The 288,358-nt window shown below is 37.4% G+C and overlaps 2 protein-coding genes across 2 annotated transcripts; one reads left to right on the top strand and one right to left on the bottom strand.

Moving 5' to 3' along the window:
* Window positions 1-11,309: 11,309 nt before the first annotated feature.
* On the top strand, window positions 11,310-65,881 carry ALDH1A1 (aldehyde dehydrogenase 1 family member A1). The gene is made up of 13 exons (XM_047767776.1): window positions 11,310-11,438; window positions 25,835-25,939; window positions 33,964-34,104; window positions 36,232-36,361; window positions 38,202-38,263; window positions 39,603-39,731; window positions 41,297-41,410; window positions 46,691-46,793; window positions 48,419-48,603; window positions 51,622-51,786; window positions 55,160-55,317; window positions 59,181-59,255; window positions 65,283-65,881. The coding sequence occupies exons 1-13, from the start codon at window positions 11,373-11,375 to the stop codon at window positions 65,353-65,355; spliced, it is 1,506 nt and encodes a 501-aa protein (XP_047623732.1). The 5' UTR covers window positions 11,310-11,372; the 3' UTR covers window positions 65,356-65,881.
* Window positions 65,882-119,023: 53,142 nt separating this feature from the next.
* TMC1 (transmembrane channel like 1) lies at window positions 119,024-278,414 on the bottom strand. The gene is made up of 20 exons (XM_047769233.1): window positions 278,399-278,414; window positions 245,265-245,312; window positions 241,308-241,473; window positions 235,760-235,888; window positions 215,399-215,489; window positions 213,664-213,745; window positions 203,067-203,173; window positions 198,738-198,836; window positions 185,892-186,034; window positions 173,867-174,011; window positions 173,082-173,276; window positions 169,782-169,961; window positions 169,495-169,656; window positions 163,491-163,619; window positions 152,431-152,498; window positions 145,694-145,933; window positions 140,920-141,045; window positions 137,050-137,128; window positions 136,892-136,943; window positions 119,024-119,432 (listed from the first exon to the last, which is right to left on the bottom strand). Exons 1-20 carry the CDS (start codon window positions 278,412-278,414, stop codon window positions 119,410-119,412), a joined length of 2,280 nt encoding a protein of 759 aa, XP_047625189.1. The 3' UTR covers window positions 119,024-119,409.
* Window positions 278,415-288,358: the final 9,944 nt, after the last annotated feature.

The raw sequence follows: 288,358 nt of genomic DNA, 5'->3' as shown, positions 1-288,358 counted from the left end.
TAAAAGAATCAAGTAAAACTTTAAAAAGTAAAATCATAGCCAGTGAAATTAAAAACTCAATAGATGCTTTAAACAGCAGGTTAAAAATAGATGAATAAAGAATAAGTAAACTAGAGTATAGATTTGAGGAAATTATCTAGATATCAGCATAGAGAAATCAAGATACAGGGATGATGAAATAGGTGTTCAGGAACACAGAGGTTAGAGTGAGAAGGTCCAATATATGTCTAATAGAAATAAAGGTCCTAGCAAATATACATATTCTTTGGAAGAAGGTAAGATCATCATAAATCTTCAATTATTTCTATAAATAAATTTTTAAAACCAATGTCTAGTACATAATATCTAGGAAAGTCAGAAGAAAAAAAGATAACATGAACAAAAGCCAGGAGGAACACCAGACAAAATACATACCTCAAGGAAGAGACTTAGGATACTGGAATTACAGCCACAGACTTTAAAAGATCTATATTTAAAAGACAAAACTAAACATTTCAGATGATATCTGAAAACTAAAAAATAATAACAAAGAAATAATTCTTGAACTAAAAGTGGCCATTATCAAATGCCACCTAGATTGACTGACTTAATAGGAATTGGATACAAATGAAGGTAGAATTAGTAAACAGGTTGGAATAGAAGAAAATGCCCACAATGAAGCCTAAACAGATAAAGGAATGAAAAACAGAGAAGAGAGAGTAAATGACTAAAGGACAGAGATATGTTCTAATAAGACATAGCTGTATTCCCAGGAGAAGAGAGAAGATTTAATACAATGCCAATCAAAACCCCAGCAGCTGTTTTTGTGGAAACTGCCAAACTGATTCTAAAATCCACATGGAGGAGTTCTCTTATGTCACAGTGGGTTAAGGATTCAACATTGTCACCGCAGCAGCCTGGCTGACTGCTGTAGCACAGGTTTGAGCCCCAGTTCAGAAACTTCCACATGCTATGGGCGTGGCCAAAAAAATAAAATTAAATAAAATCCACATGGAAATAGAAAAGATATAGAACAGCCAAAAATACTTGGTAAAACAAACACTGGACCAACACATACCTGATTTCAAAACTCATCATTAAGTGACAACTATCCTAACAGTGCAGTATTGCTATAAAGAGACAAGAAGATTAATGGAACAATATAGAGTCCAGAAATAAACCTACACATACATAAACAACTGATTTTCTACAGAGTTATAAAGGCAATTGGTAGATAAAGAATAATCTTTTCAACAAATGTTATCAGAACAATGGTATAAGTAGACAGTTGTTGAAAGTCTTTTATTTATTTATTTATTTATTTTTGCTTTTTAGGGCTGCACAGCACCTATGGCGTATGGAGGTTCCCAGGTTAGGGGTCCAATTGGAGCTGTAGCAGCCAGCCTATGCCTATGCCACAGCCACAGCAATGCCAGGTCCGAGCTGCACCTGCAACCCACACCACAGCTCACAGCAACACCGGATCCTTAACACAATGAGCAAGGCATTCCTAATCATTTTCATTTCTGCTGTGTCACTATGGGAACTCCTGAAAGTCTTTTATTTTATTTTTAACTACTACATTATCTACAATCATGTCCTGTCTTAATAAAAATATTTTTGCATTTTTTTTCTTTTATCACTTAGTCTTACAAAGCATTCTCTATCTTAATATTTTTTTCAAAAATACAGTTTTTGGCTTTGTTGAATTTCTCCGGTTTGTTTTTTTTTAATTTAATTCATGCCTTCCTTACTTTTATTCTTCTTTCTGCTTGCTTTAGGTATATACCAGTATGGATAGCCTATTTCCTTAAAATGAGCAGTTATTTCATTCAATTTGAAGAATTTTTTTCCATATAAACCTTAGGAATAAAAATTTTTCTTGAAGTATGATTTTTGTTTGAGCCTCACAAATTTTAATATACAATTTTATTTTTTATCTATATGTTTATAGATATATTTATATTTCTACTCCCAAAGTAAGTCACTAAATGCAAATCCAATGTAGCTTTAGTTCTAATATGCAAGGATTTTTAATATTAGAAAAAAACATAAACTGACAACATACAGAATTAAAAAGAAAAAAAATACAAAAAGCTAATGTGATACAAAAATGCCTTTATGAATTTCAACACAGCTGTAATAAAAAAAAAAACCTCTAAGTAAAGAATAAAAAGAACCTCTTTAAACTAATAAAGGGTTTCTAAATATTAACAATCCAACCCACTACAAAAATCAATTTAAAAGGGAAAACATTAGCAATGCTATCTTTAAAATCAGGATATAGAGGAGGATGTCCACTATCATTGCTTAAAATCCACAATGTGTTGGATGGCTTAGCCAGTGTAATATAAATTTGAAAATTAAGTATTCAAGAATAAATCTAATAAAATTTGTACAAAATCTCCGTAAGGAATTTTAAAACTTTATTAGGAAATATTAAAGATTTGCTAAATACACTGGGGAAATATACCATTTCATGGATAGAAATGTTTATACAATGAAGATGTCAATTCTTTCCAAGTTGCAATTAATGTATCAAAACATGGCTTTTCATCAAACCTAAAGTAAAAAGATTCTAAAATATATATGGAAGAGTATAAAGCCAAGAATAGCAGGTACCCTTCTAAAGAAAAAGAGCAGAGAGAATAAATTTTTTTCTATTAAATGTAGTGCTTACTACAAAGCTATATAAACTAATTAATACAAGGTGATATTGGTAAATGGATGGGCAAAATGACCAGAGAAATAAAGACGTCCCCCCCAAAAAAAAACACATTTATATGAACTATTATTCTATGACAATGGTAGCATGTCAAGTTACTGTAGAAAACAAAGCGGTTCAATACAAGGAACTTGAAAAATGATTACCCGCATAGGGAAGATTAATCAGTACTTCTACTCAGTGCTGTGCTGTTAAACCAACTCTCTAAAAATCAAACCAAAAAAGCCCTGATTTTCAGCATTTGACAATTCTCACAATACAAATAGTCCACCCATGGTTGAGTTCAAGTAACCAATGTAAAGTCATCTGGCTCTCAAATTCCTTAAAGATCCATAATCATAAAAATTCCCTTTGTGGCTCAGTAGTAATGAACCCAACTAGTATCCATAAGGGTATGGGTTCGATCCCTGACCCTGCCATGAGCTGTGGTATAGTTCGCAGATGTGGCTGGGATCCTGAGTTGCTGTGGCCTGAGCTAGTATGAGCCAATTGTAGTACACTATTAACTTTACCTCACACCCCATATAAAAATCAAATGAGATTCAAAGGGAAAAATCTAAAGTTCTTAATCAAAAAAGATGCTAGCATATCTTTGGTCTGTGATATTGGGACGATTTTCTTTCAAAGAGCATAGTAAATATTGACTGTAAAAATAAAAGACTGAAAAATTTAATTATATTAAAGTTAACATGTTGCTCATTAAAAAATATTGTATGTAAAGTAATATTCAGAGATTAAAAGCTGAGAAAATACATTAAAATATTATTAGAATTGTTAAAAATATGATTCATTAGGGATAAGAATCGTGTGTATTTTAAAATACTACAAAATAATTAAAAATACATAGACAACCCAATAAAACTGTGCAAAATGTGTAACTAGGCTTCTACAAAAGCAAAACTGACCAATAAATATATGGTTTTCAATATACTTTGTGATCAAAGAAGGACAAATATACTTTGTGATCAAAGAAGGAAAATTAATATTTTCAATATACTTTGTGATCAAAGAAGGACAAATTAATATTGCAATGAGATACCATCTTGTATCTCTTTGATTAGTAAAAATTTAAAAGCCTGACACTCAATGCTGAAGAATATGAATCCACAGGGTAATTTTTTTCCACTGAAGGTAGAAGTATAAATTGATACAACCATTGTGGCTTTATATCCCAAAATCTAACATTCCCATTCCTTAAGAAATATCAAATTATGTCTAATCACTTATGATGGAGCATGATAATGGGAGAAAAAAGAATGTATATATGTATATGTAACTGGGTCACTATATGCTGTACAGCAGGAAAAAAAAACTGTATTGGGGAAATAACAAAAAAAAGAAAAAAAAGAAACACCAAATTTGATTCTAGACATATTGCCAATAGAAATATACACAAAAATGTTCAAAGAAGCACTATTCATAATAGCAAAGCCCCCAAAAACCTATCAGAGCCTGGATGAATAGACTATTATCAGAAAGGTATAGTGTGCCCTGCAGTCAAAATAAACAAACTATGGTGACATGTAACAATATGGATGAATCCTATCAATATAACATTTAAGTAAGAAAAAATAACTCCATTTTTATAAAGTTAGAAATAACTATTATAAATACACATACACACAGGCACATGCACAGAATTTCTGTAATACATAGAGATACAATGCAAGTCAATCAAAAGAATAATGAATACAGGTTTCATAATTTTCTCATCTGGGTGGGAGAGAGTGGACAGAGCAATGGGATGAAGAACCACAAGTACACATGTAAGTTATTGTCAAAGTATTTTGTTTTGTGTAGCGGTTTGCTAGTGCTTATTATGTTATTAAAAAAACTAATTCTAGGAAACAAAACAAAAAGATGTATCTGACATTGTAAAATATCACAGCAAAAACAGAAGGCTTACCTAGCTGGAGTTTTGAAAATGATGTAATGAGGGAACTTTTTACAGAAGGGTGGACAGTTCACAAAGAGGTACTGATGAAACCAGAGCTTGCAGAGATGTGAGGCAGTGACCATTCCTGAAAGTCTGAAGAGACAGGAGGTGGAAATGATGTTTTCAAAGCCCAATCATGGCTCAGGGGTTAATGAACCCAACTAGTATTCACAAGGACTCAGGTTCGATCCCTGGCCTTGCTCAGTGAGTTAAGGATCTGGTGTTGCTCTGAACTGTGGTGTAAGTCACAGACACGGCTCTGATCCCACGTTGCTATGGCTGTGGCATAGTCTGGCGGCTACAGCTCCAATTGGACCTCTTGCCTGGGAACATCCATATGCCACAGGTGTGGTCCTAAAAACACACACACACCAAAAAAAAAAAAGAAAAGAAAAAAGAAAAAGAAAAAGGTCTGATTTTGAGAAATGATACAGAGTTCTCTTAGTTAAAATGCAAACTAAGAGACTAGGTAGTTAATTGAGTGAAAACGGTCTAAACTAAATACTAGATACTAGAGATAAGTTGCGTCTATGCTGTAATAAAGTGATCCTCAAATTTGAGTTTGATTCAGAATCATCTAATGGGCTTCTTAAAGCACAGATTGCTGGGGGCTGTCTCCAAAGACTCAGATTCAACTGGTCTGAGCTGGAGCCTGAGAATTTTCATTTCTAGGATTTCCAGGTGATGTATATGTCATTCCAACTTGAACACCATGAGGAAATGGAGCCAGAGCTGCTTCAGTGGTTCTGACAGCTAAATACACATTAGAATTTACCCCAGGAAATTTAAATGCATACCAACAGTTGGGCTCAAACCACTGTTATTGAATCGCATCTCTGTTTTGTTTTGAAATCCTTGGGTGATTCCAATGGGCTGGCAGGGTAAAACACTCTTGAAGCCTTCTGATGTTTAAGTTAAAATCTGAGTTATTATGTAAATGTTTCTATTTTTTATCATTTTGCATGGTCCCCATAAAACAAATCTGTAGGCTCTCAATTTTCAAACCCAGCTACCTGACTAAATGTGACATGTAACACAGGTACCCTACAAGCAGCTGGAATGTAAACCCAGAGCCTGGAAGTTAAGTTTGGAGTGTGGTTATAGATTTGGGTATCTATGTGTAACTTTAAAATGTGGGAAAAAAATCCAAAGGAGCAAATGCAAACCAAGTTTGATATTGTCCAGCTAAAATGATCATTTAAAAAAAATTAATGGCCTCCATAAACATCATCTGTTGCATCTTACTTTTGAAATTGAATGAATATCCATTTATACCACAACTGAACCCGGAAATTCTTTAAGATGTCAAGCACCTGAGTAGTTTTTATTCTGAGATACGGATGGGAAAGGGCTTTCTTTTACATGAACATGAATATTTAGTTGTTAACAATAAACCATAAAAACATGCAGAGTACATGGCCAGTGATAGCATGTACTATCTGGCAACCCTGAACTGATGCTTACATTGATTAGTGTATTCGATTCCCAAGAGTGATGTAAAAAATTACCACACACTTGGTGGTTTAACACAGTGCACATTCATTCTCTTACAATTCTAGAGGTCAGAGGGCTGAAGTCAGTGTCGCTGGACAATATCAACAGGGTGGGCAGAACCAGCTCCCTTCCCTCCAGAGGCTCTGGGGTAGAGTCCATTTCCCTGTGTTTTCCATTTTCTAGAACTGCATTCCTTGCATTCCTTGGCTTCTAGCCCCTTAGTTGTCAGAGCTAGCAGCTCCAGTGGTCATAAGGCTTTCTGCTTCTGTGGCCAGATTTCTTTTGCCTCCCTCTTAAAAGGATACTTGTGATTATATTTAGGACCCACCTTGATAATCTAAAATAATCCCTCATCTCAAGATCCTTAATTCTTTTATCATGCATAAATTCAGTACACCAGAAATAACACTGAAATAAAAATGCAGCTGTTTAGCTTTCCAAATGCTGAGGCCAAAGTCAAAGGCAAATTGCAGATTTTGCTCAGATACTAAGAGTGAAGCACAATTTCTTAGCATTCCTACAAACAGCACACAGGTTTATAACTTCTTTCTTACTAATTTTTAATATATCACAAAAATTCTTCAAATATTTGTTAACTTTTTTTGCTAACCAATGATTTATCTAACCATTTGGTATTTTTAAAATTTTATAAATAATATTGTATTAGAGATACTTGTTCAGAATTTATATGTATTTGATTGTTTCCTTAAAGTAAACTTCTAGAAAGAGAATAACCAGATCAAGGGTAGCATATTTTTAATATTTTAATACAATTTTCCAAGTGTTATTAAGCTCTGAGAAATACTATAGGGAAAGGTCCATTTCTCTGCACCTTTACACGTATTTGGATTGGATTTTTAAAAAGTGCTCTCTGACTCTAAGAAATACTAACTTGTTGCTGTGTATTTTGCACTTATGTTTATTGGAGAACATTTGGGTGGGGAGTACTCCCTAGGAAACTTTCTTTACCTATAACTACAATTTAATTCACCTGCCAGATTAACTTGCATCTCTGAATTTCCTTTGTAAAAATATTCTGACTGTGTAAACTTCTTACACGTTCAAAATCAGGGAAAAAAAGATTGTATGGTATTAGATGTTAAGATTCTGGTCAACCAGGGTGAAGAAAAGGCAAACAGTGACAGAGGATGTACAAACAGCTGTGGGGTTCTGAGAGTGTTCTACTCTTTGACCCCAGTGGTTGTTACTAGGTTTTATTCCTTTCATGATTATTTGTTGAGATGTACACTTATGACTTTTGCAGTTTTCTATAGGTGATTTGACTTAAATTTTTTAAAGTTAAAACAAATAAATCAAAATAGAAAAAAAAATATTAGTACTGATATACCCATGTCTACACACTCAGTTTCAGGCACAATCTCCTCTGCATACCGAAAGTCAAATTTCTTTGCTCCAAGATCTGTTCATTTGCATGAACCTAGAATTTCAATGACATGATTGAATTAAGTGTCATTTAAGTTGTTGATTTGACAGGAGGAAAGGGAAAGTGATTTCTGTGAAAACTAAACTGAGTGTTGTGCAAACACTGAATCTGGTCAAATTATTAAACACATGGGCTATTATATAACCTGCACATAAGACAAGTGTAAAAAAAAATGAAAAAATATATCAAAATCTCAAAGTAGTGTACATTAAGATTGCCTCAAAGATGTCTTTAATGTCTTTAAATTCTTTCTGCACTTTAAGGAAACAAAAAAAAATGTAAACACAATTTATGCAAGGTTATTTCAAATCCTAGCAGCATACCCAGTTCTAAGAAATAATTTTGGCCCATGAAGTTTAGCAAAGACCTGTTTAACCTAAAATAATTGTTTTATGGAGGCTTTAACTACTTTTTCTTTTATTGACCCTATTAATTAGTTCATGTCTTAATTGTATCAGATAAGAGAGGCATCTGCCATATCTTAGTAACACAAGGCAAAGAGAAAACAACAAGCGGATATGTGAGGAACAGGAGAAATCAGAGGTAAAGAAGTTTTGCTAATTGGAGAAGAATGGCAGATGAACAAAAATTATGTTCACAATATGTTCACAAACTCAAATGCTCCTTCCATCTCCATTTTTAATAATGATTTGCCAACCAAGCATAGATCCTATCATCATATATAAGATCCATGTTATCCAAATGGGCATAAGAACCATGTGGTGTCTGCTAGAACTGCAGTGATCAGAAGCAAAGGGATATGTCCATTGCTGGGTTAACTGACCATCAGACTCACCCAGCCATACTGAAGGCAACACTGTAGAGTCAGGGACACAGATGTCACTAAGCAAAAGAAGTTTTGCTCCAAAAAAAATCGATCCTGGATTTTGAAATCAGAAAGTGTGAAAATTAGCTATTTTTTAAAATTTCCAGCATAAAATTAGGTTTATTAAATGTGAATGGTTTTTATTCCAGTTATTCATGTAGGTGGAAGAAGGTTAGACTCCATTAGTTTTTTAAGGACTGAGGTTTGAATGGAGTTCTACAGAGACTCCTCATAAAGTGAGACAGCAATTTCAGCAATGGTTGAAGACCTTGGAATCCATTTCTTAGAATAATACATTTCTGAAATAATAGTTTTCACAAAGGGCTGGAAGAGGTCAGATTCAAAAGAAAAACTATCTTCCTCTTTCCCCCCTCACTATCATGTTTACATGTGTGTGTGTATTTAATTTAACTTGTCTCTAAGAAGGAAAGATAAAGCATCCTTTGTCTATTACTCCTAAGTTCAAGTTCCAGCCCCTCCTCTACCATAGAATCCTTGCAAAATATACAAATATACTTTGTATATAAAAATATACAAGCTGGGGTCCAGCCTTAAAGTTGGCCTTCTTGGCCCCTGTGCTCTCATCTTTGTAAGGGAGGGAAGTGATCACCAAGGCCTTGTACCCACACAACCACTCCCAAGAATATACTATTCTATAAGACAAACTCCAGGGACAGGTTGATACTTACTTTAGAAATGTGTATCTCAGACCCTGTGGTTTTTGGACAGAAAAGATCTGCCCTTCAATTAAGATTAAGGTTGGAGAGTTCCTGATACTCTGATCACAAGGCTTTACTCACAGGGCATACTTGGTAAATGTTAAAATTAAATGGGCAGGTGTGGTAACCTGTTTCCAAAGCTGGTCCTTTTACCTAAGTTCAGTAAGGTCTGGCATAAAGGGACATGTTCTTATGTAATTATTCAATAAAATATGATTAAGGATGAGCATATAAACAGCAGATGACACACCAAGTGTGTTATGAAGCTTTGAGCTTTCATTGCCTAGACATCAAATAAACCAGTGTTTGACTCCACAAACAACTGCAAAGCTGAGAGCAGAAGAAAGCAGCAAAACACAGCTGTCTGGGCCTGGCCAGAGTACCACACTGCAAGTTATGTAACAGCTGTTGTGTAATTGTGCATTTAACTCAAAACACATTTTTAAAAGAGAAAATAATTATATTTTTCAAAAAGAATGAAATTGAGAGAGAGAAAGAAGGAGAAAGAGAGAGAGAGAAATGATGAAATAACACAAAAGTTTCTATCTGGCATTCCTGTGTGAGGCACAGAGGAGGAAGGGACCTTGGGGATGGTCGTCTTAAAATCTAGGAACTTGGCACATGAGCCAGATATGGCCTGCCTATTGTTTTGGTAAATACAATTGTATCTCAAAACACCTACACTCATTAATGTATCTTTTGTCTGTCATTTCTTTCATACAGTTGAGTAAATTACAATGGAAACCATCTGGTCTAGAAAGCAGAAAATGTTATCTATCTCCTTATAGAAAAAAGTTGTCAACCCCCATCTTAGATGAGTAAAAGCCTAAGCTTAAGTGCCTATGAGGGTGACCATTCAAGAAAAGCAGAAGAGGTGATTCTCAAACCCATCTGGGAATTCTCTTATGGAGAGGAGGGCAAGGAGAATAAATAGGAGTAACAGCCAGGGTTTCGCTGTCAAACTGGCCTGAAGTGAAATTTTGGCCTTGTACTTATTAGATCTATGATCATAAGCAAGCTGCTTAATCTCTTCATATCTGTAAAGTGGGAAACAAAGTGAGGATGGAAAAAAAAAAAGGTAAGATTCCTGCACCTGATTTGGAGTCACTATTCAAAAATCCTTAGCTTCCCTACTTAAACCCCATATTTGGAGGAGCTGGTATTTTTCAACAAAATAGTAATTATTGTTCTTAAATTCTTAGTAACCAGTTAAGAGCAACCAAAGTTTTCTATCGTATTCTGACTGTAACTTTCATGAGAGCTTCAATAAAATAAACTACTGTACTTAAAATGGGAGTAGTACCGTTAATTGTCTTTTTTGAATGTTCCCAACTTGAAACATTAATTTTAAGAACTTGCATTATTTGGAAGTCCTGCTTAAACTCACTCTTGGTACAACTGCCTGTTTCAATGATTGACAAATATCAGCCAACTTCCAAAACCAGAGGTTACTTTCATTTTAAATGTGTTTTAACAGACAATATTGCCACATAGCTATTGTGGTGATTGTGTGCCACAATGCAGTCTGAGTTCCCTAAAAATCCGGCTGACTCTTCTGTTCCCCTATATAAAGATGATTTAGAGCTCCAGAAATCCTAGTAGGTCTACTTACCAAGCAAAGAAAATATATTTGACTGGTGTGATTTTTTTTAAAGCAAACCTCAGGTAGGGTCTCTAAAAAGGGTCTTTCTTCACCAAACTGCACCCTGGTTTTCTGGGGCACGGACGGATCCACTGACAGCATTGCCCTGAAGACACCTGGACAGGGTCCTCTCCTCACTAGCTTCTGCTAACAACAAATGCCCTTTGAGTTTCTTTTTCAATCCTCAAATGCTCTGATTCTAAGTCTGTCAGAGAACAGAAAGTTTTACAGTAGCATAAGAAGAGTGAAAAGCCAAAAATATAATAACTGGCCTTAGTGGCCAGAGCAGCTGTGATTCATATCCTTATCACAGGTTTCGGCTTTGTAAATTAATTCGTCTGCAAATAGTGCCTTGTCTCCAGATGCAGCGTCAATGCTGGAGCACTGGTTTCTTAAGGATTTAAGTTTAAAGTCAAGGGCTTCCTGCCCTAGGTGTTACAAATAAGTAGTGTCGTTTTCTTTTTGCTCCGAGTTTGTTCATCCAATCATATCCCAGTATGCAAATAAACCTTAGCCCATGCACATAAAAAGGAACAAATAAAGCTAAGTGCTCTATCAGAACCAATTCGCTGAGCCTGTCACCTGTATTACAGGAGCTGAATCAGAAATGCCGTCCTCAGCCATGCCAGACATACCTGTCCCACTGACCAATTTGAAGTTTCAATATACTAAGGTTAGTACAACTTTTATTTGCTGCTTTGCATCAGGTTTATAAAAACTACATTTATTTAAAGCATAAAAGGTCAATTTAAGCAAACTTGTGTAAAGAGCCCTTTGCAAATATAAAAATAAAAGGCTTGCAAAATGCAGGTGTGGGTTTAGTGTATTGATCAAATAATGAATTCTAAATTGTAGCAGGCAAATTTTCATAAATTTATTTCTTAAAATATTTCTAAGTGAAAGGAATTATCTTTGGTGTATAAGGTCTTTGTGCTAGGATTCAGGGGACTTTACCAAGCAGTTCTATTAACTTTCAGCAGAACCCAGCATGTGTAAGAGAGATGAATACTACAGAAACGCACTGGAAACAGACAAATGGGAAATGATTTTTTTAAGAAAAAAAAAAAAGGAGAAACAGCATGCTTAAGTAAAACAGAGCATTACTGAAGTAACATAATTTTTATATATGCAAATGAGTATCAAAACTGAAAGACCTGAATCTGATAATTGGATGAAGGAAAACTCCAGTTACAAAAAACTTCATGGGACTTGCATTATTTAGCATATTTGGAAAAAGAAAGCATCCTTATTTATTTCTTCAGCCAAATCTGCTGCCATTGGAGCGATGCATAATTGTTAACTGATAAATATTTAGAGAAACAAGAGCAGGAGCCAGATCCAGACTTAAAAATTCACAGCTAGGGAGAAATGGATCTTATTTGAATCGCTCAAGAGTACCTCTGAACTTTGACTGTTTCACACTGTTGCATTCCTGCTTTCCAGTCAGAGCCTAGAATTCCCAAAGAAACAAGTAAAACAAACAAAACTAATCTAACCAAAATCACTTAAAAAGTGAGTTTTATGGTGTGATACAGAAAGGAAGGTAAGAAAGGAACCATTCCAACTCAGGGATAGCCATTTTGCTTTCTGAATTAACCAATGAAAAACTAAAAGCATTATCATTTAATGATAAAGTAAAAACCCCACTATTATTAATTTGTTTCCTTACTCGTAACCATGGATGATTTTCATAAGCACAACAAATGAGGAAGTTGTTCAGCTAACTGGCTCTTTTCCATAGAAAAATATCTGCAGAGATCAGACAGTGCCTTTAACCTGGTCGACCAATAGCTACAAAGTTTATTAAAGTATTGTTTTCACAAGGTTTTATTAAAAGGGAAATTTTTTCCATTTGATTTTATTCAACATGGGAACATGAAAAATGTGATGAGTTCATACACTTCAAAAATGTTGCACTTGGCAAAAGTTTGCCCGAAAGATAACAAGACTCCAATTTTTCCAACTTTCTTATTCTAAGTTTGTCATTCACAAGAAATTTTAACCAAAAGGAAGCAAATTTTAAAATGCATTCATTTCATAAAGATCAAACCCATTGGCAATGACTGAATTATCCCACTGCTATTATTACTGAGTCTTTTTTTTTTCTATGATACCACCCGAAAAGATATTTTGGTAGTCTGAATGTCACATTTTTTTAAAATTTGATTTGCAGAAGTTTTCAGTTTTCCTTGTGTTTGAATTTCCTGGAAGCTCTAGTACAAAGTATTCTTTCTACTGAATGAGGCTACACTTAGTAACTAAACATAGGGAAAAAACAGTAGTAGACAAATGAGACAGTCCTTAAAATCTACCATACAGACACTGATCTAGAGATTCTTTAATATAGGGAGATAATTTTAAGATTAAAATCTCCAGTTCACTTAAAAGTCATTACACAAGAACACCCTCTAGGGAAGCTAACTGATCTAAGTGTTCAAAAGAAGTCAAGACTCCAAGAGCAGGAATTTGCTCTTGTGTATAAGAACTTTTCTGAGTAAAAATACCCAATGCAAGTCAGTGAATTTTGATTGCTCATACATCTTCTCTATAAATCTGTTCTGCTCAGATAGCATTTTATTGTCTGATTTATTAGTTACAGCATTTTCACACTTGGAAGGACACCAGTTATGTATGTAATTAAATCTAAATGGGTGAGCTTTTTCAAATGCCTTTGCATTTTCTTTTTTTACTGTGCCTCACTGAAGAATTGTATTGGATTTGCACTTATAAGAGAAGTTGCAAAATGATGGCTATTAACTAAGTTTCCTGGTTGCTAACCAAATAAGCAAGGATTTTATAGTGTCTGAGAAATTACCTTCTATGGCTAGCCCCTAAACTCCACTATTTAAGTGTCCATCTTTATTATCACTAGTATATATTGGTTGTGGTGGCAAAGCGGAGGGAAGAGACAAGGCTGAGTAACAAAAAGTTATTACAATTATAGAAGAGCTACATATTCTTAAGCTTGAGACTGTTTCTCATCTAAACAAAAGAAGTCACTGATACATGACTTTTATGACTTATTTCCTAGTAGAGTCTGATTATTTTTTAAGGTGCATAAAACAGAGACTGGAGTTTGAGAAATACTTTCTAAAATGATGCAAAAGGTCTTTGAATTTCAAACCTCAATAACATCATTATAAATCCACATAAACTCAGATTCCATCTCTATCCTCCTTTTCCCCCTTTCTAATTCTGAACAAACCCTACATCTGCCAACTCCTCCGTTTTATTGAGCTTTAAATGATGATCACATAAATTGAAAATTATGCGATCTTTGGACAAACTACATTAGCTCTCTTCTGCCCCTCTTTCCTTACATGTAAAATGGGAGTTTTCTGAGGTAAAAGAAAGTATTAAATGAGTTTAATGCATATAAAAGCACTTGAAATACCACCTGGTACATGGGAAGTGACTGATTAACATTAGCTATGCTAATTCTTTTTGTTTTTTGGAATTCTTTACAATTTTCAGAACCTTTTTTTATTCAACCTTTCCTAGACCTATTTCCCTCAAGTTTTCCTCTCATCTCATTCTCTTCTCGTAGTTTTCTTGTCACTCTTTCTTGCACAGTCATGCCCCACCTGACAAAGATTGCATTGGAGCAAAGTTTCAAGGGTTTATCTGGGATTTCGGGGATCAAGAACTTTCTCTTACAGGATCTGATAACTTTGTTTTCCATTCTCCCTTCACAACACTGTTGTCTATCTTTAAAAAAAAAAAAAGACAAATAGAAAATTCAAGAAGAAAGCTTTCTCAGACAGGATTCAAACCCCAAAATATTTAGCTTAATTCAAATGTAACTCACTGAGTAATAATTTATTCATACTAGAAAAGATCTTCAGCTAATGACATCTCACACACACATACCCACACAGGAACACACACACAGGAAATACTGTAGTTAAGATTCACTGTGTTTACTCTGTGCCGATAACTGTTTACGTTCTTTACAATGATTTTATTTACTCCTTACAATAACCTTACAAGGACGTAAGTAGTCCCATTTTTTAAATGAGGAGACTGAAGAAGAGAGTGGCTAAGTTACTTGCCTTAAGCTACACAGCCAGCAAATGACAAAGCTAGACTTGGAAAGTTGTCAGTCTCAGCTATTACACCAACAAATGACTTGTCCAAGACAAAAATCACTTCTTTGGGACATGAAGTTGCTGGCATCCTGTTTTATCTTCCTCATTCTTTCATTTGTCCATTCCTTATTATTGGAGGGACATGCCCATGAGCCTTCCTAGTTATTTCTAGTTGTCCCCAGGACAACAAGAGGAAATTTGCCACCAACATAGAAAAAGAGGAGAACAGTAAGAAAGACTGGAAACAGACTTTCTGCTTTGATGGAAAAGGTGGAGTTTGGAGTGAGGCCATAACACAGAGAACTTTGACCACAGTGTGCAATTTCTTCAACTCTCAGGGAACAACAATTGTTGATTGGAAGAGGAGATACTTTCCCAGATTTCTGATATTACTGCTTAAGATATCTGCATTAAAGATGTATTTTTAATAAAGATTATGAACTATTGCATACTATATGCTGGGTACAATTTAAAGTGCTGTTTTTCATCATTATATCCCTTTAAATTCTTACAGCAAACAAATTCAGGCCATATGCATTTCCAAATACCCCACGCTTTCACCCTCTTCACTCATTTCTCCTTTTTCTCTTCCTTTCTCCCCTCTTCTCTTCCCTTTAGCAGGTCACTGAATGACAGTTCTGTGCTAGGCCTTATGATGTAAGAAGGCTAGTATGTTTCTTGCCTCATGGTGCTTATATATATATGTGGGGTTGGGGTGGGAAAAAAACAAGCAAGTAAGTTAACACTTTACTCACAAAGTATGGTAAATGCTAAAAAAGACGACAATGGAAAGCTGAGACAATGTGAGGGGAACAGATTACTTTTGATGAGGTTAGGGAAAGTCTCTTTAAGGAGGGGATGGTTAAGGGGAGCAAGAGGGAGGCAGAACATAAGGTGACCACAGAAAGTGGGCAAACAAAGACCCAGAGGTAATAGCATGTGCAAGGACATATGCAGACAAGAGCTTGGTATTTTCAAAGAACTATCCAAAGGCAAACATAGCTGTAATAAAGTGAGGAAGAAAGAGCATGGATGAGACTGGAGAAAGAGGTTGCAGCCCAACTGCCTGATTGATTTCATTTGAAGGAATCTACTGAGGGGTACTTAAAACTGGACAGGACTTATGTTTAAGACAAAGCTGATTGTGCAGTGGCACTGCTTTCATTTGAGAAATCATTTTATCTCCCTTCTGAATGAAGCAATATTTTGTTTTCTCTTGGCTTGGAAGCAGTTGAACAAATAGCTGGATGGCTGCAAGGTGCAATGGTTTAACAAGATAAACCAGGCCTCAATTTTCAGCTCTTCTACTTATTTAATGATGTGACCTTGGCCAAGTTTCTCATCTACTTTAGTTTCAGTTCCCTTGTCTGTAAATTGGGAATAATAATGACTATCTTGAAAAGTGGCTGTGAGAATTAAGTGAGGTACTTTGTGGAAAATGTCCAGCACTTATTATTAGTTCCTTGATCCAGGCTCTCTTTAACCCTCTCCTTCCCAAGATGACTTCTAGAATTCTAAAAATTTTTAGTTGCCAATGTTAGTGGAACAAATACTTGTGATATTTGTCACAGTTCTGACTATATTCATCTATTGATCTCATATGAAGTTCACAATTCACCACCTGAAGGGGTTAGGAAAAATGTTACTTGTATCCAATTTTAAAGCTGAGGACCTTGATTGAGCTCATACAGCTTAAGTGACTTGCTAAAGATCGCACAGCTTTTAAGAGTCAAAGCTGGATTATGAATCTTCTCATTTCAGATCTGATTCTCTTTCATGTGATTTAATTTTTTGCCTAAACATTAAAAATTGTAGTACTTGGACTACCTGTAACAAGGGCTTTCACACCTATTACTTAATTTGTTATTATTCTTTCCTGCTCTGATAAAGAGAATGAAAATTTGGATGATAAGAGATGATTTAGACACTAAATCCCTAAACAGGTGGACCAATAGAAGGAAGATATTTTAGAGCAGTATATCTCAAATTTGAATGTGCAAGCAAATCACTCAGGAACCAGGTTGAAATGCAGATCTGATGCCATAGGTCTGAAGTGAGGCATGGGATTCTTCATTTCTAAAAGACTTCCAGGCTTTGCTGATGCTGCTCAAAGTATGGTCTGTTGGCCAGCAGCAACTGTCTACAAGTTTAGGGTCAGCCTTAGAACTTTACCTTCAGTAGTCACCATCTAATTACTTAGGAACCTCACTTCCTGTTTTTCCTGGAAACTCACTCACAACCAGCCAGGTCAGAGGCACTTACCTTCTCCTTCTGAGAAAGTATCCAAGTCCAGCAAGAACTAGATCATGGCCACAAACCAGTGAGAGAACCAACTATTCATTCTGTTCCCAGGAGATAAACATTCTCTAAGAATGCAATATTTTAGCTCATCTCTGAAGACCGTCTTGTTTTGTTCTATAACATCTGCCTGCCCATAAGAAAATCTAATCAACAAAAATCCTGAAGTAAATAGCACATACCCTAAAAGAGGAGTTTATCCCATTTTATAAGGACTTTCAGAGTACTGTTCTTATGATTTCTGTAAACTGGACTTCACCTAATGAATTTGTCATTAACTGCTTTGCCATAATGAGGGGGCTGGGTGAGTTTTGAAGAGTACGAGAAATAACTCCTTTGAGGCACAACCCAGAGTTAGATTAATGTCTCTGAAATGGCATGGGTAATCTATAGGATGATATAATACAGATTAACATAAAAGAAACCTCATGGGAATACAGGAATTGATAAAATGGCAATAAACTTGTCTCAAAAAGCAATTTATCTAGCTTGGGGTGGTGATGGTGGTGGTAGTTTAGGTTTTCACGATGCTATTATAATTGTGGCTGAATGCATTACACATTTACTGGATCTAAGTGGCAACACAGAACCATGTTCAAAAGAACATGAGGAGTTCTTGTCGTGGCTCAGTGGTTAACGAATCCGACTAGGAACGATGAGGTAGCGGGTTCCATCCCTGGCCTTGCTCAGTGAGTCAACAATCCGGCATTGCCGTGAGCTGTGGTGTAGGTTTCAGATGAGGCTCAGATCCCGCGTTGCTGTGGCTCTGGTGTAGGCAGGTGGCTACAGCTCTGATTAGACCCCTAGCCTGGGAACCTCCATATGCTGCAGAAGCAGCCCTAGAAATGGCAAAAAGACAAAAAAAAAAAAAAGAACACGAGAAATATTGCTTCATAATTAAACATTTAATTAAGAGCCACTGCTAGTAAACAAATCAGAAAAAGGAAATATTTATGTAAATCTGAATTTCACATTTATATATTTTGAGCATGTGGGCAGGCATGCGTGCATGTGTGTGTGTGTGTGTGTGTGTGTGTGTGTGTGTGTGTGTGTGTTTGTCTGTTGAAAGTTCCCACAAAAACTGGCATTGCTTGCAAGGTGTGTAAAATGCTGCTAATACTTGGCTTTCTAATATTATCTCTACCTGATGCCTTTGTTGTGATGTTAGAGTTATTAATGAAAATTTCTTGGCTGGGAATCTACACAAATATCACAGTTCTCAAAAATTTCCCTGGGAGTTCCCATTGTGGTGCAGTGGAAATGAATCCAACTAGGAAACATGAGGTTGCAGGTTCAATCCCTGGCCTTGCTCAGCTCAGTGGGTTAAGGATCCGGTGTTGCCGTGAGCTGTGGTGTATGTTGCATATGTGGCTTGGATCCCAAGCTGCTGTGGCTCTAGCCTAGGCCAGCGGCGACAGTTCTGATTTGACTCCTATTCTGGGAACCTCCATATGCCACGGGTGCGGCCCTAAAAAGCAAAAAAAAACTCAAAAAAAAAAATACTTTGCCTAGACATCTATCTTCCCCACCCAGATCCCACTGATGATTTCCACTGCTCTCCCAATGGTTTTTCAGAAGTCAAATGAAGTCAAACATCAAACTGAATTATGGTCTACATTTGGTACTTTCTTTAGATGGAAGAAGGCAATTATATTATTGGTTCTTGATATTGTTAAATATTAAATATACATAGAACTTTCTAGTGCTTCTGCATGGTGTGTGGAAATTGTTGGCAAGTATTTGTCTCATCTATAGGACAAAATAAAGGTGTAGCTCGAAACAAATGCTCTAGCATCTTTTCTTTTCCCCTGATGAGTTGAAAAGGCTGAAAGAAATTTTCAAACAAGAAAGAGTATGCACTTATGTTACTGAAGTCAGACTTTAATATAAAACAGAAATGAAAGGAAAATTTTATTTCTCCTACTTTTGTTTTGGTCACCCTCTCTTTTTGTTTTCATTCTTTTGACTACAGTTAAATATTTTCCTCCCATCTGTTATTTCCTCCTTAATTTCCTTTTAGTTTTTTTTTTTTTTTTTGAGTCTTAACATTTTGCTTTGTTGCCTCAGGGTTTGGGTTAAAAGTAATTGCCAGAGATTTAGCTTTGATTCTTTTCAATGTTTAACACTCCCACCTGACTTTTGTTCAGTCTTTCTCTCTTATTATTTAACCCCCATCTTGTTCTTTCTCCCTGTCCGCACTCCCCACCGTCATGGTCTTTGGTATTTGTCAGTTTCTAATGCTGAGAGACAATTTATACATTTACATCATCCATCACTTCCTATACATTTACAATAGCACCCATCATTTCACACACTGAGACCTAGGCTCTCAGGTTTGGAATTTCACACAAGTGACATAAAATGAGAGTCTCATCAACCTTCCTCTCTCTTGGCATGACTTTAAAAGAAATTCTTTGTGCGTTGAAAATGTGATCTGCTAAAAATCTCTGTGCCACCAAGAAAGCATTGCCTTTTCTTACGGGACCTGAAGCTGCTGGCCAGATTGCAGTCCTGCAGAGATGATGCAAATTTAGGGCACCCTGGGACTGATAGAAGGAGTCAGGGGTTCTGCCATTTAAGCCAATGGGTTCCAAAACCTTATATCAGCAGATAAGGTTAATAGGTTTCATTTGCCTATTAGTCAAATCTAACTTGATCTAAGCCAGGCGTATTTTGAGGAAAGTGCTTATTTATTTAGAAGTATAGCTTTATACCAAACACATTAAGATATAATAACTTTTATTCAGGAAAGGTTTTTTTTTTCTCCCTTCAAAATTATGATTTATTCTTGGACACTAAACTACATTCAGGAAACAACCTGAATATCTGACATATCTAAAATTTAAAGAGTAAAAATCAATTTTTAAGTTGCTCAGCATTTCCATTGATTGCTTCCCCAAATAAAAAGCACTTGGAGTTGAAGAGTATGCATAGGCATTTATAATTTCCCATCAATACTGTGAACTTTAAGTTGATGCCTACTGTACATATGTATTATTCAAAAGTATTCTGAGCCCAAAATTAATATAGTTAACATAATGGTTAAATAGGATCCAAGAATTTTTTTTTTTGCTTTTATAGTATGAGCTCTTCCCCCCCTAAACTTGGTAAAGGCAAAAAGCAAAATGGAAAATGAGGTTGTCACCATGATCAGTAATTTCAACAGGCCTACAACAGGTTTTGTAATTATTATAATAAACATTCATTAGCCTGCACTTCTCCATAACATTTTATTTAACTATAGCAAGGATGATTATTTGAAAACATTCAGTTACATGGTTAGCTGGAAGGCAAATATAAGCCCAATAAAATTGAAACAGGAAAAAAAAAAAGATGATTAAGGTAGTTACTACCAGTAAATTCTCCATAGCTATGGGGAAGAAAAGGATGGTACAATGCTTGACTCTTTCATCTCATTATCTGTGCTGAGTTCCGTTTTTATGAGAGAATGTATATCATTCATAATTTGCAAACTATACTGCTACACCACTCTACTCTAAAGCCTTAAAATCTCATGCCCGGTCTGTTAAAATGGTCTCCATCCTAATCCCCTGGACTCCATTTGTTCTACCTCACATCCATTTGGGGTACATTAAATTCAGTGTTCCTAAAGCATCCATTTGATCCTGTCACTCCCTTATGATAACCAAAATAGATTCTGAACTTCTCACTTGGTTATCAAGATCCACCACAAACTGGCTTCATTTTCATGGTTGGAATTTATCTATAACTTGTCTTCACTGGTACTCTCTGTTTGGGGCTGATCTCTCTACTGTGTTCCAAACGGTCCAATAGGGCTCCCTCCCTCTGCTCATGGTTTTCTTTCTGGCTAGCAAATCAATCCTACCTTTCAAGGTTGCATTCTTCCAGGCTATGTTTCTCTCTTCCATGAGTTTCAGCCTGAATTTACTGACTAGAGCACTGCTTTGGTCATTGTACTCTACAATCCTCAATTTTTTACTGGCTGATCTTCATATAAATATACTCTCCTCTTAGATCATATGCCATTTGGAAGCAAAAGCCATAGCTCACGCATCGTCTGTGTTTCCAGGGTATTTCCCAGGCATCTAATCATTTTTTGACAAAAACTTTTCTGATAAAAATAGTGTCTATTTTGGATTAAGTGAGTGTAAGCACAAATTCAAACAAAAATTAAGTTTACAGTGTTCTCCTATATTAAAGTTTAAAACTACATAATGCAGAAGAGTTGCTGGTATAATTTGGGATCGTCTGCAACTGATCTCTTCAGTTGCCTAGAGGCTGACAGATAAACTTATGTTCTTACTTTAATTCTCATTTACAAAATATTCACTGTCTTTAATCAGAAAGAGGAGTTTTATGTTAAATTTAAATGCTAGAGTCTGATAATGAAACTAGATGGTATATAAATATTATAATGGTTCTTTTACCAAAAGATTGGATGATGGGATTAAAATAAGTTATAATATATTGAGAGCATATTATTGAGAAGTTGAAACCACAAATTATCAAGGTAAGAGAACTTAAGTGGGAGCTGGAAAGTTTCACCACAGGCCTAACAAAATATAATGCATTCTGTATCTTGTTTTCATTAGAGTTTTGGTAAAGTTACACTGTGAAAGGCTGGAATTCTGGGCATGTGTTTAACAGGGTAAGACTTAGTTTACAGATATAAAGTTGGAGGAGACAATACTATCTTTAGGAAAGAGAAAAGGCTGAATTTGAAATTTGTGAGTGAATCTCAATCAGGTTTTCCAAGGCTGGCTAAAGAATCTAGGGCAAGTACTATGATGTTTTTAGGTTTCTATTTGTAATTTGATGAGTTGATATATGTAGATAGCTAGCTTTAATTCAAAACAGGACATAATAAGTAATTTAATAGTAGGATGCTAAAATGCTATGTTAGAAAAGAGGAAAAAATAAAAGGTTAAATCCAATTGGACCTACTAGTGAAATCTTCATGGGGAATTGGCATTTTAAGAATCTGAAGAGGAAAAGAAAATAGTGAAACTCTAGTCTGAGGATCAGCATGAACAAAGGTATGGAACAGAAGAGCATATAGGGTTTTAGGCAGTAGAATGAGGCTCAAACAAACAGTAAATTGAGGAAACAGTGAGATAAAAAGTCGGAAAAGGATATCGGTGCCAAATCATAAGCCACTTACATTGCTATGCTGAAACATTTGAGAATGGAAAACCGCCTAAGTGTTCTAATGAGAGGACAAAATTTGAACTGGCTTGGCTTAGAAGGATTATGGTAACAGGGTAAAAAGAAATTTCAATTAGGCAGAGGTGGTGGTGGGGCACAGGGTGAAATTTTTTTTTTACAGTAATACAGAACATAGTGATACAAAAGGATAAGCAAGGATTCTGTGTGTCATTGACAGAAGAGGGAAAGTGTGTGTGGGGTGGGTGTAAAAGAGAGAGAGTATGCATGAGTAAGTTTTAGAACCTTAGTTTGAAGTGAGAGAGTAGCATAAAGCTAGAGGTGACAGTGAGCTGAACTTGGGACACTTAGATTAAGTTGATTCCCAGCCAAGCTTTAGGGGAAAAAAATAGGAGGTAAAGAGTGAAGATGCATGAAAAAAAAAAATACTCTTTAATAGTAATTATAGGATTCCATAAAATGTATTTTTGATAGAATGCTGATTCACTCCAAGAGATGTGGACCAAGTCAGTAGTTTTAATCTGTATTTATCTTTCTTCCAGTTGAACTGAGATCCCAATGTTTTTTTTTTTCTTGAAGGCTAATAGAAGCTTTATGGTCTTTGTCTGTATTCCATTACCCCATCAGAGAAACAAGGACTTCCTTGATACTTCTGTCTTTCTCAAACCTCCATATATGTGTCTTTGGACATCTTTTTTTGGGGGTCTTTTTGCCATTTTGGGGGCCGCTCCCTTGGCATATGGAGGTTCCCAGGCTAGGGGTCGAATCGGAGCTGTAGCCGCCGTGTCTGCGACCTACCCCACAGCTCACGGCAACGCCAGATCCTTAACCCACTGAGCAAGGCCAGGGATCGAACCCGAAACCTCATGGTTCCTAGTCGGATTCATTAACCACTGAGCCGTGATGGGAACTCCTGGACATCTATCTTGCCTCTTCATCTGAACTATTTTGCACCCCTCCCCCTTTTTTTTTCTCATGCTCACATCTTTGTCCTGCCAGTTCCAGGCTAGCACTACTATTCTTCTGAACTCCTCCAATACATAGGTTGAATTGGCATGAACAGGCAAATAAGGAGGTTTATCCTTCCTCATTGTTTATCAAATCAAAATATCAGCATGTACTCACGTATAGAATATTACAGGTCTTGCCCCTATGTAGCTACTAGATTCTAGGTTCTTTGATTCCATTTTAAGTTACTTATTCAAGAGTTCTTTACTGAGGTTAAGATCACAGGAGGTCTGGGATAGTGTTGACACTTTGGCTGAGATTTTTATTGTTGTTGTTCTGAGGATAAACTAGAAAAATAGACAAACATGGTCCTTGACCTTATCTTAGCTTACAGCCTAAGAGGAGAGGTGGATACTTAAAAGATGACCTTTTTAAAAAGTGGAAAATTTTATAAGAGAAGTGCAGGAGACCAGGGAAATTTTTTAAAAGTAATCTTATGAATCACAGAATATAAAATTAATTTTACTTAAGCATTTAGGGATACATGGCAAAATACACTTTATTAATTTAACAGAACTTTGAGCTAACTTTGGATACTGCACACAGAATAGCTAAGTCAGTGCAAACTCATAGGTTAATTTAAAAGACTACTTTTATTTCAAATATATACAATATAAGTGATTAAACTAGCACTATAATTATACTAAATGTATAATTTTGATCGCTGTCATTGGGGAATTTTTAAAAGCTCAGTAATTTGTAATTAGTTTATCAAAGAATTTAAAGCTTGGGGGCAGTGTTTCAATACATCCTCCCTCAGGGTTGCTCAATTAATAATTTATCTTTGAATATCAAGTAAGAGGAGGTATCTGAGTTAAGATATATAAATCCTGTGCACATGTCCCCCTTTATTTAAAACTATACGTGTCAGAGGTCCCGTCATGGTGCGGTGGAAACAAATCCAACTAGGAACCGTGAGGTTGCAGGTTCAATCCCTTCCCTTGTTCAGTGGGTTAAGGATCCAGCATGAGCTGTGGTGCAGGTCGAAGACATGGCTTGGATCCCATATTGCTGTGGCTGTGGCATAGGCTGGAAGCTGTAGCTCGGATTCCACCCCTAGCCTGGGAACCTCCATATGCCAAAGGTGTGGTCCTAAGAAGCAAAAAAAAGCAAAAAAAAAAAAAGCTACACATGTCAACTAGCTGTGATTTAAAATTAAATTAGTTAATGTTATAAAAATAAATCTAACAAAAAGTTGCAATACATAATATTCAACACTGTGCTTATGATTATTTTTAATTTCAACAATGAATAAGAAAAAAGGAGAATAAGCAAGAAATAATAGGATCAAAGGAGAGGAAAGAAATTCTAGCTTTTTCAGAAACAAAACATAACTTTATTCATCACAAAAGGACTACTTTTTAATGTGGCTTCATCAAATATTTTTACCCTATAAAAGAGGAATGAGATATCAAAGGTCTATTAGGTTCCACAATGAAAAGCAAATTCAGGACAGCAAGTTGAAACTCAGACTTTTAAATGACATACTAACACTTCTTAATATTCCTATTATTTTAATGTGTACAGAGAACAAAATTCCGTAATTTTCTGGACCCCTCTTTTTGTCTAGATGCAGGTCAACTTCTCACAGATAGCACTAAGAAATCTAGTACCTGATTTCATGTTGGACAAATTACCTTTTTACGAAAAAGCAGAATGAAGCCTTTATACCTTAAAAAAGTCAGTGAAAAAATGTTACTAGCGAATTTTTTTCCTAAGCAATCTTTTTATTTATTTATTTACTTTTGCCTTTTTGCCTTTTCTAGGGCCGCTCTCACGGCATATGGAGGTTCCCAGGCTAGGGGGTCTAATCGGAGCTGTAGCCACCAGCCTATGCCACAGCCACAGCAACAAGGGATCCGAGCCCCGTCTGCAACCTACACTACAGCTCACGGCAACACCAGATCCTTAACCCACTGAGCAAGACCAAGGATCGAACTTGCAACCTCATGGTTCCTAGTCAGATTTGTTAACCACTGTGCCACGACGGGAACTCCAAAGCAATCTTCTTTTAAAATCCTCTCTCAGGCTACCTTTAAGACAGTAAAATAAAGGATCAGAAAATATTCACTTATGTTACCAAATCACCAGTAGCCTAAAATGAGTATGTTCAGAATCTGAAGTGGAAAATAGACAATGATTCATAAAAATCAAGCTCACTTAATGCCTTCTCTCCTGCCTCAAATGCATGGTTATTTCAGATAAAAGCATCTTTTTCTAGATTATCTTATCTGGTTTGTATTTTCTAGTCTTTAAATGACCTCATATCTTAAAGAAATTTAAAAGTATTACTTTCCTGTGTTTATGTGTGCAGGCACATGCACATGCCTGTGTACATGCATGCATACATGTGCGTGTATGTAAAATGTCTTAAACAGCCAAAAAATTTTTGGAGGGGGCAGGTATGTGAGGGAGTAAGGTTGTAACACTGGCTTCAGTTAGGTGTTCTGCAGTCCTTTAAAGTATATAAATAGTGTCCAAAATTTGTTGCATAAATGTCCTTTTACTTATCTTCTCTCCATCTCTACAGATTTTCATAAATAATGAATGGCATAATTCAGTGAGTGGCAAGAAATTTCCAGTCTTTAATCCTGCAACTGAGGAAAAACTCTGCGAGGTAGAAGAAGGAGATAAGGTGAGTTTCCTAACACTAATTCCATTTTTATGTTAGGTTTCTTTGTTTCTCACCATTCTAAGCTCCCAACCCCCATTCTATGTTCAAATAGACAAGTCATGAAAACATAGTTTCCAGGGCATCTGAGTAAATGTTCTTGGTACATAAAGGGCACTCAATAGTCATATAATGATGAGCCTGTGTTTCTGGGTGTGTGTGATTCTTTTCATAGCATTTCCCTTGCTTGTCTTTCAGTTGAAATAGTGTCTATATTTACTATAAAAACAGACTGCATATGAAGTGAGTGGTCACAGGTTTAAGAAGTAAAGAAATCCTTCATACAAATTTTTTTCTTAAGTTTAATTGGTGCCTTAAAAGTTGAATTTTAAAGTGACATATTGAATCACAAATTAAAAGTATTGTTGCTTTCCAATAATACTAGCAACAAAAGTTAACATAAATTTTTTATAAGTGGTAATTTTTAATACTAATTTAAAAAAAAAAAATAATAGACAAAGCAACCTATGAGGAACGTACTACTTTCAGTTACTTTTACAAGTGACAAAACAGCAGAATAGAAAGGTTGAGTAATTTACTCAAGAAGATATTGCTTACTAAAGAAGGAAATCACCATTCAAATGCTGGGTTTCTGACCCCAGAAAAGCTTGTGGCTGGTAGGGCCATTGACTTACCCTGTGATTATTATAAATGTAGGAAAGGGTAATATTAAATAGGCTGGGGAGTGAAGAGAGTAAATGCCTTCCAAATTTTTAGTTGAACACATACTTTAGAAAGCATAAGGTCTAATTTGAAAAGATTTCTCTGGTCTTTAGTTGTCCATATGTTATCAAGCTTTAAATTTTTGCCATGTACGATATGAAGAGGGAAATTATTTTGCTACCTGAAAAGACTACTTATTGGGAGATAAAAACAGCAAAGGATAATTCTACTCATGACACTACATTCAGTTCATTTCATTGCAGGAATCATGTTCCTGTCCTGTCTCCATTCTTTCCTTATCTTCTTCCCAATCAACTAACCTCAAGTTAGTACACCTTGCAAACCTACTCAAAAGTAGTGATAGACCTGAGGGGCTTTGGGATTTAGGAAAGGTCCTGGATTCAGGTTGCAATATTATCAGAAGAAATAAGACCCATGCCTTGAGGGGCAAGAATGCAGTTTAGACAAGAGGGGTCAATAGCTTGAGAAGTAGAAGCAGAAAAGAATGGGGACACTTGTCACCTGCTTTCAGATTTCACTTTCTATACAGCAGAGTTCATCCATGCATAAATTCTTCAAGAGCTTCTCATTGCTGCCTGGCGGGAAAAAAAAAACACTTTGTTTCGGGCTTCCATCCTGGGCCACCCCATCAACATAAAAGTTCCAAGCTCACCATGCCCAGTACCATGCCCCAACACTGGCATGTCAGTCTGTGGCTCTGGGCCATGGTACAGTCCTTAGGACCTAGTTCAAATCACCATCTGTGGTAACAGCACAGAAGTTCCACATTTGCACTTACTCTCCTGAAGTTTTTGTTCCTTTCTGTGTAAAATGAGGACATAGGAAAAACTTGGGGGAACTTAAATAAGTAAATGTGTAAAATGTTTTTTAACACTGCAAGGCATGTAACAAAGCCTCAATCGCTACAGATTTTATATTTCTTTAAAGCCTTCTCTAACCTCCCCAGATAGAAATGCTCTTTTCTGTGTCATTACAGAACATCACATTTACTCATATTCTAACCCTTGTGTTTTATAGCTATTAGTCAATTTGTTTGGGACAATATGCCTCCTGTAGAGATGGACGCTACATCTTACCTTTATACCCACAACATTTAACACACTATAGCTAGTGGATAAATGAAATCATCTTTGCCTTCATCAAGCTTTGAGCTTATTTTTTTTTCCCATATACCCCACTTCCTCACCTTAGGGATCTAGTAGTGAATTGACTACTGACTAAAACAGTAATTCTCAAATTTTTGTATTTGCATTAGAACTTCTTAGGAGGCTTGTTAAAACACGTATGACTGAGCCCAACCCACTGCAGAATCTATTTCAACAATTCGAGAGTTGAGGTTGATTAACTTGCATTTCTGACAAATGTTCAGGTGATGCTGATGTTGCTGATTGAGTGAGGGTCCAGGAATACACTTTGAAAAGCACTGAACTAATATATTAAACTGTAAGTTGTATCTTCTTTCAGGTATTAGCATTTAGTAGGAGGCATGAATTTAGACAACTACTTGTCTAAAAGCTGATGACTGGAAACTATATTGTGATAATCATTTGCATCTCTATGAAATGGTGTAAGATGAAACTTGGACAAAGAAATACTGATGATCTGGGGCAATATGCTCTAGGAGACCCAGAAGCCTATGCCCTATAAGCCATTCCCCAAAATAAGAGAAAAATCGATTTTTCAAATTCAACAAAAAAGAACAGTTTCTATCAGAGATTTCTAGAGGTCTACTCAGCATTACATTACTCTAAAAGCCCTTGTGGGTGTCTGAGTAGCTCTGACAACCTTGAGGAGGTAGGAAAAGCAGTAACTAGCAAGGTGACGGCAGAGTTGAGCCCCTAACAGCTGCCTACTCTTTCTCTCCAGAGGTATAAATGCCACTCAGGAGGGAGACTGCAACTATTTGCAGTTTGCATTAGTGAAAAACACAAACAAACAAACAATCCTTGATGCTTTAGCTCTGAGGCCTTGGATGTCTCACTTTGCCACTGGCTTCTGGGATTAGTTTCATCAGAAAAAGAAATCTGTGCCTGGAATTCCAGGTGAAATCTTGTTAGACAATTTGAGGACTTTTCTTGGTACCGTTGGTTAGATTTACCTTCTTCCTAAAGTGTAGTGAGGGAAAGCTGATGATCACAGGTGAAGTTTTAGAAATATCTCCTGTTTTAGAAATATCTCCTGTTTATTTGTTCTCTGCTTGTGGACAACTACTCCTGCACCTAGAAGAGCAGAGTCCTCTGTGCAAATGTAGATTAAAAACATTCATTAACATCCAGCAAAGCTTCAAATCAGGTCACGATGCTAATGGAGTTGGCTGGATATTTGATCTCTCCAGTTAAGATTGTTTACAGTATAAACTGTCCATAGTAAGCACCAGTTTGCTTAAAATCCAGTGCTCTTGTCATCATATTTTTTGAAGTTATCTACTAGCATTTGTCTTAAAATAATTATTGTTGTTCTTACAATTTTGTCAACACATATATAGTAACTTCTAATATTGCTTAGTGAAAGGTACAAATCTAGTCAATTACATGGTCACAGTAAACCTAATATTCTGGAACTGACTCTTTAGATAATGAGTCAAGAGGCTTTAAAGATTTAATTTATAAGTAGAATGGAGCTAACAATGGGCTAGTTACCGCCTTTCAATGGCATTATAAAGAAAGGAGGAGGGGCAAGAACAAATGGAGATTACAAAGCAAAGCACAGATGTGGGTGGGAACTGTTTTCTTTTCACTTCAGTGACTCTTTTAGGCTATACTAATCCCCCAAACTGCTTTTAATACTAAAGCATGACCTAACAAATAATTGGTGTGGATAAATGTAAATGTCCATTAAAGTAAGTGCCTGTGACAGGTGTAAAAGTAAAACTGGTCTGATAACTATTTTCTTCAAATCTGAATGAATTCAATACGGAAATGCACAGTCTGGGAGGGATGAAAGAGTTTAGTCCTTCCTTAACTTCCTTAAGAGGCAGTGATACTTCATCATTCAGATGGTCTTCATACTTTCAATTTGTAGTCCCTTACTTCAAAAAAGGAACATTTTACACACTGTAAGGTAAAAGTGTTACTGATGGTAGAAAGTCTCAGTTGATGCATCACATTACTTTCTGGCTAGTTAAAAATTACATCCTTGAAAATATTTGTCTTCCATTAAAAAGTCAAGAAATACTAGCCCTGTAATAAAATAGTAATAATAATAATAATTTACAAAAAGCCTTATGCCTAAAAGTTTTGATTAATGTAAAAGCTTTGTTATATAACAGAATCAACTAAAATATGAATTATTTTGTAAATGTCCATATAAGTAAATTATTCATATAAAAAGCACCCTTATATAAAATCAATATAACATGATGAGTTTTTAAGATAGAGAAAAATTATTAAATATTTAATAATTTTAAATATTAAAATTTGGGCCTGTTTATTAGAGGGCCGAATAGTAAGAAATTATTGTACCTTTTAACACAAATATCAGTAGATATTCATTGCAAAGGAGAGCATTATCAGGATAGTCTTGGAGAGCTATAAAACTGGATTTTGGAGTTAGATTTAAGATCAATCTTTGGTTCTACTATCTGCTAGATTTTGTGTCCTATAAAATTAGGTCTGTGATGGTTAACTACAGTAGTAATTGTGGGGTTATAAAGGGTTTAGCATAGTGCCTGGAGGTTAGTAAGCTCTTAACTAGTAGCTGTTATCAAACTGGATTAGTCTGGTTGTGATATTTGAGTTGGGTTTTAAGAATATGTAAGATTTTGAAAGGAAAGGCATGTGCTAGTATGACATTCTAGGCAAGGAGAATTACAGGAACAAAGGTGAGAAGTAGTTGGGTCAGATAGAGTAGAAAAATGTGAACACAAGTTTGAGTTGGTGAAGTGGGGCCACACAATGTCAGGTCTTGAAAGTCAGAAAGAGAAGTCTAGCATCAGGACTGTAGGCAAAGGGAGAATCTGCAAATATTGGAAAAATTTTGAAAGTATGATGAGGTCAAATTATTTGAGGAAGATTAACCTGGTAGCAATAGGCAAGATAGTCTGGGGAGAGAAGAGAATGGGCTTGGGAAGACTAGCAACAATATGAGATAATAATACCCTAAAATAATACAGGGCAATGAAAACTGAAAGGAAGAATTAAAATATACTGTAACTGCTGAAAGTTATTTTAAGGTTGTTTTGACTACTTCAACTACAATAGCACTTGCTATCATTTAATGAACACGTCACATAACGTCTGTCACACAGAAAATGTGTTTCAAGTGTCACCTTAATCTTTAAAACAACTCCTGAGTCAAATTATCCCTATTTTAAAGATAAGAAAACTGAAGCTTAGAAACGTCATATCACAATGCAGTTCACTTCAGAATATTTTACATGATTTATAATAATGGTATGATTATTTGGTTGTATGTTTCTACCACACAATTGGAATTTTCAAAAGGGCCATCTCCTTACTACACCATTTTATCATTCGCATCCTGAAGATAAGAATGCTACAGAATAGTGCGTTCAGCAAATGTTTAGATGGACTGACAGGTGGAAAAATAGATGGATGCTTCAAAGCTTACATAGCTAATAGGTGAGGAACAAGAATTCAAATCTGGGTTGTTTGTCCCAAAGCTATATATTAACTACCACTACTCTTTCTGTGCCTGCAAGATAAAATATAAGAGAAAAGGAGAATCATGATCCAAAGGACATAACCACAGAAACATCGTTATCTATAGCAGCATTTTCCAAGAACATATTTTCCATACGGCATAATTACTTGTATTGAAGCCAGTTATTCCATACCCCTTTGAGAGGCCCGGATGCTTATGATAAACCATATTTGGCTAAGGTTGATGGTGGAACACTGAGCAGAAGAATCCAAGTGAAAGCTGTGTCGCACAGATCTTTTTAAACACAGATCAGCATGTATTTTTAAGCTGTGTTATCCACAGATCATGCTGGCAACTTCAGATTCTTGAAGTTTGCTTTTTTTTTTTTAACAGTTCTCTTTCAATATATTTTGGAAAAGATGAGAACCTATGGTGTAAAACAATGTTCAAATATAAGCAATGCGATTAACTTAATATCCAAAATATGACTGTATAGATATATTTCTCAAGAAAGGAGAGTAAGGATACATGTATTTTATTATATAAAATCATTATTCTCTCAAAATGTCCATTGACAGAGGAGTGGATCAAGAAGATGTGGTGCATATACACATATACACAATGGAATATTTTCATTAAAAGGAATGAAATACTGGCAACATGGATGGACCTAGAAATTATCATGCTAAGTAAAGTCAGCCATACAATGAGACACCAACATCAAATGCTTTCACTGACATGTGGAATCTGAAAAAAGGACAGACTGAACTTCTTTGCCGAACATGTGCTGACTCACAGACATTGAAAAACTTATGGTCTCCGGAGGAGACAGTTTGGGGGGTGGGGGGATGTGCTTGGGTTATGGGATGGAAATCCTGTGAAATTGGATTGGTAGGATCATTATACAACTACAGATGTGATAAATCCTTTTGAGTAATTAAAAAAAAGTTAGACAGTAAAATATACAAGTGTATGATGATTACAGTGAAAGAATGTTCACTTGAAGTCTGTATCATATTATGACCTAATGAGAGCAGCTTATACTTCTAAAATACACCTTGGCCCCAGATCATCTTAGTGTGGTGATAAATACTGTGAAAATAATTTACTTTTTTGTATTTTTATTTTCAGACCTGTAAGTTTGGGAATTTTTAATGGGATATAATCAAAGGCAAAGGATATTAATTTGGGGGCCCATGCCTCCCAAAGGGAAGGCATCACCCTTGAAAGGATTCAGTTTAATTTGGGCAACTTAAAAAAAATTAGGACAACTTCCCCTTCAGATTCTTTAAGGAAACTATGTCTACTGCACAAAAGACAACCTACTAGACTAAGAGGTACCACAATTTGTGGCGCTTATATAGTTCCGTGTAGATGCCAGACTGATATACAAAAGAACACTGGGACAATTTATGCCTTTAAAGTGTTTGCAACTGAGTTGATAGAGGAAAAAAGATATATAAAGTAGTAATAGAAGAGGTTGTGATTTTTGTGGTAGGTACATCCTATAGGAGCTCCAATGAGATCTGAACCAAAATCTATGGGAATGAGTGGCCAGGGAAAGTACTTAACTGAGGTGACTAGGAAAGAACAGGAGGAGAAAACCGGATCAGAAAAATAAAAATTAAAAAAAAAAAAAAGAGGACACAGGGGTGAAGGCAAGAAACCTAGATTCAGTGTGACATTACTTCATTACTTGTCATTTTTTGAATTAATGTAATTTTAAGCAATGCCTTAATAAGAAGAAACTAACTTCTTCACTTAGGTAGGGACTGAAAGGATCTCTTTGCACCTAGTTGAGAAATGTGAGGCTGTAATAAACTGACCCTTTTCCACACCAGCTCTGCTGCCTTTGTGCTTTTTCCCCTCTGCACAAGAGGAATGAGCACATGTTTGTAATGCTTACTCTTCAACAGCGAAACAGTTTTTATTCACCCTTCAGTAGAGTGCACAGCCTGTAGAGTCATTAGAGATCCAAGAAGATACTTACTCTTAGATCTTGAGTTTTCCCTGGAACTCTTGGTAACCCATTCACCAGAGCAGCATAAGGCAGTGGTGAAGAGCAAAGACTCTACAGTGAGCTGGGCCCCATTTAAAACACAGTTTGGTGAGTTCCCTTATGGCACAATAGGTTAAGGATCTGGCATTGTATTTCAGTGGTTCAGGTCTTCACTGTGGTGTGGGTTTGATCCCTGGCCTGGGAACTTCCACATCTTACAGGCATGGCCAAAAAATAATAATAAATATTTTAAAAAGAGGAAAAACACCCCACAGTTAGCCACTTTTCATCTTTTGAGCTTTAGGAAAATCTCCTCTTTCTCTTTTCTTCAGTTTCCTCATCTGTAAAATGGGGAATATATCTGTCTCATGAAATTATGTATAATTAAATGAATTAATATGTGCAAAGCAATTAGACCATCACTTGATATATGGTAAGTGTTCCAATGTTAGCCAACAATTAAAGTATATTTTTATTCTAGGAAAGTAAGCATTTACTATATGCATGGTACTCATCATTCCAAAGATAAGGCAGTGGGTATAATTCCAACATACTGAAGTTGATTTCGTACAATGTACTAGACTTTGAGCTTATGAAGATACAGTACTTGCTTATGAGGAGTTTTAGTCTATTTCATAGTGCTCACTGCTATCAGACTTGCTAATGTATTTAGTCCAAGAAAAGAATTCCTTTTGACTTGCAGGAGGATGTTGACAAAGCAGTGAAGGCCGCAAGACAAGCTTTTCAGATCGGCTCTCCATGGCGTACTATGGATGCTTCAGAGAGAGGACAGCTAATAAACAAACTGGCTGATTTAATTGAAAGAGATCGTCTGCTCCTGGCTGTAAGTATTAACCAATCTGGACAGGACTCAAAATCACTAGAAGGTATTCATTGTTTGAATTGGCAAGTTATTTTGGTTTTAGTGATCACCACATACTCTCTACAAACAAACAACAACAAAAAAGACTTCTGCCATCTCTTATATATGAACGGTACCATTGACTTAGTCTCAGATTAAGTAATCTACTCTTTGACTCTAGATGATGTGAAAGTCTACGCCCAGAATAGACTCTATAGTCTAAACTTTGGCAGACTGAGTCAAATCAAATTAAACAAATTTCTTTCCTTTACTCAAGAATTTCTGAGCCTTTAACAAGGTCATATGCAATATGAAGATCCTAGAATAATGTACTGAGTTTCTTAAACTTTACCACTGAGCTCCTTGAGTGAAAAATCTCAGGTTGTTAAAGGCACCCAGAATATTGCTTTAAAATAAGTCTTATTTATAAATAATCTAACCCACCAAGACAATCAATAAATGGCCACTTTTTCCCTTCCTGAAATGTGCATATTCAAAATAGTCTTAATTAAATGATTTTTTTTTACAGGTAAAAGAGTGAAAAATAAAAAAATCTATTCCTGTCTTTATAAAATGATATTTTTTATATATGCTTTTTTAAAAGCATTTCAGCAGTTATATGACTCAGGACATAAAATGGGTGGGGAAAGGGTTTCCTTGTTTTCTTCTCAAAGGGGCATCACAAGGAAGCCAATTTAACACAAAGTAACACTAATATCATATTTTAGAGTCAATTTTTATTACTTTTAGGATCTTAATTGGCAGTAAAAAAAAAGGCTTACATTAGCAATTATATTAATCAAAGGCCTATTTATTACCCAAAGATTCAACATAATTCAAAGTATGCAAAAATATGAAATTAGAAGTTATATGCATTACAACATTAACCCAAATGTCCTGTAAGAAGAAAGCAGGATTTCTTAAAACTTGGCTCCCCTAATTTATCTGATCTGTGGACTATAGATGTTGACTGCTTCTATCAGCATAAGATCCTAAGGGTGAAAAAAAGAACAAGCATACAAAAAATCATGTTTGATTAAGTTTTGAGGTGGCATATAGTAAATGTGGAGACATAAGATTGTACAACAAATGAGGAACCAATTTAAGAGTACTGCCCCAGCAGAACACTGGGCCCCAAAGAACTCTTTAAAGTTCTACTTAAGAAAAGGAGGAAAAGAAGAGATAAGTCATCCTAAAACCATTAGGGCACTAGACTAGAAAATGTTGAACTTTACATCCTGACCATTCAAGTAATAATTATTATATTAGTGGCCAAAGTGAGAGTTTCATAATTCAAAATTTTGCCGAATAGGATCTCCCATTGTGAACCCAACTAGCACCCATTAAGATGCAGTTCAATCCCTGGCCCCACTCAGAGGGTTGAGGATCCAGCATTGCCATGACCTGCGGTGTAGGTCAAAGATGTAGCTCAGATCTGGCACTGCTGTAGCTGTGGTGTAGGCTGACAGCTGCAGCTCTAATTCAACCCCTAGCCTGGGAACTTTCATATGCAAGTACGGCCCTAAAAAGCAAAAAAAAAAAAAAGGAAAGTTTTGTTGAAGAAAACTCATGGATTACCAAAAAAAAAAAAAAATCCAGGGGTCACAAGTTTGTATGAGTTGACTGGTTATATCCACATGGAATATAAAAATAAAAATGATTATTGAGGCATTATTAATGGTCACTAGCAGTAAATTGTCCCTCATAATTATATTATACAATAAGTGAAATCTTACTGGACCTCTGATCTGACCAAGCAAACTGGGTGTCATTCTCACAAGCTGTATGTATCAAATTGTGACCAATTCCCAGAAAGCTCGCTCACTAGGGGACATTCAGATTGAGATAGAAGGAGCACTAGGGTTTAGAAACCAAAACCTTAACTAACATTTCTACCCAGATCTTGCTATATCCCTAAGTAAGTGTGATCTTAGGTGAGTCATTTTAACTCATTTTTTAGTCATTTTTTCTTTATAAAAGAAGGTTAGACAAAATTGCTTTCAGGAGTTCCTCTACTTTCAAAATTCTCTAGCACACCACTACTCAAAATATTGACTCTTTATCAATCGAAAACATCTATGGAAATTTGGGATGCGTTCTCTTTTTCAGACAATGGAGTCAGTGAATGGTGGAAAACTATTTTCCAATGCATATCTGATGGATTTAGGAGGCTGCATAAGAACACTGCGCTACTGTGCCGGCTGGGCTGACAAGATCCACGGCCGCACAATACCGATGGGTGAGTAGCTTTGAGAAGCCACCGGGGGTGAGGGTAGGGGTGAGGAAATTACTGTAGAGATGAAAAATTCCAAACTCTCCTTTTTAAAGATGTCAACCAAAAGGGGCAAAATTATTTTCTTCTTGACTTTGAGACAGTGCAGTTCTGAACCTGAAAGTTCTGCTAAGATTTATCACATGGCTTTTAAAATTGTTTCACCATAATCATGCAGAAGATAATACCATAGGTTATTTAGAAAATGTTAAAGTAAGAACATTTATATGCCCCCCAATTACTGATTTAAGGTAGTTGTCTCTCTAAGGGCTCAAACTTTTCAAAGTTGGCCTCTGAAATTATTTATTTGGGTTTTATTCCAATGGTGACATTTATATCCTTTCTATAATATAATTATTTAAGCCTCTTTGTATATTCCAGTATGAGTCACCTATGGTCATCTGTGCCTGGTCTAACTCAGAAGAGTTACAGCAGATTAAACAAACCAATTCCCACATTTGTTTCAAATAGTTTCAAAAAAAAGATGGAGCTGTGTTTATAGCCCAATTTAAGAATCTGTGTGAGGGAATGTATATGTCTTTTAGTATTTTAATAGAGTATGCACATAATGGGATAAGAATATGAAAAAGATCAATTTGAAGAACATTATGAGAATTTAATTCATATAAACTTACTAGAGCAATACAATACCCTCCAGGACTGGCCTTGATGTGCATTTCCCATCTAACTGGAATATCTAGCAGGTCAGGAGTGATAGCCAGTAAGTGAAAAGGGGAGAGTGAGATCATGGTGGGACCAAGTACTGTGGCTATTTTAGAAAATTTTACTTGACCCTTTGACAAAATGGGAGGAGGCATTTAAAGTATAAATAAATCTTGATAAGGAGCTTTCTGCTATGATAGCCACGAAGCTTTTTGAGGGACTAGAACAGAACAAAACACAAAGCACAATGCAACCTCGGGATGAGCACATCAAACCTAAGAGCCATAAGAAGCAATCAAACCCAGATTGAAAAGAAATGTCTTTTATTTCTGACTTTTTTTTTCCATAGATTAAGAGTTTGTTTTTATTGTTTGGTAGCAGATAGAGAAATTTTTAGAACAAGCCAGTAGGAAAAGCCTATCACTAATAGGGACATATTTTTTAATTCTACTAGTTTTTTGTTTTTGGTTTTGGTTTTGGTTTTTTAGGGCTGCACTGGTGGCATATAGAGGTTCCCAGGCTAGGGGTCAAATCAGAGCTATAGCTGCCAGCCTATGCCAGAGCCACAAAAACGTGGGATCTGAGCTACATCTGCAACCTACACCACAGCTCATGGCAACACCAAATCCTTAACCCACCGAGCAGGGCCAGGGATCAAACCTGTGTCCTCATGGATGCTAGTTGGGTTCCTTAACCACTGAGCCATGATGGGAACTCCTAATTCTACTAGTTTTTAATTTTACTATTTTTTAAATTATATCATGTACCTTAAAAAATTACTCATAGAATTTGAAGCTTTCAGAAACAGAACTCTAACAGTATCTTTCTTAGCCACACACCTTTTATTTTCTTTCTCATGAAAGAAAGAAAAATTTGAGAATATGTGAGATTTAGAAGGTAGCCCTCCTATAAGATCAGGTATACAATAAATATCATTCAGGTTTCTTGAATTTTGCATCACTGCTTTGACCTAACTCAGTTTTATAGTTCCTCTCATTTCAAATTACTATTCGAGGACTCAGTTTTTCATTTTATAAATAGTTGGAGGAAGGTTCTTTTTTTCCTTGCACATCAGCTCCCAAACCACCATTCTGTGAATATCAAGCACATTTATCTATAAATGATTGTGTGTTTTATTTTCCAGATGGAAACTTTTTCACTTATACAAGAAGTGAGCCTATTGGAGTGTGTGGCCAGATCATTCCTGTAAGTTGTTCTCTTGTATACTTTTCAGTCTTAAAAATAAAATGAATTCTAAATCTATTTTATTTGGTAATGAAGTGTTCTTGGCCACAAATGAATGCTTAAAGTATCTGCTACATGTGGAGCAAACTGTAATTGTTGAACTTGGATCTCTGTACTGTACCCTTTTGGTATAAACTAAGTAGTCTAGAAATATATCTATATTCTGGCATCTCTCTCAAGTGTGTTTCACTATTACAACATCATCAAGCCTTTTACTTTATGGTTTGTTTTCTAAAAAAGCTGTAGTACATACTCTAAGACCCATGTTTTACATGTACATAGCAAAGTGGTCACTGCTAGTACTTCTGCTGCAAGACATCAACCGTTTCAGTGAAGCATAGAATTGCCTACCACTCTCCAACACTTTCCATTTTCTCATTGGAACCTCTCATCATGGAGAATAGTAGCAACCAAAGTGTTCAAATCCAGAATGAAATTTCTTAATTAAATGGAAGAAACTGTGCCAGAGGCATTTGGAACAGAGTATGGAATATATCCAACTTTTAGATAAGAGGCTTTGATACTCCAAGTTCCTCTTAGAGAAAGCAGCATTTTTAAGCAGAATCATGAAGATTTACCTTTAAGTCCAACAAATAGGAAACTACCAATAATTCCACTTAAACTGACATAGTAAAAAAGGTCAAACAAAAAGACAGTAAGATGTCCTGATGTTCATAGATGAGGAACTGGGAATGACTTATCTCCTGCTCTAGAGATTGAAATGTATACATACTGACATTTTGAATGTCTGTTATCAGCATTTACAGATGATGATATCATGTACAAATCACATATCACTTTCTGAGTTCACATGGCTGTGATTGAGCTGAGCTTTGAACCAAGCTGTCAGCCCTAGACCCTAGACTTCTTTGTCTTTATCAAGATATTTCTCTTGGAAATAAATATTACTAAATATTATTATGGTAAATAGTAACAAATAAAGATCTATAGGGAGGGAGGAATAATTATACTTTTTAAACACTTACAAACAATTTGTAATACATGTAATAGTAAGGCTTGATTTTTAAAGCATTCAGTAATTTTTTTTCTCCTGGTAGAAAAAGAACTCAACACAACTGCACTTGGTAGTTTTATGACTTTGTCCTTCTCTCTTCCTGTATCTAGTTCCTAGTATTTGAGTTGCTCTTCACAACGAACTTAATTAGAATATACCAGATGATTAAACAAAACTACTACAATTCTTACTTAACATCTACAGGAAGTGTATAATGTGGGAGTTAGATTAACAAATGCAGCTTGCATCAATACAAAGACTCTATTGTTATATATTGCTTTCCAGTGGAATTTCCCGTTGGTCATGCTCATTTGGAAGATAGGGCCTGCCCTTAGCTGTGGAAACACAGTGGTTGTCAAACCAGCTGAGCAAACCCCTCTCACTGCTCTTCATGTGGCATCTTTAATAAAAGAGGTAAGTTTCCTAAATCAGAATATGTGCAAGAATTTACAATAGGAAGACCTCATCTGGTGCTACTATAAACTACATCATCTGCCAATGACTCCTGACACATTAAGCATGCCTGCTGACTGGGATTTCTGGCAGTCATCCCAAATGAACTTCTGCCCAAAGGAAGATAGGAAGGCAGACTCAATAGCTTAAGTCAAATAGTCGTCTTATGATCACTTTTTAATTTCTTTTGCCCAACATTCATGAATGCAAATTCATGCTGAAATTTAAATGATTTTCTTTCATATATTGAAATGCAGGTTGGTTTATAACTGCCACTAATAGCCTAGAAAGTCTGCAGATTTGTTTAAACTAGTCTATCTGAAAGTTGGAGGCCTCTGAGCTAATAATGCTTGCTTGTGGCAACTGGGCTACATTATTCCTAAACACATTTACCCATAAGAGAATCTGTATATATTCTCTTTTCTATTATAGTTTCCTCTGCATTTACTTTCTTGCTCAAAAACTGGCAAAAAACACATAAAATTTATTTTCTTCATCTATCTACATTGTTTTAACTTTTTCTTGCATTTTATTTTTCATCTTTCATACCTTAGCAAAATTTGAAAAACAGGCTTTAATCACTAGAAATTTAAAATTTAGAAAATCTGAACTCACATCTTAAAAATATTCTTCACTTCAAATTTAAAATAGGCAAAAGAGGATTTCCCATCATGGCTCAGTGGTTAAGGAATCGACTAGCATCCATGAGGATGCGGGTTCGATCCCTGGCCTTGCTTAATGGGTTACAGATCTGGTGTTGCTGTGGCTGTGGCGTAGGCCAGCAGCTACGGCTCCAATTCGATCCCTAGCCTGGAAACCTCCATGTGCCACGAGTGTGGCCCTAAAAAGACAAAAGACAAAATTAAAATAATAATAAATAAAAATAAAATAGGCAAGAGAGATGTCAAAATGACACATTTTGGTGTAAATAACATGAAATTTTAATGTGCTATTTCAGTTACCACACTGCTTTATACTTGATAATTCTTTAATTGGGATTGAAATTAATCTGTGAAGCTTAATCATAAATGGATGTAACCATCTTTAACATTTTTCTGATTAAATAATGCCAATAGGTATTTGCAACCCAGTTGGTAGGCCCTAAGCTTTCAACAGGTAAAAATTGAAAATGTGAGAAGCTAAAAATCCTTTAGCTTCTCATTTTTGCTGAATAGACAATAAATGCATTGTTTTCATTCTATGTAATTTATTAAACACTTTTACACACTCTTTTGGGTTACTATTATGAAACTTGAGACGGCAATCATTTGAGCACTGATCCATGAAAGTCAAACATGGACTTATTCTGAGGAGACCTCAATAATGCAAACTTTGAAGTTAATTTAAGTGAGCTAAGAAATGAAATAAGAAGAATAGATAATAATAAAAACACTTTGATGAATCTTTCTTTGTAGAAAAACTCATAAGTTTAGCATAAAGAGGTAGCTTTGATCTTATACTATCCTCTTTTTTCCAAAGAATTAAATGATCAGTTTTGTTTAACTATTTTACTTGTTATGTTTTAGGCAGGATTTCCTCCTGGAGTAGTAAATATTGTTCCCGGTTATGGGCCTACTGCAGGGGCAGCCATTTCTTCTCACATGGATGTAGACAAAGTGGCCTTCACGGGATCTACACAGGTAATACCATTTACTCAGGCCAGTAGCTAAGAATGCCTGCATCTTCAGCAGTCAGAAGCATGTTTTATATTACTATTTTTAAGCTGACATTTCCTTAAAACAAAAGTTCGCTTGATGATTTGTTCCTTATTCTAGGCCTCACACATGTTTATAGAACATAAGCAGATGTCATGGAGATGAAATGAAATACCTATCACAAACTCAGAAGGATTGGAGTAAACTCTTTTCACTGTGTTATTACTTTCCCTGATGAGAAATATGGCTGACTAGACCTTGTCAGATGATTAGTAAGGTTTATGACAGAAAATATAAATTAAGCCACAGTGATTTGTATGAATGAATGTAATTTATCCTGTAGATTAAGAAAATCAAGTAGCAGAACCTCACCCTTAGCTCCTTATTTGGGACTCTCTCTTCCCTGAACATTCTAAAAGGGAGCCAGCAGTTCAGCTTCCCTGATCCAACCTAACTTTTCTGCCTCACTGGCTCCAGGCCAACTATCCAGAAGGTTAAAGAACAGGACCCCAACTGTGGATACTTCAAGGAGAGGCACAAAGGAGAGAAGGGAGAGAGAGGGGAAGAGAGAGAGAGCAAGAGACAGAGAAAGAGAGAAAGAGAGAGAGAAGAGAGAGCATCTAGAAGGTAGAGTTTGGGAGAACAGTGGTGATTTACTATTATTGCAAGCAAAAAAAAAAAAAGGTTAAATCCTACTGTATCAAGCAAAAAAAAATCCTTAAGTCATTCTATTAGATTATGTGACATTGTTAGATGTTCAGTGCAAAATATAATGCTGGCCTCTTACAGTATAGAGGATAAAGAATGAGGTTAGCAGAGGAGTTCCCATCATGGCTCAACAAAAACAAATCTGACTAGCATCCATGAAGATGCAGGTTTGATCCCTGGCCTTGCTCAGTGGGTGAAGGATCTGGTGTTACTGTGAGATGTGGTGTAGGTCACAGATGTGGCTCAGATCTGACCTGATATTGCTGTGGCTGTGGCATAGGCCAGCGACTACAGCTCTGATTTGACCCCTAACCTGGAAACTTCCATATGCCACAGGGATGGCCCTAAAAAGCAAAAAAAAAAAAAAAAGAGATTAGACCCTTCTTGTAAAGCTGCTGAGACAAATAAGAAACAAAGAAGGCTGCAATAATATACTAAGATTTTTACTAAGATTTGTTGTTATGGCGTTCACAGAAAAGAACAGTGATATCTAAGTGCTCTGAGTGTTGAAAAATGGTTACTTTTTTCACTTTCTGGAGACTAAAAAGAAGAAAGAACATTCTAGATAAGGAAGAAAGGCTAATTTGATTATCTTATACTCCATATTATCCACTCCAATATAAAGAAACATTTACATAGAGAATTAAAATGGTAGCAAATCAAACTTTATTTTTCTTGTTTTTTTTTTTTTCTATTTTTATTTGGCCTTGTCCATGGCATGTGGAAGTTCCCAGGCCAGGAATCAAACCTGCACCACAGCAGCAACCCCAGCTGCTGCAGATAACACCAAATCCTTAATCTGCTGCATCACAAGAGAACTCCTTTCTTGATCTTTTTAAAACTAGATAAATACATACATTTTCTTATTTTTTTATAGTTATAGAATTGAAAAAGTTTACATTCTACAAACCCTTAGTTGAGGTAGAGGAAAGGAACTCCACATTCAGGAGTCTGTGAACAAAACAATTGGGAATGTTTGAGACACAGCAATAAATTAAAAATGGTGAAGTCACAGGTTGAAATCATAGCAGAGGAGGTAAAACAGGAAGGTACAAATTCCCCAGCTTTCCCCAATAGGGAATCCAGGTACAGTTTCTGCTCTAGATCCTAAATACTTCTCTAGTTTGTCTGGGCCAGAGGCTACTGTTCCTTGATCTCATCTCCAGTATCACCGCTTGTTTGTCTTGGCTCATTCCTGAGTCCCTACAGCATTTGGGGGACACTTTACCTGCTCCCTTCCCCAAAATAATTTTATATATTAGAAGACTAGGAAGCATATGGGTTCAAATTCTAACTCTACCCCTCCTGGCAGTGTATCTTCCAAATTTAAGTAACCTTGCTAAATTTGAGTTTCTTTATATGCAAAGTGGGAATAATAATATCTACCTTACTGGAGTTCCCATGGTGACTCAGTTGTAATGAACGTGACTAATGTCCATGAAGATGCAAGTTCAAACCCTGGCCTTGCTCAGTGGGTTAAGGATCTGGCGTTTCCACGAGCTGTTTTGTAGGTCACAGACATGGCTCAGATCCTGCGTTGCTATGGCTGTGGCATAAGCCAGCAGCTACAGCTCTGACTAGACTGTTAGCCTGGGAACTTCCATATGTTGCAGGTGCAGCCCTACAAAAAACAAAACAAAACAAAGCAAAACATGATCTACCTTACTGAGTTACAGAATAAAACTGAATGAGCTAATGAGTAGTAAAACATTTAGCATCCTATACAGTGCTCACTAAATGGCATGATTATTGTTACGTTCTATATGCATTTCCATTTCCTTGTTTCTTCCCTTATTCTTTAATTTTCCACACTTAGTTCAGAAGGCATGAGGGAAGAGGTCCCCTCTTCATATAATATTTCTCAGTCTCTGCACCATTTCTTCCTGATTATTCCATGTATCTTCTCAGTCCTCCAGGCTTTTGCCCATGCACAGCCACACCTGCTATAATGAGGCTCTCACCACCCATCATCTCTATGGCTTTCTCTGTAGTCCCAGGGGCATTCTAAATAAGAATTTTCCATCTGTGCACCCATTGTCCATGATGTATAATTATGATAGCCCTTGCTCCCTGCTTTGTCATGAACCTCTCTCCTTACTGTTCTCAGAGACAGTTTCACTTGTTCTTATCTCTAGAAACCAGTACAGTAACTACTTCTGATTGAGTGTTAAAGAATTAAGTATGACTAAGTTGATTTTAGAAGCCATACAGGAAAAAAAAAAATCAGTCTTTCTGGGTCCTCTTTTATCTTTAAGCTTGTTGCTTAGCAGATAGTAGTGAACTTGCCAAATGCCATGAAAGATGCAAACAATGGATTTTATGTTTTGTGGTTCATGGTAGTAGCCACTGTCATTATAAAAATGTTTCCAGCAACATAAGAACTCTCATGTCTCATTAAATTTGTCTAAAATAGGATTGAACCCACATAGTGCAGGATGTGATATATTAGAGCATTTTCATGAGCATTTGCTACTTCTGGACAGTGCCACAATATTATGGAACATAATGTTTAACTCAGTCTTAATAGTATTTACATTTTCTTCACTGCAGACATCTTCGAGAAAAATAATGAACTTTTACTTTTTTCCAAGTGAGGAAACAAAATCACAGGGCAAAAACTGATACTTCCTTATTTTGTCTTTAGCTAGACCTTTGAGAAAACTCATGCAAACCTTTTATTTGCCATCTGAACTTGCAAGAAGCAAGGTCTAATATTCCTTGTATTTCTAACGATTCTTCATGCTAATTCTGTTGACATTTGTAACTTTTAGAAAAATGCCTCTGATCTTTCTCCCAAGACAAAAATTATCTACCTTAAAAAGTTTCTCCAATAAAACTTTCTAAGCTAAAAAAGGGAAAAAAAGATGCAGAAAGAATCTGGAGAACTCAAAGGGAGAAAGGCAAAGAATATTATCTAGAAAATAGAAAATTCTTAATCATCTTAAACAAAAATTCAATTATTGAATGTGGCCATAGGAAACATGTTATGGAAGGAAAATGGAATATAAAAGAAATTTCATTCAGAGTTTCCCTACTGCCAGTCTATTTTAGTTTATTTTTATTACCCTACATTTAAGCGTTTGAGCTAGTGCATGAAATTTTTAACTAAGCTAAAAATATAAGTTTAATTAGTGCTCTACTCTGTAATGCACAGTAGCAGTCAGTTAAATAATCACATAAAATTTAAACACACACTCAGCAAGCACCTATTTATCTTTTATTCAGTCAGGATAGAAATTTTATTAAAGTGTGAAATGGTGAGTAAGAAAAGAAATCTGTAGAATAAAAGCAGCAAGATAAATGAGTCATCTTGTAAAAAGAAAAGCAAAGATCATTTTAGTGTACTGAGACTTCAATAAAAGTAATAAAGGAGAAATAGTTATATAACAGGCAAGATTTTAGAGATGAAAAATATATAAACAACTACAGAAAGTTATCTTGATGAGAAGTGATCCACAAAGGAAAAAAAAAAAATGAAAACCACTTATTTCTCTGAAGAGAGTCAACTAGCATTAAAGAAGAAACCAGAACAGTAGGATTCCAGCTAACTGAAGAAGCAGCCCAGAGCACAGATTCAATTTCTCTTTTTTTGGGGAAAGAGGGGGATTTATATTCTCCTCTTTAAAAATTTTTTTTATAATGACTTTTATTTTTTTCCATTATAGCTGATTTAGTGTTCTGTCAATTTTCTACTGCACAGCAATATGACCCAGTCACACATACATGTATACATTCTTTTTTTCTTCACATTATCAATTTACTCCACTGTTTAGAAGTGTGCAAGAGAGCAGGGCAGCAGGGGGATGGAGGGGGGCTATCAGTTAATCAGCGGTTAACCATTGCTGACAGTGCTAAGAAAAGATATGTAATGATAGGACATTGTCACTGCTACCAGGGAGGTGACATGAGTTTGAGAAATTGATTATGTATGCAAATGATACAATCCGAGGGGACTCTGAAGAGTCCTCATGAGGACTCTACTGCAGATGAGAGGAAGAAAAGGTTGTGTCTGCCTTCAGTCATCATAGCTTCAAAGAGAAGCTAAGATATGAGCTGGATCCCAAGGAAGGGTGGGGTGGAGGAAATCCAAGTTGGGGTGGTTGGGGTGGGTTTATTCGAAGCAGAGAGATGAGATTCTGGGAGTGCTGAATATGCCAATTTGTCTGGATAGTTTTCTGGATTTCAGTAGGGGATGAAAAGTCAAAATAGATAAGTTATGGTTGGATCATTTGTCAGGAATGATCAGAAGAAAGATGAAGTTCTGATTAAAATGAAAACTAACCTCCTGTGTAGCCACATACATCAAGATCATGTATATCTAGATCACCTGTCATGTTCAGAATCTGTTCTTGTGAGTTTTTCTGATTCATCATATGGTTATGCTTGGATGGAGGAGCCTTTGATATATGAAGGTGCCAAATCTAGAAAAATGCTATTTAACATTTCTCCCTAATGAAATGTAACTATGGCACAAACATGGTGTAAATTTAAAGTGCTAGGGAAACCTGCCTTCATGAGAGAGGATTAAGCCTCCTCCTTTGTAATGCTCCACTTCAGGTTGGCAAAATGATCAAAGAAGCTGCCGGGAAAAGCAATCTGAAGAGGGTGACCCTGGAACTCGGTGGAAAGAGTCCTTGCATTGTGTTTGCAGATGCTGACCGTGAGTAAAATCCACTTTGCTCACTTCTTACCCTTCATCCTTTTTTGGTGTCTAGTAATACCATACAGTGAAGGGTTTGCTTCAAACGTCCACATGTAAGGCATACTTGATTAAGAATCCAAAACTACTCTTAAAAATCTCTTAAATTGTCCTAAAATTACAACACCTAAATAAGTCCAACACAGACACAATTCCTTCCTGGTTTGGAATAGACTGCTGTTTTCTCAAACTGAACTCCAGAGAAACTAACTATTTTGCACTTAGGAACCATAATGTATTTTCTTAAATTCCATACTTTAAATATGGACATCACTTTAAGCTGGATGAGATAATCTCAGACACATTGGACTAAACCAGCTGGAAAGACAGCAAGTTGCAAATCTGTTATCTCCCTTTCCTCTGGGTCACGCATTCACTTAATGAAATGGCCAGGGGAAAAGGACACCTACTAGTTAAGTAATTTCTCTCTCTCCCTCTATCTCTCTCTCTCTCTCTTTTTTTTTTTTTTTTGGCGCTAGTTGAATTTACATGTATTACATATATCTACTTATAACTCCACTTAGCAATATCCTATGTTCATTCTGATTATTTTATCAAGTAGAATCCCACAATTATTTCCTAAATTGAAGTCAGTTCATAGAAAAAGAAACTCAACTGTTTCTTTAATAGCTGCATTATTGGTATGCGGCATTAAACACAAACCACAGAGGGCTGATAGAATTGGCCTCTGTTGTGATTATGATTTTACCTGAAGCTTTTCAAAGCACACTTCCTTATTATGTATTCTACAAACAAGATTTCTGATTTTACTAAGCTTTTCTATAAACTGCTTTCACTACAACTTAAGCAGATATGCTTAGTGTCCAAAATAAAGATAACAATATCCAATTGTTACAATGTTAAACCTTCCGCATTTAGAAAATTAAAACGTAAAGAAAACTTTCTTCTGGTTGTTCAGCATCTACTAATAAAGCAAACTATTTACTCCTTTTAAGACCTTGTAACCATCTCAAATAAAAAGATGAAGAATACTTTAAAGGCATATGTGAAATAATATGGCACAATTTAGATAAATTTGTAAAATGTTTTCTGTAGAATAGGGTTGTAAGGTAGATGGGCAATTCTGAATATTAGTGTTTTTTTGGAAATTTGAGGGGTTTTGTATTTTTCTAAGAAATTATCACTTTTTCTATCAATCAGGCTATCTAAGAATGTTTTTAAATACTTATGTAAGGGTTACTTTACATTTTCTTTATCATTTAGTTAAAACCTGGGGCCTGAAAGAAATATTCACAGTCATCTAATTTATAAGTGGAGATATTTATAAAAATCTTTTGCAGTGAGATTTACTTTAGGACACTGCACACTCTTGGAATTGCCTATATAAAAGTTGTATTAGTAACCACTGTTTTTTCAGAGTCTACTCCTTTTTCTATCATTTTTATAGCAAGTAAAGTATCAGAAAGGTAATCTGTCACCCAATTGATGACAGAATATACTGAATCTACATCTGACTACATGACTCATGATTTTTTTTATACCACCACATGCCTCTAAGAAATATGTATAAAAACATACAATCTTTTGAAAGTATTACTTCTTTAACATGGATGTCTTCTTTACAGTGGACGCTGCTGTTGAATTTGCACATCACGGGCTCTTCTACCACCAGGGCCAATGTTGCATAGCTGCATCTCGGCTCTTTGTGGAAGAATCAATTTACAATGAATTTGTTCGAAAGAGTGTTGAGCGGGCTAAAAAGTATGTTCTTGGAAATCCTCTGACCCCAGGGGTCAATCAAGGCCCTCAGGTGAGTATAAAATAGATTAAGTAGAATTCACAGGGTACAGGAATAAAATATCCTCTCTTGGCCTGATATTAATTGAATATGATTACTTCCTATCTGCATGTCTTCCTAGATGACAATACTGTATCAGTTTGGTGATTAAAAAAAAAAAAATATGAAACCAACTCCCAACTGGTTTTGTGTTGCCCAGTTTCCATATCTAGAAACAGTTTAAGAAATACATTGGAAATTAAAGATGTAAGGGAAAAAATGCTATAAATTCATTTTCCTCACTCTGTATACCTCTGGATTCCTATATACAGTTCCTAGGCACTTGGAAGTTCTTATGCAATCCTATCATTTATTTATTCCTCGGAATAAATCCTCTCAGCTTCCATCCCACCTTTATAAGAAGCTGGCACACCTCTAAATTCTCTCCAAAGTCTTTAGTCACTCTGACTTTCTAAAGATAACACAAGTATCCAAAAAAGTCCCGAGTTCCAGACTTTGTGCCAAACTTCTCATTTTAGTTGTATAAGTCCAATTAAACCCTAGAGTTTTCATTTTCTTCTGTCTGCTTAAAATTATCATCAGTAAGAGTGTCTCTCTTATCCAAAGCCTACCTTTCCTTCTTCCTTACACAGTTTTCTGTTCATTGTCTATTTTCAAGCTCCTGGATCTTTGGTTCTAAATTTACTCTTGCCCTTTGAGATCTTGATCTAGCACAGAACTTCTACTTGATATCATAGAGTTTATAGTCTAGATATGTTAAAAGCCTGTTTTGGATTTTCATGCTCATGCCAAAATACCCAAGTTGGAAAATTTTAGGACTAGGCATTGCCAAATATTGAAACCTTAAAACCTAAAATAACTTACTTGGTAAATGAAATAATGTTTTGTTTAACTTAATCCTATTACATTTTGTATTTATCTTTGCTTTTAATGAGTTCGCAGAAGTATTTGCTAATTTTGATCATATTTTGATAACTTTTCAATGGATGCCAAGACATAATAAATTCAATTTTGACTTGGTCTCCCATTCTAAAAAAGAATGGGATTCTAAGACTTTAGCTGTGATTATTTCATTCTCTAAATATTTATCATCTATATATCTATCCATCTATCTATGTAAAAGTAAAGAATATTTTCCATTTGAGATATACATATATCAGAGACTTGATAGATAGCTAGATGAATGGAAGGAAGGAAGGAAGGAAGGAAGGAAGGAAGGAAGGAAGGAAGGAAAGAAAGAAAGAAAGAAAGAAAGAAAGAAAAAGAAAGACCGTCCACGCCAACAGATGAAAGAAAGAAAGAAAAAAAAGAAAGAAAGAAAGAAAGAAAGAAAGAAAGAAAGAAAAAAGAAAGAAATAAACTCCATACTCCTACTCCGACCTCCCTCTCCCTCCTTCCGTTCCGATCTACTTCCGAATGCCGTCCATCCCAGCACTTTTCCGCTTCCCGTCCATCAGCATTTCTCACTCAAGGGAATTGGAATTACTTTAATATTAAACATTGTTGGGCAATACTTTCACTTAATTATTCCAAGGAGAAGGGAATTAAATAGACTTTAAGAAAATTTCTATTCATAGAGCTAAGTAAATAATCTAGTGATCTAACTGCTTGACATAAGACTTTAATCTTTATATGTGAAAAGATTTTTAACACAGGTTGCACTGAATTAGTAAAATAAGTAAATATATTGGGACTTTGAGAGGTAATAAAAGAATTAAAGCCCTTGAGGCTTCTTTACCCTTAAAAATGCTCATTTGTTGTTATAAGAAAAAAACTTATGGAAAAAGTACTTTAATAAGCTTTAATACATATTTTAATACATAATGTAAAATCATACAGATATATGGCTATCACATCTTTTTCAAATGAAAATACTGATACTTCTAACTTTTTAAGGAAATGTACATTTTGGTCTTTGAATCAAATTGGAAAAAGACTTTACCAAGGAAGCATTTGTTATATATAATTTTATCTAATTGGATGTGGGAGCTGGATTATGTTTAGGGAGAACTTTATGAAACCTTTTCCTGGGACTTAGAACATAGGAGAAGTGGTAAAGTCAAAGAGGAAGACAAAGAATAACACTGTGAGTGGTGAGAAGAGACTAGGTGAATTGGCAAGAGGCTTCCACCTAACTCCTGGATCTCCAATGTTTTCCCTTTAAAACTTAACCCCAGCCACACCTGAGACAAGGCAGTCTTCACCAGTGATTTGGAATCCAAAAATTACTCAATCCTTTAACCTCCCCAGATAGGAAATGAAGCACCAGGTAGCTCCAATTCCAGTGCAGGGAAGAGAGCTATGGTCCCCTGAGTTCCCAGGTAGAACTCTAGACACATTCTTTTCTTTATAAAAATATTGTTTAAAAAGCATTTAAGTTCTATAGTTCTTATAATCTATTCAGACGTGGGCCATTTAATTAAGCACGATGGCAACAATCAGGACAGGTTGGAAATTAGAACCAGACCTGCAGACTGCCCCAGGCGGACCTGAACTGGGTGGGATAACCGGGCTGTGGTCAGCATGGACCTGGCCATAGGGGATGGCAAGGATGAGGAGCATCAGAGGTCTAGGGATCTTCCTAAAGTCACAAAGCATCTGTTTTCCAACTGCCATGTCTAATTAATCCCAGAATCAAAGTTTTCTTTTTCTTCTTTCACCATTTAATTTCAGTTAGGATTATAGTTTCCATGTAAGTATGGTTAATGATTAACAGATCTTTTCCCCATGTAAATAAATGAAAGTTGTGTAAAAAGGCTCACATGTGTTTGCAGTGCCAACATACTTTTCTTGCATGACTCTAAGATAAATACTAAATATAAATATTTATCTTCAAGTTTTCTTTCCAGAAAGTCATGAGAATAAAATATACCCAACAATGACTCTGAGCCTCCATCCGCTATTTTGTTTGAATATTTAACTTAATAACAACATCCTAGTATTTTGAAACCCTTATTAACAGTCTGGGCGAAGTATTATCTTTACAAGCTACTCTTTTCATTTCCTCTTCTTGTGTTATTTTTCAAATAGATTGATAAGGAACAATATGAAAAAATACTTGACCTTATTGAAAGTGGGAAGAAAGAAGGAGCAAAACTGGAGTGTGGTGGAGGCCCATGGGGGAATAAAGGCTACTTTATCCAACCCACGGTTTTCTCTAATGTTACAGATGAGATGCGCATTGCCAAAGAGGAGGTAAATGGTTTCATTCTTTACTGTCCCTTTGCTGCTAAATTTTGTTTGCATGGTTGCATGGTTGTCCCTTTAACATTCTCAGCTCTTTGAGCACCTTTCTCAGTAAATGTTACTCTTCATTTCTAATACTGATAAAGGATTAAATTATTTTTGATCAAGACTAAGAATAATAAAGAATTCACTGGGCAGGCCAAGAATTTCTAGCCAAATGCAGAATCAAGATGTTCTAGGTGCTTCCTTTATAGATAAGTGATGGGAAATACCATCCCATGCTTGTTGTTCCTTTTCCTCCTTTGGAAATAATATATTTTAGAATAACTGGAAAAGAACAAAGTATACAGTTTTTTGAATCAAACTCCTTATTTTGAGATAACTACAGATTCATTTATTGTTGTGAGCGATAATACAGAAAAATTCCATGTATTCCTTACCCAGTTTCCTTCAATGGTAAGATCTTACAAAACCATGGCATAATATATAGTAAGTATGTTAACACTGATCCAGTCAAGGTACAGAATACTTCATCACCACATGAATCTCTTATGTTCCCTTTTAACAGCCAAATCTATATCCCTCCTATGCCACCCTATCCTCAACCTTTGGCTTTCTCTTAAACACTAATCTGTTCTTTATTTCTATAATTTTCTCATTTCAAGAATGTCACATAGTGAATTCAATACTTCATGCAACCATTGGCAACTGTCTTTTTTTTTTTTTTTTCCACTCAGCATAATTCTCTATAGATTAACCTAGGTTGTTGCATGGAAAGATAATTTGTTCGTTTATTGCTGACTATTCCATAGCATGAATGCACTGGTTTATTTAACCATTGAAGAACTTTTGGTTGTTTCCAGTTTAGGGCTATTTGAATGATGCTGTTATAAATATCAGTGTACAGGGTTTTTTTGTGTGTGTGACATAAGTCTTCATTTCTCTGGGATAAATGCCCAGGAGTATAATTGCTAGGGTTATGTGGTAAATGCAACTTTTTAAGAAACTGCCAAACTGTTTTCCAGAGTAGGTTAACAATTTCATATTCCCATAAGCAATGCATGAATTACCTCAGTTTCTTTGCCTCCTTGCTAACATTTGGTGCTGTGGCTATTTTTTATTTTAGCCATTCAGATAAGTATGATAGCTCACTGAGGTTTAAATTTGCATTTCCCTAATGGCTAATGATGCTGAACATTGTTACATGGTCTTATTTGCCATCAGATATCTTCCTTGATGAAATGTTTCTTCATTTCTTTTGTCCATATTCAAATTTATTATTTGCTTTTTTTACTGTTGAGTTTTTAGAGTTGCTTATACATCCTGTTGATCTTTTGTGGGATGTGTTTGCAAATACCTTCTCCCAGATTATAGCTTGTCCTTTCATCTTCTTATCAGGGTCTTTCTCAGAACAAAAGTTTTCAATTTTAAGGAAGTCCAATTTATCCATTTTTCTTTTTGTGGATAGTGTTTTTGGTGTCAACTCTATGAACTACTCTTTATTTACTCCTAGATCCAAAAGATTTTGTCTGTGTAATTTTTTACTTTCTTTTTAAAATCTTTTTTTTTTTTGGTTGTCTTTTTAGGGCCATACCCATGGCACATGGAGGTTCCCAGGCTAGGGGTCAAATCGGAACTGTAGCTACTGGCCTATACCACAGCCACAGCAATGCCAAATCCGAGCCATGTCTGCGATGCAACGCCAGATCCTTAACCCACTGAGCAAGGTCAGGGATTGAACCTGCGTCCTCATGGACTCGTTTTTGCTGAGTCACAACAGAAACTCCTAAAATCTTTATAGTCTATGTTTTACTTTAAGTCTGTGGTACATTTTAGGTTAATTTTTACACAAGGTATGGGAGTTGTCAAGATTATTTATTAGTTTTCTTCCATACATGTCAATTGCTCCAGCATCATTTGTTGAAAAGGCAATTTTTCTTCCATTCCCTTACTTTTGCAACATTGTCAAAATTCACTTGTGCATATGTATTTATGTGTACCAATTGCTGGGTTTTCCACTCTGTTCCACTGAGTTATGCGTCTGTTTCTCTATCAATACTCTCTTAATTATGGTAGCTGTATAATAAGTCTCAAAATTGTAAAGACTGAGTCCTCTCTATCCTTTTTCAAAATCATTTTAGCTAATCCTAATCTTTTCCATATAAATTTCAGAATAACCTTGTCTGTATATATTAAAAAATCTTGCTGGAACTTTGAAAGGAATTTCGTTAAACATGTCTATCAATTTGGGGAGAATTAACATCTTTATTGTGTTAAATCTTCCAGTTATTGAACATAAGAGGTCTCCTCATTTATTTATATCTTTCATTTCTTTCATTAGATTTTGTAATTTTCAGTATACAAGTACTACACATGTTTTATTGAATTTATAACTAAGTATTTTTTGAGTGATTGTAAATGGTATTTCTAACTTCATTATGTACATTTCATTACTAATATACAAGTGCAATTGATTTTGAATGTTCTCTGTATCCTGTATATCAGTGAACTTAGGTATTCTAGAGGGTTTTGGAGACTGAGAACTTGTTTATAGAAAATCAAACCATCTATAAATAGGGACAGTTTTACTCCTGTATTTCTAATCTGTATGCCTTTCATTTCCACTTCTTGCCCTTTTTACTTGCTGGAATTCCAGCTCTATGTTGAATAAGAGTTGGAAAAATGGGCATCTTTGCTTTGTTCCCTATCTTAGGGGAAAAGCATTCAGTCTTTACCATTAAGATATTAGAGGTGAGTTTTCACAAATCCCTTTATTTTTACTCTGTTGATTTTTACTCAAATGATTTTTCTGTATCAATTGAGATGTCAATACGGTATTTTTCCTTTCATTCTATTAATACGGTGTATTACATTGATTGTTTTTTGAATACTGAACCAGCCTTCCATCTCTAGAATGATCCTCACTTGCTAATGGTGTTCAATTCATTGGAGGTATTGGTAAACACTATTTGCTAATATTTTTTAGGAATATTTGCTGTAGTTGTTATTGGTCTGTGGATTGAAGGATACCAGACTATAATTTTTATTGTTTTTACTTTTATTTTATTTTTCATTGTTTTTATTGATGTGCCAAGGGCTTTACTGTCAGTGTCACATACCAAGGGCTTTACTGTCAGTGTTACATATTGTATATTTTACTTTTCATTGTTTTTATTGATAATTAAAAACATCTAGTAATTGCTCATATGTGCCAAGGGCTTTATTGTCAATGCAAAATATAAGTGTATTTACATGAAACATAATAAATATAAATATTTATGCATATATTATATATTTATATTTATAGCTACAATATGATATAAAATATTTAGTTGTAACCTATTACTTTGATTTATTTCATTCATTTCTGGTTGTGGTATAGATATTTGGACCAGTGCAACAAATCATGAAGTTTAAATCTTTAGATGATGTGATCAAGCGAGCAAACAATACTCTCTATGGCTTATCAGCAGGAATTTTTACCAAAGACATTGATAAAGCTATCACAGTCTCCTCTGCTCTTCAGTCTGGGACAGTGTGGTAAGTCAGACCTATGTAATACCACCTTTTCAAAGTCAACCACATTAACAGGCCACTTTGAACCTTTTCTGACTTTAATTTTTTGCTTGGAATCATATGACCTGCTGTTTGAAAAATCAAACAAACAAAAAACCTCTGCTTTACTGGAAGAACTTTAGAAGGGCATACGTGTGTGTGTATAAACATACTTTTTAAAAAAACTCTATCCAACCTTCTGAAATCACTTGCCCAAATATTTTATTGATGTTTGGCAAATGTAAGTGTAATTAAGTAATTTCTATGCACTTGGCACTATACTACACACAAGGGAGATAAAAGCTCTGTTTTAATCAAGGTCATTAGATAGTAATTAGAGTGTTTAGTCAGTGTCCTTATGCATACAAACATTTAATTCTTGTAACAGCTTTTTACTCTGGGATTACCAGAGATGCCCAAAGGTCTTAAATTCAAAGAACATGTTGAGTTTTGAGTAGCCCGTCTATCTCATTTTTCACCTGGCTTCTATCTCTGATTTTTATACTTTAAAGGATATAAATGCTAAGGCTATGGCTTTCAAACTCTTGCATCCTCTGCCCAGACCCCAGCCTCTGGGCTGCTTTGTTGGTAATTTTTGTTTCATCAAACCTCACTTCGTCTCTTCAGCCCTGGCAACATTCAGAATCCACTGAATATTGAAAGGTATCTACTCTTGAGAGACAGCCAAGCAATCCTTGTGCTTCTTTTTATTTATTTATTTTTTTCTTTTGTCTTTTTCTGGGGCTGCACCCACAGCATATGGAGGTTCCCAGGCTAGGGGTCCAATCGGAGCTGTAGCCACTGGCCTACGCCAGAGCCACAGCAACGCCAGATCCGAGCCATGTCTGTTACCTACACCACAGCTCACAGCAACGCTGGATCCTCAACCCACTGAGCAAGGCCAGGGATCGAACCTGCAACTTCATGGTTCCTAGTCAGATTTGTTAACCACTGAGCCATGACAGGAACCCCCCTTGTGCTTCTTGATAGCTCTTTTTTTCTTAACCCAAGAGAGTCACGATTTAGTACACACATGTACTTGATGCAAAGCACTGCACTGCATTCTTCACCTTCATTATCCCATCTTACCTTACAACAACTGTTTAATTGGTATGGCTAATTTGTTGATGGAAAAAAAAAATGAAGCTTAGTGGAGTTACTTGATCAAGTAGTTGATCAAGATCACACAATATATAACAGCTGAGAGTCAGACCTGCTTAAGACTCTGACTCTCAACCTAGGCTATACAATAGAGTCTTCTGGGGAACTTTAAAATATCTATGGTGATTTGGTTGGAGGAGGGTATGCATCAAACCCACCAATTCTATCAGTCTCTGTTATTGAGACTGGATGCAGGTCTTTTATTTAAAAAGTATTTTTCAAAGCTCTCAAGTGATTCTAGTATACAACCAGGACTGAGGATACTACCAAAAGCCTGTTTTTTTATTTATTTTTTTTTAATATGATGGGATGTTTCCTCTCAGAGACTCTTATTTAAAATCAAACAAATTCTTCTTAAACAATCAGTATGACTGGTGATTAACAGAGAATTTTTCTATAAAATTTTAATAAAATTCACCATTATTATTACATGCACATATATTTTCTCAATTTACTAAAGACTTACTCTGTAGCATGCACTTTAAGAAGCACATTCTGGGAGTTCCTGTCGTGGCTCAGCGGTTAACGAATCCAACTAGGAACCATGAGGTTGTGGGTTCGATCCCTGGCCTTGCTCAGTGGGTTAAGGGTCCGGCGTTGCCGTAAGCTGTGGGTGTAGGTTGCAGACGCAGCTCAGATCCCACATTGCTGTGGCTCTGGCATAGGCTTGACAGCTGCAGCTCCGATTAGACCCCTAGCCTGGGAACCTCCATATGCCGTGAGTGAGGCCCTAGAAAAGGCAAAAAAAAAAAGGAAGCACATTCTGTACTTACTTATATCTCACTCCTTGAAACAACCCTATTAAATATTATCACTCCCATTTTACAGAGAGAAAACATATGCTTACCAAAGGTAATACATGGGGGGAGGGCATAAATTAGGCATTTGAGATTAGCATATACACACTACTACAATAAAATAGATAACTAACAAGGACCTACCATACAGCACAGGAAACTCTACTCAATATTCTGTAATAATCTATATGGGAAAAGAATCTGAAAAAGAATGGACAGGTCCATGTGTATGTGTATGTGCATATATACATATGCATATAAATATACATATGTGTATATATATAATATATATATAAATGATTTACTTTGCTGTACACCTGAAACTAACACAATGTTGCAATTTAACTATACCAATAAAATGTAATTTAAATTTTTTTTAAATATTATTACTCTCATTTTACAAAGGAGAAAATACATGCTTACAGAGGCAGCATAACTTTCCCAATAATACCCAGGTTTAAGGGATAGAGCCAGAATTTGTGGGTAGAGCACGTCCCTTCTTCATAACAAAATAGAATCATAAAAACAGAATCAATTGGCATGGCTGATCATTTTGAACTTACTTTTTCCTTTAATGTAAGGAAATCATCATTCCACTCAGCATGGGAATCTCCAGTCAGGACTTTCTCTACTAATATTCTCATTACTATATATCCTAAAACATAACAATGTTCTGACATTGTCACAGACATAGCCACTGCTTGGTGTTTTCAGAATAACTATTGAATTCCAGAGTTGCTAGAATTTTATCCAAAATTTCAAAGAATAGATCTGATTTGGCTGTTGAAAAAGCAATCAAACAAAGCTGAGATGAGTTATCTTTTGAAAATGTAAAATTTTTTAAGGAAATATTTTCTACGATGGGAGACTTGGATGAGAACCTTGTGGTCCAATGAGAATATGAAGCTCTCTCAACTAGGATAGTAAATGCTGTAACAGAAAATACCTGAATATCTAAGAATTAAATGAAAAACTGACCTCTTCTAAGCTCAACACAGTTTACTTGGAAGCCACACTATTGTTTACCTATTATAATAGCATTAAAGAAGGGGAAAATATTTTAAATACACTGTTTCTCTTTATAAATAATACTCTTTCCTCTATGAATAGTAAAAATAATGTAGGTAATTAGATTTTGCTATTCTCTTTGGCCACCAGGAAATTTAAAGCTAAATAAATTGTTCATGTCCTGCATAACTACATTCTAACTTTTCCTCCTTGTCTTCATCTTTTATCATAACTAGCATATCATTTTAATCATTCATGTTTTTTTAATTATATTTGTTCATGTAAACATTTTAAAATAGTTTTAGAATATGGCGAGATAAATTAATAATGAAATCCAACTTCTGCTAAGGCCTCTGTTTAAGCAATTTTTTGAATTAATGAACAAAGTGAACTTAGTATATGAGACATATTATGATTGCAAAAGAAAATTTATTTTAGCCTGTTAAGCACACAACCCACAAAAGAATCACAAGGCTTACTGTATGTCAGTAAAGAACACTCATCTAACAAAATCCTGTCTCTCACAAACCATATCCTTTCTCTTATGGCATACTGACAATTCCAACTGTCAGAATCCAAACTACAACTTCTCATGGACATGATGTGCTACCAAAATGGTTGTCCACATCCAGAGTTGTGCCATGCTACTTATTTCCAGGCAGTATGTATATACACTGTATATGTATGTATGTATGTATATGTATGCAGTATGTATATATATTTCTTCATTCTAATTTATAGCGCTGGTCTTTTTTTCACAATGAGTATGTGATACTGAAATTAATGGAGTTGTTAAAGCACTCTCTGAATTTCAAAAATTCCAAATTCAGGAGTTATTTCATAGGTTAAGCATGACCTACAATGTACTTCTTCTTTTTTCAGGGTGAACTGCTATGGTGTGTTATCTGCCCACTGCCCCTTTGGTGGATTCAAGATGTCTGGAAATGGACGAGAACTGTAAGAATAATTTTTATTAAGAGAAACACTTATCTTGGTAAAAATGATTGTCACTCTCAGGGAATCAATTCCTAGCTGCTACTTGAAGTAAAACCTGCTTCTATTTTTTCCTGGTTAGTGACACTGTCAAAGAGCTTTTCAAATATTGGATTTACTCCAAAAAGTGCCAAAAAAGATGAAGGCAGAGGGAAACATAACTTGTTAAGCTCCTACAATTTATAAGGGATCATACTAAGCACTTTACATTGGTTACTGAAATATTGCTTACTTTTAGAATTGTTTGCCATATACATGAATGTAATATATTTGGGAAATATTTCTATAAAGAAGGTGGAAACTACAAATTGGTAATTGCAGAAGTGTGCAAATATAAGAATACTTTAGCTATTTGAACATGTCTTAGATAAGTAAATGAGGTGCCTCTTTCTCAAAAAACTTTTCAGTGAAGGAGAAATGATTCTCATTTGTTGATTTTTTTTTTTTCAGTCTTTTTGTCTTTTAGGGCTGCACCAGTGGCATATGGAGGTTCCCAGGCTGGGGGTCCAATCAGAGCTGTAGCTGCCAGCCTATGCCAGAGCCACAGCAACGTGGGATCAGAGCCGTGTCTGCAACCTACACCACAGCTCACAGCAACTCCAGATCCGTAACCCACTGAGCAATGCCAGGGATCAAACCCGTGTCCTCATGGATGCTAGTTGGGTTTGTTAACCACTGAGTCACGAAATATTTGAAATATTTTTTATATAGATTATAAAATTTTAAATTATCTGAATGAGTTATTTTTGTACTAATATCTAAACTGAAAGGGAAATTCCACTGAGAAAAACGTTTAATCATGATTAGATTGTGGATGGATAGATAGATATAGATATATTTTATGAGCCTCCAGTTGTTTTTTCAAACCATGATATACTGACTTTTTAAAAGTGTGCACACATACATATTTATACACAGAAAGTAGTGGCAATATGTTTGGTCAATTTTGTCCAACAATTTTAATCATTTTATTTCTTAAAATTTTCTTGTATTTATCAATACATTTTTTAAAAGTCATGAAAAAAGACACATATATACAAACCTTTTGGAATCAAACATAGTAAAGCCACTCATTTTGTAAATAGCAAGTAAAAATGAGTCTCAGTTTCTAAAGGTCATAAGTGCATTAAATAGCCACATACTTGTTATTTAAGTAAATCAGCAAAATTACAATAAAATGTCTATCTTTGGGATGCCGGTAAAGAGGGCTTATTAAAATGATCCAACCTCCTTCTCAATATACATTCATTAAGTAGTTGCTATGTGTATGAGGTCCTAAGAGCCCCCAAAACATGATACCGTGTTCCATCATCCATATAATTATGGTGGCAGGAGGGACACGTAATAGATAAAGAAAATGTGATACAAATATAAAATGGAATACTACTCAGCAATAAAAAGAATGAAAGTTTGCCATTTGCTGCAACATGGATAGACTTGAAGGGCATTATGCCAAGTCAAATAGGTCAGACAGGAAGAGACAAATACTATATGTTATCACTTATATATAGACTCTAAAAAATACAAGCTAGTGAATAAAACAAAAAAAGAGCAAACTCAGAGCTATAGAGAACAAACTAGTGGTTACCAATGGGGAGAAGGAAGGAGGGGAAGTATAATACAGGGGCAGTGGGGGGAAAAAAAGGTTATTATAGGATTATATGAAATCATGTGTGTGAAACTTTTGAAAACTGTAAAACATAGCAGAATTTAAAGAATATTTCATTCAATAAAAAATGTTTAAAGATATATAGTGCAAAATAACCTATAGGCACTATGAAATAAACAGTAACAAACTGGGAGTCATACCTCATGAGGGGTAGAGAAGCAGTTAAAATGCAGAGCACAGGGTGGAAGACAGAAAATCTGGACACCACCAGAGCGTAACACTTAGGATATCTCTCTAGCTTTCACTATTCCATCTGTCAGACGAAGGCACCATTTGTGGTGGAGATAGGAGTGGAAGAAAAATGTAGAAGGTCTATGAGCTCCTTTGGATGCTTAAGATTCTATGGCTCTAACCCCAGAAGGAATTCAGTGCATAAAAAATTTAATGTCTGTTGATAGAATAAGAGAAGATCTCACAAAAAAAGATAGGACTTGGTCTATGAAAGAAGTGTAGGATGTTAGGAAGGAAAGAAGAGGGCATTCTTGAAGGAACAATCCATGGGGCCTGTTGAGGGGTTAGTGAAAGTGGTTGACTGTCAGGGATTTATGGAGTTAGGAAGTAGGATTTCAGTGTTAAATAGAATATAGATTAAGAAGTCTTGAATTCAAGAAAAGCGGCTTACATTTTATTAAAGGAGCAATAAAAAGCCACATATATCTTTAAACTATCACTGCAGCAGTAGAGTGGCAAAAGATCAATCATCAAAAGTTCATGGCATAGTAAAGAAAACATAAGTGGGGACTAACCAACCTCCATGTGAATTCTGACTCCACTGCTTGCTAGCCAACTTGGCCTAGTTCAAGTTGCCTAACTTTTGAGCCTTTATTTTCTCCTATTTAAAATGGAATTGTTACTATTCCTCTCAAGATGGTTATGAGTTAAAAACATAAAAACATACTACAGTTCATTCCCTAGCATTGTAACTGTCACAAAGTGGGGACTCAACAAATGGTTTCATCCTTCTCTAGTTCCATTATAATATCCATTATTGGGGAGTCCCTTGGCTGAACTGAAGACTTTGTACAAAAAGCTATGACAAAAGTTATGATTATTTTGAAGGACACTTAGTTTACTGTTGGCTCAGCTTCTAACACATTTCTCTAGGAATGTTGAAGAAAAAATAATCAGAAGGGATGAAATAACTAAAGTAAATTAAACATATGAATTTTCAGTCAGAAAAATAAAGACAAATACCATGTGCTATCACTTTTATGGGGAATCCAAAAAATGGCACAAATGAACTTATCTACAAGAGAGAAACAGACTCACAAAAATAGAGAAAAGACTTGGGGTTGCCAAGGGGGAGGAGGGAATAAGTGGGATGGATGGGGACTTTGGGGTTGGCAGATGCAAACTATTACATTTAGAATGCACAAAACAGGAGTTCCCATTGTGGCCCAGTGGAAACAAATCTGACTAGGAACCATGAGGTTTCAGGTTCAATCCCTGGCCTTGCTCCATGGGTTAAGGATCCAGCGTTGCAGTGATCTGTGGTGTACGTCACAGAAGCAGCTTGGATCTGGCGTTGCTGTGGCTCTGGCATAGGCTGGCAGCAATAGCTCTGATTCGATCCCTAGCTGGAAACCTCCACATGCCATGAGTGTGGGCCTAAAAAGCAAAAAATAAAAAATAAAAATAAAAAAAGAAAGAAAGAATGTATAAGCAATGAAGTCCTACTGTATAGCACAGGAAACTATATCCAGTGATAGAACATGATGGAAGACAGTATGAGAAAAAGAATGGATATATATGTATGACTGGGTCACTATGCTATACAACAAAAATTAACGCAATACTGTAAATCAACTGTACTCTAATAAAATTAATTTAAAAACATTAATTTTGTTAAAAACAATTTGGTGAAGCTTTAATTTCAAGACATAAGGAAATGGAATAAGAGAGGGATGGAAAACAGGAATAAACCATCAATCATTTCCTAAAAGTCTGCACTATGGGTATAGATAATTTCCTCCTTTACAATACAAAGGAAAATGTTGTACTGCAATTTTTACTTCAAAAATTCCAGCTGAGGATGCTAGTATTAATGTCTACCCAAAACCAAATTTGTCAAATGTAAAAGACAACTCATTTGCTCTAAGATGATTAAAGAGAATTAGTGACACCATAACCTCAATTGACTCCCAAGAGTTCAACTACAGTTTATCCTCAAAGACAGAAAGGTAGAAATCATCAGCTGGAGACAGAATCTCAAAGAGCTAAAAACAGTGGTATGCAGACCCCAAGGAGGTGGTGATGGTGAGTGCCCAAACCAAGATTTGCATCTCAAATCATGGTGCTAGCCCTGAAATGAATTAAATGTCAGAAATCCCTCCCTCTGTGTAATAGCACTGATTTCCACTTAGGTTAACATAGGTCATTTGAGACTTAACTAGTGGCATTTCAAACTGAACTGGCTCTCATCGCATCACAAGATACTTCTTTCCTTCTCTCCCTTTCAGAAATGAGGAGAAATAAAGTATATGATATGAATAATTTTTGCTTGGTTATATTTGCCAAGCCAGTTTGGCAAACATTTCCTCTCTGCCTACATAATTAGTGCCAGGTATTCATTTCTGGGTGCAGAGTGAAACATAAACATAACTTGTTACTAGTATCTTATACTCCAATGTGCACCCTGAGTGAAAGCATGGGTATCACCTAAAAGTCTGTTGGGAATACAGAATCTCAGGCCTCTCCCCAGACTTGCTGAAATAGAATCAGCATTTGAATCAGGTCCCAAATGACTGGTACCTTGAAGATTTTAGAAATACAGAACCAATAACTCATAGGCTAGTAATGTAAAGAGAAATGTGAACAGACGTTTTTGAGTTATATCACAGACACAGAAATGTCTACGCATCATAATACTAAAAATCAGAGTTTATTTTAGATTAATCATCATACTTTACTCTCCTAAGAGTTTTAAGTGTCCATGTAGCCCAAAATACAATGGAAAGTCTATCAGCAAAAATCATAGATTAATTTTATCTAACTCTGTGAGATAAAATACTTAACTAAAATATTATCCTTTAATGGGTTTCAGACAACTGAAGCTAAACCCTTTAATTACTTTGAAGAACATGCTCATTGAAGCTTTTAGAAGCTATTTTCAGAAGCTTAATGGTGCAAGAAAATAATCAGTATAAGAGGATTAGGTTACCCAGGAGAAAAAGATGTCTTCTACATACCCGTCTACATCACCAAAAGGGAGGAGTGGAAAATGATCTAGATCTTTTCTTCTGTAAGCCTACATGGGCACGAGTGTTATGATTTAATAGTACTCTTATGTACATGTAATTTAATCCTTCATCAAAACATCACAGAGCATAATATAACCTAATCTTTTTAGTTATCTTTTAACAAGGGTAAATCAGTTTCCAAAACTGGTAGGAGGTCTCCATAAACCTGAAAACAAGATATCAGGGTCCTAACTGATTAGCTTAAAGTTAATTCTTGTTCACTTGGGTAGAATTTAAGATTTATATAAGCAAATGACAGGGGTTGCATGAATAGGAAATTCCAAAAACCACAAAAAGCCCAAAAGTCCTGATTTAGGACAGTGAATCATCTCCCATCTTCAAACCAAACCAAACACACAAAACACAGTACCCCACAAAAAAAAAAAAAAAAAAAAAAATTCCTCTGGCAATAAAGTTAAGAGTTTTTTGGGTTTTTGATTTTGTTTTTGTTTTGTGGGGGGCATGACTTTGATTTTGTTTTTGCCAAGAATCAAGAATAAAAAAAGGTATTATTAAAACTACAGCTAGAAGATATTTTGTTTCAAGCTATATTAGGGCATGTTAGGATGAAACTAGAAGCCGGCTTACTTTTAGCCCTCTCATCCCTTCTGGGCCAATCACACATGGTAAATACAATAAACTATACTTGAACTTACAGTTTTTCTCTACTACTTGAGCAATTATGTATTACTACTTTTCCTCTAGTACTATATCTATCTTATTTATCTTACTGAGATAAAACTTTTGTTGGGCTGATTTTTTGTGTATGGTGAGAGCTCTTTTATAGTCAAGTTAAAAAAAGTCAAAAAGAGAAAATTTCTGTGAAAATCAATGAGTGTACATTATCATTTAAAATACAAAACAAAAAACAAAAAAAAAGCTTCAAAGTTTTTTCCCACAAGGGGATTTGTGTAAGACCAGATATCTTTTGGTTGGCTAGCTACTATGTGAAATGCTTCTGTACACAGAAAATAATTTCCATTGTCCTTAGCCAGACAAGCAGGAACAAATATGTACCAAATCACTGACCATAGTATATTTCTACTGCTGTGCTAAATTCTGTGCATTCTCTCCTCTCTCTAGCGGAGAATATGGTCTCCATGAATATACAGAGGTCAAGACAGTCACAATCAAAATTTCTCAGAAGAACTCATAAACTACAGGATTGCAGAGATGACTCCTCAATGGCTAAACGTCTCCTATAGTGGCTAATATATCATAGTGGGTTTTAAATGCAAAATTGTTCTTTCCTTGATTTTTTAAACATAAACTAATCATAATAGCATTAATACTACACATAGAAAACTTGACATGTAGCTTACACTGAAAGAATCATTTACCTTCTGATAAGTGACCCCCAAGTCCTATCTGTAATGAAAAGAATGGATTTGGATGAAAGATCTCTCTAACTCTGTAATAGTTGTGTGCTTTTCTTTGTAGCAACTTGTCAAAAATAATCATTTTATAGAAGAGGATCAGTTGTTTAGCTTCTTTCCCTTGACAACCCCTTGAAGTACTTGTACCTGTTAACTGCAGAGTAGATGTGCTCTAGTCCCTGTAGTGGTGAAGCCCTTGGAGTTTGTTGAAATGTTTCGTAGAATGTCTGCTTGTGAAATGAAGTAATGCCTGAAACACTTAGTTGTAACCTAAACATAAAGCTTAATAAAAACAACCTTGCATGATTCTTGTTCAGTGTAAATTTTTAAAGTAGAGTTTTGGTTATGGTGATTTACTCTTCCTATCACTCAAAAACAGTGCTAAATTGAGAATAAAGACACACTGAAAAATAGAAGTCTAATCTACTTATTCTCAAATGGGTAAAGAAACACATTTTATTCTCTGGGACAATTCTTGAAATTAATAGCAAACATTTGAGATACATGGCTTGAGTCCTTCAGCAAGGATTTACTGAGTTTCCACAAACTTCTGGGCACTATGTGAGGTGTTGTAGAAAACAGATGAATAGAGGATGGTCCATTATCCAAGTGCATTACTATGGGGAGAACAAACACACTATCCCCCCAAAAAAAGGATGGGGCACATAATGGAAATGAGAATTCTAAGAACCATAAGAGTACAGTGCCAAAAAGTAGAATGACCAGTAACTGATGGACTTGAGAATGCCCTCACGACAGAAATTTGGCTGGATGTGAACCTTAATAATAAGCAGATGTGCAGTGAATAAAGAGGAAAGAAGTTCTATATCACAGTTCCTCGGGACATGTTTAACTGAAAAAAAAGGTCTGTATAATATTTTCCCCTCTTGGAGTTGCAGATTGCACACTGGCATATTCTAAGTTCTGAGAAGACCTACAACTTAGTTTTGTTTAATAATTTTTCTTCCCAAATTTACTTAACCAGAGCCCTTGTATTCTCCTCACCCCCATTTAATACCAATTAACATTAAGAAACCCACATCAGAAGCTGCTATCTTGTCCAATGAAGTAAGACTGAGTGTTCTGAAGAGCAATCTTAGGGTTTTATTTGTTTTGTTTTGTTTTTTTGTCTTTTGTCTTTTGAGGGTCATACCTGCGGCATACAGAGGTTCCAGGATAGGGGTCTAATCAGAGCTGCAGCTGCTGGCCTATACCACAGCCACAGCAACACTAGATGCAAGCTTTGTCTGCGACCTACACCCCAGCTCACGGCAACGCCAGATCCTTAACCCACTGAGCGAGGCCAGGGATTGAACCTGCAACCTCATGGTCCCTAGTCAGATTCGTTTCCACTGCGCCACGACAGGAACTCCTGAAGAGCATCTTAGAATCAAAGGGAAGCAGCTGGGAAAATATCCTCTGTAGAACTAACTGGACCATATTTACATATTCTGACCCTCAGACAAAGAGCTTTTTCTTGTTGTGCTCTTATGTGGATTTAAGCCCAAGTGTAATGTTTTTTGGGTATTACTATACATATTCTAAAGCTTGTACTTCAGCAGCTTAAAATTTAAGCTTAGTAATCTTTAGGATAACATCTGTTTTCAGATTCAGATTTTATATAAATGATTGTTTGTCATTTTACATTAACATGTTAGTGATACTCTTACTAGGACATTATAATAGCTACCATAGTCAAGTGCAACAAAGTGTCGAAGAATGAGATTTATTAACTTCTTAGACTTGAAGTAATTTCACCTCCATTTGCAAGAGTTTCTCAAACTTGTATAGGCCTAAAAGATTTGCAATCTGGACTATCTCATACCATTTGGGACAAAATGACCATTTTGAAAACTGGAGGAATTAAAGTCTAGAGAGAACTGAAAGATGTCAGAACACACTGGGAAGGAAAAAAAAAGCCAAATACAGAGGGGGCTCTGTTTTCTGAAAACCAGACAGTGTCTACATTATGAAAAGATGTATTTAAAAGTATGAATAAATAAATTAATAGGTAGACAAGTAAATATTGTAATGGTTTTGCACCAGACCATTTTTAAATGTAGAACAAAGAGGGATGAACACAGGATGAACAGAGAACAAGACAAAAGCCAGAAGCAAGTTTAAGTATTTTAAAATTAAATCTTCCTTGTATAAATAAGACATTACAGGATTAAACAAAAAATATCTGTTTAATACTGACTTGTCCTGACCCTCTAGACATTATTTGTGTTCCTTCTCCCCTGATATATAAAGTCACACTGGCAACAATTCCTAAAAGCCTGAAAAGTAGAAGGGTATCTTATTAGCCCATGGGCTGCAGGAAATACAGAAAGGAATTTTATCATAAAGAATTCAGCTCTGCAGTCATAAATATGAACTCATTTTCCTCAACATTCACCTGGAAGAAGTATTTTCATCTCCAAGAACCATTTTCATCTCCAAGAACCCCAAAGTTACTCACAGGATTTTGAGGTAACTGGATAGGCAAAAGCAATATCAGGGTTCAGATACGGATTCTCAAAAGTCTAGTGTCTTTTTTTTTTTTCCATTTTTCAGGATACATGTTTCTGGGTTTATTTTAAAATAGACAGTGAGAAATAGGGAGAAAACATGTTTCTTAAACTCTTGTGGCCAACTGAAAATAGTTAACTCAAAGTAGGGAATTTTAGTCATTTCTTCATATAATTTTGGAGGGAGTAATGGACACAAAAGACACCACTCCCTGGATGATGTGCATTATTTTTTGAGTATCTAATTTCACATGGACTTTTATAAGCATACATTTATCATCAATTTAACTTTTATCTTTTTGGGCCTTTACAGAGTATATCAAATAACCAAGTTACTTTTTAACTTAATTCCCAATTAGAATTTTCCTTTTTCTTTTTCTTTTTCTTTTTTTTTTTTTTTTTGCCTTATGTCTTTTAAAGGCTGCACCCATGGCATATGGAGGTTCCCAGGCTAGAGGTCAAAGTGGAACTGCAGCCACCAGCCTACACCACAGCCACATCCGAGCCACATCTGTGACCTACACCACAGCTCATGGCAACACTGGATCCTTAACCCACTGAGCAAGGCCAGGGATCAAACCCACATCCTCATGGATACTAGTCGGGTTCGTTAACCACTGAGCCACAATGGGAACTCCTCATTTGCTGATTTATCTTAGGTTTTTTTTTTACTTTTTTGTAATGCTCTCTGGAGATGCATTTGAGTCTTCCCTTTTTAACAGTGAGAGAATAACTAAGAAGGAGAAGTGGAGAGGAGAGCCAAATTTCCTGGCTACCGAAATTCAGTGACTGCCAGGGTAACATGCTGGGACTATGGCAGTTTGTAAGATACAATCCTGAGTCAAGACACAAATAAGGGAGAATTAGCTCAGTCATCACTCTGATATTCTGTGGGGGAGAAGAAATGGAATCTCTCTTTCTGAAGGCAAGGCCACAGTGTTTCCCAGAGGGGCCTGAAGTTGCTCTAGACCATGTTTCTAATCTAGTCTTTAGGTTCCGGCTGATGGTTTTATTCCAGGGGGGAAATAGCCACATCCATTGACATCTATAAACATTTAGGATAATTTCAAAATCCCAATAAAGTCAACTTTGTAGGTTAATGGAATATCTATGCCAAAAGTGTTGCAATGTTTTTTGTACATTTACTTTAGTGTTACATGCTGACTAGTTTCACAATCTTTTAGTTTAGTTTACTTTTATTTTGTTTAGTTCTGTTTTAATGGACATCTTTGAGTTTTATAGAAATGTTCATAGAGGCTGACATGGCACTATCCTAAAGGGATTTCATTAGAGTTTCAGGATCTTACTTTTTTTTTTTTTTACTTCTGTAAAGTCACTTATTTAAAGATTCATCAGGTCTTGAAAAATATGCTAAATATGAAAATGCAAATCTGATTAGGCCACCAACTAAATTTTTAACTTGTTATCTTAAAATAATTCCCAACTTTTGGAGGAGCTGCAATAGCAACACAAAGAATCCTCATGTATCTTTTGTTCACTAATTCTTAATATTTTCCCACATTTTTCATTCTCATTCTCAATATGCATTCATTTTTTTTTCCTTAAGACAAACTTTTTTTTAAATTTTTTTTATTGTTTTGTCTTTTCTAGGACCACACCTGCAGCATATGGAGGTTCCCAGGCTAGGGGTCTAATCGGAGCTGTAGTCACCGGCCTATGCCAGAGCCACAGCAACGCCAGATCCGAGCCTTGTCTGTGACCTACACCACAGCTCACAGCAATGCCAGATCCTTAACCCACTGAGTGAGGCCAGGGATTGAACCCAAAACCCCATGGTTCCTAGTTGGATTCATTAACCACTGAGCCATGATGGGAACTCCAAGACAAACTTTTAGTAATAACTCTTAGACTTCATGTCCCCAAAATACATCAGCATATTTTTCTAGAAATAATGTAATTCTTTCACAAAGTCACAATTTAATTATCTAACTTGGGAAATTTAACATTGATGAAATACTAGTATCCAATATAAAATCCACATAAAATTTTCTCTAATTGTCCCACTAATATCCTTTATGACTTCACTCCTCCCCCCACCACATACCCCCATGATCTAAAACTTAATTCAGCATCAGGCACTGCAATTACTTACCACAGCTTCCTTTTGTCTTGCTGTCCCTAGTAAGCACGCCCAATATTCAGCCAGGCTGTGTGGCTTGCCTGGCAAGAAGCCTAGAGGACACACAAAACTCAGTGTTACTGAGTTAACAAGATTCAAAGGAAATAAAGAGTTTTAAAGAATAAATACTTCATTTCAAGGTTTGATTATTAATATCCATCCTCTATAGTAACAGACAAGGATATTTATAAGCTGAAAAATATATCTTCTCCCTTGGACAATTTTGAAGAAAAGCTGCATGCTCCCTTGAAGCTATCAGAGACTGTCCCTTGTCTATAGTACTGCAATGTTTCCTTTTGTCATTTAACTTCCTAGCTCACTTATTTGAGTATTTTCCCATAATAACAGGTTGCCTACATTCTGATGACATCTGGGGAGGTACTTTAAACTTGAACTAGTTACAACTCCCTAATCACATAGAAATATTTTTAAAAGACTCTCCTTTCAAAGTGCAATTGTGGTATAAAGATCTTGATCTTTGGAGTCACAGAGATTCTCAATTCTGATTCCACGGCTCACTAGTGGTATTATCTGAGGTCAATGATTAAACCTTTCTCATTTAGCAATCATTCAAAAGAAAATATTTGTTATTAGTATTTGGGTAGAAATATCATGTTCTACATAACCACATGGGCCTTTGGAGCCCAGCAAATTGGTTTCAAATCCCTGTTCTGAACTCACTTGGGATTTGGTACAAGATATCCAACCTCTCTAAATTCCAGCTTCTTTGTCTTTAAAAAGTAATTAATAATGGTATTTACTTAATTGAATTATTCTGAAATACTGTTTGTAAAATGCTTTTAGGGTTCTTAGTATATGATAAGTACCCAACATATTACTGATCTACTGATGAATAATGATAAATGTTACTATAAAAATTATAAATTAATAATGGCAATATTAAACAAAAATAATAAAGTACCTTTAGAGATCAAAGAAAGTATCTTTCTCTTGACCTTGACTTTGTATCTTCTCTATGCTCTTTTGCTCAGTCTTCCAATGACCTAGCTGCTAAGCTAATCTTAGTTAGGACCACATAATTGTGATTTGCCCATCCTTCCCATTATTAAAAAAATCATTCCCTTCAGATAAAAGTTAAAAAGGGTTCAGAGAAGAATGTGAACGAAAACTTGACTTAGAGCTGAGGTTGGAAATTTGAATATATTTAATCCCAAGTGGGGTTAGTTCTAATTAAATGAGCTCAACTGCCTTTCACCCCTGAGTTGCCAGTCATCATGATTAATCTTTACGCTAATAGTCAGGGACAGCAGGACTAAGCAAATGACAAACAGAAGAAACTGGTTTCAAATGCTGCACAGGAACCCACAAAGACATTGGTTACCCAGTGACCGATTCCGAGACTCAGCGCATATGAATTCAATGAGAAGGATTAGTGGACATAAAAGCACATGGCTTAGCATTTGTGTTCAATGTTCAGTCATCCCAAATTCATATAACCACAGAATGTCAGTGCTAGAAAAGAACCTAGTGTTCTTCTAGCCCAATAACTTCATTTCACAGAGGCATGAAGAAATTGAGACACTTGAAAAGTCACTAAATTAACACTGGCAGAGTCTGTCTGTCTAAAGCCCTCTGTACTCTAACTCCTAGTTCTGTGCTATTGCCTGGGTCCCATGTGGCATAGTAGATGTTTAACTGATACTTGATTAAATATGTAGCATCCATTCTATTCCTTGGATCTTAAAAATGGAGTTATATAATATCCATTAAAACATTTTAGTTGTATGTATTTTATTCACTGGAATTTATTCCTTTTGTCAACAAAAGGAAAAACTCGAAATGATACTTTTTAATAACCCTTCAAATAATTTCAATTAGTTATGTTTTTGTTTTTGTCTTTTGTCTTTTTAGGGCTACACCTGAAGCATATGGAGATTCCTAGCCCAGGGGTCAAATCGGAGCTACAACTGCTAGCCTACACCACAGCCACAGCAATGTGGTATCCAAACCACATCTGTGACCTACACCACAGCTCATGGCAACACTGGATCCTTAACCCACTGAGCAAGGCCAAGGACTGAACCCATGTCCTCGTGGATACTAGTCGGGTTCGTAACCACCAAGCCACGACAGGAACTTCAAATTTCAATTAGTTTTAATCATTTACTTACAAAGAAAAGTGCCTTTAGCTACAAAAACAAAAATTTACATTTATTGAACAGTTATTAGACATCTACTGTGTATACTAAGGACTGCAAAAGAAATGATGTGTATTAAGTCCTCATTCTGTGAAAATACAATTCTAGTGGCTGACCAAGGTTATTTGTTTCATATAAAAATGAAAGATCCTGCTCACTCAATGCTTATATCTAATAGAGTAGATGAGAAATATGCACAAAATCATGGAAATAAAAGAATGTACAAAATATAAGATTGATAGCAAAAAGTATGCAGTTGTTTGGAGGGAGGAAAATGGTTTCTCCCTGGAGTGGCTTTTGTGGAGGAGGCAGCATCTGGCCCAGCCAGATATAGAGTAGGACCTGAACAAATACAGATGAAGCAGGAAAGATGTTCTGGCATGGAAATAGGAGTAAAAGTGGAAAAGCTCCAGGTTTATATCATGAACAGTGAAGGTACTGCTTGGTTTGGAAGATGAAGTTGGACAAAGAATTTGGGGAAAGATCATGGAAACTTTGAATTTCAAGCCATAAAAATGTAACAAAGAGAAATCTTAAAATGAATGATAAACTCTTTGAGATTGATTTTTTCAATTAAACTTTTAATTTTTAAATAATTGTAGAATCACATGTAGTTTTAAGAAATAGTAGAAAGAGGTCCCACATACTTTTTACTCAGTTTTCCTCAATGGTAATATCTTGAAAAATTATATTATTATTTTTTTTAGGGCCACACTTGTGGCATATGGAGGTTCCCAGGCCAGGAGCCAACTCACAGCTATAGCTGCCAGCCTACACCACAGCCACAACAACTGCAGAATCCAAGCTGTGTGTGTGACCTACACCACAACTCATGGCAATGCCAGATCCTTAACCCACTGAGTAAGTCCAGGAATCAAACCCGCAAGCTCATGGTCCCTAGTCATTTTCATTTCTGCTGTGCCATGATGGGAACTCCTTGAAAAATTCTAACACAATATCACCACCAGAACATTGATGTCATTACAGCCATTTTCCTCATCACATGGGTTGCTCATGTTGCTCTTTTATTGTTACACCTATGTCTCTCCCACCTTCATCTCTCCCTTAACCCTAACAATCTGTCCTCGATTTCTGTAATTTGCCATTTCAAGATTCATACAGAGGGCAACCTTTGAGACAGGCTTTTTTTTTCCAACCAGCACAATCCTCTGGCAATTCATCCAAGTTACTGTATGTATTGAATCATAACCGTGTAAAATATATGACTGAAATTTACCACTTGCAGGTTTTAAGATACATGTCTATAGAGCTGAAATGTCTTATTGTGTCCCAGCCAAGTTTAGGTTTGGAATTACAGTGAAAGGTGGGTAAGCAAGAGGAGGATCTACTGGCAGAAACAGAAAGTTCTATTTTCCTACTTCTAGAGATGTCATGAAATCTCTGAAGTTCTGCATCAGATTTGAGAAAGTTCTTAAAGTATCCACATTAGAAATGAAAAAAGCCTTGAGCAGGACCCTCATATGAGAGAGTGTACCTCATGTTCTTAGGCAAGCGCAAATAATTATCAACCCCATGTGTCACCCCCATGTGTCTTCCTCCTCCATCTCCATTTATGAGTTCCCCAGAAAGCCTGAGGCTTCATCCTCAGGACTTTTGTCATGCTGGTCCTTATCTTGTCCAATAGATTGTTCCATTCCAATTGCTCCCCCACCCAGAAGAAGGTAGGTAATTGCCATTTGAGCCTAGCTCTTTCTCCCTGCAGCTGATGAATTAGGCTAAGACACCAAAGCTATCAGCATCACTCTAGACCCTCCCTGCAGAGTGAAAGGTACAACTGCCATGGAATACCACAGAACACCATAGGACACCCCAGAATACCTTGTGGTACAAAAGAACATCATGATATACCACAAAACATCATGGGACACAGTAGGGCACCAGAGAATACCATGTAACACTATACAACACCATAGTATACTACAGAACATCAGAGAACACAATGAGATACCACCGAACACCACAGAATACTACAGACCACAAAACACCACAGAATATCATGGGAAACCACAGAAAAACATGGGACGCTACAGAATACTACAGAATACCATGAATCAACACAGACCACCACAGATACCACAGATTACCATAGAACACCACAGCACACCACGAAACATCACAGAATACCATGGGACACCAGAGAATACAATGGAACAACACAGAATATGACAGAATCCCACAGAAAACATGAAATACCACATGATACCATGGTACACCACATATCACCAAGAAATACCATGGAACACCATGGGACATCACAGAATAACACAGACAACACAGAACATGACAGAATAACACAGAATACCATGGAACATCACAGAACACCAAGAAACACCACAGAATACCATGGAACACTAGAGAACCATACAGAAGATGAGAGAACACTGCTAAACCCCATGGGAAATCACAGAACACTATCAGACATCACAGCACATCACATCACAGAATACCACAGAACTCCATGAAGACCACAGAAAATAACAGAATACCATGAAATGAAATACCACAAAACACCACAAAACATCATGGGACACCAAAGAACAAAACATGATACTATGAAACACCACAGAACTTGACAGAATACCACAGAATATTGTGAAACATCCCAAAACACTACAGAATATCACAAGAAAACATGGAACAGCATAGACAACCACAGAATATCACAGAATACCTAGGAAAACCACAAACCACAAAACATCACAGATTACCACAATAGAAAACAACAACCATGGGACAAAACAGATTACCTCAGAACAACACAAAATACCAAACAACAACACTGAACATAACAGAACATTGCATAACACCATGGGACATCACAGAACACCATTGAACACCAGAGAACACCACAGAAGATGATGGAATACTACGGAATACCATGGAATGAAACACCACAGAACAACACAGACTATCATGGGACATCACAGAACAAAAAATACCAGAGAACACTACAGAATACCATAGGACAATACAGATTACCACGAACTATCATACAGTACCACAGAACATGACAGAACACTGTCGAACACTATGGGACATCACAGGATTCCATGGGACACCACAGAATACCACATAACTAGACATAAGATGACAGAATACCACAGAATATCATGAAATGAAACAACACAAAACACCACAGAATACCAGGGTACACCACAGAACATGATAGAATAACAGAGAATACCGTGAAACACCAAAAAATACCACACATTATAACAGAATACCATGGGAAAACACATTACCCCAGAATACCATTGAATACCAAACAATAACAGAGAACATGATGCAACACTGCAGAACACCACTGGACCTCACAAAACTACATGGGAAACCACAGAACACAGGAATGACAGCAAATACTACAGAATACCATGGTATATCACAAAACATGACAGTATACCATAGAACATAATAGAAGACCATGGAACACCACAAAATACAATGGATTACTACAAAACACAATGGTAAACCATTGGGCAACACAGATTACCACAGAATACCACAGAACACCAAACAATAACACAGAACAGGACAGGACACTGCAGAATACCATGGGACATTATAAAACAACATGGAACACCATAGAACACCACAGAACACCACAGAATAACCCAGACTATCATGGAACACTACAGAACACCACAAAAGATGACAAACATCACTGAGGTTGACAGAGTAAGACATAATAGCATGAAATGAAGCACCACAAAACAACACAGAATATAATGGGGCACCAAATAATAACAAAAACCACCACAGAACACTATAGAATCCCATGGAACAACACAGATTACCACAGATATCCAGAGAACAACAGAGAACATGACAGAACACTGCACAACACCATGGTATATCACAGAACTCCATAAGCCACCAGAGAATACCACAGAAGATGGAAGAATACCACAGAATACCGTGAAATGAAACACCACAAAAAATCATGAGAAACCACAGAAAAATACAGAACTCACCAGGATACCATGGAATACCACAGAACATGGCAGAACACCACAGAATACTTTGAAACAACACAAACACCACAGATTACCACAGAACACAATAAGACAACACAGATAGACAACATAGATACCACAGAATACCAAAAAAACAACACACAACATGACAGAACACTTCAGGACACAATGGAATATCACAGAACAACATGGGACACCATAGAACACTACAGAACATCACAGAACACCACAGAACACCATAGAAGATCATAGAATACCATGAAATGAAACACCAAAAAAAAAAAAACAAAACACCACAGAGTATCACAGGAAACCACAGAACAACACAGAACACTACAGAATACCACAGAACACCACAGAAGATGAGAGAATCCCAAAGTATACCACAGAACACCACAGATCACAGAATGCCACAGAATATGATGAAATGAAACATGACAAAATAACACAAACTATCACGGGGCACCAAAGGACACCAAAAACACCACAAACACTATAGAATACCATGGGATAAAACACATTACCAAAGAAAACCAGAGAACAAGAAAGAATATGACAGAACATGTCAGAATACCATGGGACATCCCAGAACCATGGACACCCAAGAACACCCCCAAACATTGCGTGACTACAGCACCTCTCACAGAACCCTTAGCTCATTCCAGGCACTATTCTAAGTGCACCTAACCATTAGCCTATTTCCTCCTCTCTACAACCCTATGAGATTTGTACTACTCTCCTCATCTTGTAGGTGATTAAACTGAAGCTCAGAAAATTTAACTAACTTGACAAAGGTACACACCTAGTAAGTAGCATCTTGAAGATTCATAGCCAGGCTGTCTAACTAGAGAATCTCCCTCATTCTGAACAATATGCCATAATATCTAAGCATCAGACCCAGTCAACAAATCACAAAGTACAGAATATTATTAGCACAGGAGAGAGGCTGTCTTCTCTCTCATTCACTGGCCCTAGCAGTCAAAACTTTACCCAAATATTTCTCTGCCCAGACCTCTGCTCAAAGCAATGATCTCCACAGCTCTGGTGTTCAAGGTCTTATTAGACCAAGTGAAGTGATTATGGTACTTCTGTAACATCTCAAGGCTTTTAAGCTATTCCCAGATGATTTTCAAAGATAAAAAAAAATTTAGTAGGGCTCATCTCTTCCAACAACAGCGTTTCCCTGTCTTTAGGCAAATCAAGTCTCAAGAAAATGGTAGAAGAGGAAATTTTTAGATTTAATAAAGTTTTAATCATTACATTTCGGCTAAGGGAAGAAGCAAAGGAAGTTTGGAGAAATAAGGAATGAAAGCACAGGGAGATTATAGGCAAAGACCCTGAGAAGAGAGGAATAACTACATTTTGTTATAATGTTAACTTTGGTGATTGTAACATCTCATGAGGTGATGGGAAGGAATGGTTATCCCACTGGATATATAAGAAATAAAGTCAGAGCCTTTCAGAGGAACAGCTATGGCAAAGAACAGTAATTTATTGCTGGGAAAGGAGGAAGGAAGGTGTGCTTATACAGAGAGGCATGGGGACATTCCTCCTTCCTGTTGCCCGTGAATGTCAAAGGAGAGCTGTGTGGAGCTAGTTCTGCATGGAGAAAGGGTTCAGGTAAGCGATACAGGGCTCAATACCACTGGAATAACAACCCACAACATCATTCCTAAAGGGATGCTTCCCTAAAAAAGGCTGACCTCCTAATCCTTTTTCATTCTTTTACCATTTCTAATACTAAGCAGAACATAAAGCAGAGTGGGTGGGGAAAGCATAATAAGAATGGAAGGAGCAGGCTGAAGAATGTCTTCTTTCCATCCCACAGGGTGCTTTCTCAGGGACCGAAGAATCTGCTCACAAATCCCTTCATATCTAAGAGATGGACAGAAGCTTCAGAAGAAAGTCTGACTGGAGATGGAAAGGGGACACTAAGGAAATTTCTGCATCTTTCATCCAAAAAAATATTGGAAGTAAAATGGTCTTTAATGAAGAGCCAAAAAGCGCCCCCTCCCCCAACAGGACTTACAGTGTCAAGCATCAGGAAAGGTAAAATCTCTGAACCTTGCAAATCCCAGGTTGGTTCATATAACTGAAACTGAGAGGTCATAGCCCTTCAGGCAGAAAGGGCTGGAGTAGATGAAAATGTTTAGCTACAACCTGCCCTTGGGATAATTGCATGTTCCAAACAACATCAAACAAAAAGGCAGTCTCGACTTTACTGGCATGAAGTGCTATTAGGTTGTCAAGAATCCTGTGATCTCAAACTGCAAAAATAGGCAGAAAATGACTGCGCAGAGGATATTAAAGTATTGCAGGATATTCTCTCCACTGTTACATTATCATTTTTTTTTCCCCTCCAAACATTTGGAATCACATTCTGGAGGTGAAAAGCTGGGTAGGATTTTCCCACAAGGCAGATAATGCAATTTGAAGAAAAGAGCGTGGCTTTTCTGGGCTTATAAAAGTCCCATCAGATCGTCTACTGGTTTATAAGATGTTTTAGAAGCAAAGAAATATAGCCAGCTATACATAATTATACCTAGAATGTAAAAGGGAAGCATTGAAATTACATTTCTGTAAATCAGCCACATTTCAATTAACTTCCCAGGGCTTTTTTGGGTAGTGAAAGATTGTTGCCATAGATTTATATGCAGAATAAAATGACTGCAAAGCCAAACACCTCCCACTAGAAACAAAGTCTTTCTATACCTCCATAGATGGGGTTATAAGTGGAAGAGGATCTACCCATAAGTATCTTTATGCAGATGAATATATTGAGGCTCAGAGAGGTTAAATGAGATGGCTGCTATCACACAGCTCATTAGTGGCAGCACCATGACTAAAATCCAGGGTTGCTGAGTCATAGGCTGGGACATTTCCCAGTATAATTCTACCTGTCACGTTTCTAAACATAAAATCTTCAGGATGGAAATGACTTGCAAGTTTCTGGTCACATGTTATTGGTCATCATTTCATTTTGCCAGCTTGGTATGTGTGAGGAACCAACTTTTATCCATTCTCACTCCATGTGGTTGGGAAAGTGGGAACCCACATACTTCCTCTAACTTCAGGAATGGGCATTAATCCAAGTCTGGTCAGAGTTATCTTCCTAAACCTAAGGATTAGTGTTGAGTTATGCACATGGTACCAGCTAAGCCAGTCAGAACACTATCTGAGGCAATTGCTGGAATTACAGAGAATAATTACTAAGATGTCTGGGATATAGACAATGAGATTTAAGGGATCTAAAAATACATGGCTTTTTTTTTTAACTCCCAATTGTCATATGAAAATACATTTAGTGGGAGAAATTCTTCTAATCCTGCACAAGAACATCAATAGACTGGTGGACTTCTTTTACTCTCAGAGAATAAAAAAAGTTCTTTATATTTTAAAGAAGTAATTCATCATTTAGAACACCAAGACCTACCTTTCCTCAAAGTTTAACTACTTGTCCTTCCCTAATCAGAGGTTGTGGTTGATGAAAACTTACAGACTGGAAAAAAAGGAAGAACACAGTCTTTCCTTCTTATCTCTTCCTTTTCCCAACTGACACCTTACCTTTCCCTAACCTTCTTAGCAGATGCCTTACCCTTTAGGGTCAAATCTGAGATGGAGATAGGGAGGGATGAAAAGGGAAGAGGAAGCAGCACTGTAATAGGAAAAGTTTTATGTGCCTAGTAGTCTGATACCCTGGCTCTGCCCTCTCTGCTTCTGACTTTCTCTTGTGGACATTTTCATGGGTTCTTTGGAAACCTCTAATGCTGGAGTTTCATACCATTCATGCACTCAACCAGATGAACATTTCTTTACTATGCCTAGGGTCTTATTCTTAGCATAGCCATAAAAGGTCAGCAAGTCAAGCATTTTTTTTGACAGACTATAAGACAGCTATCCTGACGATCCTCTCCTATGTAGAGCTCACACACATTCTGTACTGGGCTGAACTCTGCTTGCCTCTCCTTCCCTTACTCCATATTCATGTGTTGAAGTCCTAACCCCCAGTACCTCAGAATGTGACTGTATTCTAATAAAAATGACTTTAAAGAAACATTAAGTTAAAATGAGGCCACTGGGGTGGGCCAATATCACTGGTGTCCTTATAAGAAGAGGTTAGGACATAGACACAGACAGAGGAAAGACCCTGTGAGGACACCTCAAAAAGGTGGCCATCTGCAAGCCAAGGAGAAGGGCCTCAGAAGAACCAGACCTGTGGACATCTTGATCATGGATTTCAGCTTCCAGAACTTTAATAAAATAAATTTCTGTTGTTTAAGCTACCCAGGCTATAGCCAAGTTGTTAGGGTAGGCCTTGGCAAACTAACACTCCATCCAAGGGAAACAGTTCTGATCACTGTTGCTGTCAAACTTTGGAAGTGCAAGCTAAATATAGCTGCAGTTCTCCTTCATTCTACTTCTAGGGAAGCTTATCAACTTTCCTCTCATCCTCTAGATTTCTGAGAGGAGAATCAAACAGTAGTCAAAAGTGGGAGAGACTGATTGCAGATGGCACATAGCAAGCTCTCACAGTAATGTCTTGAAACTTCCCATTCATACCTTCTCACAGTTTTCTCCAAGAAATCTTTCTACTTCCTCCTTAATATTGCATAAGCCAACTCTTTTGTTAAAGACAAAATATTTTAGCATTGTATAATTCATCTTTAGCTAACTTTGCAAATTCCACAAGTGGTTTAGCACCTCCTTGGTAATGCAATAGATATTCAACCTCAGTGATCCAGCTGAAACTTTTATTTATCTAGATATAAAACCACACCCTCTAGCTCCTTGACATAAATCACAACGTCTTGTTTGATTCACCTCCTAGAATAATGACAATAAAGACACAAATAAACCAGAGGCTTTTGCACGCAAAGAAAACCATTTAAAAAAACAAAATGAAAACTCACAGAATGGGAGAAAAATCTTTGCAAATGATGCAACAGACAAGGGTCTAATCTCGAAAATATACAGACAACTCATACAACTCAACAACAAAAAAACAAACAATCCAATTGAAAAATGGGCAGAAGATCTAAATGGACAATTCTCCAAAGAAGACATATGGATGGCCAATAGGCACATGGAAAAAAAACGTTCAACATCACTAATTATTAGAGAAATACAAATCAAAACTACAATGAAGTACGACCTCACACCAGTCAGAATGGCCACAATTAGCAAGTCAACAAGTAAGAAATGCTGGAGAGGGTGTGAGAAAAGTGTACCCTCCTTCTCTAATGGGAATGTTAAATTGGTACAACTACAACCACTGTGGAAAATAGTATGGAGGTACCTCAGAAAACTAAATATAGAACTATCATATGATCCAGCAATCCCACTCTTGGGCCTATATCGGAACAAAACTTTCACTGGAAAAGATACATGCACCCCTATGTTCATTGCAGTGCTACTTACAATAGCCAAGACATGGAAACAACCTAAATGTCCTCTGATAGGTGAATGGATTAAGAATATGTAGTACATATATACAATGGAATACTACTACTCAGCCATAAAAAGATAAACTAATGCAATTTGCAGCGACATGGATGGAACTACAGATTCTCATACTAAGTGAAGTAAGCCAAAAATAAAAAGGCAAATACCATATGATATCATTTATTTGTGGAATATAAAATATGGTACAGATGATCCTATCTGCAAAAGACCACAGCCAAAGACAGCAGACTTGTAGTCCCTGGGGTGGGGAGAAAGGGGGAGGGAATGGGATGGATGGGGAGATTGGGGTTTGGGGATTCAAACTGCTATATTTGGAATGGATGGGCAAGGGGGCCCTACTGTACAGCACAGAGAACTATGTGTGATTGGGTCACTTTGCTGTACAGCAGAAATTGAAGAAACATTGTAAATCAACTATACTTTAATTAATAAAAAAATTCACACCCTCCAGGGCAAGAACATAGATAGTAATGAGGCCAATTCACAAAGAAAAGTAAAACTAGTAGTTGGACAGTCTCACTATTACAATTTGCACTCTTGAATTCAACTATACCTAAATAGATACTACCTTTGGACATTTCAGTTAAATGACCTAACTTCATAGCTAGCATTATCATTGCTTGCTTCCTCATTTTCAAAGTTTCAATTTAAATGAAACAGATAAAACAAATGACTAGGGGCTTATTTTCAAGAGTTTTCTTATTGGTTGGTTCAGTTCCATCATCCTCTCATAAAACTGCAAGTAGCGATCATAGTAGTTGCAGAGCTGGTGTGGTGGTATGAGCCTAAAGACTTCATTACTCAGAGGGCTGGGTGCAAAGATGCCTTAGAGTTCAGGAGTCTCTCTGGGCATTGAAGTTTGACTAAGGAGGGATGAATGGAGACTGAAGCTATTTCAAGTAAAGCAAATGACCAGAGCCCAAAGTCTCAAGCTTTCACCACAGCAGACTCCCAGATGATTAAATCTTTTGAATCCTGGCACTTCACAATAATCGAACCAGTCTTCATTTTCTGTCACTATTTTCACCACAATATTTTTTATATCTAAACTTAATTCTCTGTTTGCAAAGTCTATTATAACAAGTGAGGTTGTCAATAAAACTCTCACTTGAGAAAGTACATTACTTATGCATACAGTTTTGCATACAATGTCATAGCATCCCTTCACCTTCTGAAATCTATCTGTAGGTCTTATAACTTAAGAACATCTCAGAGGTCTAAGATAGCAGAGTAGCAGGATATAAAGCTCATCTACTCCCACAAATACACTGAAAACACAACTGTATGTGGAACTATTTGCATAGAAAATTTGTGAAAAACTGCCAAAAAGACTTCAAGATTATGATAGAACAAGAAAAACATTACAAAACCAGATAGGAGATAAGAAAAAAAAGAACAAGAGAAAAAGAAGCAAAAGGAAGAACATCTCTTTTATAGTTTTGACTGAACTGCCTTTCATAAGGCAGGATGCATTTTTGTATTATTCCATATTTTCAAATCTCAGGTATTTTCAAATATTTTAAAGTGCTTATTATGTGCCAGGAACTATGCAAAACATTTTGATTTTGCATAAATTACCTCATTTACTCTTACCACAACTTTCTGAAATACATGCTATTTTTATTCCCACTTTCTGGATGAGAAAACAGACTTAGTGGTATTATGTGAAGTCAGAGGCTGTGATGGACCCTGCACTCAAACTCAGGTCAATCTCCGAAGGATGATCTTATTCTGACTTTCTTTTTGTATCTCCTTTTCTTCTCCCATGGCTTTGTCTCGTGAGCTTTCCCAAACCTCCCTGAATTAGTCAGGATAGGCTATAACATGCTGTAAAAACAGATAAACCTCCAAATCTCAGAGGATATGCACAGTGAAGTCTTGATAATCTCACATAAAATCTCACTGTGACTACTGCAGCCTTCTTGCATCTTTCAGCTCTGCCATCTGAAACATGTGACCTTCAAGGTAGCCACATTAAGGGAAGAAGTAGACAGAAGAGGCACACAGCTTTCAACTGCCTCAGCCCAGAAATGATGTATTACACATATAATCGGGCTTATAGAATTTTAAGAAATTGTATTAGATTTATAATCCTAGCCACCATCACAGGACATTGTATTATATTGCAAAGCCACCTCAAAGGTGTACATTTTAGTGATAGTAAATAAGCTCAGCCATTTTTTCTGTGTAATATTTCCCAGTTCTTTCAGCACTATAGCAGTGCACATCCCATGAGAGACAGATGGAGTTATTATCAAAAGGTCTAGAAGATGATTCTAGATGATTCTTTTGATGATTCTAATTTGGAGTTCACTGGACATTCATCTTCTATTCATTTCTTATTCTGGTTTCTTTTTTTTTTTTCCCACTTTACAGCAAGGGGATCAAGTTATCCTTACATGTACACATTACAATTACATTTTTTTCCCCACCCTTTGTTCTGTTGCAACATGAGTATCTAGACAAAGTTCTCAATGCTACTCAGCAGGATCTCCTTGTAAATCTATTCTAAGTTGTGTCTGATAAGCCCAAGCTCCCGATCCCTCCCACTCCCTCCCCCTCCTGCAATAAGCCCGGAGACATTTGTGTGTTTCTGCCACCTCACTGCCAAACAGAACATGTAAATCTGTGAACAACCACTCCAATGTCCAGCATCCATATATCAGAATAACAAAATTCTATAAATCTTCCAAAACAATTTAGGAAGGAGTAAAGAATCTATAACTAACTAGGTATTAATCAAAACAAGGCACTGTAAAAAGCCCAAAGGTAAAAGAAGTATAGGCGCTATCTAACGGCCCTATCCTTCATTAAGAAAATACAGGATGTTGGAAAATTGTCTTTCTATAATATAAGTGGAAGAGAAAGACAAGTTGTTACTCAGAAAATCGTGTACCCACATTAATCACATTAGTATTACCACCATTAATCAATGTATTACCACCACCACTACCCTATTTTTTTGTTTTTGTTTTTGATTTCTCAACCATAATAAATTACAGCTGGATTTATTGAGCTATGGGCATGACACTAGGCTGTGTGAGTGCACGTAGGTGTGTGTATGTATAGATGTATATTCTATATAATTTATCATAATCCTGATGACATTATGAAAAAATTAAGAATTTTCATTATGTAGTGAAAGAAACTAAAGTACAATGAGGATAAGTTATTTATTCCAGGTCCTAAGCCCAGCAGGCTGTAAAGCTGGCATTCAAACTCTGATTGAGATGATTCAAACAGTCCCTCTCACCAGATTAAAAAAGGGGTACAGAAGACCACCTTCAGAGTCTCTTAAAGTATTCCAAATAGACATTCCTGATTCTGCTCCATCTAGACCAGCAAACATGTGCTAGAAATGAGCAGAGAGGATGGAGGTGCAAGGAGGGCCATGTTGGGTACCCAGGGCCTCATAGAACCAGAGAGCAGAATGGTAGATTCCCAGGCTGGTGGGGGAAATGGGAAGATGAGCCAAAGTGTACGAACTTCCAGTTTTAAGATGAATAAGTTCTGGAGATCTGATGTATAGCTTGGTGACTATTTTTGATAATTCTGTACTGTATGCTTGAAATTTAGTGTGAGTAGATCTTTCGCACACCAGAAAAAAAAAAAGTAATTATGTGAGGTAATTGATGTGTTATTAAGTTGAATGCAGTCATCTTTTCACACTGCATACATATACCATATGATCATACTGCACACTTAAATATACACAATTTTTGTCATTTATACCTCAATAAAGCTGAAAGGTAAGCAGCAAGGGGACAGGAGGCTTGTAGCTTTTCTATTCTGTCATCAGAGCATGAATAAGAACTCAGCCCAGTTACCAGAAATGAAACATGCTTATACTCCACCAACTAATTCATTCATTTCTTCATTTGTGGGTTTGTCTACTCATTCCTTTGTTAATTCACCTTTTATTTCTCTTATTGTTTACCCCCTCCTTAGTCAAACTTCCACAACTAAAGGGACTCCTGAGCTCAAAAGCATCTTCCTGCCCAGCCCTCTGAGTCATGAGAACTCCAGACTCAACACCCCCACACCCAGCTTCCCAGCTACTGTGATCATACTTGTTTTATGGCAAGACAGCAAGTGGCACAAGACCAACTGGCAATGAAACACTTGAAAAGAATCTCCTCATCAAGAGAGTTGTTTTAATTCAATTGAAATTCTTTAGATAAGAAAGTAAGATTAAAAGGATGAAAGCTCTAAATCCTGGCAGCCCTGAGTTCAAATCCTGATTCCACCAGTTCTTATTTAAGACTTTGATCAAGTTAAGTTTAAAGCTGTCACTTTTAATGTGTGGATATAGATGGGACCTAGCCCACAGGCTGAGAAGGTTAAACAGGATAACAGAAAACACTAAGAACACATGGCAAGGCACATGCTGGTCAAAGCTGGAGAGGGTGGGAACACAGCAAAAAACACTGAGAAATTCTATGTCCTTACTCATCATGTGTTCTAATAAGGGAGGGAGAGACTAATGAAATAGACAAACATTGTGGCTGATTATAAGTGCTGAGAAGAAACATAAGGTAGAATAAGTGTCTAAAAGTGACTGTGGAACAACTGGGTCACTCTTGAGGTGACACAGGGAGAGGGACATAGTGATGCTAACACACCTATTCCTAGTGAATGCTGCTCCAAACAGGTCTTCACAAATAAATCCCAAAACTGATAGGCCCGTTGCAGAGAAAAGGAAATTCATCATCTCTATTATAAAATAATGGCATAGTTTGTATCAATTCTTCCTTGTTCCCTTTTTTCCTATATGAAAATTTACCAAAGTCCCTGAATATATCTGACTAAGCAATTTTGTTTAACGAACTGCTGACCAAACTCATTCTTTCATACAAACCTGTTAGCCTGCAGACCCCAGAACACTTTCATGAGGGAAGGGGCTTGAAGTCTTGCAGGCTTTATAGTCACACGCTTTATTCTGTTCTTAGAAATCAGAAGTGGGAGCAAACCTAAGCTGGGAGGTTCAGAGGACCAGCCTTTTAAGCCAGTGGAAGAGGTAACACTTCTAACTTCCCAGGTTTGTCCTTAGTGGGTCATGAAAGCTAACTTGGACGGCCTCCCTAAAGTGATCTTCGTGGGAAGGCAAGAAGCTTTTAGAACATTCTGTCCAGAGTAAAAAGGATATCTGGCAACAGATTCCTTGGTTTTCTTGTGCCCCTCCCATTCTGTTTGGTGTCTCCTTGTGAGATTTCCAAAACAAAGGAAATGCCTCTTAATCTCCCCCTTCACTTCCTTTTTCTGTCCAGGGTACCTGTCAGGGGTACTCAGCCTTCAAGGACCCTTTAGCAGGTCCTGAGGCCCCAGGAGTTACCAACCCTTCCCCACACTGTCTGCTTGGTTTTATTTCCCCAGAGCCTTAATGAGGCAGCCCTGTGCCCATGCAATTGCTTACTGCATGTGCCTGGCTCCCTACCCCCTTCCCCTTTGCTGTGGTCCCCACACCAATAACCTGTTTAATTTTGGTCCAATTGAAAATGACAGCTCACCCTATGTAGAACCAGCCTTGCTCTTTTAGTATAATGCCTCTTGCAGCTCAATTTTGATGTGCTGGCTTCTAAGGGATTATCATTCTTTGGCTCAATAGGATAGAGGCTGGTTTTAAAGTGACAACCCCCTTTTAGTGCATTGGTTCTGGTTTGTGCAAATGGACCCACAGGCCCTCTTGCTGGAGGAGGGCAGGGGATGTTTGTGAGGCAAAGCAGGAATGAGCCAGCTTGGGAGCTTTGGAGGGTCCCTCCCCCCCCGCCCCCCGCCGCTGCTCTCAACCCCTGGGTCCAACCAGAACATCTCCTTCTACATCTGTTCATAGTGTTCTTCAACAAATTTTTAGTTGAAAAAAGGATTATAAAAGTGGTTGAATACTTCTGGACTGGATTGACCCAGTCACCCCCATTAAACAGGACTGAAAGTTCAGAGTGCTGTGACTCAGTGCTCCACAGCACTTTGTATCCTAACCCTGCATCTCAAATTGGAGCTGTGACTTCAGCTTTGCCCCATCTACCCTCATTCAGCAGATGCTTATTCTGTGCCAGTGAATCTGAGCGTGATAGGACACCTTCTCCAAACAAAACAAAATAATATAGATCTGCCCTCTTTTGTGTAAATGCCTTAATATTGGTTTGCAGGCCCTGAATTCTAGGGCCCCAAACCTCTTTTTAAAAGTTTCCCTCAGGAAGCTTTGTGGCTGTCATGCCTGCCTGGACAGACCTGGGTCCTTGAGGAATGCACCATGTGTTACTCTGAAAAACCCTCACCCAAGGCGACTTGGTGGTATCGTTTAGTAAGTGTAACACTACATAGGTGCTTCTTACATGCAACAAAAGATTATGTTTTAAAATTTCCCATTTCTTACAAAGAAGGATAGGTCTCATAAGAGTTAATAATGACAACAAAATTATAAAGAGAGAGACAGAAACAGAGAGAGAGGAGAGGGGAGGGGACAGGAGGAGAGAAGAGAAGATTAAAAAGGGAATGATTGGGAGGAATTCCTGCAGTAGGGTCTAAAATCATAGCATCTGACCCTCTGGACACTGTGGTGAACTCCAGTCTCCTGCCGGGGGAAGAACAATACTCTATCCTTCTTCCTTGAGATTTCCCTAGGTTTGAACATAAAACCCAATTTAGCCCAAATAGAGTCCATTCTAAGGTATGGTTCAGCAAGCCAGTTTCTTTTTAAGTTGTTGCTCTGACTATGGTAATTAAAAAAAAAAAAAAACCCTAATTCTCATTCTATCTCTTCCTCCCTCCCTCTCACACTCACCCCCACACACACACACTCACAATCAAATAGGAAATATTTCCATAGTGTATTAATGAAGATGTAGGCTCCAAAGTGCCTACCCTATTTCCTCTCCCCTGCACAGCCATATGTTTGATATATACCACTTTTCAGTGTTTTGGCAGTTTCAACTATGCATAAAAATAAAAAAAGGCACAGGAGGTGACAATAGCCATCACAACTTATTTTTTCTTGTCACATGTACTAGGAAAAAAATAATAATTCTGGGATAATTCAATACTTTGAAGAATCACCCAGAAACATAAACAAAAAGCTTCAGTGCTTTCCCAGTCACTGTTGCTACAAGAACAAGGGTGTTCAACTCTTTTGAAGAAACTCTAAATTCATCGCACTATTTTGGAATATGTCAAAAATATTTTAAAATATCTCTTTGATTTCCTTGTTTTGTTTTGTTTCCTTCCTGCTGCTCTCAGGGAGTATGAATGAAGGAGACAGCAGAAGCAGAAACGACAAGACAGAGAATTGTTTCTTGACATTTTTGCCACTGAAATAAAAAGATTTTAATAACAATAGTTACTGTTTTTTGGAGTTCCCGTTGTGGATCAGCAGTTAGCAAACCCAACTAGCATCCATGAGGACGCAGGTTTGATTCGTGTGCTTGCTTCATGGGTTAAGGATCCGGCGTTGCCCTGAGCTGTGGTATAGGTCGCAGATGCAGCTTGGATCCTGCTTTGCTGTGGTTCTGGCGTAGGCCAGTGGCTACAGTTCCGACTGGAACCCTAGCCTGGAAACCTCCATATGCCGTGGATACAGCTGTAAAAAGACAAAAAAGAACACACACAAAAAAAAAATAGTTACTATTTATTAAATTCTGCTATGCACGTCATGGTTTCATTTAATCCTTGCAGCTCATGCGAGGACATTATTATATCCACTTCATAGATGAAGACTGTGGCTGAGGAGATGAGGATGGAAACTAACAAAAGTCACAGGATGTCCTAGCTGCTAGGAACTGTCCTGAACTAGGCACTTCATACTATCCTGTGAAGTCTTCACAGCATCCCTAGAATAAATGCATAATTACTGACATTTTTATAACTGGTCAAAGTTAGAGGCCAAGAGTTAACTCAGGGAAGAATACAAGCCCTAGGTCGTTCTAACTCCTAAACATGCACTCTGACTACTGCACCACAAACTTGCTCAGACTTTCCTAGGACAAATGTCAAAACATATAGTTACCATGCATATCCCACAATGAGAGATCTAGCCTTTCACTATGAAGTTTCTGAAAAGCATTTTTAAAACATCCTCCAGGAGTTCCCGTCATGGCGCAGTGGTTAGCGAATCTGACTAGGAACCATGAGGTTGCGGGTTCGGTCCCTGCCCTTGCTCAGTGGGTTAACGACCCGGCGTTGCCGTGATCTGTGGTGTAGGTTGCAGACGCGGCTCGGATCCCGCGTTGCTGTGGCTCTGGCGTAGGCCGGTGGCTACAGCTCCGATTAGACCCCTAGCCTGGGAACCTCCATATGCCACAGAAGTGGCCCAAAGAAATAGCAAAAAGACAAAAAAAAAAAAATCCTCCAATAAGCATCCACTGAGGAGTCCTCTGGGCCAAACCTTGGTCTGGACACTGCAGGAAGGTGACCCAGAACTTGATCCCAAGAAGCTCATGGACTAAGAGAGTTTGAGGTGCGGGGGAGGAGTATGAGAAAGAAGTAAGAGAGAAAAAAATTAGAGAACATAAAACAAGTCATACACTTATACAGCACACAGTGATACAGAAATCCACTAACTACCAAAGCAGGGTTTCTCAACCATGGCACTACTGGCATTTGAAGCTGGGTAAGTCTGTCGTAAGAACTGCCTGGTGCATAGTAGAGATAAGCAACAGAACATATAAAATTGCAGGCTGTTAATAATGCTATCTGATTTTTAAATAAGGGCTTATTATATACCAAGTACTTTAGAAACCTGATCTGATTCCATTCTCATAGTCATGTTGTGATTTGTACAAACTGTGATGATGCCCATTGTACTAGGACTGAGGCATAAAGAACTTAAGTAATTGACCCACAGCTGCATAATAGTGACCAGCAGAGGTGGGGTTTGAGTCCTGGACTGTCATAGCAATTAATGAACTGAGATGAGCAGCATTTTTAAAGTCTTACTAGGCTCACTCATTTTCTTTACATACACACAGACTAAATATAAAACTATTGACATAAGAAAATGAATATTTATAAGCTTATATGTAGTGTACTCTTTTTGTGGATAGTCTATCTTATCTGTCCTGGAACTAGTTAGGAGTCATGCCCATATAATCTAGGGAAAATAATGTTTATTCTGAGAATAGACTAAGTTTTATATCTTGCTTTATCTTTTTGGCAATCCAACCTCTAACTGTATGGAGACCAAAAAAAATCCCTAAAGAAAATAAAATGCTATTGACTGAGACTAAATACATCCAGTTATTTTTATTGGAATGACTTAACAACAGGCAAGAAAACAGACCTAGACGTCTCCTCTTCTTTAAATAAATACTTGCAAGGGATCGTCATTCAGGGTTACTAGAAAGTTTTCATTTACATTGCCAATTCTATCATTCAAGCAAAGCAAGTAAATTTACATTAGTTATATTTTCTAGGTACTTCTCAGAAAATTCTAAGTAGAATAGTTCATTTATAGAAAGTGCTTTTAAATATCCATTAGCTAGGCTTAGATAACTAGGGGAGAATAGTGATTGTTTTACATTCGTTCTTTTACTCCAGTGGACTCTGCAGATCTGCTCCTTGTTATTTTTTTTTTCTTTGTAACTATGTTCTATTAGTACACTATCACAAATCTAGTAACTATATGTTCCTAGAAATAACATAGGAATCAGAATTATCATGGAAGCTTTATTAAATCAACGGGTTTAATTAAGACTCTTGTTTGCAAAATCAAGATGTAGGCGAAAAAAGCCACCAGTAACATTCTGACTCAGGGTGGCCAACCCACTAATTCATAATTAGCCTGCTACATGTGAGGGGTCAGGGAGGACAAGGACTGAAGCTGAGTCTATACCAGTAGACAAATGCATGTCAGGTGGAGTCAAATGGGGTTCTCAATAAATTGATTCAAAAGAAAAATTGTCTGTAGGTGGGACACTGTTTATACGCCTGGCTCACGTTTGCCTTTGTGCCATTTTAGTGGAAAGAAAAAAAACCAGATCTGCTAGTTAACATAATAAAACCTCTGAGAAGCAGGGAGCTTAGCCAACTTGAAAGGCAAGCCAAATGATCTTCATGCACTTTTAAATTGCATTAGTAACAAATGTTGGGAAACATTGTGCTAATAAATTTATGATTTCTACCTTCAGTTTCTACATAAAGCAAATACAAAATGAAGAATCAATCTGAATAGAAGAGAACTATGTAAATTTCATGGATTTCCACAACCAATGGTTTTCCCTAATTCTGAAAGGAGTTCTTCCATTTACCACAAATATGTTTACCCATGTTAAAATAATACCCTACTTAAACAAGAAGCCCAGTGCTTCTTGGAAATAATTAAATTCTTCCTCATTCAAACACTTTGTAACTAGCAAACTTCCTGGTCCATTATATCAGTGCTGACTCATTTAGGTCTATACTTAAATGCCACTTAAAAAATTTTTCCCCTAACTTCCTAATTGTAGTCAACTTCCCATGTTACCCTCTATCTTAAAAGCTGCATATTTTATTCATAGCATTTATAACAATTTTTTAACTTTATGTGTGTGTATTTATTTGTCTAATGACTCTCTTCCCATTTAATGCCTTATCCACCCATGCATCTCAAGTCCACAGCACTAGAGTGGAGACTTGGTGCATAGTCAATGACTGGATAATGAATAAATAAGAAGCAGAAATGAGCATGACTGTGCTTTCCCTAAGAAAAGCAAAGAGCAGCCCCTGCTTCTGGTAGGCCTTGGCTGCATTTTGTTTCTCTTCCAAAAATGTCTGTGATATTCCTTCTTGTATATTTATAATAGTATTCTTTTTTTTCTTGAGCCAGCTGGAATAAGTCTCCATTCAGTGCAACACAAGTACCCTAAGTCACAGCCAGAGAATGGAGCACCCTGACATAATAGTCAAAGCAAATATGATAATAACAAGGTAACATTCTCAAAGGAAACATCAGAGGAAAGAAGGAGTCCCCTTGTTATTGTTTATCTTTGCTTCATCCAAGCTGAAATTGAAACTCTCAACCAAATTTGCTTCTGCAATTTAACCCTTTAATAAACTGGCCTCTACCTCCACCTGGTGGAGATAGAGAAACTATAGAAACAAACCAATCCAAAGAAGGATAAAAATCTATTTGATTTCTCAAAAAGAAAAGTACTCAAAAAGTCAAATAGATGACCTCCTGGGATGTGTTCAACCCTTCAAATTCTCTGAAAAGAAATAGGTTGGAATAATCGTTTGCCTATTATTCTTGGCTCCCATTTATTTCTACACTTCTAAGTTCTGCCATGTATTTTAAGTCCAGGGACCTGCATGTTCCATTTTCCCAGTTATTTGCCAGCAAGCTTCTGGGTGGTTTCTACCAATGGGAAGTCCCAACAGAAGTCTGGAAGACAGGAATAGGGAAAGGAGGTTTGCTTCCTGTTCTAGATTCTGTCGGCATTTTCCAGCAGCAAGAGAGCCAGCACTCAAGGCTCTACTTTAGCACTTCAAGCACCTGCAGCAAAGAGTCTCCACATGCTGATTATCACCTTCTCGGCACCTGTTTTAGGTGGTGCTTTTCAGGCAGGCTCCTTCTCCAAAATCCTGGGATCTAGTGAACTCGGTGCCCTCATTTACTCCTTCAGAGAGGTTGTTGCTGCTGCCAGCAGCTACTTAGCATAGAGTTGCCTGAGTATAACCAATTCAAAAAGGGTAAACATCTCTTTTCCTACCCCCACCACCCGGTGGATCCAGAATCTAATTTTTGGTCTTTAATAGTACTGTGGACTGAAGGGAAATAGCATCCATTGGTGAGCATCTCTTTCCAAGTCATAGAGAGGGAAGGCAAGTCCATGTAAATCGGGATTACACTTTTTTGCCAAAAAAAAAATCTATTTCTTAAGGTAAATTTGATTTTTTAAAAAAGTACTTCTCAGAATTTCTGAACTTCAAAGTTTTGTTCTTTCTACACTGCTTCACTCATTTCATTCTAGAAACTGAAACTCCCGATGTCTCTATTAGCCATAGTAAAACACTTATAAAAACAAGTAAATTTCCACCAATGCCAAAAAATATTTCCTAACGATAGCACAATGATTTAGTATTGTTGTCCATTATAAACTGTGCATTATCCCTGGAATTTAAAAAACATAAAATATTATAAAATTCATGGACTGAAGTTCTCATAACCAAACAAGGGAAATCCATTATTAGAAAGGCTCAGTCTACATAAGGTGTGCAGTTCTGCATCACTTTGAACTGCTTGGGTTCTTGGGTTCTCTACTAAGAATCAACTTATCAAGAAGGCAAACCCTGGACCTTGGCAAGTCTGAAAGAGTATTCTTTTACTTTGGAGTTTGAAAAGGTTATCTGGTAAAACTACTTGAATCTTAAGACAGTAAAGCAGAAGAGCAAAAACAAGAATATAAATATGAAATGAAATCATTAATAATGCTATTTTAATTTTACTGTAATATCTGCAATTGATGTGATATTTTATGTGTGGGTTTTCTACTCTTCAAATTGTTTATAGCTTTTTAAGAGAATTTCATATTTCATGTTTTGATTTTAATTAAATATTTTGAATAGTAAAATTAAATAAATTCATAATCGTTTAAATACCTGAGATATTTTTAATCAAACTCTGTAAGTACTGATGGATTAGCCTTGTACACAGTGTAAAAATATTTAGAGAGATTGTAAAGTGTTAATGTTTAAGTGAATGTTTATAAGAGAATGGTTTTAAGTTTAATGAATTAAGCATTGAACAAAGTAAAAGAAGAAGGTTGTATTTTCCCTTGTGGAGCTAAAGGATCTATTCACACATTTGACTTTCCCTGTAAAACACACACTAGGTTGGAGGAAAACTTGTCTAGACGTTAAGTCTCTCCCAGCACCAATACCACATTCACTTAATTATCAGAGACCAGGAGCCTAGCAGGCCTGTAACTTTAGCTGCATTTGACTTTTAATAGAGCCATGCCTTTTAAATATTAAATTTTAATATTTTAGCTATCAATGTTATACATGTGAAGCTGACAGGGAATAGCCCTTATAATTATCTAGTGCCATCTTGAATGAAAAATCTCTTTGGACTTATTTTTGTTGTTGTTTTGCCTTTTCTAGTGCTGCTTCCCATGGCATATGGAGGTTCTTAGGCTATGGGCCTAATCGGAGCTGTAGCCTCCAGCTTACACCAGAGCCACAGCAACGTGGGATCCGAGCTACCTCTGCGACCTACACCACAGCTCACGGCAATGCCAGATCCTTAACCCACTGAGCAAGGCCAGGGATCGAACCCGCAACCTCATGGTTCCTAGTTGGATTTGTTAACCACTGTGCCACGACATGAACTCCTGGACTTTCAAAACTGAGATGGAAATATGTAATTTTAAAATATGTCTCTCCTACTTAATCACAAACCTCTTTAGGCATCATTCTTCTTCGTGTATACAGACACTCTGGAAAATAGTAAAGTGTTCAATAAATATTTTTGAATAAATTATTGAGAGGGTAACATTTTGTGAATACCGGAAATACTGGAAGGGAGGGCACAAACTACTGCTTATGTATTATTGATGGAAAAGGAAATTGATCCAACTCTTTGGAAGTAAAGTTAGCAATGTCTTATAAACATGTCATAAGATTGATTGCCCTCATAGGAATCTGGCTTTAAGTAATGGAAAAAGAAGCAACACAAGAACAAAAACATTGTAAATAATGTGCATGTCCACTTAGGTGGAATTTGTCAAGTAAATTATAGTTTATTCATTAGATGGAAAACTATCCTTCTGTTAAAAACGTTTTTAGACATACAACTTTTAGAGATGGGATTAAGATGGCAGAATAGAAGGACTGGAGCTCAACTTCTCTTCTAAAAACAACAAAATTCACAACTAAATGGATCAGAAACCTTAAAAAAGATATCCTACTCCAGAAGAAAAAGAGGCCCACATCAAGAGGTAGGAGGGGCGATTTCGTGATATAAACAACCCCATACCTTCCGGGTGGGAAGACCCACAGACTGGAAACTAACTGGTTCACAGAGGCTCACCTACAGGAGTGAGAGTTCTGAGCCACACATCAAACTCCCATGTGTGGCGATATGGCACTGGGAGAAAGATCCCCTGGAGCATCTGGCATTGAAGGCCAGTGAGGCCTGTGTGCAGGAGCTCCACAGGACTGGGGGAAACAGAGACCCCATTCTCAAAAGGTGCACACAGATTTTCATGTGCACTGGGTCCCAGGGCAAAGCAGAAGCTCCATAGGAATCTGGGTCCAACCCAACTGCAGTTCTTAGAGGACGTCCTGGGAAAACAGGGGTAAATGTGGCTTGTGAGAGAAGGACATTGGAAGCAAAGCTCTCAGGATTAATCATCAGCGTGTGTTCTCTGGAGGTGGCCATATTGGGAAAATCTGGCCCAACTTGTCAGTAGTGCTGAGAAGCCCCAGGGAAAACAACAATCCAGGTGGGATCACAGCCCCACCCCTCAGTAAAAAGGCTACCAAAAGACCCCTCAGGCACACAGCTGCCTCTAATCCCATCTAGAGCCTAAGCCTCTACCAGAGGGATTAGAATCAGCTCCACCTACCAGTGGGCAGGCACCAGTCCTTCCCATCAGGAAGCCTACAGCAAGCCCCCAATACTGACTTCAGCCACAAGGGGGGCAGCCACCAGAAGTAAGAGAGGCTACAACTCTATTATCTGTAGGAAGGTCACTACACCAAAAACCTATAAAAATGAAGTCAGAGAACTATAACTCAGATAAGGGAGAAAGGAAAAACCCCAGAAAAACAGCTAAGGGATGAGGAGATTCTCAGCTGACAGGAAAAAGCCATTAGACCCTTGATGCTGAAGATGATGCAAGACATTGGAAATAAACTGGAGGCAAAGATGGATAATTTACAGTAAACACTGAGCAAAGAGATACAAGATATAAAACTTAAACAAGAAGAGATGCCAAATACAATAACTGAAATAAAAAATTCACTAGAAGAAGCTAACAGCAAAACACAGGAGGCAGAAAAACAAATAAGCAAGGTGGAAGACAGATTAGTAGAAATTACAGATGCTGAAAAGAAAAGAGAAAAAAAGATTGAAAACAAATGAAGAGAGTCTCAGAGAACTCTGGGACAATGTTAAATGCATCAACATCCACGTTATAGGGGTGCCAGAAGGAGAAGAGAGAGAGAAGGGGACAGAAAAAATATTCCAAGAGGTAATAGCCAAAAACGTCCCTAACATGGGAAAGGAACCACTCACTCAAATCCAGGAAGCACAACAAGTACCATATAAAATAAACCCAAGGAGGAATACACTGAAACACATATTAATCAAATTGACCAAAATTAAAGACAAAGAGAAAATATTGAAAGCTGCTAGGGAAAAGAAACAAATAACATACAAGGGAACCCCAATAAGGTTATCGGCAGATTTTTCAGCAGAAACTCTGCAGGCCAGAAGGGAGTGGCATGATATACTTACATGATGATGGGAAAAAACCTCCAAACAAGATTACTTTACCCAGAAAGGCTCTCATTGATATTTGAAGGAGATATCAAAAGCTTCACAGATAAGCAAAAGCTAAGAGAATTCAGCAACACTAAACCAGCCTTACAACAAATACTAAAGGAACTTCTCTAGGCAGAAAGGAAAAGACAGCAACAGGAAACAAAAATTCCACAAATGACAAGGCTCAGAGTAAAGGTATATATACAGTAAAGATATGAAATCATCCATGCACACTTATACCATCAAAATCAGAAATCATGAGAAAAGGTGGGTACAAACGCAGGGCACTGGAGATGAACTTGCAATTAAGAGAACAACAACTTAAAACAATCTCATATACATATAGACTCATATCAAAACTTCAGAATAAATGCAAACCAAATAGCTACAATTGTTACACAAATAAGGAAAATCAACTCAAATATGACAGTACAGATAGTCATCAAAACAGAAGAGAAGAGAACAAAAGAAGGAAAGAAAAAGAGCAACAAAAACAAATCCAAAGAAATTAATAAAATGGCAATAAGAACATATATATCAATAATTACCAGGAGTTCCTGTAGGGTTTAGTGGTTAACGAATCCAGCTAGGAACCATGAGGTTGCAGGTTCAAACCCTGGCCTTGCTCAGTGGGTTAATGATCCGGCATTGCTGTGAGCTGTGGTGTAGGTTGCAGACGTGACTCAGATCCCACATTGCTGTGGCTCTGGCATAGGCCAGCAGCTACAGCTCTGATTAGACCCCTACCCTGGGACCCTCCATAAGCCACAGGAGCAGCCCAAGAAATGGCAAAAGGCAAAAAAAAATTAAAAAATAAAAAATAATTACCTTGAATGTTAATGGACTAAACGCCCCAACCAAAAGACATACACTGGCTGAATGGATACAAAAACAAGACCCATATATATGCTGTCTTCAAGAGACCCACTTCACTTCTAGGGACACATACAAATTGAAAGTGAGAGAATGGAAGAAAATATTCCATGCAAACAGGAATCAAAAGAAAACTGGAGGAGCAATACTTATATCAGACAAAGTAGATTGTAAAATGAAGAATATTTTAAGGAACAAGGAAGGTCACTACCTAATGATCAAAGGATCAATCCAAGAAGAAGATATAACAATTTTAAATATCTACGCACCCAACATAGGTTCACAACAATATATAAGGCAACTGCTAATGACCTTAAAAGGACAAATCAACAATAACACAATCATAGTGGGGGACTTTAACACCCCACTTACACCAATGGACAGATCAACCAGACAGAAAATCAGTAAGGAAACACAGGCCCTGAATGATGCATTAAACCAGATGGACTTCATAGATATTTAGAGGACATTCCATCCAAAAGCAGCAGAATACATATTCTTCTCAAGTGCACATGGAACATTCTCTAAGATTGATCATATCCTGAGCTACAAATCTAACCTTGGTAACTTTAAGAAAATTGAAATCATATCAAGCATCTTTTCCAACCACAACACCATACGACTGGAAATCAACAACAAGAAAAATACTGCAAAAAACACAAACACGTGGAGACTCAACAACATGCTACTAAACAACCAGTGGATCACTGAAGAAATCAAAAAGGAAATTAAAAAATACCTAACAGCAAATGACAATGAAGATATGACACTCCAAAACCTATGGGGTGCAGCAAAAGCAGTTCTAAGAGGAAAGTCTATAGCCATACAAGCCTACCTCAGGAAACAAGAAAAAGCTCAAATAAACAACCTAACTTTACATCTAAAGCAGCTCAAGAGAGAACAGACGAGACCTAAAGTTAGTAGAAGGAAAGAAATCATAATGATCAGAGCAGAAATCAATGAAATAGAAACAAAGAAAACCATAGAAAAGACCCATGAAACGAAAAGCTGGTTCTTTGAAAAAATCAACAAAATTGATAAACCCCTAGCCAGACTTACCAAGAAAAAAGAGAGAGGACTCAAATCAATAAAATTAGAAATGAAAAAGGAGAAGTAACGACATGACAGAAATACAAAGGATCATAAGAGACTACTATATGCAACTATACGCCAATAAAATGGACAAATTCTTAGAAAAGTAGAATCTTCCAAGACTAAACCAAGATGAAATAGAAAAGATGAATGGACCAATCACAAGAACTGAAACTGAAACTGTGATTTAAAAACTTCCAACAAACAAAAGTCCAGGACCAGATGGCTTCACAGGCGACTTCTATCAAACATTTAGAGAAGAGCTAACACCTCTCCTTCTGAAACTATTTCAAAAAATTGCAGAGGAAGGGGCACTCCCCAACTCATTCTATAAGGCCACCATCACCCTGATACCAAAACCAGACAAAGATACCACAAAAAAAGAAAACCACAGGCCTATTTCACCAATGAACATCAATGCAAAAATCCTCAACAAAATATTAGCAAACCACATCCAACAATACATTCAAAGGATTGTACATCATGATCAAGTGGGATTTATCCAAGGGATTCAAGGGTTCTTCAATATCCGCAGATCAGTAAGTGTGATACACAACATTAACAAACTGAAGAATAAAAACTATATGATCCTCTCAATAGATGCGGAAAAAGCCTTTGCCAGAATCCAACACCCATTTCTTTTTTTTTTTTTTTGCTATTTCTTGGGCCACTCCCGAGGCATATGGAGGTTCCCAGCCTAGGGGTCGAATCAGAGCTGTAGCTGCCGGCCTACGCCAGAGCCATAGCAACGTGGGATCCAAGCCACGTCTGCCAACCTACACCACAGCTCACGGCAACGCCGGATTGTTAACCCACTGAACAACGGCAGAGACCGAACCCACAACCTCATGGTTCCTAGTCGGATTCATTAACCACTGTGCCACGACGGGAACTCCTTTTTTTTTTTTTGTCTTTTTGCTATTTCTTTGGGCCGCTCCCGCAGTATATGAGGTTCCCAGGCTAGGGGTCGAATCAGAGCTGTGGCCACTGGCCTATGCCAGAGCCACAGCAACGCGGGATCCAAGCCTTGTCTGCAACCTACATGACAGCTCACGGCAATGCCGGATCCTTAACCCACTGAGCAAGGGCAGGGACCGAACCCTCAACCTCATGGTTCCTAGTTGGATTCGTTAACCACTGTGCCACGACGGGAACTTCCAACACCCATTTCTGATTTTAAAAAAAACCTTCAGAAAGTGGGCATAGAGGGAAGCTACCTCAACATGATAAAGGCCATATATGACAAACCCACAGCCAACATCATTCTCAATGGTGAAAAGCTGAAAGAATTCCCACTGAGATCAGGAACAAGACAAGGATGTCCTCTCTCACCACTAATCTTCAACATAGTTTTGGAAGTCCTAGCCATGGCAATCAGAGAAGTAAAAGAAATAAAAGGAATTCAGATTGGAAAGGAAGAAGTCAACCTATCCCTATTTGCAGATGACATGATACTATGCCTAGAGAATCCTAAAGACTCTACCAGAAAACTGTTAGAGCTCATCCATAAATGTGGCAAAGTCACAGGATACAAAATTAATACACAGAAATTGACGGCATTTCTATACACTAGCAATGAAAGATCAGAAAGAGAAATTAGGGAAGCAATCCCATTTACCATCGCATCCAAAAGAATAAAATACCTAGGAGTAAGCCTACCTAAATAAACAAAAGACCTATACTCTGAAAACTATAAGACACTGATGAAAGAAATCAAAGATGACACAAAGAGATGGAAAGATACACCATGCTTGTGGATTTGAAGAGTTAATATTGTCAAAATGACTATACTACCTAAGGCAATCTACAGATTCAATGCAATCCCTATCAAATTACCAAGGACATTATTCACAAAACTCGAAAAAAATATTTTAAAGTTTGTGTGGAAGCACAAAAGACCCAGAATAGCCAAAGACATCCTGGAAAAGAAAAATGGACTGGAGGAATCAGGCTCCCTGACTTCAGACTATACTACAAAGCCACAATCATCAAAACTGCATGGTACTGGCACAAAGATAGAAATATAGATCAGTGGAACAGGATAGAAACCCCAGAATTAAACCCATGCACCTACAGCCAACTCATCTATGACCAAGGAGGCAAGAATATACAATGGAGAAAGGACAGCTTGTTCAATAAGTGGTGCTGGGAAAACTGGACAGACACATGGAAAAGAATAAAATTAGAACATGCCCTAACACCATACACAAAAATAAACTCCAAAAGGATTAAAGACCTAGATATAAAACCAGACACTATAAAACTCTTAGAGGAAAACATAGGCCAAACACACTTTGACATAAACAACAGCAACATCTTCTCAGATCCACCTCTTAGAGTATTGACAACAAAAACAAAAACAAACAAATGGGACCTAATCAAACTTCAAAGTTTCTGCACAGCAAGGATACCCTAAACAAAACGAAAAGACAACCCACAGAATGGGAGAAAATCTTTTCAAGTGTATCAACTGACAAGGGATTGATCTCCAAAATATATAAACAACTTCTGTAGCTCCATACCAAAAAAACAAACAAGCCTATCAAGAAATGGACAGAAGATCTAAACAGACAGTTCTCCAAAGATGACATACAGATGGCCAAAAAACACATGAAAAGATGTTCAATATCACTCATTCATAGAGAAATGCAAATCAAAACCACTCTGAGGTACCACCTGACACCAGCCAGAATGGCCATCATCCAAAAGTCTACAAACAATAAGTGCTGGAGAGGATGTGGAGAAAAAGGAACACCAGTACACTGTTGGTGGGATTGTAAATTTGTGCAACCATGGTGGAAAGCAGTATGGAGATGCCTCAGAAAACTAAACATAGAACTACCATTTGATCCAGCAATCCCACTCCTGGGCATCTATCCAGAGAAAACCATGACTCGCAAAGACACAGGTACTCCGATGTTCATTGCCACAATATTTTCAATAGCCAAGACGTGGAAACAACCTAAATTTCCATCAACAGAGGAGTAGATAAGGAAGATGTGGTACATATACACAATGGAATATTACTCAGCCGTTAAAAAGAACGAAGTAGCAGCATTTTCAGCAACATGGATGGACCTAGAAATTATCATGCTAAGTGAAGTCAGCCATACAATGAGACACCAACATCAGGTGCTTTCACTGACATGTGGAATCTGAAAAAAGGACAGACTGAACTTCTTTGCAGAACAGATGCTGACTCACAGACATTGAAAACTTATGATCTCCATAGGAGACAGTTTTGGGGGTGGGAGGCTGTGCTTGGGCTGTGGGATGGAAATCCTGTGAAATTGGATTGTTATGATCATTATACAACTACACATGTGATAAATTCATTTGAGTAATTAAAAAATACAAAAAGAAAAAAAAGTTTTTATATATGGTATAACAATATGAAAAGAAATTATAGCATTAACTTATTTTAGAGGCAGAATTTAGAACAATTATGACAACATTATGAAACACACAGATTAAAAATTGGTGGAAAATAATACCAAAATTGCAGTGGTGTTAATTTCACCCTCTTTCCATTTCTCAAATTAAATAAAACATGCTTTTGTAAATTATCCTTAAATTTACATCAGAATTAAATGCATTTTTTAAAAATTTTATCTCTATTTTATCTTCTAACTATAAAGTCATTTGCAGGGGATCAAACAATATACATTTTGAAAAATGGGATGTTTAAATTAGGAACAAATTCTACTTTTAGCTTTAGCTCATAGAAGCATGAACATTAGGTTCTCTATTATTTTTGATATATCACTTTTTTTTAGGGCCACACCCGTGGCATATGGAGGTTCCCAGGCTAGGGGTCAAATCAGAGCTACAGCTGCCAGCCTACACCACAGCCACAGCAACATCAGATCCGAGCCACATCTGTGACCTACACCACAGCTGACAGGCAACGCCAGATCCTTAACCCACTGAGTGAGGCCAGGCATCAAATCCACAACCTCATGGTTCCTAGCTGGATTCATTTCTGCTGCACCACAATGGGAATTCCTGATATATCACATTTTTACAAGTTTTGTGCACATGGTTCAATGCAACTAGATGTTGCAACAACTTCCAAGAAAATAAAAAGGGAAAAGAAATACTGAGTTGCAATTACAATGAAATAAAGCTCTAAGAGACTTAAAAATGTTATGACGCATCCCAGCCAATGACCACCACCAATATAAGAGTGAGACCATCTTAGACCTTCCAGCCTAGCCCAGCTACCAATCTTTCAAATCAAAACTACATGTGAGGTCACATATCAGTTTCCTTCTGGAGGAGTATTTCACAATATTAAATGTTCTTTTACGACCTCAACAGTAGAAATCATTGGGCACAGTCTCAACAGTACTGGCAACTGACGTTCTTAACACAAGTTCAACAGTCCAAGCAATTTCATATTCCTTCTAACCCTATCTCCTCTTGGGATAGGGTGCAGTAGAGAAATACATCTTTCCCATGGACCTAATTTTATACAGCATCCCATCCTTCTTAGTCTAAACAGACAGGAGTAATTTAATGTTTCTGGGCATAAATACATCTAGAGGGGTTGTTATAAATATAGATTTTAGAGATATTAAGATTGAAAAAATAAAAAGGTAGAGTCAGAAATGAATACATTTAATGAGCATTTTTCATGACCATTCTTATCCCTGCTAATGAGTCTGATGACAACAATGAGGCCTGTTTATTGAGAAAGTGTCCTAAATATTTCATAGAATAGTCTTACACTATACGCTGATCATCAAAATGCATCCAGATCTGAGGCCTCCTCTAACCCCATCTACAGTTGATTGGACTGACTTGGATTTCCTTAGATTTTCCTGACCTGCAGCTACTTCCCAGGCCATTAAGCAGCATCCTATTGATGTTATCATTAAAGCTTTGGAAATTTGTCCTGTCACTGTCATTATGAGAAAGTGTAGTTCCTCTTCTTAAGAATTATATGATAATGTATTTGTTTACCAATATAGCAGACATGTCCTCAAGTCTACACCAGTGTAATGATTAGTCAGTGTTCAAGATAAATTCTACATCTCAACTCTCTAAGTGGATTCATTTGAACTCCAGGCTCCATTTCTAAGCCGATGTCCTGGGGCTTGAGGAGAAAAAAGATGTCAGCCTTAGATTCGCCATCACCATTTGAGCTCTGAATTAGCTTTTTTATCTCCTGAGCAGTTAAACTAATGTCCAACCTCAAGTAATTCTTGAAATGGTTGGACATTATAAAATCCAGCACTGGCATCCCTTAGTACTGTTGCTTCAGACTCTCGAAAGCTCCTTATCCTCACCACCTACTTTTCTAGCACTTTTTCAGTATAGCTTTGTATGAGCCCTGAAACTAAGCATTGCCATCATCATCATCATAAACAGCAATCAAACATTTATTAGACACATACTAAGTGACTGATATGTTTCTAAGTACTAGAGATTTCATTCCATTTTGTTTCATCTTCACAATCTTATGAAGTTTGCATATTATCTCTAATTTATAAGTAGGGAAATTCCATAGTGGCCTTTCCCCTTTCATTCCTCCTTCTTAATCTATATTAAAAATCTCAAAGTAAATTCCAAATAGTTGTAGTCTTGGACCTTTTGTTTGATTCCTTTCCTGAAATATAGTCAATCTTCTGCTTATGCTTATAATTCATGTTTGTAAAATGTGTAACACTGAAGTACATATGTTTTAAGGAAAGTTATACTCTTGAGAAAAACAAAATATTACAAAAATCTTCGTCACAGTGTATACATTTAGCATCATTCCCTATAATGAATGCCTAATGGTAGCATGTCATAGTGTGTCAGCGACATGAGAGTCAAAGAAAATTTCTTATTGGCTGATCTCAGGTCACACACCCACCCTCTGGATGCTTCAGAGTAGAGACAAAGAAGATGTAGCCCCTTTGGCTTCTATCCAGAAAAAACTACTTCCCACTGAATCCACAGATGTCAATCTCCCCAGTGGTACTGTGATGGTGAATTTTATGTGTCGACTTGGCTGGGTCAAGCATATTCCAGTGTGTCTGTGAAAATGTTTCTGTATGAGATTAATATTTAAATTGCAGACTTAGTAAAGCAGATTGTGCTTCCTAATGTGGGTGGGCCTCATCTAATCAGTTGAAGGCCTGAATAAAAGAAAAGGGCTGACCCTCCTGCAAGTAATGGAAACTACTCCAGCCTGATGGCCTTGAGCTGGAACTTCAGTTTTTCCTGACTTCAGACCAGAACTGAAACACTGGCTCTCCCTGGGTCCCAAGCCTGCCAGCTATTAGACAGGAACTAGTCAGCTTTCATAATCGTGTAAGCTAATTCCTTAGAAAAAGTGTATAAATAGATATGTATACATAGATATAGATACATACAATACGTACATATACATCTTATTTTGTTCTGTTTCTGTGGAGAACCCTGATTAATACAGGCAAAGTCAAGGCCTCTGTTAGCACTGCTAGTCACCAACTAATTCTTAAACTTTCTTTATACTAAAGATAATTGAGAGTAAAACCTTAACAATTTCGCTAGGTGCTTTTTATAAAAGAAGCTAAAAAAAAACTGTCTTAAAAACTGTAAGCCATGTCACCATTTGAATCCCAAGAATGTCACTTCAATAACATGCACCCATATCAAATGTCTGCTACAATAATTCCTAGCACATTTGGAATTCCATTCTGACCCTGCATGGAACACTTCATGTACTTAACAACTCACTAAGCCTTGAGGGAGGTACTACTGTTTTCCAGGCTTTACTGGGGAGGACATAGGAGAAGCAACCAAGAAATGAAACAACCAAGAAACCAACCACACCTCTGTTGAGGGCATGATCCATAGGCTCCTGCATTAGAGAGGCTCATAGAGACTCCAAAGGAAACAGAGGAAATCAACCAGCAAACTTATGAAAAGACTAGGTTCTAAGCCAGAGAGGTATCTTTAGATACTTCAGCCTATTACTACTAACAATTGTTTTGCCTTTACCAAAATGAAAACATGTTTCTTGTCTCAGAGAATCCTTAGTTGTCATTTTTTTTTCCTATTTTAAATTTAAATTTGAATTATAAGCTGTAGGACCTCAGTGATTCTAAACTCAATTACTTTTTGCTCCCTTACCTCCGTCTTTGGTATATATCATGGTAAAAAAAATAAATTAAACATATAAAATAGAAGCAATGAAATAAAATTAAAATTAGACTGTTATGCTTTATGCTAGATTTTAGGGAAGTTTGTTTTTTGTGTTTTTACAGTTAATGAAACATTTCTTAATAAAATTAAGCCACATAGGCAATCTCAGCAGGAAGAGGTAACCTAAAATGACAGAGAATAATAGTTTCAGTTATTGCATGAATAAACTTGAAAACAAAAGTTTTCAAGTAGAACTTAAAAGTTTGAGCTCCTCCTTGTGGTAGTACATAAGTGGTGAACTCAAATCCCTGGTTCTTGGTTCAGGAAAAGCAGAGATAATGTCTTAGTGCGCCAGGAGAGAAAATCCATTTTTTTTTTCAAAAAAGAAAAAAAACAAGAAAATCCTGAAAAAATGGTTTCAGAATATGCAAAAGATTATTTTAAGAACTTCTAATACCAGAAATATCATTTGGCACACTGATGTCCCTAGGACAGCATCCTGCCGACAGATGGAATATGTTTGTGTGTGTGTTAATTTGTGCTAATTACTAATGTTTAAAATATTTTGATATGGTAATTCCCATCATGGCCCAGTGGAAATAAATCTGACTAGGAATCGTGAGGTTGAGGGTTCAATCCCTGGCCTCGCTCATTGGGCTAAGGATCTGGCGTTGCCCGTGAGCTGTGGTGTAGGTCTCAGATGCAGCTCGGATCTGGCATTGCTGTGCCTCTGGCATAGGCCAGCAGCTACAGCTCCAATTAGACCCCTAGCCTGGGAACCTCCCTATACCACAGGTGCAGCCCTTTAAAAAAGAAAAAAAGAGAGAGACAAAATATTTTGATATGTGCATAAAAGTCCAGGTTTTCCAGCTTCTCTTTAAAAATCCGAAGAGCTGGGAGCCTGGGATCTGCAACAATTTGCTAGAACTAAGTAGTTCACACTCCCTAAATATAGAACAAATCTCTTCATTTCACCAAGGTCCCACTAGATAACTTCACTTACAGTGTTGCTCTCTTGGCCACTGCTAGCCTCTGGGTTTGCAATCCCCATTAAGACAGAAGTGTACAGTAAAAAGACTCCAGCAGTGATGAGCAATCCCAAAAGAGCATAAAACTCCCAATAAAAGACCCTTCTGCTTCAAGCTTTGTCATAGCCTGGCTGGATCACTTTGGGAAAAAGCAGTCTGTATCTTTTAGCCTCTGTATTTTCATCATTTCTTATGCTCATCTAATAATACTGGGGCTTTATTTTTACTAAATAGAGTGGTTTGTAAAACAGATATGGATTATACCCTACTACAAGATTTTTTAAGTGACGTCTGTTTCTTTAAAACAGACAAATTATGGTCAAAGTCCCAACTATCTAATTCACGGTATTTTAAACACTTTTTATAGCCCCCTCTCACTCCCCAAGGGGCCTTAAATAATGAATAAATAAATAAATAAATAACATAAAAAAGCACATTCTCATCGGTTATGTCTCAGCTCCAATGTCACCTTCTCAGACAAGCTTCCCTGACTACCTTGCTAAATAAAGCAGACTTCCAGCCACCACTCTGTCACATTTGCCTTATTTTACCTTTTTCTTAGCCATTACCAGAAGTTGCATTGAAACCAAGGGTAATACGTCAATCCGTTTCACCTACCTTCACTAGTCCAGGTCGTTGGAATACTCGCGTCCTCCAAGGGTCACGTAGCCTAAAGAAGGTCCGCCCAGAGCTGTTTCCCAGAAGCTGAGCGAGTTGGAGCTGAGCTGGTTAAGACCTGATAGGATCACCCACCCTTCAACTGGGCATGCGCCTCCCACATTTCACCCTGCAGAGGCCTGTAGCCTAGTTATGTCTGCAGACAACGTTGATTCCACACCTGTTTCCAATCACCTCTCCCCATGCTCCCACATCTCAGCCTGACCTGCTGCTTTATTCTTTATCCTGTAAGTATACCTTGAGCCCCTGTCCTTCTGGGAGGTGGGTTTGACATGTATTCTCTACCTTCTCGTTTGGCTGCCTGGCGAATAAACCCTCTCTTCTGCAAACCTGGGTGTCTCCGTGTTTTGGCTTGCCCTGCATCGGGCAAAATGAACCTGGTTCGGTAATATTGTTGTTGTTTTATGTTTACTCCTTCACTTAGTTCATCTGTTTGCTTTTGTAATGGTTTCTTGTGTTTCTTCCTTAAGGAAGGAGATCCCTTCAGGGCTGTGTTCTAGAACCTAGGAGAGTGCCTGATACTAACTACCACAAAGGTTGAGTAGTGTTTACCAAACTATACTGAAGATTGGCTGGTTCTACATAGAGTGTTTTGGCCTCATGTGTTCTTTCCAGGGAGATTAGAAGGGGAAGGAGTAAGAGTGCGGAAAGTCCAGCTGATGTGATCAAGGAAGACCAAGAGCCATCAGTCACAATCACAGAGGTCAGGATTGACCTTGCTAGCCTAAAAACTAGCAGGTAGGGATCACTTCTGAGCAGTCAGTCTGACCCTGAACCTACAAGATTCCTCCATAAAGGGCTTATTGGATTCACTTGGAATCACTCGGTAAAACTTGTGATGGCCAAAGTTGTTAACACTTATTTTTCATAATTTTTTGGATGAGGTTCTAAACTTTAAAATGAGTTTAAAAATTAAATAACTTGGAAAATCAGGAGGAGAGCTAGTGTCTTCATCCATAGGGCCAAATCCTTTTTTACTAATATTTCATAATATATCACAACTCAGCATGCATATCAATAATAGCCAATCAAAAGCCATGTGACCCAGGTATTTAAGAAAAATTAACCACAAGTGTTTGTTGTAATAATTTTTTATATATAAGCTCAGGAAATGGTATGACTTAGCATTCAACTTCATCATGAACTGAAGAATATGATCCCTGTGTCCCAGAAAAGGAAACTGTGATCCCCATTTGTACTCTCCTGGTTATAAAGCACTAGAAAAGGGAACACAAATATGACAGTGTATGTTTGTCAACTCTTCTTTCCTCCCTCCTCCCTGTAACCCCAAACAACCTGGACAAGGTACCATGAGCATGCTGCCTTCTCTTTGACCTGGCATGTCACTACTTTTAAGAAACTTTGATGTTTAGGTTTTTATTGCTGTTTATATGAAAAAAACTTCCCCAGACTTTACCAGCCTTAGGTCCATTAAGACCTTAGTAACATTAAGATCTCAAGTGTTGTGTCACCACATTTGGGGATGTAAACATTAATACCCTATAAAGAGACACCTGTTTGTCATCCACAGTCTATGAACTGATTGATGAGGCTCATCAATTGTGAAGCTTGCTCTGGACTCTTATTTTGCTCCTCTGGTCCTTCAAACCAATACCTGAGAAGTTCCTGTCGTGGACAGCTGCCTTGAGGACACCAGAATCCTTTTAAGTGGGCCATCTCTCCATGATCTCCAAGCTGCCAGTTGATGGTGGTGCCACAGCCCTGTCATGCTCCATGCACAGTGAGCAGAATATCTCTCTCTTCCCTTCTGTGTGTGAGGCGTGTTCCCCTACCACCAACAGAGCATCGTATGTACCCACTATCCCAGAATCCTCCCCCCGCCAACTGGCCCCATCCAATTCTATCTGTAGGCTCTCTCTCCTTTGGACTCTAATATATTCCCATTCCTTTCCCCAACTACCTCAAAGGCAGTATCCTCCCCACCCTCATGTATATCAACTGCTGCAATCAAATGAGCTACCAACTCTGTCAGCTTATCAGAAATGTCCTAGTGTTGCGAGACATGTTTTTATATTTTCTTAGCCTCTTTGCTGAAAACTCCATCTTGTCCTTCCTTACTTTGTCCCATCTTCCTGCTTGAGAAACAGTCAAGGTGATGGTAAATGATTTAAGCTTAAGAACAAAGGCATGGGTTATTCACGGGGTCAGCTGAATGAGGACATAATACATTGGTCTAGGCACCCCAGACCTGTGCGGATTGGCACACCATTTGCACAAGCATGATGTGTCCTCTAAAGAAAAAGAGAAAGAGGAACCTCATGGCCAAGTGGTTTATGAGTGGTCGTTAGCAGAATATGCATTAGCAAAGAGAACCAAGGTGCAAACCTAGGCACACAGGGTTGCCACAAATAGGCATGCTGTTTGCAGAAGCACAGTGAGGATTCTCTGAAATGCTATGCATAGATAGCTAACTCAAATGCTAATGATTCTTAAATGCCTAAAGTTTAGAGTAAAAGTTTAACCATCTACCAGCTAAAAGAACTTATAAAATAATAAAAAAAAAAAACCCTATATCCTGCACCTACAACCCCCTTTTCACTTGATGTAATCCTCAAGAGCACAATAAAAGCAGTGTGGTCTCTTGAGGCAGGGCTCTTGGTCCCTGAGACCTTGAGTCCCCCGGTTCCCACCTTTACTTAAGATAAATGTCTCTGTGTCTTGTTTTATGTTAACTTTTTTTCCTTAAATTCCGCAGTACCCGTTCTTCAGCCCCATCCTGCTGAGCTGGTCTCGGCATCCTAGAAGTTCTGAAACCCAGTTCTGTACAACTTAAAAATTTCACTAAAAGTTATTCCATAAACTCAGTTTTTAGAGCAACACTGTATAATAGAAATTAACAGAGCCACATGCTACATGTCCTTCAAATTTCCTAGTAGCCACATTAAAGAAACAAAAAGAAACTAGTGAAATCAACTTTAGTAATTTATTTTATTTAACCAAAAACAAAAAATCTTTCAAACAATAAAAATGAAAACAAAATTAAGGAGGCATTTTACATTAGTTTTTCCTACAGAGTCTTAGAAATCAGTGTGCATTTCATATTGCACAACAGAAACCATAAAATTAGAACTTGCCTTCTGAAGGGAAGTTTTGTCTGGATATATGCCCAGGAGTGCGATTGCTCGATCATATGATAGTTCCACAGTGGTTGTACCAATGTACATTCCCAGCAACAGTATGGGAAGCCTCCTTTTCCTCCACACCCTCTCCAGCATTTGTTATTTGTAGACTTAATGATAGCCATTCTCACCAGTGTGAGGTGGCACTTCATTTCAATTTTGATTTTCATTTGTCTAATAATTAGTGATGTCGAGCATTTTTTCATGTGCCCACTGGTCATCTATGTGTCTTAGAGAAATGTCTGTTTAGGTCTTTTGCCCATTTTTTGATTGGGTTGTTTGTTTTTGTTGTTGTTGAGTTTTAAGAGTTGCTAGTATATTTTGGAAATTAAGCCCTTGTCAGTTGCATCATTTGCAATTATTTTCTCCCATTCCATAGGTTTTTTCATTCTTTTTATAGCTTCCATTGCTGTGAGAATGTTTGTATGTTTGATTAAGTCCCATTTGTTGATTTTTGTTTTTATTTCTATTGCCTTGGGAGACTGACCTAAATTTGTATGGTTTATGTCAGAGAATATTTTGCCTATGTTCTCTTCTAGTTTTATGGAGTCTCATCTTATGTTTAAGTCTTAAGCCATTTTGAACTTATTTTTGTGCATGGTGTGAGGGTGTGTTCTAGTTTCATTGATTTACATGCAGCTGTCCAGTTATCCTAGCACCACTTACGGAAAAGATTGTCTTTTTCCCATTTTATAATTCTTGTCTTCTTTGTTGAAGATTAATTGACCATAAGTGTCTAGGTTTATTTCTGTACCCTCTATTCTGTTCCATTGGTCCATATGTCTGTTTTTGTACCAGTATGACAACATCTTAATCAGCGTAGTTTTATAATATCATCTGAAGTCTGGGAGAGTTATACCTCCTGCTTATTTTTTCCCCTCAGGATTGTTGTGGTAATTCTGGATCTTTTATGTTTCCATAGAGATTTTTGGATTATTTGTTCTGATTCCATGAAAAATGTTATGGGTAATTTGATAGGGATCATATTAAATCTGTAAATTGCTTTGGGGAGTATAGCCATTCTAACAATTCATCCTATCCAGGAGCATGGGGTATCTTTCCATTTCTTTAAATCCTCTTTATTTGCTAGATTAATGTTTTATAGTTCTCAGCTTATAAGTCAACTTCACCTCCTTGGTCAGGTTTATTCCTAGGTATTTTATTTTTGGGGTGTGTGATTTTAAAAGGTACATTTTTAATATTCATTTTCTAATATTTGTTTTTATTATGCAGAAATGCAACTAATTTCTGAATGTTAATCTTATATCCTGATATTTTTCTGAATTCACTGATCAGTTTGAGTAGTTTTATATGGAGTCCACAGGGTTTTCTTTCTTTTTTTTTTTTTGCCTTTTCTTGGGCCGCTCCCGTGGCATATGGAGGTTCCCAAGCTAGGGGTCTAATTGGAGCTATAGCTGCCAGCCTACGCTAGAGCCACAGCAACACAGGATCCAAGCCGCATCTGCAACCTATACCACAGCTCACAGCAACGCCGGATCATTAACCCACTGAGCAAGGGCAGGGATTGAACCCGTAACCTCATGGTTCCTAGTCGGATTCATTAACCACTGCACCACAACAGGAACTCCCACACAGGGTTTTCCATACATAGTATCATGGGATCTCATATAGTGACACTTTTACCTCTTCCAAAAAAAAAATTCTTTCTTTTTGTCTGATTATTGCAGCTAAGACTTCCAATATTATGTTGAATAAAAGTGGTGAGAGTGGACATACTTGTCCTGCTCCAGATTTTAACAGGAAGGCTCTTAGCTTTTCTCCATTGAGTATTATATTGGTTGTGCGTTTGTCATAAATGGCTTTTATTATGTTGAGATATGATTCCTCTATATCCACTTTAGTAAGAGTTTTGATCATGAATGAATGTTGGATTTTGTTAAATGCTTTGTCTGCAGCTATTGAGATAATCATGTGGTTTTCACTTTTCTTTTGTTAATGCGGTGTATTAGAAAATTGATTGATTTGCATATTTCACACCATCCTTGTGAATTTGGGATGAATCCCAAGGGAAACATACAGTGCTCCACTGAAGGGCATTCCACAGTGGCAACCCCTGACGTGAATGGGGCCACTGGTGCTGCCTGGTCACAGGACCCTTAGTGTTGGTGGGCTGTGCCCACATTTGGAGACTGAGATGGCTGTGGCAGTTGGCACCCACTCAGCTGCTCATACAAGAGGCACTCCACCCCGAGAGCCTGCAAGTACACAGAGAAAGAAGTAAAGGTGGTGCCGCCCTTCCTTCTCTGGCATTCCCCAACAATGTCACCTTGCTTTTCTGGCAGGCCCAGGCCTCCTCCCAGACTCCCTCAGCTGTGGCCCACCACTCCCCAGCACCCTAGTCCTCTCCTCAGAACTGACCTCCATAGCCCATCTCAGCATCCAGCCCCTGCCCAAGTGTCTCAGGTTGAGGTGCACCAGATGGTGGTACTGATCACCTGGGCAGTTCTCCCTCTGCGTTACCCTACTCTGTCCAGCTGCCGTGCTTTACTCCAAGCTGTGGCTGATCTCCATCCTGGCTGATCTCCCTGTCCGCTAAATGCCCTCCCAGAATGCGGATTACATTCCTCTTACACACCTCCCTCTCAGGAATGCTGGTCTCATCCTGATTCCTTTTTTTCCTCTTCTCTCTCTTTTTCCCCTTTTGTTCTACCCAGTTATGATGAGTGTTTCTTGCTCTTTTTGGAAGTCTGAAGTCTTCTGTGAGCATTCAGTAGCTGTTCAGTGTGAATCGTTACATAGAGATGGGTATTCTGGTTGTTGTTTTTTTTTATGTGTTTGTGGGAGAAGGCAGGTGCCATGTCCACTCCTCCAAAACTTTGATCCTGCTCTAGCACTTACTCTTAAAAATGGATTTGGTGATGAGGAAGTAATCAATGAACCTAATCAGTTACTCTCAGGTGATTTACGGAGAGTTATGATTTTAGAGTTTTACAAGGAGCATGAGTATTCTAGTCCAATTTAAGAAGGTACTTTCTCCTTAATATTCTTGGCAAAGTCTTCAACTGGTCAGTCCAGGATTTTAGAACCTAAATAAACTTCTGAATTCAAGTTGGATACATTTGGGTGCCATGATCTACTTAACACGGTCAATTACTAATCTGCTACATTGTGGAATATTCTATGACTTCACTTGGATTTATGGGATTTCTATTATTTTACATATGATGCAAAATGAGTAATCCAGAAAGGATTTGATTGGTAGCCCACCAGCAATAAGATGCCAAGGTTATGCATCCAGGCTTTTCTTTCGAAGTGATATTACCCTGAGAAATATGACTCTCATCAACAGAAGCAACCCAGAAATTAAAGTTCTGTAGAAACATCAAGGACTCTACCTAAAATCCTTTGATTTGGAGAAATAATGTTGAGCCAGTTACTTTTAATAACAAAATCAAAACATAAATAACGTAAGTAACTTTGACCAAAGTTTTAGTAAATCAAATAACATAAGAAAAAATTTCCCATGTGGCACTTGTATTGGTCATCATAAGTAAATGATACTTAAGTTGATGTAGCATGTGAAATTTGAGTTTCCAAAAAAAAGGATTTTAAATATTTTCCTTAAACTTGAGTTTCAAACATCTAAAAAAAGAATGAGAGTTCCTGAAAAGAGCTTTTATATAGCCATAAACAAACAGTATCAAAAGAAAACATACTGACATTTAAGGCTAATTATTATGAAAGTAATAAATGAGTAATATAAAATTATGAAAAGTAATAAAGAGTAATATAATTCTATTAATAAATCAGCCAAAACTGTCATTGATTTAAAAGTCTACACTAGCAAATTAATGTTTTTACACAAAATGTGTTTTGAAAAGACCCAAATTTAAAGTTAACATTCAATCTTTAAATAACCCAAATGTACAACAGTAGAATAATTATGCTGTATTAATATGAAAAAATATTTTGTAGGCATTTAAAAATACCCTGAAGTAATTTTTATGACATGGGAAAATGTTAAATAAGAAAGTAGAATAAAAACTAAGTATATCTTATGATGCAAAATATTTTATTGAGTCTGAGTGTGTGACTATGAAAAGGAAAAAAAAGTACCAAAATGTTAACAGAGGTTATTCTGGGTGGTAAAATTATGAAGTCCTTTTGCTTTTTTTATTCTATTATAAATTTCTAAGTTTGGCATAATGAACATGTACTTCTATTATAAGCTTTTAAATAACCAAGGATTTGTATGAAAACTTTTTTGTGTGTATAAAGATGATATGTGTTATATAATATCTAAGTTCCTAGAAGAGGTCAAGTATTTCATGTACATATTTTTCCATTATTCACAAGACCCATCTTGGTAAAGGCAGCTGGATCATCCAAGGTAATCCATTACAAGAGAACTTTGAGAAAAAGAATCTCGTACACACGCTTGAGAAGTCCCGTCACCATCATATAATGCTGTTTCCTTCTTGCAGGAAGTAGATGCAGATGGCTATGACTACATTTTATTTAAAAAAATATCCTTAGGTCTCAATGTGTTTTCTAAAAAATCCAATTGAGAGCTGAGAACATCTGTCCATCCCATTCTTAAGACTCTTGTTTTTTGAAGCCTGTATACATATTCATTTGGTATATATTTCTTTTTTCTTTCTTTCTTTTTATGGACACACCCACAGTAGAGGTTGCATTGGACCTACAGCTGCCAACCTACACCACAGCCACAGCAATGCCACATCTGAGCCATATCTGCAACCTACACCACAGCTCAGGGCAACAGTGGATCCTTTAACCCATTGAATGAGGTTAGCGATTGAACCCACATCTTCATGCATACTAGTTGGGTTCTTAACCTGCTGAGCCATAATGGGGACTCCTGGTTCTTTACAAGTTAATTGTGAAAACTTTTTTTTTTTTTTTTACCTTTGTAACCCAGACAAGGCAAAAGAAAGTTTTAACTGTTTATTATCTAGGTCCATATTTTTGACTCAAGAGAGAGAGTAAAGTCAAGGGACTCTCATCTTACCTTCATTGCATTGGATTTCCCTCTGCTAAAACACTCTCTTGCTTTTTCCCACAGGAAAAAGAGTGGTTTTCCACTCTGAGCTAAATTCTTTGTTTGCATCCCATTTACTAAGTATATGATAACAATTCTGAGGTCTAAGGTTATTTGCACATCAAAAAATCCTAATTTGGGAAGAAAGCTGAAAAAGGTGAGAATAATATTTGGCTTTTGTTTGACATTGCACTTAATAGAGAATAAGATAAAGTAAGTCTCTTTTCTGAATACTGATAGTGTACTATAATATCCGTGTCATTTTGAAGAAAGGGAGAACCTTGCCCTGAGTGGGAAGTTGTCATTAATTCTGTTCAACCCTAAAACAGCTTTGCAAGTTCTAGTACCTAGTATTCTGGAAGACTCTAGAAACCAAGGATATGGCAGGTAGGGCAAAAAGTGGGAGAAAATCAAGAGAGCAAGTGATAAGGTTTATAATCTGTGATAAATGTTTGACACATAATGTTTGATAAATATTTAGCAAATAGATGAAGAGGTATTGGCTTCATCAGGTTCCTGGTGGTCACACACTCAGTGTGGTCCCAGTGTTTATTACAAGCCTACCCCCCCACAATTTGCACATTGTGGGAAGAGGCTGGTAAAGCACTGCAATAGTCCAAGTTCCAATCAAGTTAACTGAATTAAAGGCAGGGGTCCAGTCAGCAAAGGACAGTGGAGTATCAGGCAGGGAAACTGACACAAAACATCTTCCTACTGACTGATCCACTGAGGAATGAAGATAGCCCTTGGGAACCATCCCTCACCATATATAGTAAGATGGGGGTCACTACTATATTTCTAGACCCAGTCATGACAGACTCTGGCTCTGGTACTTGTAGAGACCCATCAGGATGAGAAAACACAGTTCAGGTCAAAGTTTGTTAATATAAACCTCTTGATATAGTTTAAACTATGTATACATCTCAGAAGCCAAAAGAGATGACTCTCATGTGCTGAAATGTAGTTTTTCAGTTTTTTCAACAACTTAATGGTAAAACCCTTCAAATAAACAAATTAAATTTTCATGTACATACCAGAATTTATTTTTATTCCTCTTACAAAGAATAAAGGTGAAGACTTCTTTTTGTTTGTATTCTTAATTTGTCCCATGGCTCTGGTCATTAGACATGGAAGTAATGATACAGGAATAACCATGACAACTGGAGTCCCCTAAGTATCTGAATAGCTGTAAAGCAGATTTGGAAGTGACACTCCTTCTTTCAAATACTTGTCCATGGGGTAGGATGGAAATATTTCTAGCAGCTCTCTGGAGACTGAAAGAACTAATAAAAATTTTTAAAATGTTTAACATCAGTCAGGTGGGCATTTAGGTGCTATAAAAGTCTAACTTATTTTTTAATTTATAGAAAGATCGAAACTTAGCATATTGTTTGTAAATGCTTATACCATGAGCATTTGTTAAAAAAGCACATCGCCTTTAGGAGATGAAGTCCTCAGGGGATAGTTTGTCATCTCTCATCATCTTTCTTGTGAAGTAGATCAAGAGCAAGGGAATGTCATCTACACTGTAAACTTGGTGCCACATATAAACCAATTCTCTAATCATAGTACAGAAATGATCCAAGTAGGGAATAAGCACTAGCTTTATTTGCTCATCTGCATTGTAATCTAATGAGATAATAAACTCAGCATATCAACAGATAATTCCATTTCTTATATCATATAATATTTTCATGCAGATAACAAAAGGTTTTGTTTCACAATTTTACTGCTATAAGTTAAATTGATTCAATTTAATTAACAAGCATTTATTCAGTGCCTACCTGTGCACAGCACTATTCTAGGCATACAAAAGAGTTAGAAGATATGATCCCTTCTTATAGGGAGCTTATAATCAGGACAGGAAAGATGATTCATGCATATAATAAACTATCTTTATAATTTACAAATTATAGGAAAATCAATAAAATATAGACTCTAAGTTAAAGACACAAGAGTTCAAAGGAAGGCTATCAAGAAGTGTTGTGATTAGGAATGAAGGCTAATAAGGAAAATGTGACCAGAGGAGGTCATCTTGAATTTGGTTTGACTGAAGTTATAAGAACATGAATTGGCAAAAGAACACAGTGCTCTTTCTATGGCCAGGAGAAGACTGAAAAGATGAGAAACTAAAAAAACAGGACAATAAAAATCAGCATGCCAATTGTAGGGAATAGCAGGCAAATTGGGTTAGGTGGTTGAGGAGACACTGAGTTGAGACATATTGAACTCACAAAACAAAGCTGGCTGAGAGCATTGACTGTTACTATTCAAAATAAATTTAAACTTTAAATAATAATGCTCAAATATATCTATAAACTAAAGCCCCCACCCCCATAAAATATGTTTTCATAACCTTAACAAAAAAGCAAAGAATAAGTATAGAATATCAGAATATAAGCTCAGGAGATACAATGAGGTCATGATCAGACTGTGATGGAGTAATAATCACTTATGAAGTCTTTTTTTTTTTTTTTTTAGCTTATAAAGAGTTGTCTAAAACCCATGTATCTCCTTAAGGTGAGAGACCTGCAACCCAGTGCATATCAAGCCCCTAATTTACATATGATTTTTCTTCTAAAAAGCCCTTAACTTTTCATACAGAGTCCAGCAGCAAATAAAAAGAGTTTGAGTACATGTTTGTGGGGACCATGGATGGGGAAAAAGAATGAAAAAGGAAAATGATGTTAATTTCAAAAAAATGAGTAGATGAATGATTATAAAAATACTTTATGAAGATATTTCTGAACTTAGAAGAAAAAAAGAGGGTGAAATATTCCTGTTCCCTGGCTAAGAAAACTAAGGCAGAATAAATGTATAAAATGAAAGTCCATATACGTAAAAGGTTATAAGTAAGCCAGTTACCTGTACTGCTGCATCACACACACAAAATTCATTGAAGAAAATGTCAGGGGACTGGCTCAGGGGAGAAAGTGGTAGTGCGGGAATAAATGCTTAATTCAGAATAAGGTAAAGGACCTTCTTTCCTAACTAGGACAGGTGATGTCTTGATTGACCAGCAAATAACCTTGATAATCCATCAGGTTTAGAACAGAGAAATAGCAACTCCACATATTTGTTTTCAGGGCCTTCACATAAATTACTGGTTTCAAACAGCATGATGAGGAGTACTTCTGGGCCTCCAGGATATCTGTGACTGTTACTGGCTGCCAGCAGCTGCAGCTGTTCAAAAAAAAGTAAAATTGAAATAAATGAATAAATAGGGAGAGAGAGAGACAGATGGACAGACAGATGGAGAAAGAAGATGAAGAAGTAAATGAAAATTGAGCCTTAAGAGTGCTTAAGGGTTTTGCTTGAGGTGGCCTGAAATCTCTATCTTCCAAATGTGCTTCATGGTGCCATAATACCTAAAGTTTTTATATTCCAAACTTTTGTTATCTCTTATTTTACAAAATCCTCACAAATTCTAAAGACAGGAGGAAAAATTTCTGCTCATTACTGTTTATGTAATTAATATAGAAATTTATTCCTGGAGTTTCTGTCATGGCTCAGTGGTTAACGAATCCGACTAGGAACCATGAGGTTGCAGGTTCGATCCCTGGCCTTGCTCAGTGGGTTAGGATCCAGCATTGCCATGAGCTGTGGTGTAGGTTGCAGACACAGCTTGGATCCCGCGTTGCTGTGGCTCTGGTGTTGGCCAGCGGCTACAGCTCCGATTAGACCCCTAGCCTGGGAACCTCCATATGCCATGGGAGCGGCCCTAGAAATGGTAAAAAGACAAAAAAAAAAAAGAAGAAAAAGAAAGAAATTTATTCCTTTCAAAGTTTTCCAATGTAAGAATTCCTCATTGTCTAGTATGTGTTCAGTAGATATTTATTGAGTGACTATTACATATCGGGTCTTATATTTAAGTCCTAAAGAAGCAACTATAAGTAAGATATAGTCTCTGCCTTCATAAAGATTATATATATCTTTAAACAAATTATGGGAAAATACCAAATAAAAACCATGTGATAACATTATATCATTATTTAAGACAATATTCCTTAACTAGAATTCACATCTTAGAAATCAGAACATTTCATTCACTATTCTAATACTCATCTGCAAACATCAAGTTGTAGTCCCAATCTAAAGCAAATACAAAAGCTCTGCAGCAGATATGTGTGACATATGCTTCCAACTATATCATGCCCAGCAGAGACTTACTTCAGCTTTAATGACACACATAGACTGAAAGTGAAAGGATGAAAAAATATTTTATGCAAATGGAAATCAAAAGCATAGGTAGCTCTATTTCTATCTGACAAAATAGATCTTGAACCAAAAAGTGTAATAAGATAGAAGGTAATTATGCAATGGTTGAAGAAGACAAAAATAAATGTCTTTAATAAATGATTAAAACACAAATAGAAAGATATTCCATGTTAATGATTAGAAGAATTAATATTGTGAAAATGTGCATACTTCCCAAAGCAAACTACAGACTCAGTGCAGTCCCTATCAAAATTCCAATGGCATTTTTCACAGCAATAGAAAAAAAAAAACATCCTAGAGTTCATAAAGAACCACAAAATAATCACCAAATAACCAAAGCAATTTTGAGAAAGAAGAACAAAGCTGGAGGCATCACACTTTCTCATTTCTGTTTGCATAAAAACAGACAAAAAGATCAATGCAATAGAATAGAGAGCCCAAAAATAAACACACACATATACAGTCAGTTAATTTTTGACAAAGCACCAAGAATATACAGAAAAATGGATAATCTACTCAATAAATGATGCTGGGAAAACTGGATATCCACATGCAAAAGAATGAAACCTTATACCATAAACAAGAATCAACTCAAAAAGATTAAAGACCTGAATATAAGATCTTAATGCATAAAACTCCTAGAAGAAAACAGAGGAAAAAGCCCTTCGCATTGTCCTGGCAGTAATTTTTTTGATTTGACACTGATAGAAAAGGCAGCAAAAGCAAAGAGAAACAAATGGGACTACAATCAACCAAAAAGCTTCTGCACGACAAAGGAAACCATAAATAAAATTAACAGGCAAACTAAAGAATGGAAAGAAATTACAAACCACATATCTGATAAGGGGTTAATGTTCCAAAATATACAAGGAACTTATATAACTCAATAGCAAAAAAGATAATAATAATAAAATAAACCAATTTAAAAATGGTCAAAGGATATGAATAGACAGTTTTCCAAAGAAGACAGATGGCCAAAAGGTACACGAAAAGGTGTTCAAAATCATGAGTCATCAGAAAAACACAAATCAAAACCACAGTGAGGTATCACTTCATGAATATCAAAATGTCTAGTATCAAAAAGGCAAGAGATGGAAAATGCTGATAAAGACAAGGGGAAAAGGGAACCCATGTGTACTGTTTGGAATGTAAGTTAGTTGAGCCACTATTCAAAACAGTATAGAGGGTCTGTAAGAAATTGAGAATAGAACTACCATATAATCCAGCACTCCCACTTCTGAATTGATAGCTAAAGGAAATTAAATAATCTGTATTCCTATGCCAATGCAGCATTACATATATACACACACACAACATAATATTACTCAGCCTTTTTTTTTTTTTGGCTTTTTAGGGCCACACCTGCAGTATGTGGAGGCTCCCAGGCTAGGGGTTAAATCAAGGCTGTAGCTGCTGGCCTATGCCAGAAGCACAGTAATGCTAGATTCAAGCCACATCTGTGACCTACACCCCAGCTCACAGCAATGCCAGATCCTTAACCCACTGAGCAAGGCCAAGGATTGAACCCACAACCTCATGGTTCCCAGTTGGATTCATTTCCACTATGCCATGATGGGAACTCCTTAATGGGGATCTGGCATTGGGAGAAGGAACCCCCAGAGCATTTGGCATTAAGTGCCAGTGAGGCTTGTGTACAGGAGCTCCATGGGACTGGGAGAAACAGAGACCTTGTTCTTGAAAGGTGCACAAAGGCTTTCATGCGCACTGGGTCCGAGGGAAAAGCAGAGAATTCATAGGAATCTGAATCAGACCTCACTGTGGTTCTTGGAAGATCTCCTGGGAAAACAGGCAGTGACTGTGGCTCATTGTGGGTAAAGGACATTGGAGGCAAAGGTCTTGGGAATAATCAATAGCAAGTGCTCCTCTAGAGGTGGCCATTTTGGAAAAATGTGGTCCTACCCATCAGGGCTGAAAAGCCCCAGGCCAAACAATAATCCAGGTGAGAACACAGCCCCACCCATCAGCAAAAAGGCTGCCTAAAGAACCCCCCCCAGGCACACAGCCACCTCCAATCTCACACAGAGACAAAGCCCCATCCACCAGAGGGGTAAGACTCAGCTCCATCTACCAATGGGCAGGCACCAGTCCTTCCCATTAGGAAGCCTAAAGCAAGCCCATGTACCATCTTCAGCCACAAGGGGTGCAGACATCAGAAGCAAGAGGCTACAACTCTAACAGTCTGCAAAAAAAGAACCACACCAAAAATCTCTATAAAATGAAGAGGCAGAGAACTGTGACTCAGACAAGGGAGCAAGAAAAAAAAAAAAAACAGAAAAACAACTAAGCAATCTGGAGATTACCAACCTCCATGAAAAAGACTTCAGACTGATGATAGAAAAGATGATTCAAGATCTTAGAGATAAATTGGAAGCAATGATTGATGAATTACAAGAAACTTTGTACAAAGAAATACAAGATTTAAAGATTAAGCAAGCATAGATGCAAAATACAATAACTGAAATAAAAAATTCATTAGAGGCAACCAACAGCAGAATAGAGGAATCAGAAGAATGAATAGGTGAAGTGGAGGACAGACTAGTGGAAATAACCGATGCAGAACAGAAAAGAGAAAAAAGATTGAAAAGAAATGAAGATAGTCTAAGAGAACTCTGGGACAACATTAAACACACCAACATCCATATTATAGGGGAGCCAGAAGGAGAGGAGAGAAAGAAAGGGCCAGAGAAAAGAGATAATAGCTGAAAACTTCCCTAGCATGGGAAAGGAATCACTCTCTCAAATCCAGGACACACAACAAGTACCATATAAAATAAACCCAAGGAGGAATACCCCAAGATACATATTAATCAAACTGACCAAAATTAAAGACAAAGAGAAAATACTGAAAGCAGCTAGAGAAAAGAAACAAATAACACACAAGGGAACCCCAATTATGTTATCGGCAGATTTTTCAGCAGAAACTTTGCAGGCCAGAAGGGAGTGGCATGATATACTTGTGAAGTGGTGAAAAGAGAAAATCTCTAACCAAGATCACTCTATCCAACAAGGCTCTCATTCAGATTTGAAGAAATCAAAAGCTTTACAGACAAGCAAAGGCTAAGAGAATTCAGCACCACTAAACCAGCTTTACAACAAATACTAAAGGAACTTCTCAAGGTGGAAAGGAAAAGGCCACCACTAGAAACAAGAATATTACAAATGACAAGGCTCACCAGTAAAGACATACAAATAGTAAAGGTAGGAAATCATTCACACACAGATATGCTACCAAAATCAGAAATCATGAGAAGAGGAGGTTACAAATGCACAACACTGGAGAGGATTTGCAATTAAGATCAACAACTTAAAACAATCTTGTACATATATAGACCCCTATATAAAAACTTAAGGGAAACTGAAAACCAAAAATCTACAATTGATACACACACAAATAAGAAAAAGCAATACAAACACGACACTAAAGATAGGCATCAAACCACAAGACAAGAGAAGAAAGGAAAAAAAAAGACCAACAAAAACAAATCCAAAACAGTTAATAAAATGGCAATAAGAACATATATATCAATAATTAATTTTTGTATTTCTTTATATATATATATATATTATTTCTACTGTACAGTATAGAAACCCAGTTACACATACATGTATACATTCTTTTTTCTCACATTATGTGTTCCATCATAACTGACTAGACAGAGTTCCCAGTGCTACACAGAAGGATCCCATTGCTAATCCATCCTGAAGGCAATATTCTGCATCTAACTACCCCAAGTTCCCAGTCCCTCCCAGTCCCTCCCCTACCCCTTGGCAACGACAAGTCTATTCTGCAAGTTCATGATATTCTTTTCTGTGGAAAGGATCCTTTGTGCCGTAATATTACCTAATATATGTGATAATAGTGATATCATATGGTATTTGTCTTTCTCTTTCTGACTTACTTCACTCAGGATGAGAGTCTCTAGTTCCATCCATGTTGCTGCAGATGGCATTATTTTGTTCTTTTTTATGGCTGAGTAGTATTCCATTGTGTATATATACCACCTCTTCCGAATCCAATCATCTGTTGATGGACATTTGGGTTGTTTCCACGTCCTGGCTATTGTGAATAGTGCTGCAATGAACATGAGGGTGCATGTGTCTTTTTCAAGATAAGTTTTGTCTGGATATATGCCCAAGAGTAGGATTGCTGGGTCATATGGTAGTTCTATGTATAGTTTTCTAAATATGTCCATACTATTCTCCATAGTGGCTGTACCAGTTACATTCCCACCAACAGTGCAGGAGGGTTCCCTTTTCTCCACAACCCCTCCAGCATTTGTTATCTGTGGACTTATTAATGATGGCCATTCTGACCAGTGTGAGGTGGTATCTCGTGGTACTTTTGATTTGCATTTCTCTAATAATCAGTGATGTTGAGCATTGTTTCAAGTGCTTGTTGGCCATCCGTATATCTTCCTTGGAGAAATGTCTATTCAGGTCCTTTCCCATCTTTCAATTGGGTTGTTGGCTTTTTTGCTGTTGAGTTGTATAAGTTGTTTGTATTATTTTACAGATTAGGCCCTTGTCAGTTGCATCTTTGAAAGTTTTTTCTCCCATTATGTAAGTTGTCTTTTTTATTTTTGTCTTCCTTTGCTGTGCAAAATCTTGTCAGTTTGATAAGGTCCCATTGGTTTATTTTTGCTTTTATTTTTGTTGCTTTTGGAGACTGACCCAAGAAAACATTTGTAAGGTTGATGTCAGGGAATATTTTGCCTATGTTCTCTTCCAGGAGTTTGATGATGTCTTGTCTTATATTTAAGTCTTTCAGTCATTTTGAGTTTATTTTCATGCATGGTGTGAGGGTGTATTCTAGTTTCATTGATTTGTGTGCAGCTGTCCAGGTTTCCTAGCAATATTTACTGAAAAGACTGTCTTTTTCCCATTTTATGTTCTTGCCTCCTTTGTCAAAGATTAATTGACTGTAAGTGTCTGGATTTATTTCTGGGTTCTCTATTCTGTTCCACTGGCTTGAAGGTCTGTTTTTGTACCAGTACCACACTGTCTTGATGACTGTGGCTTTGTAATATTGCCTGAAGTCTAGGAGAGAGATGCCTCCTGCTTGGTTTTTGTTTCTCAGGATTGCTTTGGCAATTCTGGGTCTTTTGTGGTTCCATATAAATTTTTGGATTGTTTGTTCTAGTTCTGTGAAAAATGTCATGGGTAATTTGATATGGATTGCATTGAATCTGTAGATTGCTTTGGGTACTATGGCCATTTTTACAATATTAACTCTTCCTACCCAGGAGCATGGAATATCTTTCCATTTCTTTACATCTTCTTTAATTTCCTTGATTAATGTTTTATAGTTCTTGGCATATAAGTCCTTTACCTCCTTGGTCAGGTATATTTCCAGGTATTTGATTTTTTGAGGGGTGCAATTTTAAAAGGTATTGTATTTTTGTATTCCTTTTCTAATATTTCACTGTTTGTATACAGAAATGCGACTGATTTCTGAATGTCAATCTTATATCCTGCTACTTTGCTGAATTTGTTGATCAGTTCAAGTAGTTTTTGGGTTGAGTCCTTAGGGTTTTCTATGTATAGTATCATGTCATCTGCATACAGTGACAGTTTTACCTCTTCTCTTCCTTTTTGGATGCCTTTTATTTCTTTTGTTTGTTTGATGGCTATGGCTAGGACTTCCAGTACTATGTTGAATAACAGGGGTGAGGGTGGACATCCTTGTCTTGTTCCAGGTTTTAGTGGGAAGGCTTTCAGCTTTTCTCCATTGAGTATTATATTTGCTGTAGGTTTGTTGTAAATGTCTTTGATTATGTTAAGGTATGTTCCCTCTATACCCACTTTGGTAAGAGTTTTGATTATGAATGGATGTTGGACTTTGTCAAATGCTTTTTCTGCATCTATTGAGATGATCATGTGGGTTTTGACTTTTCTTTTGTTAATGTGGTTTTTGACGTTGATTGATTTACATATATTGAACCATCCTTGTGCACCTGGGATGAATCCCATCTAGTCGTGGTATATGATCTTTTTGATATGTTGTTGGATTTGGTTGGCTAAAATTTTGTTGAGAATTTTTGTGTCTATATTCATCAAAGATATTGGCCTAGTTTTCTTTTTTGGTGGTATCTTTGTCTGTTTTTGGAATTAGAGTGATGGTGGCATGGAATTAGGGTGATGGTGGAGGTATTTTTTAATTTTCTTCTTGATTTCCTCATTGACCCACTGGTTTTTAAGTAGCATGATGTTTAGTCTCCATGTAGTAGGTTTTTTCTCATTTCTTTCCCTGTGGTTGATTTCTAGTTTCATGCCATAGTGGTCAGAGAAGATACTTGAAATAATTTCTATACTCTTAAATTTATTGAGGCTAGCTTTGTGCCCCAATATATGATCAATTCTTGAGAATGTTCCATGTGCACTTGAGAAGAAGGTATATCCTGATTTTTTTTTTGGATGTAATGTCCTGAAAATGTAAATTAAGTCTAACTTTTCTATTGTTTCCTTTAGAATCTCTGTTGCTTTATTGATTTTCTGTTTAGAAGTTCTGTCCATTGATGTTAAAGTCTCCTACTATGATTGTATTCCCATCAATTTCTCCTTTTATGTCAGTTAATATTTGTGGTAGGTATCTGGGTGCTCCTATATTAGGGGCATGCATATTGATGATTGTAATATCCCCTTCTCGAATGGATCCTTTTGCCATTAAATAGTGTCCATCTTTGTCTTTCTTTATGAACTTTGTTTTAAAGTCTATTTTGTCTGCTATGAGCATTGCAACTCCTGCTTTCCTCTCTGGTCCACTGGCATGAAACATCTCTTCCCATTCCTTCACTTTCAATCTATAAGTGTCCTTTGCCCTAAGGTGCGTCTCATGTAGGCAGCAGATTGAAGGTTTTTGCTTTTTAATCCAATCTGCCACTCTGTGTCTTTTGATTGGAGCAAATTGACATTTAAGGTGATTATTGACGACTAGGAACCATGAGGTTGCGGGTTCAATACCTGGCCTTGCTCAGTGGGTTAACGATCTGATCTGGTGTTGCCGTGAGCTGTGGTGTAGGTTGCAGATGCGGCTCGGATCCCGTGTTGCTGTGGCTCTGGCATAGGCCGGTGGCTACAGCTCCGATTAGACCCCTAGCCTGGGAACCTCCATCTGCCGCAGGAGCGGCCCAAGAAATAGCAAAAACACACACACACAAAAAAAAGGTGATTATTGATAAATATGTATTTATTGCCATTTTGAAGCTTGTTTTCCAGTTGATTCTATGTTTCTCCTTCTTTTTTTGGTTGGATGATTTCCATTTATTTTCTGTTTGAATACTTTTCAGTTTTTGTGAATGTAATGTCCAGTTTTGATTTGTGGTTGCCCTGTTTTTTAAGTATGTTAACCCCTTCCTGTATCTGCTTGCTTTAGCCTGATAATCAATAGGCTCAATCACATCTTTAAAAAAAAATGAAAAAGAATCTAATTTTTCTTACTTCCCTTGCCCACATTTTATGAATTTGATTTTTTTTTCTTTTTCTTTTAACATCTTCATGTTTAGATCAGTATGCTGGCTTATTGAAGTGACTGCTTTCCAATTGTGGTTTCTTCCACCCTAGATTTTCCTCCTTTTTTTGTTTTTTTTTTTTAATTCAGAGAAGCCCTTTCAGTATTTCTTTTAGAATGGGTTTTGTATTTATATACTATTTTAGCTTTTGTTTGTTGGAGAAATTTTTTATTTCCCCTTCTATATTAAATGATATTCTTGCTGGATAGAGTATTCTGGGTTGCACATTTTTTCCTTTCAGTGCTTTAAATATATCTTGCCACTCCTTCCTGGCCTGTAGTATTTCTGTAGAGAAATCAGCTGATAGCCTTATGGAAGTTCCCTTATAATTAACGCTTTGCTTTTCTCTTGCTGCCTTTAGAATCCTCTCTTTAACTTTTGCCATTTTTATTATAATATGTCTTGGTGTGTGCCTGCTTGGGTTCATCTTGTTTGGGGCCCTCTGTGCTTCCTGTATCTTAATATCAGGTTTTTTTAGATTTAGAAAGTTTTCAGCCATTTCTTCAAATACATTTTCAATCCCCTTTTCATTCTCTTTTCCTTCTGGAATTCCTATTATGTGTAGATTGGCCTGCTTTATATTATCCCATAGGTCTCTTATATTGCTTTTATGTTTCTTCATTTGGTTTTCTGTCTGCTGTCCTGTTTGGGTGATTTGCATTATTCTATCTTCCATGTCACTAATTCATTCCTCTGCATTATTCATTCTGGTCTTTATTGCCTTTAGTTCAGTTTGTAGCTCTGCAAATGAATTTTCTAGTTTTTCTTGGCTTCTCCTTATATTTTCTAGTTCCTTTCTGAGGGAATCTGCATTATTATTCATATCCTCTCTTAATTCCTTCAGTATTTTCACTATTTCCCTTTTGAACTCAAAGTCTGTCAGACTGCAAAGGTCTATTTCATTGTTAACTGCTTTAAGTGAGTTCTCCTGTTGTTTTAACTGGGAATGGTTTCTGAGCTTCTTCATCTAGCTTGTGTTTTTGTTTGTTTTTTTTTCTGTGAATTTGGGTAATCCAACCTGTAGTGTTATAAGTCAATTTCTAAGCAAAAATACCCCTTTGTATTTTTGGAGGGAGGGTTTTTTGTTTTTTGGGGGTTTTTTTTTGGCATGGGAGTTTGAATCCTTGCTGTCTCTTTCTTTAGCGTGAGCAGTCTGTTATCCCCAGGATGCCCTGTGTATTTTCAGGGAGAAGGGGGAAATGGGTAGGGCCAGCATTCAGTCCCTGTTTGTTGGGCTGTCAACAGAAGCAGGGACCTGCAGGAAGGTAGCACACCTTACTCCTATTTGCAGGGCCCTGGGCAGTGGTAATGAGCTCTAGAAGGATCTGAAAGGTGACCAGATATTTTGGCTGTAGCTGCAGAAGGATGCATGAGTTCCAGGAGTGAGACCAATAAAGGATTGTATTTTATTGCAATGCCCACCTTTGAGGTGACCGAAACCACAGGTGGTACCTATTCAGGGACCCCTAGTAGGAGTGGGCCATGATCATCTCCAGCTTCTGTGATAATTGCAGTGGTTTGCCTCTGCCACCTTTAGACCATGTATGAAGTGATCCGTCTTACTTCGCTTACATAGGAGGTGCTGCAGAGGCTTTTCCTAGTTGTAGGATCCTGGGAAGTGATAGAGATCTGAGATATGGGTACTGCCCTGAACATTCAGCATTGGCAGCAGCAGGGCCGGTATGTTCGCAAGGGTGCACAAGCACCAATAGTTGATTTGGTCACAATGCCTTCCTCTGTGATGTCCTTGAGGTGAATGGGGATGCAAGTTGTGCCTGTTCACCAATCCCTAGTGGTGTCAGGCCACTGCCACCTCTGAGCCAAAGATAACTGTGGTGGTTTGCCCCCGCCACCTGTAAATCATGCAAGAAGCACCTGGTCCTGCTTAGCCCCCACTCAATGTGCTGAACAAGGCACTCTTAGTTGCAGGTTCCTAGGAAGGACAGTGATCAAGGGTCTGGGCCCCTTCCAGAACATTTGGCAGTGGAAGCTGCAGTGTTTGTGTGTGCTACTGGGAGATTGAGAGTAACATGAGATAGTGTTCCATTGCAGTGTCCTTCTCTGTGATGCCTTCTGAAGTGGTTGTGGCTGCAAGTGATTTTTGTTCAGGTATCCCTAGCTGTGGTAGGCCACACCCATTTCTGGACTCAGGGATAATTGTGGTGGTTTGCTCCCACCACCTGTAGGTCTGGTCCACCATGGGCTAGCAACGGGCTTCCCACTGTTGGAGACACCAGGTCTGAGGTGGGCCAACAAGTGCCTTCTGGTCATGAGGGGTTGCACCTGAGAGGCACAATCTAGGTTGGATAGTGCAGCTTCCTGTGGGGAGAGGTGGCCTGGAGCAATCCAAAACACTGCACAGCTTCTGGCAGGGCAGGTCAAGGCAGCCTGGAGCTATGCGGAGTGGGGTGCTTGGCTTTCACCCGGTAGGGGCAGACCCAGAGTACTGCAAAGCAGTCTGTGGCTTCTTACAGGTTGAGGCAGGGCCTGGAGCATGCCCAGAGTGCTGCAAAGTGGTGCATGGCTTCTCGCCAGTAAAGGCAGGGCCCAGAGCACATTTGGAGCACTGCAAAGCAGCACATGGCTTCTCGTGGGTCAAGGCAAGTCCCAGAGTGCTGCCAAGCAGCACACGGCTTTCTGTGAGGTAGGCAAGGTGGTCTGGAGCTCTGTGGAGTGGCATAGGGCTATCCCCAGGTCAGGGTAGGGCCCAGATCCCTGCAACCTGGTGCGCAGCTTCTTGTGGGGCAGTGTGTGGCAGCCTGGAGCTATGCGGTATGGTGCAGTGCTTTCCCTGGGTCAGGGCCCGGAGCACTGCTAAGGCTCGAGGCTTCTCCTGGGTCAGGTTGGCTCCAGTTTCTCACAGGTGGGGGGCATGGCCCAGAGAGCCACTTCTACACTTCCCACAGAGCGGGGTGCTGTGCCAGATGCTCCGCCCTCTGCAATGGTGGGGGCAAGTGCACGTAAGCTGGGGCATAAGGAGATTTTTATGGCGGTGGCCTGCCCCTTCTCCTCTCCCCTCCCCAACAAAGGTGCCTTATCTCTCCTGTGGGTCTGGATCTTCTCCCAGGTTCCCTTTTCCATGGCTTTCCACTCCCCAGCCATTAGTGTACCACTACCCCTGCTCATGCTGCACCACTCTCTAGACTCTTAGGCTGTCTCCACACCACCAACCCCAGCCCACTCCCAGGGACTGACCTCTGGAGTCTAGGTCTCAGCACCCAGCCCTGACCCAAGCTTCTCAGACTGTGGTGTCTGTACCAGTGGTTCAGATGATGTGTGCTTCTCTCACACTGTTTTTCAGTTCTCAGACCTGCTCTTGTGCTTTCCTTGGCATCGTGGAAATCCCTCTGACTCCACTGATCTTTCCGTAGGTTTAGGTGGCTTCCAAGGGTGTGGGTTGCCTTTCTCCTTCACAGCTCCCTCTCAAGAATATTTGTCCCATCCTGATTTCTTTTTTTTTCTTTTGTTCTACCCAGTTATGTCAAGAGTTTCTTGCCCCTTTTGGAAGTTTAAGTTCTTCTACCAGCATTCAGTTGATGTCCTGTGTGAGTTGTTTTACATGTAGATGTGTTTTTTTTTTTTTGATGTATTTGTGGGAGAGAGTGAGCATGTCCTCTTACTCTTCTGCCATCTTGCCTTGCTCCCTCAATAATTACATTAAATGTAAATGGACTAAATGCCACAACCAAAAGACACAGACTTGTTGAATTGATACAAAAACAAGACCCATATACTTGCTGCATTCAAGAGACCAACTTCAGTTCTAAGGACACATACAAATTGAAAGAGGATGGAAAAAAATATTCCATGAAAATGGGAATCAAAAGAAAAGTGGAGTAGCAATATTCATATCAGCAAAAATAGATCTTAAAGAGTTATATAAGAGACAAAGAAGGACATTACATAATTATCAAAGGATCAATCCAAGAAGATGTAATGATTATAAACATGTATGCACCCAACATAGGATCACATCAATATATAAGACAACTGTTAACAACCTTTTAAAGGAGAAATTGACAATAACACAATAATAGCGGGGGACTTTAACACCCCACTCACAGCAATGGACAGATCATCCAGACAGAAAATCAACAGGCCTTAAAGGATGCATTATATCAGATGGACGTAATAGATATTTATAGAACATTCCATCCTAAAGCAGCAGAATACACATTCTTCTCAAGTGCACATGGAGAATTCTCTAGGATTGATCACATTCTTGGCCACAAATCAAGCCTCAGGAGATTTAAAAAAACTGAAATCATATCAAGCATCTTTGCCAACCACAACACTATACGACTGGAAATCAACAAGAAAAAAAACTGCAAAAAAAAAAACACAAACACATGGATACTAAACAACATGCTACTAAACAACCAATGGATCACTGAAGAAATCAAAGAAGAAATTAAAAAATACCTAGAAGCAAATGACAATAAGGACACAACAATCCAAAACCTATGGGATGCACCAAAAGCAGTTCTAAGGGGGAAGTTTATAGTAATACAAGCCTACCTCAGGAAACAAGAAAAGCTCAAATAAACAACCTAACTTTATACCTGAAGCAACTAGAGAGAAGAACAGACAAGATCCAAAGTTAGCAGAAGGAAAGAAATCATAAAGATCAGAGCAGAAATAAATGAAATAAAAACAAATAAAACTATAGAAAAGATCAATAAAACTCAGAGCTGGTGCTTTTAAAAGATCAACAAAATTGATAAACCCTTAGACAGACTTATCAAGAAAAAAAAGAGAGAGGACTCAAATCAATAAAACTAGAAATGAAACTAAGTTACAATGGACATCACAGAAATACAAAGGATCTTAAGAGACTACTACAAGAAACTATATGCCAATAAAATGGACAATCTAGAAAAAATGGACAAATTCTTAGAAAAGTACCATCTTCCAAGATTAAACCAAGATGAGATAAAAAAGATGAACAGACCAATCACAAGTGCTAAAATTGAAACTGTGATTTAAAAACTTCCAACAAACAAAGGTTCAGGACCAGATGGCTTCACAGGTGAATTCTTTCAAACATTTAGAGAAGAGCTAACACTTCTCCTTCTGAAACTATTTCAGAAAATTGCAGAGGAAGGGACACTCCCAAACTCATTCTATGAGGCCACTATCACCCTGATACCAAAACCAGACAAAGATACCACAAAAAAAGAAAACTACAGGCCTATGTCACCGATGAACATCGATGCAAAAATCCTCAACAAAATACTAGCAAACCTCATCCAACAGTTCATTAAAAGGATTGTTCATCATGACCAAGTGGGATTTATCTCAGGGATGCAAGGATTTTTCAATATCTGCATATCAATCAGTGTGACACACCACATTAACAAACTGAAGAATAAAAACTATATGATTCTCTCAATAGACACAGAGAAAGCTTCTGACAAAATCCACAAACATTTCTGATAAAAACCTTTCAGAAAGTGGGCATAGAGGGAACCTGCCTCAACATAATAAAGGTCACATATGACAAACCCACAGCCAACATCATTCTCAATTGTGAAAAGATAAAAAAATTCCCTCTAGGATTAGGAACAAGACAAGGATGTCCGCTCTTGCCACTACTCTTCAACATAGTTTTGGAAGTCCTAGCCATGGCAATCAGAGAAGAAAAATAAATAACAGGAATCCAAGTTGGAAAGAAAGAGTAAAACTAACACTGTTTGCAGATGACATGATACTATACCTAGAAAATCCTAAAGACTCTACCAGAAAACTATTAGAGCTCATCCATGAATTTGGCAAAGTTACAGGATACAAAAATTAATATACAAAAATAGATTGCATTTCTATATGCTAACAATGAAAGATCAGAAAGAGAAATTAAGGAAACAATCCCATTTGCCATCACATCAAGAAGAAGAAAATACTTAGGAATAAACCTACCTAAAGAGACAAAAGACCTGTACTCTGAAAACTATAACACACTGAAGAAATAAATTAAAGATGACACAAATAGATGGAAAGATATACCATGCTCGTGGATTTGAAGAGTTAATATTGTCAAAATGACTACACTACCAAAGACAACCTACAAATTCAAAGAAATCCCTATCAAATTACCAAGGACATTGTTCACAGAACTAAAACAAAACATTTTAAAGTTTGTTTGGAAGCACAAAAGACCCAGAATAGCCAAAGACATCCTGAGAAATAAAAATGGAGCTGGAGGAATCAAGATCCTGACTTCAGACCCTACTACAAAGCTACAGTCATCAAAACAGTATGGTCCTGGCTCAAAAACAGAAATACAGACAGTGAAACAGGACAGAAAGTCCAGAATTAAACCCATACACCTATAGTCAACTAGTCTATGACAAAGGAGGCAAGAGTATACAATGGAGAAAAGACAGTCCCTTCAATAAGTGGTGCTGGAAAAACTGGACAGCCACATATAAAAGAATGAAGTTAGGACACTTCCTAACATCATACACAAAAATAAACTCAAAATGGATTAAAGACCTAAATATAATACCGGATACCATAAAACTCTTAGAGAAAAACATAGGCCAACCATTCTCCGACATAAACTGCAGCAATATCTTCTCAGATCCACCTCCTAGTGTAATGACAGTAAAAACAAAATAAACAAATGGGACTTAATCAAACTTAAAAGTTTCTGCACAGCAAAGGAAGCCCTAAACAAAATGAAAAGACATCCCACAGAATGGGAGAAAATATTTGCAAATGAAGCAACTGACAAGGGAATAATCTCCAAAATTTATCAACACCTCCTGTAGCTCAATACCAAAAAAACCTAAAGACCCCATCAAAAAATGGGCAGAAGATCTAAACATACAGTCCTCCAAAGAAGACATGCAGATGGCCAAAAAACACATGAAAAGATGTTCAACATCACTCATTATTAGAAAAATGCAAATCAAAAAAACCACTATGTGGTACCACCTTACGCCAGCCAGAACGGCCATCATTAAAAAGTCTGCAAACAATAAATGCTGGAGAGGGTGTGGAGAAAAGGGAAACCTCTTACACTGTTGGTGGGAATGCATATTGGTGTGACCACTGTGGAAAACAGTATGGAGATTCCTCAAAAAACTAAAAATAGAATTACCATTTGATCCCGCAATTCTATTCCTGGGCATCTAGCCAGAGAAAACCATGACTCAAAAAGATACATTTACTGCAATGTTCATTGCAGCACCATTTACAATAGCCAAGACATGGTGGCAACCTTAATATCCATTGACAGAGGAGTGGATAAAGAAGATGTGGCTCACATACATAATAGAATATGACTCAGCCATAAAAAGGAATGAAATAATGGCATTTGCAACAACATGGATGGACCTAGAAATTATCATGCTAAGTGAAGTTAGACAGTGAGACACCAACATCATATGCTATCACATACATGTGGAATCTAAAAAAAAGATTTAGAACTTTGCAGAACAAATACTGACGCACAGACTTTGAAAAACTTATGGTTTCCAAAGGAGCTAGGCTGCAGGGGGAGAGGGATGGGGCTGGGAGTTTGGGATGGAAATGCTGTAAAATTGGGTTGTGATGACTGTTGTACAACTATAAATGTAATAAAATTCATTGAGTTAAAAAATTTCAAAAAAAAAAAAAAGAAGCAGAGAGTAGAATGATGCTTGTCAGGGACACGAGGTGTTGGGTAAATAGGGAGAGGCTGGTAAAAGGATCCAAAACCTTTTAGATATATGATGAATAAAGCCTGAGGATCTAATATATAACATGTGACTATAATTGATAATGCTGTATTGTATAAATGAAATTTGCTAAAAGAGAAGAACTTTTGTGTTCTCACCAATAAAAAGAAAAAGGTAAATATGTGATATGATGAATGTGTTAATTAACTGGTGGTGGGAATTTTTTCATAATGTATATGTATATCAAATTATCACATTGTACACTTTAAATGTGTTACAGTTTTGTCAATCATTCTTCAAGAGCTGAAAAAAAATTTTTTAATGCAGTTAAGAAACAAGTAGCTTAAAGACAAAAAAAAAAAAAAAAGACAAATCTAACCCAAGGACATGGCATTCAAAGTCACTGCATCACTTTTGCTGCCATAATGGTCAGACAACATAAAAGAAGTGTAGTGTTCAAAGAACCACAGAGAAATGGGGCTCAGTCCTGATAGCTTCTAAATTTGTAGTAAAATATAATCAGAAGACCTACATACCATTCTTTTGTTCCTTCGTGTGAACTAATAAATTTCTTTTCTACTTCAACTAACTTGGGTTGAGTATTTTTTTTTTTTAATTATATGGGGTTGCGGGGAAGCCCTACTAATAAATGAGCTTTAGAGTTAGGAATGAGGGAAGAGTTGGAAAAGATTTCCACCGAACTTAGACATCACTTTCCTACACAGAGGGCAAAGCACATCAGTAATTTTGGCAAACAGGAATATAACTCATTCAAATAGTTTAAAAATTAGGGAGGTTAAAAAGTAAGAGACAATGAATTTGGGATGGCTCTGGGAAATCAATAGTGGTGAGCCCAGAGGATACTATTAGTATCTTCCAAGTGTATCTTTCTATGTATAAAAATAGTCAAAATGGGCAGAAGAGATTTTGTATCCGTATCTGCCATTTGTATGACTATATGGATGTTTTCTTCATCTTCCATGAATTTGCAGGATCTCTTTTCTACCACTCCTGCTACATTTATATTCGTGACTTGTTCTTTCTCTTTTCTTTCTCCCACTGGAAAACAACCACATCTCCTGGATATGATGCCTGAAAAGGGTGGACAGTAAAGGGTGACTTGCTAGGTCAATAGTGCCCCTCTGCATCAAATGTCCCATTTGGAGAGAAAAAAAAAACGAAGAGTATACTGTTTGTAGTGGTGGGGGGAGTGCAAACATAATGTAGCTCTAACCTGCTCGTGCAGCTGCCATTTTCTTGTTTCGCAATTTGTTCTCCAAAGCTTGCTACACAATAAAAAATAGAAAGAAGAAGAACATGAGACTTCCTGGTGTTTTCTACTACTTGATGTTAATAAAGATAAATATTTCTCTGAAATAAATTGCATCTTACCTGTTTCATCTTCTTTTTTAGATCCAAATTTGCTGCCTTCTGGCCCTTTGCAGTAGCATTGAGATAATATATGGTCAAACTAAATTTAAAATAAAATAAATGGTTTTCTTCAGTTCATCAAAATTCTTCTTAAATTTATATTAACTAAACCATAGAATGTTGGTACTGGAATGATTTTAAGATATTTTCTATTTAAACCTCTATTTTATAGATAAAAGACTAAGGTACAGAGAGGTGAAAACGCACATCAGAATCACACAGTGACCAGGGTGGACTGGGATTGGGCCCCAAGGCTCCTCCTCCACAACACACAGCTCTGGCTGCTATACCTTGCTGCCTAATTTTAGCTTCTCCTTGGAAATGTACTAACATCCCTTTAAATTATAATTTAAAAGAATGTATACATGTATGTGTAACTGGGTCACCATGCTGTACAGTAGGAAAAAAATTGTATTGGGGAAATAACAATTTTTAAAAAATCTAAAAATAGGAGTTCCCATTGTGGCATAGTGGAAATGAATCCAACTAGGAACAAAGAGGTTGTGGGTTCAATCTCTGGCCTCGCTCAGCGGGTCAAGGATCTGGCATTGCCGTGAGCTGTGGTGTAGGTTGCAGGCGCGGCTCAGATCTAGCATTGCTGTGGCTATGGTGTATACCTGTGGCTACAGCTCTGATTAGACCCCTAGCTTGGGAATCTCCATATACTGCGGGTGTGGCCCTAAAAAGACACACACACACATAAAAATAAATAAATAAATAAAACAGCATTTTAAATCTATACGAGTGGCATCCAAGAGAACAGAAAATCTCTTGAAACAGGGAATTTGTCAAATAAAAAGGAAACTGATTTTCCATTTAAATTCCCTCATTTGGCTTTTATAGCTAAGACTATAATTCTCATAGTTGTAGTTAATTAATATGTTTTTTTAATCCATAGGATATATTGTTTGTGTTTCTCCTTCCTTCAAAAAAATATGTTTCAAAAAGAATATTCTTGGCTTCTAAGTGACATTTACATTTCTAAAAAGAGCAAATTCCAACCAAACATTTTTGCAAAAATAAACATGTTCAACTTCACTTAAAGCAAAACAAAGGAAAAAATGCAGTTAAAGAAAGGTAACTGGCATTGCTTTTGATTGCAAATAACTGGATACCGAACACATTTCCTCTACTCACCAACATACCAGACCATAACCTTTATGAGCCATCTGCTGCCAGCCACACAATTATTGATATTGCTTCTGCTGGATTTATTTCTTATACAAGTGAAGGGAGTTTGGATGAAATTATATACATGAAAACATCTGGTATAATATATGGCATGAAGTAGGTGCTCAATAAATGTGTGTGTGTGTGTGGCAGGGGGGGTGTATCATAACGGTTCTCTTAGAAAAGTACATGGATTTGAAGGAAGAACTCGAAGACCTCACAAGCCATTTGCAGTTCTGTAATACTCTATTTATCCATTACTTTTTTCTGCCTTGAGATGCACTGTCAATAAGTATTCCTCAGAAGTCATGTTTTAGTCTCCAAAGGATTGAAACTACGTGCAGAGAACTAACTCACTCTACTCAGTTACCCAAAAGCTATCAAAGCTGATGTAATATGATTCACTGGGGAAATTCAAAGTGCTCATAAACATTCTCTAATTAAAGGTAATAAAGAGCCAAGCTAATTGCATGGGCATCATAAAGTGTTAAAGATGAGACCACAGTATTTGAAAAATCAAATTGGTAATAAACTGAAATTCAGGTTTTAAATCAGAATGTCAAAACTAAAATCTACCTTGTAGGACATCTATTTGACCTTACATCCTGCTGGTTTTCCTCTAGACAGTCTAAATCAGGGGTTGGCAAACTCTGGTCTCCAGGGCAAATCTGACTCCTAGCCCGTTATGTATGGCCCATGAACTAAGATTTACATTTTTACATTTTAAAATAGTTATATAAGTACTTACATAATATCTTCAATTTTGCCCCTTGGCCAACAAAACCCAAAGTATCTACTGTCTGACCCTTTAAGGAAAAGTGTGCCAACCCTAGGTATAGACCATTTCTGATAAGTGGCTTCCAATCTTTCTGAGCATTCATATTCAGCCTGAACTCAGTGTTTGGTGCCGTAAATGAAGGGAGGGGGGAATAAGAGGTGGAAATAAGAAGACATGGGTTTGAATTTGTATATTAGCCATGTGATTTGGGGCAGACCTCCCACGTGCTTTCAATGATATGATTAATGAAGCCAACTTCTCAAGGTTATTTTGGAAATTAAATGAGTTAAAATATGGATCATGCCTAGGACAAAGGCAGTGTTCATTCCTCTCTCATACTCTCAAGGCAGTATATTAAATCTTTAATTGGCAAAATTACAACAATGTTGCTCCTTTGCTTAAAAAAAAATCTGCCTCTCAGTAAGACTATAGTCGTAAAATCTGAGAATAAGTTGTGTGTGTGTGTGTGTGTGTGTGTGTGTGTGTGTGTTTTATCTTCATATCACGAAAGGGCCTTGACTCTTAGAAGCCACACAGTACTTATCACACTCTCAGAAGCTGCTATATCATAAAAACACAGAGAAGGAAAATCTCTTCAAGGGCCATCTGGTGAAACATGCTGCATCCAGGAGGTCATTTTCTAACACATCTGCACTAGAGGTTTACTATCAGATTCTTAATGCCACCCCATGATCAAGGTCTGTAATACATAATAGTAATTTGTTTCGCTATGTAATCCCTATGAGCAATTAGCTCTCCCTCAAAGAAGGCATTATTGGGTAAAAGGGTGAGTACTGGATTTAACTATCAAAGCCCTATGATGACTATTTTGCTATAGTCTCACCTAGGGAAAAAAATCACTTCACCCCTCTAAGTTTTTAATTTATAAACGTGAAGATGATACCTGCCCTCACTGATGTGGCTTCTGACCATAATCAGCACAGAGATGATGGTAACAACTTGGCTCCAAACCGGGTTCATTTACTCAAACCAATGGGCATTTTCCTGAGATGTCCTAGTTTTACCTTTATTTAAACAAATTCAACAATTTGTAACAGCTTTGTTCCACTACAGTGTCATGAGGGTGGCTTCATACTTGCCCTGCTTGACTGAGAGCAGTGGTAATTCCACATCTTCTATTTAGGAGGGCCTTGGGGTTTGAAAGGAATGGCTGGGGCACTTTTTTTAGCTCTTCCATAGGAAGCATATTTTTTTGCTTAGAATGTAAGTTTATCTGTGGTGATCAAGAAAGTCAGAAACCAATGAAAGTAATATGAGAACAAAAGCCCCCTCTCAAGTTTGCCTTTGGATATCATTTCTGACTTTGAAAGGATAGACTAAATGATCTTTCCCAGACCCTTCTGGTCCTCTGATTCTATTATCATGGACACACACAGTTATGGATGGCCTTCTAAAAATAATGACAGGGTAATTTGTAAGACCCCTTAATCCTTTTGCCCTGAAATGTAGCTCAAGAGGAATATTAATTTAGAGGCTCATCATTTCTGTGTGTTCACAACCATCTGCTTTATGGAACAAGAGAGAGAGGTCGAGGGGTGGGGAGGAAACTTGGTGTGCTGATTAGATTTAACATTTATGTTTCCCTTGCTTTAGCTGTTTACTGATAATTATTTTGGTTACTTGGGAACAAATCTTATAATCCTAGGCAGGCAAAGACAGATGCAGATGACTGTGAATTACATGCAATAGGATCAGAATATGGCTCATGAATTTTAGCCTCTCACCACCATGTAATCAGTGCTAAATTTGGTTAGGTTTCAGCACAACCCTTGGGGAGAAAGAGAGAGTTGAAAGGGCTGAAACTGAAAAGGAGCAGGAAGAACATTACAAAGGCACTTTCTATGAGGAGGGAAAGCACATACGCCATGACCAAAACAACAGCAATAACTAGTCCAGGATTAGAAAGCTGTCTCAAGATCTTTGCCATCCAGCTTGGGAAATCATGCTCCAGTGTTTCTCCAATGACTTCAAACATCCTATTTTTGCCACTGGGGGGAAAAAAAAGCAGAGAAGTTTATTTAAAACATGTAAAAACCATGGTTACAGCAAGAAAACTAGAAATCTTTCTCAAATACTGCCTAAGTACTCTTTCAGGTTAGAAATCTGATGTTTAGCTACAACTCCTAATACTTTCACCTCATGTTGCCAACATATGAATAAGATATGAGAAATGTTATGCCAACATAAACACATAGTCAATGCATTTAGGAAATTAACCACAGCACAAGGAGAAGACTTTTCTAAACCCGTATTTCTAAGATTTGGGTTACCTGGAAACAAATATGTAAAATATAAATATGTATTGTATATGTATGAAAGTACATTTTATAAATAGTTCATAAGTTTACCCCTCAGCCAGCTGTTCTTAAAGGAGAACACTCTCTTTGGGCTGAATAAATAGTGTGCTCAATTTTTTTTAATTAGTCTTGGAAATGAGCATAAGGAATAGCTTAATGGAATAAAATCTATAAATAATCCAGTATCTCTTTCCATGCCATGGCTTCTAGCTTATTTTCCTTCAGACCTTTCATCAGGGCTATTAATAGGTCACCATACTGAATGCTGACTCCTTTCTATTTCTTTTGGACAGGACCTAATGAGTACCAGTTCAGTTCCACAGCTAAGAAAAAAATGGGAAGAGGAAGAAAACAAGCCTAAAAAAGTAAAGGTCCTTTAGTGTTTTTTTTTTTTCTCAGCCCCTATAAACTAGAGAAATGAAATCAGGATGACTATCTTAACATAGTATATAATACTCAGGATTATAAAATAATATCCATCATGCCAAGTTTTTTCTGTGTATGCATATTGATTCTACTATGAAAAGATGCAATTTTCAGAAAAGACATTGGATTGTTTACTACCAAGTCATATCATGAGAATAAAGGTTGACATAGTGAGTAAAAGATTTTGGTTTCATGTTTCATGTTTTGATTCGTATACATTCTTAATTACTTAATGAACATGACCCACAAGTTCCAGATCATTTTTTTTTCTCCTGATCTAACCAAGAGTATCTTTCAATAAACTGAGAGTGATTTCACATACCTTGTCAGGAGTCACTGGACTACAGAGGTAAAAATTTTGCTTCATGAATTATAGCTCTACATACTAATTAGCAAGACCTATGATATATAAGGGGAAATAAAGTTGATTGACTATTTAAGATTACATCAATTTATTCCCTGAAGGTTTCTTCCTCATCCATTCCGGCTGACTATGCTTCCCCCAGCCATATGGAATACAGCCAGAGTAAGGAGGTAGTCGAGGAAGATGAGAGAAACATAAGACAATCCATGCTCCCTTCTCCAGTCTCAAGGGCTGTGGTTGATGATTGCCAAAATGGGGGAACTGGAATTTTACAAAATCATCCCTACCCCTAAAGTCATTTTTATATCCAGTGTATAAGAAATGTGAAGATATTAGCATTTTTGGTGATTCTTGGCTGCCTTTTCCAGGTCAGGTCTTTTACCAAGAGTCCAGATCTTTTGTTTTACACAAACTGTAGAGGCATCTACAAATCGTGGCAATCCCTTTTTCTGAGAGGTTCACCAAAGTGTGCCTCTTCACCATATTCCCAGAAGTTCTTTACAGTCTATTGTGACTATACAGCTAAGGGAAATATTACTGAACTTAAACTATAGCTCTCCTTGAGCACAGCCCCATCTCCCTAGATTAGAACAGTCTATGTCTGTCTTTTCAGCCAGACTGGAAGGTCTACATGCCCAGAACTGATATCCGGTTCTGGATACTATGTACCACTACATCTCCTCTAGTGCTTAGTGAACAATAAGTAGTCATTATTTGTTCATTCATTCAAGTTATTGGTCAATACTCTACTGTGTTTGGACTCACATAGATGAAAATATTCTGTTCCCAATCTCTAGGAGTCAGCTACACTATTAAGAAAAACAGACAAGAGTTCCTATCGCGGCTCAGTGGTAACGAACCCAATTAGCATCCATGAGAACACAGGTTCAATCCCTAGCCTCACTCAGTGGGTTAAGGATTCAGTGTTGCTGTGAGCTGTGGTGTAGGTTGCAGACAGGGTTCTGATCCCACGTTGCTGTGGCTATGACATAGGCCAGCAGCTACAGTTCCGATTTGAACCCCTAGACTGGGAACTTCCATATAACATGTGTGTGCCCCTAAAAATACAAAAGGACAAAAAAGAAAGAAAAAAGAAAAACAGACATATCAAATGTGATTGCAAATGAGTAATATAATACAAAATGCCAAAATGTTGAGAGTTATTATTTCAGGTCTTTGGGGTTATGGGTAGTGTTTATTTTCATGTGAAAATGTTTCTATAATATCCCAGTTAAACACATTACCTTTGCCATTAGATAAAAATACATAAAAATCTGATTACCATAATGTTTGTGTGGAGGTGTGTGAGAACCTAGAGAACTATTGTTCACAATTATTTGTGAGGCGAGCAGGCTGGGGTGAAACATTAAGTGTCAGGAAATTTAGTGGAGCATTTAGAAGAATTTTCTTCATCTGACTGGCAAAGAAATAGTTTTCAAATTGTCACACTGTTAAGATAAATCTTCTTAATAGTCCACTGGAATGATTTCCTGGAAAATTCACCTTTCCTAGCCAGTTCTTATGAAAACAGAACAAGCTAGAATATCTCATCAAATTTCTTCACAGAATGCATCTTCTAAAGTATTGCAGCCACCTTACCTGAAAAAATACCTGCCTCTCAGGATGATTGGCCATCACTGTGGTGTCCCTAGTAACACACCTCAAATGTATATTTACCAATTTGCCGTGCACCTAGATATCAAGTGGGGTCAGACATCTCTCACTAGGCATCCTGGGCAAAGCACCTCAAATTCAGGGTCCCTAAGGATAGCAAGCAATGAGGCTTCTACTAACATATGCTTTCTCATCTCATTACCAAGGCAGAACGGCTCTTTAAACTCTAAAATCCAAAGAATAAACCAGGTAAACATTCTTTTACTCCAAAATGAGAAAACTGACAGGAAAAAACAGACTGTCTAAATAGGACAGAGATATCCCTTTATACTCTACTGAAAATATTTACATTTCCTTGAACTCAAAATAGTGATACACGCTGTTAATTTGCCGAAGTTTGCCAATTAGGTAACAGTCAAAATCAGATACTATACCCTAGATACAGACAAATTTTTATTCATTAAAATGATAGTACATAAGTTGATTTAAAGAGAGGAAAATTAGGGCTTAAAAAGCTAAAATGTGAAGTAATTGCATGTGCCTAGCTCAATGACATTTTTAATACTAAGGTCCCTGTGTAAACACCACTATGTTCTGCGTTGACCTTGTGGGCTTTCCCTTGCAGACAGCTATGTTCCTTTGAGATGTTTTTCTGAGAAGGAGCGACTTCCAATTAAAAAGTTAAAAGCACATCTAAAACATACTGAGTATTTAGTTGTGTGGTTAATTTGCACTTAATTAAGTCTTTAGTTGACTTACCTCAAATTTTGTAACCTGAGATTTATTAAGACCAAGCATTATTTCAAAACTGCAATTTCATATTTAACCTCCAGATGTCACTGTCTGCACTATTTATTTCAGCCAACTTGGCAGGGGAGGGGAATTGGACTTGTCAAATTCAGCTTCCTGAACATGTATGTCAGAATTCCAGCTGTTTTTCCTCTATCAGTAGGCTTAACCTTTTATTTCTTCCTTTCTTTTCCGGGAAAGCAAAAACAGTCTATTATCAGAGTGAAAATGACTCTTTTATACTTACGTCTGTGGGCAACAAATCTTTTGACTTTAATAACTTGTGTCTGACAGCATCAAGGAGAGATTAGGTATGTCCATTACTGCATCATGTTTGTCATTCACTTGGCTTTTCATATTCACATTTCCTCATCGAAAAGTAGAAATAACTGCATGATGATCAGTGACTCAACATGCAGAGATTCTCGGGGGGAAATTGTAGTAGATTCATTTCTAAGGCCCTTAATGGAACAAAATCTCTATTTTCCTGATCCTGGAAACTTTGCTTTTTTGATAAGTGTCACAGAAAGAACTCTGTTGTAATTATAGAAAAGTATATTTCTAAATTGGATCAAAGAGCCTTCTTAACTCTTTATTACTGACTTGAATGATTTATTCTTGTTATTTGAGGAGAATATACATGAAGGACATCCTTAATTTTTTACTCGCATGTAGAATCTGAGTTACATTTATATTTGTTATTATCTAATAATGATTCCATTTCCTAGGTAGAATGTGGAGTAATCTTTCTTTCCACCTTTTATTTTTTCAATTAGATGGTTCACTTGGGAGGCAGCAATAGCTGCCAATATCTGAATGTGATGACCATATATCAGAAAAATGTTCGCATTCAGACTAGTGTAATAAAACATTACTCTTTGCTATCTCCTTATATGGATACAGTCAAATTCATTGTACATATTTTACCTGGGATGAGGCTGGAGCAGTTAAATTATTTTCCCTTTTATGACTGCCAAATGAGAAAATAGATGGATCTTGCTAAAGAATTTCCAAGTTACATAATCAGCCTGAATACCCAAAAGATCTTATTCCTATAGATCAAAATGGCATTGCTTGGAGAAAATACAATAGCTTATACAATACCATTCCCACCTCCACCCCAAGTGGAATTGCAAAGGCAAGAACCTGAAGGGGCCACAATCAAAAGATGGCGGGAGGGATACGATCATGTACAGCACGGGCATGGTGGACAGGAAGAGGATGAGCAAGAGCATTCCCAGGTAGAAGTTATTGGATCTGGAAGCCTTGAAGACCCTGGCCTCAGGAACATTGCAACACATCACAGCCCAGCACTGGAAGTACATGGATGTGTGGAGCCGAAGGATATTGATTCCCGGCAGGCTGGGGGCGAAGAAGGAGCCCATCCTAGAAAAACAAACAGAGCTCTGCTCACCACGGAGCTTCCCTTCCTAACAAAGTCACACAGAGCCTATTTATTTTACATCCTGCTTGTTTGCCAAGAGCAGAAAATGTACTGCCACTTTCAATCACATAAACCCTTGATGTTAATGAACTTAACTAATCTATTTCCATCTCCTGCACACATTTTTACCATCTTCTCCATTATTGTGGGTATTATATACATAATTCTTTCATAGAAATTATGCTGCTCACTAACTGTATCTGCTTATCATCAATAAATTTAAATGACAACTGAGCAGTTTATTACATTTTATTTCTCTCTTTAAAATAAATTTACTTTCCCTTAATATTCATATTAATATATCTAAAAATTTAGCTTTTTTATAATTGACCCTTAAAGTAACCCATTATATTCAAATAAATGTACATGCAAATTAATTATTTTGTCATAGCTGATTAATTTTTTGCTTAATGAAAGAGAAAAAGTTGAAGTAAGTTTTTCTGATGCTATTTTCTTTCTTTCTTTTTTTGTCTTTTTGCCATTTCTAGGGCCACTCCCTCGGCATATGGAGGTTCCCAGGCTAGGGGTCTAATCGGAGCTATAGCTGCCGGCCTACGCCACAGCCACAGCAACGTGGGAACCAAGCCCAGTCTGCAACCTACACCACAGCTCATGGCAACCAGATCCTTAACCCACTGAGCAAGGCCAGGGATCGAACCCACCACCTCATGGTTCCTAGTTGGAATCGTTAACCACTGAGCCACGATGGGAACTCCTGATGCTATTTTCTATTTGTGGCTGTTATGGAGTTTTAGAGCTGATGAGAATTGTGTGTTTGTGCCTAATAAGATACTACATTTTATTGATAACCAATTGCAAGCTTTATGTGTTTTTTGAGATGAAAAGTCAACACATCCACTTAACTGTTTACTTTCTTACTTCAGTCTGTCCTAGAAATCCACTACTCTGTGCATATGATTTTTTTTAAAGTATTTTAAAATGCCACTTTCAAACAGGAACCATTTGGGTGAGGTCACTCTTACCTGACTGCTTCAGTAGTTATTTCGACAAAACGAATTTCAATTTCAGTTTTCCTTGATGAGACAATCCATAGCACCATAAACCCACATCAATGGTAATTTATTAGTCCAAAACCAAACATGTATACTTATTTCAGAAGTAAAGGCAGAGCCTTATCTTTTAAACTATCCCAAATATAATAAGGCCCTCAGTAATTCTATTTAGGGTTATCAGGTTATATTTTCTGGTTATGCAGATTGTTTTAATCAATCTAATGTGAATTTGGTATATTATGGGTGGTGGAAGGAAGTTTAAGTCAGATAAAAAAAATTGCTTTCAGGAGTTCCCGTCGTGGTGCAGCAGAAACCATAAGGTTGCAGGTTCGATCCCTGGCCTTGCTCAGTGTTTGAGGATCCTGTGTTGCCGTGACCTGTGGCATAGGTCAAAGATGCAGCTCGCATCTGGCATTGCTGTGGCTGTGGCTAGGCCGGCAGCTGTAGCTCTGATTAGACCCCTAGCCTGGGAACCTCCATACGCCGCGGGTGTGGCCCTAAAAAAAGAGGGGGAAAAAAAGCTCTCACTGTGGAGCAATGGGATTCGCAGTAGCTTGGGAGCCCTGGGACTCGGGTTCAATCCCCAGCCTGGCACAGTGGATCCAGCGTTGCCGAGGCTTAGTTCTCAGCTGCAGCTCTGATCTCCTCCCTAGCCCAGGAGCTCTATACACAATGGGGTGACCAAAAAAAAGTTGCTTTCTTCTGTAATTGAACTTGTGCCACCAATGATAAACCAGTTCATTGAAAAGCAGAATCTTGCTACAATTTGGGTTGTCCTGTTAATGGGATTAAATACAACAGATGTGAAAAATATTTTAACATACCGAATTGACCAGAGACTTTGTAGAAAGTTAAACTTTTTAAAAGAGGTATGGACTGTGGTTGATAATGATTTGTCCATGTAGGTTCATCAATTATGACAAATGTAGAGTGGGGTAGATGTCAACAGTGGGAGAGGATGTGTGTGGGAGGGGGCAGGGGCATGTGGAAGCTCTGTTCTTTCTACTCAAATTTTCTGTGAACTTAAAACTTCTCTAAGATATAAAGTTCATTACCTTTTTTATTTTTTTTTATTTTTATTTTTTTGTCTTTTTTTGTTGTTGTTGTTGTTATTGTTGTTGTTGCTATTTCTTGGGCCGCTCCCGCGGCATATGGAGGTTCCCAGGCTAGGGGTCCAATCGGAGCTGTAGCCACCAGCCTACGCCAGAGCCACAGCAACGCGGATCCGAGCCGCGTCTGCAACCTACACCACAGCTCACGGCAACGCCGGATCGTTAACCCACTGAGCAAGGGCAGGGACCGAACCCGCAACCTCATGGTTCCTAGTCGGATTCGTTAACCACTGCGCCACGACGGGAACTCCATTACCTTTTTTTAAAATGAGGATAAACTTTGGAACAATGCTATATATTTTGATTACAGGTTAGCAAGAGAGAAACTAGAACCACAGAATTGTGAGTGACAACAGTCCCAGCTGAGGAGTCAGAATTACAAAGCACCAGATTTTATTCCCAAATGCCAGTATTTGTAATGTAATATTCTTGTGAAGGAGGAGTTCCCATAGTGGCTCAGCAGAAGTGAATCTGATGAGCATCCATGAGGATGCAGGTTCGATCCCTGGCCTCACTCAGTGGGTTAAAGGATCCACTGTTGCTGGGAGCTATAGAGTCTCAGATGCAGTTTGGATCTGGCGTTGCTATGGCTGTGGCTCCCATTTGACCCCTAGCCTAAGAACTTCCATAGGCCACAGGTGCAGCCCCCAAAAAGACAACAACAACAAAAACAAACAAAAAATATGCTTGTGAATGATTATGCTTGCCCTCTTCTAAAAATCAGGCTTGGCCATGTGATTTGTCATGGCCAATAAAATAGTGATTAAAAATGAAGTGTCTCAGTACTGGGTGAAACTTTAATAGCACTGGAGTTCCCATCATGGCGCAGTGGAAACCAATCCAACTAGGAACCATGAGGTTGCGGGTTCGATCCCTGGCCTTGCTCAGTGGGTTAAGGATTCGGCATTGCAGTGAACTGGGGTGTAGGTTGCAGAGATGGTTGGAGTTGCTCTGGCCCTGGCATAGGCTGGCAGCAACAGCTCCAATTAGACCCCTTGCCGGGGAACCACCATATGCCATGGGTGCAGCCCTAAAAAGACAAAACAAAAAATAAAAAACAAAAAAAACCTTCAATAGCACTGTGGGGATTTTTGATCTCTTCTCTTTTGCTGCTCTGACCAATGATATTCCAGGTGGGTCCTATTCTGTCCCACTCAACGGCTCCGCACTGACGGTAACTCACAGAAGCAGAATCCCTTATCAACCCACATTGAACATAAAGAAAAAGCGAGAAATAAACTTTTCCTTCTCTAAGCCACTAAGATTTGGGGTTTGGATCTAATTGCTGCACAACGTACTCTATCCTAAGACACAATTTTGCACGTAATTCAAGACCCATGGAGTTCCCTGGTAGTCTAGTAGCTGCCACAGCTTGAAGTTTCCAGACCAGGGAACTGGGGAAAAAAGGCCTAAACTTGCCTAAAATCACATATATGTGTACCTACATATAGGCATGTGTCATTTATTTATACACACACTCATATATGTAAGTATTTATATAGATAAAGAAAATTCAGAATCTCAAAATAAATATCACATAGGCATTCTGTACAAATGACTCAAGAAACCTAACCGAGAGAAAGAGATCCTAGCACAGTGATATGTGTGTCTTATAGCTCATCCTGTCTTTGCCTGTGACTCACTAATCAGCTCAGCTCACTAAGTCCCTTACCCAGACCTGATCCCGTCATCTGTCAGTTGAAGATCACTGTAATACCTTAGCCTTATAAAATGCTTTTCTTCCAAGAAGATCAAAGCAAATGAAAGCTTCTTTTATTTAGCTCTCCTTATTACTCCAGTGACATGGTACGTGTCAGGTAAATTATTCACATTTGATCAACTGAGAAAAAGAGGTAGCAGAATGTGACAAGACAGGCAGGAAGTTATAGGAGATAGTGTTGGAACAACAGCCAAACACATCTTCTTTCTGACTATGTGTTGTCCGCTACCTCTACATTCTGCTCTGATAGAGATATGATGTGCTTTCATCATTTAAAAATATTATGACAAAACCTATGCTGTCTGTTTTTAAAATATATGTGTAATATTATGTTTTACTGGTCATTTCAGCCAATTCATCCCAAAATGGATTTTACCTACAAATGTTTGACTTTAATACATTAACATAAACAACCTTCACTACTCAGAAACTCCTAAAACAGTTACTGAATGTCTCCAGTCACAAACCAATAAAACTGAACACAAAATCCCCATACCCTTGTGATCATTTAGGTAGAAAATGGCCAAACTCAGGTATCAGATCCTCATGACTCACAAAGTAGTGGATTACATATGTGTGTACCCCAGTACAAGGTAGTCTACTAAACGTGGATTATACATTCCCAATACCACATCCTATCCCAATCACCAACCTCCTGAGATTTAGGAAAAGACCACTGGTTCAAAGGTTGACCTGAAGGTTAATATTCATTTTTTGCTTCTAGAACTCTGGAATTATGTGAATATCTTTGTACACGCAAAACCACAATTACTTTCTAAAATGCTCCTCAAACCAACCAAAAGAAAAATTTGACCAGTATCTGAAGGATGAATACATAGAAAATGATAGTGTAATGATACTGCAAAGATTTTGCTGATGGGTCTGCCATGAGGAAACTGGAAAAGAGTTTTGAGATATTTAAAAATTTCAATATGAAGAACAATAGACTAAATAGCTGCAATATTACAAGTGAAACCAATCAAGACATCATTACAAGAGCTTTGCTGACAATGAAAACAAATTTCTAGGCCAATCTGTTGTCTTCACTATGAAAGAACAAGAGACAGACATATAGCATATGTCTGCACAAATGCTGCCCACCAGGACTGAGGGATTTATGACACTCGGTGTAAGAGCCGGGGAGTTTTAAAACTGATATAAGGCAGTGGTTTCTCATTACTCCAACAGCAGTGTTAGGCATTTTCTGCCATGACAGCGGAATCCCCTACAGGAAATGAAAGATCCAGATGCTGTGCCCTTTGCAATCTCTACTGATAGTCACACGTTGAGCCACCTTGACTTTCCTCTCTGCGTGGAGAATATAGGATACATTTCAATCCTTAATGCCTCTCTGGACACATAAGCCACAATTTGCCAAATTTAGAAATCCAGGGGACAGGAATCATATTATTAAACATACCTGACAATGGAGAAGATGATCTTTTTATAATCTTCTTTTCATACTGATTGACCTAGTGAGGCACAGGACTCTGACAGGCCCCGAGGCAGGATGATGGGGCCCTTGCCTGTGGTCTTTAGATTACTGAAGCAAGATCATTTAACATTTACAGAGAAATCTACTCTCACAAAGGTTTAACAATTAATATTGGCTATGGCTGAAGGATTTGAGTAATAGATAAAGCTTGTGCCAAAACCGAACCCAGTTAACTAGTACCCAGTTAACTAGTACCCAGTTAACTAGTAACAATTGATATTGGCTATGGCTGAAGGATTTGAGTAATAGATAAAGCTTGTGCCAAAACCGAACCTAGTTAACTAACAGGACACTGGTGCGGTTGGTGGCACAATATTAGACAGGTGTCAATGGGATAAAGAAACTCAGTTGTAACTGCTTGTGGGCTGGGGTGTTCTTAGTTTAGAGTGACATTTTCAAGACACATGGTCCCCAGATGAATCTCCTGCTGCGATTCAATTTTTAAAGTTAAAAGTGCTTTCTACTTTATCAATTCATCTTAAGATGTCAAAGTTTACACTGAAAATGTTTTCACTTAATAAAAGATATGAAAATCCTTTGTACATCAAAAGAAATAATTCTGATGTGTAAAAGGCCCCATGAAACAAGTTATAAAATAAAGATCATATTTCTAAATAAACCTTCCTAAAACATGTGTTTCATCTCTATCAACTATTGGATTTGGTAAGAAAATATTTTTTAAAGTAGCTATAAATTATATTTAAAATATATTGAAGTGTTGACAAATAAAATTTGTTTCTCAGAGAGGCCTTACATTAATTTATTTAACTCTTAACATGCATTAAGGGGATCATTCATGTTACACAGTTACATCCTAGTGTCACAGGATCTAAACTATAAAAAACCTTCAAATAATCTAGGAGCCAGAACCTAGACTCCCAGTATTTGATGAATGAATGCTCTACAAAACAGGCAGATGCCTTTTAAAATTATGATTTTAGAGGTGGGGGAGAAACACTTCATAGCCATTCATTTTGCAAAGACAAATGTTGGGTGAGACAGAGACTGTGGACTCCCCTGACAACAGGCTACAGAGATTTATGCCATAATGATCCTGGAGGCTTTGCTTCAAGCGATAACCTGTCCACAGCTGGCCTACCAGATCATGCCTTGATTGAAGATCAGTGCAAGGACATTGCCACTGATGTCAAATTCGGTGTATGAAGGCTGGAAGAGAAACAGACATTCACTGGATTAGCATCTCAAATGGTGAAAATTGAAAGGCAGGTATTTCATATTGCTATATGGATATGGCTAGACTCAACTACTTCCTTACAGCAGCAATAGCAGAATAATCAATATAATAAATAATTAGAGAAAAATAAAATAATTAAGCATCCTTTTTACCAGTAAGACTCATTTTTAAATGCTGCCATTCAATGCTGTGGAAATATGTGAGATGGGCTCCCTCCTATATGCTGCCAGTGAAAGTAAAACTTGGAGTAAACCTTTAGAAAACACATACGAAAAGCCTTAAAAACTTCACTCTCTTTAACCTTATAAATCTACTTCTACTATCTGTTTTAACAAAGTAATCCTGAAGGCTGACAAATTTTAAGAAGCAGAGATGAAACCATCTAAATGTCTCACATTGGTTAAGTAAATATAGTATAACTTTGCTGTGATATATATATTGCAGCTAATTATAATCACTGTTGGAAGGAAATGTACATACCCAAAACTATGTTCTAATGTTAAACAAAAAATATGTAAAACTATACAGTCATTATTTTTTTTCAACTCAATATGAAACTATGCATAAAGAAAAAACTAAAAAGTGATCAGCAAAATTAAGTTATTATATGTGGTGTTAAGTTTTGCACATTTAAAACATTTTTCAACAAAAATGTGAATTTCTTTTACAGTAAAAAAGAGAAATATAGCAAAAGTTTAAGTTGTTCAACTCATTGTCCAATGTTTATCCTAAATGGTACCATCCTGCTCAGGGCAGAGGCACCAGGCTCCATACAGAGGCCACCAACTGGGACTGAGATGGGTTAGCACCCATCCAAAGGCTTCCTAGTAGTATATTAGGCATGCTTGGAAGAAAGCTCTATTAATGGAGTGATGCTAATTAGCAAAGACAATAAAACTGGCTCCTATTTGAGAAAGAGAAAAATCAATCAGGAAACTGACTAACTGGTAACAAGAGAAAAACAAAAGAACATCAAAAAACATAAAGTGAGAGGACCAAGAAAACCATGAAAGAGAGCAATAGAGTGGCAGGACCTGATTACTGCCCCAGATCCTGACATCTACAGGTATGGCTTCAGACCATGCGTATCCTCATAATAACTCTAGAATACGTTTCTGCTTTGGAATCCCAACAAATCTTTCAAAATTTTTGAACACTCTGCCTCAAAAATTCTTGAATCCAGGCGTCAACTTCATCACTTCCCACAAGGCAGCAATACTCTCTTAGTTAACTAAAAGATATGGGTGATGTGCCTTGTAACAGATTGAGGTAGTAAAAGGCAAGTCTGACCTAACAAGAAGGGCTAAATAGCAAGATATAATAATAATAAGATGATACATAACAAAATAATAAATAACTCTATATATTAAGCAGGACAATGATGACCCAGACGATTGCAACATAAATTCACTCAAGATACTAAAGAATATACAAAATGTTTCACCTAGTTGCAGATCATTGAGATGATTAATGTTTTTAAGATGCAAAGAGGTTCAGTTGACAAGTTTTGTTCAAAAATCAACAATGGAAGAAGTATGTCTTTCATGGAAAGTGAAGAAAATCATTGTTTCTAATCTGAAGAAAGGTTAGCTCTTAAGTCTTTCTCTTTCCCAGGAGGCTTTTGCTCTGGATCAACTCCCCTTTTCCACTGGAGCCCTGTTAGATCACAAAACACATGTAACAAATGCTCAGTGGGTGGCCTGCACCATCTGTGGCCTTGGAATAGCTCTTTTCTGTGCCTGTTTAAGAATCAAAACTTCAACTCTGGCCTCTTTAGAAGAGTGTCAGATTTAGCCCACCAAACTACAGAAAATGGAAAAAAAAACAAAAAAACAAAAAAAACACCTTTTAGAAGCACTTTTTTTTTTTTTTTTTAATTCTCACAAGCACATAAGCCTCTTAAAGGCCATTTGATATATTTTTATAACCAGGTGACTAGAAAAGCACGAATGACACACTAGGAACTTATGGCTTCATAGTAAGTGTGCAGCAGGGGCAGCTGAAGGAATAAAATCTTTGAGGCAAAAGGTCACCTAACACTGAGAAAGGGTAGAGAATATCCCTACTATGCCAAGTGGTTTGTGGTACAGACACTTGTCTGGGATTCAGACCCCAGTAGTAGACTTTGCCCTGCCATTTCCTAGCTAGCCAAGCTGAGACAGTCAGTCACTTATCAAGAGATAAATTAATGAAATGAACTGTATCAGGGGTTGGTGCCCGTGAGCCAAATCTGGACCAACACCTGTTTTTGTAAATAAAAGTTTTATTAGAATATAGCTACATTCATTTATTTATGTATTGTCTACTGCTGTTTGGGACTAAAACTGGAGTTCAACAGTTACAAAGAGACCACATGACCTGCTACAAAGAAAACCACTTGTTTTTCTCTATGATTATACTCTACTTGTGATACTTCTAACACAGATGTTTAGGAACCAAGCTTTTCCCTAATTCTCTGTGGACACCAATTGGATGTCCTATAATTTAGCTCAATTCTGACACCAACTGTCTGGAGTTAGCGCAGATCCTACAAGTTAAGGTCTCAGTCCCACATGACTGTTCCCCACTTTAGACATTAATGAAAAGGCTGTCACCTATCCTGACTGACTGGCTATAAACTGGAGATTCCCAGGACTTCCTCCTCAGGTTTGATCATTTGCTAGAAAATGTCACAGATCTCAGGTAAACAGTTTGTTTACTAGTTTACCGCTTTATTATAAAAAGATACAACTCAGTAACAGCCAGATGGAAGAGATGCATAGGGTAAGGTAGCAGGGAAAGGGCACAGAGTTTCTAGGCCTTCTCCAGGAATGCCCTCTTCCCAGCACCTCAATGTGTCCAGCAAACTGGAAGTTCTCCAAAACTCATGGTTAAGAGGTTTTTATGGACATTTCAACACATGGACAAAAATCAATCATGAACTCAGTCTCTAGCCTCTCTCCCCTCCCTGAAGGATGCAGAGCTGAGGCTGAAATTTCCAAGCTTCTAATTACAGCTGAGTCTTTATGCTGATCAGCCCCCAACCTGAAGCTATCTGGGACACCACCTAGAGTTGTATCATTAGAATGGTTAATGTTCCTATCACCCAAGATATTTCAAGAAATTTAGGAACTTTGCATCAAAATCCAGAGCTAAAGATTATAAGAACAGATATTCCTAGCACTTTTTTTTGGTCTTTTTGTCTTTTCAGGGCTACACCAATAGCATATGGAGGTTCCCAGGCTAGGGTTCCAATTGGAGCTGTAGCCGCCAGCCTATACCAGAGCCACAGCAATGCCAGATCCCCAACCCACCGAGCAAGACCAGGGATCAAACCTGCATCCTCATGGATGCTAGTCAGGTTTGTTAACCACTGAACCACGATAGGAACTCCCCTAGCACTTTTTTCCTTCCCCAATACATTATTTTTTTTCTACTGTACAGCACAGTGACCCAGTTACACATACATAATTGAATTAGGAAGATGTGGTATATATACACAATGGAATACTACTCAGCCATAAAAAACAACAAAATAATGCCATTTGCAGCAACATGGATGGAACTAGAGACTCTCATACTGAGGGAAGTCAGAAAGAGAAAGACAAATACCATATATCACTTACATCTGGAATCTATTATATGGCACAAAAGAACCCTAGCACTTTTATTGCTTAGAAAATTATAAAGATTTTAGGAGCTCTAACCAGGAACCAGAATGAAGACCAATATATATCTATATCTATATCCATATACCTTATTATGTCACAATATGTCACCACAGAAGTAAAAATACTTATTATACAGTGTTTTACAGAGAAAGTTTGCCTACTTCTAAATTAGATAATTTCTAAGATCCCTTTCTAATCTAAAATCTGTAATTGGTTGAAAATTAGGCCAGTTATTAAAGAATTGCTTCTCTGTAAACACATTAAAAATGGAATTTAATACTCCATGTATTAAACTCATAAACTCCAATTCTAAAAACAAACAAAAAAAATGCAAGAAAACAAACACACACAGTATGAATTTCAAGGCTTGTTCTTTTAGAGGTGGATTTGCTTAAATATATGAGATTATATTATAGCTTAAATTTTTTAAGCCAATACTCAAATAATAGCAGTGTAAATCAATATGCAAAGTTTTGCCTCTAAAATATAAAAAGCTTAAAGGTAAATGATGCTTGGGAAAAAACAAAACAAAATAAGTTTTCTTGAAACCCAAGAAAATGAAATGATTTAAATGGACTGAGTGTCATAGTCTCTAAAGGCACTCATCCATAATAAGATTTTTAGGGACAAGCAACAGGGGAGCCCATTTGGATTTGAGCTGAGGCTCATAATAGTCAAGGAACGGAAATTATCTTGCTTTGCTTTTAAACCATTGCTTGTGGTGGGCTAGAGTCAAGTTATGTACCCAGAAGGAAGACACATAGTGCTCAGTGGACTAAAAAGCCTGCAAGTTTAGTTATTTGGGGTAAACTATCCACCTATGGATATCATGAAATGCAGTTTAGGATCTCAGAGATAATTCTGTTATTGCAATGACCTGCCTGACTTTCTTCATACAAAGCTTATTCCCCACAGATGAATCACACTACTTGGATCTAAGGGTGGCCTCAAAGGTAGTCTCCAGACCAGAAGCAGCATCAACACCTGGGAACTTGTTGGTAAAGTAAATTCTCAGGCCCTGCCCCAGACCTACTGAATCAGAAACGCTGTGTTTCCATGCGCCTTCAGGGCATTCTGATGTATGCTCAAATTTGAGAGTTACTAGCCTAGGACAAATCCAAGCCTCAACTACTAGGATGATTCGGTACCTCAGGGCTTTGCCTGTAAACCAAGTTGCCTACAGGGAGTTCCTGTTGTGGCTCAGTGGTAACAAACCCAACTAGTATCCATGAGGATGAGGGTTTGATCCCTGGCCTTGCTCAGTGGGTTAAGGATCTGGTATTGCCATGAACTATAGTGAAAGTTGCATACGAGGCTTGGATCCCATGTTGCTGCAGCTGTGGTATAAACCAGCAGCAGCAGCTCCGATTTGACCCCTAGCCTGGGAGTTTCCATATGCCACAGGCATGGCCTACAGAAAGATTTTGTCCAACATAGATAACCATTTATCTTCTAATGCTATATCACAGCCTTTCCTGCTAATTCCATTCTACAGCAAGAAATTTGTCTAAGCATGAGTTACAAATGCCATGTACTGGCTTATGCAATCGGTCATGCTTTGGCAGAGTCCTTGAAATTTCTAGGGGTAAGTATTACAGTGAAAATTCAATATGATAGGAATCATGATGATGATGATGGCTCTGAAGTCAATCAGATGTGAGTTTCAGTCCTAGCTCCACCACTGACCAGTTATATGTCTTTGAGCAAATTATCAAACCTCTCTAAATCTCACTTAACTATAAAGTAGGAAAATATTATATACTTAATAGCATTGCTGGTCTGACTACACAGAATTATTTAAAGTATTTTGTAGATATTCTAATATATAGTAAGCTCTATAAAATTATAACACAACATAACATGACTAGGAATATACTTTCATGGTCTGTGACTCATATGCCTCTTATTTGTGGTTGAGTTCCCTTCATCACATCTCGGGGAAATTTCCCATATTTCCCATTTACATAAATTTAACAAAGACCACCTTAAAAATGTAACTTTAAACAAGATGCTGAGGTTTTAATTTGAACATCCTCTTACTCAATGCCATGTATTCAATGCATTTCTTCTTTAATACTATTTACTTACTTCATTGACAAATGGCAAGAAAGGTATCAACATAAAGTGAGAATAAAGGCATTCTGTACTGAACTATTGCAGAAAACCCACAGAATTTACAAGAGGCCTCAGGGTGGTTTTGCTGAATCAGAGTGGTTAAAATCCTTCCTGGGAGCACCATTCAACTCCCATGAGTCAGTGAACTCTTTAGAAACATTTAGAACTATCTGCTATGTTCAGAGAAGGTTTAGGAAAGATTAACTTACGTTACATGGTCTAACAGTCTGCTTCTAGCCAGTAATCTTCCCACCTAAATTCATCTCCATAGGTCTGTTGTGATAATATTTGACCATGAATTCATAATTGAAAAAATACATAGGCTCACTTTTAACACAATTTACTCAGATATAATCATATATAATTCAGTATATTTAACATAATGGCTTTTCTAGAAGGATATTTCATTTTCCTTATTTATTCCCTAGTTACATAAACTTACTTAACTCCAATATGCACTCTCAATTTTTTATATGTAAAATAAAAGCATCATGCTTGATTATATCAAAATTCTCTGAATCTAATGCTAGAGTTCATACAGTTTAGATTTTATAGAGGTAGCTGTCATAATAAAAATGAATGGGGGGAGTTCCCGTCGTGGCGCAGTGGTTAACGAATCCGATTAGGAACCATGAGGTTGTGGGTTCGATCCCTGGCCTTGCTCAGTGGGTTAACGATCAGGCGTTGCCGTGGAGCTGTGGTGAAGGTTGCAGATGTGGCTCGGTGCGTTGCTGTGGCTCTGGCATAGGCCGGCGGCTACAGCTCCGATTAGACCCCTAGCCTGGGAATCTCCATATGCCGCGGGAGCGGCCCAAGAAATGGCAAAAAGACAAAAAAAAAAAAAAAAAAGAATGGGCTTTTTCAAAAGTATCTTCTCTATGACTGAGCAATTCGACTTATAGAGGAACTTATAAGGAAATAATTTGTGCATACCACTTGGCTTAATATGGGGAAATTTATCTTCATGGATAAAAAGAAATTTGATCAAAATGTTTATTATAATAAAAAAATTAGATACAGTTAACTGACAACAAATAAAAAAACTAAATTAATTATAATATGTACATATGTAAAATGTCACAAAGCCATTTAAAAACTGTGTTGTAGGAGTTCCCATCGTGGTGCAGTGGTTAATGAATCTGACTGGCATTCATGAGGATGCAGGTTTAATCCCTGGCCTCGCTCAGTGGGTCAAGGATCTGGCGTTGCTGTGAGTTGTGTAGGTTGCAGACGCGGCTCAGATCCCTCATTGCTGTGGCTGTGGTGTAGGCCGGTGGCTACAGCTCCAATTCGAACCCTAGCCTGGGAATTTCCATGTGCTGCAAGTGTGGCCCTAAAAAGGACAAAAACAAAAAACAAACAAACAAAAAAAAACACTAGGTTATAAAAGACCAGTCAATAACTCAGGTAAAAGGTCACTCAGGTGAAAACAGCAAGTAACTGGTCAATAAGTATGTTTATATATATTTATTTAAATAAATATATTTATAAAAATCTATAGGATTATATATAAATCTGTAGTACTTATTTATTTACATAGAAATAAACACTAATACTGTATGATTAAAATAATCCAAATAAGTAAGTGATGCTGTGAGTTGTGGGATTACATGTGATTTTTATTTTTAGGTTTAGTTTATGCTGGCTTTACTAGATTTTTTACAAACAACTGGAATTATTTTTAAAGTTCAAAAAATAATTTTTTTTTTTTTTGGTAGCATAAGTGGACAAATTTTTCTCTTTTATTCCTGAAAAGATTCTTAAAAGCATGCACTCTGCCCATCTCAAATTCTCCTTTGCTTCAGGACATACACTTTCTGGACTCAAATTAGCAATTAGTTAATCCAGAATATCAGAGAAGCACTCTCATCAGCCTCTTCTCTAAAACAGCATCCTGGGAGTTTCCATTGTGACACACTGGAAACAAATCCGACTAGTATCTATGAGGTTGAGGGTTTGCTCCCTGGCTTGCTCAATGGGCTAAAGATCTGGCAGTGCCATGAGGTGTAGTGTAGATCACAGATGAGGCTCAGATCCCGAGTTGCTGTGGCTGTGGCATAGGCCAGTGACTATAGCTCCGATTCAACCCCTAGCCTGGGAACTTCCATATACCGAAGGTGTGGCCCTAAAAGAAAAGAGAAACAAACAAACAAACAAACAAAAACAGCATCCTTTTACTTTTCTGCATTTCTGCCTGCACTGCCCATATTTTCCTGCTGCTGGGCTCTGTTTTTCATCAGTTTGTCCACTGAGAATGCTTTATTCCATCTCAATCTTTTGAGATTGTTTTATTTATTCTTATTATTTTGCTTTTAGGGCCAACCCTGTGGCATATAGAAGTTCCCAGGCTAGGGATCGAATAGGGTTTGCAGCTGCCAGCCTAGACCACAGCCACAGCAACTTGGGATCCAAGCTGCATCTGCAACCTACCTCAGCTCACGGCAATAAGGGATCTTTAACCCACTGAGAGAGGCCCAGGATCGAACCCGCATCCTCATGGTTACTTGTTGGGTCTGTAACCTGCTGAGCCAAAATGGGAACTCCAATCTTTTGAAATTCTGACCCTCCTTCAAGACTTGGCTCAAATGTCTTTTAACTCCATCCTGTCATTGCACTCCCATTCCTCACTCCCAACAAAATTCACAAAGCAATGGTTTCTTCAATGTGCAATTATATTTCCTGTTCTGTGCTGACAATGGGAGCTCACAGGATTAGAGTAGCAGTTTGAGGAATTGGTGAATGAATGTTACACCAGAAGAGGGTGGTAATTCCTCAGCTCAAGCCAGTTTCTCCAGAGTAGGAATATGTATGGATCTGATGTCAGGCTTTTCAATATGTCAAAGAAAACAAGAAATCCATTTTTTCTAAAAATGTAAAACTTTCAGTTTTAAAATATTAGCTCATAAAAAAAAAACACTGAAGACCAAAGGAAAAAATACCTGTCAGCTGAACCTAGCCTGTAGGCCCACATTTGCAACCTCTCCTTAAGCTTACAATATTTACATCTCTGTATCCTCTTATCAGCCAGCACAGAGGTTTGCTCATAATCGTTTGTACCTAACAGTCACTCATCTGTGATAATAGAGTCCATATCAAAGATAACATCCACCCTCTAAATCTAAAGTTTTAAAACTTGTTTTGCTGCTGAGCTTCTCGGTGAAAACCTTCCAAAGATAACACGGAAGAAAATTCACTCTTTCTGACCTAAAACAGGAACTTGTCTTTTCTCCTGAACTTTGTACTAACCCAAGAATACTGTCAGCACTCAATAAATAATAAATTACAGTCATTTAATTACAGCTTTTATGTAACCAGGTCATGTTATATTGACTTCATATTTAAAGCAAAATTTTCTAGCACTTAAGAAGAAAGCACTCAGGGATAAAAGGCAGGCATAAGCCAAGTGATGGTCTAAGAAAGAAATGGCAATTTTTATGTCTGCTTCAGAAGAGCTAAATCAGGCAAGGAAAATAGAAATGAAACCAAGCCAGCTGAATACCTCATAGCAGGGAATGGGAAAGCAACGCAGGAGCATTCTGGATCTATAGCATTACCTCACTGCCATCCACAAAACAGCGTGACTTAACTGTTTCTGGCTCCTCCAAAAAGCACTTTCAGTGAGGCAGACAGAAATGACCTAATACAAGGTACAGTCTCAAAGTCAAGTGGCTAGGTAGAGGATCTAGCCCTGAGTCTTGAGAACAGTTTGGAATGCAGGACTTGTTCAGGAACTGGAGGGTATGAAACAGGAGGGAAGTCAGCAGTGAAGGCTATCCCTTCACTGGTGAGGAGACAGAAATATCACCAGCTCAAGAATACTAAAGCAGAACTGACTCTGGGGCCCATCCTGGAAACAGGGAGAGTTCTGTCAGTAGACAGGGTTGTCTTGATGGTGCTAGAATGTGATGGTTCAACACTGAGTCAGCTAGTCAGCATAATGCCTGCCATGTGATAAGCACTACCCTAAGCATGAGGTCAAGGCCTCTGTTTTCAGAAAGCTTTCCTTTCAACAGAGGGAGACAGATAATAAGCATGTTCAAAAAAGGAGATGTCAAATAGTTACACATCGTACGAAGAAAGGAAAACAGTGTGCCGAAATAGAGTGCCTGATAGACTACTTTAGATTGGAAGGTCAGAGAAAAACTCTAAGGAAGTGACATATTAGCTGAGTCCTTAATGATAAGAAGGAATAAGCCCTGGCAAATTCTTAGTAACCTGCACCCCTAGATGGAAGAACAGCTAGCACAGATGCAAGGACTATCTCATGCCTGGGCATAAGAAAGAATCCCAGTGTTCATGGACTTGACAAAGAAAGAGCAAAAGCAGTAGGAGATGAGCCAAGAGGGGGAAAAAAAAGAAGCAATTCATATAGGATATTGAAGGCCCTGGAAAGGGATTTGGAGTTCATTCTAGGTACTTAGAAGCCTCTGGAAATATTTGAGCAAATAAGTACTACCAACTCTCTAGGCCCCATTTCTGAAGACAACAGTTCCATTTGCAAAAGGGGATAGCATTATGTGTGTACTGCTGTTGCTCTTAAACTTTATGGGAGACCTGGGGTGAGCATAGACAGGGGGCTGGTGATGGAATCAACACCAATAACTCAGAGAAACCTGTGTTATTGTCATGGGAAAGGAAATCTACTTGCCAGAATACTCCACCACTTGTCAGAGCCCTGGGCCTTCCTTGAAGCTTCCACAGCCCCCTGCTCAGGCTCTTGTTAGACTGTGAGCTTTATGAAGAAAGCAGCGTATTTATCGACTCCTTTTGTCTCCCCAATGTACTGCATAGTGATGCAGTGATAAGTATCAGGAGTTTGCTTGGTAGCATTCAAAGGAATTAATAGACAATGTGCAGTTGAACTATTCATCTCACCCTGCTCCTAGAAATGCCAGTGAGCTTCATGGGAAGGGAACTGACTATGGACCCAAAATTTATGGAGTTCAACATTTAAACAGAGAGGTGAGGTCCACTGCTTTAGCCATCTGTAATTTTACTAGAATCTAATTTTGCTAGATTATTGCAAGCTGTGATATTCAGGTCTGGGCCCCTTCCCAATTAAAACTGTACTCGTTGGTTTTCATTTATTGACCACTAAAAGGCAATCCCATCTCCTGAATTCTCCTCCTTGTATAGTGTATGTAAAGAATGAACCACAAAGGAATAATCTGATAAGAGAAAACTGAATATCTTACTTACATATCCATATTCCAAATCCCAGCACCAGCAGTAATTGCAGAACCTCACAAAACATGCTCGGAGAAAGTCCCCAATGAGAATTGTGACGTATGTGGTCAGAACATCAGAAACAGTCAACCGCACAAATTCCTGTTGAGACATTATCTGTATTAAAATGAGCATTTCTCCCCTCAAATGGTCCTACTGTTGACATCAAAACTGCCATGGTATCTAAATAGCACTAGCTTGAAAACAGCAATTAATGGTAAAGAAATGGGTTAGGCATACCTAGCATATTAAAAATGTTTCACCTCTATTTTATTGGACTAAAAAAATAATTATATCCTGTGCCAAAATCATTGTATCAAAAGTCTGCCTACTGAGAAACTTTTATAAGCATGACATGAGAACACAAAACAGGAAAATACTGACAACACAGAAACTTAAAAATTTAATCTGGCAAATAGCACTATTCATAACATTAAAAGACAAATGGAAAAAGAACTTGTGGCATATATGGCAGAGGACTGTTTAAAACACATCAATAAGTTTTACAAGTCAGTACAACAGTAAATGGGCAATTCAATAAGGGAAATATTGGCAAATGGTACAAATAAGAAATAAGAAGAACATATACAATCAATTAAAACATTCAAAAATACTTAAACCCCACATAATAAAAATACAATTAAAATGATGAGTTGTTGCCTCACAGAATAATGAATATTTAAAAATCCAGGCATCTCCATAACAGTGAAAGTGTGGTGAAACAGGCACTGTCATAAACTGATAGGGAAGTTAGGCTGGCATAATATTTGAGGGAACATTTGTGAAGGTCCATCGCATTTTAAAGAATGTGGAATTTGATCAAGAAAATCTGCTTCTAGAAATGCATCCTATGGCAATAATAACACAAGTGTCCAAATCTATATGTATAGTTATGAAAGCACTGTTTCTCCCAACCCACAAATGGAAACAGTTCAAATATACTCGGGAGGAAATTAAATAAAAAACTGTGTTTCACACAATGGAATATTGTTAGAACTGAAAGAAAAGTATTATTGTAGATAAGGATGCACAACAATGTGAACATATACTAGAAACCATTAAATTGTATACTTTAAAGCATGAAATATATGGTATATGAATAATAGCTCAATAAAGTTTAAAAAGAGCTAAAACGTGATGTTCTGATCAGAAATGCGTTGTTGAAAATTTACAAAACAGCATATGTGGCATGAACTCATTTGTTAACAAAAACTCATATATATATATATATATGTATATATATATATATATATATATATATATGCATAGCAATGTTCTGGAAAATTAGGAACCTGTTACCTCTGGTGTGGACTTGGAAGTTATATGCAAAATGTGTGTGCTATGAGTTAGAGGGACGTTCACCATTTCCTCATGGAACTCATAACAATAGGCAATAAATATAAGAGTAGACACATAACAATAAATGTTCATCATGATAGTTCTCTTCTGCCCTTTCCTTTCTGTTCCTTCCCAATAATTCACACCCTAAGATTGAAGACACTAATTAGACACACTTTTCCATAAATACTAGTTTTCCTCTATAATATAAGAAGCCTTTGGGGTTTTGTTTCCAGCTACCTATATAATCTCCCTTTTAAAATAACTAGTGAGAAAGAATTGTCTCATAAGGCAAAGGCCCACTTGACTCACAGTTATTAGGTTAATTTCCAGTCTCATACTTCAGAGCAGTGCTTCCTAAACTCCAGTGGTCAAATACCATCTTCACAATTTTTGCCATGTTCAAATACCATCTGAAATATTATTTACCTAGTACTTATTTTAACTTTAATATACTTTATTTTTTAAAAATAACTGCCACTATTATAAATAGAAGGCATATATCATCTTCCATAAATAGCAGTTAACTATAATACAAATATAATGAAAACAAAAAATGCTATACTGAAAACTTTTAAATGTAAAACATTAACTTAGCATTAGTTCTAACCAAAAGTCATGCCTGTGACAAGGCTGATAAGCCAGCGGTATATTTGGGGAAGTGCTGTCAAAGAACAGGAATGGAGATTGGGAAGAATGAAATAGGAAATGAAAGAAAAATATCACCCAAGAGTGTGTTGAAAGCTGTTACCACTGAGGCAACTGGGTCTTGATTCTTCTGGGGACCTGTTGAGTAGCCATGGACTAGGTCTCAGAATTATCTGCTCAAGAGACGGAAGAGAGAAATACTGATCCACCAGCTCCCATTCCCATGTCAGAGATGGCCCCACTTTATATTAATGCAACTTGGAGACAGCAGAGAAGCATTAAATGTGATAGCTTTTGTAAAATCAGTTGAAATGCTATCCAGTAACAGCTCATGCAGTTGTTTGCTGCAGCAGCAACTGAAGTAAAAAAGTCCTGCCCAGCTCATATTCTTCTTGCATTGTTTTTCCCTTTGTCTTCTTCATTCCATCCCCACCAGTTTTCTCTCATACACTCAAACGCCATAGTTTTTCAGGCCACCAGTTGTTTACATGTGTTCTTCATGGTACTCAATCATGCTCACTTCATCTCCTGACTCCATTTACACCAACTAATATGTACCACCATAGCATCACTTAGGGAAGTCTCTCACCTGGATGACTGGGGCAAGCTTCTCAGATTACATGCATTGCATTCTCATGGTGTAGTGCTTTGTTGCCGTTGTAAATTTGCAAATTTTGTCGAGTACCAGTTGTGAGAGTTCGGCACTGCCATGAGCTGTGGTGTAGCTTGCAGACATGTCGTGGATCCTGTATTGCCGTGGTGGCATAGGCCAGCAGCTGTAACTCCAATTCAACCCCTAGCCTAGCCTGGAAACTTCCATATGCCGTGGGTGCAGCCCTAAAAAGCAAAACACAAAAAAACAAAAATAAAAACAAAACCTGCAAATTTTGTATACTTATTTAATTAATGGCTTTATTTTCCCCAGGAAATTGTAATCTTCACAAGGGCAGAGAAGGGGTCCACCTCTGTTCCCCATTGTACCTCCATTGTCTAGCACAATATCACTCAATAAATATGGAGTGAATGATTGATTGAGTGATAGTAAATTCCTGCAATTATTTCTGAATGTAACTTTTCTCTTGCCTACTCTTAGTCTCCTTTTCATTTTCCAGGCAATTGAGTTAAGATTCCAATAACTAGCATCAATTAGAGGTAGGCAGTGAGGGATACTTTCAGATTTCTACCACCAGCCCAGGAAGACTTCCTCAGGTAAGAGAAAATTTCAGAATGGTTTTGAAGTCCTCCACATCCTCATCCCAATGGTTGAAATACTATTTTTTTCCTAAACAATATTTTAACTTCCACATAAAATAGCAGGAGGACTCAAACTCTATATTAAAATGTGAAATTTTTGTCAACATAACATAGGAAGAATACACTGCTATATAAGAAAAGAAATCCCCAAAATGATGGCCCAGGCCACCTCAGAGACATCATCCAATCCCAGTTCCTAGTGTGCTAGTCAGGATGGAAGCGTGGGCTACACATGGGTCTTCTGCTATACACGGCACTCCACACCTCCCACTTGACAATCATGACATGTAGTTAAAATGCTTGGGCAGCTTTGATCAGTAAACCTAAGAGAATAATTAGCAAGTAAAGGGAAAATAATAGAGAATCAGAGGGGCCACAGACTATAGATATTTCATGGCAAGAGTCTGGAGAGCATGGGTTCAAGCTAATTACGTTTCTGGGGGACGGTTCAGCACTATGAAGGACACAAATTCTAATCATACTCTGTAGGTTAAACGAGGGCTCCTGTCATTGACTTCCTTTAAGGTCTTGAGCAAATTATTTCACCTTTCTAGGGCATAGTCTCCTCATCTGTAAAATGGGGATAATGATATAACTATCTCAGAAGGTAATTTAAAACTTCGAGGAGGTAATTCTTGTCACACCAGAAGCATTCCATAAATGTGAACCACTGTTGTCATTATCTTCTGTTGCTGGCTGCTTTCTTTTCCTCCCCTAAATCCAGACTTCATATATAGCTTCAAATAGTGGTCTCCCAAGAATGGCTCTGCTGCCTACCTATCAAATGCCACTGTAGATAAGATTATGTGACTATTACTTGAGAATCCCTGGAGAGATAAAAGGAGCTGCTGAATTTTTATATTCAAATTCAAAGAGAATTTTGAGTGCCACAGCATCCTTGAGTAAAAACAAAGCAATGAACAATGAACAAGTCTTTGGGGGTATATCCTTGACATTCTATGCAAAGCAGCTGCCTTTACTATTTCTTCTTTGAAAAAAAAAAAGAAGTTAAAATAAAGGTTTCCAGGTGCATGGATATAGGTATTGATCTCTTAAAGGCCAGACCTTTGCAGCACTGTGGGTTTTTATGTACCCTGTTCTCTCTTTGCCCCCATGAATCCCACCTCCCTTATCAACATTCCATTCAGAACCACAGCCCCTTCCCTCCTGTGGCTTCTGCAGACTTTTCGCACAAGTGCCAAATACTCCTTTCCAGAAAGGAAGGTAAAAGAGAAAAGGCAAACCCAACTTCAAATGGCAGTCAGAAGAGCTGATGAAGCAGAGAAAACCACTAGTCAACAGGATTTATGAAATATGCATGTATGGAATGTTTAAGAACATGTAATTGGGAAGAGAGAGGGTCTATCTGGTTCCTGAAAACTTAAGTAAAACAGAATACTTAATTATATCATACTTTTTGCACTTGGTCTTCAATGATGTATGTATAGCATTATATACATTTTCCTTATTTTTTCCCCCACAATTGAAACCACAGATAATTAGCTTACGTCAGATAAGTATCTGAAGCAGAGGACACCTAATGATATCTGCATTTGTTCAAAATATATTAGTTTTATGAGGTTAATGCTAACTTTCAAGTTTCCTTTTATCTTACAAAAATAAGTAGTACACAGTAAAAAAATTATTCAGGAGTTCCCGTCGTGGCTCAGTGGTTAACGAATCCGACTAAGAACCATGAGGTTGCGGGTTTGATCCCTGGCCTTGATCAGTGGGTTAAGGATCTGGCATTGCCATGAGCTGTGGTGTAGGTTGCAGACACAGCTCAGATCCCGAGTTGCTGTGGCTGTGGTGTAGGCTGGCGGCTACAGCTCCAATTCAACCCTTGGCCTGGGAACTTCCATATGCCGCGGGAGTGGCCCAAGAAATGGCAAAAAGACCAAAAAAAAATTATTCAAATGATTTCTCAAAGACCACATTACTGTTGAAACTAAACTGTCATTTGACAGACAGAAGCACTATCACATATTTTAAAATGTCTGTTCATCAATGATGAACCAAAGTCCAAAATCTTTTATGAAGTGCAAGTGAGGAATGTCAATTCTAATGAGATAAAATTAAAGGTTTTTCGAAATATAAATTGCATTGGTATGAAAGAAGAGCCCTGAAGTAGGTTTTTTCATTGTTTTTGCTTGGTTTGGTTTTCCTTATTGAACAGAAAGTCATATGAAACATTTCTTTTTTCCGCTAAAATACCACTAGTCATTCATGCAGTCATCAGGGAAAAAACAAACCTAAACTAGTATTTCCTTTGATGCTTAAAGGGCAAAGTATTTGACAAAAATTAACATTATTGAAATGAATACTAGTGTATGCTCCCCAAAGAATCTTTTCTTTTTTTTTTTTTTTTTTAACGGAAAAAAAGGTAACATTAGCTAGAGTTCCATTTAAACATTGGCTTGGGCATGTATCTAAATCTGGGTGCTTTATTTTAACACAAACAGACAGTAAACATCTCCTCAGACCATGTAAAAGTATCCTTCCCTTATATCTAAGTGTAAAAATGGGGTGTAAATGTTCTACTTACCTGAAAGGATGCATATGAGGACTGCATGAGATAACATATGAAATTCATAACAAGCATATGGCAAGCTGTCGGTAAATCTTAGCTATTTGCATTAATAAGCAATTAAAAACACAGGTCACAATATGGAAGAAATATGAACTCTGCTCTTTTTTAATGCATTAATTGTTAACGGACTTCTGTTTTTGACATTACCTGCCCCACCATCGTTTCCCAGCAGGGTCCTCGAGGTACATCTGCTGGATGTACAAAAAAGGGTGGCCCAGTGCTATTTGCAGTGAGCGATGCGTTGTAGGCCTTGATCATGTTGGCTTCCCATAAGGTAATATTGGCCTTTACTAGCTTCTCTTCTTCAATCTAGAGAGCAGAGTGATGAAAACAAAAATGAAGACAACACAGATTTCCAAGTTATTTCTGGCAAGCTTGAGACTGGGAATATAACAATATGCTGATTTCAAGGACAATCCAGACACAAGATTTACCTTATTGTTAATCTCATCCATCAATGCAAGAATAAATACATACAAGTTGCCTAAAAGAAGAGCAAAAATGCGTCCCAGTAGCCATTTCAGAGCGATGAGGGGATGATAGTCTTCCAATTCAGCAAATAAATCAAACAGTGTTGGACAGAACATCCCCAGGAGGGACATGACCATGTTCATCTATAAGAAGACACAAGGGATCAACCAAGTTAATAGTGTTTAAAAGTTTTTATTGCTTTGCTCAAGAATTTGCAAGATTCCTCCTAGATTCCTTTGACATTTTTCATAAGACTAAAGATTATTTATTTCATGCATTTTTCATATTTGGTCTTAATAAAACAATGAAGACAATATTCAACTCACATTTTCAGGATGTACATGTGCATGAGCTGTGGATGTACTGGCAACAACAATCTGTTTCCTAGTGTAAGGTGGGATGCGATTTATATTACTTTCCATGCAGAGAACACATATTGTTCTACATGGTAACTGATTCTGAAACGGTGATGTACTTCACAATAAGATTTTCAAAGGAAATGAAAAATGATCTGCTTAAGGAATAAGGTCCAAACTGGAAATACTAATTTGATAATAATCATCATATGAGCTAGTTTAATCAGTTAGACTAAATACTGAGTTAGGGGAAATGCAAACTATCAGGGGCCAAAAAAAGAAAGAAAGAAAAAGAAAACAGAATGGTTTTTATCAAAGAAAACAGAAAGGATGTTCAGAAAAATCAAAAGGAGGATACATGGCATAATGTTACCATCGCCAAGGTAGAAAATTTTCAATTTTCAAAAATGAAGAACTGCTTTATGCCAAAGATAAGAGAATTACGAAAGAGAAAGAGAATGAAAATAAGACAAGCAGGAAATTCATGGTTTTTATCTCCAGACTGATTTGCACACTTATATTATTAGGCTAAATTAAGTCAAAGAAAAGAATTCAGAGCATGTACTACCTTTATAATGGGGGGGGATATGAAGCCTTTAAATAGATTTTACAAATAGATTTTACAAAAAGTTCCAGGTGACTCTGGCAGTGTCTTTGCCTGAATACCTACCCAGCTCAAACTGTCAACACTAAATAGTTCCCATTTCCCTAGGTGGATTCCATGTTTTGAAAGATTAGAACTACCAGACTCTATTTAGAAAATAGCGTCAATATGTTATTTTTTCCATTTTGATTAAGGACATTAAATAAGTATGACCAGCAGGAACTAAAAGTCAGCATGACATAATATAAGATCAGCGTGATATAATTTCAGTCTAAAGTAAAAATTTGGCAGAGACTATGCAATCTTTTTTTTTTTTTTTTTTTGTCTTTTTGCCATTTCTTGGGCCACTCCCACGTCATATGGAGGTTCCCAGGCTAGGGGTCGAATCGGAGCTGTAGCTGCCAGCCTACGCCAGAGCCAGAGCAATGCAGGATCCAAGCCGCATCTGCGACCTACACCACAGCTCACGGCAACGCCGGATCCTTAACCCACTGAACACGGCCAGGGATCGAACCCGCAACCTCATGGTTCCTAGTCGGATTCGTTAACCACTGCGCCACTACAGGAACTCTAGAGACTATGCAATCTTATATAAGGTAAATTTAAATTCTCTTTCATGAAATTTGTAAAGTTATTCATGAATTCTCATTATTACCTTTGTTGGCCCCTAGGGATCAGGGATCCCCTAAGATGGATATTAAACAGGTTATTACAAAGAGTGACCCTTTTAAATGATAATTGATTATTATCTATTATCCTTCACTATGGCTCATTTTCATAAAAATATGATCAATATGGCAAAGTAGCAATAATAATTTCACCTACAAATTTCACCTACAAATCATAATTGCCAGAGAGAATTTTGAAAACTTATTAATGCTTTGAGGTTAACCTTTTTTAAAAAAAATAAAATAATTCTACCTAATGACCCTCTATTTTATAGGTCTCCCTGAAATGTCTATGTCATCATGGTCTCTTAAATGTATGTTCTCCCATCTTCAATGTTAACTGACTCTGAAATACCTAGAATGTTTTTGTTTGGAGTCCTTTGCTATTAGTACGTAATACCATTTTCTGTCCAAGATTTTTCTTGGAAGTTAGATGCTTACAAAGACTTACTTAATCTATTTGGTCTACAAGGCTCTACAGAAGTTTCAGTTTGGGAAGTCTATACTTTCCATTGCCTAAATCTTCACGTACTTTGAAAATGCTCAAGTTCAAAACAATGCCACACTGTATTCTGGAACATTTTATGGAAAGGAGAAGGCCTAAGCAACAGCAGATGACCAGTGATTCCTAATTCTAAATATCTACCTCTGACCTCTTTTCTTGAATCTGCTAAATGAGCACATACTCTGAATACAAATGACAATCATGGTATTTAATTCCTGGCAAAGAGTTGGCTTTTCTCATTTGAATAACAGTTGGAGGAGAAAGAAATATGTAAGGGGGAGGAAGAGGTGGAGCAGTTAGGCTGCTAGTGAAAAAAACGCCCAGACTTGCCCAATGTGGGGGAGGCAATCTGAAGATTTCACTGAGATATAAACATAAGAATGAAGGAAGGCTTTATCATCACTGCTTCAAAGAATTTAGGCAACAATTGGATCATACTTTTTTTTTTTTCTTTTTAGGGCCACATTTGATATGGAAGATCCCAGGCTAGAGGTCGAATGGAAGCTACAGCTGCCAGCCTATGTCTCAGCCACAACAACGCCAGATCCAAGCCTTGTCTGAGACCTACACCACAGCTCACAGCAACTCCGGATCCTTAACCCACTAAGCAAGGCCAGGGATTGAACCTGCATCCTCATGGATACTAGTTGGGTTCTTAAACCACTGAGCCACAGCAGGAACTCCAACAACTGGATCTCTCAAAGATAGATGAAGGATCTACAGAGAAAGAAACCATAGGGTCAGGGAAAGAGTGTTGGGCTTGAAATTAAGACTCCTAAATTTTAATTCTCACTGTTCTCCATTGTTCTGTGACCATAAACACATCATCTAATTTCCTAAGATTCATTATCTATGCTCCTCTATCTATAAAACATACTGATTGGAATATATGTGATCTAATCGCTCTTTCAACTCTCCCTTTCTCTAATATCACAAAGCGAAAAAGACAGAGAGTAGAAATTTGGAAATAAGGCTGGAATAGAAAAACATGGGCCAGGGTTGGTTCACTCTTAGGGCAGGATGGTGAAAACAGGTAAAGAGTGGCTGTATTTCATGTTCCAGCATTGAAGGACAACCAACAAAATGTCAGTGTCAGGTTCTAAGCACATAATAAGCATGCAGAGACGAACTTCGTTTTTTTCCCACCACCCAAGGGTGTCAGGATCTTGCTGTGCAAACTCCTGGGATCGCTTCACAGCCCAAAAGATGAGGTATCCACTCCCGCCAAGTGTTAGAAAGACGAAGAAGTTAGCAAGAAACCTCAGGAATCTGATCAAGTGAACGTTTTCTTCTACTTGGGCTGCTCTTTCTTCTATTATAGCTTCCTGCACCCATGAAAACAGAAAAAAAAAGAGAAATATCTCAGTTACACAGAGTATCATGAATTCAGGAGTTATTTTTGCAAATATAAGAATGTGAGGAATGCAAATATAAACTAAATCTGGAATTCCACAAACCAAGTAAATATTGCCAGCAAGTGTGAAAAAGTAAAAGAAGGAAGAATTCTTACAAACTGATTGATCAAGTACTAAGATAGTCTTCATTTTAAATTCTCTTCTAGTACAGTTTTTTAAACTACAAAATAATACTTTAGAGTTAGTTTAAATATTGAGCTAATGTATTCCTGCAAATCATTAGTGAGCGGTGTTCTATTATTTAAAATATCTGATTCTGATTACTAACAGTCAGCTGTTGCAGGCCAATGGCATTGTTTTATTACCAAATTTAGAGAGAAATAGTGCTTTCATGGGTCATCAGTCATTTTTCAGTCATAATCAGAACTCTGCCCACCATTAAATGCTGATTTAATTTTTCTTTAAACTGTCAAGATACTTCCCTACCTAGACCATTTGGAATGGCTCCAACTTTACTCTTAGAAATATCAAGAAAAGGCTCTTGAAGTTGGTATCTTTACCTTAAAGTTCATTGTAATGGAATTGAATTTGTTGTCTGCTGTTTCAGGATTGCCAATTAAGTAGTCCCAGCTGGTGAACACCTTCCAACTGAAGTTGAAAGTGTTGTCATCACCACCTCCATCATCACCAATATTTTTGGTCATCCTGTAAAAACAGGAAATTAAACCCAGCACCCAGAATGCAAGCAGAAAGTCAGATGTTTGAGAATAACAAAACATAATTACAGGGAAATTGGAAAAGCAATATCTAACAGACATATATTTTCAAATACGTTTGTTCTAAAAACCAGAAAAGTTCACTTTTAAATTTTTGGGCTTAATTTTTTTTTTTAATCGGATACATGAATTTTTTTTATATTTATTTTATTTTCCCACTGTACAGCAAGGGGATCAAGTCATACTTACATGTATACATTACAATTACATTTTTTTCCCCACCCTTTCTTCTGTTGCAACATGAGTGTCTAGACATAGTTCTCAATGCTACTCAGCAGGATCTCCTTGTAAAGCTATTCTAAGTTGTGTCTGATAAGCCCAAGCTCCCGATCCCTCCCACTCCCTCCCCCTCCCATCAGGCAGCCACAAGTCTTTTCTCCAAGTCTATGATTTTCTTTTCTGTGGAGATGTTCATTTGTGCTGGATATTAGATTCCAGTTATAAGTGATATCATATGGTATTTGTCTTTGTCTTTCTGGCTCATTTCACTCAGTAGGAGATTCTCTAGCTCCATCCATGTTGCTGCAAATGGCATTATGTCATTCTTTTTTATGGCTGAGTAGTATTCCATTGCGTATATATACCAGATCTTCCGAATCCAATCATCTGTTGATGGACATTTGGGTTGTTTCCACGTCCTGGCTATTGTGAATAGTGCTGCAATGAACACGCGGGTGCATGTGTCTCTTTTAAGTAGAGTTTTGTCCGGATAGATGCCCAAGAGTGGGATTGCAGGGTCATATGGAAGTTCTATGTATAGATTTCTAAGGTATCTCCAAACTGTTCTCCATAGTGGCTGTACCAGTTTACATTCCCACCAGCAGTGCAGGAGGGTTCCCTTTTCTCCACACCCCCTCCAGCACTTGTTATTTGTGGATTTATTAATGATGGCCATTCTGACTGGTGTGAGGTGGTATCTCATGGTCGTTTTGATTTGCATTTCTCTTATAACCAGCGATGTTGAGCATTTTTTTCATGTGTTTGCTGGCCATCTGTATGTCTTCTTTGGAGAAATGTCTCTTCAGGTCTTTTGCCCATTTTTCCATTGATTGATTGGCTTTTTTGCTGTTGGGTTGTATAAGTTGTTTATATATTCTAGAGATTAAGCCCTTGTCAGTTGCATCATTTGAAACTATTTTCTCCCATTCTGAAAGTTGTCTTTTTGTTTTCTTTTTGGTTTCTTTTTTGCTGTGCAAAACCTTTTCAGTTTGATGAGGTCCCATGGGTTTATTTTTGCTCTCATTTCTATTGCTTTGGGAGACTGACCTGAGAAAATATTCATGATGTTGATGTCAGAGAGTGTTTTGCCTATGTTTTCTTCTAGGAGTTTGATGGTGTCCTGTCATATATTTAAGTCTTTCAGCCATTTGGAGTTTATTTTTGTGCATGGTGTGAGGGTGTGTTCTAGTTTCATTGCTTTGCATGCAGCTGTCCAGGTTTCCCAGCAATGCTTGCTGAATAGACTTTCTTTTTCCCATTTGATGTTCTTGCCTCCCTTGTCAAAGATTAATTGACCCTAGGTGTCAGGGTTTATTTCAAGGTTCTCCATTCTGTTCCATTGGTCTGTCTGTCTGTTTTGATACCAGTACCACACTGTTTTGATGACTGTAGCTTTGTAGTATTTCTCGAAGTCTGGAAGAGTTATGCCTCCTGCTTGGTTTTTGTTTCTCAGGATTGCTTTGGCGATTCTGGGTCTTTTGTGGTTCCATATAAATGTTTGGATTGTTTGTTCTAGTTCTGTGAAAAATGTCATGGGTAATTTGATAGGGATTGCATTGAATCTGTAGATTGCTTTGGGTAGTATGGCCATTTTTACAATATTGATTTTCCCAACCCAGGAACATGGAATATCTTTCCATTTCTTTACATCTTCTTTGATTTCTTTGATTAAAGTTGTATAGTTCTCAGCATATAGGTCCTTTACCTCCTTGGTCAGGTGTATTCCAAGGTATTTGATTTTGTGAGGTGCAATTTTAAATGGTATCGTATTTTTGTATTCCTTTTCTAATATTTCATTGCCGGTATACAGAAATGCAACTGATTTCTGAATGTTAATCTTATATCCTGCTACTTTGCTGAATTTATGAATCAGTTCAAGTCGTTTTGGGGTTGAGTCCTTAGGGTTTTCTATGTATAGTATCATGTCATCTGCATACAGTGACAGTTTTATCTCTTCTCTTCCTATTTGGATGCCTTTTGATTCTTTTGTTTGTCTAATTGCTGTGGCTAGGACTTCCAAAACTATGTTGAAGAGCGGTGGTGAGAGTGGGCATCCCTGTCTTGTTCCAGATTTGAGTGAGAAGGCTTTCAGTTTTTCCCCACTGAGTATTATATTTGCTGTGGGTTTCTCATCAATGGCTTTGATTATGTTCAGGAATGTTCCCTCTATACCCACTTTGGCGAGGGTCTTGATCATGAATGGATGTTGGACTTTGTCAGATGCTTTTTCTGCATCTACTGAGATGATCATGTGGTTTTTGACTTTTCTTTTGTTAATGTGGTGTATGACATTGATTGATTTGCATATGTTGAACCATCCTTGTGAACCTGGGATGAAGCCTACCTGGCCATGGTATATGATCTTTTTGATATGTTGTTGGATTCGATTGGCTAAGATTTTGTTGAGAATTTTTGCATCTATATTCATCAAAGATATTGGCCAATAGTTTTCTTTTTTGGTGGTATCTCTGTCTGGTTTTGGAATGAGGGTGATGGTGGCATCATAGAATGTCTTTGGGAGTATTCCTTCTTCTTCAACCTTTTGAAAGAGTTTAAGGAGGATGGGCACCAATTCCTCTTTATATGTTTGATAGAATTCACCTGTGAAGCCATCTGGTCCTGGACTTTTATTTGTAGGGAGTGTTTTTATGACCTCTTCAATTTCATTTCTAGTGATGGGTCTGTTCAGTTGGTCTGTTTCTTCTTGATTCAGTTTTGGCAGGCTGTAAGATTCTAGAAAACTGTCCATTTCTTCCAGATTGTCAAACTTGTTGCCGTATCGTTGTTCATAGTATTCTCTTATGGTTTTTTGTATTTCTGCTGTATCTGTTGTGATTTCTCCTTTTTCACTTATAATTTTGGTTATTTGGGTTCTTTCTCTCCTCTTTTTAGTGAGTCTGGCCAGGGGTTTGTCAATTTTGTTTACCTTTTCAAAGAACCAGCTCTTGGTTTTATTAATTTTCTCTATTGTTTTTTGAATCTTTATTTTATTGATTTCCTCTTTTATCTTTATAATTTCCTTTCTTCTGCTGACTTTAGGTCTTTTTTGTTCTTCTTTTTCTAATTCATTCAGGTGGAGGGTTAAGTTGTCAATTTGAGATCTTTCTTCTTTTTTGAGAAAGGCCTGTATTGCTATAAATTTCCCTCTGAGCACTGCTTTCATAGCATCCCATATATTTTGAGAGGTTGTGTCTTCATTATCATTTGTTTCAAGATATTTTTTTATTTCTTTCTTGATTTCCTCATGGACCCATTGGTTTTTTAGTAGCATGTTGTTTAGTCTCCATGTAGTAGGTTTTTTCTCTTTCCTTTTCCCATGGTTGATTTCTAATTTCATGGCATTGTGGTCAGAGAAGATACTTGAGATAATTTCTATGCTCCTAAATTTATTGAGATTAGCTTTGTGTCCCAATATGTGGTCGAGTCTTGAGAATGTTCCATGAGCATTTGAGAAGAATGTGTATTCTGCTTTTTTTGGATGTAGTGTCCTGAAGATATCAATGAAGTCTAACTTTTCTATTGTTTCCTTTAGGATCTCTGTTGCTTTATTGGTTTTCTGTCTAGAGGATCTGTCCATTGATGTGAGGGGGGTATTAAGGTCTCCTGCTATGATTGTATTCCCATCAATCTCTCCCTTTATGTCTGTTAATATTTGTTGTATGTATCTGGGTGCTCCTATATTTGGGGCATATATGTTGATGATAGTAACATCCTCTCCTTGGATGGATCCCTTAATCAAGTAGTGCCCTTCTTTGTCTTTCTTTATGTCTTTTGTTTTAAAGTCTATTTTGTCTGATATGAGTGTTGCAGCTCCTGCTTTTCTGTCATGTCTATTGGCATGAAATATTTTTCCCCACCCTTTCACTTTCAATCTATATGTATCCTTTGTCCTGAGGTGAGTTTCTTGTAGGCAGCATATTGAAGGTTTTTGTCTTTTTATCCACTCAGCCACTCCGTGTCTTTTGATTGGAGCATTCAGTCCATTACATTTAAGGTGATAATTGATAGATGATTATTTATTGCCATTTTGAACCTGGTGTTCCAGTTGATTCTATGGTTCTCCATTCTTCCTTTCTTTTTTCTTTTTTGTTTGGTTGGATGGTCTCCTGTTATTATCTGCTTGAGTGTTTTGTGTTTTTTTTTTTTCATTTTTTGCGAATGCAATATTTGGTTTTGGCTTGTGGTTGCCCTGTTTTTTAAGTATGCTAACCCCTTCCTATAATTGTGTCTTTTAGCCTGATGGTCCTGTAGGATCAAACGCTTCATTACTATATTAAAATTAAGAAGAGAAACATACAAACAAATAAAAAGGGTCTATTTATTTCCTAACATCCCTTGCCCACATTTTATGATTTTGATGACTCTTTTTTTTTCTGTTTTAATTTTATTTTGTTTGAAGCATGTTCATGATTAAATCTGTGTGCTGGCTTATTTGAGTGACAGCTCCCTGATTGCAGTTTCCTCAGTCCTAATTCTTCCTCTCCTTTTTTTTTTTTTCTTTTTTCTTCCCTTTCCTTCCTTTCTTTTTGGTTTAGAGAAACCCTTTCAGTATTTCTTTTAGCCTGGGTTTTGTGTGGCTGTATTCTTTTAGTTTTTGTTTGTTGGAAAAAATTTTTATTTCTCCTTCTATTTTAAATGATATTCTTGCTGGATAGAGTATTCTAGGTTGCATATTTTTTTCCTTTTAGCACTTTAAATATCTCTTGCCATTCCCTCCTGGCCTGTAGTGTTTCTGTAGAGAAATCAGCTGATACCCTTATGGGGGTTACCTTGTAGGTAACATTCTGCTTTTCTCTTGCAGCCTTTAGGATCCTCTCTTTATCACTAATTTTTGCCATTTTTATTATGATGTATCTTGCTGTGGGTCTATTTGGGTTCAGTTTGTTTGGGGTCCTCTGTGCTTCCTGTATCTTGAACTCAGTATCCTTTAGATTTGGGAAGTTTCCAGTGATAATTTCTTCAAATATATTTTCCATTCCCTTGTCTTTTTCTACTCCTTCTGGAATTCCTATTATGCGTAGATTGGCCCATCTTATATTATCCCATAGTTCTCTTATATTGCTTTCCTGTTTTTTGATTTGGTTTTCTGTCTGCTGACCTGATTGGGTGATTTCCATTATTCTGTCTTCCATATCACTGATTCGTTCTTCTGCATTACTCATTCTGGTTTTTACTGCCCGTAGTTCAGTTTGTATCTCTGCAAATGAATGTTCTAGTTTCTCTTGGCTCCTCCTTATATTTTCCAGTTCCTTTCTGAGGGTTCCTGCATTACTGTTCATATCTTCTCTTAATTCCTTCCATATTTTCACTATTTCTCTTTTGAACTCCAGGTCTGTCAAACTGCAGAGATCTGTTTCATTGATGACTGTTTAAGGTGAGTTCTCCTGTTGGTTTGACTGGGGGTGGTTTCTCAGCTTCTTCATCTTGCTTGTTGTCTTCTTTTTCCTGAGGGAGTTGTACTCTCTGTGACCGGGCAGTGTTTGCCTTGTCATTGCTGTGGAATGTTTCCTGAGGGCTGGCATTGTTGGTCAGTCTGTTTGGAGGCCGTGTAGCTTTTCTGGAGTGTTGATGGGGCTAACAGGGTCTCTTTGAAGCAAAGGAGTACTTCCTGAGGGCAGACAGCACTGGGAGGTCCACACCACGATGGTAGCATATTTCACTCAGTCAGGCAGAGCTTGCTCTGGTGTTTTTAGGCTGTGGGGTTCTTGCAGGGGGTTGGCGGTGTTGGAAAGCTGTTCCTCAGGAGTGCAGCACTCCCTGGGGGCTGGAGCAGCTATCTGGGCCGCTGCAAAGCCAGGAGGCTCCTCCACAGGGCAGCCTGACTCAGAAAGACCGTCTAAGAATTAGGCAGATATTTTCACGGCCCGGCCAGGCTTGTTGTAGCTTTTCTGGGCTGCAGGGGGTCCTGCCTGGAGCTAGCAGTCCTATACAGCTGATCTGTGAGAGCTCAGCACCCCCTAGGGGCTTGTGCAGCTAGCTGGGCCACTGCCAACCCAAGAGGCTCCTCCCCAGGGCAGCCCAACTCAGAAAGACTGTCCGAGAATTAGGCAGATCTATTCACGGCCTGGCTAGGCTTGTTCTAGCTTTTCTGGGCTGCAGGCCTTTTCTTGGGGGCTGGTGCTGTTTGGTACTGCTCTGCAGGGGTGTAGCCCCTCCAAAGGGCAAGCAGGCCTGTGCAAGGACAGCCCCTGCGGTGGTAGACTTCAGGCAATTGTTGAGGCCAACCCTCCCAGATGGCAGGCAGCCCCAGGTCCAGCGAGTGCATAGGGGGTGGCGGGGGTGGGGGGAGGGGATGAACTGGGAAGCACAGCTTTCTGCTAGCTAGCGGGCCGGTAAGCTTGCTGTGGCATGGGGAGTATTCTATGGGGACCCACCCCTTCTTCCCTCCTCTCCCCAGCACAGGCGGGCGCAGATGAGGCTCTTCTCCCAGGTTCCCTCTAATGTGGCTTTCCACTCCCCTGCCCCTAGAATATTGCTCCCTTCCCCTGCAACAGCTTTGCTTTCTAGTCTCCCAGGCAGTCTCTGCCCCGTCAAACTTGACAGACCGGTTTCTAGACCTCCCAAGCAGTCTCCGCTCCACCCCGCCCCCCAGCCCTTTCCTGGGGACTAACCTCTGGAGCCAAGGTCTCGGTGCCCAGCCCCCACCCTGGCGTCTCAATTTTTGGTGACTGTGCCCATAGTTTAGACAGTCCCTTCAGTTCTCAATCTGCTTTTCCGTACTCCAACTTACTGCTACGCTCTTCTCTGCATCTGGAGATTCCTCTGGTTTGTTTGATCTTTCCCCCGAGTAGGTGACTTTCCAGGGTGCAGGATCCCTTTCTCCTCTGCAGTTCCCTTTCGGGAGTGCCTGTCCCGCTCGGATTCACCTTCTGTCACTCTCCTCTTTTCTCTTGTTTTACCTAGTAATGTCACGAACTTCTTGCTGTTATTGGAGTTAGGTTCTCCTGCCAGCGATTGGTTGCTGTTCTGTGCGAGTCATTTATCCTGTAGATGTGGTTTTTTTTGTTGTGTTTGTGGGAGAGGGCAAGAGTGTCCCCCTACTCTTCCGCCATCTTGTCTCCTTGGGCTTAATTTTTTAAACAAAAAAAAAAATTTCCAGGCTTTCAAGATTAAAAGACTGCTAAGCATTGATAATTTTAACAATTAAACTGGTTATTTAAAAATACATATTTTTAATTTGTTTTCCTAAACTGTTTTCTTAGGGTCATATACTAGGTTTTGAACCTTTTGTGGGATAAAGATCTCTTTAGAAGTCTCATGAAAACCACCCGGGCCCCTCCCTAGGAGAAAAATATTTATAGACTCTTAAACTGTTGTACACAATTTTAGTTGGTTTTCAATCCCTCTGAAACCTAGGGATTAATTAAACCAGGTCAGATCAAAAAACTCTTAAACAGATTTCAATTCCTCTAAGAATTTCCCCTCCCAAGAGTGACTACACTGAATGCATGAGTTTTCCATACCCTACAACTCTTACCAAAAATCAAGATTTTAGTCAACTTTAATGCCAAATAGTTACATATAATATAATCAGTGAATTTTTTGTTCTTAGGGCCACGTCCACAGCATATAGAATTTCCCATGCTAGGGGTCGAATAGAAGCTGTAGCTGACAGCCTATGCCACAGCCACAGCCAAGCAGGATCCAAACCACATCTGTGATATACACTACAGCTCATGGCAATGCCAGCTCCCCAACTCACTGAGTGAGGCCGGGGACTGAACCCAAATCCTCATGTATGCTTGTCGAGTTTGTTACCACTGCGCCACCACAGGAATTCCCATAATCAGTGATATTTTTTTTTTAATTATTTTTTTTGCTTAGACAGTTTAAAATGTATGTACTTAAAGGTTTATTTCAGTGGTTAAAAATGTTTATTCCACTTATTCTACTCCTTTTTTTAATCCTTGTTGCTATAAGTAGCAAAATTAAAATGTTATATGATATATTGCAAAAAGATCCCATAAGGTTTTGGTTTTTAAAATACTATAGTGAGGTGTGGCTTGGTCATTTTGCTGTACAATGGAAATGGACAGAATGCTGTAAATCAACTACAATAATAAAAATTAAATTAAGGCGTTCCCGTCGTGGCGCAGTGGTTAACGAATCTGACTAGGAACCATGAGGTTGCGGGTTCGGTCCCTGCCCTTGCTCAGTGGGTTAAGGATCCGGCATTGTCGTGAGCTGTGGTGTAGGTTGCAGACGCGGCTCAGATCCCGTGTTGCTGTGGCTCTGGTGTAGGCCAGTGGCTACAGCTCCGACTGGACCCCTAGCCTGGGAATCTCCATATGCCACGGAAGTGGCCCAAGAAATAGCAAAAAGACAAAAAAAAATTAAATTAAAAAAATAAAATAAAATACTATAGTGATATGGAACTGGAAAAAAAAAAGGAGCATGATGACATGTGGTTGACACTGTAGGTTGGCAGGCATCTCTAAGATCATTTAAATTCCCCCATTGCTTGTCCCATTACTTACAGAGATTTACATATTTCAAATGGGCTAATGTTTTTGAAAAATAATCAAAAATAATGAGTCCTACATCAGTCTACCATTTTATGCTTTGCAAATAGAATTTATGTACATTATCATATTTGTCTTTCTCAAAAATTTAACAAGAGGTCGAGGTAGTTAATTTATTATTCTCTTTTCACAGATGGGGAAGCTGAAGGGTAAATTTATGAAGTCATTTGCTGGACATGATCCAGAAGTAAACCACAGGCATGGGTCAAGGGCTTAGATTTTCTGACTTCATGCTGGTGACCAAGCTAGGACACTACGAGATATGTTGAACCATGTAAAGTGCTTTTTTTTTGGGGGGGGGGGGGGGTCGTTTCTACGGCATATGGAGGTTCCCAGGCTAGGGGTCTAATTAGAGCTATAGCTGCCAGCCTACACCACAGCCACAGCAATGAAGGATCAGAGCCATGTCTGCAATCTACATCACAGCTCATCAAGACACCAGATCCTTAACTCACTGAGCAAGGCCAGGGATCAAACCCACAACCTCATGGTTCCTAGTCAGATTTGCTAACCACTGAGCCACTATGGGAACTCCTAAATGCCTTTTTTGTAGGTCAAAAGGGTTGAAATCAGACATTTCCAATGGTTTAACCTGCCTAGTGGAAAAAATTATTAACTTAAGATGTCATCACCCCTCTTTGCACTGGCACTGAGCGAAGGGCAGGCCTCAAATAAAACTGACCCACTTGATGGAAAAGCTTTGAATGGAGGTTTATCACTGGTTGTATCTGTCGACAACCTCCCAAAGAAGGGAACTCTAGCTGGACAAGCAAACCCGGAACTTATAGCATGTGAAATTGGCAAGAAAGGAAGTGGAATACTAAAACGAATAAGTAAGCATATCAAAGACAAACTCTGCTAATAACACATTTTTACTATGAGAGGGCCCTGATAGCTATAAAATGTTCCATGTACAGCTCCATCCTTTGTTTATAGAAAAAAAAAAGTGTATATACTTACAAAAATTCTTCCTTTTTCATGGAGGCTATGTTTTTGAACTACTTTATCTTTGAGAGGCAACCAAAACATATAATTTTCAAGGAAGGAAAGAGCAGAGGAAGGAAGGGCCTAAAACCAAGGTGACCAACCATCCTGGTTTGCCAGGGACTGATTGGGTTTCCAGGACACAAGACTTTCAGTGCTAAAACTCCTGGGTGAACAAAGTTAGTCACCTTATCTTAAAAACCTCAAAGTATTTCCTTGGATATACATCTAATTTTCTTTCAAATTTCCCTATTAATTAACCAAAAAAAAATAGACATTTTCCTCCCTTTTATGGATGAAGCTGCTGAGACAAACAGTATGGATAAGATGACAAAGTCCATAAGTTGCCTAGTTGATTTTAGTCCTCAATTTCCCTTGATTTGAGTCATGTCTCCGGTAAAACCACTCATGTTTATTCCAAGAATGTATTTGTTTAGGGTGGGAAAGAGTGAGGAAAGGGATGATAAATGATTTTGTACAATCATTTTTATCTCATCAATTGTTTTTCTATCAGCCTTGCCCCCAGGGCTAGGAGTAGTGTAGGAGTCCTAAATCACTCTGAAGCTGTCTTACCATACAGGCCAAGGAGCTTAAACCACTTGCCAATCAGGTGATAAAGCACCAAAGGTCCCCTGCCAGAAGGAGGGACCAAAGCCAGGCTTGTTTGGTTGGCATAACATGAATGAGTCTGAGAGGAAGTCACCATGGCAGTGCTCTCTGTAGCTATCCTAAATGGCATCTTTGAGCTAATTCAAAAAAGTTGCCATTTCCTCTAGAGTTGCACTATCTAATATTTTTGCCACCAGCAATAAGTGGTTACTGAGCACTTGAATTATTACTTGTGTGAAATATACACAAGATTTCAAAGCCTCAGTACCAAAAAAAAACAGAATATTTCAATATTTTCAGATTATATGTTGAAGAAATACTTTTGATATACTGAATTTGTTCTACAATGTATGTGTTTAAAATGACTACTAGAAAATTTTAAATTATGTATGTACCTTGTCTTATATTCCTTTTCATAATGCTGTTCTAGATGCTTTAAATTCATCTGCCAGAAAATTAGTATAATAAATGTACAAATCTATTAATGTACAACTGCAGAACCATATATCACTGCCCCACTGCATATCATGTAATCTCAACACCTCACATTCTGGCTTTGGTTCTTCAATAAGCCTATGAATTATAAACCTAATAAAAGGGTTAACACTTGTCAATCACCACATGCCAGTCATGTTTAAGTGCTTTGTATGTATTAATTCAGTTTGACCATAAGGTAGAGGTCCTTCCCTGAAATGAAGCAAAAGACCAATTCACCTTGTGCATAGTTTAGTAAAAGGGTGGAGAGTCTGAGATATTTCAAGATTTCTCCTAAACTGGTTCAGAAAATTAGCTAAAGGAAAAATTATTTATAGGCTTAAATATTTGTGCCAGGTTTCTGCAGTGTCTTGAAATGGCGTTTTACAAATATGTTTCAGACAGGGAAAATAAGCTGCAGTTTCATTAGTTCCCCAATGAAATTCTTTCCCATGCTCTAATAAATCCTCTCTCAAGACAAACCATGATTATACAGTTAATCATGACAGTCTCTTTGGAAACCATTTGTTTTGGCTGTCTTCCAGAGCTGAATTTTTTTTTGGATGAGTGATTATTCTGTTTATTTATTTATTTTTTAATGAAGAGAGAACAACAGATTCCACCTATTGAGCTTATTGTGCAAGTCACAAACCCCTCTGTACCCAAAAAGAGGTCAGAAGCTGTTTCCCTATCTTGTTTGCAATATTGATTCACACCTCGAAATACAGAAAAAGCACAATTTTAAAATATGCTTAAATATAGCATAGGCAGCAACCATCAGTGTGACCCAGTGAGATGATCAAAGGCCTCTACCTGTGTTCAACCCTTTTGTTTGGGCAATATAATAGTCAAATATTAGTGTCAGTATTAAAACCACATTTTATCTCATATACTCTGCATTCTCTAGAAATGAAACAAAAAAATTATCCAATTTTCAAATTAATTTTCCCATTTGATTCCAAAAATCATTGTTTGCTTCCCAAGAGACCAACAAAACTTACGCTTTAAGGACAACCAGAAAGCTGTATCCAATGCACATGATCCCCACTAGAAAATAGGAGAGTGGCAGTCTGAAATTCATCCATCCAATTGTTCGTTTATTGTCATAGTAGCCATAAAAGAGGACGGAATATTGAGCCAAGCCCTAAAGTCCAAAAACAAAGCCACTTAACAGATGCTGTGGAATGCAACTCAAAGTAAAAAGATCAACTTTTAAGAGGAATAACAAAATGACATTAATTTTCAAACTTGGGAGATGGCTCTGACATGAGCCCTACTGTTTTGCTTCATGGAGTGGCTGTTTCAGCTGCCACATTGATTGACAGCCTCTTGGTTTACTTGAAATTCAGGGACTTCTAAATAGACTACTATTTTAGACCAAATATAGGCTTGCTCAGCTGTGGAGCCATTACCATGAAATTCCCATTGATTGAAACATCAAAACACACTTCATGGTATCATTAGATTTACAACTTTAAGAGCTTGCTTAATATTGGAAGAAGGATCTGAAACATGCTTCCTCAAAGTGTCATGGCAAATTTCCACTTCCAGTTACCTAAGCCACAGCTAGACTGGTCCTCTGTGAATCACAGAGGCCATGTCTCAGATTACACTCAGCAAAAACAAGGAGCAGATAAGATGATATTGGAACCAAATGCACAACCGTCTATTTATCAGGACTATTATAGCATTCTCCCCTAAAAAGCATGTTTATTCATTCAATTACATGCTCTTTCCCAAAAATTATCTGCCAGGGTTGGAATCACCATCTTTCAAGGCCACCTGAGTAACTGCTCTCTGTACACAGAACTGGCATGTTTTGATGCTGCTTCCCTTATAATAGTCTTCATCTTTATCTCCTCTCATTCAGTGTTTTACACTCTTCCTTTGGAAGCATTGTTTTTCTATTACTATATATCTACTTTCCCAGTTCTCTCTGACTTCATCTCTCGGGCAATAACCTAAAACGATAACTATTATGCTTTGTGAAGTAAGAAGATAATTGCGGTAATAATATCAACAATTTGTTGTGGGGTTTTTTGTTTTGTTTTTGTGTTTTTTTTTTGTTTTTTGCTTTTTATGGCCACACCCATGGCATACAGAAATTCCCAGGCTAGGGACTGAATTGGAGCTGCAGCTGCCAGCCACTGCCACAGCAACAGTAACACGGGACTAGCCACGTCTGAAACCTACCCCACAGCTCACGGCAATGCCAGATCCTTACCTACATGGATACTAGTCAGGTTCATTTCTGCTGAGCCACAAGGGGTACTCCAAGATGCTGCATTCTTTAACATCAGTTTTAACAATAAAGGTGACAGGCTGACCTCATCTCTAACTCTTTGTCTTATTTCTGGTGAGCTCACATCCTAGTTCAAGAAGGTGCTATATACCATAACTACCCCATCCAAAAAAGGCTGAATAGCTACGAGCTGTATGCCTATTTTACAGATGAAGAAACTGAGCTTTAGAGATATTAACTAACTTGTCCATGTTCACCTAGCTAGGAAGTAGCAGAGTTTGGGTCTGTCTAATTCAAAGCCATATACTTAACCACTGTGCTATAATGCTTTGCCTATCCTTTCCTTGCCTACCAGGCCCTGTATCATACTAATGTCATATCTACCCAGTCAAACAAATAAACAAACAAACAAAAAAAAAAAACCCTGGAACCACTCTGCATGGATCCAGAGTGGTGTCAGGACCTCTTGGAAAGGACCTGGACACCACTATTGAAAGATTTCCAAGGGCTTCATCTCTACATACATAAACATTACAACCTTAAATTTTTTCTCTAATTCATAATGGCAGCATTGGGATTAAAATACACCTCCAAAATAACATAAAAGGGAAACGTAAACATATAACAAACATCTGGTGAGCTTGTTAGGTTAGCACAATAGCTACTGGGGCAGCTAATTCATCTGGTGTATGTACCATTCAGCATATGTTCAATGACTGGCACTTCATAAATATTAGATCACAACCAAAGGGGGAAAGGGTCCGTTTTTGGAATCCTGATTATTTTGCAAAGGTTTCTTCAGTTAACCTATTTCTACATATACAGCGAATTATATGAAAGAAAGAGGAGGTACTGTTGAAGCACACAATTTTTAAGAGCTTTCTCCAATCCATCTCAGTAGCATATCGAGGGGTAGCTTTAAACACTTCGAAAGGCTTAAAAGAGGAATGCCTCTTCCCCACTCCCGGTGGGCCCACCACACGCTATGCATCTTTCCCTTTCTCTTAAAACTCCAACAGCAGACATCTGGAAGTGACAAAAATAGAAACAACTCCTGGCTTAGCCAAAGTTCCATTTGGTTTCCATGTCAGCACACATGGCTTTCCCTGTGGGAGCACTCTCCCATCCCAAATCTGTGACAGAGAAACCACATTCGGAGCCAAGTTTCAAATGAGCACAGAAAAGTCCTGTCCAACTCTGGGCTCCATGCTTGCAAATTGTCTATTAAGACACTAATTTCTGTTTGAATGCTGCAGCTGGTCTAGTCCTTAGTCATTGACACACATCTATGAGAATGTTTTGATGATGCGGTCACTAGGAATCAACTCATGTATTTATTTACCTAACTAGCTTTTATTGAGAACTTATTTGCCAAATACTATACATAGATGGAGTGGAAGACTGAATTACAGAGGCCCCTAAAAAAGTTCTGCGTTCAAATATCCCCTTTACAAGTAGGTATCACCTGAAATTATATCAGAATTCCATCCCTTTGGTGTTTCTCACTACAAATAAATATTCACTGTGAAAGACAACATTCTATCTCCAGGATGATAAATGAGTTTCATCATCCTTAGTAAGCCCTTTTAGTTTGTGGTAACTGTCAAGCCATTATTCTGAAAAAAATATATATATATATGAAGTCAAAATTAGAAAGGAAGCTATAATTTCTGAACCATGCCTGCTGAAGGGGAAGTGGTACCACATAATTGGACTATATTTCTACTTTTCTCTAAGTTATTATCACTTATACCTTCGTGTTAAGGGAAGTTTCAAGTGTGATAAAAGATAAAGAATTACATCACCTAACTGATACAGAAGTTCCCTTGTAGCTCAGAGGGTTATGGATCCGGTATTGTCACTGCTGTGGCACAGGTTCAATTCCTGGCTCAGGAACTTCCACATGCCATGGGGACAGCCAAAAAGAAAAACAAAAATCTGATCCAGTGGAAATACAAGAGAGAAGCAAGGACTGAGATAGCTAACAACACCCAAAACAAACCTCAAATACCTTTACAAGAACAGCAGGCAGCCTGACCCCTTTCGCAGTATACACTGAGTCCAGTCCCTGGCCACCCACCTTCTCTCCAACTAGACTCACCAAGCTTCTACCTCATGCTTTGCTCACCTTTGAGTTTCTTTTTCTTTTGCTCCAACAGAGATCTAGAGTTATAAAACTGATGTTATATGGGTCTTGGCTAGGAAGTATGTCAAGTACAGCAAAGAAGCTGGGCTGAGTCCTCACAGATCTTCTTATTTTTAATAGAGGAAATGAACTTCTACCTGTCTATGTTACACTGGCTCTCAAAAAGCTGTCAAGTAGACAATTTCTTTTGGTGCCCATCCATGCATCACAGGCTCAGGGCAGTTGTCTAATATCATACATACATAAAGTACGTGGTAGGTTAAAAATCCAGGTCTGTCTAAAATTCCATGACTGAGTTCTTTTCATTACGCTCCACTGCCTTTTTAACCATGCTCACTTCCGTAAAGAAAACTTCCATTTGTCTTTTGTGCCATGATCCACAACTGACACTAATGGTGGGGAATTCTAGACCCTATGCTCAAAGTCCATTACACATTGCAGTCCACTTGGATGTTTCACAGGAACCTTGAACTCGGTACATTTTAAAAGTTTCCCAAAACTTGTTTGTTCCTCCTGTCTCAGGAAATGATCCTCACCCTGGCCAGAAACTTGGATATTGCCATTATCTTCCCATTTTCACCCATAAGGCACATGCAGTCACTTGCTAAATCCTGTAGTTTATGCCTCATCCCCATATCTGATACCGATCCCCTCTCTGTACATAACTGCCATTTACAGGCCTGTCTTCCTCCACCTTATACCAACAAACCCATTCCATACTCACAAGAATCTTCTAAAGGATAACTCTGACCATATTTCCATCCTGCTTCAAAACTTTATGTTCTACATGGCCTAGAGAATAAGCTCTGACTCTTAAGCATAAAGAATCCAACTGTCCTCCATGATTATACCCTTGTTTTTTTTGTTTGTTTGTTTTTTGTCTTTTTGCCATTTCTTGGGCCGCTCCTGTGGCATATGGAGGTTCCCAGGCTAGGGGTCTAGTCGGAGCTGTAGCCACCGGCCTACGCCAGAGCCACAGCAACGCGGGATCCGAGACGCGTCTGCAACCTACACCACAGGTCACAGCAACGCTGGATCCTTAACCCACTGAGCAAGGCCAGGGATCAAACCCGCAACCTCATGGTTCCTAGTCGGATTCGTTAACCACTGAGCCATGACAGGAACTCCATATACACTTGTTTTTGTATGACGCACTCATCTTCCGCCTCTCTAATCTCTCCCTGAATACCAGCTTTGCTGAATCACTTATGGGTACTGAGTGCATAGCACCATTTACTGTCTCCATACCTTTGTGCATATTGATCCCTCTGCTTAGAATACGGCTCCCAGTTATCCTCCCCATTTCAGAACCTAGCTTGTTCCTACTCTTCCTTTAAAACTAGTTCAAGATACCACTGTAAAGATTTTACTAACCTCTATACCAGAGACAGTTGTTATGGGGAAATGCATGGTCATTTCCTTCAGTTGCACAGAGCTCCACTAAATGAAATACATCCCATTCCTTCTCTAGCTCTTCACTCACTCCACCCAGGGAAGGTATAGTGACTTTTCTGATTGGTAAATGAAACTAACTGGGCTTGCCTTTCAAACAAATTATTTTGAACTCAGATGAGAAACAGAGTTATTGTTTACTGGATCTTCTCAGAACTCCAGTAAACTTCAACACCAACTCCTCCCTTCATTATGCTTCCATGTGCCTATGACATATATTTTTAGCTGGAGATTGTCACATTGTATGGCAATTGTTTGTTTGCACATCCAGTTAGACCGTAAGATCCCTGTAGACAGGGAACATATATCAATTACTTTTGTATTCCTAGCATCTCATATTCAGTTTATGTTTGCAGCATGACTAAGTGAACAGAGAAACTGCTTCTAGTAGTCATTAGCAATCCTCAGTTAGATTAAGCTTCTTCAAATTATCATCCATGCCAGCCTTTTCTATTATTCTCCTATTACCAGTTTTAATAGAACAGAGTAAATCATTCAAGAGTGTAACATGAAAATAATAATATTACATCAGGATTAAATAAATCAAAACCCAAGAAAGTATTTGACAAAACTATTTAATTTTTCCTACTAATTGCTAAAGCTCTTACAAAACGAAACAATCTCAGTGCTATAAAATGAGATGCTATGTGTGATTTCTTCCCACACAGAAAAGAGGGGAAATTTACAAGGTAGAAATTAAAAGGACACTGTTACAGGGCTTTGTTGTTAAATGTAAATCTGCCTAGTAGTTCTTTAAAGTTATGACATGTGAATTCATACATGAAAAGAGGTATTCGTTGTTACCTAGGCATAGACTGTATTGGGAACACCTTAGTATTGTCTATTCAAAAAAAGGATTGTTTTCATTTTTTGTTTGTTTTTGTTTGTTTTTGTTTTGGCCAGACCTATGGCAAATGGAAGTTCCTGAGCCAGGGATCAAATCTAAACAATAGCTTCGACTCAAGCTGCTGCAAAAAAACAGAGAAAACTCCAGATCCTTAAGTCAGTAAGTCACCAGGGAACTCCATGATATGTCTTTTTAAAATCAAACCTAAGGAGCCTATTGAATCAAAAAGACTTGCACTGGACATTAAGGAAGTGAAGCAAATATGAGAGCCAGGGATGAACAACCCTTAGGTACTGCCAATCCTAGCACTATGTACCTGAGCAATGCCTGCCTCTGTTCAGGGAAGTCTTTAAAGAAGTCTCATTATGATAAGAGGCTCCTCACCTCTTCCAATCTCAGGATCTCCATTCCAGGGATGGACATGGGAATCTACAAGAGGCTTAGAAGGTTGACTTGAGGCCATTCTTTTGCCCTCACTGAGAAGTTATTCATGACCTAGGAGTTCAATTTCTGCTGAGTCAGCCTTGGGCTAGGCTGAGATAATAGATTTGGCAAAGAGGCCATGCTCTGAAGCTTGTTGAAACTCAATAACAACAATTTAGCAGCCATGTAAGTGTGCTGCTCAGATCTTCAAAAGACAGTGAAATGGGTAGCGTGAATCAAAAGATACAAACTCCTAGTTATAAATAAATTATGGGGATATAACATAAGCAAGGCACTATAGTTAATAATGCTGTATTGCATATCTGAAAGCCGCTAAAAGAGTTGTGGACAAAGCCGCCTGCCATTTCAGTAAATAGAGGATGTTTCAGCCATCGAAACATTAGCCACTGCAGCCACCCCCAACAGTACACCAGGAAGGAGGAAAAAAAGGATCCTGGTCCTAGATAGGTAAGATGCAGATCAAAAGAATAATTTCAGTCAGTCCAGACTCTTGTGTCTTCCCATACAGAGAAAAGCACAAAAATTATTAACTTGAGATGTCTGGTTTTTGTGATTAGCAGTGATCTTTCTACATTCCACCAAATGGGTTTGTTTTGTTTTTTTTTCAGCAAAGATTCCTATATATCCTGACTCCTCCTTATCTTTTGGAGCAGTCCCTCAGAGCTATCTGAGAAACTGCCACCCCAGGTTATAGTACTCAGTGAAGCTGCCAAATAAAATGTAATCTCAATTTTTAGGTTGTACATTGTTTTCAGTAGACATAATAAATCTTAAAAGTTCTTATGACAAGAAAAAAAAATTCTGTAACTATGTATGGTGACATGTTAACTAGACTTATTGTAGTGGCCATTTTGTAAATATATACAAATATCAAATCATTATATAACATAATATAATGTCATATATCATTATACAACATAATATAATGTTGTATGTCAATTTTTCCTCAATAAAAAAAGGGGAGCTCCCTAAAAACAAAGATGCATTTGAACTACTGAAATATTCCTAAAGAAAAGATATATCATTATGTATGCAAATCACAAAAATTTCTCTTCTAAATACGGCCAGTATAATAAGAGATGAAGGAACTGAAAAGAACTGAGACTACCTGAGAGAGATCACTACTTAAAAGAACTGCTGATGTGGATAAAATAAGAACTGAATTGCTGTTTGTTATTATTTAAACTGTCTCTGGAGTTCTCTTGCAAATCACTGGGTTAAGGACCAGGCATTGTTACTGCAGTAGCTCAGGTCGCTCTGCTGTAGCATGGGTTCAATTCCTGGCCTGGGAACTTCTGCATGCCTTGGAAAACAAAAACAAAAACAAACAATGAAAAACCAACCAACCAAAAATAAAAACATTTAGACTGTCTTCTGACAGTCTCCTCTGAGGACAGACTTTAAGAATGTCATCTGGGAGTTCCCATCGTGGCTCAGTGGTTAATGAATCTGACTAGGAACCATGAGGTTGCAGGTTCAATCCCTGGCCTCGCTCAGTGTGTTAAGGATCCGGTGTTGCCATGAGCTGTGGTGTAGGTCACAGACACGGCTTGGATCCTGCATTTCTTTGGCTGTGGGGTAGGCCAGCCGCTGTAGCTCTGACTGGACCTCTAGCCTGGGAATCTCCATATGCTATGGGAGCGGCCCAATAAATGGCAAAAAAGACCAAAAAAAAAAAAAAAAAAGAATGCCATCTGACAAAAGTGGGTACAAGGAATCTTAAGAACGAGATCTGGCAGAAGTGGGTACTTGGAATGACCTGTTAGAGTAAAACAATTTTACATTCAAATCAACCACATTTTAGTCTGAATTTCAGTGCCTCCTTTAATTATCCATACTTGGGAAACTAACTAACCTCTCTGAGTCCTAATTCCCTCAACTATAAAAAGATTATTAATCTTCATCTTGAGGGGTTGTGAAGATAAAATTTAGTGTATGTGTCTGCTTAACACGTAACAGTTAACTCTCCTCTCCTGCCCCTTCTAAGACTTCCCAACCACCTCCCACATCTATGACAACCAGCAGAAAAGAGGAGGCAAAGTTGACACCACCACTGATCTCCATATGCAATGTTCAAAATGCCCTCAAGCTGGAGAGCTAAATGCATTTCCCTTTACTCACAACCAAAATCTTTACCCATATGATCTTTGTCTGATATCAGCTCAAGCTCATTCCAAATTCCCCCTCAGTTCCTCCCCTCCTTACAAGAATATCAAAGCTTTATAGTCTCTTCTTCTTTATCATTCCTACATCATTCTTGTGCCTCCAAGTATCTTGCCTACAGACATCCTCTTACTGACTCAAACTCATTCTTCTAATTCTATTGCTTTAAATAATAGTATTTTATCCAATTTGATTCTTAGCATGCATATTAGACAATATCCCTATTTCTCAACTATTTTAATAAAATATATTTTCCTCCTGTTCAGTAAGACCCATCACTGGGTACTCAATAAAAAAATTAAAAATATGGTGCTTTATAAATGGTGATTTTTGAAAAGCCATAAGACTGGCTAACTCTGCGTATATCAAATGGTACTTGTCAGCTATTAATTAAAGGGAATTTGGATGAGTTATGATACATGCTTATGGGTGACAGAGCACTGAGCTCCAAGGCAATACTTCCAGGGGGGTCCAGAGAGAAGTTCCAAGGTTCTAACATGGAACTCAACTGAGAAGCAGCTCCTCGAAACCTCACCACCTCCATCCTAAAGGTTTTCTGATCCTTCCTGTCCTATAGGCCCTTCTACCACAAGAGGTCATGCTTGCATCTATTTTACAGTGTTTGATAAATTGATTCTGCTTCTCTTCACCTGAATCTATAAGGCATTGCTTAGCTAAGCTGGTATATTAATCTTCTAAGATGCAAAAAGCAGACAAACAAACAAACAAGCAAAAAATCCCTCATGTTCCAATTAGACCATGTAGGTACCAGTCATTTCTACTCTAGGCCTGAAACATGTCTTATTCTCCTGGCATTTCTGGGCTCTTTAGAAGTACAGAATTCTAGGCGGAGGGGGAGGGAGTGGGATGGACTGGGAATCTGGGGTTAATAGATGCAAACTATTGCATTTGGAATGGATAAGTAATGAGATTCTGCTATATAGCACTGGGAACTATATCTAGTCACTTGTGATGGAGCATAGTAGAAGATAATGTGAGAAAAAGAATGTATATATGTTCAAAAAAAAAAAAAAAAAGTACAGAATTCTGAGTTTCCAGGGATCTCAAGGACATCTAGTCAATGGTTGCCTCCGTGGTGTCACGACAGATGGAATGCTGGGCTGTCCACTTAGATCGTCTTATAATACAGCATGGGCACTGCTATGAGGTAATTGTTCAGAGGATCAAGCAAAGAAGTCAAGGGTAAATACTGAACCTTCCCATTTGAAAAGCTAATTTAGGAATTTCATGTTTATTATGAAAAGGGAAAATGGGACCCAACCGCTCCCCTTGTGAACTACTGCATTAAATGGAGTCAGTCTATGTTCCACAAACTGTCAGTGAGAAGGCTGTTGAAAATTATGACAGGAAAATTACTAATGTGATACAAAACATAGAAAGAATGCCAAATTAGGAGGCTTTTATTAGCCATAAGATTTAAAACATGCTTCTGTGACTCAAAGTTTCCCTAACTTTATTTTTTTATTTTTATTTTTTTATTTTTTTGTCTTTTTTTTTTTTTTTTTCCTAGGGCCAGGGCCTCTCCTGCAGCATATGGAGGTTCCCAGGCCAGAGGTCAATCAGAGCTGTAGCCACCAGCCTATGCCAGAGCCACAGCAACACGGGATCTGAGCCTCATCTGCAACCTACACCATAGCTCATGGCAACGCCAGATCCCCAACCCACTGAGCAAGGGCAGGGATCAAACCCGCAACCTCATGGTTCCTAGTCGGATTCATTAACCACAGTGCCACAACAGGAACTCCTCCCTAACTTTAAAATGTGGGACATGGGATCGATCTCTATGGGTACTTCTATATCTAAAACTCTATTTGTGATAACTTGTCAATCAAGTGATCACAGTATGCAGAAAAATTAAGAAATAGGTGAATAATATCATGTCAGTGACTTTTTTCTTAACCTTTTTAATCATCTCTCATTGGAGTTCCCATTGTGGCACAGAGGGAACGAATCCAAATAGGAACTGTGAGGTTGCAGGTTCAATCCCTGGCCTCGCTCAGTGGGTTAAGGATCCGTTGTTGCTGTGAGCTGTGGTGTAAGTCACAGGCATGGCTCAGATCTGCCATTGCTGTGGCTCTGGTGTAGGCCGGCCGCAACAGCTCTGATTAGACCCCTAGCCTGGGAACCTCCATATGCCATGGGTCTGACCCTAAAAAGACAAAACAATAAAAAAATTTTTAAAAATCATCTCTCATTGCCTTTAGAATCATTTTCAGGCCAGCCTAGAGTTATAAAGGAAAATGAATATCATAAGATACTCCAGTTTCCATCTTCCTCTATCCACTATGAATAATATTTCACCAAACTGCATATGAGAGAGCAGTTGAGGGCTATAATTAAGTCTTGGTGAGCACACTTATCACCCAAACCTTTCCTCTAGTTTTCTCCTGTATTCATCTCCTAGACTCTCTACTCCTCCCCTTAGCAGCTCTCAGTGCCACCTTCTTCTTTGTCTTTCTCAAATAATCAATACCTTCAAAACCTCAATTGGACATTTTTTTTTGAAAACTTTTTATCTTTGTTAGTTGACAAATTTATAAGTATAAAAACTTCAAAAGTAAACATTTAAAAGTCAAAAGGCCTTAAGTTCATATTTTGAATTCTTACTTTGGAGTTCCCATCGTGGCGCAGTGGTTAACGAATCCGACTAGGAACCATGAGGTTACGGGTTCGGTCCCTGCCCTTGCTCAGTGGGTTAATGATCTGGCGTTGCCATGAGCTGTGGTGTAGGTTGCAGTTGCGGCTCGGATCTTGCGTTGCTGTGGCTCTGGTGTAGGCCGGTGGCTACAGCTCCGATTAGACCCCTAGCCTGGGAACCTCCATATGCTGTGGGAGCGGCCCAAGAAATGGCAAAAAGACAAAAATAAATAAATAAATAAATAAATAAATTCTTCCTTTATCTGGTAAGACTAAAACATCAAAAAATGTCAATAATATTATTAGTTTTTGTTCTTATTAACTAAACTGGAAGGTTATTATTTTGCTAATCAGAGAGAGAGAGGAGAAATAAAAATAGTTTGGGGGTACACAGTAATAAATTATTTTAAATATAAATGGTGGGGGGGGAGACAGAGATGAAAGAAGCAGAAGTGATACAAAGGAGAAAAAAAAGATAAGAAGTAAACTCTAACTCAGAAGCCATCTGCTCTCTGAAACCCAAACACTAGCAAAATTAACAACTGGCTTCCTCAGAACTCTCCAGTATGTTTTTTTTTCTTTCTCTGTTTTACTCAATGAAGAACACACTGTATACTAGCTATCTATGTATCTTTCTTTTACTGTCATGACTACCTTGAGGTCAAGAACCATGTCACATTTATCTCTGTAAAACCAGTGCATGTTTATATCCAATAAATACATGCTGAAATGAAATGAAAATTCCAACTGATAGGTCTGATTTAAAATTCCAAAGACCACAAAGTCGGGGCGGCCACTCCACCTTATGTTTATTCTATAGCTGCCAGGTTTACTTAGAGACTGGGAACCTTTCCTAAAGTTTACATTTGCTGCTACTGTTCACATAGATTAATTTCTTTGGCTCTTATCTCAATGCTCTACAAATCTTCCCCCTTGCTCAGGATTCCCAGTCAACAAGATTCGTTAAGCCTCTCTCATTTCAGTATTATATTAAGGGCTTCAAAGAAGATGTAGCAGATGTGGTCCCCTCTACAAAGCTCACAATTTAGACAGGTTGAAGGTAGAATTCAAAACATCTGTGAAACATGCCTACTAATACTATAAACATGAAGACTATTGTTTTTCTCTCCCTCCTTCTTTCCCAATCTACATAAAATTTTATTCACACTTGCTTCTCTTTAAAAACTCCTTGAATTATCAATTTCCCAATCTCTACCATGCTACTTTCTCAATCTATACTTTTCCAAACATCTCTAATCTATTCACCATTTTTAAAAGAATGTGTGGAATTGAATAGCTGTCAGACTTGGATCATACTCCAAAATGATTTTCCAATGGGCAGAAATTAGTCCCTGCCATTATGATAATCCTCTCCAGAGCAGCTCGAAAGGTAATATTCAATTCAGTGCTATAATGGAATAATGCACATTTGGGTACCATGATACAGATTTTCATATAATATAGAAGTTAAAATTTAATATTTAGTATTTACTATTTAGCTTAATTTAGTAATGACTATTCAGTAATGCTAAATAGACTTGTTTAAGAAGTGAAGAAGTTAATGTGAAATATCAAAGCCCAAAGAATCCAACAAGATTTTTCAAAGAGCACATTTGCAGACTCCTCCATTGTCCTTTTCCAAAGCCAGAGATAATAATATTCATGTTAAGTCTTTGAACTCTGAGCTCACCTTCATTCAATATCTATCTTCCCATTTAATCATATTATCATATTCCCAAACCCTATTCACTTCTTTCTTTCTTTCATTTTTTTAAAGGGGACAGAGACATCTCTCTTAAGACCTTCATCTAGACCTAGAAGGTCTTCATGCCATGGAGTTTCAGAATATAGAAAAATCTGTCCTCTTAGGAGCACAGCTGTGTAGAAACACTTACATTGAAGTCATACAACACACCAAAGTTGGCTGCTGATGCCTCTTCAGCTCTGGGAACTGTTTTCCTAGGTAAACTGCCATATGGCAAACCCCAGAGGTACTACATGGAGAAACAAAGAAAGCAAGCAGTTAACAACTGGAAACAAAGTCTGAGCCACACATTTGATCACAAATGGTTTTATTTGAAAGCACTTGAGAAACTTTTTCATTGGGACTCTGTGAGTCTCCATGTGGGGTCCCATTTTCTGGGAATTGACTACTAAATCCAGAGTTAAGAACAAAGGGAACGCCAAGGACCCTACATTCTGACTTTAGCAGACCACCAGCAATGGGGCCAACCACATTCCCCAGAGGCTTGCTGAGAACCCCACTACCCTTCATTACCTCCAAAGTGGTCTCATTTAGGAGGTCTGGAAAGGAGAGAGGTGGCCTTTTGGGGACGGTAGTGCTCAAGAAAACTATACTCCCTCCGTCTTCAGATGGAAATAACCCTTGGGGGTGAGGGTGGAGGGAGAAGAGGAGACAGAATCACTCATACAATTAGAGGGTGTCAACTAGGAGGGAAGACAGCACCAACTGTGACATATACTTCACACTGATTCAGGTTTACTTCCCTGATCTTGTACTATCAGATTAGAAGAGATGTTATTAAGGGTGGAGCCAGCCAGTGATGGAGCAAGGGTGGGGTCATACCAAGAGCATTGGTAAGAACCAGAAAAAATATTCCTCTAGCCCCAGGGCAGGCATGTGGTTGGCCATGCAGATGCTGCTTCTTATGTGACAGGAAAACATCCCTTTCTTGGGGCTGGGGCTGGGGCTGGGGCTGGGGCAGGAGGATGAATGTGAATGAAAATCTGGGTGCAGAGCTTGACAGGGCAAGGGCTGTAAATCAGCCCCTGCCCCTGCTCTTCAAACAATCTGCATCACTTCCACAGCAGCCTGGCATCCCCTCTGGCTTCCTGAGACCATACAGAACAGAGGGTGAGTTCTACTGAGACTATTTTGCCCTAAACTTGGAGGCCGCAGTAAACAAAGAAGATTGGGGTCTCCAGTTTGTGCAGGGTCACAGGAACTTTGGGCAAAAAGGCAAATGCAGCAGAAGAATGCCGTGTGAGGCTGCTCAGTGGAGGCAGCTGAAAAATGTAGCACTGTTGCTGGGAGGTGATCAATCCTGGCCTCTGATGGTTCTGTAAACTTAGCATGCAGGAAGGCCATCCTCTTTTGTACTTTTTCTGGAGTTAGTAATCAATGCCCAGAAAACAGAAATCAATGCCCCTCAATATCTAACACAACCTGTAAAAAAGCATCAAAAACCAATAAATGTTCCTGTTCTAGGATTATATCTAGTGGAACACACATTAGCTCCCTCCAGTACATATTAGGCATTCTGCAGTTTCCTATGGTTGGAATGAATTAGCTACAACCTTTCATTTCTTCCACATGGAGGCAGCACCCTGTGCAGGAAAGGATAAATGAAGCTGATAAAACTCCCTATACACCCTGCATCTGACACTGAGGAGTGTCATAGTCACTGGTAATGGGGTTTCAGATTTCCTAAGAGAGAGGAGCAAAAACAAAGCTGAGGTTAATTTGAAAGAGATGAAATACGTACATTCTGTTGCACTGCCTGAAAGTTTTTACCTATGACCTTAGAAGTCTTAGGACTTTGGATCTATATCCACTGTCTTCTATGACCAGAGAGCACAGAACACTTAGAATTACCTCAGAGATTATAAATTATCTCAGAGACCACAAAACTCTAAAGTAAGGGTGCAAAGCCTTCTTGCAAAGAATTTTAGGTCCTCATCCCAGATCAGCTTAAACAAACAAACAAACAAAAAAACTCACTTGAGATATTAGCTAAGTCCAAGAAGCATTGTGTGATTCAGTTTCCAATTTTTTTTTTTTTTGCCATTTCTTGGGCCACTCCTGTGGCATATGGAGGTTCCGAGGCTAGAGGTCTAATCAGAGCTGTAGCCGCTGGCCTACACCAGAGCCACAGCAACACGGGATCTGAGCCGCGTCTGCAACTTACACCATAGCTCACGGCAACACCAGATCCTTAACCCATTGAGCAAGGGCAGGGATCGATCCCACAACCTCATGGTTCCTAGTCGGATTCGTTAACCACTGAGCCAGGACAGGAACTCCCTACATTTTTTAAAATGGAGGAAGAAAAACTTTTTTTTCCTATAGTCTACCTCATACATTTGTTGTGAGGTTTAGTAAGTAAAAGAAGTGAAGGTGCTATGCACTATTAAAAGCTAAAACTCATTATGCACACAAGGCACTATTAGTAGTATTATGCTTGTGGAGCGGCTTGATACAAAAGCTGGCTCTGATTTGAAAGCATGGGGATAAAAAGCCACTCAAAACAATGAGTTTTGGCTGTTGTTAATACTGTATTGAATAAATTGCTTTAAAATACTGATAATATGAAAAGATCCTTTGTAGGTTAAATAAAGCCTAACTCAACTTCTAGGTGGTAAGCATCCAAAGCAGTCTGTCTTTTAACTCTTTTTTTTTTCAGCATCTAATTGACATTTATAGAATATTTCGTACAATAACAGCAGAACACACATCCTCTTCAAGTGTTCATGGAGCACTTACAGAATAGACCATATCCTGGGCCATAAAACAAACATTAACAAATTTAAAGGATTATAATCATATAGAGTGTGTTATCTGACCATATGGGAATCAAACTAGAAATGAATAACAGGAAAATATCTAAACACTTGGAAATTAAACAACATACTTCTAAATAAACCATTGATCAATGATAAATAAAAATACATTGAACCTGAATGAAATAAAAATACAACACATCAAAATTCATGGGACACAGATAAAACAATGCTGAGAGGAAAATTCTAGCAAAACTGACAAAGAAAAAAAGAGATAAGGCACAATTTATCCATATCATGAGTGAAACCAAGAATATCTCTACAGATCATAGAGCTTCAAAATGATAAGGGAATATCACAAACAACTCTACAGACATAAATTTGGCAACTTGGATGACATGGACCAAGTCCTAGAAGTATGAACTTCCACAACCATTCAATATAAAGTGAATAATTTGAGTATCAATATAACTATAAAATAATTGAATTTTTAATTAAAATATCCTCCCAGTGTATCTCTAGGTCCAGTAGTTTTACTGGAGAAACTTATCAAATATTTAAATAATAATTAACACCAACTTTATATGATCTCTTTCAGAAAATAAAAGAAGGGAGAACACTTTCCAATTCTCTTTATGAGGCCAGTTTATTCTGATGCCAAAACTAGACAAAGTCATGAAATAAAACTAAAGTCAAATATTCCTCATGAACATAAATGCCAAAATTTTTTTTTGCTCTTGTGCTTTCCTTTATTCTGCTCTTCCTCAAACTAAAAATCATGGTTCTTTCTAAACCTGCCATGTCTTTTAACTCTTATGGGTAAGTCCACAACTTCAGTCTTGCTTCTTGGTCTTATTTGATTAAATCTTCCCCCTCCCGCTAACCCAGCTCAGGGCTTGGCTTTCTTCTTCAATCCGGACCCAGTATCTGCTGTATTCTCCTCACTGGCCTTGGTCCCAAGAGATCCATGCCACCCCATTCCATATGTGGCAGAGGGGATGGAGAGGTAATCTTATTTTATACCTGGAAAAATTTGCTCACTTTCTATTTCTTTAGATAAAAAAACAGGGGTTTGAGGACCGATCTTTTGCTGATTTGAATATACACCTGTTTCTGGATACCAAGTAGGCGCTACTACTCCCAGAAAGGAAGAGGCAGTCTTTTCCAACCCCAATTCCCATTGGATGATAAAACTGTAGCTCACTGGATCCTCGGAGCAGAGCTTCCATGCCTGCCTGCTTGCACCTCTCATAAGCATCCTATCTTAATAAATCCGTTTCTTGTCTATCAAAAAAAAAAAAAAGCTAGATAACTTGAGTTGCATTAAGTAGTATCTCTTTCAAAGCAAACCTGGCAAAATAAATACATGCAACTCACAAGGTGTCAAAGTCTTACTCTTGAGCAATTAATATTTGGGCACAGGGACCACCTTGGGAATCTGATGAATCTATGAACTTTCCACAGAAAAATGTGGACACACACATAACATTTTATATATGATTTCAGAAGGCTCATGTACCCTATGGAACAAAGATTAGGATCTTTGGTTCATAAGTACCATTTTGAAGATTAACCTTGTTACAAATAAGAATGTAGGTAGCCAGCTAGTCATTCTACTCTTAAAGAAAAGAGCTTTTCTAATAGAATGATTGCAGAAGAAGCTTGTTTCAGCTTTTTTCATAAACTGGAAGTCAGAATCTTACCTCCGGTAACATGATAAGGCTGAATGTCAGGATAAAGAGAACCATATTTACTCCATACATCCACCTCAAAAAGAGGAAATATGAGGCCACTGATGAGCCAAACTGACCTATATAAAATAAAAATTTGAAAGAGAGCTCAATACAAAACAAGATAAGAGCAATGTCTTGGTGCCTTCTAAAATAAGTCTTTGCATTGCAACACACTGGTTATTTTCACATTTAAAGTTTCTAGAATTCTTCTTTTTCCATCCAGAAAGAGAAAATGTTAACATAACGGAAGTTATGTAGAACTAGATATAGTTATGTAGAATGACTATAGTGCCATTCTATACAATGACTACATCTTTAGAGCTTATCCAAGAGAAAGCTGCCTTTTGCATAGCACCCAGAACTGCTATTTGAAGAATCCATCTTATCCTTTGAGTTAACAGCGTTAAGTGACCAAATGTACATAAAGTGGTTAACAAGTTCAAGCTCATACTGCTTACCACACAACAGGCCAATAAATCAAGAGATGAATTGTTGGGGCAAGAAAAAATGACTTCAGAAGCTGGCAGACCAAGAAGGTGGTAGACTCATGTCCCAAAGAACCATCTTGCCTGAGTTAGAATTCAGGCTTCTTTTATACTAAAAGGGAAGGGAGAAAGTCAAACAGTTCTTGGTTCTGGTCAGCCTCCAGAGGGGATGTCTTAATTTCTTTCTTTCTGCAGTCATTAACAAGTGGGCCTGGTTAGGATGTTTCCTGTGAGCTAAACAAAGGTATTTTGGCTTAATGCTTATTACCTGGGAGGCAGGGTTCCCAGAGATGGACCATTACGTTTAATTTAATTTTATTGGCAATATCCCTGTAGTGATTAACTTGTAATAGAATACAAAGTTTCTTCCCTATTACAGTAACTACAATGTTTGGCCAGTAGTTAGCAAACATAATCATAGTTATTGCACTTCTTCTTCCTTTTCTCAAGCAACAATGCTTTTCTCAAAAAAGTTACATCTTTTATGCATAGTTATCCTATAGTCCATCCTGTGTTGTTCTTCTGCATAAGTGGCATTTCACAGGTACAGTGTAGAAGCTGAAGGCCATTCATTCACTCTCCACATATTTAAAGTATCTTCTGTCCAGAATTATCTTAGATGTGAAACACAGTATCAGAAACAGAGTTGCTATCACAATACAACTTACATTTTAGTGAGATGTGGAAACAAAAAAAAATGCAATAATTTTAAAAGAAATAAATACACATTATAATATATATTATAATACATATATACATATTATATGTATGTTTACTATTATATGCAATATTACATACCATCTATTATATCTATATATTATGTGTACTATATAGTATATATATATGTGTATGATGTATATGGTAAGTGTATAATATATACATAGAATGTGTTATATATTATATATGTATTATATAAAATTTTTAAAATCATATTATTATAAAATTAAATATAATAATTTAGTCAGGTCCTAGGGGGAAGAAGTTAAAATATTAAGAGAGATTGCTTTAGATAGGTCAATGAAGATATACCAGAAAACATAACATTTGAGCAGAGATCCAAAGTTGAAGGTATGGGTAGCAATGGCCAGAGCTGATAAAGAGCAGCTCAAGTAGAGGAAAGAACAGAAACAAAAATTGCGAAGGCGGCAAGAGCTCAAGATAATTGAGGAACAAAACTAAGCTGTGTGGCTGAAGGACAAAGAAAAAGGAAAGTAGTGATGGATGCAGATGAAGAAAGAAGCCAAACCATAGTGCATACATAGGGTCTCTTAAGAAAAGGCAAAAAGTGAGAATTTAATTTTAAATGCTATTAAAGTCATAGACAAGTCTTAAGTAGTGATGATGGGGCAGGGGAACTTGACCTCTAAACACCCACTTCAGCTTTGGAGAATGAGTTGGGAGGGGATTGACAAGAGTGTGCTGTCAACTCACACCCCCCACCCAAGGGAAAACTGAAATGATCTGTCCAATTCTTATTGAATGAGAAAAAGAAAAATAATCAAAGGCATTCTCTTAAATCAGAGAATGAAAGAGGAAGAAAAAAATTGGAATTTGAATCTCAGGTTGAGATTTTATAGATTAAGTCAATGTTCTTTGATAATAACTTAAAGTTCGACATCAAATTGCTAGTTTTTACAGTCTTCCCAAGTTTCATTTTCAGTTACCCTAGAAGAATCAGTGAACATCCTCAGCTACCCACAGCATCAGGCCCTTTGTCCTGACTCATTTAGCAAAACACCTCCAGGGACCGTTGGTTATCTTGGGGCCTCTAGCTCTGAAACATTACTGATGGGGAAGTATTATTACAGGAGGAGCGAGGTTTGTGTGGAGCAAATTTCAGCCTCTGCTTACTAAGATGAGGCCAAGCTCACATGAGAGTCAGACTTCTATTTCCAGAACTTAGTCCATCCTTTAGGTACCAGCTTGCTTATTTCTATAACACAGTGGCAGTTTTAATAAAAATTTAAAAAGGAATCCAAGGAGTTCCCATTGTGGCTCAGGGGTAACAAATCTGACTAGTATCCATGAGAATGTGGGTTTGATCCTGGTTTCACTCAGTGGGTTGAGGATCTGGCGGTGCTGTGAGCTGTGGTGCAGGTCCCAGATGTGGCTGGGATCTGGAGTTGCTATGGCTGTGGTATAGGCCAGCAGCTAGAGCTTAGACTCAACCCCTAGCCTGGGAACTTCATATGCCATGGGCGGCCCTAAAAAAGACATGAAAGAAAAGAAAAGAAAAGAAAAGAACAGAAAGAAAAAGAGAAAGAAAAGAAAGAAAGGAGGAAAAAGGGAATTCAATGTCAAAATGGACATTTTGAACAAAATGAATTATTTTTAAGTCTGAGTACCTGGATTCATTTCACTTCGTAGAGGGGTACAGAGTGCTATAAGATTTCTACCTGTATGGTGTTGATAAACACCCCTCCTCCATTGTAACCAGAGCGCTAGCCTGTCTGCAGAAATGCTGAAGCAGATCTCCCCTCCTAGGACATCCGATAATCCACCTGGCTCCCAGTGATTTCATATCATTTCATGGCTGTTATCTATGTTCTCTGGTAACAACTACCTGAGAACTGCCACAGCCTTCATCATGTTTTATTGAAGGCAGTGGACTTCCAGTTTGTTAGTCATTACAGTTATTCATTCACAGGAGGAGAACATTTGTCTCTACGTATCCAGGGCAAGTTTTTCCCTAGAAATACAGGTGAAACCCTCTAGGGTAGAGTCCTAAGTATGGGATACTGACCCATCTTTCCCTCCTTCCCTCCTTCATTTCCTTCCTTCCTTACTGGCTTTTTATACTTTTGCTCTTCTAATTAGTACCATGGCCCACCCTTTCCCAGCCTCCCCAGACACAACCCCTAGAAAATGAGCTTCTTAAATTGAGTATAGAGTAGAAATACAGCTAAAAGCAAAAAAGAGAATCAAATTAAAATGCTTCAGAAAGCACCCCCTATCCTATACATAATCCCTATTCATTATGGGTGAAATATACTTTAGACTCCAAACCTCTGGTTTTTAGACTTGAAGGTGGCTTCATAACAATTTTATCTGGGGATACAGAAGTGATAGCTAAGAATCCTAGGTATAAAGAAAATGGATTGCAGGAAAACAAATTTCATTAAAACCAGAATGACTGTAGGAAAGGACCCGGCACAGGTCAAAGAGACTGAGGAATTCAGAAGACAGTGTTCCTTCTCCAAGATACCTACCGATGGCAGAGGAGGAAAAAACAATGACAAAACAAAGAAAGATCAAAGATCATAAAGAAGAGAAAATAAATCAACTGGTTTGACCTCAAAGCTCAAATGCCCTTTCCCTTTCTTAACACAAAAATCAAACAGAAGACATTTTCCCTCTTCATGTTCATTTATCCTAGCAGTTCTATCCTCCCACAGGATGTTGACTGAAACAGACATTTTCTTAAAAAGGCAACCTTTATACAGTGTGTCTAAAAGAACATAATTAAAAAGAATAGTAATTCACATGTGTGTGGTCTCTCAGATAAAAATGGTTTATTCTTGGAGACAATGATAATATAAGAGCTAATATATTTTGATGATCGATTGCATACACTAAGCACTTCATTGGCATCAACTCAATTTACTGCCTATACAAATTGATTAGGTTAACTGTGTGATGGGGAATCAAAAACCTAAACACAGTAGTTGACTGATCCAAGACTTGGTTAATAATAACTTTTTTTTTCTTTTTCTGCTGCACTCAAGGCACATGGAAGTCCCTGGGCCAGGGATCGAATCCTGAGCCACAGCTGCAACCTACATCATAGCTGCAGCAATGCTGAATCCTTAATCTACTGCATCTGGCTGGAGATTGAAACCACACCAGAGCAGCAACCCGGGCCACTGCAGAGACAATGCCAGATCCTTACCTGCTGTGCCAAAGTGGGAACTCCAATAATAACTTTTAATTAATCTTTGTTTCCAATACCTATTTGCTCTCTACATATTAATTCATTTAATCAACATCAAATCCCTGCCAGGGGAATCTTTTGTATACCCATTTTACAGAGACTTAATTCCATAGGTTACATACCAAGTAAATGATGGAGCCAGGGTTACATAGGTAGAAAATGATGGAGCCAGAGTTATAAATCAGATAGTCTTGATCTACAGGTGTTTGGCTCCAAATCTAGATCTCTCTTATCCATACTGCTCCTCATGTAGTATGATCATAGTTAAATTTCTTTTTGCCTTTTTTTCTGCTTTTTTTTTTTTTTTTTTTTTTTGCTTTTTAGGGCCCCTCAGGTGTGGCATATGGAAGTTCCCCGGCGGCTAGGGGTCGAATCACAGCTACACCTGCCAGCCTGTGCCACAGACACAGCAATGTGGGATCTGAGCCGGTCTGTGACCTACACCACAGCTGACTGCAATGCCAGATCCTTAACCCAAGGAGCAAGGCCAGGGATTGAACCTGCATTTTCATGGACACTGTCAGGCTTGTTACCGCTGAGCCACAATGGAAACTCCCATAGTTAAAACTTCTTTTTTAAAAAAAGTTATGCTATATAGAATAAATATGCAATGAATCTGTGTGTGTGAAAGAATAGCTACAGATAATATCCAACAATCAGCTAAAGCTGGTCAAATTCACAAATTTGAATGGTGTCCATAGATGATCAATTCTTTTTATCTTTAACCAATAAATGCATAGTGCACTGTTAATATATTAAAAGTCTTTGTTATTTATTAATGTGAAGCCTTGAGCTTATGCAATAGTCTTTTACCGAATTTTCTTGTGTTTCTTTTAAATTAATGTTAAAGTTTCATCTCTCCCTCTAGTTATTTATTATTAAGGCAGAGTAATTTGTAGTCTGTCATCATGTATAATTTCCTCTTGAACAGATAGGTAATAAGACAAGTAGACAAATATGAGCATTTCCAAATGGGAAAAGACCAATTAAGTCACCTGCTATGAAGTACAATGTCAATACCAGATCTTTCAAATTGGTCTAGGGGTAGGGAATTAAAAGTGGAAAATTTAATTTATATTTTCTGGAGTCCTTAGGCCAGCAGGGAAACATGTATTTTAAATTCTGTGCATAAGGTTGTCTATCTGAAGCTATTTTTGGTCTTCAAAGAAAAAAAAAAAAAAGAGGTTTATCACATCTTAATTTTGATCCTAGAGATTAAGATGGTAGAATAAGAGGACTGGAGTTCAACTTCTCTCCTAAAAACCACAAAATCACAACCAAATGCTGAGCAATCTTCAACCAAATGGACTGGAAACTTTCAAAAAGATATTCTACTCCAGAAGACAAAGACGAGGCCACATCAAGAGGTAGGAGGGGGAGTTCCCGTCGTGGCGCAGTGGTTAAGGAATCCGACTAGGAACCATGAGGTTGCGAGTTCAGTCCCTGCCCTTGCTCAGTGGGTTAAGGATTCGGCGTTGCCGTGAGCTGTGGTGTAGGTTGCAGACGCGGCTCCAATCCTGCGTTTCTGTGCCTCTGGCGCTGGCAGCTACAGCTCTGATTCGACCCCTAGCCTGGGAACCTCCATATGCCGCGAGAGCAGCCCGAGAAATGGCAAAAAGACAAAAAAAAAAAAAAAGAGGTAGGAGGAGCAATTATGCAATATAAGCAACCCCATACCTCCTGGTGAGAAGCCCCAAGGACTGGAAAGTAACACAGAGACTCACCTACAGGAGTGAGAGTTCTGAACCCCGTCAGGTTCCCATGCATGTGGATATGACATTGGGAATAAAGAGCCCCTGGAGCATCTGGCATTGAAGGCCAGTGGGGCTTGTGCGCAGGAGCTCCATGGGTCTAGGGGAAATGGAGACCCCATTCTTAAAAGGCGCACACAGACATTCACGTGCACCGGGTCCCAGGGCAAAGCAAAGTCTCCATAGGAATCTGGGTCAGACCTGTCTGCAGTTCTTGGAGGATCCCTGGGAAAACAGGGGGTGACTGTAGCTTGTTGTGGGGTAAGGGCAGTGGCAGCAAAGCTCTTGGGAATATTCATCCGTGCATGTTTCTCTGGAGGTGGCCATTTTGGGAAAATCTGGCCCCACCCATCAGCGCTGAGAAGCCCCAGGCCAAACAACAATACAGGTGGGTCACAGCCCCACCCATCAGTAAACAGGCTGCCTAAAGACACCCCCAGGCGCACAGCTGCCTCTAATCTCACCCAGAGACAAAGCCCCACCCACTAGAGGGATAACAATCAGCTCCACCTACCAGTGGGCAGACACCAGTCCCTCCCTTCAGGAAGCCTACAGAAATTCTGATCCTATAATTTATTATTAGGAAGAAGTAGATTTTGATTCTGAGAAAGACTTGTATTCTCCAGATTGAAAGACATTCAATGATTAAGTACATGGTTTTAATAATAATGTTGGAATCACAATGGAAATATATTTCCTGGAAGTACAAATGTACAGCTTCCTCAGCAAAATATGCAAAACAATGTGGTTAATAAGGTGCATCTCTGCAAGTAACCATGGAACTTTAGCAGAGCCCTTTTATAAGACTGGCATGACAGTAAAACTCCATGCCATCACCATATGATGTAGAACTTTGCAGCATACTCTGTAGTAGAAATGATCAAATCTGTTTTTATATGAAAAAGAAAAGTTGGGAACCATCATTTGAGAACCTGGTCTATAGTAGTATAGGGATCCAGGTCCACTGGAATCAGGATGGAAACAGCATGAGTTTTAGACATGATGTGAGTTCCCCTTGTGATTATGCCATTTACAGGACAAAGCTCTGTGGAAACTTAATGAAGGGTGGTAATTTGAGACTCCTTCAAAATTAGATTTTAAAAATATTTGTTTAGTATTTATCTAGATGTGGAGCAATGTGTAAGAAGAAGGTGGATTATGATGACTTTTGGGAGGGGAGCACAAAGAGAGTGCTTCTCTTTGCCACTTAACCATAATCCATAATCACTTATATTATTTGCCTAGACTTTGTGAACTTTCTCTCCACACCCCCCCCACACATATCAACACATTTGGATGTAAGATCAACCCTTGCCCGTCTTTATTAGTATTGCATCCTTAGTGCCTAGAAACATGCCTAATAAATGATAGGCACTCAATAAATTTGTTCAGTTGATTAATCAATCAATCGAACTTATTCAGAAGAATAAATGAGATGTTAGATGATCCTTTTTAAAGGGAATATAATAACCTTTCTGAAATTTTTAAAATAGTAAATGTCCATTTCTTTATGAGAAAAAACATTCATACTAGTTTTATAATATAAAGTATATATTTTATGAATAGGGTACATGCTTAACCTACTTTTTTCTCAAAAAAATTGCAGGAAAGGTGAATTATGCAGGACTCTTTTAATATAAGTCTGTTTTCCATTTAACTGTTTCAGTAATTTATAACACAAAAGAATAAACAACTTCACATGTTCACGTATCTCAAACTGATTATAACTAAATTTTGTGGAAACTCCAAATGTGGAAATAGAAGGCCCTAAATATAAAAGGATTGCCCAAATTATTAGCCAAGAAGGGGCAAAAAGACCTCAACCTTTCAAAAACTAATTGTATGTCTCATTTCTTTCCACTTTCCAATCAGTTCAGCTTCAAAGACCACCATAGACACATGCTTTCCCAATCTGTGGTAAAGTACTTTCTATGAGATGATTAGTCCAATTCAAAGACTCTGAGTTACTCTTGGATAAGTTTCATACTTTTCAACTAACACAATAGCCCAAAAGCATATGGTGGCACTTCTGATTATCATTAAGATCTTAATACATTGAGTATCTTGTAGAATATGAAATACTAAGTAAATAAATAACTCATTCAAAAATAATTACATGAGAACATGAAAAATAATTCCCCAAGGATAACTATCAAGGAAATCTATAACCACTTATCCTGCCATTGTCCTAGCTTAATCTTTTCTAGGACATGGTGCAAAAGAAAAAGTTTATAAAATCTTCAAAGTAAAAATCAGCATGTTACATTGAGAAAAGCACAAGCTTTGGGCCCATATAGGCTTCACCTTATATCTTGGTTCTTCTAACTAATTCTGGTAGACGTATTTATTTAATCATAAGTCTAAAACAGAAAACTAAAGTGCACACTGCAGACATATTAAAGATTAAATGAAATAATATTTGCAAATTGTCTGAGTGGCACTCAGTAAATGACGGTTATGGCGATTGTCGACAAAATGGAAAATAAGGGTCAATTCTCCACAGTGAGGCAAAGCACCATGAAAGGTGAAAAAAATCAGGGCAATCTAATCAAATAATAAATCTGGAAAATAATCTACATTTTCTTGAACTGTCCAGGTTAACTGCTCCAAATTTTCTGAGGGAAGAGAGGAGGGAAGATGACTGAAAGCATTATTGAGTAGCACTCAATCTGTTTTTCCCACTGTGACACACATGATAGATGATGGTCAAATGTGTAAGTCATTCCTATGTACAATTTCTGGCAATAAAAATAATGCCATCTGTTTCTATCCCACTCAGGATAGGCTACTGAAACACAAGTGAGCATGACATTACTATTGAGATAGGTTGGAATCTGCTCTAGAGTACTTCAAAAACAAATAATTTGCAACTGTATATATTTTACTATCACTAATTACAAATTTCTTGGGATACATCTCATAACTGATCAAGATGAATCTTTATTGTTTCATAAATGAGTAGACTGAGGTCTACATGTATTAAATGGCTGGCTTAGAATCAAACAGTGAATCTGTAGTAAAACAAGAACCTAATCCAGAGTTCTTACCACACAAACCGTATCAAGATCTTAATGCTCTAAATGGCCTTCTGTTTTGCAATGGCTCTCAAGGTACTATATTTTAGTTACACAGATAAAACTTAAGAATTCCATGATATCTGTTCTTTTTTAGATGTGTCTAAAATTTCTTTTCCATTTCCTAGATTGGTAGACATTTGGAAAATGTCTGCTATTTAGTTTTATTCAACACATATTCATTAAAGCCAAGGATGTTTTAGGTTTGGGGATCCAGGAGTAAACAAAACAAAATCTCTGCCTTCATGCCTATTGGCAGAAATGAACAAAATATAAAATTAAACAAAATGGCACTTAACAATTAAATTAAAAATACAGTCTTTTGGATGGTGATAAACGTTGAGAAAAATAAAGCAAGAAAGGGATGGTACAGGAATATGTGAGAGGAAGTTCAATTAATGAGCTGCTATATTTTAATTCATTGCCATCTGATAATGAGAGAGGACTAGGGGATAGTCACTCCTAAAACGTGCCCAATCATGTCAGTGAAATATCCATCCACTGTGTTTTCTCCCTATGGAGCCTCCATTTTAATTAGGCAACACCCCATTTAGCCAGCAGGAAAATCTGCCCCACTATCTGGAGAGGCATGGAGGAAAATCAGATCCTAGTCAAAACTATTAAAAACCAGAATATGGCAAGATTGTGCTCAAAGTTATTTTAAATATCATTTCCTTTTCTTTATACGCTTTATTATTTAAAAAAAGACTTACTATTATATTTACAATATTTTGAAATTTTTATTTGCCTTATTTTAAACCTATACCATTATATTAAATAGGATTTTGATTGGGCATATTCTCCTGCCTTCTCTGTGCATTATGAATATTGTATAAAATGAAGACACAGTATGATATTCATACAGTGAGTTCCTGGATGATTATTGCTTATTCTACTTCTAAGGTTTTAAAATGATGCTTTAAGATTTCTTCATTGTTTTCAGATATTGTTCATTTTAATTACTGTCTAATATCCAAGTAAATATATATTTTCAATGTCATGTTCATTGCCAAAATAAAATCTGTTTTCCCAATGATATGACTCAGTATCATTGTGCTCAATACTGACTTCCATGTATAGGAGAAAAATCAAAGTCACAATGAGAACAATTTGGTCTACTGTAGAAAGGCAGAGTGGGATCTCCAAAGCTGTGATTGGTAAGTGCTAAGAAATCTTCATAGCAAGCAAAGGGGATGTAAAAATGTCTTTGTTTTATTGTATTTAATCTTTCCAATAGTGTAGAAACTGAGAAAGGCATCTGAGAAGCTTATAAGACATTTATCTGGGACAGCATTCCCCATCTAATGAGATTGGATGAACACTTACTTTCAATTGCCTTGATTTTATTTTCCCATGGGATACAAGCAGCTTTAAAGTTCTCAAAATCACGGAGAAATTTTGCCCATTTCTGAAAAGAAAGCCAAATACAACAATAAAACCCAACCATTTGTTGGTCAAGATGTTTATCCCCCACACCAATCCCAAAATATCTCAAGACAATGAGCTTGGAAAGATCTCTCTGGCACCACATAATGCTTTCTGTAAAAAATGGAAGATTGGTTTCACTTGCAGTTAAAAAAAAGTTAACTATGTTTTACAGAAAATACAGTGAACACTGAGAAAGATTTGTTTATTCTGTCACACAGTAAGAGAGCAGGAACTGAGTTAGCACCTAATAAAGTGATAAGCAAATAGTATGCATTAAATTAAATATTCATTTCATGAAGAAATTAATGAAGTATAAATAAGACATAGTTCCTGCCTTGAATCTACTTGAGTAGACTATACATAAACAGGTAATTTCTACACAGGATGGAATCTCTTTCATTTTGGAAGAGGTAGAATAGTCAGCTAAATGGAAAGGCACAATGTTATAGGAAAGGGAAAAAAAAAGAATCATAAATTAGTTTTTATAAAAGATCTTCCTTCCATTTTACCCAAGATCAAGATCAAGAGGACCACTAGGAAGAACTTTGCATATGTACACATTATCCTGGGATGATGTAGGAGCCAGACAGGCATGTGGACCCTAAATGAGTTAGGAGACAAGTGAGAAGTTCAAAAGATTACCAAAGCCAGAAACAATCCGAATGTTCATCTATAATAGAAGTAATAAATATACTGTAGTATCTTCATACCATGGAATATAACTCGTTAATAAAAATGAACCATAACTCCCACGGCATGATTATATACCTCATGAAAATAATATTGCATCAAAGGAGCCAGAAACAAAAGCATAAGTACTATATGAGTCGATGTATTTAAATTGTAAAAGCAGACAAAACTAATCTATAGTATATCAAATACATATCATAGATCTATTTATATATTTCATACTTAAGATATATGAACTTTATTCATAAAACTCCATCTTTATGGTAATATATTTAACTTTAGGTGATATAACATCTGTAAAGATATAATATCTACATATCTATTTTGAATGTGAAAATAATTAAATATGGAAGGATTTTTATATAAGCATTCAATGCTTATAGAAGGATTTAATTCAGCGCTTGACACATAATAAGTGCTAAATAAATGCTAGTTTCTTATCTATCTTTTACAAAATATCTATATTATGTTGGCATATCATTTGTTTTTTATTTTCAATCCAATTTATAGTTGATGTTCCTGGTAGAGAAGAGCTCTATGGCCCTATAACTTACAGACATTTTGAGAAAGGAACATTAACCCAGAACTCCTTAACTCCCAAGAAATGAAAATGAAAGAGGCACCATTTCTTACATTTGCAAATGATATAATCACGCAATTCAGTCTTTCAATATAAATCAATATTTCTCAACTTACTTTTCATTTTAACTCCTTTAAAGGAGACTTTTGAGATAATTTTTTTTTTCTAAAACATCCCCTTCTCCAAATTTTAACAAGATAGCTGTGTACCTACCATACGCGTACCTGTTATATATACATAAGGTACAAGATTTATTTCATTCTCTCAGACTAGAACCAATTTTACCATCCCCTGGGGGCAAAATGACTTCTATTGACCATATAGACCATAGATGGCATCAAACTGAGCTATGAAAATACTTACCTTGGCCATCATCATCTTAAATGCAAACCATTGTTTTCCTTTTCCTTTCCCAAGAGCCCCTTCATTTTCACTCACAAATTTTTTTGCTTCCCTGAAAAAATAAAACAAAATAAGGGGTGGGTGGTTATGGGTTGAGATTAAACAGTATAAAGGTAGTGGACATTTACTTGTATTAGATCTACTGTCTTATTTCTTCTAGACCCTTCTAGGCGCTTAACAAGTGAATGCAAGCTGAATTTCATAACCTTGGGACTTATAAATGGCCAAGTGTTTAAGTTTTCTAATTCTGGCCAGAAAAAATAAGGTATTTTAGTCTCATTAATCAGCTGGAGTCAATGAAAAGCAAGGAATTTATGCTAAGTGTCAAAATATAGAGCCCTAGTTCTTCTAATTTCTGCTACATGTAAAATTGAATCTGAAGTTTACTTCAGGTTCTGGCAGTCAGAATGTTTATTTTTAAAATACTTTCTTTTCTTCTTTTTCAAGGATTGCTTTTAAAAGTAGGGCAGAGAGTTTAGGACAAACTGACATAGAACACATTTATTGACCTGGTATTTAATCTCATAAAAGCAATTATGACTTAAAACAGAAAAATCATACTATGTAAAGCAAATGGGGTTGAGGGAGGGGAGAAAAGGAAAGGAATGTTTTTTGGCCTCACATTCTGAAACGGCTTCAAATTTAAACTTTAACGTTATTTCCAAGTATTTGTACATTTATAGTAGTCACATTTGTGTCTCTCTGTGTTAAAAAGCATTAATTCATCAAAATGGATAATGTAAACATTTTAAATATACTACAACTTTTGTAACGTTCATAGTCATTTTTGCTATTGTTTGAGATATGAAAAGAATTTTAAAGACAGAGGCAGTCCAGGCTTGTCTTGACCTCTCAGGGGTCATCAAAGGTATAACTCAAGAGAACCTAGGGGATAACTCAAATCTGGGTGTCAGTTCTATAGGTACAATGCTGCCATCAGTTGGGTAACCCCTAGAAAGTGTGGTTTTACTGATAAGACCCTTCAACACATGACTGTAAATAAACACACAAAGTACTCTTTAAAAAATGGAAAGATAAAAGTTCATCCTTAAGTTGGTGAAGGATTTTTTGTGTTCCTTAGTATCAGTGCTAAACGTCTAATTTTACAGTACTTGACATCAACTTAGTTGATAACTAGACAATGGTGCTCAGTTACACACCTGTGCAGGTGCACCCACTGATGTTCTGCCATAAAAACACAAGCACAACAGAATAGATTTTCTTCAGTCATCAGACTCCCCACATCATTTTCTTGATGACAGGGACAATATCTTTTCCTTTTGTATCTCCCACAGCATTGCTCACTACTTTGACCATAGGATGTGTTTAATAAACTTAAATCTTCTTGAAATAGACCCAAATGGCATAACTCTGGTAGATAGAGACAGGAGAGCCTCTAATAATGCATTTTCCACATCAATTAATGCTTGAAGGCACAATCATTCCTAGACTTTTGGATTACACCCTTCTCATTAATCTTCTCAGAAACTTAATAGGGCAGCTTCCTGGAAATGAAGAAAAGTTATTAGGCTGGCCTTGATAAACACCTTGACATTTAACATGACTTCTGGGCTGTGAGATTAATTGAAAAACAGTTTCTAAAACACTCTACACATTCTAAAATGTTCAATAAAGCCACATTAACAAGTATAAACTAAGCTCTCATGGTTTTTAGATCCATGAAATCAAGAAAACATATCATATTTAAGCTTTAACTATGTATTATAGAGAAGATAAGGCAGGAGTGAGTGTGGTATCTAGCAGGCACTTTATAAAATGTTGAACTGATCTAAACTCCAAACCAAGTAAACTGAGTTCTAACACAGCCTCTGTGATTTGTTTCTATATTCTTACCCACGTTTTTGACACTCTCTGTACCCATGGTGAGAAGTGTCCTGCTTCTCAGAGGAAAGCCTACTTGCTCAGGACTCACACACATGTGAGCAAGTTCTGGCACAACTTCCTTCAGTTACTATGAAGCTTTTAACAGGTCACGATTCTCAAACAAACAAAAATTTGGGAAATTGCTTCCCTGATTGCAGGGGTGATAGCAAGAACAAGGTAAGATTATAGATGTGAAAATGTTGGAGGGGTTATTGCATTGTCAATTCCTTGCTCACACTTATTTTGAAAGCAAGAATTTGTTCTAACATGATTATTATATTACAGAACAATTTGAACACAAATTGTATGTTTGTTTATGTGTGGTTTTATCTATAACAAACACTGGGTGAATGTGAAAAACTGCATCCAGCTAAACCTAGCAGTGTAGGAATATGCAAAATATACACAATTTATCAATAACTTTCCTCACGGCACCCCACCTGTTAGAAAATCCACATCCATTCAGAGATAGAGTTAAAAAGACCCTCCTTTCATGTTTCATAATAATTTACAAACCACAATCTTGTCATTTCCACAAGCAAACTTCAGGTCTTTTTGAAGGTAAACTGCCATATTTATTACCGTGATTATGCATTTCTCAACCATTTAAAATGTAACAAATGTTGGAGTCCTGTTGTGGCTCAGTGGTTAACAAATCCGACTAGGAACCATGAGGTTGCGGGTTCGATCCCTGGCCTTGCTTAGTGGGTTAAGGATCTAGAGTTACCATGAGCTGTGGGTATAGGTCACAGACATGGCTCAGATCCCGCATTGCTGTGGCTGTGGTGTAGGCTGGCAGCTATGGCTCCGATTAGATCCCTAGCCTGGGAACCTCCATTTGCTGCAGGAGCAGCCCTAGAAAAGGCAAAAAGACAAAAAAATAAAAAAATAAAATGTATAAAATGTTGCTGTCATTCTCTTAAATTTGTAACTTTTTTTAATGTGTCACTGATGATGTTTCAGAATACTGCACCCCATCCCCATTTTTCCTGTAAGCCGTGTAGTTTTCAGTATCCAATTTTGCATTTTATGATGATTTTAGGAACCCATACATCATGTTATAGCAATTATTTTGCATCAAGAATTCTAAAATTTATAAAATCAAGTATATATAGGAATTATCACATAATTCTTGATTACAATAAACATATATAAGTGGAGATTCAAAAGCTCTGCTTAGTAGTAAAAACAAAAACTTTTTTTCAAATGTAATAAAGTGCCTATTTTATGGGCATATCCACTGTTCATGATATTTACCAGGTAATTAAAGAGCATCAGTTTGGCCTATTAGAATTATATTACTCTCTACCTGAGTGGCCAATTAAAAAACATGACTGATATAAGCAGTCAAAAGTGTAAAGAAATAGCTATTCTACTCCATATTCAACAAGATTTTTAATTTTGTATGTTAATGATTATGTTATAGGAATATTAAACTAGCAAGATTTTAAAGAGAGAGGGAAGTCAGGGATATAACCAAACTTAAATCACCATAAAATGAATTATAAATTAATTCAGCAATATAGAAATATATTTACATAGTATTCATAAGGTTTTTGTCAGTTGTTATAGATGTAATTTGCCTTTGAATTATCTAAACCAGTTTTTTTGTCTCTTAAATTGCCAAATTCTCCTTGATGCTAGACACAGTTTCATGTTTCTCTTCCGATTACTACCCTACCCCACCCTCAATATATATATCCTACCTTTCGTTTTCAAACAAAAGTCTGGACTTCATATAATCTCAAGTATGAATTTCTTCTCTTCCTAATGCCTTAGTGCTATCTTTCATTCTCCAAGAGATGGTCCCCAAGTTTCATACCAAAGGGATTCCTGAACAGCCATCCTAGCTCCTCTTGCTCCCCACTGCTCACTCTGGCCAAAATAACACCAGACTCAACTCATCAGAAGCCTGGGGATGACTTTAAAACAAAGCCAGGAACATGCAGTGGGCAGAGAATAACTGTAAAACAAGAACAGATTCTGATTCCCCCTAATCTGATGCTCTTGGGATATAAGAAAGCATTCTTACTCCTTTTGGCCTAGAAGAGGGGGCACTGGTGTGGAAGAGCTCAGTTAAAGATCACACCTAGGAGTTCCCTTCGTGGCTCAGTGGTTAACAAATCCGACTAAGAACCATGAGGTTACAGGTTCGATCCCTGGCCTTGCTCAGTGGGTTAAGGATCCGGCATTGCCGTGAGCTGTGGTGTAGGTTGCTGATGCGGCTTGGATCCCTTGTTGCTGTGGCTCTGGCATAGGCCGGCGGCTACAGCTCCGACTAGACCCCTACCCTGGGAACCTCCACATGCGGTGGAAGCAGCCCAAGAAATGGCAAAAAGACAAAACAAAACAAAAAAAAATCACACCTAAACACTATTTTCAGTGTTGACCTGTGCAATGAGCTGGCATGACTTCAGGATGAAAGAAATCTAGTATCACCCAATCCAATCTTCCCTGATAACAGATTTCTTAACTAGAAGACAGCATCTTTCACTATGCCTTTAGAAACAAGACACAACAAGAAACTACCCAATATGGAGATAAACATTGACTGACACACTAAAGTACCCATGACAGATGTCAGAATGCAAGAGAACAAAGAGCAAACTCTTTGAAAACTTAAAAAAAAAAAATTATATTTTTCCTGTAATGAATCCATTTTTCTATCTATTTGTATTGATTTGGATAATCTAAAGGGATTTTTTTTCTACATGGCTAAAATGAAATAGACTTTTGTGGATAAACTTAGAATATCTATTGGCCTCAAACCATCCAAATATTTGACTGAAAAATGTGTGTCATCCCCTTGAATTGCATTCAACAAAAGCTGCCTGCCAAGACTGTAATCCGGACTCTAGGTCTCAGAGCTCAAAGCCCTCGTACAATATACACAGCTCTCTGAGCTGTAACCCCAGACCCAGGGATAAATAATTGAGCAAGGTCTATTTAATGACGATAATACCTGGGCTCATCATTCATTTATCAACCCCTTGTGTTGGTAATTAGAATAATAAGGTTTCCTGGGCTTTCAAGAATGCTTTCACAGTTAGTTGAAGGAGCACAATTTGGCCTAACTTACAAAATGGATAATTTACCTATAACACATGATACAATCCTAATTACACAAGGGAGTTAGGAAATGCTATGTTGCCTTTGACACATTCTCATCCCAGGAAACATGTTTCTCATTTGGGTTAGGTTAAGTTGACATTTCTTTCCTCTTGTTTTCAGTTTGATAGTACCATTGGGCAACCAATTTATTGCTCAAATAAACAAAAGACCTTTCAAAACTGGCATTTAAGGCAACTGTAACCAGAACTCACCCTCATGAATACTTCCTTCCAGTAAAGAGATCAGAAGAATGAAGTCTTTTTCTAATAAGCACTGCCATTTAAAATTAAAAAAAAAAAAAATTTGACCAATTTAAGTTGACTAAAAATCAGAACTCTGACTTTTCCTAAAATATTACTAAGTAGCTGGAAGGAAGTTGCAAAAGTAAGAAGATAGTTTAATTAATTTACAGAGATCAAAAATAAGGATTATAGAACTTTCTAGATAATAAATTCCAAAATTAGATTGGCAGAATTATTTTAAATCATTCTAATACTGGAAGTGATGATTCAAAACTTGTACTTTTATAACAGGGATGCTAGTGGCAGTAGTTGTAATGACTAAGATGCTCAGTTGCTTCACCTATAAAACAGAGACAGTAATAGCTATGCTACAGAGTTATATGCTTTATAGGAAATAACATGTGTGATGAGCTTAGTAATAATGTATGTAATGTGTCTATGGCAAACAAGAAGAGCACTGTAAATGGTAACTATTCTTTTTCTTCTTTCTTTTTTTCTTTTTTTTGGGAGGGAGGAGGAGTTGAAGTAGAAAAGAATAGCTTTATTGTTTTACCAGGCAAAGGGGGCCACAGCAGGCTAGTGCCCTCAAAACTGTGTCTCCATGGTAACTACTCTTAATAGTAATAATACTAATAAGGCTGACTTTAATCTTTATGCTAACTCTCCAAGTTAAAAAACTGAAGACTAGATACTTCCAGGCAAAACCCTTCAGAAAGCCAATCTATTTCTCTACAGATTATGGCTTTAATGAGATGTGAGAATAGTGGGAATTGTTCTTCTTAATAAAAGAGCAAAAGAGAATTCAGCTTCACATTTGAGACCTGATGAGAGGGCCCAGGTGTCCAACTTCAGAAGCTCCAGTTATGATGCTGCTGAGAAGGAGGCAGTGGTGGGTGCCAGTCTGAGTCCTGCCCACATGCTGTACTGCTGCAGACAGCTCAGAACACTTGGGCAGCTTGGGATTCTGTGATAAAAGGCAAAAAGAGATTTCTCTACCTTGAGTAGGACCAAATTCTATTCAGTTCTATGATCTGTATCGTATAATTAAGATAACTGAGACAAAGACTTGAGTCCTGGCTCTGTCACATATTTGCTGTATGCTCTTAGAGAGATGTCATTGATTCTAAGTTTCTTGCCATAAAATGTGATCAGCAACAGTAACAACAATGATAGCTAACATACTGAGTGTTTGCCATAAACCAGGCATTATTTACGTCCATCATCTCCAATTCCCACCAAATTCTATAAGGTGGGAACTATTATTGTCCCCATTTCAGAGATGAGGAAATGGAAGATTAGATCAGTAAAAGATGTGCCCAAATTTACCCAAAGGGTAGGCAGTACAACTCAGGAGCTGAGCTCAGTATCTCCATTTCCCAAAATACTATCGTTATTTACCTCATGGGATTGGCAAAAGGACATATACAAATTGAGACAACAAAAACAGTACGGTACTTGATATACCATGAGTAAATGGTACTTTTTATTATTATTCAAAGATATTTATTGTTTTTCTGGGAAATCTCTATGATACCTTGTGTAAAACACAAGGATAAAGAACAACTTGGGAGTTCCTGTTGTAGCTCAGTGGTAACAAACCCGACTAGGATCCATGAAGATTCGGGTTTGATTCCTGGCTTCATTCAGTATGTTAAGGATCTGACGTTGCAGTGAGCAATTTACAATTACGTCAATGGCCAAAGACTGGGCAATTACGCAACTAATTAGTTCCTCTATTTTCCAAACTTAGAATATTGTCGTATAGTTGTTTTTTTTTTTATAGTAAAAGAAAATAGATTTTTATTTGTTTCAAGGCACTGTGCCATATGAAGAAAAAAGACAAATGTGGTCCTATGCTTTTCTATAAAGCAGTTATAACTCCATCAGAAAGCTAAGCTATAGATAAATATTTAGGGCATCATCTAATTACTACCAAATGAGTAAACAGTAAAATTTAGTGCTGAAAGATCTGGAGGAGAGAGTAGGATGGTTAGAAGGAAACTTGAACAAAGGAGGATTCAGCTATATAGTCAAGGCTGCAGGAAGGACATTTCAGTGCTGGGAAATGGAGTGGGCAATGGTGAAGAGATGGAAATGCACCTGGAGTCTTCAGGTGGGTGATGAAAAAAATAGTCCTGGAGTTCCCATCGTGGCGCAGTGGTTAACGAATCCGACTAGGAACCATGAGGTTGCGGGTTCGGTCCCTGCCCTTGCTCAGTGGGTTAATGATCCGGCGTTGCCATGAGCTGTGGTGTGGGTTGCAGTCAAGGCTCGGATCCCGCGTTGCTGTGGCTCTGGCATAGGCCGGTGGCTGCAGCTCCGATTCAACCCCTAGCCTGGGAACCTCCATATGCCGTGGGAGCGGCCCAAAGAAATAGCAAAAAGACAAAAAAAAAAAATAGTCTAAGTGCTTTAGAGGAAGAGTGAAGAGTTGGCATTCCCTGATGCCAGGTTAAGCAGAGCAAAAATTCATTCTGATGTCAATAAGGACCCATGATGATTTTTTAGCAGGAAACTGATAGCTGCAGTACAGTGTACTATATGAAAAATGTTGCAACAATGATGTGCCAGATGAATTAGAGGAAAACAAAAGGAGAGGCTGGATGTAACTTGATTTCTAGTGCCTTTATATAGGCTGTTTCCTCTCTCTGCCATGCCCTTCCCCTCTAGATCACCTGTTTTCTTCCTTTTCATATTTAGTTCAATAGCCAGGCCAACACTGCAGCTCCTCCATAAGGTCTTTCCTGTATATTCATTATACCTCTTAGCCTATATATGTGGCTTATTTTGATGTGCTTTTCTAGCACCACTTCATAGATTTCAAAGATTAAAAATATATATATATATATTACATATATATATATACATACGCAGAGATAGATAGACAGAGAAAGTGTGTTAGCTCACCAAGACCTCTAAACATTTTGTCAGCAATGAAATTACAATGATCTGTGCACATAGAGTTCTCAAGACACTTTTTCACCAGCTCTAATGACATTCCTAGAGATGTATCAAAGCCAGCTATTGGTGATGGTGAAAACCAAAGCAAAGCTTGAGCAGGTCAAATTTGTATTAAGTTCAATGTCACTACCCATAGAAATTCTTCAGATCTAGAATGACTTCTTTGCTCCCTGGGTCAAAGAACCAACGCTAATTTTCTTGACTGGCTTAAATGTCAAATAAAAACTCAAACATATTTTAGTCGTACCCTAGAAGTTAGTCAAGCATCTCAGAGTAATTTTAGCTGAAATTAAGGAGAAGCAATATAGCGGGGCTTTAGCGGTTTAATAAAGAAAGAAAGTACACTAGATCCTCTTTCTACTCCTTGATTAAATCTCTTCCTAATTTAGCTCTACCTGGTTAAGAATCAATTTATGGTGTGTGTGTGTATATATATTCCCTTATAATAGCAGGGAGAGGGGAAAGAAGACCATATAGATTTCCCTAGGAGTTAAAATGTTGTGCTGAGTTTTAGATATTAGTCACAAGATAAACTTGTTTTCTAATACAAAGACCCCAAAATAGTTTAAGATTTATACCCTCATCAGCAGAGACAATAGGCAACTAAGTTGCTATAAAGAACTGTTTCTCCACCTAAAACAATTTATAATGGCAAATTTATCAATAGCTCACCAGATCTTATTAAGCTCTATATCATTTTTTTAATTTTGGTTTTTGCCTTTATTTTAATGAATCAATTGAGCATGCAATTAGCAGCACTAATACCTGGAAGTCGGAGTGGCATTATGTGGGCTGCAGAGTTCTAGGCCATATGTCTAAGATGTCTAGGTATATCCCAGTTTATTATTATTGCTTTGGCTTTTGAGCAGAAATGAGATTTGGGAAGAATGGGTCCTTAAAGCCACAAATGAATCTTAAGATCAGGAGTTTAAGAGTAATAAAAAAAGTTAAATCTAAAATATAACCTCAACTATTCTCAACATCAAAGGTTTGCAAAATGGCAATGTACCCTCTCCCTACCCTCACTATGGGAAAATTATATTCAGCAGTAGTTAGAAATAGCACTGAAAATATAGATTGGTTGTACATAGCTGTAAGAAGGACATATTCAAAATTCTGATCAAGTAAATTTATTTCCATAATTTTTTCATTCTCCCATTTACTTAGCCATTTTTTCTTAGTATTTATTGTGTTTTATGTTTTTAGCAATGAGTTAAGTGCTTTGAAAGAGATAAGAGAAACATGGAGATTCCTTCTGAAGCTTAAACTCCATTAAGAAAGAGAGACATAGACCCATAAATTATTATGCACAGTACTAGGCAGCCTCGAAGTGAAAAGGGAGAGGGTAGCAGAAGCCTGAGAGCTTGCTGAAGACGCTGTAGATGAGATAAAAATTAAACTGGACATTAAAGGGTTGATAGAATTTGAGTAGGCAGAGGAAGGCATTCTGGGCATTGATTTGCAGGAATTTCCCTAACAAAGGAGCTATTTCCACCATGAACCTAAAGTACAATCTCATATTCTTAGATATACTAACATTCAGGGATTGGAAGACATACTGTGCTAACTTTTGCTTGGTTCATGTGCATTCTAATAAATATATTTAATGAATTCTGAATACTGTGAAAGAGAAGGATTCCTAGGGCACTGCATCAGAGTGAGAGGAGCCATTCTGCTTTGAAAGTTTGAGTAAAATATTTCTGCACAACAACAGTGTGTTCATATTTACACCCTGGTTAACATTTCTAAGTATGGTGAAATATATTTTTCAAAGTCTTGTGTGGTAATATTTAGAAATACTAGAAAGCCTTACTTTTCTGTTAGAACAGTGTATCTTTTGATCCAAGAAAGGGCAAGAGATTTTAAAGGATGGCAGTTCAGTCAGCTCTGCAAATAAGACTACCTGGTAAATTTGACCGCTTGCTATAAGACATATGTAGATCTGGAGTCTCTCCTGAACATCTGGCAACACAACTTAGTTGAAGTCACCCATGGAACATATTATGCTCCTATGTGGATTAGTCTATCTGCTGAGTTGACTTGAAATCTTACTATCTCACAACTTCCTTCCATAGCCTCATTTCTAACCTTTCCTGAACCCTGTGATCAACCACTGGTCAAGAAACATTATAATAGCAGATGTATCAAATATAAAAATTAATTCTTCCCATAGGTCATGAATTTTTATATAGATTTCTGAATGTGAATAGATATGTATATATAATAGCATATACATAAATACATATACATATACTGCAAAAGCATAACTAAGGTGACTATTTGGGAGCAGCGATTTTAAAATTTTTTGTTTTCAGGACAGAGAAATCTTAGACACACTATATTTAATATGTAAAACTATTCCCCTTTCTTCCACTCATCTAATTTGTTATGATATTTTAATATAATGTTCTCCAAACATTACTTTTACTATATGCATATTAATAAGGCATAACCATTTTTATTCTATTGCAAAAAGTTTATTTAAGTACCTCAAAGTGGTATTCTACTTGCCATTTCTTGGTAATACATAGAAAAAGTCTTCAAAAAATGCCTTGGTTATTCTCTTATTATAAACCTATTGATAAAGGTAAGGGTTGTCTTCATAATTAGTACCTTATCTGAGATCTAGATGATACTTTCCCAAAACAACAAGGACAAATTTCTCAAGTTAAGATTCTTTTGTGCTTTTCATGTGCACATTTGCTTTCTTTTTACCGTTAATATATCAAGTAAACACACTTAAAAGCATTCCTAAATAATTTTAAGTGATAATTACTAAATTTCTCCTTTGAATTAGTTTTCAAAGATCATATATTTAAGATGGCCTAATAACAAGTTGTGAAAATTAACTATCACTGACAGCTAAAATTCTAAGGAGTGCAAATTAGGGAAATTCCTATTTGTCAAAAATTGTTGGAGGCTAAGATACTCTGGTAAGCTGGAAAACAAATTCACTGGGTCTTACCATATATAATGCATTAACTGATAATAGTCAAGAAAATAGTGTACAATCTGGAGTTCCCGTCGTGGCTCAGTGGTTAACGAATCCGACTAGGAACCATGAGGTTACAGGTTTGATCCCCGGCCTTCCTCAGTGGGTCAAGGATCCGGCATTGTCATGAGCTGTTGTGTGGGCCGCAAATGCGGCTCAGATCCTGTGTTGCTCTGGCTCTGGCTCTGGCGTAGGCTGGAAGCTATAGCTCTGATTGGACCCCTAGTCTGGGAACCTCCATATGCCAAGGGAATGGCAAAAAGACAAAAAAAAAAGAAAAGAAAGAAAAAGAAAATAGTGTACAATGAAATGTAATTAGAACAAGATGAAAGGAAAAACACTCCAACCATCTAAAAGAAAACTTTAGAACTTTCTTAGGTCTAGTATTTATTTCTATTATATTTATTATCTTACAGTGTGCCATTTTAAAAAAATCCTTGGGAGTTCCCGTCGTGGCGCAGTGGTTAACAAATTTGACTAGGAACCATGAGGTTGCAGGTTCGGTCCCTGCCCTTGCTCAGTGGGTTAAGGATCCGGCGTTGCCGTGAGCTGTGGTGTAGGTTGCAGACGCGGCTCGGATCCTGCGTTGCTGTGGCTCTGGCGTAGGCTGGCGGCCACAGCTCCGATTCGACCCCTAGCCTGGGAACCTCCATATGCCACAGGAGCGGCCCAAGAAATAGCAAAAAGACAAAAAAAAATAAAAAAATTAAAAAAATAAAATAAAAAAATCCTTGTTTATTTGAATTCTGGTATTATTTTAATTCTGGATAAGCAGATGTTTGTAGAAGATAGAAAATAAGATTGATTGCCAAGAATCTTGGTAAGCATCCTTGAATATTAGCATTTTTAAGACCCATTTTTCCAATGACTAATACCTTACCACCAGCCATTTGGGCAGAATTTCAGGCTTATTTAACTAAATTGTATGCCTGAGATATTGAGGTAGATACAAAAGCCATAAATGCCTTCATTAGTCTCCAAAAAAGATAGGAGCAATGGCCCTGGGTGCCACCTGAAAAGCCTGCAAAACCGGAGTAAAGAATAGAACATCTCCAGGCAACTAGGGTAAAATGGTACAATACAGATAAAAAAGATTCAATAAATCATGAAATGAAGAAGAATTCTTGGTAGGTGAAAGTGTATTTATCCCAAATGATTCAAAACTGACTTCCTTTACAATTGAAAAAAATTTGCAAAACACTTAAGTTCCATGAAAAAAAATAATCATCTTCTCATGTGGTTCCTTTCACAGTATTCTTTCAGGGAGAATTTCAAAATATTACTAGAGAAGTATTATTAAATTAAGCACAATAATGTCCTTTAAAAACGTTCTAAAAAAAAGGACGGGCCTACACCAGGGCCACAGCAATGTGAAATTCTTAACCCACTGAGCAAGGCCAGGGATCAAACCCACATCCTCATGGATGCTAGTTGGGTTCGCTAACCACTTAGCCACAACAGGAACTCCCCTAACATGAATTTTTAAAAAGAGAAAAGAGCAGAATAGGAGGAAAAAAAAGAGAAAGATTGAAAATCTCTGAACTTGTCAATTGATTTGGGAGAAATTCTAGAGTATATAATGAAAGACATTTAGCAGGGTGATAAGATAAAACCTAGGATAAGAAGTAATGCACTACAGACAAAAAATAAGAAAATTGTTGCCTGTCATTTTAGTAAACAAAGAATGTTGCGTGCCATCAAGCCATCAGCCACTGTAGCCATTCTCCATAGTGCACCCTGAAGGGTTTCCGTATGGAGAAAAGCATGATACTGGCCCTAGATAGTTAAGATCTCTATCTAAGGAATAATTTCAACGAGTCCAGAATCTTGCATCTTCCCATACATAAAAAAGCACTAAAATCATTAAATTGGGACATCTTTTGGGGTTTTTTTTGTCTTTTTTTAGGGCTGAACCTACAGGATATGAAAGTTATTAGGCTGGGGGTCGATTCCAAGCTATAGCTGCTAGCCACAACCACAGCTCCAGCCCAAGCCACAGTCACAGCAAATTGGGATCTGAGTTGAGTCTGCAACCTACGCCACAAATCATGGCAATGCCATATCCTTAACCCACTTAAATTTTATGTAAACCCGTATGGATGGATCCTGTGGTCCTCATGGATACTAGTCAGATTTGTTACTGCTGAGTCACAACGGGAATCCCAGAGATGTCTATTTTTTGTGATTAGTAGTAATCCTTTGATGTTTGCCTATATATATATATACACATATATATATAAAATATTATATATATGTATCATGGATCTTCTTTTACCTCTTTGGAATAGTTCCTCAGACCTATCAGAGAGGCTGTCTCCCAGGCTATAGTGCTCAGTAATAAAGCATAACTTGCAACTTTTGCATTGTGTGTGTTTTTTGTTTTGTTTTTTTAGTTGACAGCATATTGGTCCTTTATCTAGAGTTCTGAAATGATTAATGTTTATTTTTCTCACAGGCAGTTCTGATTTAAGCATTTTTTGTTGATCATAGATTAAATAAAGGAAATATGTTAGATCATAATAAATAGTTCTTTTTTAGCTTCTGCTCTCAACTGCTGCGGATTAAGTTCCCTCTAACATAAACTTAGTTAATCAAAGAGCATTACTAGATCCCCCACTGAGGTGCTGGAGCTCACTCAGCCACTGATTGTTAAATTTTCAGGTGTTTTGTGAGTTGGTTCTTAAACTGTTGGTGGCTTGAATTGATTCACCGTGAGGGTATTTACACCACGGAAAGTGGCAAACACTGCACATCAAAGTTTTTCATCAGCACATTTCTGCCTTATACTCACATATTTATCTAGGCCCTTAAAAGGTTCCTGTCAATGTTAATGATTCTCTTGCTTTGGGAATTAGTGTCTAACAACAAAAGAAATCTCTACTGACACTGATACTCATGCAAGAAACAGTAAGTGAATGCTTACGATGTACAGAGCACAAGGCTAAAACCTGAAGAAATAAAGAGCTCTCAGACACCTGATATATCCTGAGGAGCTCAAAATCTATTGCAAAGAAAAACAGATAAATTTACACAAAATTTAAAAATGCAATATAATGTAGCATGACAACAGATCCAAATGAATTACAGAGAGACTATTTGAGTCTGATTTCTATAGGATTTGGCAGAGAAAAGACCACAGTAAGACAATAACTTATGACAGAAATAGAGCTCAGCTGGAAGATGCATAGGATGCAGTAGAGGGGAGACTGAAGCAAAGTGGTTTCTGTTTTCTGTACAATATACTTCCAGATAAAGCATTCATTTCAAGAAAATATACTTCTGTGCCTATTAGCATAAGAAATAGTTTTAGGAGTTCCCATCGTGGTGCAGTGGAAACAAATCCTACTAGGAATCATGAAGCTGTGGGTTTGATCCCTGGCCTCGCTTAGTGGATTAAGGATCCAGCGTTGCTGTGAACTGTAGTGGTGGAGATTGCATACGAGGCTCAGATCCCATGTTGCTGTGGCTGTGGCGCAGGTCGGCAGCTGTAGCTCCAATTAGACCCCCAGCCTGGGAACCTCCACATGCCGCAAGTATGGCACTAAAGGACAAAAGACAATAAATAAATAAATAAATAAATAAATAAATAAGAAATAGTTTTTAAAAACCCAACTGGATACCTCCTAAGGAAGCTTATTTGAAGGAGGGAGCAGAGATGAGATAAGTGGACAAAAGACAAAAAATAAATAAATAAGAAATAGTTTTTAAAAACCCAACTGGATACCTAAGGAAGCTTATTTGAAGGAGGGAGCAGAGATGAGATAAGTTAACACACTGAGAAAGAATGCAATAGAGTGGTCTAGTAAGCCACAGGATCACACTTCTTGAATCCTGGGTTTCTCAATGTTCAGATGCTCTGTCTCTCTTATCCACACAACATAGTCCTCCCTCTGATCTCTGCCTCCTTTGTCCTTAAGGGATTTCACCAAACTGCTTAAACTCTGAAGACAGCACTTTGAAAATCACAGGCCACAATCCAATCCTTTTATCTTACAAATAAATAAACCAAGGCTCAGAGAGGTAAAGTTAGATGTAGAGCTTAGACCAGAGTTCGATCTCTCAATTTTCAACTCCAAACCTACCCTACTATAATAAAATAAAGTGGAGGCTTATTCAGGTTTAGTCATGAGGGCTTTTAATCTACTGCATAGAGTGTTCTGATATAGTTAAAGATCTTAGGTTTCAGGATGAATAATAAATAGACACATCATAGTCCATCCAGGTGTTTTATTTCACCCTTTATAGGTCAGAAAGTTCTAGTCATCCAACTTCTGTGTTAAACTCATTAAAGACAAACTCAGATCATGTTTAAAATCCTTGCTGTTGAATATTTTTCAGTTAGGTAACTAAGGAAAAATAGGAATTGACCTTCAAATAATTGGAAAATCTACTGCTATTTCCCTTTCTTTGGCCGCTACCCACACATATTCTCACTCTAACAGTTCACAAAATAGAAGGTTATGCTTAATGAAGTATTCTGATCCCAGAGTTGAAGAAAGGGACTCTCAATCCTGACTGTATATCAATGACTTTTAGAGTAAAATTAAAAATATACATTCCTGGTCTGGGCCAGACACACCTGCCCCTCCACCCAGAAGAGTTTTTTGGGTTTTTTTTTTTTGCTTGTTAGGGCTGAGCCCACAGCATTTGAAGGTTCCCAGGTGAGGGGTCACATCGGAGCTACAGCTGCAAGCCTATACCACAGCTACAGCAACGCCAGATCCTTAACCCACTGAGCCAGGCCAGGGATTGAACCCGTAACCTCATGGTTCCTAGTCAGATTCATTTCTGCTGCACCATGATGGGAACTCTGAGAAGTTTTATTTAATAGGTTTAAAAATACATGAATGTATGATACTATATCAACACACGAGAAAACATATGTTGAAAAAGACTATTCTACAGTGATGATGGAAAGGAGGTAGCTTCTCTTCAGCCCTAAGGATCCAATTCTGGTCCCTTGAAAATGCTGAGCTCCAGTTCCTGAGCCATGTTTGAGACTCCATATGATTTACAACCCATTCTTAAAGGTTTATATCTGTGTAATAACTGTTCATGTTAGCCATATTTTTACCCTAAGCCCTGAGGATGCTCATGCTCCTAGTGGTAGATAAGCTTTCAAAATGTGGGAACTATCCCTGGGTCTCCTACAACATCCAGAACCAAAAGTCACTATTCCTGAGGCTTTACTCTAAAACATATCTTAAAACCGTGACCCTCTGTAATGTCTGTTTTAGAAGTTTCACAAGATTTTCAGAGTCCACAGCCAGATGGGAAGCCTTGACACTCAGATACAGATCCAAACCTGTGATGAAAATATCTGTTTCAGTTATATTGAGCCTAGTGTCTTGGATTCCATAGACTTTGCCAGGAGTGATGACCAGAGACTACATCTGGGAATGACATAATCCTTAGACCCACCCTCTCAGAGTTCCACATCTCTGAAAGAAATAAAGGGTGGCAGGAAAGCTGTCTGACTCCCGTGTTTTAATAGCACCATAGTAGAGAAAACCTTAGCTGCATGTACTACAAAGTACTGACAACTATCTCTAATAATGTGATTGGAAATCATGGGGGTGAAGCATTCAGAAACCTACAAAGGGAGACAGGTCAGGCACTGTAGTACCATCAACTTTATCACAGAGGCTGAATCCAAGAGAATTAGGCTAACCCTGGCCAATGGTACCAGCTGTACAGAACACTGCAAAGCCACAAAGCAGAAGCCATTTCTGGCTATGCAGAATCATCACAAGACAATGAGCGTTGCTGACAGGTGAGAAGCCACAGTTGTTTCTTCTCTGGGCCTAAACTATGTGAGCTGGCTTTCACTCCAACATTCTGAATCACTGTCTTGGTAACATGCCTAACTAGCTCCCCAGCAGCATGAGTAGGAGGCAGCAAACTTGAATGCTCACAAGGCCCATCCAAGGAACATGAACAAGTGATGTGGGCTGTTCAGGAACTATACACACCACGCTGAAGAGTGAATGCCCTATTAGCAGGGGGCAGTAATTGCTTGGCCTCAGCTGTTATTTTTGTGTAGGTATGTGGACCAAATTTTCTACTTCTCCAGGAGAAGCTGAACATCTGTGTTTTTAAAATGTGAAATCTCCCATTTTTTTAAATTTGACTTTACTACAAAGAAAAAATATTACAAGAATATACCCCCAAATAGTTATAGTGGTAAATTTTTTTTTGTCTTTTTTTTTTTGCTATTTTCTTGGGCCGATCCCGCGGCATATGGAGGTTCCCAGGCTAGGGGTCGAATCGGAGCTGTAGCCACAGGCCTACGCCAGAGCCACAGCAACACGGGATCCAAGCCGCATCTGCAACCTACACCACAGCTCACGGCAACGCCGGATTGTTAACCCACTGAGCAAGGGCAGGGACCAAACCCGCAACCTCATGGTTCCTAGTCGGATTCGTTAACCACTGTGCCACGACGGGAACTCCATAGTGGAAAATTTTATGCTAGGTATATTTAGTCACAATTTAAAAAAAAAAAAAGTAAAAAAGAAACAAAAAGCATGTGTGCCAAATAAAAACCACCTATAGTCTAAATTCAGCTGTGGACTTCCCATCTTCAAGCTCTGCCCTAGTAACAGGGCCTGGTATTACTCTTCCTTCCATCCCAATCCTTATCTCTCCCCATATGTAAAAATCCCTGGACTCCAACCTAAGGCCTTAGGACCTGGAATCTGCCACAAGATTACCCCATGGGTATGTATTGGAAGATGTGAAAATGGCTCACCCTGAACTCTGCCAAATCATCAAGATACCCTATTTTCTTTGTTGAAACATTAAAATAAATTGTACTTCCAGACTACTATGCCAGTGTGCCACCATACCCCAAGGCTCTTGATGTTGCCTGTGGCTAAAACTGTCTCACACTTAGCCCAGCCAGGTGCTACACTGTCTCCTGTCACATTCCAGGGAATCAGGCAACACTGAGTTTGTCCTGAGATGAAATAATAACTACAAGTTGTGTTTCCCAGCCTTTTGCTATATTCTGGCACCCTGATAAGTATCTCATATGAAATACCTTACTTTATGATTCCAATGACCTTGTTAGTATAATTCTATAAGAAACCTGAGGTCAGAGGACTACACAATTCATTCAAATTTGCACAGCTATTAAATGGAAGATCTGGATTAAAACTCAAGTCTGAAGCCCAATCCCTTCCCCACTGCCCAAATGGAAAACACAGGCAAGGAGGAGTGAGTGGTATTTCTGCACTTCCTTGCAGGTGGAAAGGGAGGATATATTTCTTGGCATTTTTGCTCAATTTCACATCACGCACTGAAATTTCACAACATTATCACCTTCCAATTTTACAACTTTCTATATACAGTTACCTGTAGTTCCCCAGTTTGGAGATTTCATGGTCAGTAATTTTTCAACTTCAGGAAACAACATAAGGTTGCCAAATTTCTATTTTGCCAAGTAAAGGTGTCTTTAAAACCCATCATTTAGCATCATTATAACTTCATTGAATGAAAATTTTTTTAATAGACACAGATACAAACACACACACACACACATATGTTAGCAGCTTCATGAGACCAGGAATGCTGCTTGCCTTTGCCTTCAACCTATGGCTGGCGTACAAGCACATATACGGGGAGTTCCCACCCTACAGCTCTGCGGTGTTTCGAAAGTTTGCTGGAAAGACCACTGTTTGGACCTTAAAAATCTTACTCCACAAAACAAAACAATACCGTTATAAATAATGCCTAGCTCCCCACCTCACAGGATAACCTGGAATATCTTCTTTCATTTTGGATAGCAGGTAACTGAGAACCCAAAAGTTCAAGCCATTTCTTTAAATAACACTCAAGCTTTTGCAGAGTCAAGATTAGTAATGCATTTTCCTGAGAGCTGCTTCAGCTCTTTTTTCATCATCATAGACAAAAACACTTTACTCATTTCAACATTATATATATATATATATATATATATATATATATATATATGATACTATTTAACATCATTAATTCAAAAGGCTTGTGGAGGGATAGTTTTGGAAATTTATTCACTATTTATAAAAAAAGTTTCTGTGGGGGAGTTCCCGTCGTGGCGCAGTGGTTAACAAATTTGACTAGGAACCATGAGGTTGCAGGTTCGGTCCCTGCCCTTGCTCAGTGGGTTAACGATCTGGCGTTGCCGTGAGCTGTGGTGTAGGTTGCAGACGCGGCTCGGATCCCGCGTTGCTGTGGCTCTTGCGTAGGCTGGTGGCTACAGCTCCGATTCAACCCCTAGCCTGGGAACCTCCATATGCCGCGGGAGCGGCCCAAGAAATAGCAACAACAACAACAACAAAAAAAGACAAAAAGACAAAAAAAAAAAGGTTCTGTGGAAAAAATGCAAACTGCAGCACAACTGTGAGATGCAAACATGCCTGTTATCACAGGCATGGTCCCTTTTATTCATGTCCTGCCTCTTCCAACCACCATGGCAAAGAAACACAGTGTGATCCTTAGAGGTGAATCCACTTCCATTCCCCAGAAAGGGGGGATATAATCATTTGACTTTCTATATCAGGAATTTATAAAGCCATGTGTCTCTGAGTGCATCAACACTTAAGAGTGAAATTGGGTTGTTGACATGCTACCAGGGAATAGCTATTAACATTATCCTTAACTGGAATCTTATTTACTGTTCTGTTGGCTTAGCATCCTCTCTCTGCTTTAGTAAGAGCTGTCAAGTGAATATATCATTTGAGGCTGGAACCCTGCAGAGAAACAAGGGAGTGCAATCCAACAAACTTGTAAAATTCAAACATATTACCTCTTTCAGAGACAGTAATGAAAGTATTAAACTAAGGAAATTCTCAGTTCAGGAACAAATGATTAAAGGTGATCAGAGGTTATAAGAACTCCAAATAATTAATTTAATTATGGCTGTTTTATTTTATAATCATTAGCCCAGCCTTTCTAGTGATACATGTATATGTATATATGTACAAATGTGATATATTATATATGTATATATAACCATGAACATTATATATAATGAGCATTTTATATATCTGATGTATTACACATAGTATTGTCTATAATATATAGGTAACAGAGAATTTGGGAGATCAATATCAGAGAAAGTGTTTCTAATTGTGAAAAATGACATCATACTTGAGAACTTCAATTTTCTTCTCCATTTTCCAAGGCTTGCATTTGACAGTAGCAATCATTTGTCTTTTTTCATCTAACTCTGCCTTCAATCTTTCCAATTCCTCTTCATCGATTTCTTCTTCTTCTTCCCTTAAAAACAAAAACAAAACCCTCCTTTAAAAAGTTAACTTGTGCTCGACTTCCAAACTTAAAGTATGCTATCAGATACTCAGTCAATCAATGTATATCAACTTGGTGGTAAAGTGAATGCTGAGATCCATAAGCATTAGAGTTTAGATCTGAACAATGATGCAGCATTTCTGGAATTATTGTAAATTTAGATAATAGCGTTTACTTTCTTAAGTTCTGACACTGTTTTATGTCCCAGCCTCAAAATCTCAGAACTAGAAAATCTGTGGAAAGAATTGTTACATATCTTTCAATGCATTTTCTTCTTTTCTTTGTTTCCTTATACATCCTCCCCCACGAATTCCACATTTCACTTGAAAACTTTATTTTTCAACAAGGATAATAAATTAGAGGTGAACAAGTCTTTGAAGTACCTTTAAAATTTTGTTAGTTCTGTCTCCAGAGAAGGATTGAAATAGGAAAAAAACAAAAAAATCCTATTCCTCAAAGGTAACTTAATCTGTTAATTAAACTCAAAACTTCAATTGATAAAATTTAACTTGAAGTGTATTTGGTGGAAGTGAATCCTTTGAAGGGGCCTTCAAAGGAATTTAGTTTCTTACTGAGCAAATGAGATGTATCTTTTCTGTGTTCCTGCTATTGCAAAAATACCAAAGGGTCCAAAACTCAAATAAAACAAAATCGAAACATGAATGACATGATTTTAAACTGAGGAATATAATGCCCTGTTATAGAGTTCAATTTTTTTGATAATAGATTGTTTCAGCTAGGAGCTGCTGTCACTTACCTTAAAATTTACCCTTCTATACTTAATATTGTGATGCTGTGGCTATGCCTCCATAGGGCACATTTCTTTGTCATCCGAATCAATATTCTGACTGCCAGCAGAATACACTAAGAAGGGACTTGTTGTTTCCTTTGGTTTTCTGTTTGCTCCCTGTGGTGATGTTTATCCTTTAGCAATGCTTCTTCACCACAGGAGCTGCAGGACCCTCCTACAGCTTCAGGTAAAACTAGTTTGCCAATTTTTCCAACACTCCCAGAACCAGCTTCATCACTCTCCCCACAGACACCAACGCCACTGGAGCATGGCTCTCCTATACTGGTTTCAGTTCCATGGGTCTCCCCTTTATGCTTCAATTTTCATTTCAACCTCTTTTCACTGTTCCTCCAGCCTCTGGTGTGCTATTTCCTTCCTATAGTTGCTGTCACCATGATACTGAATAATCTCTTTTCACCTTTCCAGTATGCTAGTTAATTATTTATACCTACTAAACATTCCTCTTACTAAATACTCTTTCTACAATTAATTGTTGAAGTTTCATTCTCCTAATTAGACCCTAAGAAAGTATAATCTGATTCAGCATTTACCAGAAACATATTTTGTTGTTCACTAAACTCATGACCACACACAGTAGGACTATGGCAAAAGTTGTTTTTGAAAATTTCAGCTGAGTAATAGAAGGATATACCCATGGTTTTACAGCCCACCTTACAAAATAACTTCACAATCTCCTTTTTTTCCCAACAATCGAGTTTTTAATCAGGTAATGATTACAGAAACCAAAATTTATATTAACTCTTTAAAAAGAACACTTGCCATTGACAGTTGGTTTTTCTGACAATTCAGACTTTAGCTTAGAATAGTAATCCTAGTTCAACAGAACTGCATAAGTACACTCTACTAAGATACAACTCTGATTGTCGTTAGGTTGTTTCTGTTTTAATTATTTGATGATTACTATGTAAAATACTATGGTGCTGTACAACCATAACAAAATACTTGCAAAGAATGAAAGAATGATTTATTTGATGTTTGAATTTACCATGTAACTAAAGCTTATTTCTTTTCATGCCATTTTTTAGAAACCACTTACTGAAAATCTTCCTAACACTAATGTACTTGCCTGCTATCTTAAACCCAGTACTTTATATGTTTAACATATCCAATTCTATGATTTCTTCAAAAATCATATGAAATGTCTTCAATACCCCTTTTCTGATTATCTTTGTGAGAATAGTTTTCTCTAAGTCTCTAAATCACTTTGTACTTCTCCAGCACATTTACACTGTCTTACGTCACAGTAATTTTTGTCTAAGTGGCTTCTCCCTTCCTATATTATGGACTTCTAGATAATGTAGGCAACTGCATATTCATGTACGTATCTTCCAAGGAAATTACCAAATTATCTTCCACAGAAGTGGAGCTGGGTAAATATTTATTGAATAAATGTTTATGTATGGATTCTTTTCTGGATGGCAGGATTATCAACAAGTACACTAAAATATAACAATATCTTCCAAGATTATTATGCTCTGGAAAAACACTTATGCCTATACTAAATGATCTCAGACTGGAATATTTTGAAAGTCTTTGTGTTAATTGTTGATTTCTCCAGGAAGATCATGCTGTGCTACAAGGTATAGCTGTTGTTGGCTAAGTTACCTTCAGATATGCAGGTAATTAAAATGTTACATTTTTACATAATTAAAATATAATAATGCATAATTAAATCACTGCATTACAGGGAAACTGCTTTTCTAGGAGCACTGAAAGAAATCATATTAAAAAGATACAGTACTGATATACTTTATCTTCTAAAATTTAGGGCTAATTTGTGCAAGAATGGCTTTCTATCTTAGGTTTGACTTATTTAAACAACAGTTGTTAAGAAAAAAGAGGCATAATGTGCTGAATTTCTTACTGCTATGAACATATTACTTATTCACTTAAAACTGGGTCAAGAAAAGCCTGTAATAATATAAATACTCTAAAATGCTAAACAAGGCAGCATTTTTTAACCATCTCCAAAGACAGTTAACATTAAAACCTTGGATTTAGTTGGTTTCAAATGTTTTGTCAGAGCAAGGGAAATTCCCTAAGGTGTTTCACTTGAACATTTAAATAAAAGAAGACTAGGAATTAATTAACCTAAATAAATATGCCCTGATTTGCCTACCAATGTTTCTCAAAATATACTTGCCAACACATTTTCTATTTTAAAAAAGTGCTTATCTTCAAAATGAGCAATAGAAAGTGAACCCTGAAATAGAAGTCAGAACCATCAATCATCACAAATAATTTATGATACTATTTAGAATAGTTGTACAAATTGTGGCCGTAATAATATAATTTGCAATACCTATGGAGTTAAAGTTCTTTTGAGCAAGTCTGGCTCTTTGGAGGATTGGGGAAGGTGGGAGGCAGGGGTGCTTGTGGCTTCTCAGAATAAGGATGAGAATGAGATCAGGTAAGGACAGATACTGTCACAGTGACAGGTCTGCCTCAGGAAACAGGGGCCAAGAACCAGTTGACTCACATGGTCCTATTTCTAGGGGTTGAGCACTGACATGTGGGCCTGAAGCAGAGCAAGAAAGCAGAGGAATTCCCACCCAACTCACCTTCTAAAATGGACATCTTTGAGGCACTAGTGGAAAGGAAAAGCAAATTCTGGAACATAACCTATATCATGAATATGTCTATTGGTGATGTTTTCTTAAGCAATACCACTGTCACAAAGCATAAGTTTTGCCAGTAGAAAAATATTATTAATAATAGTAATAACAATCACAATAAGACATGGAACTTAAAAGGGTATTTTATTTTGTTTTTGAAAGAAAAAAGTACAGAAATACTTGAAAAGAAGATAGGTATAAAAAATACCAGAGTCGGAGTTCCCACAGTGGTGCAGTGATTAACAAATCCAACTGGGAACCATGAGGTTGCGGGTTCCATCCTTGGCCTTGCTCAGTGGGTTAAGGATCCGGCGTTGCCGTGAGCTGTGGTGTAGGTCGCAGACGTGGCTTGGATCCCGTGTTGCTGTGGCTCTTGCATAGGCCAGTGGCTACAGCTCCTATTCAATCTCTAGCCTGGGAACCTCCATATGCCATGGGAAGCGGCCCTAGAAAAGGCAAAAAGACCAAAAAAAAAAAAACAGAGTCAAAATAATAGGTAGGTGATGTCTAAGTATTCGAAGGCAGAAGAAAGAGGAGGCACTTGGGAAGGAGAAGGTGAAAAAGAAAGGGAAGGAGAAAGAGGAAGAAGGAGATTTAAAAACTTAAATCAATAAAAATAAAAGGAAGAAATGGGTGGGATTACTCTTTTACTTTCAAAGGAACAATAGTCTATTAATGGCAAGCTTCTCTACATGACAAAATGTTTGTATGGTTTAATTACAATTATTTATGAGACAGAAAATAGTAGCTGTTATTGAATAAATACTGCAACGTGTCATCTTGGAAGGACATCTTAGAATATTCCTTGTCTTTTCAAGTCCTTGGACTGTTTTGGAGGAGTTTCTATCACCTCATGGTGAGTCCCATGGTCCTACCACGTGAGGGTGGCAGAGGAAATATTCTCTTAAACCCTTTTGAAGCGGTCTAGGTTTTCTATTAGTAAATATATTTTATACGCACACTTTTCCTACCTGCCTGACATCTGCAAATTTCCAGAACGCAAAGACCAGAAAATTATTTTCTTGGATTTTTTTCCTAAACAGCATTTAATTTCTTACTCCACAGAAAGACAGCACTCAGTAAAATGTTGGCCTGGTAGAAGTGAAAGAGATTCAGGGTTGTACTAAAAAGGAAATGACAACCCCAGTAATCCTTTTTTTCTATAAAGGGACAGATAGTTAATATTTTAGACTTTTGGGAGCTACATACAATTCTTCCCATGGTCCTCTTTGTTTTATTTCAGTTTTATTAAAACTGTAAGAACCATTCTTACCCCTTGGGTTGGAATTAACCATAGTTTGCCAACCTGGCTCTGTTAGATAAGTGATTTGGGCTCACTGCTTAGGAGTTTTTCACTTAACTTTAATAATGATGCCCTTTAGGAGGTCCCGTCATGGCTCAGTGGTTAGCGAATCTGACTGGGAACCATGAGGTTGCGGGTTCGATCCCTGCCCTTGCTCAGTGGGTTAAGGATCTGGCGTTGCCATGAGCTGTGGTGTAGGTCGAAGACTCGGCTTGGATCCCACGTTGATGTGGCTCTGGCGTAGGCCAGTGGCTACAACTCCAATTAGACCCCTAGCCTGGGAACCTCCATATGCCAAGGGAGCGGCCCTAGAAAAGGCCAAAAGACAAAAAAAAAAAAGTAAAATAATGCTGCACTTTAATTGGATAAATTTAAGATATTTAAATAACTATAATATGTTAATTACCTATGATAATATAGATCTTTCATAAGGGACTTTCTCATAAGTCCAATATTAATATATATTCATTTTAAAATTTAATTTTAATGTTAAAATACATTTAAATAAGTGGAGTAAAAAGGCAGCATCAGATTAAACCTGTTTTTCTGAAAGTAGTTTTAATTACCAATTTTAAGGCCAAAGAGTGCCCAAATGGAGTGGTCTTTCAGCATCAGCCATTTTTGAAGGGGAAACAATTTCAGTTATAGATTAGAACTTACGCTCCTCTCCTTAACCTCCTTCTTCTCTCTTTTTCTCTGGCCTTCCTTGTTTCTTCATCCTCTGGTTCAGGTTCTGGGTCATCCTCATTTATAACATCTCTGGTTCGTTTCCTCTTTGGTCTCAAACTCTCTCTTCGAGGTAGTTTGTTTTCCTCCTCTTCTCCACCTAAACACAGCAGTCAATGCTTTGGTGAGCAATATCAGAAAAGTACTCTCCTGCTACCAAAAGTATTCTTACTTTTTACCTATCATTGTCACTCATCTAAGACCACAATCCAGCAATCTGCCACATCACAAGTAGATGCACCATGCTATATATATTTCATAGGCTTCCATTTTAATACACTTATCTAGATTCTCATTTCTTATGGTTCATCTACTCAAATATGTGACTGCAGATCCCCAAATTCTGTAACACTCAGAATTCCGATCTTCATTTACTTAGGTAAGTAGATGACATGGAGTTTAATATCCTATCATGTTCTCTAAAACCAAATTTGGAGGTTACCAATTTGATAAATAAGAGTTGAGTATTTAACCACTATGTGTTTACTACTACTTCTATCTTCAAACAAAGGGTAAGAATGACCTAGGAATGCTACAAACCAAAATAATTTTGAGGGAATTAATTTAGGCCATGACATTCCTTCTAATTCAAATTATTTTCATTCTTGACTTCAAATATTTTTCTTCTTTTTCCTAAATATCTCTTTCTTTCTTCTCTTCTTTTTTGGCTGCCCCACAGCATATGGAGTTTTCCAACCAGGGATCAGATCTGAGCCACAATTGCAATTTATGCCACTGCTGTGGCAATGCCAGATCTTTAACTCACTGTGCTGGGCCATGGATCAAACCTGCATCCTAGCGCTTCAGAGACACTGCCAATCCCACTGTGCCACAATGGGAACTCCTCTTCCTCTTTCTTAAATGAAACTGATAGTAATACCTTTAGCTTGATCACTCTATCTTTATGATTAGAAATAGATAATTTGTAAGTATAAATTTAATGTAAAACAGAGAAAATGACATTATTTTATTTTATTTGTCAACTAACAATTAATGACTCATATGTCCATAACTTCTTAGCAATCTTCCAGTAGAGAGAGAATTCAGTTCCTTCCTTCACCATTTATAATATAAAATCCTACTTCCCGTTGATTTTTGTTACTTTTTAAACTTTTCTGATATTTAGAGTTAATTATTATTTAAAAATAAATATTATTCACAGCCATCACTAACTTCTTAAATAGAAACTACAATAGGGAAAAATTTATGTCTTAATGGAAAACTATGAATTGTCTGAAGCACATCCCTCTGTGTTATCTGATTCTGATTCTACTGAAGCTATTCTATAACACTCTAAATTATAGGAAACTGGATAGCAATGCAAAATAATTCTTTTTACACATGCAGATGAACTCTGTTCTGTGGAGAAACAATCCCCCCCAAAAAAAATAGGAAAAGAGGAGTTCCCTGAGCAGTTAAGGACTCAGTGCTGTCACTGCTGTGGTTCTGGTTTGATCCTTGGCCAAAGAACTTCTGCATGCCGAGGGCTTAGCCAAAAAGAAAAAGAAAAATATCCCACAAAAAAGTCATGCCTCCATTTTCACAATCATTTCAACATTCCTGATCTATAAATATATCTGTTTGGATTTTCCTTTGAACTGTTAACTGGTTGTAAACGCCACACTAGATTTCTTATTAATTTGTTCAATATGTTCATTTTTACTTATTACGTATCATTATTTTATCTTCTCTTGAAAATTACCTTTTAATAATACTTGTTGAAACTTTTTTATTGATATTTCATATCTAAGATCTAAATATTACCTACATTACTAAAATTTGGCTAGCAAAGTGAAACAGGAAAATAACTTTTCTACTTAGGTTTTGAAAATTATACTCTGTCATCAAAACCAAAAATGAATTTCCATTTGTTAAATACTGTGGCAAATGCCGTGTTTGGGGTTTTTTTTGGCCACACCCATGGTATGCATAGGGCCAGGAAATGAACCCATGCCACAGCAGCAACCCAAGCCACTGAAGTAACAAGGCCAGATACTTAACCCACTAAGCCACACAGGAACTCCCAAATGTCATGTTATTTGAACCCCATTCTAGCACTCTGAAAATGTACTCATCCATTATCAGTCATTTTAGTCACTAATTATAGAAAGGATAAGAGCTTGATAGAGATTGAAAATCAATTTCACCTACAAATAACTATAGAACTCAAGCAGCTACGTAGTACTCTGCAGTGTAGTATAATTTGTACTAAGGCTAAATTATTAAACTTGCAGAGTTTTACCACAGATGAAAAGTATATCATAAGCTTTATCTTTTACCACTTAGGACAAAAAGAAATCCTTTAGTGCTTTAACTAGTTTCCAAATATTCAAAATCTTAAAAAAAGTTATGGTTTACAGTTGCCTACCAAATGTGATTTGCATTCAGTATTACCTTTTGGAATGGGCTCATTCAGTTTTGAACAGTAGCAGAATATGCCACCTCAAAAAGAAATTCTGAATATATTACCCCAAAATATGCCACTTTGGTATATTGACTATTTTGAATTATAGACACTTGAAAAACAGTAAATGCAGGAAGAGAATTTCTAAGAACTCCTCTTATCTACCTAAAGACCAAGCCTGGAGTTCCCATCATGGTGCAGTGGTTAATGAATCCGACTAGGAACCATGAGGTTGCGGGTTCGGTCCCTGCCCTTGCTCAGTGGGTTAACGATTCAGCGTTGCTGTGAGCTATGGTGTAGGTTGCAGATGCGGCTCAGATCCAGCGTTGCTGTGGCTCTGGCGTAGGCCGGTGGCTGCAGCTCCAATTCAACCCCTAGCCTGGGAACCTCCATATGCCGTGGGAGTGGCCCAAGAAATAGCAAAAAAAAAAAAAAAAGACCAAGCCTCCCAGAGTTCCTGTTGTGGCTCAGTAGTTAACGAATCCGACTAGGAACCATGAGGTTGCGGGTTCGGTCCCTGCCCTTGCTCAGTGGGTTAAGGATCCGGCATTGCCGTGAGCTGTGGTGTAGGTCGAAGACTTGGCTTGGATCCCACGTTGCTGTGGCTCTGGTGAAGGCCGGCAGCTACAGCTCCAATTAGACCCCTAGCCTGGGAACCTCCATATGCTGCAGGAGTGGCCCCAGAAAAGGCAAAAAGACAAAAAAGGAATAAAATAAAATAATAACAACAATAATAATAATAATAAAGAACAGGCCTCTAAAAGGAACTCAATTTGTCATTAATCCCCTCCCTGAGAGTTTCATCCCCAAGGAAGACTGACTGTTATGACAGGAGAGGAGACTAGAGGTTAACATCACATCCAGACACACTTCACACAAACCATCATAACTCCCATCTATTTTCCTAAAAATTATTTATTCTCTCCCTAGACCCACATCCCCCTCCCTTTTCCCTATTAAAATGGTATTCAAATGTCTAAATTTTAAGTCACTTCACAGAGTTTCTTAATTTTCCTGGCTATCTCTCATGTATACACGAGGCGTATGTATTATGTTTTTTTGTGGTCTTTTTGCCTTTTCTAGGGCTGCACCCATGGCATATGGAGGTTCCCAGGCTAGGGGTCTAATCAGAGCTGTAGCCACCGGCCTATGCCAGAGCCACAGCAACACAGGATCCAAGCCGAGTCTGTGACCTACACCACAGCTCATGGCAATGCCAGATTCTTAACCCACTGAGCAAAGCTGGGGATCAAACACGCAACCCCATGGATCCTAGTCAGATTTGCTAACCACTGAACCATGACAGGAACTCCTCAAGTGGATATTTTATTTGATGGACTTGATCTCTTTTGTGAGATTATCTAAAGTCATCCACCCACGCTCCTGTGCTTACATGTGGTAGCATATTCCAAAAGATAAGGGGATGAATCCTATAAATTCACTGTTATTCCATGAGACATATCCCAAGTGGGTCCATTACCACTTACTTGAACTTTCCTCAGTGTCATCTTCTTTTTCTTCTACTTGGATTTGCACTGTCAAAGAAAGAAAAAGTATAACAACTCTTTAAATGATGGTACAACTGTTAATAACTGGTTCTTACTGTTGTTATTTTCATCATGTTTTTTCATCACCTTTTTTTTTTGGTCTTTTAGGGCTGCTTCCTTGGCATATGGATGTTCCCAGGCTAGGGGTCGAATCGGACTTGTAGCTGCTGGCCCACGCCACAGCCACAGCAATGCCAGATCGGAGCTGCATCTGTGACCTACACCTCAGGTCACACCAATGCCAGATCCTTAACCCACTGAGCAAGGCCAGGGATCAAACCTGCATCCTCACGGATTCTAGACAGATTCGTATCCACCAAGCCACACAATGAGAATTCCTCATCACATTTTTTTATCACATTTCTTTCATCATGTTTTTTCATCACATTTTTGTTATTTTCATTATGTTTTTTGTGCAGTTAATAATTTTTTAATAAACTTGTCAAAATAAGCATTGTTAATTAAAGATATAGAGCTACAGCATTCTATACAGTGTTGTGCAATGATTTTCTGCTTTATCACCTTAAAGGATTTGCAAACATATCAATTGTAAGTCTGTCAGCTCAATTGAAGATAACTTCAACCAAAATAAATTCCGTATCACAATAAGTAGACTTGGGGTTTGTTGGGTCATTTCATCCTATGATAAACGGAATTGCTATAGCAAAGCTATAACCACATGCACAAACCATTTGGTTATTATGACCAAATTAACTTAGTAAAATAGAGAATAGCTCATTCTAACTAGCTCTCCAGTATCAAAGAACCTTTCAAAACATTCTTAAAAGCTGATATTGCCTATTTCAATTATTTCTTTAGGTATTATATGGATATAGCCTGTATTTTCCCATATGATTTACCATGACAATGTGGAGACAGGTGATTTTACAGTTCTTTCCAAAACAAAGAACATTTCTTCTGTTTATTCTTCCCCTCATCCTCAGCATCTTGTTTTAGATTTGTTCCATTCTTGTAAAGACTATATAAAGTATTTATACAATTTTAATGGTACAAGATACAGGAAAATATATTAATTGGCAGATTTTTTTCCCCTTGTTGACTACTGTCCATTCATCACAGGTCAAGTCAGCCAGAAACAAAGTAAAAATTAGAGTTAGACTACTTCCTTAAACCACAATCTAGAAACTTGCTTAAAATATTAATTTACATATTTCTCTTTAAGGAGGATAAGTCCAAAAAAGCAAAGATAACAAGCAATGTCGCTGTGAACAGAGGAAACAACCTCTGGTTTTATTTCTTCTCGGCACTGTCAAAAGTTATTATTCACAACTTGAGAGGCATATTGAAAAGGCACTGCATGCCAAGTTTAAATTCCATTCACAAAGAATATTATTGTAAAAGCACTTTTTGCCTTTAAACAGCATCTGCATAAAAATGTTTAAGATATGCAAAAATGTTATCACTCAGCGTCAGCCAGGGAGTGTGAAAATAAGTCTTCTTTGTTCAGAATGGACATATGTCTTCTGTCACCAGCTGAAATTGGATCTGCATAGGACAAAGGTCTTTATGTCACTACTGAGAGTTTGCAATAGCGAAGGCAGATACTCCTCAGAAGATATTTCACATTCAACAGTAGGTCATGGTCTTTATTAGCAATTAATGCCACCACCAAATTTCTTCAGTCAAAGAAGTCATTTAGGAAGGCATCTTAATAATATGATAAGCCTTGGAGCAAGGTATGATCAGTATGTATAATATAGAAACAGCTGAGGACAAAGAACAAAGGCTGATACACAGCCTCCTTTTCACCATGCATAGCCAAAGCAAAAATTAACACAAAATCCTATACTGATTTCTAATAAACAACTCGGTCATAATTAAATACAGTCAAATAATGAAATGGAGGAAAATACTAAATGAATAAAAACACAAGCAAGGAGTTTCCGTCGTGACGCAGAGGAAACGAATCTGGCTAGGAACCATGAGGTTTCAGGTTTGATCCCTGGCCTTGCTCAGTGGGTTAAGGATCTGCCGTTGTCATGAGCTGTGGTGTAGGTCGCAGATGCGGCTCGGATCCGGCGTTGCTGTGGCTGTGCTGTAGCCTGACTGCTGTAGCTCTGATTTGACCCCTAGCCTGGGACAAAAAAAAAAAAAAAAAAAGAAGAAGAAGAAAAGAAACACGAGCAACTATTTAGGAAGGATCATATAATATATTAAATAAATCAGCAGAATGAAATGTCCCAAAACAAGGACATAAGCAACAAATCAACTTCCTCTGAAAACTAAGGGAGAGAAAAAGCAGCACTGGAGTTATGGATCATCTCCTCAGGTACAAGAAAGATAGTTATAAATGGCCATTAAGTAAAATCTAAAAATCCATAAGGGGAGATAGCCCTGTGGTTACAAGCAAAGAACAAAAAAGAGCCAGGGTTTTTGAGTGAGGTAATGGAGAATATTGCAGAAATAGCCCCTTCCCACCTCTTGAGGTGACTTTCCAACAGTGATACTCCTGCGTGCACAATCATCTGCACATTTTCAGTAGGTGCCTTCTTTATTTAATAGCATTCCTTTGTCTGGCAGTGAGTCAGGGGCCATGGAACAGTTGTTTTTATAGTTATTGTAAAATAACTTAATTTAAACCCTCAGCAAAAGTGTCATCAACATCGAGAACTAAACAGTAGCACAATGACCAGTAACACACCAGACTCCACCAAGAACCTCAGATGAAGGTTGATTTCAACGGAACATTATTTGGTATGAAAAGCAACTGTTAATGCCCATTTCAAAACAATGCTGAAGAACCAAGCTAAGAAGCCACTCCCAGACAAAAGCCTGTGCAAAAGGAATACTTAAATGGGAGCTACAGACTGTTTTCCCCTTCTCAGACAATTTTTGGCATGGCCTCTTGCCATCCCTTTTCTCAGAAATCCCCAGTAGCTCACTCCCAATCATATGACCCCCCTCATGTTCTGGCTGCTTCCCAAAGTCTATTGATTATGCACTTTAAAAATAACCTCTCTTCTGGAAAGTGCTGGGAGGACAGTGAAAGAGAGGAGGGGGTCCTGTCAAAATGTTGAAGGCAGCAAGCAAAACTGCATTGAAGTGTGCTTATTTAGGACAGGAATATGCAATAGGAGCAGATGAACTCCTAGGCAACCCAGATCCTCATTTCATGCAAACAGACCCACTAATTAAAATCAGTAAAAGGAAACAACAGCAAAATGTCACATTTCAGAGGCATTGGATTCGTTCAGAAAAATGGATATTGTTCCAGGCTTTCTTTTTCAATCTATAGCACTGAAAATATTTTATGGCTTTTTAGGATCAGAGAGGCCAAGTAGCCAGAAGAGCTGAATGGCATGCCTTTCCTCTGACCCACGTTTAGTTCTTAAAAGGATTATTGTAGCACCAGGTCATTACTTTGGAAACTGAAAATTCATGTATTCAATTAACATTTACTGTGCACTTATAAAGATCTACAGTACAAAGTCCTCTGGAGTAGGAGTTTATAGACAGTAGAAGAAAATACCATTGTTCTTACGGAGTCTCACTATTTGATGCAAAAGAACAATTGTATAACAATGAGATTTATAGTAGCAATGTACTAATTATGCTTATTAGCAGTGTACTAGTGTGTTTCTTTTTAGGGTTCTTTTTGTATGTGGGGAAATGTCAGTATCAGCTCCTCACTTATAAATAGGATGTGTTTCCAGGGAATATAGCCAATATTTTATAGTAAGTATAAATGTAGTATAACCTTTTAAAAATGGAAAAATGAAAAATGATGTGAAAAGTTGTATATAATAAGAGGAAGTAAATGAACTTTGATATTAAAGAAAAACCACTGCCATTATCAAAACTGTGTGTATATAATGACATTCATGTTTGCTCGTGAAACAGTAGAAACTGCCCATTAATTAACTTTTAATTGTATTGCCTAAGAAAAAATAAATACATAAAAAATGAGATACCTTTCACTTCAGACTAGAATGCCCTGAGACAGATCTTAATCTATGCCATAACAAGCAGATTTCCAAATCTTAGCCAAAGAGCCATGTCATCAGCATGTGGTATCATGTGGAATGTGAGAGGAAGAGAAGAATCAAAGACAATCCCAAGCTTTTTGGCTGGGGCAACTGGGAGGGTGGAATTTCAAGAATAGGAAATGGGATGCTCCAGGCAGAATAGCTTAGGTAGGAATGTCTAAAGATCAGGAGTTTAATTTGGCTAGGTGGAGTGACCAAACCATGTGGAGGTATCATTTCTCCTGTAGAGAATGGCCCAGCACTTGGTTTACATTCATTTATGATAACGCTATTATTAGTGATGTTAAGTAGGGAACAGAAATTACTGTCTGTGAAATTGAATAAAAATGATGGAATGTGATTTTTCTTCCTCTCAAATATCTACCCAGGACATTAAATTTGCTTCAGTTTAACTTAGCAGCTCCTTTTATTTTTGTTACTTTTAGGTCAGGATAAGAAGATATTCATGACATTTGTTTATACCAATCTCTAGTTCTTCAAATGACAGAATTGAGCCTGAGATTTTGGAAGACACTGAATTAAAAAGAATAATTATTTAGCTCTTATATCAATCAGATATCTTGAAGCTACAAACTATAAGACATTTTAAAAATTCTCAGGAGTAGGAATAACAGAATGAGACTGTTACACTTAAATATCAAAAGGTATCTGGAGAAAAGGTTTAATTTGACAGACCTAGGCTGATATTCTTCCTGCAGGTGCCAGCACCTTTCCTTAATACCATTAAAAACCTTATAAAAATAAGATCTTCCTTAAGATCAATGAAAAAACCATGAGGCAATGTTTAAGAAGACCCTAATGGGAACTTGCATAATAAATATCAAAAGGCTGGTCATTTTTTCAAACATTATAATATCTTGGAGATATGAAATAGTTATTTTAAATCATTGTGGTTATAAGGTTATTTATTTATTTATTTTTTGTCTCTTTGCCATTTCTTGGGCCGCTCCCACAGCATATGGAGGTTCCCAGGCTAGGGGTCGAATCGGAGCTGTAGCCACTGGCCTACGCCAGAGCCACAGCAACACGGGATCTGAGCCGCGTCTGCAACCTACACCACAGCTCACGGCAACGCCGGATCGTTAACCCACTGAGCAAGGGCAGGGACTGAACCCGCAACCTCATGGTTCCTAGTTGGATTCGTTAACCACTGCGCCACGACGGGAACTCCTATAAGGTTATTTTAAAAAGAACAATAATTTTGGGTTTTTTGGTAAGACTCACCTACCCAAAGGAAAGAGAGCAGGGAAAAAAAATTCAATTGCTCTAGTAGCTGTCATTCTTCAGTGTTTTTCCTTTTAGATTATATTTATTTTTAAGGCTCCATGGCCCTTAAGAAATAGAGAATAAATAGCTGCTGATACCTACTTTATTAAAAACACAATACAAAACACTGTAGTTGCCAAATGGAAGAGAATAAAGTGAAGAAACACATTTCATTGAGGTTCCAGAGAGAGAATGGCTAACCCTGAGACAAAAAGAGAAGATTCACTGAAAATAAAGATTCCCCCTTCTAGCTTTTCACAATGAAAATAAATCCTTTTTTTTTATATGCATAAGAAGAGGGCAAGGGAATGCACACCGATTTTTTGGGCACTCTTACCTTCTGTTTTTATGGTACATTAAATTAAAATTAAACAGGCTGAGAGAAATGGGTAGCTAGTATGTCTCCAATTTTTACCACCCATTATACCACTCTTGAACTGAAAAAGCAAATATAAAATGCTGAAGTATTTCTTCAAATGGCGAATTATGTACTAAAGCATTTGTGAGAAGCTGCAATTAGATATTTCTTGACACCACTGGTCTACAGAAAGAACAAAAATAGCTCTTATTCTATGTGGTTTGGAGGGTTGACTTTTTAAAAACTATATTATATTCAGTAAATAAATAGATATTTACAAAGGCATTTAGAGCTCTCTGTGGTTACAAAAAAGTAAGTGGCAAGTCTTGCTTTTTCTCTGCATTTAGATTATTTTAGGGGAAAGACTATTTCTTATTTAACCATGCTGTCATAATATATATTGAATGTGTGCTCTTACATTGCAATTACTACCATAAATTTACCACCGTAAATAAGTGTGCTGAAATGAAAATACATCTTCTTGGGTGAGTTTTTTTAGCTATCAATCAGATGAAAATAATTGTTATAAACCCTTGGTGACTATGCTTATATATCCTTGGATTGCTTAGAACAAAAAGGAATCTTTCTGTCCTCCATACCATTTCTGTAATATTCCCAATTATGAATCAGAAGGGTTGTCAGGAGTCATGGGTAAACAAAAATAAAACAAAACAAACAACAACCACAAGAATTGTGAAATAACTGAAAGCAGACGATTGTTTACAGAGCATAAAGAAGCATGAAGCAAGGCTGAATTCTCTGCAGTCTTCACCCATCCATCTTAGCACTAGCTTTTGTTCACAGAGAAAATGCTAATTACTTCTCATTAGCATATATTAGTAAATGTTAATAAGTGTCTTCTAAAGAACAAAAGGCAGTGGGTGCAGAGTAGAGTCAGGATGAAGGCTAAGTGGTGACAGAAGGGCTACTACAGAAGACAGAGGCAGAAAAAAGAAAATGAGAATAGCTTAGAACTTGGATTTGTTTTCTGAAATTTAGAACTGGTCTCTCTGATGAAATATTAATAAAACCAAGGATGAAATAACTTAGTTCATTTTTTTCTTAAAAAAAGAAAAAGCAAGTCATTAACTAGAATGAATCTTTTTTTTTTTTTTGCTTTTTAGCTGCTTAGGAACAATTACACTTTACAGGATTTGCTACTGAACTAGGGATATTAGCTAACATCGTCATCAGTTAATGAAACACATTCTGAATTCTAGGTGTCCTTGGGAGTTTACATGCATTGATCACCAATCCACCCATTCCAATTTCGTCCTCACTAACTCAATTTATAATATTCAATAGGACTAAACCTGTAAGTAATTTGTATGTAGTCTATCATTTTATTAAAAGAGCTTGCATAAAATGTTGTATATGTATTAATTTATATCCTAAGGGCAGCTAGTTAACATCCAAGTACCCTAGTTAGCAATCTACAAAGACAAGACAGATTTAACATCTGAAAATCAGAAGCACTTCAGCCATTTCTATTTCAAACTAATACTAGACGGTTTGTTATTTGGGATAATGCTTACTGGAAGTCAATTTTGTGAAATTAAATGTGACAAAGGTATGTGGATTGTTAGAAATATTATGTCTGCACCCTGTCCTTGTTTTCACAGGGAAAGAATATAGTGGGCCGAGTAATCTCCATTTGAATGGTAGGTATCCTTGGTCCAGGAGTCCCAAATTACCCTTTGTTCTGGTCCTAAATTGTGAAAAACCCCCTATGAAGCAGGCATTATTATTTCCGTTTTCCAGAAGAGGAAGCGGAGAGGATAAGTGGGTAAAATGCCTCAGCTAACACAGCTGGTAATTTACAGAGCTGAAATTTGTCTTGAAGTCTTCTGAAAGCCATCACCTAGCCCTACTGATTTTACATCATTGAATCACCACTGTCAACGTTACAGAAATACTACCATTGCCTCTTTCCAGGGATAGTGAATTAGCCCTTCTTGCCTCATTCAATTCATTCTCCATGCTGCAGTTCTCTGCATACAATCCTGGATTGTAATCTTACATTTACTTGTTAGAGTGTGTTTGTTTGGCAACATATAAACTACAAACTTTCAAGACTATATTTTATTGTCTTTTCATAACAATCAATAGGATAAATGTTACCATCTCTATTTTTTAAGATTCCTTGACAGAAGAATTAAAAATAAAATAAAATAGAAAACATATTAGGCTTTAATATTCTCTGGGAAATATGAGTTTTTCAAGATTCTTCACACTGTCATCCATTGTAGAATATCCAAAGAACTAGAAGGTTTTTTTCTAAAATATTATATTTTACATTTTGTACAGATAAGAAATGCTTTGATTTGAATAAATCCAGAATGTTAATAAAGAACGGAAGAAGGTAGATGGTATGATGAAAGAAAGAGAAAGCATATGGAAAATCCAGGGCCGTGGATCCAACCCAATCATGGCAGCAACCTGAGTGACAACACCAAATCCTTAATCTGCTGCACCAGAAGGGAACCCCCAATATCTACTAATTTTTGCTGAAAGTAATGAGATTTTAAACATGGGAAAAAAAAATAAACCCTTTTGATCATTGTAAGTATAAGACAAAAATGGGTGTTATACACTTGCATAAATATGCTTCTTAAAATAGCAGAAGCAAACTAAAAACCTTTTTGGTCAAACGTATTAGGAGTGTGAAAATGAAAAAATATTGTTTGAAATATTTTAGTGAAATGTTAAAAAGTAGGTAAATATAGAATTTTCTTTAGTGTGATGGGAGTTGCGACTGTTACAAACATATTAATAAATTTTTTGTTTCAACATAAAAATTTATGCCTATTATGGATCCTGAGGATAATATTAAAATAAAGGAAAAATTATGTGTGTGAATCTATGATCTATTCATGAGATCCCTTTGGCCATGGTTGTTATTTTACATGAAGATTATAATGGGAGATTTCTAACTTTCTTACTTTCTGCAGACTATCAGAGTTAAAACTGGTCAAATCATGTATCTCACACAGGTAAACCAATTTCTGGCTGAAATTGATACCTCCACAAAAGACAAAATAAAATATATTCTACAAGAATGAAATTAAGTACATAAACATAAATACGACTTTTTTTTTCAAAGCTAAAAATTAAGACTCTTTGTGTAAAATACTTTCCAGCTAATCTCATTTTATTTCATACTAAAATTATGCAATAAGATAGTTCTTACTAGCACTATTTTACTGATGAGAAATCTGTCATAGACTTGTTAAAGTCTCTATAGTAATACAGCAGCAGAACCAGAATTCAAATCCAGAGGCATGAATATGAACACCAAAACTCACGTTCTTAACTAATATTAAGATGGAACATTGTCTTCAATACGATGTACGCATCTACTAACTCAGAGTACACATCCAAGATTTATCTGTGCCTAATGGGACTGACTATTGAGATCAATACATTCAACTTCCTCATTCTTTTGAAGAAAGTCTGGATACACACAGGTCAAATGACTTGCCAAAGATTATACAACCAATAAATGGCATAACCAAGATTTAAATCTTGATCTTCTATTTCCATGTCTATTTTTACACCATTCTATCTCAATTTCACCCATCACAAAAGTTCACCCAAAAGGTGCAAAAGTTTCTGCTATAAAATCAACAATGATGAATACAGCAACTCATTTCATAGTGAGTCTGAAATAGGACACATATCTAGGTCCAAATTCATATTCCTGCCATCAGCTTCAATCTCTACATGGGCAAAGCCTGGTAAAAACCAAACAGATGGATGCCACAAGTTTGCCATGCTTTATTCACTAGACCAAGCTCCCTTCATCTCAGTACCTGTCACAGATCTCATTCACAGCTATAATATAGCAAGTTCTCAGTGGATACTTATTCAATCAATGGTTTAAGCCACAAACAGAAAGAGACAAGGTAGGTCCAAACACCAGTCTGTCTCTAGAGCAAATTATACTATGATGGGAGGCAACTCTACCATTTGCCATCAGTATTGGATGTGGGCAAGAGAGGGGGGAATTGAAGATTGGGTATTAACAATACCCAATCTGACAATAATACCCATATTGGACAATTTTAAACAATAATCTAAGGATAGTCTCATCAAATGTAATTCAGTAAATATTCATTGAGCATTACTCTGTGCAATATTTAGTGTCCAGTATTAGAGAGGATGCATGGAAGAGTATAAGAATGTAATGGCTAATTCTGTGGGTCAACTTGTATGGGCCATGGGGCCCAGATATTTGGTTAAACATTATTCTGTGTATGTCTGTAACAGTGTATCTGAATGATATTAACATTTGAATCAGCAGACTGAGTAAAGCAGATTGCCCTCCCATGAGTGGGTAGGCTTCATCCAATGACTGAGTCTTCAAGGTGGAATATGTCTTCTCCTCCCTTTAGACATGGATTAGAAATATACCATTGGTCCTCTTGGGTCTTAGACTTTCAGACTGAGCCAATTACTTAAAATAAATCTCCTGATAGACTGGAGAGAGAGGGAGAACACATTGGCCTATTTCTCTGCAGAACTGTGACTAATAGAGTCTCTACCTTTAAGATCATCTTGATGGAATCAGATAAATACTAGAAACAATCATATAAGATATAATGGTAAGCTCCACCACAGAAATACACCAAAAGATCTGTTAGAGTTCATAAGAGAGTGAGATTATGCTCATTAGGAATTTCCAGATATTTTCTTTTTGTCATATTTCTTCAAATACTTCCTGAAACAGGCAGAAGATAAATTAATATAAACGCATTTCACCACTTGATTCCATTTGGATTTATTCCAAGTCCTTTAAGACCACAGCCATAAAGAATGAAGTCTATTTTCGTGACTGGCCCAGTACTGAAAAATATGAATAAAAAAAGGACTTTTGTTCATTTGAGTTCCTAAGACTACTGCATTCATACCTTTGAACTAGAAATGACAACTCAGAGCTTTCAAGCTGGCAGCTGGCTCTAGTAGAAAGAGCTTGAGTTTTTAAGTCAGACAAATCCACATTTTTTTATAATCATTTTTATTTTTCCATTATAGCTGATTTACAGTGTTCTGTCAATTTTCTACTACACAGCAAGGTGACCCAGTTACACATACATGTATACATTATTTTTTCTCACATTATCATGCTCCATGACAAGTGGCCAGACATAGTTCCCAGTGCTATACAGCAGGATCCCATTGCTTATCCATTCCAAAGGCAATAGTTTGCATCTATTAACCTCAAATTTCCAGTCCCTCCCACTCCTTCTCCCTCCCTCTTGGCAACCACAAGTCTGTTCTCCATGTCCATGATTTTCTTTTCTGTGGAAAGGCTTATTTGTACCATATATTAGATTCTAGATATAAATGAAATCATATGGTATTTGACAAATCCACATTTGAGTTTTGGCTCTGCCACATTTTATGCCATAACTTTAGATAATTAACCTAAAATTTCTATGCCTTAGAGAAGGGAAGGAATAATAACTATCATACAAGGAGAACTAAATGTAATAACAAATGCATGCATTGTACATAATTTAGTGCCTGGCACACAGCAAAGGTTATAATAATCTACACAGACTTTTCAAATGCTTTAACACATACTTAAACACAACATTTTGACAACTTTCACCTCAAATTCTAGGAAGATAAAGAAGATACACCTTCTCTGACCTTTACCTTCTAAGATTATATTAAAGACTAATCACCAAAAGATAAAAACAAGGAATAAAACATTACCCTAAACTCTCTGTCTCTTGGTACCCTTAGCTACCCCTCACCATGCCTGTTTATGATGCCAACTAATGTTGAAAATTGTGCTGCCTGAGCCAATAGTCAGTTTCACCAGCCAATTTTTACTTGTTAGCAATTGAAGAAATAATTGTAGCACAGGTTTAAGTTGACCAACAAACAAGGAACCAACAGTCATTGTGAGTAACAATCTTCTAGTGCCACAGAAAATAAAATTAGTCCCATACAAAGAAATAGAAGTCAATGGACTTTGGAATGAGAGATTTGAATGTCCTCCCTTACCCAGCTTCCAGATTGCCTTTTTTGGCAGTAGTCTGTCATCCAGAGGACAAATCACTATGACTATACGGCAACAGAAAATAGAGGGGCAAGATGGGGATTCTTTAGTAAGTACCTGACAGTCTGCCAAGTCCACTAAAACTTGGGATCTTGTCCCTGCTAATCTATCAGGATTCTGATTATAAGTGATTTTTCATGTTTGTTTTTAATAAAAGGTGATCAATTTTATCCTGATTAAATGCCAGAAGGTTAGGAGTATAACTGCAACTATTATGTCACCTAGGGAAGGGCGATGATCAAACATTAAGATCTAAACCTCCCATCTATGATAGCGAGATGGGAGGTAGGAAGGAAAGCTGATGCGTATTAAAAGAGACCACTTTAAAAGAGCAACTAATAAATTTAAGTGCTCGTTATATACACACACACACACACACACATATATGTTGCTTAAAATATATATATATTGCTTTTTAAGGCCTCACCCACGACATCTGAAAGTTCCCAGGCTAGGGGTCGAATCAGAGCTACAGCCGTCAGCCTACACCACAGCCACAGCAACGCAGTATCCAAGCCACGTCTGTGACCTACACCACAGCTCACTGCAATGCTGGATCTGATACTCACTCCGCAAGACCAGGGATCATATCCACATCCTCATGGATTCTAGTTAGGTTCATTACCACAGAGCCACAATGGGGAACTCCTCATTAAATATATATATATATATATATATATATATATATATATATATATGTTTTGTCTCTTTGCCATTTCTTGGGCCGCTCCCACAGCATATGGAGGTTCCCAGGCTAGGGGTCTAATCGGAGCTGTAGCCACCGGCCTACACCAGAGCCACAGCAACACAGGATCCGAGCCGCGTCTGTGACCTACACCACAGTTCACCGCAACGCCGGATCGTTAACCCACTGAGCAAGGGCAGGGATCGAACCCGCAACCTCATGGTTCCTAGTTGGATTCGTTAACCACTGCACCACGACGGGAACTCTCCTTATTATATTTTTAACTTGCCATTTTCCTTTCCTTTCCATAAGATGGAATTACTTTGGTTATTGAGACAAGTCACTTCCTAAATCCAAAAAGCAGGACCAGACCACATGAGATTCAATTTCCTAATCCAATAGAGTACATTTTTCAGGCAACTGAAGGTAGGACTAAAACTCTAATGGTAGCCTCAGAAGCTAGTTGGCCTACCTAATGTAATCAAGTGTTCCCCCAAGAAACTAGTTATTAGGTCATACTGAGCCAGAAGAGACTTTGAGCTCTTGGTTCTTCAGGGTGACCATATCACACAGACATTCATCAGAACTATTTAGTTCCACATCTTGTCTCAAGTGCCATGTCACTGTGAATGCATATGTGTGTGTGTATGTGTGTGTGGAAGAGAGAGGGAAATTTTTAAAAGACTTCTAGAATTCTACATTTCTCTTCATGGTCTCTGCATTATTCTCAACCATATACTTAACAGTAAGTCCGTTCCAAGCAACAAATCGTGCCAACTATAAAAACTAGTAAAGCTGATTGCTCACCTTGAAGCCCAATTATCATCAATAGCCTGATGGCTAGAAATGAGATTAGCTTATTTTTTATTCATCATCTCAGCCTGGCAGCATTGAGAGTATGTTTTAATGGATTCCATTGTCAAAGGCCATCCATTTTCTTGAATCTGTGACACTGAGTTATACTGCTGTCTCCAAATCTTTTTCTCTTGGCTCCCAAATCCTGGAGGATTTGTAGCAGGGAGAGGCCTAAGCAGTGCTTTCTTAAACGTTAATGTGCATCAGAATCCCCTGGAGAGCTTGTGAAAACACAGATTCCTGGGCTTCATCCATAAAGATTCGGATTCAGTAGGTGGCCCCAATAATTGGCTTTCTTAAAAAGCTTCCAAGCATGTTAATATTGCTAGTTTTCAAACCACACTCTGGGAACCATTACTTTAAGGCACTCTGAAGTAGTGGGGAAAATTAATACACACCTGCCACCTTCTTTTAGGAACCATAACTCTCATGATCCACAAATTGTCTTTTTTTGATTGTCTATCATTATACCAATCTCACACTGTTTTGATTACTATTGCTTCATAATGAACCACGAGGGCAAGTATATCTTACAATTGTGTTCTTTTTTGAAGATGTTTAGCCTCTTCTAGGTTCTTTGCATTTCCATACATATTTTTGGATCAGCTTGTTGATTTATGCAAACATTTTAAAAGACCTGCTAAGATACTGATTGGAATTGTGTAAAATCTATAGATCAGTGTGGGGAGAATTGATGACAATATTGAATCTTCAATCTGCAAATGAGTATATCAATTTATTTAGGCCCTCTTTAATTCCTTTCAGCAATGTTTTGTAGTTTGCAGTATTCAGATCTTGTACCACTTTGACCATATTTATTTCTAAGTTCTTTGAAATTTTTTCTGACATTGTAAATTATATTTGTAAATTTTCAGTTTCTAATTGTTGTTTTTATACATTGATCTGTGGTTTTCTAGGATGTCTGTCTGATTTTGGTATCAGAGTAATGGTAGCTCAGGGAAAGCTGAGAAATATTATTGCCTCTTCAATTTTACATAAAATTTTGTACAGAATCAGAATTACTTCTTCCTTGAATATTTGAAAGAATTTTCTAGGGAAGCAATTAAAGCTTGATATATTCTTTGTGGGGCAGATTTTAACAATAAATTCAATTTCTATTCAGGTTATTTATTTCTTCTTGAGTGAGCTTTAGTAGGCTATCATACAAGTAATTTGTATGATTTATTGTCATGAGTTGCTAATAATATTGCCTTATTATTCTTTCAGGATCTATAGGCTTTGTAGTGATGTCACCTCTCTCATTTCTGTATTCTGTTACTCGGTGAATGACTTCAATAATATCATTATTTCCTTTTGGTAAATTCCTATTAGTCAGGCCAGTGGCTTATCAATTTTAGCGACCTTCTCAAAGAACAAGATCTTCATGTCACTTTCTCTATTGTTTTTGTTTTCTGTTGATTTCAGCTCTGGCTTTTGTTACCTACTTCTTATTTTGAGTTTTATTTACTCTTTTTTTTTTTAATTTCCTAAGGTAGAAACTGAGAACACTGATTTAACACCTTTCTTTTTTTCTAATATAGGTGCATAATACTATAAAATTTCCTAAAAACACTGTTTTAGCTGTATCTCAAAAAATATTTAATTCATTTCAAACCACTTTCTAATTTCTCTTTCGATTTCTTTTTGTCCCAAGGGTCATTTAGAAGTGTGATATTTACCTTCCCAATTCTGGGGGATTTTCCAGTTATCTTTTGTTATCAATTTCTAATTTAATTTCACTGTGTTCAGAAAATATACTCTGTATAATTTGAATGCCTTTAAATACACTGAGATTTATTTTATGTCCTAGAATATGGTGTATCTTGCTAGATATTCTATGTACACTTGAAAAGAAGGTACATTCTGCTGGTCTTTTTGGAATTATATAAATTTCAATTAGCTCAAGATGGTTGATAGTGTTGAGGAGGTCTTCTACACACTTGACAATTTTTTTCCCTTGTTCTATCAATTATTGCAAAAAAAAAGGTACTGCAATCTGACTAGAGTAGTGAATTTATACATTTTTCCTTGCAGTTCTATCAGTATTTGCTTTATGTATTTTTAAGTTCTGTTATTAGATATATAAATGTTTAAATTTGTTATTCCTTCTTGATAAATTTAACCCTATCAGTATGAAATAGCATTCTTTATTCCTGGTAATATTCTTTGCTCTGAAGTAAAATTCAATCAATATTAACATGGTCACTATAATTTTCTTTTAATTAGTTTTAATATGTCTTTCTATCCTTTTTATTGTTAACCTATTGGTAGCTTTACACTACAAATTATACTCTATTTCTCATAGGCAACATATACATTGACTCTTGAATTTTTTTTTTTTTTTTTTTGTGGCCATACCTGTGCCATATAGAAGTTTCTGGACTAGGGGTTGAATAGGAGCTACGTCTGCCAGCCTATGCCACAGCCACAGCAATGCCAGATCTGAGCCACATCTGCAACCTACACCACAGCTCATGGCAACGCTGGATCCTTGACCCACTCTGGGAGGCCAGGAATCAAACCTGCATCCTCATGGATCCTAGTTAGCCTTGTTAACCACTAAGCCACAGTGTGAACTCTGACTCTTGGTTTTTAACATAAACAGTTTCTAACTGTTAATTTGGGTATTTAGACCACTTACATTTAATGTGCATATCTATATAACTGGGTTTAAATATATCTTCTTGCTATTTCATTTTTATGTGTCCCATCTTCTTTGTTTCTGCTTTCCTCTCTTTCAGGCTTCTTTGAATGAACTGAGTTTTCTAATTATTCTAGTTTTATCTCTTCTCATGTTTTATTATCTATAACTCTTTCTGACACTATATTAAGTGGTTGGTTTAGGGTAAAGTGGTATTTAATAGTAGTCTATCTTCAAGTGATATTATACAATTTCATGTACAGTATCCAACCTTATGCCAGTATGTTTTCATTTTTTCCCTTCCAGACTTTGTGCTACTATGGTCATATACATTTTCAAGTTCACTAATCTTTTCTTCTGCAATGTCTAATCTGGTGTTAATCCCACGCAGTATACGCTTCATCTCAGACATTGTAATTTTTATCTGTAGAAGATTAATTTTATCTTTTGAATTTCATCTATGCTTCTACCTATTTTTCTCATTAGTTTCTTGAATATGTATAATGTAGTTATAATAACTATCTATCACCTGTGTCATTTTGAGGCATTATGTTAAATTGATTTTTCTCATAATTATGGGTACTTATGATAATCAGGTTTGATTGCACAATAGATATTATAAATTTTTCCTATAGGGTGCTAAATATTTTTATATTCCTATAAATATTATTGTTTTATTCTCATGTGTATTTAAGTTACCTCAAAATAGTTTTATCCTTTAGAGTCTCACTTTTAAGCTGTTAGGTGGAACCAGAACAACATTTAGTCTAAGGCTAATTTTCCCTATTGTTGAGGAGAAAATCCTTCTGAGCACTCTGCCTGGTATCCTATGAATTATGATGTTTTATATTCTTGCTAGTGGAAAGAGGAACTATTCCCAGACCTGTGTGAGCTCTAGTAACTGCTCCCTTTAATCCTTTTGGTTTCTTTTTTTCCCCCAAACCACATGCACACATGGATCATTATTTAGTTGAAGAGGAATACTGCAGATCTCTAGAACTCTCTCTCATTCTGTTCAGCTTTCTCTTCTTTGGGAGTCTTTCCTATGGATTTTAGTTGTCTTAGTTTCCCTGAGCTCTCAACTTTATCTCCTCAACTTAGAGAGCTCACTAGTCTCTGTTTATGCCCCCTCTTCCCTGCACTGTGCTCTGGAGACTCTCTCTAGACAGTCAGCTGAGGCAACTGTAGGATTCTCCTCATTTGTCTTCCATCTCTCAGAGGTCACTATCCTTTTTTTTTTTAAATAATGATTTTTATTTTTTTCCATTATAGCTGGTTTCACTATCCCCTTTTTTTTTTTTTTTTTTGGTCTTTTTGCCATTTCTTGGGCCGCTTCTGCGGCATATGGAGGTTCCCAGGCTAGGCGTCTAATCGGAGCTATAGCCACCGGTCTACGCCAGAGCCACAGCAGTGCAGGATCCCAGCCGGGTCTGCGACCTACACCACAGTTCACGGCAACGCCGGATCCTTAACCCACTGAGCAAGGGCAGGGATCGAACCTGCAACCTCATGGTTCCCAGTCAGATTTGTTAACCACTGTGCCACCACGGGAACTCCTCACTATCCTTTTTTATCTGAGATAAGATGTCTTGAAACTGTTGTTTCATATATTTTTCCATTTTTAAAAAAGTTGTTTCAGGAAAGAGAGTAAATAAATTCAGTATCTGTACTCCATCTCGACCAATGAGAAATTTATTCATGCCAAATGCTCTAGAAGTCTGTAAGTTAACTTCTTTTTTTCTAATTGCATGGAAAAACCCAGAAAACCAAAACATGAGTCAACAACCCTGGCTGCCTCCCATCCCTTTCTTTTTTGTTTCATATCCAATCACCTTCAGGTGATTCCACATGGAATTACCAGTTTTGAGGAAATGGTTATATAAATTAATTCAGCTTCTATAATATTTAGCAGTACTTTAATGGTATGCAGAAATGTATATCATATACTATGTAAAGAGATTATAAAAATTCTGTATATTATAGAATATGAGATAACTGAAATAAAAAAGTCATGCCAAATGTGAGTTGGGGCTGACATAAAATATGCCAAAATGCTAGCAGCCATATCTGGATGATGAGGTTGTGAGAAGTCTTTTTCTTCCTCTTTAGACATTTTCTATACTTCCAAATTATTACAGTAAATGAATATTTACCCTATTTACTTTTAAAGATGCTTTTAAAAAGCACTGTTGTGTTTTGTTTTTGATTTTAAGACAGATTTAGGGAGAAAAAATGAGGAAAATTTAAAAAAAAAATAAAGATACAGAAAGTAAGAGGTTACCACTTTGCTATGTCTCCTAGAATTTCACTCAAAGGCTTATTTGGCTGACCCTTGCAGTGTCCCTGTAAAGAAGTCCTGGATTATAAAATGTCATAAAAAAAAACAGGAATAAAGCAGTCAGAACTTAATATTTTTCCCCCACAGTGTTAGGAAGAAAGGAGCCTACTAATAAAATGTCTAGTGCTTTCTTCAGTAGTGGCTAAAATGTTCCACCTTGTAATGTAGTTCAGAAAAATGCTGCTGAGACATTGTGGAAGTTTAAGGAGAAATGATAGGAGAGAGTTTTAGTTAATTAGCTCTACTTTCTCTTAATTATCAAAATTAATAGACCTCAATTGACTATTTTATTCTTAGTTCAGGTACCTGCCATCATCCTTACTTTGCAAGGAAGAAAGCAGTAGGAAGGACTGTGTGTCTTAGTTGAAGGAACTGTCTTGTTATAATCAGGCAGACCTGAGTTCAAAACCTACCTCTGCCGCTTCAAAAAGCATGACCACAAGCCATGTCTAGCCTCTTTGAGCATGTTTCCATTTTCCATTTCAACAAGTTGTAAAAATAAATAATCTCATAGCAGTGTTATGAAAATTAAATAAGTAAAATGTATGTGGCAGTGTACAGAAAGCACTCAAATCTATACTAATCTAATGACATCTGAGGAGCCATAAAGTAAATAAGCTATTTTTTCTTTCATTCCAGGGGGTCCTAGTCTAGATAGATGAAAACCTATGCACAAATAAAATAATTGGTGTAGAGTGGAATGTAAGTATTTAATGTCAAAAATAGGAGTCAGGAGAGAAAGACATCCCAGGATGATGAACCGGTCAGAGCAAGCTGCATGAAAGAGGTAGATTAACACTGAATCTCTAAATGTAAAGAGATTAGAAGTCATCATTCCCATCCTAACTAGAAAAAGCTGAACAAACTGAAAATCAACAACTCTTCAGAGAATTGAGTTCACAGGGCAAATCATTGCCCCTAAAATTGGAGAGAGACACAGGGCAATACAGAGAATTGCAATTCACCACAGCAAAACCCTACAAGCAGAAACCTGTGTGGAAACTGTTAGTGGATAGAAAATTCTACACTGTAATTGACAAATTGCTGATAAAAGAACTAGAATTGGTAGAGAACAAGTTATAGCCCCATTGGGGTGAACAAAGGATGGGGGCTGGAATTTATAGCAATAGGTGTTGTTATCTTCTAAAAAATGAATACACAGAAACCTCAATTAAATAGAGTTGGAGGCCAGAAGGGGGAGCTCTCATCCTGTGAAGAAAACAGAGCCCAGCAAGTAAACAGACTTGCTTCATTTCAAAGACTCAGCCAATGGAAAGCCATGGACTCTTGGCTTACTAAAGCCCTCTCAATTTCCTTTTCCTCCCTATAAAAGCACACTCCTTCCCTTCCAGGCCTTGCAGGTGGCTCACCATGATTGCAGACCCCAAACTGCAATTCTCTGCTGATCCAAAACAAACCCATCTTTGCTGAAGAAATATCTACCTGGCAGTCTGTTTGTTTCAGGTCAACATACCTGACCATGTTATTGCTAAGCAAATGAAAAACTTCAGGGATTAAAAATGTCCAGGGTCCATAGAGAGACCCAGTGATGGTGTGCTATTACCTCAACTTTTAAACAGATTGAGTAGGTAAATTCATTTAAATACTATGGATCATACATATGTTTGCCTTTGGTACTTCTCAAGATCAAACTATACATGGTAGTGAAGGAATTTTAAAAGATACAAACCCACAAGACAAAGGGAAAGAAGGAACATCAGCAGATGAGCAATTTCTACAGTATTTTAAAAAATGAGAAAATAGAGAAGAGAATTCTAGTTTATCCAGGCAAAGGACTGTAGTGCATGTACATTTTTATAATGAATATGTGGCAGCTAAGAGGAAGAAAGCTGACTGGCATTGCAGAATGCAGGGAATTAGATCTTAGAGGCTAGAAGAAGAGCATAGTGGTGAGACATGGGATAGAAAAAGGCCTTAACTTGAAAGTCAACACTGGTAATTTCCTTTGCCAAGCCACCTCACTGAGACTGCAAGAGCAACTAGACAGATGGAAAAACTAAAAGCTACCAGGTATCAGTAGCTCTTCTACCCTGCTTTAGTTTGCTTCATAGCTGTCTCCACCTGACATTATGTTCTCTAGTTATTTATTAATTGAGCTACTTTTTATTTTCCCTATAGGAAGTAAGCTCTAAGAAGGCAGGGCCTTTCTTGGTCTTCTTCAATTCTCTGTTTTTGTGCCTGGCAAATTGTAGCATTCAGTAAATATTTGTGGCATGAATGAGTGAATGTATAAATGAATTAATGAACCAATCCATCAACGAACAATAGTGATATTACATGGTAACTTTCTTCTACTCCCGGACGTACCACATTTTCCCCCTAGCTTTGGGGCCTTTGTATAGGAAAACTTTCCAAGAGAAAGAAAGATGATGAACAAAGTCACAGGAAGGAGGAAGCACAGGACTGGAGGGAACAGAGCAGAGCTTTGCTCCATTAGAGTAGGACTGCTTCTTTAGGGCTCTTTCCTAATTTCCTTGGAGACAAACCTATATTTTCCTTAACTGCATCTCTCGTACCTCTCAATATCAAAGCAGGTTTTAATGTAGCTATTGTAAATTTTTCCTGTTGAAATGGTTAGTATTTTACTTGGCTGTCTTCTCACTACAGCATTTGTGCAGTCTGGCAGCTCTGATCCTCACAGAACCCCAGCCTTCTCAATGAAGAAGAGATGTAAATACAGGGGGATGAAGAGGAACCATGGCAGGGAATCATGTTCCCACTTCAGCACACCATTATACAGATCACTCCTCTTCACAGAGAAATGTCACTTTCTCATGAGTGGGGTAATTTTCCTTCCCGGTGGTTGGGGCTGATAGCTCACAAGAATCTAGTGCCATCACCTACATCTAGACATAGAAAAGAAGAAGTTTAGCGGGATGCAAAGAGATAAACAGATTTTTTAAATGAACCAAATGATTTAGAGTCTATTAGATTAATCTCTAAATCTATAAACTAAGGTGGCATTATGGTGCTAGACATAACAAATATTCAGGTCTCCTGAGTCACCAGCTGCCAGACTTGTGGATTGCAAAGAGGAGCCTGCGGTGGTTTATTTCAGTTTTCAGGTGCTTCCACCCATCCCCTCCCAGGTCATTGGAATGCAGCGTCAAAACACCCCAGATGTGATAATCTACATGTGAATATCTTTGTACCACTTTCTAGACCAACCCTATCTAAATAAGTCACCAAGCCTAAAAATAGACCTCCTTTCTAAAGTTCTGCTTTTGATCCCATATAACCTACTAAGGAAAATAGTATTAGAGGCCAATTGCCTGTCTAATACCCCCTTCACACAGGAGCATAGGACAAGGACTAGGGTCCTAGACTACGCTTACATCTTCTTAAACCTACCTGAAAGCAGGTCCCAGGAGGTATCTTATAAAGACTAGGATCACAGAACTCACTATCCAAGTATCTATTCATAGCACAGTCAACCATTCACTCAATAAATATTTATTAGGTCTTAACTATTCTGTGGCAGTAGAAGATACATGGTATTAAAAGTCAGCCATGCTCCTGCCTTCCCCTATCTTCCAGCATCATCAGTGATATGATACATCCTGAAATTTCTGGAAGAGTTCTGATTACAAGTATTCACTAGCTATGATATATCATCATAGAATTTTCCATTTTTCTTTGTTTAAAAAAGTAATAAATTTTTGAATATGTAGGTTATTAAATGAGCACACTTTCTTTCATACTATTCAAACAAAAGAAATAAAACCTTTGAGTGTTATTAAACATCAAAACATAAAAGATGAGATCTGGCACATGCAAAAGCTTCCTAAAGAGACAGAATGGCTCCCAGGGCAGAGGAAGTAGCCAAAATTATGTCACTGATGAACTTGAAAAATAAAAAGGGTCAAAAGAGAGGAATTCCTCAGAAAAAGAGGCATAGAAAATAGGAAGCCAAAAAGGAAGTGATGTTAGTGCTTATTAAACATTATCAAGTGGGAGTTCCACTGTGGCTCAATGGGTCAAATATCTGACATTGTCACTGCTGTGCTTCTAGTTATAGCCATGGCACAGTTCGATCTCTGGCCCCAGGACTTCTGCATACTGTGGGCACAGCCAAAAAAAAAAAAAAAAATTATCAATGTTAAGAGATCCAGATTCTAGAGAAGACAAGCCATTCTAATGTTTTTCGTTTGTTTGTTCTTTGTTTTTGTTCCTATTAGAAAACTGGAATGTTCCATCAGATGCAGCTGAAATATTCCTCAAGTCTTTCAACCTATCCTGGTCCTGATCATGGGCTTTCTAAGCAATGTTTGCATTATAATCTAGTTCCCCATGTAGATTTTTTTCTAGTGAAATTATGTGATGGCCAGCAGAAATTAACCATCAGTTAACTTAGCTACTAGACAATTGACCACAACTCACCTCATCCTTGAACTTTTCCAAGCTCACAATCTAAAAAAATCTAAACTTTATTTCATAAGTTTTTACAGTAAACACAAACACACACACACACACACACACATATATATATATATATATGAAAAAATTTTCTGGCCAGTGTGTCAATATTTGGTCTGGAAAAAGTGGTCACTGTCCATATAAGGAACATCTTCACTCCAAAGCACTTGGAGAAGAGTGACATGCATACTTAATGCCACAGGAAGTATGAAGAGGAAGAAGTTATGTTTTACTGAAGTAATCCAGGAAAGTGCCACAGAGGAGACAGGAATCAATTGAACCTTGAAGATGGGCAGGGTGATGAAAAGCAAAGATTGAGAAGAGCCAAAGTGGAGTTCCCGTTGTGGCGCAGTGGAAACAAATCTGACAAGGAACCATGAGGTTACGGGTTTGATCCCTGGCCTCGCTCAGTGGGTCAAGGATCTGGCATTGCCATGAGCTATGGTGTAGGTTGCAGACACGGCTCAGATCTCACGTTGCTGTGGCTGTGGTGTAGGCTAGCGGCTACAGCTCTGATTAGACCTCTAGCCTCGGAACCTCCATATGCCATGGGTGTGGCCCTAAAAAAACAAAAAGACAAAAAAAGAGAGAGAGAAAAGCTAAAGTGATTACTTCAATAATATACAGAAGTTGAAGAATGTGCTGGGCCTGGAACTTGGATCAAATGGATTAAATATGAACTTAAAGTAAGACTAAATTCAAATGGCAGAAGACCCTGACATACCCGTTTGGGAAGTCTAAATGTCACATGGCAGCAATGTGAAACCATCTAAGCTTTCTGATGAAGGAAGAGACAGAATGGAAAGATACTCTAGGAATTAGGCAAAGTCTGAAAAAATATGAGCCATGGCAGAAAACTAAAAAGCACTTCTTAACTTATCAATAATTTACATTCTAGGGTAAAAATAACATACTGATATTTTTCCCCTAGATACTTAATAAAAGCAAGCAAAAATGAAAAGTGAAGGACAGAGAGTTGAGAGTACTGGATCCTAGATCACAGAGGTGTTACTATAATACAGGGAAGGCACAGGAGGACGCAAATCTTGAGCTACTTCATGATTTTGACTGTAACTTGCAAGTTATCTCCTACAGGGTTCAGGAGACATTTCTGCAAGAAGAACCTTTCCATGTAAATACTGAAAACTAGAATATATTAATTTTTGAAGTATTCTGTGAGAGGTCAGTACTACCAATATGTATCTATATGCAAAATATTTTATGTGGAGTTTAGGAAATTCTGGAACTGTGAAAAATTGTGTGTCAGGGGAGTTGGAATAGAAATATAAAGGCAGGAAAACTTTTTTAAAGGCAGACAGAATTTGGGGAGGAAATGTTATTGTATTAGTTAATGCCTCTCAAAAATCAGATGTTTAAGAACTGGATTATTGACCTGAAGGTAACTCAGTAAATTCAATGAAAAGGAAATATATTTGAAGTTAGAGAATTCCATTTCACAAAATCACCATATTTTAAGGCTAGGGCTAGTTGCAAGGTCAACTACACAACATTAGCCATGGAATGAAAACAAAACAAAACAAAATCAGCTATTCTTGTTGGAAGGCTGTTTAATTATTCATTACTTGGGAAATGTCATGGTTCTTCCCAGATGAGGGACCCATTTTCAGTTTAGACTTTAAGCAGAAGACAGCATCAACATTGAGGGGTTAGGAAGGCCTCTTCAGTCCATACAGTGTGTAGACAGTCTTCCCCTTCAAGGAGTAAGGACAGACATGACAAATAAGACAGAAAAACCACTGGCCCTCAGATGTAGAAAAAGACTTCTAGCATCATGAAGTCGTTCTCAGAGTTAAAAAGCAAAGACTGTGAACTCTCTGTCACAGATAGTTAAGTAGCTCACAATTAGAGATCCTGCAACAGAATGGAGCACAGAAGAATAGATGAGCCACACCTGCTCCCAAGAAATTCCCAAGAAGGTTCTGACTACTTCCCTGAAGAGAAAGAACTGGATATTTGTGTCAAAATCTTCCCTAATAACTATAGTTCACTTCACTAAGCATAGACTATTTATTTAAAGGGTAAATAAACGCTACCTTTAATCAAGTTCTATCATATTTCACTCTTCAGTCCTGGTCTTCAGATAGATCCTGTATCTTTCTGATAATTTAAAGTTATAAGAACCACCTCACTTTGATAAGCCATACTCATTTTCTGGTATTAAGGTATTAAAATATACAGTGCAGCCTAAATTAATCAGGCCTTTTACAAAACTCAACAGTTCACCCCACAGGCAGCCTCTGTATCTGTGCAATCCTTACCCCAACAAACAAATTTCTTGGATGAAGACTCATCAAAACCACTCAATCCCTATTACTTTCCACCATATCTATTTGGTCCAGGAGGAATATATGAATTCTTGCCTTGACAAATGATGGAAACATAAGCTGTTTTCAATAGTTCTGTTTTATCAAGACATATTCCTATTTGCAGGTAGTACATATTACATACTCTAAGCAGAAAATTGTCTAGGATAGAGAGTTAACATTGGCTGGAAAGGAACCAAGAGACAAGAAAGTTAATATTTATGGAAGACCTCCTACATATAAGTAAGCTGAACTAAAAGACATGAAATGATTAGTTACAGTGAACAACCCATCATTTTATTATCCCAATTACTATGCTTTTATGGGAACTTTTCTACCACCTCCCTAACATTTTCTGTGACTTGTATCCTGAAATAAACATACAAACATTTATTCACCCACATGGCTGAGAAAATGGAAGCTTTAGGCCCTCTTGGGTTTGGCCTTACCTGTCATGTCTACTACAAAAGAGAGAAAAACCATATGAAGCCAGAAAATGAAGCAGGTTTGTGGAGGTAAAAGTGAAAGAGAATTTCCTAGGTTTGCTATAGAGCTTCAGTCTCTGGTTCTGGCTGAGCCTGAGACTCAACTTCATTCTTCTTTGGGTTCCATGAGTCCTCCCCTGCTATCTTTTAGCTTAAGCTAGCTAAGCTAGAATATGTTGTCCTTAACTAATACACCCACTCAAGATCCAAAGCCTACAAGTGAAGAAAGGATTCAAACCCAAGTCTGCATGATTCCAACATTTGTTTGACTCCCTGCATCACCAAGAGATAATGACACGGTGCTGTGCTAAAAACAAGTACAGTTCTGCATAAACAGAACTGTAGCAGTCAGAACATTGATGTAATCATCCAAACACACTCAGAACCGATCAGATTTGTATCTGCTAGACGTTTCAGATCACACGCTAAGGGTTGATCTGGATAAATTGAAGAATGTTCACAAGCGAGCCCTAGAAAAATATTAAATAGTTGGAAATGAGAAAAAGGTACAAAGTATATGTTGCCTCTACAATTCAACTGACACTTCATATCCTGCATCCAAACATCTTTCTCAGAATGGTCTTATACTGCTTTTTAATATTTTCTACACTTTTGTCTCATCTCCTCAAATAGGCTATGAGCTTCTTGAAGTCAAGAAGCATCTATTACACTTTTTGTTGTGCTAAATGAATTAAAATTAAAGAACACAGCTATTTCAAACAGAAGAGGATAAGAGGATAATTTAATAATGGTACTGGTAAATACAAATTGCTACATTGATGGGAACTGATTTTTTTCCTCATACTACAACCTGAGAGGAGGAAGAATTCTCACATACTAATATGAGATATTCAAATTAGTGTTATGCATACATTTACAAATTGAAGCAATTGTTGCAGAATGCTTGTTGCACAAGAGGAAAAGAAAAGCCTTAGAGTTTCAACTTCTTCATAGGGATTTTTTTCTTGTCTAGGATAATTTTGGTTTGGATCCTTTTACTGTCTCACTTAATAAAGACTTACAGATTTCATGCCCTTCTTCAGGCCTTTGCAAGATCTATGAAGACATCAAACAAGAGTGGAATTTCAACTTTTTTTCCCCATTATAATATGAATATACCTAGTACTTCTGAATATTATGATATGGAACTCAGATACTAAAAATCTGTATCTTATCTTCGGTAAAAACCAGGCCTGTGAGAACTACTCCAAAGTAGAAAAAATACATTTTGAAGATATTTACCTTACATTATTTAAAAGTTATAATAACTGAAGATAATCCTCAAATGTTCAAGCCAAACCATACCCTAAATGCAGTATTGGAATATCTGCTTCCAGCCACAATGAAGTAACTAGCAAAGCATTAACCCTCTTACCTCGACCTACTACAAAGCCAGACAAAATATATGAAACATTTCTTTATCAGATACTGCTCAATAGACGGCCCGAAACAGTGATCCCTCAAAGAAGCAAAACAAATGAGATGAGCCCTGACATTGATCATTTTGCCTGAAGGTAGTTTCTATGCTACAGCACAGGGAGAGGGAATCCAAACTGAGGCTTGTGGTCTCACTGAGTTGAGGAGACATGCTTCTGATTTCAGGAAGTTCAAGGCAGTCAGAATTTATGAGGTAAAATCCAGAAAAAACAGAGCTTTAGAAAGGATAGCAAGAGCGTGCACTCTAGCTCTGCAGACATATCCTTTCAAATATTGGCTGAGTACTGATGTGTGCACATATGTGTGGTAACTACCAGGGAAAGAACACTAAAAAGGATGAGCAGAATAGTTTCTGGAGCTCCCGGAGTCAGGAAAAGTTCAGATTTTCCACCAGTCAGAAAGGAGAGACCTCTTAATTCACAGAGTGTTAGTTGGAGTGCTCAGAAAGTTATTGCCCAGACCAAATTAGCCCTGCTCTGTCACCCTAACAGAGCTTAAAACCAAGTCTCAAAAGCATCCAGCTAATTCGAAGTCATCCCAGAAAATAACCCAACAATATTTAAAGAAATACAGAGAAATCCCAGCACCCAAAAATATAAAATTTAACATTTCTAATGGTGAATTTAAAAAACCACCAGATAAGCAAATAAGTTGAGAAAATAATGCCTTCAACCAGGAGAGCAATCAAATCAACTAATAGAAATAGATCCAGTAAAAACCAGCATGATAACAACAGTAAAACAGCTATTATAAATGCAGTCCATATATTTAAGAACATAATGAGAAAAACAAGAAAATTTAAAAATCTGAATCAACCTGGACTAGATGTTGATGAAGAAAAGAACACCAAACTTGAAGACAGTGATTTTATTCAAAATGAAATATAGAAGGAAAATAATATTAAAAAATTAAAACATCTATGATCTGTGAGGTGTTAATAAATGGTCTAAAATATGTGTAATTGCAGTTCCAGAGGGAGAGTTTAAAAAAAGTGAGGAAATAATGGCCAAATTGTTTTAAATTTGATGGCAGTTATAAACCAAATATCCAAAACTTTCAGCAAATTCCAAATAGAAAAAGATTAATAAAACTATAAGAGGGCATAGGATGAACAAATTGCTAAAATGAATGGTAATAATGTGAACATCTTAAAAGTAGACAGAGAAAAATGACATAAAGATAAGAATAGTCACAGACTTCTCATCAGAAACAATGAAAGAGCGAAACCCTTTAAGTACAAAAAGTAAAAAAAAAAACTACCAAATTAGAATTCTACTTTCAGGAGTTCCTTTGTGGCTCAGAAGGTTATTATTACTATTTTGCTTTTTTTTTTTTTTAGGGCCTCACCCACAGCATATGGAGGTTCCCATGCTAGGGGTCTAACTGAAGCTATAGCTGCCGGCCTATGCCACAGCCACAGCAATTCGGGATCCAAGCCGCGTCTGAGACTACACCACACAGCTCATGGCAATGCCAGGTCCTTAACCCACTGAGCGAGGCCAGGGATTGAACCCGCATCCTCATGGATACTAGTTCGATTCGTTTCCACTGAGCCACAATGGGAACTCCTCAATATGCTACATTTTAAATTACGATTCATAATTAGCATCATTTTTACAAATCCTTAGTCTGCATTGCAAGTTATTTCTTTGCAATATACTGATGTTCTTAACTGACCATCAGCCCTCCTCTGGAAACTGTTCCCTTGGCTTCTGTGACTCTCTCCAGTATCTCCTGAATCATCCTTTCTGTTTCTTCCATGTCTTATCCTATGCATCCACACTAAATGCTTAAGTTGTCCAGGTTGCCATCATTGGCTGTCTTCCTTCACCATTCTATATATTCTTCCCTGGAAGCAACTAGTAACTTCAATTCCCAGATTATGCCTAATCTCTATTACCAATACCCACCTCTCTGAGCTCCAGAAAATATCAAGCTATACCTTAACCAAACCTTTTTTTTTTTTTTTTTTTGGTGCTTCTCTGTTTTATTTATTGGGATTTCCTTCTACTCAGTTGACCAAGCCAGAATCTTTGGAGTCATTCTCAGCAACTTCCTCTTTCTCCTCTTGATGGATTCAATCTCACCAGGCCCTAGTATTTCTATATTCCAAACGTTTTTGGCATCCTTTCTTTCTGTATCAGACACAAACCTCAAGTACCTCATCCAATTCCTTCAAAAGCTTCCCTTCTAAGGCTATAACAGCATCCCAGCCCTAACCAATCACTTTCTTATAAAGTGCCATGTACATGGAATAGTTGACTGCCTGTAAGCCCAGAGTTTTTAGGGCCTCTACACTTTCAGACTTGGATGCAATCCACACAATATAGCGTGGGATCTGGCATCTTATAGCAGTGCCCTGTTGAAGAGGTGGATAACATAACCAGAAGCATGTTTTATTAACTCTCCATAGAGTAAAAAGAGGAGACAGGAGGGATCTGGGCAAATAATTTTGCCCCTCTTAACCCCTTTATGGGGTACCTCTATGAGCAGTGTTTCTTTGTATCCTGTCTGGAGAAGTCCAACATTCTGAGCAATGCACCTGCCTGTTGACCTTCTGTTTTTCTTCATAGCTTGTTGAAAGGGAAAACCAATAAGATATCACTTGCCACCTCTTCATATCTAACCATCATGGCAACTCATCACTACATATTATACAAAGTCCGGCATATAATATGCACTCAAAAATGGAAGCTATTGTTAAAATACTATGATATTATATAACCAAAGTAGGCAGTGATATTGTTCTTTTCCTTTATGAAGCTCAAACATTGTCAAAAATTACACTCATCATCTATGAATTTGTTTCTATTTTATTAAATATGCTAAATATAACTTTCATAGAAAAATTCTGGAAGATGCCCAAATGTCAATGATGATCTTTTTGTGGTAGAATTCTGTGCTTTTCTTGGTGTCATTGTTTAACATATTTTTCTAAAATTTACACATTTTAAGGCAATCTACAGATTCAATGCAATCCCTATCAAATTACCAAGGACATTTTTCACAGAACTCAAAGAATATATTTTAAAGATTGTTTGGAAGCACAAAAGACCCAGAATAGCCAAAGACATCCTGAAAAAGAAAAATGGAGCTGGAGGAATTAGGCTCCCAGACTTCAGATTATACTACAAAGCAACAGTCATCAAAACCGCATGGTACTGGCACAAAGATAGAAATATAGATCAGTGGAACAGGATAGAAACCCCAGAATTAAACCCATGCCTACAGCCAACTCATCTATGACAAAGGAGGCAAGAATATACAATGGAGAAAGGACAGCTTGTTCAATAAGTGGTGCTGGGAAAACTGGACAGACACATGGAAAAGAATGAAAGTAGAACACTCCCTAACACCATACACAAAAATAAACTCAAAATGGATTAAAGACCTAGATATAAGACCAGGCACTATAACTCTTAGAGGAAAACATAGGCCAAACACTCTCTGACATAAACAACAGCAACATCTTCTCAGATCTACCTCTCAGAGTATTGACAACAAAAACAAAAATAAAAAAAGTGGGACCTAATCAAACTTCAAAGTTTCTGCACAGCAAAGGAAACCCTAAACAAAACGAGAAGACAACCCACAGATTGGAAGAAAACAGTTGCAAATGAATCGACTGACCAGGGATTAACCTCCAAAATTTATAAACACCTCTGCAGCTCCATACCAAAAAAACAAACAAGCCCAACAAAAAATGGGCAGAAGATCTAAACAGACAGTTCTCCAAAGAAGACATACAGATGGCCAAAAAACACATGAAAAAATGTTCAGTATTACTCATCATTAGAGAAATGCAAATCAAAACCACTCTGAGGTACCACCTTACACCAGCCAGAATGGCCATCATCCAAAAGTCTACAAACAATAAGTGCTGGAGAGAGTGTGGAGAAAAAGGAATGCTAGTACACTGTTGGTGGGATTGTAAATTTGTGCCACCACTGTGGAAAGCATTATGGAGATGCCTCAGAAAACTAAACATAGAATTCCCACTTGATCCAGCAATCCCACTCCTGGGCAACTACCCAGAGAAAACCACGACTCTCAAAGACACATGTACTTCAATGTTCACTGCAGCACTATTTTCAATAGCCAAGACATGGAAACAACCTAAATGTCCATCGACAGAGGAGTGGATCCAGAAGATGTGGTATATATACATGATGGAATATTATTCAGCCATTAAAAAGAACAAAATACCAGCATTTTTAGCAACATGGATGGACCTAGAAACTATCATGCTAAGTCAAGTCAGCCATAGAGTGAGACACCAACATCAAATGCTTTCACTGACATGTGGAGTCTGAAAAAAGGACAGACAGAACTTCTTTGCAGAACAGATGCTGACTCACAGACATTGAAAAACTTATGGTCTCTGGAGGAGACAGTTTTGGGGGTGGGGGGATGTGCTTGGGCTGTGGGCTGGAAATCCTGTGAAATCAGATTGTTATGATCATTATACAACTACAGATGTAATAAATTCATTTGAGTAATAAAAAATTTTTAAAAAAATTTACACATTTTCTGCAACAACTTAGATTTCACTCATAATCAAAATAAAAAGATTAAATTTTCAAACATCTATTGTGAAAGTAATAAGATTAATAAATGATATAATAAAGAGCATTAATAAACAGCAAGAATAATCAATTCCAATCTTGCTTGTTTAATGAGATGGCTGACATTTAAGATAGCCTGAGCAGCCTTATTGCAAGTTTTTATAAGAATTGTTGGAGATCAAAAAAGATCCTGCCAGTTCTTATTGTTGCTCAGTGGGTTAAGAACCCAACTAGTATTCATGAGAATGCGAGTTTGATTGCTGGCCCCGCTCAGTAGGTTAAGGATCCAGTGTTGTCAAGAGCTGCAGTATAGGTCACAGACGTGACTGTGGTATAGGCTGGAAGCTCTAGTTCTGATTCAACCCCTAGCCTAGGAATCTCCCTTAAAAAAAATAAAAAAAAAATTAAAAAATTAAAAAAAAATCCTGACAAGACCAACAAATACCAAAATAGCTTGAAGAGTTTGAGGATCCCAGGTTAAAAACTCCTAAAGGTGTTGAAGTCAAACATCTTATAGAAAATTTGAACACTGCACTTATCAATGGAAAACCAACTCCACCTGTTAAAAGCTAATATACAACTATGAGCTATTTCTAATAGATTCTTTGGAAAAGTGCATTGAGCCTCCAAATAAGTCACTGTTTTGGGTTTTGTTTTCTGAAAGCTATTACCTATTTTGATAATAATATTCCTAAGACTGTCCAGATGTCTGAAGTCAATAAAATAACTGAGCATATTAAATAGGATACTGCTCAAATTCTCAAGTCGCAGGCCTGGATGACTTCAGTAGATTATCTCTCAGTGAGATCTCTGTCTCCACTTTCCATTCTAAGATTAAATAGTCAGCTAAAGGAATGATGAAGACCAAGACCATCTGGATAAGAAGTTCTATGCCGAAAAGCAAATACGTATTTCCAGGTTTTCCATATTTAAAAATTTTACCAGTTTGTCTTTTGGGGACTGAAATGAGGGTGACAACAGATCCAAATGTAAGCTGCATAAGCATCACAGAATGACAGCTGAATATGCCACACATTATCTCTGTAGTACTGAAAAGGCACCCCTGTGACAAGTCACAGTAACCAAAATGTTTCATCATATTGCTTCTCTTCACATAAATACCCCTGAATAAGGTTTTATGTCTCTCTTCTTCTTTTTCTCTGCCTTAATCCTCTTTCCTCTCCCCTTTAACTTTACTTAATTCAGAACTGTATCTAATTTACAAACTGAATTAAGACAGGTCTCCCTCACAAAGCTGATCCACACACCAATCTGACAAGAGGTCACTGCTATGGACTGAACTCTGAGTTTGAGTCATAGTACTGGAATCTCAGTATATTTTACTTTCCCCCATTGTCTTCCTAAATGAAAGAAGGGTAAGTTCAAGCACTTGCTAGTTGGTGAAATGATACATCCATGGAAGAAAAGAAGTTGACGAAATATTGACTCCTTCCTAATTTTTCAAGAAACATAGGGATCCTAGCCTCAGAAAAATAGAAAGGGGAAAGCTCCAAAGAGGAAACAAAAATTGTGAAACAAACTTTCCAAAATGTACAATCTCTGAGAAAGGTAGAGTACCCTCCAAATGGTGCTTATTTTGAAATACCTTTCTTGGGCGGCATCCTGGAGGTATCCTGTCAGAACGTCTGGGCTGGGCTGCAGATTAACTTGAAGAGAGATGACAGATTGAAGGGACAAATATTTCGGGTCTGGTCCAGCACATCCACACACTTCTGCCTGTTGCTGAAAGTGCTCCCTGGTGCCATTTCACAGTCTGAAACATAAGAAGGTACTAATTTCCTTGCCATTAAATTTTCATGAATGTTTAGTTTGCCATTTAGGGCTGGAGTACTCAGGTCAAAAGGGCTGTATTTGGGGCCCATGTTCAAAATAAAACTGATCGTGTATGTCCTCTTCAAAGCAAATCTGGCTTCATTCCAGTTTGTATATACTTGGCTGCCTCATTTTACATGCCTCCCATTCTAGGGCTTTACCCCAATTACATGTACAGAGGGCAATGTAAGGGAGTGTACTTCCAGAAAGGTGAGAAATACTGACGACTAAGTTGATGTGGTAAATTAAATGAGTAAATAAGGCTACTCTTGCATGTGGAGTTCAGGTTTAAGCAGCAAAGCTACAGCACATTCAGCTTTGCAATCAATCCCAATGTGGTGAAACCTGGAGACACTGTGTTTATTTTCTCAGCTTCTCTGAAAATAAAGCTTACTATAAAAGGAAATTGTCATTTTCTGGGAAATTTAAAAAATGTGTTCTATCAACACTTCTCAAAGGAAGATAGTGATCCTTACTTTAAAGTGATAAACAAAAAAGATTCCCATCACTGAAAAGAAAAGAAAGGAACAAAAAGTGCTAAAATTTAATGTTGCAAAGGAGGCTGCCTTTTTGAGAGGGAGAATGCCGGCATTCTCTGGTTACTTCAGTGATAGCCACTGACCTTGGCAAGAGGAAGCACTGTTTTGAAATGGATCCTGGTAGCACATTTATACCAGGGCAACTTTTGGCTTCACAGATGGATTTGTGCACAGACAGGACTCTTCTAGAATATAAAGCCTAGTACATAGATTTTAGCAAAAGTAGTGTGTGCACACTTGGAATTATGGTTCAAAACAAAGCTCTGTAAAGTGGTGCTCACTTAGTTTTTTCCTATTCTGAACATTAGATCTTAACTGTAATAGTAAGATAGGATATAACTGATATAAGTACTTAAAGATTTACATTTAATGTTAAAGTTGTTCTTCAACAAGGGAATTTATAGAGATTGATAAATTTTGTTGCAACTTATTGGACGTGTAATCTAGAGTGAGAGCAATATGTTATTTAATTCATATTAACTTAAATATATATGTAAAATAACTCTAAATGCTACTCTTCAAAAACCATATTACACTTATAAATAAAGATGTTCTGCAGCCTTGTGTCCAGAGAATTATAAAAACAATACTAGATAAAAGACTGAACACAGAAACCAAAAAAGAAAAATAGATTAATTCAATTATGTTAAAATTTAAAATTTCTATTCATCAAAAGATGTTTCAAAGAAATTCATGTGAAAAATACAACTCACACAGCACTTCATAAAAGTATGAAAAATAAAGAATTTCTGCCTACCAACAAGAAGAAAACAAGCACTCCCCAAAGGAAAATAAATGGCAAAAGTTTTGAATAAGTATTCACACAGGAAGTATAAAATGTCCTGTAACCTAATAAAAAAAAAATGAACAAACATGAGCAGTAATTTCATGAAGAGGGAACACATAGCCAATAGACATATGAAAAAAGGCCCAATCTAGAGAAATGCAAATGGAAACTACAAGTGGTATGGGTATGTTGGTTAAAAACCTGTTCCTCTGGTGAATTTGAAACTGGCCCCCATATGCAGAAGACAAAGGGAGACCAAAGAATCAGGCTACTTCAGATTGGTAGCTGATGGTTTTAATAAACAAAAGAACTCACATATGAGGCTTATCTCCAGTGCTCACAAGACAAATAGATCTCAGCATCACCCTGCAGAATCTTAAGAATATATAGAGGCCTTAACTGGGTTGAGTTATATATTCAGTCCAGTTGCTCTCAACAACACATTGCTCTCACAAGACTGTCCTTGGGGCAGCTCTGGTGCAGGGAAGTCAGGCAGAATGCACCTTCCAAGGGCAGGGGATAAGAAACCTCCAATGGCCTGGGTCCAGTTTGGGGGTCAAGAGCAGTCATGTCCTGTTGATGACCTCTTCCAGTACTCCACCTCTCATGACTGGCTCTTACAATTTTACATGACACCCTTTTCCACAATGCACCCTGAGAGGTCAACGAGAAGTTTCATTATCATGGCTCATTTGCAGCCATCTGCTACACTAGAGGCAAATACCACAGCAACAATATAGTCATGTGTAAGAGAAAACACAGATTAAGAAACAGTTTTTTTCCACAAAGAGCCCCATCCAAACTACTGATTTATCAAGTTCTCTAGGCTGAGGTTCGAATCTCTCAGAGTGTTCACCTGGACCCTCATATGCTTTAGAAAAGGTTCTACATAGTATGAATATTCTAGATAATAGCATAGGTGCCTCCTTGGCTATCCTATCCCAGGACAGCTTTCCTCATTAGAGACATCTTAGTGTTTAATAAGGAGTGACTTTGTTGGATATCATAAGGCTCACTGGGTGAATTTAATAGAGGCTTTTATGTGAGCTATAATGTCCTCCAGACCAATGGAGGGAACAAAGATTGCAGCCAGATGATAATAACAGTGGAAAACAGAATGTACCCATCTGGCCTTGAGGAGAGAGAGGTTGGCAATTTTTGTTGGCATGGGGTGGAGTCTACCTTGTGCTCAGAGAAAACTCAGTTTGCAGGGAACCAACCACCTAGATAGAAACCATGGCCAAAGATCTGTGCCATACAACCACTGAGTTTAATTTGGAGCTGCCCAATAAATACTTGTGTGGCGTGACCAATTTGTACCAAACCAGCCACTATCTTTTAATGCGACAGGATGACTACACAGTTCTGGGGATATCCATCCCATATCTCTGGATGGTTCTGTCTAAAGTGCTTTTTTTGCTCCCAACATAGGGTTGCATGAGTGCTTAAAGGTCCATAAGCTGAGGTAAGCCCATCCCAAATCCAAGTGTAGCCACTCATGGCTCTGAAAGTGTTATTTTAGGACCCTACTGGTAAGCAGCTGATGGACCACCTGTGTAATTTGACTGACCAAAAAAGAGTATCCATGCCTTGTATTACTGACAGTGTGTGCCACGGGCCAGGTTTTTGGATCAGTGTCAGTAATACCAAATGAATTAAGAGTACTGATCCTAGCTTGTTCTTCCTTAATGTACTGCTTTAGTGCTTTCCAATTCCCTCCCTAGAATAGTGACACTCACTGTGTCAATCCAGAAGAGCTAGAGGGAGGCAGCTGCATACATGTCCAACAATTGGATTGATTCCTTCACCTGGCATATGAGTGGGTCCAGCGGAAAGATATTTCTATTAGGTGCCTATGCTGTGACCAGGCACCACAGGAACAGCAAAAGTCCGCACTCAAAAAATTAGATATTTAGTAGGAACTTGTATGGGGAGGTACTTCACTTCTATAAGAATTACACTTGTGGCCTGACCCTTAGATGTTAATGTGGTTTTGGTTTGAGGAACTTGACCTGGTTGTGCATGCCACAGGTATTGGCAGAGAGGGCAGCACCATCAAGCATGGGAAGAGAGACTAGGGATAGGATATGTCACACCAGGACTCTCACCTTCACCCCCTCTTTCAATGCCACATGTTCTATGCCAGGTATAATGGAAGGGTACTGGAATATCTTGGCTTTCTTTCCTGCAATGAATGTAGCCCCATCAGGGCCTTCATAGGCAAGAGAGTAGAAGATCAGCCTCATTCCCAGTTCCCTAAGAATTTGTTGTATTTCCTTTCTAGAGCTCTAAGGTCCCACATGTCCAGAGAGATCCTGCTTGTTGGGTCAAGCTTCCCTGCAATATAAAATAATCTATAAGGAAGTGAGTGCCTTGACAACCCCACTCCCTGCCAATTCCGAGGCCTGAACACCATGCAGGTGCTGCTACAAGGTAGGCTGTGTAGTGATATTGCTCATTTCTTTGCCTCCTACCCAGTCAAAGAAATGCTGTTGCCTCCCCTCACCAGTCCCTCATCCCATCACCCCATAACCACTCTTGGATATTTTCCCTGGCCTTTTGTTGGAGCTTGACAGCTATATCAGTAAGCTCAGTGGGTATATATTCTCTCCTCAGGAATGTTTCCTGAACAGGGGTCTGCCTCACTGGTTGGGGTTGTCATTGCTGTGCTTTTGCTTTCCTTTGAATTGGGGGTCTGGTAGCATGGGGTGTGTTGTCAGTTTCACTGGCAATCACCATAAAGTCCGCCTCTTTGTTCTCTTTACTTTGCCAGGGATTCCACCTCTTAACGAACCAATCGGGCTTGTCACATGTTTTCACACCTTAATCTGCAGCAGCTTGCACCCTCCTAGCTTTTCAAGACAGCATGCTATGTCTCCAATTTATCATACTGCTTTCCCACCTTGCCTGCCAGCCCCAAAGTGAGCAGAGAAGTTGCCAGAGTACATTTCTCTAACCTCAGTTCTTTCAACTTTATAACTCAAGCTTCAGCCTTTTGTTGGGCTCAAACACTGTGGAAAACAATCCAATAATATGCCATGAAAATAAATTATTGCTTAACTATGACCTGGCAAATTTACTACTAAGAATATACACAAGAACCTCCTGTACATGTTTATGAGGAGGCAAGTACTATTCATTTTATCAGCGCTGTTTTTGATAGAATAATAATAACAAACATTGAAAAATACATAAATTATGGAATATTTACAAAACAGAATGTTATATATCAATAATAGTGAATAAATCAACAATAACAAAATTTTAAATGTAAATAACATACAACTGGAAAAACAACTTTGAAAAAGAAAACAATAGTTAGAGGACATATACACCCTAACCTCAAGACTTACTAGCAAAGCTACAGTAATCAAGATAATATGGTATTGATATCCAGAGAGAGAAATGGATCACTGGAACGGAAAAGAGAGACCAGAAATATACCCACACATATGTGATCAAAGAACTTTTAACAAAGGTGCAAAGATAGTTTAGCGGAGAAATAAGTCTTTTCAATTGATGATGTCAAAGCAATCAAATATCCATGCATTAAAAAACTGAACTTCAATCTGCATTTTATACCATACACAAAAAAATGCTAGAAAACACAGAAGACTATGGATTAGGCAGATTTAGGATTAAGTTATTTTTAGACATAATACTAACTGTTCAATTCATAAAAGAAAAATGATAAATTGGACTTTATTAAAATTAAGAATATCTGCTCTTCAAAAGACATCATCAAGACAATGAAAAGACAATCACGGACTGGGAGAAAATATTTGCAAATCATATATCCTGAAGAAGGATTCATAATCAGGATATGTAATAGAATATGTATATATATATACATATAATAACTCTCAAAACTTAATAAGAAAACAAACAACCCAATAAAAAAATTGCAAAAGATTTAATAGCTACTTCACCAAAGAAGATAATGATGGCAAATAAGCACAAGAAAAGATATTTAACATCATTAGTAATTAGAGAAATGAAATTCTATAAATTATACATTTATATAAATGGCTAAAATTAAAAAGACTGGCTAGCCCAAGTGTTGGAGAAGATGGGGGACAACTAGAGCTCTTATACATGGTTGTCAGGAACATAAAATGGTACCTACTTTTTTTTTTTTTTGTCTTTTTGCCATTTTCTTGGGCCGCTCTTGCGGCATATGGAGGTTCCCAGGCTAGGGGTCTAATTGGAGCTGTAGCTGCTGGTCTACACCAGAGCCACAACAACGCGGGATCTGAGCCGTGTCTGCAACCTACACCACAGCTCACGGCAACGCCGAATCCTTAACCCACTGAGCAAGACCAGGGATCAAACCTACAACCTCATGGTTCCTAGTCAGATTCGTTAACCACTGAGCCACGACGGGAACTCCGGTACCTACTTTAGAAAATAGTTTGACAACTTCTTGCAAACTTAAATGTACATTTAACATACAATTTCGCTCTAAGATATTTATTTACTGAAAAGAAAGGAAAGCATATGTTCCTATAAAGACTTTTGCATGAGTGATTATAGAAAAAAAGCTGAAAATAATCCAAATGTCCAACAAAAGGTGAATAGATAAATTGTGACACATCCATAAAATGTAATGTTACTTAGCAATAATAAGCAATGAACTACTGGTATATATGACATATTTGAATCTCAAAATGATGCTTTATGAAAGAAGCTAGACAGAAAAAAGTACACACTGTACTATTAAATTTACATAAAATTCTAGAAAAGGTAGTGACACTGAGAGTTTTCATCTAAGTTTTCAGGACGTACACTTGAGTATGTGCAGTTTACCGTATATTGATTTTATCTCAATACAACTATTAAAATAAAAGCCATGCATGGGCCAGTAATAACGATGTGTCATGAAACAAATATCTAGATTAATTTACTTTTGAACAAATGATACCCGAAACAAGAAGGGGAAAGAAAGTATGAAGGAAAGAGAAAAGAAGAGAAAGAGCAAAGAAGGGAAGAAAAAAATACCTTTGAAAATTAGGGACAAACAACCGAAATACAAACAACGACACAGATAAATCTCAGATGTTTATGCTAAGAGAAAGAAGCCTGTCTCCAAAACCTACATACTATAGGATTCCATTTATATGATATTCTTGAAAAGGCAAAACCGTAGAGACAGAAAACATATCAGTGGTTGTCAAGAGCTGGAGGAAGTGACCACAAAGAGGTACAAAGGAATTTGGGAGGATAGTGAAACTATTTTATATCTTGCCTGCAGTGGTTGTTACATAAATGTATTTATCAAAACTCATAGAACTATGCACTTAAAAAGTGAATTTCTTACATATGTATTATACTCCACATCTGACCAAAAATAAAAATTGGAAACTGACACCTCTTGGGTTAACTTTGAGCTGCATTTATTTTTCTCTGCCTATACTGATTCTTTTTTTTTTTTTTAATGAAATTAACTGGCAATAGAAAAAGAACATTTCATATGACCTGCCTAATCCCTGGAGACATTTGAGTTTAAGCTGCCCTAAACCATACCTTAAACTCATTTTAACACCTTTATTAGCATGATATATTACCTAGCCATGAATAAATTTTCCTGTAGGAATAGAACAGGCAATGAGTGGGATAGTAAGAGATGCAGGGAGTTAGCGACTACTCGGATCCTAGAGTTAGCAATGGTCATAAGAACCTGGAGGAGAGAATTTGCAACTTAAGATTGAAATATAAGAAATTACACCTAAGTGTCCAATCTGAAGGAGATAAAAATACAGTCACAATTTTTGTGCTATTTTATCTATGTCATGGGGGTCTTAATTACCAGAATCTAAAAGAGGGGACGTTAGAATCTAAAGTCAGCTTATTTTTATTTTCAATAACAAGCATAGTGCTCATATATAAGTGGTCCATAATTCTTGGTTGGAAGGAAAATGAAGAAGACAAAGATGAAAAAAATCTAAGCAGGCCTGACTTCATGATACAATATCTTTGCAGTTGCATAGGACTTCAAGAATAGAAGGGCACCAGGCTTAAGTTCTACTGTTGCCACACTGACATTCTTAAATCTTTTTTTTTTTTTTGTCTTTTTGCCATTTCTTGGGCCGCTCCCAAGTCATATGGAGGTTCCCAGGCTAGGGGTGTAATCGGAGCTGTAGCCGCTGGCCTACACCAGAGCCACAGCAACGTGGGATCTGAGCCGTGTCTGAGACCTACACCACAGCTCATGGCAACAATGGATCCTTAACCCACTGAGCAAAACCAGGGATTGAACCTGCAACCTCATGGTTCCTAGTCAGATTTGTTAACCACTGAGCCATGATGGGAACTCCTTAAATCATTTTTGAACAAGACAGCCTGTATTTTCAATTTGCACTAAGCATCACAAATTGTGTAGTTAGTACTAATCCAGGAGATTTTTGAGCCACCATTGAGCATTCTCTAATAGACACGAGTGAAGAGAAATATTTTTGACATGGTACATCTATTTGACATTGTTATTAACACCTAAGAGATGCAGTGAGGCACGGTTACCAGTTATAAGACCTAAATGAGGTGTGTTGACAAACCACAGAGATGACACATAGATCAGACTGGAGGGTGGCAATCAGACCACATGTATATGGCTATATGGCTATTTTTCAGTTGACAGATCAGTCATCCCTGAAGGAAAAAAAAAGCAAGAATGAAACTGGTGCCTACAACCACAAAATAAATCACAAATAGCTGGTATGAAGACTGTCATTCAAGTGTCACTGTTTGGGCCACATCCACAAAACATAATTATGATCACCCCAATTTTACTCCATTTTGTCTGTCAAATGAAAAATGGATACATTTAAGAAAGTTATTTAAATTTTCATCCAAAACAAAATCCCAGCTAAAAAATACACTGACATCAAGGGTGAAGAGAGATAAAGTCTTATGGTCTCATATTTTTAAATGCTGTCTGATTCTTCATCTATAAAACATAAGAGGAGATAGGCACTGGAATGAGTAGATTAATGTTAAATACACTTTCCCACACTTGAAAAGTGTGTTGTCACTCTGACTATTCACCCTCTCACTGGGCCTCAACACAGTTAAGCCCAAATCAAGAGATGAGTGATGATGGCACTGGGGCCTTCTTATCACGGTTACTTTTGCACTGTACATCAGTGACCATGCAATTAATCATCCAAGTCAGGACACTGTTGAGAGTGCTAAAATGTTAAGCTGTAAAGGACACTGGGACAACGGACATAAACCATGATTCTCCCAGACCAGCCATGACATACAGTCACCCTCACTGTAATATTATTACACACATTGCCGGCATCCAATTAACCTTTAGTAGCACCATGACATATCATCGAAAAAATGACAGCCACAAGGACATTACCAAAAAAGTATCAACTGCTTTTTCAATAGCTAGGCACTATGCTAACCACTTAATTTTTTTTTAATTTTTCATTTTAAACATCAGAAATACATTTTTTGATTGTATATATAGGTGCAAAATGTCTTGAAAACTGGCCTATGAAATTGGTTCTTTGGCCTATTTTAAATTATTTTGATGCAAATTGCAATTAATTTTGGTTGCTAGAATGGGGGGGGGGAGGGTAGATAGTGCCTAAAGAATTAAGAGAGATGAACAATGAAAAAACAATAACCATTGAAAATGTAGGTTATGGGAGTTCCCGTTATGTCTCAGTGGAGCTGAATCTGACTAGTAACCAAGAGGAGGCAGGTTCAATCCCTGGCCCTGCTCAATGGGTTAAGGATCCAGCAATGCCATGAGCTATCGTGTAGTCACACACGTGGCTCAGATACCATGTTGCTGTGGCTGTGGTGTAGGCCGGCAGCTACAGCTTTGATTCGACCCTTAGCCTGGGAACCTCCATTTGCCACAGGTGTGGCCCTAAAAAGCAAAAAAAAAAAAAAGAAAAAATAATAAAAAGAAAAAAAGAAAAGAAAATATAAAGAAAGAAAAAAAAGAAAAATGCAGCTAATGGTAAATTAAATTACATTTGAGGGCGCTTGAGTATGACATATAATTTTAAAATAAATACAATCCTTCTTCTTAAAACTTTTTAGTGTTCCTTTAATTTATTCCTCTACATATCAGGAATAAAATAGTAGTTATACAGTATATATAGTAGTTAAATTTCAAGCATATATTTTACATGACTAACTCTACTAACATATGTGGAGACCAGTGAAAAAAATTATCAATTACTTTAAGACTTTATACATATATCCAAAAACAACTCCTGCAGAGAAAATCCTTGGGAAAATGTCAAATATTTTATATATATTAAAGTGGCTTATAAAAATATTGCTATTATTACCTAATAAAAGGCAATAACATTTATTTTCCTTTTATCAAAGGATAGTTCCAAGAAATAATTAGGTCTCTTAAAACTGAACATTTTGCAGTCAAAGT

The sequence above is a fragment of the Phacochoerus africanus genome, chromosome 2, assembly GCF_016906955.1.
Source record: "Phacochoerus africanus isolate WHEZ1 chromosome 2, ROS_Pafr_v1, whole genome shotgun sequence".
NCBI classification, from domain to species: domain Eukaryota; kingdom Metazoa; phylum Chordata; class Mammalia; order Artiodactyla; family Suidae; genus Phacochoerus; species Phacochoerus africanus.
Note: the sequence above shows the minus strand (reverse complement) of the source record. Positions and strands in the feature narration are given on the sequence as shown.

Coding starts and splice junctions, on each gene's coding strand:
- ALDH1A1 (XM_047767776.1), top strand. CDS start 11,373: ATGCCGTCCTCAGCCATGCCAGACATACCTGTCCCACTGACCAATTTG. Junction 34,105..36,231: donor GAGATCGTCTGCTCCTGGCT/GTAAGTATTAAC, acceptor TCTCTTTTTCAG/ACAATGGAGTCAGTGAATGG. Junction 51,787..55,159: donor TGCGCATTGCCAAAGAGGAG/GTAAATGGTTTC, acceptor GTTGTGGTATAG/ATATTTGGACCAGTGCAACA.
- TMC1 (XM_047769233.1), bottom strand. Junction 152,499..163,490: donor GGGATTTGGAATATGGATAT/GTAAGTAAGATA, acceptor TTTCTCTTCCAG/CCTTCATACACCGAATTTGA. Junction 119,433..136,891: donor AATGGCAGCTGCACGAGCAG/GTTAGAGCTACA, acceptor TTTTTTGAACAG/CTGCAGCTGCTGGCAGCCAG.